We start from the raw sequence: 288,358 nt of genomic DNA on the forward strand, positions 1-288,358 counted from the left end.
CAACAACTGTTGAACAGAGAGGAAAACACACGTTCAATTTTCATATGTTTTTAATGAATCATTCTTACTGTTAAATAATTAGAAAATATATGAATTAGTGCAGGATTTAGGTGGATTATCACTGAATGGCCTGACACATAAAATACAGCACCAGCCAAAAGTTTCGACACACCTTCCCATTCCCTTGAATGAGAATGTGTCCAACCTTTTGATTGGTTTTGTATGTTAAATCAATAATTAATGTACAACAAAATGTATATTGATAATGTAACACCACGAGCACATATTTACAGACATAGGGCCTTGCAAAGAAGATTTGTTCTCCACAATGTGAAATATGTTTTTATCATGGCATTGTTGCCTAGAAAGGCCAGAAAGGTCTAGCAAGAATACGTATAAAACTATAAATTAATCTTAAATTAGCTTGCTAAAACTGGATACATAAAGCTCAGAGTGAAACCATCATGGTTAGTATACATCAATTTTTTAATGCAACCTGCACAATTGAGCAGTATCATCAAACATAATTTATCTAATCTTGATTGTTGTCACAATCAGAGCAAGACAACATTTCATATTATTGAATTACTTAATGTTTAAGTACTTTTAAAGACTAGGATGTGTTTTAATCTCTAAAATAACTGCTTCTTACTTGTTTCACTATATAAAAAAAAAGATTCTTGTTTTTGAGAAGCCAAATTTAATGCAAGTCTTCAGAAGCCCTGAAGCTCATCAGCTCCTCTGTCAGTAGAAACATACATTTACTGGAGGATCCTACTGGCTAATTGTTTTGGTTTAATTTTAACTGAGACCTTGGAAGTACTGCTTTGTGTTTTTGTTGGATGGAAAATAATGATGTAACATTTTTGGAGGAAACACCACACTAGAAAGGAGTAGAGACTGGAGAGTACTGCCACAGTGTTGAGAGTTTGGATGTACTTTCCATGGTAAATTATAGACTCAGTGGCAAAGATGATCCAGGTGAAGATCAGTCATGAGTCATTTAATTAATTCTGATAATGTAGTATTTAACTGGATTGGGAAATGTCCAATGGTTCAAAGGCTACTAAACAAAATACCTTTGAACGTTTCTAAATAATGTAATCTTGAAAAGGTATCTACCCAAATATGTAAGGCTCACGTGGAGCAGTCAATGGCTTTGGTCTGTAATGATAAATACATGTTAAAAAGTTCACCTATCAAATAATCTCCTTCCAGGTGGAACTATGAGGCTGGGACAGTAGACACAGATAAAACTAGAAAATGTTTCATTGTTGTAGTTACTGTTTCCCAATCTGATGTGAACTCTGATAGGATAGGCTTCTACCTTTATGTTGGTAGACTCTGTGGTGGTTAAGCCTCAGTGATCAATTCCATGCACTTGTGTATGCATGATGCATCCTAAATATATACAGTATGCAAAAGCATCTAAACTGCAGCTGCCTGTGGTGCACACACACACACACACACACACACACACACACACACACACACACACACACACACACACACACACACACACACACACACACACACACACACAAAAACAAAACATTACATTCCTTCTTTTAGCCAAAATGCCAAATACACTCATGCTTTAAAGTTTACCAATCACAGGGTGTAATGCTGTTCAGCTGACCACGATACACTAAAGCATCAAATTTGAAAATCCAACAAGTATGGCTTTTTAAATACAGTCACCAACTCTGGCAGGTAGGTAGTTGAATACATTCTCTTCCTTCCACCCTCAAAAGGCTGTTGTTTCATATATGATTATATGATGAATATACGATCATTTCTTATACACAACTTTTATGATGATTACAAAAACTTGATGTTTCAATCAATGTGTGTCAAGCCAAACCTTTATTTTTATAACCTTTTATTTGTATCCTTCTTTTGAAAAGTGAGTTATTTGCGGGACATTTTTTATTGCAGCCACTTCAGTTTCATCATTTTCTTGATGTTTTTTTCTTTCTTTTGGAAGCCCTGCTGAGTTTTGGTAAATGCTGGGCCAACACTGTCCATTTTCCACTAGTTGATAATTTTTTCCAACCATTCGTTGATATAGCCTAACTACAGTGTATTGTGGCCTCCTAACCAATCATCAGCCATCAAATTTGGCAAATAAAATATTTAGTCAAGAGACTTAATGTTCTTTTTTTCAGTGACAGTGACCATAATTATGAACAAAGGGGGAATGGGTCACACCTTGTGTGGTATTTCTGTGGAATCCTACAGAAAAAAGCACACCTTTCTGTGCATGGTTCCCTGGATCCATTGTTCATATGGTAAATCTGGTCATGAAAATACATACAAATGAAATTAATTAAAACCAATATCTTCCTGCTGAAAGGCCACCTCCTCTTCCAAATGATCCTTGCATGATTTAACATTGGACCACACAGGTCATTTGAATGAGGATAATTTGCAAACACTCATCAGATGAAAAGTGATAAATGGGTATGACCTTCATCAGAATTTGAATTCAGGCAATTAAGCAAAAAGGAAGGGAAGAACTCTTTGTTCTGCTTCGTAGGAAGGGATAATAGAATAAAGAGATTAATGAAAAAAAGATGAATCAGCTATGAGATTTAATCATAGCTCAGCAATGAAACAGAAATGTCCAAATGAAAAGCATAGTATTTCATGTTGTCTTTTTAGAAAAAACAGAATTTATCCACAACTGACATTGGTCTGAGAAGTTTTCACAATCACCCTATCTATTAATTTGGGATAAGTAAACAGTTCTTGCTCAAAATACAGATGCAGATTGTACACTATGGGTTTGGTGTGGGTATTTTTAATAATTCAGTATTCTCTGTGTGTTCAGACAATCTGCTTAAATCTGATATTTTGTTCCTTAGAGGACGATGATAGTCTGGAAGAAGAAGACAGTTGTTAGAAAAATATTGCTATTATTATAAGTCTGTTACACTTAAGAAAGCACAGCCTGAATATGAAGTGACTGTGTGACCTCTGTATGAACTCCCGCTTATCAGGACTGGAAAAGTACCGAAATGTACTTTTCGTAACAGAACCAACTGGTGTTTCCTGTTATTTAATATCATATGACTGCATCTAGATACTATGTCATAAATTATAGTAGCATTGTATTATCAAAGGGACGCCTGTCACAGCTTCATGTATTAACTCTGTACCGCTGTATATGACTTGTCTCCTTGCTGCAAGACGAATAAACATCAGAACTCTGGCGACTCTGTGCCTCTTTGAGAGAATTTTCGTATTTGTGTTTGCTGTGTAATGCTATAGAAAGTAGAAATGAGACAGAGAAAGTTTTCAGTTTTGTTTTCTGTTGTTTCTTTGACTGGGAACTGTTTGTGAGAGTTAGAAAAATTGAAATTCTGTAGATTTTGTAAATATGCAAATTAGCCAGTTACATAGCGGAAACATGGGAAAGAGGAAAGAAGCCCTTGATCAGGAAAAACTGTAGGCTTGTAGCGGTTATTTACAGTGTACAATTCATTTTGAATTTTTCCACAAGGAAGGGATTTCTTTGCTAACAGTAGGCTATGGATAGAAGAAATGATTCCAGCAACTAATATTCTTTTCATCATACAGATGCATGTCAGTATTGTTTTAAGATAGGGTCATAATCTTTTGAAGTCTATCTTTTTTGTCATACAAGTATATTTAAGATGTGCCTTTAGCCTAGTCTGTAGACAGCATCATAGTGAAAGTGGTGCCACCATGTGGTGGGATCAGTGTAACAGCAACTTCACAAAAAAGTCCCTTTTTATATCTTTATTAAATCACTTATATAATTGCAGTAAATGGTGAATTTGTACATTACAAAAGAGGAAACAAAATTATTTAAAGGCAAACCATAACAGTTAATTTGTAGACCCTCTTCAGTAACACCTCCACAATTAAGCAATATCATAAAAAATACTCATTTAATGAGTGATTACAGTCAGAGCAGAGAACATTTCCCACTGTTGACCTAACATCTTATTCATAGGCGTCTACTAATTTTAACTGCTGCTAACTTTTTAGGAATCTGTCTCTGAAATTTCAAAAAGTGTGCTTTCATGTTGGACTGTTTCTAAATGTTTATTGTTTAAGCTCATTTCAAAATGCATTTCATTTTGATATGTACCTTAATAAAAGTAAAACACACACAAAAAAGATGAATTTACAACCCTTAGCAGAAAAAGACAAGCTGTTTTTTTTCATGGGGGGGCCAACATACTAAGATGGGAGGATCTGAGGGGTCTGTTGGTGTAGTAAGGGGTGAGAAGTTCTATAGGTAGGGACAAAACAATGTAGGGATTTATAGATGATTAGGATAATTTTGAATGTTATCCTGTAATGAACGGGGAGCCAGCGTAAGGATGAAAGGAAGGGGGTGATGTGGTCTCATTTCTTGGACCTTGTTAATAACCAGGTAGGAGCGTTCTGGATTAGTTATAGATGGGAAATGGTATCTTGAGAGATGCCTAGGTAGAGAAAGTTACAGTAGTACAGTCTGGATGATATTAGTGCATGAATTACTCTTTCTAGGTCGGAGGGTGAAAGGAAATGCCTGATTTTGGAGATGGTTCCGAGTTGGAAGAAGCTGGGCCTGACAGCGGAGTTTACCTGTTTGTTGAAGTTTAGATCAATACGACACCTAGATTCTTGCCATGTGGTCTGATGTAGGCAGAAAGGTGATTGAGGTTCTGGGCAATGACAGTGGTATAATGCAGGTGGCCAATATGATTTCTGTCTTGTCCTCCGTTAACTGAAGGAAGTTATGAGTCATCCAGTCTTTGATGTCATAGAGACAATTTTCTAGTTGAGTTACATCAGCTAGGTTTTGTGAATTAAGGGGTAGGTAGATTTGAGAAAAATTTCTGTAGCAGTGAATAGAGATGCTATGACTTTGTATGATTCTCCCTAATGAGAGCATGTAATGGGAGTTGTCACGCAACACATGGTCATTTTTACATCTTTAAAATGTGAAGCTTTGCATAGTGGAATTGTGAGCAGAAAGTACATGCTTTGGACACTACTTTCTTCGTTCAGTTGTGAAATTTTTTAGGGCACTATCTAGTGGATATGTGCCGCTATCTAGTGGATATATATATACACATTCAGCATCTCACATAAAATGACAGAGGGTAAATGTAGAGCACCATATAGTAAATAGGGAGTTGTTTCAGACACAGCCATAGAGACAAATATACAGTACTCTAAAAGGCCACATTTTTAGAACTGCAAGTATTGAGAAGCCCCAAAGCACATCAGCTCCTCTGTCAGTAGAGACAAATTTACTGGAGACTGCTACTGGCTAATTGTTTTGGTGTAATTCTGAATGAGACCTTGGAAGTACTGCTGTGTATTTCTTTGGGGTTGAAAAATGATGATGTAACATTTTGGGAGGAAATACCACACCAGAAAGGAGTAGAGACTGGAGAGTACTGCCAGTGCACTAATACTTTGGATGTACTTTCCATGGTAAAGTATAGCTACAGTGGCAAAGATGATCCAGGTGAGCATCACCAAGAGTAGACAGAAGGTTATCGCTTTGGCTTCATTGTAATTTTTTGGGAGGTCTTTTCCCATGTAGGAGAAGATGAAACAAAGGGAGCCCAAAAGTGCAAGTAAACTCACAGAGGCAGAGAATGTAAAGAGATTGATGTCACAGCCAAGTATGATTTTGTCTGGATACCAAAATGTGTCATTGTTGGGCTTGGGGGGGGCAATAGAATAGCCAATGAGAATAAAGAATGCCTGAGCAATAAACACCACTGTGATGACCAGCCATTGTCCATGATATTTCATCCACCAGCTGTGGAGCTTGGGGAACTTGGCAGCTATTTTGAAAATGCAAACAATTTGAAAAGAGCGCACTACAAAACATACGAGACAGACAGCATAGAACAAAACAAATGGTAGGAACCTTAGGATACAAAAGGGAACGGTTGGCTTACCAAAGAAAAAGAATACACTAACACTACACAGACTGATGCAGCCTAAAATAAGGAAGCACATTGGTCCCCCGGCAGATCTGACCACAGGTGTGTTGTAGTTGATGGCAAAGAGAACAGACGTGGCAAGTGCGAGGCCCACCAGGGTGCAACCCCCAATCATGATCAGTATAGCCCCATTGTCTGTGAATGGGACGTACTCCACTACCCGCAGATGACATGTAGTACTTCCTGGTGTGGACCACTCTGTCTCCTTACATTTGAAGCAATTGTAGGGATCCTCTGTTTTACATGAGAGAGAGAATGACTGTCAATAAAGTTAAGGTTGAATTTTGCTTCGACAGCTGACGAAGTAGTGTCAACACCTTCATCCATTATACTGTTTGTTCTCCTACAACTGAGAAAGCCTTGGTGTACATGTCATTTTAGATACTGTCTGAGTTTTTACATCATGGCAGACATGTTTTTGTTGTTCATATTAATAACTATCCTAAAGGTATACTGTAATAATGATCACATGACAGGAATGTTTCACATGATGAAAGGAAATAGGGCATGTGATGAAGAGGACTATAGATTAGATTCGATTATGGATAGATAACTAGATTATAAATGGCATTTTCAGTGGTCACAGAATAAACTGAAACCTATAAATCTCCCTCCAAATAAGTTTAAAGGCCTGTTTAAAATTATGGAAAAAAAGCTTAACAAAAGTCTAAAGTTAGCATCCATAACAGCCAGAATGACAGCAGGGCTTTTACTCATTTCCATCCTTTAATGCATACCTGTTTTGTTGATGTAATTTCCATTTGGACATATTTCACAAGTGAAGCAGCATTTGTGGATTCCATTTTGCCTTTTTGCATATCCTACATGGCATTCTGGGGAACATAGTGCAGTGGGCACCTGTGCAAGACAATTATTTGACAGCAAAGAAATGTAAGTGATGCAAAGAGAATAATGCTTAGGTTTGAGGCTGGAGGAAGGAAGTGTCAGTCACTAAAGTATGTACATCTTATAAAAATGCAGGTTTTATAAAAGGTAAACATCCTAAAATGTTTTATCTTTATATACCATATAATGTCCTGATACACAGTACTACATCATACTATAAATAATTAGGGAAAATAAAAACTTACTTTGTTATCGTACCACTGAATTTTGGTGCTGTTGATGATAAAATGGCCTGCTGGATGAGATTTGGAAAAGCCAATCTCCTCTGCATCATCACTTTGGTTCCAGTAAACTATGGAATAGGATCCATACATGGGGTCACCATTCTTATCAAATTGAATACTCCGGTTTAAAAGTGTAAAGTTGGACTTCTTCAGCTCTGCTAGAACCTGGTGGGCACCAAAAGTTAAGATGGGTATTACCTTGTTTGATTGAACAATAGATGGTTGAGATTATGTATAAATTGATTAAAACATTTTTGAGGAAGGAGGAACTGCAGTTGTATGTGACTATTTTAGGTTCGGACACCATACATCATAGTAATAAATTATCTAATTATGTAAGTGTACTTACCATGTATGGGTAGACTGTAATATTGCCATTACATCTTCCAGCTCCACATTGTAAGACATTGTGTAAGGCATGAGCGATGGCATACACAGCAGAATAAACAGGAAAAGAGAAAGATGGGTCTATGGCATTGACTTCTTCTGGACTCAAGGTACTGCAGTTGCAAACCTGATTACAAAATGTCTGTTGTTCTGCATTTTCACATTGAGTCTGGCTTCTAGAGGAAAATATATAATCACTGAAACCAGGTATTGTCACTACTGGCTGAGAAACCCCGAGTACTGTTCCGATATTTTTGATTCCTTTCTTTTTTTGCAGCTTCTTATTTAAAGACCAAGTATCCCCTGCTATCCACACCTTGTTTGTGACATTTAGTTCTATTGCTGACTCAATGAGAGCTTCAGAAGTCATTTCAGGAGCAAACACAACAATGATATGTACCCCCCATTCTTCTATCCGTTTGAATATTCGGGAGTAATTTATATTGTGGTTGAGCTCTTCAGTGTATGCCAGACAGATCTCAGTATCAATGATTCTCTTTTTAAACAATTCCAGGCTATCTGCCCCAAAATCATTGTCACTGCTAAGGAAAGCAACCCAGCGCCATTTGAAATGCAGTATGATGTTAACAATCACTGCTATTATATCTTTATTGGAATGCACTGTTCGCAGAAAAGAAGGGTATTTCTCTTTTTCTGAAAGGGCAGAAGTAGCAGCTCCATAACTGACCTGTCAAAAGAGAAAAGAGAAACTGTCATGATTTTCAGTGACAATCAACTCTCAAATGTCATGTTAAAAGTGTTTGTTGAGAAGTTTAAAATAGCTATAAACTTATATTGAAGTAACTTTTTTATTACATGGTTTGTCTCAAAACAACAGGTGATAACATAATTTGAAAATTTACCATAGGAATAAGATCCACCATGAAGAGTGGGGCTACTGTCAGAGATTCAGTGCTTGAAAATGGGCCGACCACTGCTATCACTTTGGGCACTGTAGACAGATTCCTATGTGTGTTACCCCAAGGTTGGATCAAGCCGTTGACTGAGATGAGTTTTAAAATACCTGGGAAATTCTGTGTATCTGAGCAGCGGTCAAATATCTCATAGCCTAGAGATACATTTGGCAGAAGTTTGGTAGAGTTATTGATTTCCTCCACAGTGAATCTCATCAACTGAAACCTCCGATAACTTGACAGAATGAAGGGTTGACTGTAGACACAGAAAAGACAGAAGAAGAGTAACCAAAATTACCAAACTATAATTGTTTGAGACAAAGCTCCTCACTTTTGAAAGATCAATATAAAATGTTACAGTAGGAATTTGTCATTAGTTTCAACATGAGAGGTATCTGCCCAGACTCACCTGGAGCAGTCAATGTCTTCCGGTCTGTCATGATAAACAGGGCCACCGGCGTGATGAATATCAAAAAGTCCACCTATCAAATAATCTCCTTCCAGTTGGAACTCTGAAGCTTGGACAGTACATTGTGTCAAGCTGTGGAGAAAAGATCCCAGTAGATACAGAGAGGCAACAATCATTGTTGTAGTTTCTGTTTGCCAATCTGATGTGAACTCTGATTAGCCTCTGCCTTTAATAAGTAATTTGATGCTTGTGGCTATGGCGAACCCCCGGTGATCATTTCCATGCACCTGGGAATGCATGACTTGAGATGTCATGAAGACATATGTGTAGAGAGTTGGGGAAGAATTCACAAATCAGTATGCAAAAAGCACTTAAACTGCTGCCACACAGACTGCCTGTGATGGCTGCACCCAAAGTTTACCATCACAGGGTGTAATGCTGTCCAATTGACCACAATAGATTAAGGCAGTGATCCTCACTATTTTTTTCACAAGAGCCACATTGGCAGGGCAAAATGAAGGGGAGAGCCACTTTTACGACAACATACCAAGTCACCTTTGCAAATGTGCATTTCTACATATAAATTGGACACAAAAAAGAAACAACACAGCCAATACATTTTCAATTAAGACCATATTTACCTTAATACTGGGATGGGCAGAAGCTGGCATGCATGTCCTTGACTTTCTTCATGTTGTATTTGTAGTTTGTTGTTGCAATCACAGTGAGGCATTCAAGAAGAACATGGGTCAGTCGGTTTCTCTGTTTCCTCTTGATAATGTTCATGGTTGAAAATGTTGACTCACAGGTGTATGTGCTCATGAAGAAAGACATCACTTTCTGTGCAAGTGATTTCAAGGTGGGAAAGTCTGCTTCTTTCTGAGTTCACTGCCAGGCGGAGAACTTTCATTGAATTTTAGATGCAGCATTTTGAAATGGAAATTTTACAAGTTCACTTTGAGCAAATTCAGCAACTATGATGCCTATTTAGTTTACAACAACAATGTTATGTAATATTCAGGATATTGTTTAAAGAAAATGTTGAAATGGGAATATGCTTTCATAATTAGCAGCCCCTCCCACAACTCTATCCAGTCTGTTTGCAATGTTGTCACCTCCTTTCTTTGACCGGGTGGTAAAGTAAAGTATTTGGGAAAAGTTGGCAGATTTAATTCTCATGGGAGAATGATGACTCAGGCCATAGGGTTAAAAAGGCAAAATGCATCACTGAGCCTCACTGACTACAAACCAATTGTAGGCAGATAATAGACAAAGGCAATATTTCCAGACTAATTTGATCCATGCAAGACATGGCAAATTTATTTGTGTTGCACATTAAATTCACAAAGGGAATTTAAAGTGCTTTACATAATGCATCAAAACAAAGAAAAACTGAAAAAACAGCATAACACATTAAAATGCTCCTGAAAATAATAGAAATGTGTCAACATGGCTGGGATGAACATCCTTAAATAAGCATAAGATGCTAATGTTAAAAAATTCTAAAAAAGTCTTGCCACTCTCCTCTTGCTGTGACTGATGCAGTTTAAACTGTTTTATTTTATCCAGTTATAAGGAAACCATGAGTTAGTTAGTTATCTCCATGACAATAGGGTAATTACCACAAAAACAATAAAATATTATTTTCTTAAGAAAACAAAATTTCAAATCAGCCTTCATCATTTTATGAAAGGACTACCGCAAAAACTTCCAGACACAAGTTTTAATTTTGTCCCCATTGACATGTATAGTGGACAGAGGATGTGATGGTGGGCTGGACAGTTTATTAAGGGGGCATCTGAATCAAAGCTTTGGGATAAGAGGACACAAAATGAAGCATAAACATGTTAAAGTCAGTCAGACTGTCAGTGGTAGAACACTGCCGCCTTGATGGTTATAATGCAAACAATTAGAATTGTTTTAATACATATGTTTTATGATTGCTAACAGTTTAAAGCTGTAAACCAATAACAAGTTTCAAAGGTCTAATAAAGTTTTTATATTGTATGAAGATTCGATGTGAGATGAGGTTGCAGGATGGGATGGGGTCACAAGCAAATACACACAAATTTATTCATTCATTCAGTCATTCAACCAGGTGTCTCTGGTTTATGCTGAAATGCTACATCCTCTTACAAATGAGCTGTGCACGGTTGAACGTTTGGCCACACAGGTCATTTGAAATAATTTGCAATCACTCTGCAGATGACAGGGAAAGGTGGCTAGGCCATGAGCTGGATGTTCACCAGAGTTTGAACCCAGGAAACCTCTTTGTGAAAGGCAGAATTCCATATTCTACTTGGCACGATGGATGGGCTCTCATCCGCAGGGGATCTACAGTATTGTTGTGGTTAATTAAAAGTAGTGTAAGTAAAAAGATTTCTGGAAGCTGCATGGTGGGTACATTTTTTGGCACTAAGCTGTCATTGATGTTTACACTTTACCTGCAAACGATCACTTGTTAATCAGTAGTATGGCCAGTACTTTATTTTCTTGGATGCTATGATGCATTTTGATTGTCTATGGTACAATGCAGACAAATGTGGCCCTGATGCTCATCTTTTGATTTAAATATCCTAACACCTATATTGCTTGACTGAATTCCATTAAAACAAACCTTTTTATTACATGATTGCTTGCTGTGTTGATAACAAGAATCTTTAATATGTTGTTTAAAAAAAAGGAAAAATCAACAATGACTAGTTTATGTGGTTTAATTAAGTTTTACTTTATGCTTGGGATCCGAAGTTTGTAGCCTCAGACATAAAAGAACAATACAAAGTCAGATCATTGCCACAATATAAAAAAACACTGCCACATGTCTGCATCAATCATGTTATATAATTGATGATAACCTTTTTTGTTTTTTTAACAAGTTGGTAGTCTAGTCTGGATTTGACAAGTCTATGTGGAAATCTTTTTTGCGATGTTTAACACTTTCTCATAAGTAGTAGTGGTGAAAAAACAGAGAATGAGCTGCTAAATATCATTATTTATGTTTCTCTCTGTTCTAAGCAGTTCGACTGTGTCAGTAATCAAAACAAACAGTGCATCAGAGGTCATGGTCAGTATTCAAAGTGACCAATCAAAGAAGTGGACTGTCTATTCCAACTCCGCCTCCAAAGTCTCAAAAGTCAACTTAATTGAGCGAGATACTATTCTGTGCACTCATATATCACATCAGGTTTTTATGTGTGCAGGTTTTTAGACTAATTAAACGCCATATATGGCAACTTAAAAAAAATAGATAAAGAAAAAACACACACAAGTTCCATTTTATGTTTTTATTAAAGCACATCTATTGTTATATAGTTGCAACACATGCACACGTAGACTACAAAATGTAAATTAGTACAGGGTTTAAAAGAATGAACTTGGATTATCTTTGATTGATCTGAGACGTTAATTTAACCTAATCAGATTTTAAAGTGTAGTGTAGCCTGAATTTAACAGTAGTGTAAAATGTAATCCTTGTTTCACCATGATTCTCTTGGATTTAGTTATTCAAGGTACAATTTATCAAAGCAATTCTTTCTGAAGTATGCAGTTGGTAGTACTCATGAACTGATGATTAGTTCAGTATTTTAGAAGTTATAGGTTTGGAAGTAATTGTGTAGGCTTCTTTTCCTCACTGCATTTTTTTTCACATGCAGAGTGTGGATAAAATACTGGTATAACAAGGCCAGAAAGGTCTTGCATGAATGGATGTTAAATTGTGCAATGTCTTGACAACAACTGGATGGATTTCCATTCAATTTTGTACAGATACTTCTGGTGCCTAGAGGATGAATCCTGATAGGACAAGGTTTTCACTTATCCAGTAGAATATCTCAACAATTGCTTAATGGATTGGTACAAAGTTTTCTACAGATATTCATGAATACCCAAGGAAGTATTTAGATTATGGAATCACTATCTTTTCATCTAGTGCCACCATGAGGTCCACATTTTTGTACAATGTCTCTACAACTATTAGATGGATTAACATGAAATTGAGTTTATATTTTTGTATAATCTGAATGACAAATAAAATCCATCTTATTTTATCTTATGTTAACATCAAGATTAATTTTAATCACTTTGGTGATCTTGTACAACTTATCATTATTATGTGTAAATTGCTTATTAAAGTAATGACATTCCTATCAACCTCAGTTTTACTTTGTGTGTAGTGTTAATTGCCACGGTACCACGCTAAGAAGCTAAACAATGATAGTATTCTTATCAAAATTCTTACCTGGTTAACATCAGAGTGTATGCATTGTCATCAATGCTAACTGATGTTAGCATTTGGTACAAAGCACCACTGAAACCAGTGGTGATAAAACTGTCTTTAAAACTTATCTTTCTGGGAATAAATATGTTGCATTCAGACCTGAACTGTTCTCTTGGTGTAGGCCACACATGCCCTCACCCACTTGTCCAGAATATGTTGAAGGATGACCCATCTGACCATATCACTTTTGTCCACATCTCTATAGACCAGTGCCTATGATCACACTACTGAATTCTCAAATGTGCATTCATCTTTGTAATCAGGGATTTATACACTGCCACCCTATTATAATATCCTTCTCAATGTAATTGTCGACAGACTGTTCTTGCTGACAGTCTGATCATGTCCTGTGATGACATTCTCAGTCACCTGAGGAAGAGTTGCTCTTCTGTTTTTCCTTACATGTCACACTAATGCAGAAGCATCATGGCCAACAAGTGTGCGTTGTTGACTATTTCTGATCCTATTTACTGATGTATTTCCCATAGATCTAAATGCAGATGTCACTTTAGTCACTGTCAGTCTTTGTGATTGAAGTTCCTGCCATCCATGCCCAAATATTCAACCACCTTTAAGTCACTTAGATCTTATCTTCTTGCTATTGTGATACAAAATTTCTAAACACAATTATTCAGGTTTCTCCTTTAATATGTCTCCCGTCTGTATTCACTGGAGGCTGCTACTGGCTAATTGTGTTGGTATAAGTCTGATATATCAGTCAGGGTAAATGTAGTGCACGATATAGTAAATAGGGAGTTGTTACAGACACAGCCATAGAGACAAACTGTACTCTAAAAGGCCAAATCAAATTTTTAGAACTATAAGTATTGAGAAGCCCAGAGGCAAATCAGCTCCTCTGTCAGTAGAGACAAATTTACTGGAGGCTGCTACTGGCTAATTGTTTTGGTGTAATTCTGAATGAGACCTTGGAAGTACTGCTGTGTGTTTCTTTGGGGTTGAAAAATGATGATGTAACATTTTGGGAGGAAATACCACAACATAAAGGAGTAAAGACTGGAGAGTACTGCAAACGCGTTAACAGTATGGATGTACGGTCCATGGTAAAGTATAGCTGCAGTGGCATAGATGATCCAAGTGAGGATCAGCAGAAGCAGACAGAAGGTTATCGCTTTGGCCTCATTGTAATTTTTTGGGAGGTCTTTTCCCATGTAGGAGAAGATGAAACAAAGGGCAGACAAAAATGCAAGTAAAATCACAGAACCAGAGAATGCCGAGAGATTGGTGTCACAGCCAAGTATGATTTTGTCTGGATACCAAAATGTGTCATTGTAGGGCTTGGGGATTTCTTGAGAAAACCCAATAAAAATAAAGAGTGCCTGAGAAACAAATGCCACTGTGATGACCAGCCATTGTCCATGATATTTCATCCACCAGCTGTGGAGCTTGGGGAACTTGGCAGCCATTTTGAAAATGCAAACAATTTGAAAAGAACGCACTACAAAACATGCGAGACAGACAGCATAGAACAAAAAAAATGGTAGGAACCTTAGGATACAAAAGGGAATGGTTGGCTTACCAAAGAAAAAGAATACACTAACATTACACAGACTGATGCAGCCTAAAATAAGGAAGCACATTGGTCCCCCGGCAGATCTGACCACAGGTGTGTTGTAGTTGATGGCAAAGAGAACAGACGTGGCTAGTGCGAGGCCCACCAGGATGCAGACCCCAATCATAATCAGTATAGCCCCTCGGTCTGTGAATGGGACATACTCCACCACCCGCAGATGACATGAAGTACTTCCTGGTGTGGACCACTCTGTCTCCTTACATTTGATGCAATTGTAGGCATCTTCTGTTTTACAATAAGACAGACAGAATATAAATCGATAAAATATAAACTAGTTGTTTACAGTAATATATGCCTGAGGTAATTGTAACAACCTTCCACAAATTACCTGTACTGTTGATGTAAGTTCCCTTTGGACATATTTCACAAGTGAAGCAACATTTGTGGATTCCATTTTGCGTTTTTGCATATCCCACACGACAATCTGGGGAACATAGTGAAGTGGGCACCTGTACAAAACAATTACATAGCAGCAAATCAGATTTTGTAAATGGTGTACAACACTAAATATCATGACATCCCTGCAAATTACACCACTGGTTGATGTTCCTGAAATTGTGTTTTTTCCTCTATCACAGCTATTACTAAACAAATCAACACACAAACTCTTGGGAAAAAAAGAACTTACTGCTCCCTTTGTGAACCATTGAATTTTGCTGGTGTTGATGAAGAAATCAAAGGATGGGTAAAATTTAGTGAAGCCAATCTCCTCTGCATCACCACTGTGGTTCCAAAAAATTATAGGATGGAATCCAAATTTGGGGTCACCATTCTTATCAAACTGAATATTCTCATGTAAAAGTGGAAAGTTTGACTTCTTCAGCTCTGCTAGGACCTGATGTGGGAACACAAATTTCAGAGGATTGTTACTTTTTTGGATTTACAAGTATGGAGATCAGAGATATTGATTAAATACAGTTTTAAAAATATTCTGAAACTGCAGTGCGATGCTCCGCTTTTGTGTGCTCATCCAGTGTCTCTTTTTCCTGTATTATAAAGTGCTTTGTTAGATTGTATAAACTAACTACTGAAGGCAGAAATTAGACACATTTGCACCCTGTACAGGGAGCTCCCAATAAATTTAATTTAATTTAGTGTTATTTCAACATCACAGAGATTTAATGTGGCTGAGAGATCTCTCAAGCCTTGACAACACAAGACATGACATGATTGATTTGACACCGAGTTGTTGCTCTATTAAAATGATCCTATTACAAGCCATCATAATGTGTGGATCTGTTATTTAAGGTTTGGAAGGTAAAAATCAGTCTTGATTGTATTCTGAAGAATCTATACAGGCTTTATTTACATCTCTGTTATATGATAACAGATCAGACCAGTAATAGAGTCACTTTCAAAGGTCTATAAGCTAATGTTTTAAATAAATGGCGAAGAGTGAGATAGTTAGAAAAAAATAGACATACTATCTAATTATTGGTATAAGTTACTTACCATGTATGGGTAGACTGTAATATTGCCATTACATCTTCCAGCTCCACATTGCAAGACATTGTGTAAGGCATGAGCGATGGCATACACAGCAGAATAAACAGAAAAAGAGAAAGATGGGTCTGCAGCAATTACATCTTCTGGATTCAGGCTGCTGCAGTCACAAATCTGATTACAAAACCTCTCTTGTTCTGCATTTTCACACTGAGTCTGGTTTTTAGAAGAAAACATAAAATCCCTGAATCCAGGTATTGTCATTATTGGCTCAGCAACCCCAAGTACAGTTCCGATGTTTTTGATTCCTTTATTTTTTGGGAGCTTCTTGTTTAATGACCACGCATCATCTGCTATCCACACCTTGTTTGTGACATTAAGTTCTATTGCTGACTCAATGAGAGCTTCGGCAGACCATTCAGGAGCAAAAACAATTATGACATGTGCCCTCTGTGCTTCTATCTGTTTAAAAGTCAGGGCATAATTTGTATCATCGTTGAGGCCTGTGGTGTATGCAAGACAGACCTCAGTATCCGTAATCCTCTTCATGAACAATTCCAAGGCATCATTGCCGTAATCATTATCAATATGAAGGAATGCAACCCAGTGCCATTTGAAGTGTTGCAGAATTTTAACAACTACTTCTATAATGTCTTTATTGGGAAGTGCTGTCCGCAGGAAAGAGGGAAATTTCACTTTTTCTGAAAGGGCAGAGACACCAGCTCCATAACTGACCTATTAAAAGAGTAACAGAGAAAATGTCATAATTTTCAGTGACAATAAATTCTCAAATGTCAATGTAGTTTTAATTAGAACAAAATAATATAAAACTGTTTTCACCATAGGAATGAGATCCACCATGAGGAGTGGGGCTATAGTCATGGATTCAGGGCTTGTGAAAGGGCCGACCACTGATATAACTTTGGACAGATTCTTGGGTGAGTGTTGGATCAAGCTGTTGATTGAGATGAGGTTTAAAATACCTGGAAAATTCTGTGTTTCTGAGCAGTGGTCAAATATCTCATAGCCTAGAGATACATTTGGCAGAAGTTTGGTAGAGTTATTGATTTCCTCCACAGTGAATCTCATCAACTGAAATTTTCGGTAATTTGACAGAATGAATGGTTGACTGTAGACAGAGAAAAAAAAACAAAATGTAAGAATTAATTTTGTTTTACCAGTCCTACCACATTTTATGAAGGCTCAGGTAACAGTTTTCAGACAGATATGGATATTTAAAAAGGGATTTCATGGGTCAAGGAGTAAGGTCCATAATGTGGACGGTAATGTAGAAGTTAGCAAGATTTATTATTAGACTCACCTGGAGCAGTCGATGGCTTCTGGTCTGTAGTGATAAATAGGACTACTGACTTGATGAACATTAAAAAGTCCACCTATCAAATAATCTCCTTCCAGGTGGAACTCTGAGCCTGGGACAATGCATTGAGTCAAGGCATGAAGAAGAGATTCCAGTAGACACAGAGAAACTAGAAAATGTTTCATTGTTGTAGTTACTGTTTCCCAATCTGATGTGAACTCTGATAGGATAAGCTTCTGCCTTTATGTTGACAGACTCTGTGGTGGTTAAGCCTCAGTGATCATTTCCATGCACTTGTGTATGCATGATGCATCATAAATACATGCCTATAAATGGTTGGAGATTTTACAAATCATTATGCAAAAGCATCTAAACTGCTGCTACCTGTGGTGTATACACACACACACAGAGACACACACACACACACACACACACACACACACACACACACACACACACACACAGTATTAACAATATGTGAAAGTATTAACAATATGTGAAAGTAAGTAAGTAAGTTCAATGTTTCTGTCATGGATTCATCTGGCATTGTTAGAAATTAAACAAAACATTACATTCCTTCTTTTAGCCAAAATGCCAAATACACTCATGCTTTCAGAATTTGTGACAAAAATTAAAAATAAGAAATATAATATGGCTCCAATTACCTCTTTTGTCTCTTTCGCTGGCGATTGTTCTCATGTCACTCAGCTGAAATATTAAAGTGTGTTTTTTATGCAGTTGAGTAAATTATAATCCATGAGTAGATGTAATTGAGTCAGATAGTTGTTTGAAAGAAGATCCACACAACCAAGGCCATATTAGACCATTTGTGAATAAGATTGTGTATGTAAATTATCAGCTTGGGTAATCAGAAAGTATGAGTACCTGTAACTTGATGTGGCTCCAATGTTTTCTTCAATCTCTTTCGGTGGCAATCGATCTCACAGCACTCAGCTGAAAAGCAAAAATTTCAAATGCGTTTATCATGCTGTTGAGTAAATTACAATCCATGAGTGTAGTTGCGTCAGATAGTTGTTTGAAATTAGATCCACATAACCAAGAACATGTTAGGCCATGTGTGAATGAGATGGTGTATGTAAATGAGAATTGTTATTGAGTTGCTGTGGGATGAATTAGTTATATAGGTAGGTATGTTATTAGCATGGTAGGTAAGAACGTGAAGCAGCAATATGTTTATGTTTATTTGTATATTAATTGAAATATATATATAGGCATGAAAGGGTTACTCAAAAAGTATGAGTACCTGTAGCCTCAGGCTGCTCCAATGACCTCTACTGTCTCATTCTGTGGCAATTGTCCTCACAGTGCTCTGCTGAAAAGTCAAGACAGTTTTTTAACCCTTAGATGCATAAGTGGGGTCAAAAATGACCCTGAGGGTTGTTATTCTTCAAAATCTCTGAAATTAAAAGTTTTTACACTTCCATATTCCAGGTATTCCTCATAAAACATGTTTGTGACTTGAGGCCATTTGAATTTTTTAAAATGTTTTTATACATTTAAAGAAATTGCAGTTTTTGTGTCACTACCCCAGTTTTCCATAAGTGGGGTCAAAAATGACCCCAAGCATTTCCTATAGAATCATCATATATATATCAATCATATTTGTCAACAAAGTAGACATTAGTTAGCTAACTACAACATAATGTTAGTAGTAATGTTTGTACTCTGTTAGCTAGCTTACTACTGCTAGCTCTGTTAGCTAGTTTACTAAGCTAGTGTAATGTTAGCTGGCTTCAGTGGTGTGCACAAGGGGGGGCAGGGGGGGCGGTCACCCCGCCTCGTGGCCCAATTGTTGAAAAATGCGTGCTAAGGTTCCCTCTTGGGAGCCAAACACGTGCTAAGGTGCCCTCTTGGGAGCCAGAACGCGTGCTAAGGTGCCCTCTTGGGAGCCAAAACGCGTGCTAAGGTGCCCTCTTGGAAGCCAAACACATGCTAAGGTGCCCTCTTGGGAGCCAAACACGTGCTAAGGTGCCCTCTTGGGAGCCAAACGCGTGCTAAGGTGCCCTCTTGGGAGCCAAACGCGTGCTAAGGTGCCCTCTTGGGAGCCAGAATGCGTGCTAAGGTGCCCTCTTGGGAGCCAAACGCGTGCTAAGGTGCCTTGTTGGGAGCCAAACGCGTTCTAGGGTGCCCTCTTGGGAGCCAAACGCGTGCTAAGGTGCCTTCTTGGGAGCCAAACGCGTCCTAGGGTGCCCTCTTGAGAGCCAAACGCGTGCTAAGGTGCCCTCTTGGGAGCCAGAACGCGTGCTAATGTGCCCTCTTGGGAGCCAGAACACGTGCTAAGGTGCCCTCTTGGGAGCCAAACGCGTGCTAGGGTACCCTCCTGGTTGGCAAAACATGCAAAACTGTGCTCTTGGGTGGCAAAAACGTGCGCAAAAGTGCCCTTTTCAGTGGCGAGAACGTGCTGTATGTGCCCTTTTTTTCTTTTTGCCCCTGCCCTTCAAAAAGTGCATGCCACTGGCTGGCTTTACTAAACTAGTGTAATGTTAGCTGGCTTAGTAAGCTAGCAAACATTACACTAGCTCAGTAAACCAGCTGATATTACTGCATTTGTTGTGTAGAGACTCACTATATTCATAATTCCTTGTAATAAAAGCTAACCTGTTAGGTAACCTATTATATTGGTGATTTGTGTGTGTGGGTGTGTGCGCATGTGTGTGTGTGTGTGTGTGTGTGTGTGTGTGTGTGTGTGTTAAAAAAAAGTTAGAAATAAACTTGTTAAATGTAAAATCATTTTTTTGTTGACTCAAATATAATAAATATAATCACCTTTAACCAAAATGAAAGACATTTTTTAAATTCATTGCAAAAACACATTGATTCTAATTGGGGTCATTTTTGACCCCACTCATGGAAGAGTGTAGGTATCGGTCGTTCATGCATCCAAGGGTTAAAATGAGATAATGCATGATGACACACCACTGGCTAACAAAGTCAATATATATTAATAATGAGACTTCCGAAAAATGTTTATATAGGCTATGACACACAGACTAAATTGTAATATAGTGGACACAATGCATGAAAAGGTTAGGAAGTCGTTTTGAACACAAAACGGTCACCTCCTGGTGGCATTTTGATAGGATGCAGCTCTAAGTTACTTCTGCGTTGGCCTCATTTCAGAGGACTGAAACTCCCTGCCTGGTTTTAACCAGTGTTACACCAAAATCTGTGACCGTCAGAAATGGTGACCTGTGGTGTTGTCTCTCTGCTGAAGAAGTTGTTTATAAACCTAAACTTCACCGTAACCTCAGTGGAGACTTTTACCCCTTTTCCACCGAGCTGGAGCCAGTGCTGGTTCGGAGCTATTGCTAGAGTCAGTGCTCAGTTGGTGCTAATCCAAGCACCTCTTACGAACCTGTTGCTTTTCCACCGGCAAGGAGCCACGCGATTACGTCACCATATAACGTAACCAGCGTGCGCCTTTGAAGCACTTCGATGATTCACCAGTGAGAGGCAGCAACATGGTGCAAGGCATCTAGCCTGTCGGAAACGAAGAAGAAGAAGAAAAAGGAGAAGAAAAAGAAGAAGAAGAAGACGACAGCTCTTGCAAAAAAAAAAGATAAAAATAGTACTTTTAATCAACAAATCTTTAACCATCTGTAAATGCCACGCTAGTCAGCTAATGAACGTTAACCCCGCTAGTCTGCTAATAAACCAGCAAAGAGTTGGTGCTTGCTCTGGCACCTGTTCTGAGGCTCCGGGCGAGAGCTTTGGTGGTGGAAAAGCAAATAACCGGTGCTTAGTCAGGCTCTGGCTCAGAACCAGCACCAGCTCCAGCTTGGTGGAAAAGGGGTATTTATAGATATAGTGATTGTTTACTTTGCAGCTTGGCTGTTTAGTGGTAACCAACATGAATGCAGCGTAAAAAATGAAGATCAACAATAATTTTATTTCCAGCATTATCCATTATTGTGTGTGTATGTGTCCGCAGCGCATGTATTTTTGCTAACAACATGATCCCGGACCCTCATTCATAAATCAAAGTTTTTGTTAGTCGAGTTATTATTTAACTGTGGAACAAAAATTATCTTAACCCTGAGACAAAGAGGAACATAATGTGTGAATTCATATCGTGGAAGGATAATTACATGGTTGGAAGGCTGTATGGGTGAGCAGCCAACAAACTGTAGCATTAGCATTAGCTACTGTGTGTATTGTGTTTTGTGGTTTCGTACATGACTTGGGTTAATGTCATGCAGCGTTTGGCGGTATTGCAAGTATTTTCCAACAGTGATTTACTCTTGTTAGGCATGTTGAAAATGTCCTTCACCGTGGATAAATTTCCATTACTGTAACATTACACTGCAGGTATAATTTAGGAGACGGGACCTTTACAGGAATGTCCTCTCACTGTCCTTTCAGCTGTTATGTTTCCGTAGCAGAGTAGGACCCAGATAGGACCCACCGGACTCTGACCATGACGTCACAGAGGCGCCTCGCCGAAAACATAACAAAGAAAACGACAATGAGGAGGTAAACATGGAGGAGCTGAGCTGGTTGCCGCGTTTCTGGTTTGTGTGTTGGTGTACATGACAGTCAACATTATCAACTTTTTTCCAGCAGTGTAGACACTTTCTACTACTGTTCTTCCTCTGCTGGGTTTTTTAAAATGCTGCTTATTTTTGCGCTTTCTGTTGATGCCACATCCCACTTTGAGTATACCCAATCAGCACAGAGTACATTTCACGCCCCACCCAGGAACTTTTCAGGGCCGAATGGAGTACCTACCCTGATGCTAGCCTCCGTAAAAGTTCCGGGAGAGGTTCCTTCGGGGGAGGTGCCTGCAATAGAGACACACACCAACAGCCCGGCCCCGTAAAATTACCCCAATGTTCCTGCAGTGGAAACGGGGCTGAAACTAATCCTCTCCTTTGTTGTGGTCTTTTCCTCCCGTTGTTCACGCCCCTACGTACGCCGTCTCTACGCATATACGTCACAGGCTGAAAAAATAGTCCCAGGCCAGCCTGGAGTCCCAAATAAAAAATATAACTGCAGACTATTTATTTAACATTGAAATAGAAATTGAAGTTGACATGAAATGAAATGTGAAAAAAATGCCATATGCAATGGCTGGCTCCCTAAACCTTGGAGGGGGTTGGCGAAAGGTGAACGGAGAGATGGACAGATGGACGGACAAACATCCTGCTCTCCAATTATAGTAGTAGCATAAGACTAATAGTGCCCTCAAATGGTTTTAGTGAGATTTAAGGAGGAAGTTGTACTTAAAATGGAAGGTTAAGTAAATGACAGCATAACAGTTGCTAGTACTTACTAATGTGTTCTGTTTTGATGGTGCACATTAATTCATTTAATGCAGTCATATCACTCTTGTGGTTTACATTTTTGTCTTTTTTCTTGTATTCCTCTGAAGTTTGAGATTTTGTTCAGTGTTTAAAATGTTTAGTCAATCATGAACTTTACTGAACTAGATTCAAAAAGGAAATGAATGTGTATTGGCAGCTTAGGTGCAGTTCAGTTTCTTTGTTTGTTTCTCCCTTAACTCCTCCATATTAATTGTTAGCACATGACAATGATAACAACAATTCATGAGAAATATATAGGCTAAATCAAATCAAGAACCCAGTAAAATGACATAAGGTTGAACACTGACTTAGGCAAGGTGTCAGTTCTGGTCCTGTTGGATCTCAGTGCTGCGTTTGACACTGTGGATCACAGTATACTGTTGAACAGGTTGGAAACTTGGGCAGGACTCAGCAGAACAGTCCTAGACTGGTTCAGGTCCTACTTAGAAGAGCAGAGTTATTTTGTGACCATTGGAAGTTATGAATCCGATCGAGTGGCTCTGTGGAGTTCCTCAGGGGTCAGTTCTTGGACCCCTACTGTTCAGTTTATATATGCTGCCCTTGGGTCAAATTCTGCAGAAGTGTAATGTAGACTATCACAGTTATGCAGATGGCATGCAGATATACCTAGCACTGTCTCCAGATGACTACAGTCCAATACAGTCATTGTGTCACTGTTTAGAGCAAGTAAGTAATTGGATGAACCACAATTGTATGTGATAATGTTTCTCAAATTGCATGTTTTTTCTGTTTTATGTAAAGCACATTGAGTTGCCATTGTGTATGAAATGCGCTATATAAATAAAACTGCCTTGCCTTGCCTTGCCTAAACTAGTTCTGCTTTCATCAATGTCAAGTGAAATGAATTTTAACACTTGTAAATAGTATGGTGGTTGGAAAATATAAAATAAAAATAATCTCGAAATAAAATACATAGTTCAAAATATATACACATTACATTCATTCAACAACATGTATCTGCTGATTTACAGACATATTATTCACTATGTAAGTCTATGGGAAAAGGTATTTTTGGGGCCACTACTATCATGTAACGTTGTAATTACACAGTTTTGCCAAAATGTCTAATTGGCTTCAAAGTTGGGTGCTGGCAACCTCAAAAGACTGATAAAAAAAGAGGAAAACACACAATAATTCCATTTTATGTTTTTATTAAATCACATCTATTGTTATTTAGTTACTGCACATGCACATATAGCCTAAATATCTAACTTAGTACAGGGTTTTAAAAAATTAACTTGGAACATCTTTGATCTGTGGCATAATCAGATTTTAAAGTGTACAGTATTAGTGTACAGTATTAGTGTATTTTTACAGTGTAGTGTAGATGTTGTCTCATCAACATTGTATTCAATTATTCAAATGCAAAGGTACAACTTGTCATGGCAGTTTTTTCTGATGTATATACAGTGAAGTGATGAGTAGTTCAGTATTTTAGAAGTATAGTTTAAAAGTAACTAAGTAGAGTGACTTCTTTTCCTCACTGCATAGATATTTTACATTTGAAATACTTGTATAAACAGGTCAAATTTAAAATTTGCTTAGCAATGCATCCCTGAGCAAAACAACCAATTAACCAGTCATAAAATATCTGTGTTGTTAAATTACCTTACTAAAAGAAATAGACAAATAATTTGAAACTATACTGTCCACTCTAAAAAGCTAAATTGTTATTATAGCATTGAAAGTATTCGGAAACCCTGAAGCGCATTAGCTCCTCTGTCATTAGAGACAAGAATGCTCAAGGCCTGTGCTGTGGAACTGGGGGAGCCACTTCAGCACATCTTCAAGCTGAGTCTGCGACTGGGGGGGTACCTACACTGTGGAAGACATCATGTCTCATCATGTATTCATACCGGTCCCAAAGAAGGCACACCCCAGGGAGCTCAACACCTTCAGGCCTGTTGCCCTCACATCACATCTAATGAAGACGCTGCTCCATCTCTTAAGACCCCAGGTCCGCCATGCACTTGACCCACTGCAGTTGGGAGAATCTGGGCATGGAGGACACCATCCTCTATCTACACAGGTCGTACTCTTACCTGGATAAAGGGAGTGGTGGTGTGAGAATTATGTACTTGGATTTTTCCAGCGCATTCGACTCAATATGGGCTACTGAATGCCTTAATTGTCTTCGGGATTAATAAAGTATCTATCTATTGATCGATCTATCGATCTATCAGAGGCTGCTACTGGCTAATTGTTTTGGTATAAGTCTGAATGAGACCTTGGAAGTACTGCTGTGTGTTTCTTTGGGGTTGAAAAATGATGATGTAACATTTTGGGAGGAAATACCACAACATAAAGGAGTAGAGACTGGAGAGTACTGCCAGAGCGTTAAGAGTATGGATGTACTTTCCATGGTAAAGTACAGATTCAGTGGTAAAGATGATCCAGGTGAGCATCACCAAGAGTAGACAGAAGGTTATCGCTTTGGCTTCATTGTAATTTTTGGGGAGGTCTTTTCCCATGTAGGAGTAGATGAAGCAAAGGGCAGACAAAAATGCAAGGAAAACCACAGGAGGAATGAATGCAAAGAGATTGATGTCACAGCCAAGTATGATTTTGTCTGGATACCAAAATGTGTCATTGTAGGGCTTGGGAGGGGCAGTGGAATAGCCAATGAGAAGAAAGAATGCCTGAGTAATAAACACCACTGTGATGACCAGCCATTGTCCATGATTGTTCATCCACCAGCTGTGGAGCTTGGGGAACTTGGCAGCCATTTTGAAAATGCAAACAATTTGAAAAGAGCGCACTACAAAACATGCCAGACAGACAGCATAGAACAAAAAAAATGGTAGGAACCTTAGGATACAAAAGGGAATGGTTGGCTTACCAAAGAAAAAGAATACACTAACATTACACAGACTGATGCAGCCTAAAATAAGGAAGCACATTGGTCCCCCGGCAGATCTGACCACAGGTGTGTTGTAGTTGATGGCAAAGAGAACAGACGTGGCTAGTGCGAGGCCCACCAAGATACAACCCCCAATCATGACCAGTATAGCCCCTTGGTCTGTGAATGGGACATACTCCACCACCCGCAGATGACATGAAGTACTTCCTGGTGTGGACCACTCTGTCTCCTTACATTTGAAGCAATTGTAGGGATCTTCTGTTTTACAATAAGACAGACAGAATATAAATCGATAAAATATAAACTTCATAAAAAATCCTTTGTGAGTAGACAGCCTTCAGACAGCTGAAGAATCAGGCTTGAAGTTTAATCTGTGATACTAACTGTATGTTCGCCTAAAACTTGCTTTTATTTTATTTCAAACTTGCTTTAGTTTTTTACAGTAGTATACGGTAATTGTAATAACCTCCCATAAATTACCTGTACTGTTGATGTAGGTTCCCCTTGGACATATTTCACAAGTGAAGCAACATTTGTAAATTCCATTTAGCGTTTTTGCATATCCCACACGACAATCTGGGGAACATAGTGAAGTGGGCACCTGTACAAAACAATTACATAGCAGCAAATCAGATTTTGTAAATGGTGTACAACACTAAATATCATGACATCCCTGCAAATTACACCACTGGTTGGTGTTCCTGAAATTGTGTTTTTTCCTCTATCACAGCTATTACTAATCAACACACAAACTCTTGGGAAAAAAGAACTTACTGCTCCCTTTGTGAACCATTGAATTTTGCTGGTGTTGATGAAGAAATCAAAGGATGGGTAAAATTTAGTGAAGCCAATCTCCTCTGCATCACCACTGTGGTTCCAATAAATTATAGAATAGAATCCAAATTTGGGGTCACCATTCTTATCAAACTGAATATTCTCATGTAAAAGTGGAAAGTTTGACTTCTTCAGCTCTGCTAGGACCTGATGTGGGAACACAAATTTCAGAGGATTGTTACTTTTCTGTATTCACAACTATGGAGATTGGAGGTATTGATGAGATACATTAAAAAAAATAAATTCTGAACTGCAGTGCGATGCTCCACTTTTGTGTGCTCATTCAATTTCTCTTTTTCCTGTATTATGAATTGCTTTATTCAATTGTATAAACTCAATACTGAAGGCAGAAATTAGACACAACATTTGCACTGAGAGCTCCCAATAAATTTAATTTAATTTAGCGTTATTTAAACATCACAGAGATTTAATGTGGCTGAGAGATCTCTCAAGCCTTGACAAGGCCTGACATGACATGATCACTTTGACACGGAGTTGTTGCTCTATTAAAATGATCCTATTACAAGGCATCATTACAATGTGAGGATCTGTTGTCTGATTTCTAAAGTTTGGAAGGTAAAAATCAGTTTTATGATAACAAAACAGACCAGTATTAGAGTCACTTTCAAAGGTCTATAAGATAAAGTTTTCAAACCTAAATGGCTAAGAGTGAGATAGTTAGAAAAAATTAGACATATTATCTAATTATCAGTATAAGTTACTTACCATGTATGGGTAGACTGTAATACTGTCATTACATCCTCCAGCTCCACATTGCAAGACATTGTGTAAGGCATGAGCGATGGCATACACAGCAGAATAAACAGGAAAAGAGAAAGCTGGGTCTGCAGCAATTAGATCTTCTGGATTCAGGCTGCTGCAGTCACAAATCTGATTACAAAACCTCTCTTGTTCTGCATTTTCACACTGAGTCTGGTTTTTAGAAGAAAACATAAAATCCCTGAATCCAGGTATTGTCATTATTGGCTCAGAAACCCCAAGTACAGTTCCGATGTTTTTGATTCCTTTATTTTTTGGGAGCTTCTTGTTTGATGACCACGCATCATCTGCTATCCACACCTTGTTTGTGACATTAAGTTCTATTGCTGACTCAATGAGAGTTTCGGCAGACCATTCAGGAGCAAAAACAATTATGACATGTACCCTCTGTGCTTCTATCTGTTTAAAAGTCAGGGCATAATTTGTATCATCGTTGAGGCCTGTGGTGTATGCAAGACAGACCTCAGTATCCCAAATCCTCTTCTTGAACAATTCCAAGGCATCTTTGCCATAATCATTATCAACATGAAGGAATGCAACCCAGTGCCATTTGAAGTGTTGCAAAATGTTAACAATTATTTCTACAATGTCTTTATTGGGAAGTACTGTTCGCAGGATAGAGGGAAATTTCAGTTTTTCTGAAAGGGCAGAGACACCAGCTCCATAACTGATCTATTAAAAGAGTAACAGAGAAAATGTCATAATTTTCAGTGATAATAAATTCTCAAATATCAATGTAGTTTTAATTAGAACAAAATAATATAAAACTGTTTTTACCATAGGAATGAGATCCACAATGAAGAGTGGGGCTATAGTCAGGGATTCAGTGCTTGTGAAAGGGCCGACCACTGATATAACTTTGGACAGATTCTCGTGTGAGTGTTGGATCAAGCCGTTGACTGAGATGAGGTTTAAAATACCTGGAAAATTCTGTGTTTCTGAGCAGTGGTCAAATATCTCATAGCCTAGAGATACATTTGGCAGCAGTTTGGTGGAGTTATTGATTTCCTCCACAGTGAATCTCATCAACTGAAATTTCCGATAACTTGACAGAATGAAGGGTTGACTGTAGACACAGAAAGGACAGTGACAATATTAGAACGTATATTGTTTTTACAAGTCCTACCATATTTTATGAAGGCTCAGTTAAGTTTCAGACAGATATGGATATTTAAAAAGGGATTTCGTGGGATAAGGAGTTCATGTTTCTCAAAACTTCGGTAATGTAGAAATTAGCAAGATTTATTATTAGACTTACCTGGAGCAGTCGATGGCTTCTGGTCTGTAGTGATAAATAGGACCACTGACTTGATGAACATTAAAAAGTCCACCTATCAAATAATCTCCTTCCAGGTGGAACTCTGAGCCTGGGACAATGCATTGAGTCAAGGCATGAAGAAGAGATTCCAGTAGACACAGAAAAGCTAGAACATGTTTCATTGTTGTAGTTACTGTTTCCCAATCTGATGTGAACTCTGATAGGATAAGCTTCTGCCTTTATGTTGACAGACTCTGTGGTGGTTAAGCCTCAGTGATCATTTCCATGCACTTGTGTATGCATGATGCATCATAAATACATGCCTATAAATGGTTGGACATTTCACAAATCAGTATGCAAAAGCATCTAAACTGCTGCCTGTGATGTTTGTATGTATATATATATATATGTAAATACATAGATACATACACACACACACACCCTTTTGCTTTTAAAACTGCCTTAATTCTTAGTAGCATAGATTCAACAAGCTACTGGAAACATTCCAGATATTTTGGTCCATATTGACATGATAGTCTCACACAGTTGCTGCAGATTTGTGGGCTGCACATCCATCATGCGTATCTCCCCTTCCGCCACATCCCAAAGGTGCTCTGTTGGTTTGAGATCTGGTGAATGTGGAGGCCATCTCGGTACAGGGAACACACGGTCATGTTAAAAAGGCTAGTTTGAGATTATTTGATCCCGCTGGAAGTAGCCATCAGAAGATGTACACTGTAGGGTGGGAATAACCAGTGGCTCCACGATACGATATTATCACAATACGTGTCACGATATGACTTATGACATTATTGCAATTCATTACTCTTTTTCACCTGCAATTTCTGTAATAAAATATTGATACTGGGCGTCTGTGTATTGATACAATATTGTCATGCAAAATATTGGGAAACTATGCTGTATTGATTTCCCCCCCGCCCCTAGTACACTGTAGTCATAAAGGTATGGACATTGTCAGCAACAATACTCAGGTAGGCTGTGGTAATTCAATGATGCTCAATTCGTACAATTGGCCGAAAATGTGCAGAGAAATTATCTCCCACACCATTACACCAGCACCAGCCATCTGACCCTACGCTGACATCATAAAGAAAAAAAAAATATATATATATTTTTTTTGATGTCAGTATATATGAACTGTAATGAGAAATATATGTATAAAAATATGAAGCAAATACACACATGTACTGTTTCAAGGGACACAGCCTCTTTAATAGCATTTGGAGTGAAAAAATTACACTTAAGTTATTAAAATCAAGGTTGTTTTTTTTTTTTATAACTTTAGCACAAGAAAACAATAACATGCAATCCATGAGAAACATATTAAATTAATCAAATCAAGAACCCAATTAACCAGTTCTGCTTTCATCAATTTCAGCTGAAATGGATTTTAACACTTGTAAATAGTATGGTGGTTGGAAGAAAAAGAAAAAAAATCTCAAAAGAAAATTCATATTTTAAAATATATATATATACATAAATCCTCCAGACAACCCTTTGAAACATCAACTTTTTACAGGAAAATGTTTTGATCCCTTACTACAGTGCTGATCAAAGTTCAGTAATGACAGAAAATCCCCAGCATTGATAAAAATGAAGAAAAAAAAAATTACAGGGTTATAGAAAAGAAAGTGTGATCTCCACCCACTTCATCCATTTGTTATAATAAAAGCTCTCAATCTCAGTTTTCTTATGTTTCCTCTGTAAAAGAAAGAGAACAACAGTTTGCTTGGAATGACTATATTTACCATAACTGTTTTCAAAGTAAACACAGATTATAAAGGAGTACAACAGCTAGTCTACACAAATCAAATGGGCCACAGGCTTTGAAACACAGATGGATAAATGTTTCAAAGAGAAAAGGTCAGCCAGGTTTTTATGGAATTGCTTGACTATTACCTCAGATTATACCCTGGTACAAATTGGATTTAAATACTGGGTGTGCACTTTGAAGAAAAGGTATGTTTTCAATCATTTTCCACATAATGGTGTAAAAATCTGAGGTAAAGCAAATTTGTCAACTTGCCATTTCAAGCAAAATGCCCCCCAAAATGACTGAATTTGGTTTATTGGGGATGTTCAATTACAAAGTATCCCATCTGCCAAAATCTACAATGGTGTCTAATCAAAAATAACTGATTTTTAAAAAAGGTAGACTACAGGCTACAGGAGACTAAATGGGTTGGGATTAGTGACACTCATCCTGAATTATGCATCCAATGATGTGGTGGGTGAGAGAGGATTCAAATTTAGTCATCAATACTGGTGGTTGCTCCACTGGCTACACCAGTGAGAATCGGGTAATATACAGAATTGTATTTTTAGCCAATTCATGATTTATGACAATCAAAAAATATTCATATTGTGAAATAATTTCAAGAGATTACAATATGTGCCTATCATGAATGCATATTCAAGTGAAATGTGACTAGTTTCTCCAAAGTGTCTGCATTTACTACAAAGGACAACTGGCAGAGATACTCGTAAGCCAGAGCAGCAGCAGTAGCAGCACACTTTTAGCACTATTTTTCAACTTGATGACTGTTGCATTTCCTTCAAATTTAGTCTAATCACATTATTATGCTAATAACACAACTGACTTTCAATATATAACTTGTTAGAAATGTGTAGCCTCCACTTTATTAATCAAAAATTTTCCAATTTATTCACTTGGGACCAGGAGATGTACTGAAATCACCAATCACCAATGATCACTAATCACCATCAATTTTTAACTGCAATGTTTTTTTTCAGTGTGGTTCATATTTGATGACTATACTTACCCCGTGGGGTTAAAAAGGCAAAAGGCAGCACTGAGTCTCACCTACTACTGAACAAATGAAGACCAATTCTAAAATGAGGATCCAAGTCCTCCCCCTACCCTTTAATAGACAAAGGCAATATTTCCAAACTAATTTGATCCGTGCTGCTCATATCGTCTTACAACACTGTCAACAATGGATCAAAATTTTTATTTTTTACGTTATGTTCTCATGTTACTGTCCCCCTTACAAAAAACAAACAAAAAAAATCTCTAACCCGTGTCACCCCCCACTAGCTGTGGCTGATAAATTTCAAATTAGAGGGAGGGGATGGTAAGTGGGAGTTTTTAACTAGCAAAAGCTTTCCCTGTGTCGTCCTTGCCTTTGTATGTCCTCTTCCCATGTGTGAAGGGTAGGTATCTGTACTTGATCATATGCTAGAGAAGACGGGGAAGAAAAAAGAAGAGAATTAGCAAGAGAAATACCACTAGGGTTTGCTTAATTATTAAAAGGTAGACATAGACAACAGAATATAATGCAATCAAAATAACCCCTCAAATAAATGTGACCTTTGTGAATGTTAAGATCAATTTTGCTTTGTCAGAGGGGCCTTTAATTTTTGGATTTTCATGATATAGTCTAGGTGTTCCTGACATTTTATACAGCTCTTGTGCATGGTGCATGATGAATAGGAGTTCTCTCTCTCCTTTTGCACAAGCAACAAACAATAGATATCCCGTCTAATCCACGGAGCACTTTCTGGATAAACTGTAATGTGTGAAATGTTTACACTGTGACTCCAGTTCAGCTAGAGTGTAGTTTTATACAGTGCATGTATCTGTCAGTGAGTGTGTACTTTTTTTTACCTTGATCTGCCTCTTCATGGTAATGCAGAAGAGCATGATGAAGTACATTACAAGTATAGGCCAGAACACTGGCACATTGAAGGCTTCAAAAAATGTGCAAATCATGGCGATGACAATGCCTTTTGTCGCTGAATGCCTGAAAAAGAAGTAACATAACTTCGGTTAGAAACAGCGTAACCACATCGGTGACAATGACGAAGCATGAGTTCACAATTCTGTCACTTATTACATGTGTCTAGACACTGATGGATAATTAAATTCCCGATCACTATGGGGAGATTAATATGCAGTCCAGAACAATCCACACAGGGAAATGCAAGAAAGCTATAGTTATCTCTCAGCTTAAAACAACCTGGTCGTTCATATTTTTAAATTGGGCGGGGGCACAAAAACAAAAAACTAATGCTTTTTGACAGTTTAGAAATGAACCACATGGAAAATCTGTATGCTGACTGATGCAAAACACTTTCCTCTCTTCCTGCTTTAGTACACAAGAGGAAACAGAGTTTGCATAAATAAATAAATTATATTCATGGAAGGGTAAACACACACTGTCAATGGTAGGACACAGAGAAATGTGTGTGTCGCGGATAAAGTATAACAGTGTAAGTTTGTCAAATCCTGCTTACAAAAGTATAATGACAAACTTTAATATTTAATGTGTCTTCAGAAAAACAGTTATGCTCTATGATCTATGGATGACAGGGATGAAGCAGAGATTAAGTTGAGATGAAGCTGTACAATCACAAAAAGGTCACAAGCAAATACACACTGATTAATTCAACCCAATCTTTGGTTTATGCTAAAATGTCACCTCCTTTTACAAATGAGCTCTACATGGCTTAACTTTGGACCACACAGGTGATTCCAAAGAATATAATTTGCAATTACTCTGTGGATGAAAGTGATAGATGCTGAGATGATGAGCTGGACTCTCACCAGAATTTGAATTCAGGCAACCTCCTGATGAAAGGGCGGAACTCCTCATTCTGCTTGGTCGGAAGGGATGGGCCTTCATCTACAGGAGAGATAGGTTACAGGGTGATTAGGTGGTTAAAAGGTGGCATCTTCAGTCATGAATCAGAATTTAGACCAACAATGTCTAAACATTAAAAACATCATCCAATCAAAATTATTATCAGTATGTTTATGTTTTAATGACATTAATCTAAAAGGAGAAAAAAACTTGCTAATTAACAATGTGGCTACAACTGTGACATTTCATTTCCTTTGATGTTATGATTAAGTTTGATTTTGTGGACTGAGGGCTTTTTTTTGATAGCTTGAATCCATCCATGTTACCCATGGACAATGTTAACCCAACAAGTCTTTAAGAATAAATTTCAACTCCATCCTCAAATGTGTACAATAGTAATCTGCTGTTCAAACAATTATATAAACACTAAGAAAGCTTTCATATTAAACATATTGATGCATGCCTGTATTGTGTATGAGAATGCATTCTTAGTAGCATCTGATTTAACTTTGACCTTTGATGGAATTAATGTTGAAAAATTGTGACTATTCAAAAGTGTAAATGAACAGATGGGTAATACCCCAAGAGGTAACCTACAGCCAAGAACACAACAACCACGTCACAAATAACTGATTCTTGATGGACTTGCCTTCGTCAAGCATTGAAGGATCCACTTTTGGCGATAGAAAAGCAATGAACAGGTTGAGATGGTAGATTCCCAAAGCATATGTTACTATATACCAGCCCTGAAAAGCAGAACAGGAAATATCACCAAATGAAAAGAGTTTCTGAGCAGCTAGTAAACATGAAAGTGCACCTTGGTTAGAAAACAACATACACAAATAAGTTACAACATTTGCATGGGAACAGAACAGGCGAGTAGACAAAATGTTTGAACTCTGATGTCACACACAAACAGGTAAATCAAATGTGAACTCTCAGTCACACTCCTAAAGCCAGAAGAATGAACTCCAACAACAAACATTTGTACAGTCACTGTCCTCTTGGAGTATCATCCAAGACAATCTTTTACCTTTGATGAAAATGAGCAAAAAACAAAACACAATGAGCCATAAATGTAATGCAATCCAGAACAACAACAGGATAAAATGCTAGTTATATAATCAGTACATGTGATTGAACACCTAATCACTGTGACAGTCTAAAAAAATTGGACATTGTAAAATTCACAAAGGCAGTGTTTATTTCAAGGCAAGATAATGATTTCCGGTACTGCTTTTATTGTGTGTGCTGCTTAATGCTACAATGATCACATTTTTCTAACTTCCCTGACCACATACTCACAGACAATTGGAAAAAAACACCAGAAATGAACAATTACCTGTAGTATGTACACTCTGATCATGTATACAGCAGTAAGTAGTAGAGTGGCTGCCCATCGCACTGCATAGAATGGCGTTGACTTGTCTAGCCATGACTGATAGACCTGTTACAAAAAAAAAACCCACAAAAGGAAATGAAAATCAGCCATGAGAGGCAGAGTATCTGAAAAAAGAAAATAAATGCTGTCTCTCTTTCACTTTCATTTTGTGGAGACACAGCATGGTCATACTGGTCTTAACTGAACATGACTATTGTCTAAATCTATAATTAGTATAAGGGACAATCAAATACAATACAACTGGATAAACTGGTAACCACCTCCCACCCGAATACTACTACTAGGAAGTAAGTGAAACACAAAAAAAATCCTTATCTGCAATTCATGCAAAGATCAGGGTTCTTGTGTTAGCAATGTAATCAGACAAGTTGCTTCATGGTCACGAGACATACAATTCAGTGTTTCGGCCAGAGTATGAAATTACTCCTAATAATTTTAATGATGACGTTATGCATCACCCCAGAGATAATCATGTTACCTGTCCAATCCGTGTGAAAAACGCAGCGATTACAGATGGTTTCCCATGGATTGACTCCCCAACACTGTCCCCTTCTGACATTCTGCAAGTGAAGAAAAGAGGACGTTTTAGAAGCGGTGCATAAATATAGGCTACTTTGGTAGTCTGACTAAAATAGACTGTATACGCTGCAATGAGCAGTACCATTGACTCCTGTAAAGTGAAATGTGTGTACTTGATTTCAGATATGGGAAACAACTTGAACAAGATTCTCCTAAATTGAAAACACACAATATGCACACTACATCTCCAAACTGTAGAATCTGATATCTAATTTCTGCCCTCATCGATAATCATAATGCTGTGTTTCAACTGTGTAGACACTATTAAAAAATTGTAACAGCATAATTAATGTTTTTTTTATCTTCAAGAAGAAACTATACTTTGTTTTCAAGGTGCTCAGGTGTCTAATCTAGCTTCCAGTGAGGCCTTTTTCGAGATAGTCCTCCCAGTAGCTATGGGTGATATCATGGCAGTAACAGTCCAAATAATACCATACATCACTTTTATGTGTTTGCATCAAACATTTATTGCTAATAATGAGCATCTGTAGTTCTGCAGGCAGTCCCAAGAAAAGATCACACAGAACAGGAAATGAAAAAGTAAATGGGTGTTCACCCAGTAAGACTAGTTATGAAGGGAAAGTGCCTACACAGATATTTGTGATAAGCTGTATATACATATATTTACATTTTTTTTAATGTGATGTAAACTTTATCTGTGATGAGGAGAGTTCAGATGGTCAGCTGTCTGCCAATACCTGCATCTGTGTGTAAACACGACCATTGGAGACATTGTTGATTACGGACAGGGGGAATGACTAGGGGAACAAAATCTTGCAGGAACTCGGTTAGAAAGCTATGTAAACATTTTTCATCACTTATATCTAACCGATGGCGACATACAATATTTCGGCTACTTTTACGTAGTGCTTCAACGAGCCCCATTGATTTTAAACCAAGTGGATTCGCGGTTGTCCCACTTTTAAAATAATAATTTAAGGTTGCAAGTTGCAGATATTTGATTACCAACTGCGATGTGCTGCAGTAGCGGTCACAACACTTTATTTATTAGTATAACATTAGCCAAGAAGGCAGGACCGTGGAGAACTACTATTGGTTATAGCCAACGTTAGCGTTAGCTGCATAAATAGCTAACAGACTAAGGAAGATGAGAAGACAGCTAATAAGTCATATTTATCAAAACAGTATGAGGAAACCATAACATAAGGAAGGACACAGATAAATAAGTAGGCATATCATGCTATACACACTATTGAGGTTTCGTCAGTGATGTTATTTTAGAGTTACTCACGTTAGCTTATGAAGCAATCATAGAAATAGCTAACTAGCTATCTAATGCTAATTGCCCTTCGGCCCAAATTACGGCTTGTATGGGTTATGTAGTTCCACTAAGGCTTCAGTTCGCCACTGTCGGCTCTTAGAGCAGTTTATGTGACTACAATTCCTACAACTCCAGTGCAGTGGACATTATAGCCAGGAAAATAATTGTAGTTCACGACTCACTCTATTCCCGTTGCAATATAGGTTCACCCAGAAAACGCTGAACTACAATTACCAGCAAGGGTCTGCTAAGTGACAACTCACTTCCGGAGGTACAATACTACGTTGACAACGGCTACATCGTTAGCAAGCTAGCTCAATCAGAAATCACTGTTATTTAATAACCCCATCAGTACTTACTTAATGATACAACCGCTATGAAACCACTTTCTTTGTTTCAACACGTACCTGTGTCATTTGTCTGCGTTTGCTATTACAGTGAAAATAGTCAATGACAGTCTTTTCTTACCTGATACGGCCGCTGTGTCACTACCCGGCTCTACCTAGCTAGCTAAACTAGCCACCTCTCGTGCAAAGTCTGAACACGTCAGTACTTCCGCGAGGATTCGAACATCCGACAGGCATGCTAGCAGAGCCCCGAAAACGATAACCGACTCACACGAATGAAACCGGCTGTGCCCGACTGTACACGAGTGATACCGGCTGAGTCGAAAACTCTGCTGTTTGTGAGTTATAGTTATACATGAACGGTGAAATATTGATAACATTTATTGATAAACAAGAAAAAAAGCATTTCTGATTGAAATTCAATCAATTGAAATAATGACTGATACGGTAGGCCTACAGTACTGATGTTTATTTTGCTATTTTGTTTTTATTAATTCTCTATTTTGTTGGTGTTCATTTCTAGAAATGTTTAACAATGTTAAAAATACGTCATTAGTTACTTGTTTAATAAAGCAGCCTCATATCGGTGCAAAATCAGAGAACAATCCACATAGAAGGTCTGTTTTCATTCCAGTTCAAAAAATCATATCAGCAACCACATTCTAAAAATCGGTATCGGTTTCAAAAATCCCATATCGGTTGGGCTCTTATATTCATATACACTAACCCTAACAATATTAACCTCTTTCTGTCTCTTGCTCATTGTTTGTATTGGTATGAGGACACAAACATGTACTTTCTGCAGTTCAAATTGGTCTCAACACACTCAGCAACTCCTTTTCAGCAACAAGCAGCAGTTTTCAGAAAACAAGATCTAATAGAAATTAAACTGTGCACTACAGTGGTGTGCACAAGGGCTCAATTGTCACACTAAAGTGCCCTTTTGGAAGCCAAAAGTGCCCTCCTGGTTGGCAAAACACACTAAACTGCCCTCTTGGGTGGAAAAAAATACACTAAACTACCCCCTTGGCTGGTTAAAACATGATAAACTACCCTCTTTGGTGGCAAAAACGCACGCTAAAGTGCCCTCTTGGGAGGCAGAAACGTGCTAAAGTGCCCTCCTGGTTGGCAAAATACAGCTGCCCTCTTGGGTGGCAAAAACGCATGCTAAAATGCCCTCTTCAGTGACGAGAAAGCGCTGTATGTGCCCTTTTTTTTCTTTTCGCCTCTGCCCTTCAAAAAGTCTGTACACGCCACTGGTGCATGATCCAGCAGCCTAAGAGAGATCACTTTCTAAGAAGTTGGTCAATTCCAAACCAGTCATCAATTATCTCTCAGAGTACAGTCCAGACAATCCATACAATTTAATTTAATTTAATTTAATTTAAATTAAATTATTTGAGACAGTGTTCAACTGGCCATAATATGTAATTTGAAATCAGATGTAGTGTTTCTGGGAAATGTAATGTGATCTCACCAATGCCTATCATTATTCATGTATTAAAAACTTTACTTAACTATGAAACCTACACATACAGTAAACACTGAGGGAGGTTTAGAAAACCTCACAAAAGGGTCTTTTGTTAGCTGAGAAGCTCAAATAAACCACCTGGACATTACCTTTTGAGAATTAAATGACTGAGACAAGTATATCAGGGCAGCTGTGGCTCAGGAGGTAGAGCAGATTGGTGGTTCCATTCCCAGCTCCTCCAGTCCTCATGTCGACCTATAGTGTGAAAGTGCTTTCAGTGGTCAAAAGACCAGAAAAGGGCTATATAAGTATGGTTGATTTACCGTTTTGCCATATAATGACAAGAGGAATAAAGAACTCACTTCACTTAAGAGAGACTAAAATGTACCTTGTTTGGGTCAGTGCGGATCACCCAGGCACAGTTGACCTGGTGATCATATTCTTCATGACCTGGGGTAGTAGGATAACTGAAGGAACCTGTAGAAGCAGTCAGGCAACCTCCACACTGTGGAACACATGTACACACACCTCTGGCAAGGACTTGTTATAAGGATCCCAGACTATGAACACTTGTAGGCTTTATTAGATTAATGTTGTCATCAACTATATAGATAAGAAGTTAAATAAATTATGCTTAATCACAACAGTGTATAGTGCTTAATACGCCATCTATTGTCATGTTTAGGTATTGCAACAACTAACATATTACAGTAAAATCTGTCTCTTTTTAAGCATTTTACCTTATTGATAACTCTGCTTTAACTGCTGGTAACTTTAGGTGATGTGAGTGAAATGAGCATTTTATCATATCTATCATATATGTTATTCCTCTCTCTGTGGGTCTGAGATACCATACTGAGACAAACCAGGGGACATTATAGTGTGTTGTGTTGTTTTTAGAGTGGTTTTCCTTTCTTATTTTAATTTTTTTGCTATGGTATGAAGTGGTGCTATGGTTTGTTTGACACTAACCCTAGGACCACCAACCATCAAACTGTACCCCCCCAAATATTTTTGTCAACAGCCGCCACTAGTCGCAATGAATTCTGGATAGTAAAAGTCAAACGGTTGCAGTGGTCCTCGGTCCTAATCTGTTTACACTACAGAGAGATAAACATGTCCTCTGTTCGGACTTTTGAATTTGAACCTGAGCGCATGGTTAGTGAGGAGAACAACACAGAAGACATTACTGTGATTTTAAATCAAAGTGAAGACGATCGGAGGTGAGGACTTGAGAGGAGGAGAGGCTTTAGTTCAGGCTTTATAAGTGCTACTCCTGAAAAAATCTTCCAGACACCTATACAGAACCATATAGTAATAATGTTATGTTGTAATAGCTAATGTGTGGTAATAAAAACAAGTGGTGACCACTAATTAAATGCAGCCTTTCTGCACTGTAAAGATGGGGAAAACAGATATTCATAAAGTTTGTGATTAGTGGGTTAGGGTTAGTTTCTTCATTTAAAGTAGATTTGAGGTTTAAAACTAGCTGCTTTGTTTTAGGTGTTAAGTGAAGACAAGTCATTTTTGACTCTTAAAACAAGGGGAGTACACAGAATGTTAAGACTGCACAAGGGTTAAGTGAAGCTGACTTGACACACACATTGTTTCATGTTCATGTTAGAAAGCTGATTTGGGTAACAAAAATAATCTTGTTTATTTTATTCATAAACTGGTTTAATTAATACAGTAACAAGCAACAAAGTGGCTTTATAACAATGTACATTATATACATGTATTACTAATACATTTGTATTGTCATATACTCAATCACACAAGTACAGTGTGCTGTGAAATGCTATCGCTGGCACTCCTTAAGTAGATTTGAGAATTGACACTAGTCACTGGAAAAACAATGATTTTCTGAGTCTTCCTCACATCACCTTTAACTCGGAGTTTTACTTTGAAAGCGTATCATGTAGTATCTGGTAGGCGTTAACTTGACTGCAGATCGATGTGGGTGGCGTCAAATGTTGATGTGAGTGGAGTCAAACGTTTGACACCACCCACATTGAGGTGTCTGGTCGAGGAGTCTGCACTCAGAAATATCGAGCACAAGCACACACACACACACACCATCCACCCATGACATAGACTTCCCTAATCGGTAACAAAGTTTAATAAATAACCTTTTCATTTCAATACACGCCTTTCAAATGACGCCTAAATGTTGGACTATACCCTACACAATCCAATAACAACATCAAAGCAAGGCAAATATTTTAATATCCATGATTTATAAGAAAAACACTGAACTTAACAACCTCAGAACTAGTGAACATTGATGAACAGCAATAGTTGCATAGGAACACATATTAATAATCTTAAAAAAAAAAAAAAAAAAAAGCTTACCAGGAATATCAAAACAAAGCACAATTTCTATTTACATTGTGGTAATGTATAATACTGATCATAAGCACAAATAACCCTAAATTATTTCACTTTTAAAGCATTAAAGTGCTTTTTCTTTGACCAGTTGGTGGGTTAAAATGTGTGTTTGTAAGGGCCTTTAAAGAGAAAATGACAAGTCAGGTAGCAATTAAAGCCAAGTACTTACTACAAACAATTTTGACACCATTGCTAGAAGTGCACCATGACTAATCATGCTGTATGGCAATGCAATTAAACTGGAATGTTGCTATTAAATATCCACAAACAAGTGCCATGAAGATTGATACTAGGTAGTCTACACATCTAGCTGTAATCAATATATGAGGACCTTGCCCTGCAAGGTTTTTCAAAATACACAGAGAGGAACAAAAATGCTACTGTCTTATCTAGTATCTTCATAAACAGGGATACCATTTTTAATTTACTATTCACAATCCTGATTAAATCCCTGCTGTTAAGATATAATACTGTCTTTGACTTTTTGTTTCTCAACTGTTTTGCAGTGTGTTTCTATACATGACTTAACACAAGATTTTCCTTTGAACTTTTGATATTACTTGTTGATTTTGATTTTGATTTTGAGTTTACATGAATACATGTTATTAATACCAAAGCCCATTAAATATTTTTTAAAACAATATGATAAAGACATCATAACCATTAAAATATACATTACTATGTGTCCTTGTGGCCAGGAGTTGATTTACCACTCAATTCTATGCATTTGGTTCAAACAGCAGATACACTATTTTGAGTCTAAATGCCCCTATTCAACCACATCTAGTCCAGAACATTTACAAGATAAAATATGTACACTTGTACAAGTGAAGGGAAACTGAACGAAAAATAAATACATCAGTTGAGAACTAATTTTGTATTTCTAAACAGAAAAATTGAAACTGGCAAGTTGCAAAATGATTGTGACATTTGTGCGATTGTGCAATTGCTACACTTTATGTTCACCATAAATGTAAATGGATGCAGTAAAAGAAAAAAAATGGCATGATTTATTGCACAGTGCAACCAAACAACATTCTGTTAATAATTAGAATTTCTCTCTTTTGGGAGCGCCCTGGTGGTCGAGTGGTAAGAGCGCATATCACATAATAGCAGCATCCCTGGTTCAAATCTGGCCAGGGACCTATGCTGCAGGTCATTTCTCTCCTGTTTCCTGTCAGCCTCTCTGCCATCTACCATCTGAATAAAGGCGTAAAAACCTAAAAACAAAGAATTTCTCTTCTTTAACATACACTTATCAGAGTTCCAAAATGTATTGTCCAGACCATGTGTGTTTAGCATAGCCATGACAATGTAATGGTATTTACTATGTAGACTTAAGATTTCCTTTTGTGTCATTTCATGTTCCTGGGCTGAACAATTATTCAAGCACGAAACAAAGAGTGCACAGGAACGTGCATGAGCACATTGAAAATGTCTCACATTCAAAATGGAACTTGATTCTCTACAACATGACTGACATATGACAGCAACATCTCAAAGAATTTTTAAAGACCCTATACACATGGTACTACTCTGTAAATAGGCTGTTGCTGACAGTTGTATTGGCAAAAACAGTCCATAGATTCTTTTTGGGCTCAGTGAACGTCGCTTTCCATGAACTCCTCCTTGATGGAGTGCTTGTTACGTGACACCTTGCAGTCGGGCATGTCGAAACCAAAGTCAGTCCACTCATCAGTAGCTCCTGCCATCCCTGACGTCCCAACAACACCTGACCTGTTGGGAATGGTAATAGTGTGGCGGACACGAAAGTGCACAGCCTCCATGACACGCTGACGCTGCAGTTCCCCACCGGCAGCCCCGATGGCTGCCATTGCTGAGGCAGCCATGTTGCTGCTGGAACGCAGGAGCTGTTGGCCATGATACTCATGGTGATGAGAAGGGGCAGGCAGTTGGAGGGAAGCACCTTGTCTCATGTCCTGCAGACCTCGCCAGATGGCAATGCGGGACTGCTCTGGTATCTTCAGTGCACCTAAATCCTGGTAAAGGCACAAGGTTAGACATTTCAGAAATAACAGAAAGCAGGAGAAGACTAAGAACAAAGACAGAGCAATAAATAATATGCTTTATTTGTAGAGCACTTTTGAAAACACAGTTACAAAGAGCTTTACAAAACAAAACAACAAAAGCATAATTAAAACTTAGAACATAAAACCTGATAAATAAAAATGGGTACAATAAAAACAAGTGAAATTAAGAAGATAAAGAGGAATAGAAACTTGACCAACTGGAGTAGTGCAGGCACATAAGCTAGTAGGGTGCTAGTAAATCTATGATATAGGTAGAGCTTTAAAGGGAATTGACAACAATTTAAAATCAGTTCTATACCTAGCGGGTACCCAGTGTATTGTTGCAAGGATAGGAATGATATGGTCTTGTCTCTTGGAAATTGTAAAAAGTCTAGCTGCCAAGTTTTGAATGAGCTGGAGATGGGAGATGGCCTATAATAATAATAATCCAATTGTGATGAAATTAACGCATCGATCACTTTTTCGAGGTCTGCTTGAGACAAAGAAGTTAACTTTTGCAATATTCCTAATTTGGAGAAACCTTGGTGGTTTGTAAGTCTAAACAAAGCTCAGACTCAAAGATCACGCCCAAAATGCTGCAGTGATTCTTTTTCAAATCACTTGTCAGGTTAGAGGGACCAAATAAAAGAAACCCACTGAGTCAGAGAAAGTTTTGTGACATCCTGTGTTTGATATCAGAGAGACAAGTTATAACATGTCTACATGTCACTATCGGTAAGTAGTACATACATCTGAAAATAACAGACTGCAGCAAGTACAAAATATGGGGCTTGCTCATCAAGACATTGCTCTACGAGTCCACAGGACGAAAACTCCACACATGCATTTTCTTTCATAATTATTTTTCTTGTCATAATTATTATTTTCAACTTGAGATGGTGAGTGCAGGAACAGAGTAGTTACCTCCATGGAGAGAGTCTGGAGATGGTAGATAGTTTGGAGGCCTTGGGAGGTGAAGTAGTCAATGAAGTTCTGACAGCCCAGACTGGTCAGAAAACTGTATGGGGAGAAAAGCAGGGCTGCTTAGACTGACATATCTACTCATGCTATTATTAGTTTATTTTAATATTGAGTGTTTAAGGTTTAGCTTCAAGGGGACAAAATATATACATCCTGATAGACGCAGTGGAAGTAAAACCATAAACATGCATTTATATTAATGATTCATAAGGCCATTCTTGCTTTGGTGAAGAACCTTTATTATAAATACATGAAATGTTAAACTTTTGGCAACATACAGTGTAACCAAAAAAGCTATCTGTACAAATTAACTGTACAATAAACATAACAATCTAGAAACCAAAGAGATGGACAAAATCTTTGTATCAAAAGTCTTGAAATTGAAATAGCAAAACGACTGCATTGACACATTATCTTAAAAAAATATGAAAAAAAAAGTTTTAAATTAAATAGAACTTGGAACATAAACAATGGAAATTTCTTTTGAAGAAAACTGGCTGTAGTGCATTGTATATACATTGTGACTGATTTTAGATGTAACTGTATTACACACAGTTTGGGCTTTTGCATGACATAACAAACCCTCTGGCAGCCATCGTGGGGGTCTATAACTCTTGAGCAGCTTGGCTGTACGAGTAGAGTAAATAGACATGATTCATGTTTTTGGATGGGAGTTGAGCAACACATAGAGGCTAGTTTAGGTAAGAACATCAGTTGCTTTGTAAATTACTATCAGACAGCTAACAAAAAATTTTAGTGCATAGACATAGTCACTTGTACTTATTATGGACAAACAGTTTTCATCTCATGACGTCCAAAATTTAGAAAAAAACATACCAAAACATTTCTACTTTTACTGAATTAACTTACTCCCATATCGCAACATTTCCAGGTATCTCTCGTTTTTCCAGTCATGTTTTTACATGGATAGACATTATTTCCATGCAGCCAATGCTCCAGTGGATCATCTTTATGGCACCAGCCATGGTTGCTAGGAGATTTGTAATGCATTTGCAAAGCCTTTACACAGCAGCCATTATTAAAATCAACCTGACTGTATAACACATTTACCGCAAAAGGGAACTTTTTCAAAGACCAGTTTGACCACATTTGCACGCACATAGCCAAACAAAGTAGTTGTTATGACATCAGCATGACACCCGTTCATATTTATTCCATCAAGTGCATCTAATTGTCTGCTGGCCTTTTTCAAGGCAATTAAAAGGGAGTGTCATTGGAGAGTGAGGTACCTGACAAGGCCGGGGTCAGGGTTATACGGAGGGGGCGGGCTGCAGTGGGAAGCAGACACTATTGTCTGACTGCTGTGGCCACCATTCATATCACCATTAGCCTGCATGTGGTGGCTGTTGTGCATGTTCTGGCCTGTGAGAAAGGAAGGTGTGATCAAGTAAAATAATGAGCAGCAAAATAGCACTATTTTATGATTGAATAAATAGGCTTTCTTGGCATCAATATTTTCTGATATGAAAACTTTATAACAAATTTACAGAAATATGTTCCTAATGAGTAGATCTGATTTGATATATGTAAACCACACATATTGTATAAACACTCACCCATATGAGCCATGGTGGTGGGGGCAGTGTGGTGTTGCTGGGGCTGCTGCCCCACCAGCTGGTTGACTGAGGGTGGTTTGTTGAGGCCTCCGTGGCCATGAAGCTTCATGTTGGACAGTGGTGAGTAAGAGGACGGAGATGCTATGTGGCTCCTAGAGAAAAGAGTTACATGGTTAGAGGAATGTGTGTAATGTATGTGTTTGGGTTGATCAAATTCAGTCACATGTAATTAACAATGCTGTATGTATGTGTACCAACTGTGTGTGTGTGTGTGTGCGTGTGTGTTGGAGTGACTCACGGTCTCTGCAGCAGCTGTTGCTGTGTTTGTTGTCTGTAGGAGTCCACCAGTGGCTGTGGCACCAGCTCCACCAGCTCCAAACTGTCTTTAATCTTCATCAGCAGCTCAAAGTTCTCCCGACCACGAACCTACAGACAAACACACGTTATTTACGATATTAATTATTTAGAGAATTATGACTCATCAAATTTAAAACATTTTTAATTTCTGACTTATTGTACTTTGAAGAATACATTCATGTAAAATAATAAGTGTGTGAAAGGCTCTCACAGGAATATAGTAAATCTCCTCATCTCCATGCCTCCTCTTCCTCGTGTTAATGTTTGGGCTGGGAATACTTGGTGGGCTCTGTTTAAAGTCTATAAATAACAGAAACAGAATCATGGTCAAACAGATTTCTTACACATTTCACAATGTCATTCTTTTTGAGGACTAACAATCAACCATGATGTTTACCAGCATCCAGACCACATGACAAATATATGATAAGTCACTGGATCTGTAACTGTGAAGTTAACATGTATGTGTCATTCGGTTTAATTGAACTTACTGCGCTTGTTGGCGCTGCCATTTTTGGCCACACTATCATTAAGGGCTTGTTGTTCCCTAAAGTGGTCCTCATCCGCTTTGCGGTCCCGGCCGGGACATGCACATATCCGACCTTCAAATGACCTTCGGCCCAAAACTTGACCACTGCAGAGATGTTCAGAGATAGAAAAAATCATCAAAACAGGAGTTGAAATGGAGGTTCTTTAATTAAGTCCACATATTGAACAAACATGTCTTTACAGTTCAGTGTAACTTTAACTTGGGGATCAATGCACTGAATGCACACTACACTCTATGTTTGCAAACATACTTTATGCTAAAATTTTAATTAACACAATAAATAGTACTGAATATTAAATATATGTAATTTATAAAGTAGTATGTTATGTGCTTCATATTGAACTGTGAACTGTGAGCACCTTGTTTTAAAAGTCTATTTGCATGACGTATGAATTTTTGACTTACTCCCTGGTTTCCAAGGTAATGATGATGAGGATGGGTCTCCTGTTCATGCCGCCAACACAGCTGCTGTTGCACATGAAGTTATACAGGATGGTGGTACACTCTGTTCCCACCTGCAATACACAATCATGAATCCCATTAATAAGTGGATACTGAGGGGTGATGGATGTTTGGTTGATTTTATTCTATTTGATACTAGACTAAACAATTTATGTTTGCACATCTTCACTTGAGCAAAACTACCATTTTACAGTAAATGGTACCAATTGACCACTAGAGGGCAGTGTTGCAGTGTGCTAGGGGGAGATGCTTGTAGTTCATTAACCTCCTCTGGTGCTATCAGACATTTTGATTTCTCACTCTTGTGCTTGTTTGGACGTGCCCAACATCTTTAATTAGATATGAGCTTTCTAAGATGTACTTTACTAAAATTTACAGTTTCTTTGTAACGAATATGACAGATCTATGGTGTGTCTTGAATGGCAATGAATGAGCTGATGTACATAATGTTCTGGACACATTTCAGATATTGAGATGTGTAAACATGTACACAATTCACATCTCATTACAAAACAACATTATTATACACAATGAAATGTCTAAATACCCATTTTGGGTCTAAAGTAGCTGATGTTAAAAGCTGAAGTCATGAGTAAAGTCCTAATACATTACATTGTGTGTCTCTGTGATGTACAGTTACTGATGAACCACCAACCTGTGGAGCCTCATAGGGCACAAACACACTCTGCCGGCCTGTGACGGGATCATCCACGTACTGACTGAGGTTGTTCCCCTCCACTCTGATCAGGTGACTGGCTGGGGCTACCTGGCCTGATAACAGAATAGATGGATATAAGGTGAGGATTCATCACACATACCACTTAAATGTTGTGATTAATGAATTATGTATCTTATTCTCTCCAGTCATTAACATCATAACCCAATATTTGCGACACAACAACAAAAATGTTTTGGAAAATTATTGGTATATTTTAGGAAAATCATAAAATATCATAGGTGAGTCAGGTATCAACAAAGGGAGTGGTTCCTAATACCATCATTAAAGTCTCGTCCCAGTTCGTGGTTGGGGCAGCGTTTGACCACCTCTGTGACGTGCTCCGCCTTCTTGTAGACGGGCATGGCTCTGATGATGCTGCCATGTGGAGGAGAGGAGGACAGCTTGATCTGGATTGGACAGGTCTTGGCAATCTGACAGTAGAGCTTCTTCAGCAAGGGAGAGTACTGTTTGGGAAAATAAAACACACAGGGCGATCTCAAATTTCTGGCAGTGAACATGTTAATCTCAAGGTTTTTCCAGAGGTGGATTTTTATTTCAAAATGAATTTCATTTCATTTGAGCCATTAAGTCATCTATCACCAGAGGATGTGGACAAATAAAGTGGATCACTATGAACACACAACATTTTAATTATCACATAAAATCTTGACTGGAGAACAAATTGTGTCATTTGGGGAAAGGGAGAGTATGAAAGGAAAGGGAAAATACACGAGGACTGTAAAGCAGTCAGACGTAATTCTAAGTCTGTGTTGTAAAGGTAATTACTGTGTTATTAGAATGAATAAATGATTATTATCTAAAATACTTGGTTTGTAGGTAGTAATGAGACACTGCAGCAGGCGGGAGACAAACACAAGCTGAAAAGGAAAGATTGGAAAAAAATGCTTTGTCTGTGTTTGTGTATCATGCAGCTGAACACTTAATGAATGGATGATCATTTTAAATAGTTCAGTTACAGTAAATTTCAAAGAGCAAATGCTAAACTGATTCCTCAGTGTAAAGGCATTTAAATGTGCACATGCATACAGACGCGTGCACGTATGTGTGTAAATTCCTGTTTAGATACACAGAAAGACACGAGGACAGGGGATGGAAAAGCCTTAACATGCCCTGACACAATCACAAAATCTCAAAAATCTTCCCGGTGGAAATCAAACTGGGACCTTCCAGGAAAAAAAAGAGGAGACAGTTGTCCTGTGTGGACTTGCTACAATGGGTTTGAATACAAATGCAACAGTGCACCCTATGTCATAAATACAATACATTCACCTCAAGATCTGCAGTTCTGCCATATGAAAAAAGGACTTTGTCAAAGTCTTTCTGAGGTTTTTAAAATTTGGTTTAAACCCCAAATCCTGTTATTAACTATCTGAATCAGAGAAGCAGATTCACTGCATCTGTCGACCAAGTGTCAGTCTTTCTTTTCTTTTGTATCTATGTCACAAAGTAAGTTAACCTGCTGGAAGAATATGCATCCACTTTCCACTGCATTTTTCTCCACCAATTTACATTTTTCACTCAGCATATGTGTCTGTTGCTCCAATATTGCTTTTCATTTTTTCTATCAGTCTTTTACAAGTCCCCTAAATTGCTGCTACCAAGTTAACCCTTAATGTTGTGCACATCATGCATATCCTAAATTCTCATTTTTGACCATCCTTGGTTCTTGATTACAATTTATTTATACATTTTAGCTCTTTGAATTCAATCCTTCTACACCTCCCCATGACTTATAGTGTCAAGGATTTAAGATTTTTCTTCAATTTAACATACATGTGATAACTTTTTGAAATAACCTTTTCAGTCCACCGATTATCCAAACTAGTATTTGACTCACCCACCAGACAACGTCTGTCCCAATGAGGGCTGGGAAAGCATCATTCCCACACAAACAACTGCTTGGATTCATTGTTGTGACACCATTACTAAAGCCCCTTACAACCACACACACACCCTTAGCCATGAGCACTCCCTCAAGGGCAATGAAAATACCTGTACACAACATTACCTTTTCCCACCTAGTTTTCCCTGACAAGTCTCAACAGCCCGTCCATACCATGAATAAATAATTTTGCTGAGATGCAACAGCCAGACAAACGTCTTCTTTACAGACCCGGGGACTTTTTCTGTTGCAACAATCTCATCTTGAAAAATAATCCATTGGTCTACTTTCCAATATGATTACAACAGAAAGATTATTAACGCATTTGGCATTTGAAAAAAAAGAGGATTGAAGATTGTGATTTAATGTTTTAGCAGGCAGCATCACTGACAGGAGCCATTGACTGGTGGTAGTTTAATAGATTTATGTAAAGTTATGCAGGCTGAACACTGACTCTGTGTATTACTTCTAATACATAATACAAATGTATTGCTTTTTAGTAGCTGACTCACAAATGTCAAATTTCCTTCAGCCTGTGAAGACAACAAGGAGCATTTAAAAATATCCATGCTCTCAGCTACATTATTATGTAGTAATGTAACTTAAACAAAGGAATATTGTTCCTATTAAACAACATATGATAATTAGACTGTTACAAAGACAAAAAAACATTTTTTCTTCAGGCTTACTAAGAAACAACTCAGAGTGTTTTTAAGTAGAGACTAATGCCAGATGACAAGGGCTTAGACATGTCTGTCTTGTCTTGCACAAATATAGTCAAACCATTCACCTTTACCTAAACCACTTTAATCCATACTCACACAATCACAATATTATATATGCAGGTACTTAACGCCAAGATGTTTCCAGCTGATTTGTGATTTGGTGTTATACTATGGCCATGACTAAAATTATTTTCTTTTTTAAATTCTGTTTTACAAACATTTCTGACACAAAGTCAGTAGTGGTCTGAAATTTCACTTCTATAATCCTTTTGACCTGGTGTTAAAAGTGTCCATTGCAAAAGCAGTTAGTTTCTTTATCAACAAAAAGTTATCTCTTGATAAGTTGTAGGAACCATGGGGATCAGCGGTTTTGGGATATTACTTTTGAACATCTCAAAGTGCATGAAAAAGTCATAATTTACTTTTTGTATTTTCAGTGTTCGAGAATACAGATGCCATGGGAGACGTCTCAACTCGTCCACCACACAAACCGGTGCGTACATGCACAAACAGCACATAGACATGCACACATACACACGAATATGTGAGTTTAGCTCCATGTGTCAGTGGTGTGTCAGTGGTAAAGTTCAGCATTTATAAAAGATCTACAGTGTCTGATGTGCTTCCTGTGCAGACAAGAGATGCTTAGTGATGGATAAACTGATCTCAGGACATAGAGATGGATGATGGGATTTGGAGGCAGATGAAAAAAATGGTTAGAGAACAAATGCGACTAAAGGGATTATTTAATTTAAGAGAAAAATGTCAAGGTCAAATCAATATTGCATGCAATTTATAAAATGATAGAGTACAACCAATAAAAATCAGTAGTATGTGAAATGTTCAAAAATTCCCAAATCTATGAGGAATGATCCTTCACTCATGACCTAGCTAACCAAATGTAATCAAAATCTATTCAAAATCTTTTGAGCTCATGTATACTGGAACTAAGTGTGTTGTTATGTGGAATAGAAACATCCAGCAATTCCTCCTGAAATGTGATTTAGTTTTCATTGCAACTTCGGTGCTATTGATATTGAATCCATCCATCCATCTTTCCTCCTACCTCGACACAGTGGACCATTGGAGGCAGGTCCTGACAGGCTTGTGGAGGCAGGGTGATAATTGCCAGATCGTCATCCATATACACAAGCAACAGCATGCCCGCCGCAAATTCGCTTAACTGTCCAAATATCGAATACGTTTACGTGCACACACGCACGGGCACACAAAGCCGACATACAGTCTGCACACTGTACACATTCACACAGTCTATGCTTTCAATACAGTCTGTAACTATATTGGAAATAAATTTATCAAGAATGTCCCTCACCTTCGTTGACATTACGGTAACTGTCTGGTCAGTCAGTGTGAGACATTGGGAATTAAAGAAAAGTGTTTATCAAACATTTTGCCCCAGATTGCAATAAATTAGAAGATTTCTCTTTTTTCTTCTTCATTTGAGTTACTTTAGATCTGAAAATAATGACATCATTGTATTGATGTTTTTTCATGCATGAAAAAAAACACGTAATGTTTTTTGTAATGTGTTTTCATGTCATTTTTCATGCTCCAGGTTGACATCTGTTAACCATACAGCCTACTGACGGATGACATACTCAAAGTAGTAAGAGTAAGACAAATGGCATAGCTTATATCAACTGGCACAGCCCATTGGGATTATTAAAGTCTTCTGGACAGGATGGTTTAAACATAGAGTTACACATGGTGTTAAGGGACACACAGCAGAATAGAGCAAATGTTTCCCGGATTGATGATATCCGATAATCCAGATCATTTCCTGACCAATGTTGATACTGGACAATGTTTTATTTAAGCACTTCATTTACTAGAAAAATCATTTTCATTGGCAGCACACTGATCTGAATCACACAAACTCATATAAACTCATATAATCATGAGTGTTTTCTTGTTAATGTTACTGATAAAACACATCCGAGCACCCAAATGTGTGATAAACCTTCCTTATTGAGTGTATTTTCTCAGATCTGGTGCCTGGCAGGAAGGCCAACGATGATGTGGCCGCAGATGATGCACGGGGAAAGGAAGGGAATGATGCATTGTGCAGGGCATGTTGGGACCTGTGCCCTAACGGAGAGAGGCTAATAGCTGGGAAGAGCAGCTTCTGACAAGCCGCTGTTCAGTGCATGCTCGAGCCTGCAACCCTGCTGCATCACACTCCCTTCCACTCCTGACACATACTGTATTCGCATGTGCGCGTGTACGCACACACACACACACACACACTAAAATCTGAGTGTATGGAAAGAGGTCTTATTATTTGACAAGGCTGAGGTGTTAGATCTCATTTCCAGCCGCGGTGACGCTTGCCTTCTCCCAAGCGAAGGAATCATCTTCATCTCAGAGTTTCAGAGCTATTATCACTAATGCATGGTGTCTTGACGAGACAGGAGGGGGACTGGAAGATTACCAGACTAGCTTAACATGAGCTTGGATGGACTTACTGTGTGTGGAAACATTATGATAGATGAGGAGAAAAGGGCTTTTTTCTTTCTTTTCTCTTCTCTTCTTTTCTCCTATTGAATGGTGAAGCAGAATGGCATGGACTGCCTTGAAAGCCAGTTATGTGCAGCCACAAATCTAACTTTCCGTCAATCATTCAGTAGACAACTTGAAAAGAGGGGATTTAATGAGAACTGCTTGATGCAATAGGCAGCTACCTTTCTCATAATCTCCCAAAGCACTGCATGCCACCCGCTCTTAGTGGGAGGCAAAGGGGTGGGGATAGGGGGGAGGCTAGGTAACTGATTATAGTCAATATGCCCCTATGGCATTCGGCATTCCCCACTGCCGAAGGCTATAAGAAATCGGCAAGAAAGCCAGAGCCTGTTAAGTCCTTCATTCAAACAAGATGACTCAGTCTGGTCCACATAGTCATCCATTTTTTCATGTTCAAACCTGGGCCTTCTACTGAACACTTGTGCATTAACTTTAGACACACACATAAATCCTCACGCATCCCTAGTGTTATTTTTGGGGAATCCCCTATCATTGGCAGAAAACTACTCATTCCGAAGGGCTTGACTATAATCTCTTTACTTTTCAAAACTAACACTTCTAAAATGATCATCCCACATGATCTGAGCCCTCACAAAGCCACTGTTTGCCACTGAGTTCTCAAATCTAATCAGGCAAACCTTTACGGACACTTGGTTTTCTGAGTTTGGTTTTTAAAAAGTTGCAGGTTCTCTTTTTTACTGTAAAGAAACATTTTCTATGATGCATCACTTTGTACTGTATGTATTGTACTTTTTATCGTCTTTATGCTATTAATGGTATCACACACATGATCATGCTGCAAAAATAGCTTCTTGTTCAGTTGCAACTGTTTAATATCACTTGAAGACTTCCTCTGAAAGTTTGCCAATCGTATAATCAGGCCTGCAAGATAAAAAGAAAGCATTACAGAAAACTCCATAAAAGCCATAAGCAATCACCCGGTCTCTCTCTCTCATTCTAATCCCTCCTGTTTAATGGTAGTAGAGGCATCTGAATAATCACAGGTTTCCTCACAGTTCTTTTTCTGCTGCCTCATCATCTGTATCTTAAGTCGTGTGCCAGTCAAAAACTCCTTTGTCTCTCCTCTCCTGGTAACAAAAAACGTCTACTCTGAATTGTTCAGGCAGATGGATTCAAAGCGTTCTTCTTTGTTCATAAAATTGGGATCATTTTCAAACTATTATCTGCGCAAACCAAAGCTGATAAGAGTTTTAATTTTGTTTCAAAGGGGCGGATGTTACTATAGAGACTGAACAAGAGGGACTGTTGGCTGCAGCTCTTGAATTTAAAGTTTAAGAGTTTTGGGGATTAGCATGCTTCTTTGATGTGATGTTTTTCCTTAGTCAAGATATTTGGAACTTTGGGATATCACGGAGAGTAAGACAAGTCCATTTGAAGGGCAGAGTAGCAAGTATCACAACAGGATTTCATTACATTGCAAAAACGTACACACATTAAACACATTCATAATTTTTGTCGTTTTGTCTTGGTTTCTGTTTATGTAGTTTGGTTGTGAGAAAGACCAGAGTCAGACAATGGAAGTGAGAGGAAGGAGATGACAGACATATTTTAGAGAGAGGACAAGGCGAAACTTAAGGCGCCAGAGGTGACAGCCATGAGTGTGTGTTAATACCAGAGATAGAAAGAGACAGAGAAAGAAAAGCAGCAGGTCAAAGACCACCGCTCTAATGTCCAGAGAGGGATCTTCTTACATCACTGAGGAGAGGAGTAAAGGAATCCATCACGCATGGTTACCTCCAGCAAACACAGCCACGGAGGAACCCCTCAGTTGATCACACAAAAACATTCACAGGCCTGGATGCTAACAGGCTCAAGAAAACATGCACGCGCGCACGCACACACACACACACACACACACACACACACTAAATGAAGGAAATGCAGTTTGTCTATTCTCTTGTTTCAGAGAGGTCAACTGTGTGACAGTCGGAGGTGACACCTCTCTAGCAGGAGACTTCTCATCAGGTCGTGACAAATTACACAGCTCCCATTTCACTTGTCTCTCACCACCATCACATCACAAGGTAGTTTTGTATGTGTGTGTGTGTGAGTTGTATTCATTAGGTATTGTAAAGTGTTTCTCTAAATTCCTAAATTTAGGTTATTTTGTTTATTCTGTGTTTCTGGTCTAAGTAGTGTATTACTTCTACCACTACTGCTACTGTGTACTGGTAGAAACAGCAGTAGCAGTAACAGGAGTTATTTTCCCACCATTATATTTATTATATTAAAAGTATATGTAAATATCTTACATTGTCAACAACTCAGAAAAGCTTCTTTTTAGTATGTGGAAGCTCTCTTAGCAAGAAACATGTCCAAAACGTTCAAAACAAATCACAGATTTTGACTTTCGCTATTTTGTAAAAGAGAAAAAAAAGGCAACAACAACAACAAGAGTGTTATATTTCCGTTAAGACTGACACACATTTGCCTTTCCAAAATATTTAATATTTAGCATCTAATGTAGCGATGCAGGACAAGTACATGATGCAACAGTTCTTTGATTCAAATGTACCCAAATATATCTCAGAAGTAAACTGTGTGATTAAAAAAAAGCCAAACTTTCTCTGTTGCATTCATCAGCATTCATATACAGTAAGAGGTGAGTAAAGATGAATCACTGAATGCTCTATTACTTTCTCTTGCAAGTGACATGCCTGCACATGTGCTGGCTTGAGTGAGTGTGTGTCTGTGTGTGTGTGTTTAAGAGTGTCTTTGTGTGCATGTTCATGTGTGTGCAAGATAGTTACAGTGTAAAACAGAGACCCAGAAAGGCAGGCAGAAAGAAAAAAGACAGACTTGCACACACAGAGGCACACACTGCCTGCCAAAGCCAAGAGAGTGTGTGTACTCACGGTCCATGTGGCAGACTTGGCGGTGCTGGATTGCTGGAAGGACACCTGGAAGGCGTGTGGTCCGGGGTAGTCGGTGTTGGAGGGGATGGCCGGTGCAGGCGACAGGCCCTCAAAGGTGGAGTTGGGCTGGGAGTAGGGCGAGGGGGTGGGCACGGCTGACGAGGAGGCGTTCTCGGAGCTGTAGGGGCTGGCGGACGTTGCGCGGCTCCCCAGGCTCTCCATGCTGCTGCTCAGCAAGTTGTACTGGGACTGGGGAGAGAAGAAATGGCAAAGAGAATGAGAAAGGCAAAGAGGGAGGAGAGAGATAGAGGGAGGACACAGGTAGAGGTGCTGGATAGACAAGAGCTTGAAGGCTTAAAGTGAGGTCGGATTACACTGAGAAGGGAGTGTTGCGAGCACTGTGTATCATGCTGCATGTGTAACTGTCCAGGTGAATGTCCATGATTAACACTGTACACTTTTTGTGTGAGAAGGACTTAGATTAATGGATAATATCATCAAGCATGCAGGGACACTAAGTTATGTATGTGAGTGTGTGTGTCAGTGAGTGAGTGTAAGTGAGTGGCGGCTGCAGTGAGGTCCCCACAGTAGCCTCCTTGGGGCTATATGCGCAGAGTTGTAAAACACAGGTGTAATTTGCGCTCTGCCTAATTGCCTGCCATTCCCCTCTCATCCTCTCCACGATTTGAATATGTTTGCTCAGAGGTGTGTGAGGTGACACACTTTTCAAAGTTAATGCATCCTATGAGGCCCATTTCTAGTTGTACACAAACTCATAATCTAGTCGGAAGAAACTGCTGAGGCTGTATCTTTTTATGTTCATTTGTTGATTCCCTGTTACACTATTTGAACTAAAACACACACACACACACACACACACACACACACACACACACACACACACACACACACACACACACTTTAAGACAGAAAACACAAACAGCCAACTGCAGTACAGCCAGTCCACTTATCCACCTTTTGCTCATCAATACCAAACAACTGTCTTCCATAATGTAAACAATTTGACACTGGCTGATTCTGAATCAACAAGAGACATCAAGTCAAATAATCTGAATAATTTAGCCAAGCTGCCCACATATGTGTGTCAAATAACAGACACTGATGGCAATACGCACTACAGTAGCCACAGTAGCATTGCACACACAGACACAGACACAGACACACACACACACACACACACACACACACACACACACACACACACACACACACACACACACACACACACACACACATTATTATAATTATTCTAAGAGCAGGACAAAACAGAATCTTTACCTTCTTTTTCACGTAGTACATCCTCTAATGCTTTGGTCTCATTTGTCAACTCTTCAGTCAGAAATGTCCAAATACAGCAAAGCAAAGAGATTGCGGGACCATAGCCTAACCAGAGAGTTCAAGCGAGGTGTGCATCAGTGGACACACCGCACACTCTCTGTCACACACACACATACACACACAGACACATGTACAGCCAGGACAAAGGTGAGGACTGGTGTGGAGAGAGAGAGAAGTTATAGACTGAGACGAAGGGAGAAAAGGAGAGAGGGAAAGAGGGATGGGAACCCAAAAAATGGTACAACGTTCTAATTATGGCATGTCCGGACATAGACTGCAATGCCGGGGCACATGTACACACACGCTCCAAAACACCTTGTGAAGGCCTGTACTAAGTAAACACTGTCTGGTCTGATGGAGAGTGAGAGAAAATAGAGAGAAAGGCACAGAGAGGCAGGAATTGAAAACACATTAAAGAACAAGAGTTCAAGGGTCAGACCCCTTCCAACCAGTATAGTATATCAGTACAGTGTTAAATTAGCAAACTCATTAATACTTGTTGGAAATAAGGATCAATTATAGGAATAAATGGTTTATTTAAACTAATTTAAACTATATTGTCTTAGATCACAGAGGAGTTTTATGTTTAATTTTTAACTTCACTGACTTAGTCCATTTCTGGCCAGAATCCAAATCTGAAATCCATCAAAGCACACCTTACACTGAATTAATTTTTTAAAAACTATGTCTATTTGAGGAGAAATTATTATTTAATTTGGACACAGAAAACACTACCAACATAAAAAACCCCCATTATTATTTGCTCTAACTCTGTCAGAACAAACACTTAATACCTGCAATTTCTCGCAAAGAAGACAACAGAATACAACAGATGGATGTGCTTGAATTGTGCTTTTTTTGTCTTTGCCATCATTGTCTCCTGTTATATTTACCTGTATCATACTCTAAGTAACCTCCTTATCAACCCGCTCAACTCTGCTTTTTGTGTTTTTTTCACTAAAATCTAATAGAAACTCAAAACTGGAGATAGAAGGATATACAAACCTCATGTGTTTCCATACAACTGTTCAGTAGAGGAAAGCAAAGGTACAAGTCAGTGTCCTAGACTTAATGCAAACTGTGTACTGTTGGCTAAATGAGGATGCACACATGCATGGGTGTGTGGATCTATACTGTACATTGGCAATATAACACATCATCATATAATATGTGCTAAATCATCATATGTAGGACACAGCTGGTCTCAAAACCAAAAATGTCAGTTATGTACTTGTATTCTTTCTAGAAATGCAGCTTTAAATTAGTGGTAACAGTAAAAAATGCATGTCAAGGGTCTTAAAAGTCTTTCTAGGTGTGAAGAAAAATGTTAATCAGTCTAGGCAGTCTAGTCTGATGTTCTTTTTCTGGCGATCAGTTCTGTTCTGTCCTCACTCTGAAATCTAACTGCTTTTGAAGTCTTCCTCTAACAGGTATTGTCAAAGGGGCTTTAAAAGCATAAGGTAAGCCCAGGTGTATGTGTCAACAACAGAAAACACTTGACACACACGCACATGAAAAAATGTGCACACACTGTCACACAGACACATGCACTCACAGGTGTGCTTGTTCTTAATGCCTAAACACGACCCGCAACAAGTTGAAACAGAGGTAAAACCTCCGCTGCCACAATGTGAACAAGTGTGTGTATATTCAGTGTGTGTAAGTGTTGATGCTTCCCATCCCAACAACGTCTGATGTCCCCCATGGGCAGCCATCCTGGTAGCTGCCACTCAAAGCTCAGCTTTAAAGGCTCAAAACATTTAGAGACGCAGATAAGCCAGCCACAACTACTCTCACCTGTCAGGATGAGTGAAATATAATAGACAGAGGATAAGGAGAGTATCACTGTGTTAATGACCATTGTAGCTACTGTACTCATTAAACTGAACTCTGTAGTTTCACTTTTAACACCGTTAACAACACAGATGCACATATTGCAAATGGTCCTGTTGAAATAACAAAACAACTTGACCATGAAGTGAATGTAGGCTCCAAAATTAAATAACATGGCATCATATGAAAACTGGCATGCCTAAACAATACCAACTATGTGCATTAGAAGTGAGCATGAGAGGAGTTCAAATGTAAAGTGATGTGTAAGAATGTTGCCCCCTGTTGGATATATTTGGCAGTAAAAATGCAGGAATGAGATAGAGCATTTATTCACAAGTGGTCCACACTCAAGCCAACCTGAAGAATAAACATGTGTCCAGACTTTTAACTGGAACTGTATATTTTCATTTTCAGATCAACGGTAAAAGATTATTATAGCATCTTTGGAGTGAATTCCAAATAGCTTCCTGGTTCATTTAAAAAGGAAAAGGAGGGACACATAAAATAGAGTGGTGGGTCATGTGGCTGGATATTTCAGGGGCATCATCCATCTATGTAAATTAATTGAACTTGTTAAAGAAGAAAACTAGCCCCATTATACCAGGTCACATAGATACCTAATTGTTTTGATTCATACTTAACAAGTTCAAATTCAAGTAGCCATGCCTATTTATGCAAACATTTAAAAAATGAAACAGATCAAAATGAGATTTCCAAAGATCATCTTATTCTCAAACAACATGAGTTATGAGCATACACAGATTCACTCTTTCACCTGTTTGATGTTCAATCATAGCTGACAACAAACACACTCCACAACAAAAAACAAACTTCTGAGGTAAGACATCATTTATGTCAGAACACAACTAACTCTTGTCCACTTACCACACCACACAGCATTGTAGGGCTCCTTAAAGATCAGATGGGGTGTTTCTACGACGTCTCTGTGACCCAGCTCTCATAGAACTTTAACTCTGTCGTGGTCATGTGTGACTGTGGAAGTCAAGCTCCCCAGAGCCAGCTGACCCCTCTGTTGAGCAGGACATGGTGGAGGATAACATAAGATGTCCTGCCTTTCTTCTCCTCCACTTGTTTCCCTTGCCTGACTGGGCCTTCTCTACTGCCTTGCATCTAACAACAAATCCTCGCTCCGCCCCCTTTTTTCTGTCATGACTATTCATTAACTGGCCAGGCAGGCCCAGGCTTGCCCACTTTGAGATTAGAGCCTACCAATATTCCTGATCAAAAAGGGAAGGAAACGTAAAAGTGTCTGAATTAATATTTGGAGGACCAAGTGTGCATGATGACTGCACAAGAATTGTGGGATGAGACAATGATTTTGCTATTAAGAAAAGTCATTGAGGTCAAGCTGAAAACTAGGCTAGGTTTGTCTTATTTCATAAAAATTTCACATTTTGAGGATGTGAAGTCTCAAATCAGGAACAAAAAAATGCAGGTGCATATACCTTCAAACATATGTGGATGTTTGAATACGCACACATATACACAGACACGCCCAAGCCTACAGATGGTTCTACAGTGGAGCAGTCAGGGGTCCTGGCTTCGTGTTTAATTAGCTCTCCCCCAACACACACACACACACACACACACACACACACCACCCCTCAGTCCCTAAAGGCCTCATAGCAGGGAGATAGAGAGAGGGAAAAGGCTGCAGTGGAGAGGGAAACTACATTGGAGGGAATCTCCTCAACACTGGAGGGAAAAGTGAAAGGATGCAACAAACAAAATGGGAACAGAAAAGATCCCTGGATGTGTGTGTGTGCTTATAGGAAAACCATCAGTCCTGACACTGAGGAGGAAGACGCCTTTAGGTAACAGAAAAAGTTGCGCTTTCTCCAAATAAAGGTACAATTGACCACAAAGATACAAACTGAACTACAATGGGATCTCATATTCCTACCATCACATTGTCGTTCATGTCCCTCATGTGGTAAACGTCCATGGAGACATCAGCAGCACTGCGGTGGTTCCCTGGGGTGCTGGTAGAAGGCATCGGGCGCTCACCTGGCTGTGTGCCTGGAGGAAGCTCAAAGTAGGTGCTGTCTGGTTCCCTTTGAACACACGACATGGATAAATACTGATCAAAGAGGGATGGGTTTATCAATAATAACCAGAGAACAAAGTTTGTATGCCATTTATGTGACATAACAAAATGCCTGATATGCAAGAAATATACATGTGTTAAAAAAAATGTTTAAACGTTGAGATTTTAGAGACAAGTTTGAAAGCAAAAGCAAGTGTAAGGTTAAGTAAAGTAGATCGTTTATCATGCTCATAGTAATACAAGGGGGTAAATCAATATCAATATCAATTTCAAGGTAAAAGAAAAGCATAAATGAGGTGTGTGCCCATCAACTTCCTGAACCACTTTTCTTCATTTTTATTTTAAATCATATACATTGGATTGGGCATCCTGACATTCTGTTAAAGATTACAACCTACTGTGAGGTTTGAAGATGTTTATTAAAATATGTTATCCTTATAAAATACAGGAAAAAAGAACAAAAAAAAAAGGTCTTTTAAAAGGCTCAATCAACATCAAGAAAGAATTAGAAGCACCTTGGTAAAAAAAAAAAGAAAATATTTTCTGCAGTTTTTCATGACAAAATCACCAAAAGTACACACAAAGCAAAACATGAACACAAGTGGCTAAAAATAGAGATAGGTGTATGCAATGCATTTTGAGCACTCTCTTCCAGGACGATGCCCTTTAGAGCTTGAAACGCTTCACATTACAGCACATGTAGATTACATTACATGTACATTCCTGACTCTGATTGATGATATCTGCAAATCAGGCACTTCTGTTAATGTTTTCATTTTTCAATGTTATCCATCATTTAAAAAAGACCCCAACTTTCCCACACATACAATACAGACTGCTGACATTAAAAGTTAATCAATATGCTGGATTAGTATTAAATTAGGAATGATCATATTCTTATTTACTCAAAAATGATCTATTAGTAAATGAGACAATGATATGTGTTTTGAGATCAGCATCTGACACACTTAGCATGTTTCATAAAACAATTCATTTGAGAATATGTTCATCACGTGGAAAGTAAAACAATCTTCAACAGGTGTTGTTGACACTTACAGGGAGCTCCACAGGTGCTCAAAGGTGCCTCCTTCCTCAGTAACAGCAGACTGGGACATTTTAGAGGTTAGGTAGTCTGGCGAGGGGCAGATCACTCTGCAGAGCAAGCACACACACACACACACACACACACACACACACACACACACACACACACACACACACACAAAAGCACAATAATTATTTAGATTTAACATGATTATATAAAATGAAAATGAACGAAATATTTATAGTAAAACTGACTTATGTTAAAGAGCAACAAATGAAAACAAGCTACTAGTTCATACATGATCATTTTTTAGTGTTCAAAAAGAAGAAGAAGAAGAAGAAGCTGTTCAAAACACTCATTCGTCCAGGTGTGATCGCACCAATGTAGTCCCTGTGAGGTGGCACACGGTGTCAGGGGGCCTGGGCGTGCCCAGACCTGCCTGCCTCATCATTTCCTTCCCTTAAGCCTGAACATCACCTCCTCTGCCTGTCTCAAAATAACACAGGCTGCACTTCATCCCTCAAATGTGTGCAGATCTTAGAGAGTTACCGAAGGAAACAGCAAGTGTACAGCCACTGCAGATTAAGTAGCATTCACCAGAGGGGTAAAGGATCCGACCTCTTGTCTAAACCAGGAGGTCCATGTGCTACACACACAAATACAAAAATTGACCGAACAGATGATGAAAACATGATCGTGAAGGGTTTTTTTTTAAGTACCTGCAAGCGGGACATCCGGGCCTCTTAGTGAGTGTTTGAGCCAATATACTTCGACTTGTCAAACCAATCCGTGTTTGTCATGAGCTTAAAAATCAAATGGACTCCATGCCTGTCGCGTAAAGCATCCATCCAGTCTCCGGTCATATTATAGTGATGAGATACAACACGAAATCCTGTCCGGCATATTGGTCGTACCAAAGTTTACAATATTCACAGTTGCGCACCACAGCAGCGTCATCTCCTTAGTAACCTCAGGGCTGGCACAAGAAAACTGTGGCAAAGGTGCATGGCTGTTAAGGTGCTTGCTGCTAATAAAAACGCACAAAAATAAATGCAAAAAAAAAAAAGTACCTGTCAGTTTATTTTTTTTCCATCTCAAGGAGAGATCGTGAGTAACTAACAATTTTTGGTTTTGATGTGATTACATCGTGAACTTTTGGGATATGTTTTTACGTGGGTAACTTGTATCTGGATTGTATGTAATACATGTTAACAATCATCACATGTTTTTTTACAAGCAATGTTAGAGTCACAGTATTGATTAAAACAGTAGAAGTCAAAGTTATATCTGGCCCCGCACGTGCAGGTGACCTTATCTCTAAACAACAGGGGTCTTTTCACTTTGGCCTGCACTGAATCGATTGAAGATATGCAGCTCAGAAAACATCTAAAGAGATGTCATGACTGTGGAACAAAGACTATATTTATATTATTTAAGCAGACATTGTGGCTATTACCACATTTTTGACTGATCTGATTCACGGCAGTTTAAACCACATGGCACAACAGGACATGATGTAAGAGCACAGGACGCAACATATGAGAGGCCTTTACGCAGCAGCTGTGTGGCTGAAAGTTCCCGCTGTTCCCGAGGTGACTGCCGCCGCAGAAACCATCACCCACTCCCAGCTGCTCGAGCAGTGCCGCCTAGTCAGATCCCAAAGCAGCCCATGTGTTGGCGCTAGGGATCTGACGCAGCGCCACTTCAGGACGAGTAGCTCTCTGCTGCACACTTTGAGCAGCTTAATTGGGATTCTACGTGGATTTTTAGCACAGGAGAGGAACTCCCTTCAGTCTTACCCTGATCAGAAATACGCAAAAATAGCTAATAGGCCAGTGTATTCTTTAAATATGTATTAGGGCCTCTGAATATGACCGTGGCTCTGACTTTACCTGTGAGGCCTTGTCATGTTTGCAGCATCACCTTTATGTCTATGTCTTTTAAATGTCAGTCTTGTTTTTGTTAGTTTTTTACAGATACGGATGGAAAATGTACATAGGATACATGCTGCCAGTTGTTATTAATGGTCATATAAAATCAATTTGTAAGCACAATGTCGAAGATAAGATATGATAAGATAGATTGTTCAAATAAAATTTGTGTTAAAACGACATCTTTATTTTGAATATTGATTTATGCACACATTCTTCCCTCTTCTTCTCTTTTAATAAGCTATATATTATCGTTCAAGGGAGCCTACAAACTTGTTATAACTGTACAGCACGGCCTCTGCCGGTTCCTTGACTAAATGTAACAACATCCTTCAAGTCTGACATAGTGCGTCTCTGATATTCACCTGTCTCTACTTTGTGTCTCCACTCCCGGGTTACAGGACCCATGACAACACACACACACACACACACACACACACACACACACACACACACACACATACACACACGCTGTCTTCCCATGGGCCAATTTATGCAAAAAATAAAAAGTCCCAACTGAGAGTAAATTAATTAAAAATAGTTTTAGATTTGATCCTCCTTAGTCTCAAGTGAAATATGTCAAATGCATATGAGGATTCACAGGACGACGTTGTGTGTCTATGGTTATCCATTTACAGCATTAAAATGTAGGCTATTGGAAAAGGGGAAAAACAGATGAATTGCCTACGTATCTCAGTCCTTTATCAATGTTACCGAACGAAGGGGTGATACAGATGATTAACAAATAATCAATAGCGTTTTGGCTATATATATATATAGCCTATATTATTTGTTTATTTATTTAAAAAAAAAAGAATTAGATATATTACTATTGTGCAGATGTTTATCATATGCATGATTTGTAAGGCTCAAGATTTTATTTAGACAATCGATTAATATTCTTAGATCTGTTTTATTTGCTGTTTTGAGTAATCATAACCTTTCATAAACTATTAGTCTTCTATCGAAACCACGATCAGCAAAATCTGCAAAATAGCCAAAACATATTTAAAATAAGAAACTGTTTAAATACTGGGAGCTTTATCCATCTATAGCCAATTTTCAAAACAGCTTAAACTTCCTTGTCAACAACATGTTTAAAATATATAGTTTTGATTTTTGCAAACCAACAAATACCAAGAATCTTCTTGGCCTGCTGAATAATAAGAAAAAGATTAAGAAAAAAAAAAATGTTCATATTATAGGCCAATAAAACAAATCAACGTACCTGAAGGTTATTATTATCCCAATCCAAATATCCAGGAACTATGCTGCGCCGAGAACCTGTCTGTTTATTATTGAACATGCCAAGAGAGTGACCCTCCATAAAAAAACAGCAATAACAAAAAACTGAAAAATCGACCGAATTTACACTCTGATAACAGCGTTTGGATATGATTGAGTTTTCGGAGAACCCAAATTAACTGCGAAGAAAAAGGAGGAAATCTGATTTGCATGCTGTTCAGGGAAGTGTGAGGTTTGTTGAGGGAGACCAAAGAGGAGGTGAAGCGTTTTCTGCACTGGAGAAGCAGGGAGGCGGTAGCGCGGTTTGGGCGCACATAAGCGGGAAACCTCCTCCAGTTTAGGATGATGGTGGGGAATATAAAATAATTGAATTCAATTGTTCTGTACGTACAGTGAAAGGCAGGTTTATGTGAATAAAACTTGTCCCATAGATTAAGGAACAATTAAGGATGAAAGGTACTTTTGATGGGAATAGGGTTTAAACTATGAACAAATATCCTAGGCCCTTATCTCCTAAATAAAAATGTTCCATAGCACATTGCAAAATTCCAAGCTAATTATCCTGAAATAGAAAAACTCATGTTGCTTATATATATATATATATATATATATATATAGCCTGACCAATATGAATTTGGCATACACAGACACACGTTCATAAAGAGAAAAAAAAACAATCATAATGAAGAACTACATTTCCCAGAAGGCAAAAGGCTGCCGCCAGATGGTGATTGGACAGCGCCGTTCTGTTGTCATCCGCTCATACAAACAAACTAGCAACAGTTAACTCGTATCAACATCCCGTAACTTGAGGACAATCATGCGAAGAAAAAAACTTCTCTGAACTCCTAACGCGTCTCAGCTAATCGACAAAAGCGTCACAATATTACGTTAGAGGTAAGTTAGACTATGGATTGTGAAGATAGCGAAGGTCAGCTAACTAAGCTCCTAAGTTACTAGCAGCATGATAACGTTATGCTAGCATTGAACAGCTAACTTCACTGTTAACATGTTTGCTTCTCGATACACACTGACTAGAGTCATGAAAATATATTGATAGCAAGAAGATACAAAGGAAATGGGCATCCGTGTGTCACTTTATTTTACATTGGCGACTTATTTTAATTGAATCAGCTAACTCTAGCTAGGCTAACAACCTGTTTGCTACCTGTAATGTTAGCTCTTTCTGTAGAGGTTGTTCTGAACCTGATTAAATCCACCTTTACTTAGATAACTCTACGGAATTTCCCCACGTCACAACTCTCCTTGGCATGTGGCAAGTGTGTGTGTATATGTCATATGTCATATGTGAGAAGCATATTTATTTATTTGTCGTGTGGCGCCATCATGTGTTAATATTTGGGAACTACAGTGGTTGAGACCAGTAGGCTGTCAGTCAAGAGTGCACTTATAATGCAGGTAAAACTTTGAGGAAACTCAGTTGGGCTTTTCTTTAAATTGTCACGATAACTTAAAATTGTCTTTCTGTAGGAACAGTTGTGATCATAAAATGAATTTCTCAGAGGTCTTCAAACAATCCAACCAACTTTGTAAAGTTTCCCCAGATGGGAAATATTTAGTAAGTATGATTTTTAAAAACAATACATAATGTATCTGTTAATTTGTAGTTTTGTAAAGTTTGTAAATGTAATGCTTTTAACTAAATTCATTATTAATAAGTCATAATTTAAATCTTGTTACATTTAGTAGTTGCACTGGCTACAAGAAAAGTAGATAAGAGGCCTTTTTCTAATTTATCTCTTTGGCTGTACAGGCTACCTGTGTGCAGTACAGGCTGGTGGTACGGGATGTGGGCACCCTGCAAATCCTGCAGCTCTACACCTGCCTGGACCAGATATCCCACATGGAGTGGTCTTCTGATTCTCTCTTTATATTATGTGCTATGTACAAGAGAGGCTTGGTACAGGTAGGATATGAAAATCAGACAGTAATGTGGTGTAAAAAAGTAAGTGAACCCTTTGGAATAACATGGTTTTCTGCATTAATAAAATATGATCTGACTAGGCATGGGCCGGTATGAGATTCTGGCGGTATGATAACCATAAGAAAAAATATCACCGTTTCACGGTATGGCGGTACTGTGATTACAGCTCTAAAATGTTCCTAAAAGGAAGAAAAATAAAGACAGACATGTTAATTTAACCTGAATATACACTGTAATGACAGTGTGAGGGGTCGTGATACTCTACACTGCAGCTGCCCCACCTGAGGGATTTCTGACTAGCACTTTCTGTCTTTGACTAGACAAAAAACAGCTCATACCTTAGGGACGGTATGACATAAAATTTGGCGGTTTCGGTTATCGTGGCTTTTTCAAATCGCGGTATACCTTGAACACGGTTATCATCCCATGCCTAGATCTGACCTTCATCTAAGTCACAAGCATAGACAAACAATGTGTTTATGGTAATAACGCACAACCCATTATAATCTTTTGTGTCTTTTATTAAACACACCCATAAATCATTAACAGTGCTGGTGGAAAAAGTAAGTGAACCCTTACATTTAATAGCTGGATGAGCCTTTTTTGGCAGCAGTAATCTCCACTAATCACTTCTGGTAGCCATGGTTCAGACTTGCACAATGTTAAAGAAGAATTCTGAATTCTGGACCATTTATCTTTTCAGGATTGCTTGAGCTCAGCCATATTCTTAGGATGTCTGGTGTGAACAGCTCTCTTGAGGTCATTCCACAGCATCTGTATTGGGTTAGGGTCTGGGCTCTGATTGGGCCAGTCCAAAAGGCTGATATTCTTTGTTTGAAGCCATTCTGTAGTAAATTTACTTCAGTGTTTAGAGTTGCCCTGCTGCATCAAGCAGTTTCTGCTGAGCTTGAACTGGTGGACAGACATCCATTAACCACCCATTATCCTGTAAGATACCTTGGTAAACTTGGGAATTTATTTTTGCCTTGTGATGATGGCAAGCTGTACAGGTCTAGAGGCAGCAAAGCAGTTCAAAATCATGAGTCCCCCTCCACTTCACCATTGGGAATGTTTTTATGTTGGAATGCAGTGTCCTTTTTCGCCATACGTATGTTCTTTCCAAACAATTCAGCCTCAGTTTTGTCAGTCCATAAAACATTTTCCCAGTAGTGTTGAGGTGCTCTTTGGCAAACTTCAGGCATCCAGTAATGGTTGTTTTTTTGGAGATCAGTGGCTTCCACTGTGGTGTCCTGTCATAACCATGCCTGCCCAATGTTTTGTGAGTGGTGGTAGAGCCATGAACAGAGATGTCAACCAGCTCCAATGATTCCTGCTCGTGAGTTTCTTTTTTACCTCACTGAGCATTCTGTATTGTGCCTTTGGAGTCATCTTAGTTGGGTACCCAGACTAGCCACAGTACTAAATCTTCTTCATTTATAGACAATTTTTCATATTGTCGACTGATGAGTGGCTAAACACCTAGAGATTATTTTGTAACCTGTTCCACCTTTATGCAAATCAACAGTTCTTGATAGTCAAGTCTTCTGAGATGCTTTTTTGGAAGCCATGGTTCACATTAGCAGATGCCTCTTGTGACTAGCAAACTCAAAATTAGTGGGGGGTTTTATGAGTCTAAGTATCTCTAATCTACACCTCTAATCTCATTTAATAGATTAGACTTCAAATTTGCTCACTCCTGTGTCCAGTGTCGTGAGCCCATGGGTTCACACACTTTTTCATCCCTACAATGAATGTTTTAATGATGTATTCAGTATGGACAACAATGTCATGATTTGTGTGTGTTATTAGGTCAAATAGATTGTATTTGTTCATAATTGTAACTTAAATGAAGATCTGATCATATTTCATCTCAAATTTATACATAAACATAGGTAATTGTAAAGGGTTTGCTTAATTTTACTACTAACTTTGCTAGATTAGCAATGTTAGTGGCGATATGATTAATTAATTGTCATTTTAAATGACAGAAAATGTTTTACACAATAGCCTGAGACAGTCATTAAGTTTGCTGTTATTTTTCACATTTAATGGATTTAAAAATCAAAAAACAAAACACTGGATTTCTATTGCCTACTCACTTAACTCAAAATTTGACAATAGAATTAATCTTTTGTGAGAGATAATAGTCATCATTTATCGACTGGGTTGTACTATGTGCATTTTCCTAGGCATACATGCAAGATAATAAAATGGCAGAGAATAGAATTCCGTATGTTATGTTTTTTTAATGCTTTGTAGTTATTTAAACTTTGAAAAAAGAACAAATTAGAGAGGGAAAGAGAACTCATGGCAGTAATGTTTTTTCCTCTTGCTGGAAAAAACATTTCAAACAGTGCTGTTGTCTTTAAATCTGATCTGTGGGTGTCATTTGCATAATCTACATGGTTCTTCAGACTTGGTGGAAATGTAAACATTTCGAAAAGGGGATTTATACTGAATATATTGAACTATACAACAAAAAGACTATTATTCACAATGTCAATTCGCCATATTCTGTGTTGGCAAAATAAAGAAATCATTTAACAGTAAATAAAATACAAAAATAACTTTCTCTTCAAAGTTTTGTATGTACACTGTTTGTTTTTTGAGTTAGTTAGCTCAGTTACTTCAAACTTACCCTGCTATACATCACATTTAGTTTAACTGTCATTTTGTGCTCTTCTGTAAACTGACTAATTTTCTTGAACAGTACTGCAGATGAATTTGGTTTTGTCTCCTCTGTTTGAATGAATCTCATAGAGTACTTCATTCTACATACTGTTTACAGTAAATGGTTACATTGTTAAGCAGTGTTTCAGCATTTTCTTTGACTGAACATGTAGACCACACATAAATCTGGGGCCCTGAGACTGCCACCATAAAATTAAATCCACCATTTAACAGAACAAAAAGAAACTTTAAGCTTTTACGTTTTAACATTTTTATCCTTATTTATACATGTTTGTGTCCTGAATACAAAGACATTTCATTTACTGACTCTTGAACCTTGACTGTATAATTCTCTTGTGATTTTTTTATTCATCTACATCAGGTATTTTTTACCTTGGAATGCTCAAAAATATGAAAAGTCTCCGTTAATGAAAGATATTGATATTGCTTTTGAATTCATGTAATTAATCCTGTGCCCAATCAACAAACAGAACTTGCGGTTATTTTTGTTTTGTCAAAGTATTCGAGTGGTGAAAACAAGTGTTGCACACAAGTGACAACAACACTAGCTTGGTGTGCATTGGAGAGCTTACCTCTGAAGGGGTATCCAGCGCCAGTCCTTCATGGTTTCTGTTGCTCAAGTGGTGCTTGCTCTGTGAAATGAAGTTGAAGAAGATACTGGATGTGTGTGAGGGATGTCATCAATAATGACTGTCCTTCTGTCACTCTCCCTCTTCCCTCTGGCTTTCTCTTCAGGTGTGGTCTCTCGAACAGCCGGACTGGCACTGTAAGATTGATGAGGGTTCAATAGGACTAGTCTCCTCGCGCTGGAGTCCGGATGGACGTCACATTCTCAACACCACTGAGTTCCATGTAAGTGTGAAGTCGGTGTGTGCATGTGTGCATACATTCATGTGCACACAAGTGTACTTATGCATACGCTTGTCTGGTTTCAACTGTTGCTGGCCCACAAGGAAGGGGGACCTGAAAATAGCCAGACACCAGAGCCTTCCTTGAACACCCCTACAACCCCCCCCCAATACCACTGACTGCTGCATGTATTGAGCCTGATTTTATTGCTCCCCTCCTGTTAGCGTCCTGTCATACATGGGTCTCAAGTACCTCTAGAACATGGGTGCAATGTGTATGTGCTCTTCTGATGTAGGTCTGGTATTTTCTTATTGGCAGCACGTCCTGTCAATGATGGTCTGCTGCTCATAAAAATATGACAATAGTAAACTTGAACAACAATGAACGAAAAAACATTAAAACACATATCTATATAACTCAGACATAAATAGAAGATAAAATAACAATTAATTTAAAGAAACCAATCCAAACACAAAAAGTAGGAGGAGTTTAAAAAGTATGTTTTGTATAGTGATTTAATTAATCGTCTTTGGCAGATTTGTTCAATTAATTAAATGCTACTGAAGAAAATAGTTCTCTTACATTTATTCAAAACTACAGCATTCTCAGTGTAGTGAAAAATGTAGTGTAAACGGCTTATTTTTCAGATGTTTTCCCACTAAGGAAATAGGATTGCATAATTTAATATATGTTTTTATTTTAAACAGATATTTTCAGGAACCTGAACCAGCTTGACCTGAATTGGTTTGGTAGCATTTCAATGAGTCAATGAATGTACTGTAGTTCAACTGTCACTGGATTTATTAGGCTGATGATTATATTTGAGAGTTTTTAAATAGTCTAATATTGATAAATGAGAAATAAATTTTTACTGAAACACACAAAACAACACCACACAAATAAACATTTTTAATAAAGATCCCTTCAATTTGCTTTAGTTTTTTTAACAATTGTGTCCAAGATATGTACTGAGTGTTACATTTTACAGTTTGAAACGGATCTTGTCAGTGCTCTCTGGGGGACAGATTATGTAACTGAGTTATGGAGAAACTGCTCCTAGATTATTGCTGTATGTTTGACATGTCTGTACTGGAAGTCTTTAATGTACACATTGAATCTGTGATAAGCTAATATGTGCCAGTATATTGGCTGGATATTGGATGGAAATATTGCATTTTTATGAATCATGACTTTGAGGATCATATAGCACACAGAGAACAGAGAAGGGTCGAGAATCAAACCTTGATGATCACCAGATGCAAGAGTTTGGCAATATTGTCTGTGGCATTTAGATAGTTTTCTTCAGTATTTACATAGTATAATGGGACATCCCTATGTAGTGGGTGTGTGACTAATAGAAATGATTTCATACCATGATACAGAACCTCTGACATGGCAAAGGTCCCAGAACGATTTCAGTTAATTACTTTATGGATCACTCTTCACTGATAGTTTGTACACTTGCTCAAAATAGGTTTATGGACAATAAAGGAAGACAGTGATGAGATGTGTTGAGTGTTACTTATATAGGTCTGCAGAGAGACACCCAGACATTTAAAGATGCATTTCCGTTCCATGCTGTGCCTTCTGACTCCTATTTTATATTCCCTTCTCAGTAAACATGTGTTGTAGGGAGCGAGAAGATATAGCTGCTACCCTTGGGCCATGTGGAATATTATGACGGGGGCACTGTGGTGGGCCGTGTCTATCATGCTGAACCTGACTCCAGGAATCACTTGACAGGTGTTGTGGCCAACACAACTGTGTCTGATCTGGAGAAGGGTGCATGGAGTGCAAGCGTCTGTGGCATGTCTGCTTTGTGTCTGTCTGCATCTTCCAAAAAAGAAAAAAAGAAAAAAGGAATAGGATTGAATGGAGACTCCTTCCCTGGGGAGATATGGCATCTGCATAGAACAGTATATCATCGGATTTAGACTGTCAGTGTGAGTTGCAATCATTTTATGGTTCAGCACATGAATGGGTAGATCAAATAATCAATATCAAAAGTAAATGAATCCTTTATGAACATCCATTATCTCTTTAAGGTGCTTAATGTTTACTTTTATGTTTGGCTGAAAAGGAAAAATCATTTTCAACTATTTTGATAATCAGCCAGCTTTGTAAGGAAAATACAATTCTTAGTTCCCCTCAATAGTGAGTATTTCTTGTTTTTCTCTGACTTATGTCATAGTCAAGTGAATATCCTTGACTAAGTTGTTGAACTCTGTTGGAGTGTTGGTTGGACAAAGCAGGACGTTTGAACACTTTAAGCTTAAGGAAATTGTGATGATGGACATTTTTTCACTGTTCTCTGGTATTTTTTATTGCAGAGAAACTGATGCTGTCACTGGAAAATGAGATATAAAGATCAGATAATGATACTCCGTGATCTTTAAGTCACACTGGGAACAGCTACTAAATTCTGCTCAAACAAGTCTCCCCAAATCAGTATGTCTGGTCAGAAAGTGTTGAGCCACCAGGAAATAGGGTTAGGGAGGATTAGGTTATACCATAATGTTGGGCGCAAATTTTTCCTCATCTGTCTTTGTCATGGCTGTTTCTGAGAAAAAAACAACAACTTCATGAGTATTTTTAATGGTTTAACCATAACAAACTAGCATGGTAGTTAACCACATCACAATATCCTCTCACAGCCGCTACTTACTGCCCCATAGAGGTATCACTTGGTTAAATATGAGCAGGAAGTTTAAGTAGTGATTAGTGTTACTGAGCATCTTTGTATAGTTGAGGTTGCGAAACAAATTTAACAGAGGCAAAATAGGCACTTGCTACCATCTTGCCAAGGGGCCCACTGAACTTACCTTCACCCCAACCCAAGATTTCATTAAGGCTTTGCCAGACGGGTGTTCGTGTCAGGCTTGAATTTCAGCCCCACTCATAAACAGCCTGCTATATTAACTTGTTTAGGGACAGCTGCCTGTGGTGTGGATCGTGCCTCTATGTGTGTGTGTGTGTGTTTATCTGTCTGTCTATGTGTCAGTAAATCTGCTTAGCTAGCTGTGTATGTGTGTGTGTGTCTGTCTGGCTGTCTGTCTTTGTGTAGCTGGTGTGTTTCAGTTGCAAACATAACATCTTCAGCTCTTTCTGATTTTCAAGTCCACAAATTACAAGCTCACGACTGAAATTATGACAGTGGGAGAGTGACTTAAGGTGTCGGTCTCTAGTGCTAATAGGGGTTTCTATGAAATGTAGAAATTTAAAGGCTATGATTTAAAACTTTCTTTGTTGTCTGTGAAAGAAGAAAAACAAAACAAATCAAAACAACCTCAGCTGTTTTCAGATGCAGGGCGATGCCATGTCACAGATTTCATAGAAAGTCACATTGCTGAAACCAAGCCTGGATTGTGAGACTTCACGCAAGTCATTCCCTCTTTGAATTCCAGTCGTTTATCTTAGAACCTCACAAAATGCCACTCACACATCCATGTTAATCCACGTTTACCAGCTGAAGGGTGATAAACTGAGCGTGGAAAAACTCCAGCCAAGGACATCATTGAGCTTGACGTCTCTAATGGTTTTTACATTGCTGGCATCGGATTAGCAATAGCATTCTTGGCCAGAACTCCTAGAGCCTTGCTAACATGTAGCATTGTTGGCAGCAACGCTTCTGGACTAAACTGCAAGCGTAAGCAGCTGCCACACTAAAACATGGGACAATAGCTCACCCATACCTATGTGTGGGTGCGGAAGGCTCCAGTTCCTTGGTAGAATCATAAGGCTGTAACAGGAGAAATAGGCTATATTAGTTTGAGATGGCTTCCTGTATGGAATGCCTACAGTCTAATCCTCTGCTGACAGATAGGCCTATATGGCATCAAACACACTCACCCATTCTCTAGCAATCGCCTAGGCGCACAACACAAATGGCTGATAAGTTTTATTCCAGGTTGCTGTCAGTAATCTGCAACTGATCTTATTTATCATGTTGCCAATGGCTATCCTGTTGGGAATCAGTGGTTAATCTGTGAGTACTTGCTAATAGATATTAAATGGATGTGCTGGTAGAAATTGGCCACACTTATCTCATTTAGCAGTGTCCTAAGAAGTTGTCTTGTCATAACATGTCAAGTGAAGTTTATTTGTATAGCTTTTATTTATAGTCTCTAAGGGTATCACAACAGCCATATTATGAAACACTAATTTGCAGCCCCCCGACTCTTTACAACTACCTAATTTATGAAACAGTGGGAAGAAACTAGGAAATATCTCCTAATGAGAAATCCTTGTGCATACAGTGAGCAAAAAAATACTAAAATAAAATGATGTACTTGTCTGTAATTAGAGTAAGTACTGATCAAGAGTTGCAATTGATGCTAACCCCAACACAGAAATGATTGTTTCCATCTCTGCTGGATAAACAGCAGCTGCCATAGTGGAGTTTTGCCTTTTCACACCATCCTTAAGTCTCTTGCCCCCATCCCCAAGCTGCTGCTCACCTTTGGCGAAGATACTTAATCTAAAGTGTAGCTTTACAAACTAAGGATCTTATTCCTTGCCACCCCACATGGAAAAGCATTTCCCACCTATTTTCCTCATGCTACCCTTCCTCCACTCAGTTTAAAGTTACACTGCCTTTCGGGTCCTGATCTCCTTGCATCCCCTATGCGGTGGGTTCAAGGCATCTAAGAAGTGTAAGTGTGTTTGTGTTTGAGCAGTGTTGATATTGGTTGCCATGGCACCGTGTCTGAGGGGATGTCCAGGAAGCGTGCAGTGAGGTGTTATTACAGGGTCTACACAGCTGGATGTCTTGACCAAACAGGAGGCTCGACACTTCAACCCAGTGAGGTGACAGACGTTGGCCCAGTTCAAATGTCTGTCTGAACACCATGATGAAAGCTTGTTCAATAGTTTTAGCCCTGCATATTCTCAAATGCAAAATGCTGTAATACCCTAAAGGATAAGCTTACATTTTTACAGATTTTTTTGAATATAGTATATAGTTTATTTTTGTTATGAATAATTTTCACATGAGTGCGTTGAGGGTTCTGTCTATAATTTCTGGCAGTGTTTTATAATCATTTCAAAATGGTAAGATGTTTTCTTGTTACTAGCTAATAATGCAGCAGTCTCATTTGGAAGTGAAATGATGATGATACAGTAGCGGTACAGTGCCACTGTGTGCGCAGACCTTGGTGTTGAAGATAACATGGTAGCTTATGTTAAAAAAAATTACTGACTACACGGCAGTCTCCTGCCAAGTTTTTCACTTTGGAAAATGTATTGAAGCTTGATTGAGGAGAACAGAGTTTCAGTACAAAGTGAAACACTGTTCAGTGCCATTCAGTTCTCCTCAATCAAGCTTCATAATTATTTTTACATGTATTTTTTTGTCATCTGTTTTGAGTTGGCTTTTCAGTATGCAAATGGAACAGTCTTCTTGACTAGCATACATAACCAGTTTAGTTCAACATTTTCACAGCCTTAACATGTAAAGCATGATCAGACAGGGCTGCATGCACCCATATTGTGTTGGCTTACTGTAGGCTTTAAAATGAAGTATGGGGGCCATGCTTGTGCAGTGCAGTGTTGGGCTTGCATGACCCTGCTAATTGGATTGTTTGTCACTGTTGTGTTTAAAAGAGGAGTGAAACATTCAAGAAGCTGCAGAAATCTTGTTGTGCACCATCAGAAAAGCATCTCTCAACTATTGAACTATGTTGAACACAGTGGCCTGCAGAAAATGAATGCTGATGGTACACTTTATGTATATGTAAATATCAATTAGTAACATTTAGTATGGTCACAAAATGTAATGTATTTGTGTGTTGTCACTTGTGGCCAGTTATTGTTGGCAGTGATTGCAGCAACAGTCTGTGGAGTCTGTGAACAGCTCAACACTCAGGCAGCTGCACAGTAGTACAGACCACAGATTCTGTAATAGTGTCACAAAGACATTAAGTCACTGTTATGTGTTCCTTGTTTCTTGAAGGGCAAGATGCCACACTTAATTCTGGTCCTTGGGTCAAAATATGCCGCATTGTTGGCTCAGAGCCACCTACGTTTGTTGGCATCAATCTTGCTGAAGTGAGACTGGTGGGTATTTGTGTGAATGCCGTCAAAACTGAGTATTAACACATGTGGTCTCTGTGTTATGTCGACTTGTGGCTAGGTAGTTATTCTTTGGCGCTGCTTCTCATTTATGGGAATACACACAACTTGCTGTTAATATGTCACACATGTGGAGACATGTCTAAGATTACATTTTGGCTGCTAAATGGACCAGTCCGGTTTTCCTGCTATGTGTCGAGATGTTGTTTTGGATCCGTTAATTTAATATGTGCTCAACTCCTAATTGAATCTGTATAATCGATCCCTGCCAGTGACTGACTGCAACCCTTAAACATATGCACTCATTCCCTGTGGAGGTGTACTGATGGACAACACTCAGGGCCCTATTGGGCCATTTATTTAATGATGGATGCATTCCATGTCAGGGTCTCATATCCCTCACAGGGATTTATCATAGACCTCTTCAAAGACAGAAGGCACTCTGTCCACAGCTGTTAATGGGCATGATGGACCATACAAGCCTGGCGTATAGTCTGGATCTGCCCGGCTGATGGACAAGTCTTTGGGTGTAGAGGAGCACTTAGAGGCCTCATTAGGCTTGTGGCCTGGCGGATTGGCTCTTATTAATAGGTTGCTGTTGACACCCAGTCACCATACACAACATTCATTAGTGGAATAACTCTCATGTAGACCTCACTTTCTCATGGTTGTAGAGAAGCTTGTGTGGTCAAATAGTCACCTGGGGGGGGGGGGGGTAATATTTCGAGAAAAAACTCACAAATTTGCCAGAAATAAACTCTCCAACTGGAATAAACATAAATGGACTCTAACCCAGTGTTTGTTATCTTAGCGCAGAATCACCATATCATCCTAAGCATCCGGACTTTGAAAAGACACTGCAAGAAACTGGGTCTGTTTCGGAGAAAAACCTATATAATGTCAGAGAATTAAGAGTTTATTTCTCATACACTTTAAGGGGTATAACGGAGAGCACTGAAAAGTTTATTTTTACATTGTCACAAATGCTTTAAGTGCTTTGAATAATGGATGGCGCCACTATATCATTTTTTATATATATATATATTATTAAATTCTTAAAAATAGATACTGGTATTGAAAACTCCAGTATTTCTTCTCCAAGTTAAGATGTCTTATCTGCCCCTTCTACTTTCCATTGGAGATGATCCACAGTCCCCCCCCCCCCCCCCCCCTTTTCTCTGATGTCTTGACAGCTGAGAGTCACCGTCTGGTCCCTGTGCACCAAAGCTGTGTCTTACATCAAGTATCCCAAAGCATGTCAGAAGGGTGAGTATGAGAATAATCTTGTTTTATTTATTTGCTTGTGGCTTATGAGTTTATTTGTATTACCAGGAGTACCTGAGGACAGGGCCAGCGGTCTGAGTGCTGCAGCGTGCACCGTGAATCACATGCTGTTCTTTACCTTGTGGCGCGACCCTGGGTATGTGGCCAAACTATGGTGCTCTCTGCTGACAGCTGTGCCCCTCTTCAGTAAATGGGGCATGCTCTTCATAACTGGCCTGTCAGCAGCTTGGGGAAAAATGATTGTCTATGACTCTCCCCATTTTTCAAATGCACTTCTGTGCCCTTCTGCGACCTGTGCATCCTCAGAGCCATCATATAAATAATATGGCCATGATAGTTAAGTACCACCAACTTGATGGTGCCAAAATGTCAAATCATTACATCTGATGAAAGACACAGAAGCATTGAGGTTAGATATTCATTTATTAGAATGGATAATTGCCTAAACACAATAATATATTGATTAAAAATATATATATTGAAAATATTTTTATTTTGTTGTATTTATTTATTGCTTGCTGCTGCTGTGATTAAACCTCCCTTCAGGAGTCATAGTTCAAGCGGCTGAAAAGTGAACATTAAAATCTTGCATACAGCTTGTATAATCTAAGTATTAAACCTGACTAGTGCATTTCTGGTTTCTGATTTTGGACTTTTGAGCAAACTGATTCTGGAAATGTTAACGTAAATTTGTAGCTTTGACAAGTGTATAATGTGTTTTTTATTATATAAATATTTTTCAGTATAAATAACTTGCAGCTAGATAGATCAGCTGTCACAGTGTCATTGTAAGGTCTTTATTATACTTGTGAGCATTGCCAATAAAAATATAGCTTTCCCCTGTCGTCTTTCACCCACAGGTGTAGATTTCAGCAGAGATGGCTCCTATATGGCCTTGGCTGAACGCCGTGACTGTAAAGACTATGTCAGTGTATTTGTGTGCGATGACTGGCATTTACTCAGGGTAAGTAGGACATCAGAATTTTGCTTCAGTTTCACGACTATTATCAGAGGACATATTTAGACATTTACAAGTTGACGCTGTAAAACCTAAATTTAAGTGTACAAAAGTTTATACAGTTTCAGTGGCTGCTGTTAGGCAAACATCTCAGACAGGATTTGCATGTCAGAATGATTTACAACATGGTGCAACAGCTTCAGTACCTCCAAACTGTCATTCTTAGAAATTGTCATTGATCAAGATGGAGCGTAACTTTCATCATTTGAGATGTCGTGCAGCAGATGCCTTCATAGATATATGGACACTAACAAATAACGTTTTGTCAGTCTTGATGACATAAGTGATTATTGATTTTTGTTATTTCTTTCCTCTACCCTTGGTGATTTTTTTTGCCTTAATTGATTGTTCTGGGTTTTAGGAAGAATTTTGTATTTTTTTGTAAATGTGCAGCATAAGTTAATTTAATTTAACTCTTTCACAGCATTTTGAGACTGAGACACAGGATCTGGCAGGGTTAGAGTGGTCTCCCAATGGTTGTGTGTTGGCAGTGTGGGACAGCTGTCTGGAGGTGAGTCATTTGCTTTACAGACTTGTGATTGAATAAGGGAAAAGGATAGATTAAGCATCCTGATTGCATTGTTAGCAGGACAAGAGTTGAATACTCCAAGGTAGAAGAACCCTTAAGGGTTGTTGGGAAATATGCAACCACATTATCAACTGTTTGCCCCTTTTTAATGTCTATTTGGTACATGCTACAAGACATGTAAATGTAAATGTGTTACAATAATCCAGTTCTGTGATGGACAGGTTGTAGATTTACAAGCTTCTGTCTACCTTGCGTCTCATTGTTATTATTTATCTTTTTTCTTTTTCTTTTCTTTTTTTCCTCTCTCTCTCTCTCAATTTGTTGGTGGTGGGTTGGGGAGGGGTTTGGAACTGTGTTTGTGTTTTAATGTATATCTTGAAAAATGCTGAAAATAAAATACTCCAGTTCTGTTACAATAATTGTAACAGAACGATAAACACTAAAGCTGCATTCAGGCTGACTTTAGTCCTGTGTGAAAAAACAACCTGCCAATCCACTGACATAGTGAGGTTGCCAATGCCGAGTGCTCAACCTTTTCTGTAAAGCAATGTGACGTCATCCAAAAAATATGAAATGATGTGTGAGGCATCTAACTGACCAGGCCTAGTGGAAGCACACACAAAGTAAATGTGTAGATGTTTTTATTGTTTTGTGTGTTTGTGTGTCCTCTCTGCAGTACAAGGTGTTGCTATATTCTTTGGATGGTCGCTTGCTGTCGACTTACAGTGCCTATGAGTGGTCTCTGGGTGTAAAGTCTGTGACCTGGAGCCCCAGCAGCCAGTTCCTGGCTATTGGCAGCTACGATGAAAAAGTACGGGCAAACTCTTACTTAATCATGGCCGATGACCTTGAGAAATCACCTTAATAGCTCGCCACAACTAACAAAGATTTGAAGTAATCACTATAACTTTATTACCCTCATGTCAGGTGCGCATCCTCAATCACATCACATGGAAGAAAATCACACAGTTTGAGCACCCGGCAACCATCAACAACACAAAAGCTGTGAGTATTTACCAGCTGTCATAATTATGTCACAAGGAATTGCACTTCAATTATTTGCTGTTTGTTGTGTTTCTAGGTTGTGTACAAGGAAGTGGAGAGCAGGACAACTGTTGGTAGTGATGACTTGTCGCTACACAACATCATAATCGGCAACACCTTGTTCAACACCCAGAGCAAATGTATGTCAGCTTTCATTTGAAGAAGAAAAATCTCAAACCTCTATTTGATTAAAACTACTGAGGTCAAACACCAGCTCTGTCTAATCACCAGCCCTGTTTTGTTATTGTTTCCTAATCCAGATGAGATCTGCCCATTGCCGGTCCAAATACCTGTGGTCAAACCAGACCCAGACCGTGCCAACCCCAAGATTGGTGTCTCTACTCTGGCATTCAGCTCAGATAGTCGCTACCTAGCAACCAAAAATGGTAAGACCTCCGTTATTCAGTTGAACCTTCATGTCAAATACAAGTGAACCGTACAATCGTCACAACATGGAGTGGTAGTGGGCTTCTTCTGATGAGCTTTTGTGTTTACTTATTTTTGCTACAATACTTTTTGGGCTGTTAAGGCTGAGAGCGGTTGTGAATGAGTAACTGTGTCTCTCTGACCATAGACAACATGGCCAGTGCTGTCTGGGTGTGGGACATGCAGAAGATGAGCCTGGAGGCTGTGCTTGAGCAGATATCGCCCGTGCGTTGCTTTCAGTGGGACCCCCGACGCCCCCGGTTGGCACTATGTACAGGCAACAGTAAACTCTATCTCTGGTCCTCGGCAGGCTGCGTTTCTGTCCAAGTCCCCACTGAAGGTAACAGCAGCTTGAAAACATGACTCCATTATCACGTTAAATACATACCAGTCTGTTGTGGTCTTCATTTTATTCCTGCCTGTGCAAGGGGAAGATTTTGAGGGGAAGGTTGACCATCCCCAGTTTTTCCTTACACAGGGAGATCAGTTGGCTGTCCCCGTGTACACAGGGCAATGAAAGCAAAAGCACAAATTGAACATTTAGATATTTGCTGCTGTTTGTTATATCTAAGTTGAGCAAAACATTCAAAGGCCTTTTTACTAAGCTTTGTTTTAAATTTGGTAACTTTCAGACTGACATTTATCAAAACAGTGAGTGTGCCTAATTGTAGAGGAGCTGCAGCCAAAATACATATTTTTATATATATGTCTCTCTTGTTGTCCTGAATTTTGATTTAGCCCCCATTTTGTGTGCATGTATGTTTTCATCAGATCTCTCTCTCTCTCTCTCCTGGCAGGTGGTTTCCAGGTTCAATCACTAAGCTGGCACTGCAGTGGAGACTCTCTTATCTTGCTTGGCAAGGAGCAGCTGTGTTTGTGCTACATGGACACTGATCAGGAGGACAAGTAAATCACACAAAAACAATAACTGGATTACATTTCAGACTTATTCTGCCATAAACACTTGGCCAGGAATGTGTTATGGTGGGGATGAAGATGTTGAACTGTAGATGCTGACTATTAAATGCCCCCAATGCAGGTTAGTGGGATGTTGTTGAAAACCTGACATGACATGCTTGCATCCTGGGATGCAAACTAAAGCACTAGTTCCAAACACTGTGAGATGATTTTATAAAGTTTTATAGTGTTAACTTTATTTTTAGTTGAAGTATTTTGTATATGTGTTCCCATGAAATTGTGTAATTATTTTGAATAAATTTTGTCATAAATATTGTGTTTACAATTTATGCATCTAAATCTTTCAGCTTGTCAAACTAAATATATTAGGACTGTGTTACTTGGCCTAAGGCATCATCATCTGAATGCTGTGGAATTTATAAAAGCTTGAATTGTGCAGACATTTGAAGTGTGACATGTTCACTCTGGTTCAGTCTTTGACAGAACAAACACTATGTAAAAGCACTTCTTAAAAACAGCCACAACTGAGACCCTGACAAGAACATGAAAGCATTTATTATTCTCCATTGTGGCTCGACTGTGCTACAAGTAGCTAGAACAAAAGGTAAGCCTTCACATGTGTGTAACATAATCTCTTTCAAAATCCTTAAGTAAAATACTTCAGAACTGGCAATTAAATATTTAATTTCTAGAGGCATTCATGAGTTAACTGCATCAAAATAACAGCAGATAAATAAAACATTATCAGTATGTACAAATCCAATTAGAACACTCCTTTTAAAAACATCTGTCATGCAAGCTCAACATGCAGGGCACATGCACAAGTTAAGACCAGAAAAGGATAGACACAATTGTTCATTGGCATTGTTGCACATGAAGATGTGGCATGTTAACTTTGGTAGCACAATGATGTGGGTATAGGGTGCAGTTAAGGAAAAAATGACTTTAATACAAATCACAAGGTATGCACAGTATGTGGTTAACGAACTGATGCAAAGCCTTGCCTGAATGTATTTGATTTTGTAACCCATCCATTACAGTGGTGTAATGCAGCAGAGTGCAAATATATGCCTAAAATGACAAAGTTCCTGTTGCATAAAACATCTGTAACATATGAGAACATTTTAGTTTTAATAGCTAAAACAGTGCTCCAAATGGTACAGCAGCTCCTTACTCTAAGCAGTGACATACTTTAGGCAAATGGAAGCATGGAGAGCATAACATTGGCGGACAAGAGAAGAAGGTCATAACATGTAATTGATCATTTCCACTGAAAAAGTTTTGTGGACGCTAAAAAGTAACCAGCTCTTATTTTCCACACAGCTTAGCCCAGAGCTTTTGACAACATTAGTGCAGATCATGGAACAACATCCTTTTTAGTAACATTTATTACAATAATCATGTGACATGACCGTTAACCAGATGCTGCTATTCCATTTCAAGAAGCAACCCTATGGCCGTGCGATCTGAATAAAGCAATCCTTCATTTCAAATCTTATTAATGTAGCAAACATGGAACATACTCGTGGCTGATGACACGGTTTCACTTCATGTTCTCAGCCACTGGGCAGCCTTTTTTTTGCTGTAGAAAAAAGTCCAAACAAAGCACATCTTTGAAAATGAAACACTGACCCTTATGTTAACATTCCTCTACTGAAAACCTATAGTTCACATTAGTTTTGACAGTCAATTGTCAAACAAGAAGGGTGAGACTGCACAATGCTCAATCTAGTATGAGTACAGAGAAGTGATAAATTGATGCAAGTACTGTCACATAGATGTGCTCTCCTGAAGGCCTGTGCAGGTATGACAGATTTGGGAGCAGCTCTTTGAAGGACACGGACAGGGGGTGCTAAAAACAAATAGACAGTCCATGCAGCGCTGCACATCATCTCCCTACAGTAGGCTGACCACATGTCTGTGACACCAACTTAAAGAGTTGTGGACATCTCATGGGCTCAACTTACACACACAGACTGGTTGCCCAGTACACTGTAGTGGGGAAACAGTTTCCCTCTGAGAGCACAGTGTAACACACATATGAGTAAACTCTGTTGTAATTTGGAAACACTGTCTGTTTTAGAAACCGATCTTGCCACGGGTCATGGAATAGCCCAACTTAGCCTCATTGTTGATGAAGGACATGATGCCCAGATAAGTCTCAATCAGCAGGGGTCTCTCTAGGATCAGGACACCGTTAGCTCGACCGGGGATGGGATGCTCCTTATGGGCTTTCTTCACTGCCTGCACCAGCTGGGTCCGGAAGTTGTCCAACTTAGCAGAGTGAAAGAATCAGAGTAAGAAACCAAAACAGCCCCCAAAAATCTTTCAGTCATCAACCACAACTACAGAACCAGTGGTATGTTTTCTTTTCATAGCATATGATTTATGTGATTAATAAAACTAACTGTCTAGAATGAAAGAAACATTTCCTGTGCAATAATGGATATGATTGAGATTTTACAGCCAAATTAGCTCCACTTATTCTCTGCAGCAATGATAACAGCTATGTATAAGAAAATGTTATACCCCAGAAATTTGCCCCAGGTGCTGTTGTTGCCTTGCTAATATGAAATAAACAAATATCTTAAAGTAACTGATCATACACACAGTCGTGAACACTGTTTTGAATTATATGAACAACTGCCTTTCTCTTAAGGCATTTTGTCTTTGAGGCAGCAATCGGCCTATTGTTGTCAGTTGAACTGTGGCTGCTCGGCCTGTTGTGAATAAATTGCACCAGCAGTCACCATTGTTTGTCTTTTTAAAAAAACGGGCCAACACACAAAAAAAAGTGAATGACCCTTTACATTTAAAACTTTAAATCCTATTATGTTTTAACACCAGTCCATTAGATAAATTACTAATAAAATAAATAATCTGCCTTTATATAGTTAGAGAGATTATACCTGGCACAGAGAGGCCACCTTCTCATCAGCACGGGCCATTGTATGCTCTGTGAAGGTGGCATAGGGCATATCTGTAGACCAAGGGTTCCAGCGGTTAATGAACGAGGCTCGAGGACGTTTGTCCCACTGGACACGAATGCCATAGCCCTCTCTCCTGTAAGAAAACATAATGGTGTAAGAGACATGTTCACTGCTTGAGCCTTTCTTTCTTTATTATGTATCTTCTCTTTCTGTCTTATAAAACTCACTTTTATTTCCTGTCATCATGTAAAACGTTTACATAAATGCTATATAAATCTGTTTTAAAGGATTTTATTAGGTTTTATAACCTAATCTTAGCTTCAGTATTTCAACAATAGCAATTAATACTAACTTGCTGTTGTCAGACTAAATAGTTTTGGCGTACTTGTTTAGGGATTTTGGTGGGAACTCAAACTCTCCCACTGAGATGGTGTCTACAGCATTGAGAGAGATTCTGATGACCTGCTGACACAACAGGTTGATGAAGTCATACTTGCACACCAGCAGGGACCTGCACACACAACCAAAATTACATTAATGGACAATATCAACTTTCATACCTGATGCTGTGTATTTCCTCAAATATGTGAGGTAAACAAACATACTTTCTGACTTACCTGTCTGTGATAAGCACAAGTCTCTCCCTCTCATTGTTCCAGTGGTCAACTCTGTAGAAGTCACACAAAATTGACATTATTCCCCTGAATTTTTAATCATTTATAAAGCACAATTTGAAAGGAGTGGTGTCAAAGAAATAGTTTGGCTCAATATTACAATGTATTATTCTCTTCTCCGTCCATTTATTATCATGTAACATAAGAGTGAAAAGAAAAGTGTAGGTTTGCAAGCTAACCAATGTAAAATTAACTTTTTTGTCCACCAGCGACATGGCCAGTTAATGTTCAAATTTGACCAGCGACTCAATAGATTACCTGGTGAGTGAAGACAAGCCACTTGCATATTTTACCAACATTTGGCTGATAACTGGTGCTAATGCATGTGCCCTGAATGCATCCATTTGTAAAATGTCAGAAAATAGTGAAAAATGTCCAGTTTATGTCCCCAAAGTCCAGGCTGACATCTTGAAATTGTTTTATCTGACCAACAGTCTTAAAACCCCAAACTAGTTACGAGGACTTCCATTGATATGAAACAGAGAATAGCTTTCAATACTCATATTTGATAAGTGGATAATGTTCAACGTGATTTACTTTACCAATCATTTTAAAGATTAATTGATCATGGATTCATTTTTCTCTTGATTCATTAATGCATTATTTGACTAATAATTTCAACTCATGTAACTTGTAGCCTTAATTCTGTACATCTCCAGCAGAGGTGCATGTATATTTGTTTTTACAGTGAACTTTGCAGTTGCTCATTGTCAGTCCCCGCTGCGATACTCACTCAGCCAGCAGCCAGACGCTGAGCACCTCTCCATCCTCAGAGGGGAGTGCCACAGTCCGGATGTCGCTCACTGCCTGCTCAATGGTACCTGGCTGAGATCAGCATCACACACACAGCCGTCAATCATCAGCATCATCTTTTCAATGTGATGTACTGCTGTAGCTTTGTTAACACATTGTAATGCGTTGCACTGCACTGTTAAGGGTGGTGTGTGTGCACGCTGGGGGTTATTTTGAAGAGACACAGACATACACTAACTGAAAACATTCCGGCATCGATGCTGATTAATGCCGATTAAGCTGATAATTATTCATTCTAGTGGATCAACTTACTCTGAACACGAAGTAGTCCTTCACTTTAGCTTGCATTGTAGGGTTGTGCACATTAAAAGGCGTCAGCGTTTGTAGCGGGGGACAGCAGGCCACGGAGGCAGCGCGACCGAGACTTCGCTCGGCCTCCGGCGGCGTGAAGGCTACCTCCACCCCTTCCTCGGTTTCTGCAGGGTGGATAACCGCAGCCGGACTCTCCGGCTCCACCGTGTCGTTCAGTTGGAGCATGGTGCAGCAAACGCTGTTCGAGGAGCTTCAGGTGTTAAATCAGAAAGTGTCCTTTAAAGGATGCAGACTCACCCATTGCGCACCAATAATGTTTTGATTGTGGAGGCTATGAGGAAGTAGTCCCTTCTTGCTTCACTTCCCCCCCCTCTCTATTTTCCTTCCTCTTAAAGGGATATTATGTTTTAACCGCTAATTAAAGAAACAGGTGTTTAGAGTGGATGAGCCCGTTATTCAGATTCATCAGCACTATGATGATTACATCCATAAATGGTAAATTGGCTGTCAAACTGAGAACACACGCTATTACATGTTATTAGGCTACCATGTGATTTCCTCGTTCAATTCCACATCCACAGCTTGCTTGAGTATTTTGACTTCAGTGAATTAAAAACAATTGAAATTGAAACTCAAATGAATTTGTCAATTGAATTATTGTGGGGCTACTGCACAACAAAGCATTTTACAACCAAGACAGGAAGTTAATACAATAATAGTGTGTTTGCCATCCAGCCATAATTGTCGTTTCGTGCATAAATAATGCCACCGAAGACTCCCCAATGTATTTTATTTCACTTGAGGAAAAAGGAGACCAATATGTTGGCAGGATACTCATAGGAAACCTAAAACAATGGCTGACATATTTGTTAGGCAGAGTAACTGGAGGATCTCACAGCAGTGAGTGACGTTTTGACTTATGACCCTTAAAAACCAAACTACTCTATGTCCAGTTGGTACACTTTCTCACAGTTATCACATGTCAACAGGTGATCATTTCAATCAACTCTAACCCTTGATCCTGGTATTGTTCTATCTGATTTTGATTCATAGTAGGCTGAAGAAGTATTCCATGATTTAGTAGAGAGACTTGTATGTTCTCATTTGTTAATCAGAGACTAAACATGGACACTTGCACTGTATTTAGACACATTAATCCCCATTAATATACAGTACCAGTCAAACGTTTGGACACACTGTCTCATTGATGTGAATGGGAAAGTGTGTCCAAACTTTTGACTGGTACTGTACATGTTTAAGAAAAAAAAAAAAAAAAAAGATTTGGTTGTGGTTTGGGGAGAAGCCAGTTTCATGTCAGTGGCTATAAACGAAAGCAGGTGTGACATCAGTGTTGTTGTTCATCAGAAAGCCAGACTTTATTACATTATTGCGTTATTGAGGAAGCAAACACAGAGATACTCTCTCTCTTATCTCAGCCAATTCACAACCTGAGAGGGGTCACAATATCTGACCATGTTGTTAATGTTTGAGCAGATACAAATGATAATGTTTTGCTCACTACTCCTTCCATGACTTGTTTTACATAAAGTGTATTCAATGTTTACAAATCTAAATTACTGTGATGATGGAATGAACATAATAATCCATCAGTGTTATCAGTCATGAGGTGATTTTGAGCAATGATTTAAACTTTTTAATAATCCACAAATAATAAACTCTTAAATTTACACAGTGAGATTGCCTTGACATATAAACCATTGGGAATGTATATGAAAATACACTTTCTGAAGTTTGGTAACCTGATTATTCAAGCATTAAGTGTTACATTTCAATAAACTGTATACGTGTCAGGATCATTTATATTAGTGTAGTGTTTCTATTATTGTTTTCTCCTCCACCTTTCTACCCACAGTGAGTAATTATAACCATGTGGGACTGAAACTGACTGTGTTTTACTTTTGAAATACTGATAGTGACCATAGTAAATACACACAGTAGTCATAGTTTGATCTCTACTTTTTAAATTATAATTCTCTATTGTTTTTCCTTCTACTCGTTCTGTCTACATACTTTTTAAAACTTAATTTAAAATGTGTACAGATAATACTCTCTTGGATATTTTGTTGTAAAGATTTCCACATCCTGGCTATTCTGGACCAAAGTTTATTATTAAGTTTTACTTTATTATTTTTTCTACTTGTGCAATTTTGTTTTTAAGTGTTGTTGCTCGTCAAAATTCAGACTATTAATGACCCTATTATGCTTGATTTATTGAGGAAACATACTTTTTATAGCTCATTTAACTCTGGATTCTGGTAAACCTTGGTTTATCTCTCTAATCTGAGGAAAGTGTCTTTATCTGGAAATGTCATAAATGTTTGAACTACTAAAGGTAATGATGGATCATATATCTTGTTTCATTTGTATGTTGTGTTTTTAGTGTTGTTTTACAGATCACATGCTCCAAGTGTTATCTACTTGCACGTGAGTTTGATCAAAGGAAATCTGGTATTGAGTGACTTGGGTAAAACACTATTTAAGGCTGGGAAAACACAGAAACTACAAAGTTTAGTTCAGTAAAGTTCAGTTCATTTAGGTTCATATAATCGCATATAAAACTAAACCAAAAATACTTCAAGGATGGGGGCTTTTATCCATCATGCTCTGAACATCTTTTTTGTGTTTGTGTTTCCTCCTTTCTGCCAGCATTTGAAGATATACTTGTATATTCAGATTTAAGAATTCTTAGTTGTTTATCAGAGAATAAATATGGAAAATTGCACTGTAATTAGAGAGAACAAAGGTCAATCATAATGGTTACATTCTTTTTTTATGCATTCATTTCCATTAAAAAAACACAAACTAATATACATGATCAGCTTTACTGTGCTGCAACAGTCACAACAGTCCCATATTATGACCTAACCACTTGTCTTATGGTTTGGGGAGAAGGTGTAATATCAATGTTGTTGTTCTTCAAAAAGCCAGACTTTATTACATGATTGATTTATTGAGGAAGCAAGGACCAAAATACTCTCTCACTTCCCTTTTAATTGTGTTTTCATTAAGCCTGTGCTCATCTCAGTTAATTCACAACCTGAGAGATTTCACAATATCTAACCATGTTGGTAATGTTTGAGCAGGTAGAGATGATCATTTTTTGCTGAATAGTCCTTTAATAACTGGTATTGCATGTATACAAACTTTTTTTTTTTCTGATGATGACATGAGAATGAATGTATGAACCACTAAAGGTACTGATAAATCATCTTGTTTTAGTTGTGTGTTGTGTTTTTAGTGTTGTTTTATAGATAACATGCTCCAAGTGTTATCTATCTATCTGCACGTGAGTTAGATTAAAGAAAATCTGATAATGAGTGACCAGGGTAAAACACTATATAAGGCTGGGATTAACACAGAAACTACAAAGTTTAACTGCACAGACTGACAGTCACAGAATGGAGATGACTATGTTTATTCCACTGCTGCTGCTGATCTGCTCTTTCTCCACGGCTCAGCTTCAACCGGAGCCTGACAATGAAATTATTCCACATGGAGAGACTGAATCTCGGGGAGGAGAACCAGCAAATGCCTGTGATCAGCAACCAGCCTGTCCACAAGACATTCATGCTGTGCTGAGAGAGATGAGCACCTTGTTAGGTGAACAGAGGGTGGAGATCAGGCAGCTACAGAGAGAAAATGAAGGTACAGTAGTATGTCGGGTAGTGAAGCACGAGACAGAAATATTGTTTGCACAAAAGATGTCAGATATTTTTCTTCCCTTTTTTCAGCACAGGCAGCTAAACTGAGGGAACTGGAGGGGCAGAAGACTGAGATGGACAACTTGAAACAGGAGATCAGTCACTTACAGAGAGATAATGGAGGTATAGTCTGAGTGTTGGGGAGTGAGGGACGAGACAGAAATATTGTTTGGACAGAATATGTCTAATTGTACATTTTCTTTCTTCTTTTTTAGTACAGGCTGCTAAGCTGGAGGGGCAGAAGACTGAAGTGGACAACTTGAAACAACAGCAACAAGGTGAGGTAACCATCATAACTAATCATTTCTGCTTAAAATTACTCAGACATATTTTAAATTACTGTGTAGTACATAAATTGAACAATGAAGATCAATACAACACATTATAAAGATAACAAATGAGAAACAATGAGGTCACTGAAAGCTGAAAGCCTAATGTCACTAAAGGTCACTGAAAGCCTAAATGTATTTACAAAGGATATTAATGACATTTGTAACTGGATTTTTGGACAGTATTTTGTTCAAAAATATCCAGATTTCAGTGGATAAATCAAAACTTAATGCAAACAGTGACAATGAAATACTTTTTTTCAGCACATACATCTGAACTGATCACCATTCAAGCCAGGACAAATTCCACAGAAAACCAGGTGGAGACTCTGAAGAGAGATTCAGAAGGTAAGACTCCAAACTAATTTATACAGTATGTAGACTTTCATTGTATTTACATTTAGATGACTGAAAACCTGACCTAGAATGATGAATATCAGACAATACACAGAATAATGGTTTGTTTTTATAAATATTAATAGAAGTGGATACATAGTTATTAACCATCTTACTGTAACATCAGCCATTATTAAAGTATGTTTCTCTCACTCTCAGCCAAACAGGTGGCTTTCTCAGCCTCTCTGTTTGCTTCAGGTTCAGGACATTATGGACCATTTAACACACATACTCCTCTGGTCTTCAGACACGTCATCTCAAACATTGGAAACGCCTACAACCCACACACAGGTACTTGAATTAACAGATTTTAACTATCAATTTGACTTTTGATTACAAAAGTTGATTCTCCATTAATATGAAATGACAAAAATGTCCCACAGGGTTTTTAATTGCACCAGTGAGAGGAGCCTACCACTTCGAGTTCTACGTAAGTGCAAGTGGACATGGTTCACATCCTTCAGCTGCTATGTTGTTCAAGAATGGAGAGCTTATTTGTACTGCATATGAGCGTCAAACCGACGGTTATGGGAGTTCTGCCAATGGTGCCACACTGCTTCTAGAGGTTGGAGATGTTGTGTTTTTGAAACTGCGGGGTAACGCACGGATATATGATGATGGAGAACACTATAGCACCTTCAGTGGTCATATGCTTTTCACCATGTGAGAAAGAAACAGTCCTTTTTCTTCACACACTGTAGAAGTGTGCCAGTCTTTACTGATAGAAACTGTTTTAATGAGAAGTTTCATTCATTTTCACCTGTTTCTGAAGTGCAGTAATTCATGAGAAAATTGTGATGCTGCTCAAACATCCCTTATTTCATAATTTCATGAAAATAATCTTCAGCTTTATTCACATCAGAGACACCACTGTTATTCCTTTTTTATTCTTTGCTCCATCTCACCTTTATTGTCTGATTTTGTTACACCATGTTGTACTCTGTGCTATAGAAATGTAGATGCTCATGTTAATGTGAAAGGAAAATCCCTTCTGCACCTTTGAAAGAGAATAGCTGTATTAAAAAACAAACAATCTTGTATCTACTTATGAAACAACATTAATACATTGTACATTTTAAGTGTTTTGTTTAAAAAAACCTAAAGTATTATCTATTTGAATAAAATAATAAATATCATTGAAGTACTAATTGTGGACTATTGTGTTTTTAAATGATCATAGCTGGCAGTAGGAACTGTAAGATTGGTCAAAAGTATTTTTAATGGTTGAACAAAGGTTTAGACCCACCACCTCAACATAAACTCTACGTTTTTATTCTTAATATAATGAGTATAATTTAAACTGACTGTGTTTTTTTTCATTCATGAGAATTAAATTACCTTATTGCAGTAGTTGCATTTTAATCTCAACTTTTATAACCATAAAGTTTCTGTAATATTTCTCTGTGCCTGTTCATTCACATTCTGATCAGTGGGATTGAACACTAATTGCTTGCAGATCTGCTGGAGAGGCTCAACATATTTAAACTTGATATCAATAGTGCCACCATGAGGTCAATAATAAAACTCCTATTCTGTACTTTTTTATACCCAACTAGTTACAGCTATAAAGTTGTAGAAATTATTTAGTTTATTCATCTTTTGGATATATGCACCACATGGTGATGTGGTCAGTTATAAAGCACCTTTGAGACAGAGCCTGATGCTTTGAATCAAATTGTTGTTTGGTTGTTGCTTGTGCAGATTTATTGTTTTTAAGCTTAGCTGTTGAATGCAATTGGTCTGGTAAGCTGTTCTATCTGCTGAGCATGTCAGGCAGTCAGTGGTGCTCCACTTTGGTCCAAACTGTAATATCTCAATAATTATTTAATAATTCTCATGCTTTTGAAACAGTAACTGTACAACATACTGGGTGTTCATGTTGGTGTCCAAATATCAACAAACCTTATTCTCTGCTTAGTGAATCCCACATTTTTACATTTCAAACTTACACATACATGGTGCAACCCCTTCAGAATTACAAAGTGTTAAATATGAAATTTCCTGAATTTTTACAGCAGTTTGCACGTAGTTGTATTTTACCTCCACATTGTAACTCAGCATCATCGATGCAATTCTTTTTTAATAATATATTGAAACTATGTTCAAACTTACACATCGGCCTACATGAGATACAAACAGTTAAATAAGTCTGGATGAAAGGCAGTAATCACACCAACCCCCAATTACTTTTTTAAATCAATAAAATGTTACTCTTCATACAGCTTGTTTGGTCTCACAAGAGCCTAAGTAAACACAGCACAGGACAGTTAAACACGCACGGATATAGTCTTCTAGACACACCGCTTTGTTCACACGAAGCTCAGCTGGTAAACTAGCACAATTTACAGCTAAACAAAACACAGGTAAAACACGAGCGACTGACTGCGCAGTAGCAAAAAGCGCCCTCCGTGCGGCTGCCGAGAGTAGAGATTACATGGCAACTCACCGCAGGTGCGCTTTTCGCCGCTCTTCAGTGTTCCCGACGTAAGCAAGGTGCATGCCTGCTGTCACAGCGGTCCTCATATCTTTAATTTCACGACATAAACACATCAAACAAATCCTGAGATTTCACTGATTCCAGCATTACTGACTGTATAAACCGTCAAAGAATAATCAAAACAAACTTCCCAGTGTAAATTTACTACTCCAAATGTTGTCTTACCTTAGCTGTTTTTATGGTTAAAAGTTGTGTCTGGTCGCATAATATTCCTAGTAACAGCTACTCCAATGTCTCTGGATCATTTTGAGTCGATTTAAGCCAGTTTCCATTTATTTACATGGCATGGGGGATGAATTGCAGATAGCCTGCCTCGTCATCCTCAATGCGAACACACAGCTTTTGTCTCCATCTAGTGGTTGAACTGTGCTATTGTGACAGATTTATCCAAATGCACTACTTTCATTAGAGGGATGAGCCGTCCATATTGACCAATGGGTTCCAGACATATTGATGCACTTCATGAGAATATTGCTTGGATAAACTGATATCAATATGCAGCGCATGCGCAGCGGTGCGCCAGGCAAAACTGAGCACCTATACATATCTCTACTAAAATCTCTCTAACTTTGCAGTGGTTTACTACCCAGGCTAGTGCTTCACTATATTAGCATAAGACTTGGCACACATAATGTTCAGATGTTGTGCTACAGAGCCAGAGGATAAACCCAAAAGTATTAACTTTACTGTGATATGAAACAAGAAAAAGCAGCAAATCCTCAAATATGACAAGTTCAAACTAAAATGATCATCATTTCAGCTGGATCAGTAACTGAAATGTTTAATAAGCTATCAAAGTTGTTGATTCATTTTCTGTCTGTTGACTAATTAATTGATGGACTAATTGCCTCAGCACTAGATGGCCATAAATAATGAATTATACATTTGAAGGGAAACATTTGATCCTCTTCTTGTTTTACTGCTGTTGTAATTAAAACACACAGTGGACGTCTCATTTAAAAAGCACACAGGTTTTTATTGCATATCAATTTCATGTATAAATTCTTCATAGCATTGGAAAGATTACATTTGGTATACATTGCTATTCTACAGAATTAACATCAGTCATATCTTTTCAATGAAATTTCTCTAAAGTACATCTTCAATAATCACAAGCATCAAAAGAACTGCAATTTCAGAATTGTTCAATATTATTCTACAATCCTTTATTGTTTTTCATTATGTCTTCTCCCACAAGTCTTTTCTACATCTTTCAGAGCCACCTGCCCAAACATCTGTAAGGCAGTCAAAAACTTGAAGTCAAACCTACTAACCTAACCACATGTACAATAAGTGCATCTACGGATTTATTTTCTTTTTTTTTCTCATTTTTTGATTTGATACACATTTCACAAATGGACATCATTATGACTGCTAAACACGTCATGCACAATATCTTTTTTTTGTTTGTTTTCAATAAACATAACAGAGGCGATATACAACTCAGATTCAAACAAAACAAGCACCATCCATTTAAACCCATATTTTTCAATGTTTTTTTTTCTTCAGACAAATGCACCATTGTTTTTCATTCTTTAAAATACTATACAGTTAAAAAGAAACAATATGTATATTTTTACTTTCTCCTGTAACAGTGGGGGGAAAACAGCAACCGTGTTCTATTATGCTGAAATATATTTCAGCGGCCATCTGCCAGAATACTTTCTGAAGTTGGCAAAATGGAAAACTTCAATGCCTTCAATTCCTTTGCTTTACACAGCGCGTACTTATTACAGTAGTCCATGACAAGAATTACTACATATAGTCAACCTCAAACCTTAGCAACCAAAGTCTTTACATTTTATAACCTAAAGTTGGAAAACAATGAGTTTACCATGAATGAAATCTCATTCAGTAGAATTATAAAAAGAGACTTCTGTCTTTAGAAAAATGAGATGTCCTAGCATCACACTCCCACCTGCTGTCGTGAAGAAAAATTACAGTGCTTCTGTTTCAGGTTTTTCTTATCTCTCCATGCTGAGCTCAAGTTACTGCTCATCTATTGAAAGTGAAAGAAATCTGAATAGGTGTTTTAAGTTCTCAAGATCTAAGCCTGATCAATTTATGGCTTGGACCCATAATATGGTTTAAGTGCTAGTTTGAAAATACAGCATCAGGCCTAGTTCTGAAAGTCCCAGTAGCAGGGCGGACCAAGGCAACTATTATTAACAATGCTCATCCCCCCTGCCTTCTGCAGCTATCTACAGTTATCTACAGTAAATGACTCAGGCCCTCCATGGCACAGCTATTTTGTAGACCATATGGAATGAGTTTTCAGCATGATCTCAGAAAAAAACAGGGAATATAAAGGTAAACTCATGATCAAGAGTTTCTGTTTTCCCCATCCAGAATCAACTACAATTTTTTTTTTGTGTTAACATGTATTAGAAGGACCGGCCAGAAGAATTATGATGTTCATTTTAATACTATTTGTGGTTTAGTTTACTCTTTTTTTGGTTTCATGAATCCTTGCCTTCCTTCTTGCTTGGCCAGCTATTATTTCGCTCCAATGTAGCAAAGACCAGATGTTCATGCAGATGTGACTATGTTTTAGACTTTCAGACCAACTATTTCTTAAAGAATATTAATTGTTTACACTAAACGTATCAAATTAAAAGCAGCGGGAAAGGGGAGCCTGAAGTGGTAGAAACTAGTCAGATACAAGAGTTTGACAACATAATGCCCTTTTCTGACATTCATAGCGACAGATGTCGAAATGTGCCCCCCCCCCCCGATAATACTTGAACAAGACACATTCAGCGTATTGGGTAAAATGGTTGAACTGAAGCAAGAAAAAAACAAACAAACTACAGGACACTGCAGGACGTTACTATACCAAATAGGATCTAAAACTAACTACAGCTACCTTTCACTATAAATAAAAACAATAAATTTCATGGGTTCTTTCCATTTTGGCACACTGACGCATCAGAACTTGAGATTCAGAATCTACCTCGTGTCCTGACAGGCGCTCATTCCTTCAGCAACAAGAAAAGAGGGATAAAATTACTTTTCTTCATTTTCGCTCCTCCAGTCATGACAGAACAACCAAAAATAAATACATACACACACTTCTGAAATCAAATATATAAGAGCATAATAAGAAAAAAAAATTATGACAGCAAATGCAAGCCCCTTGGAAATGAAATGATTGTCAGAGAACAAAACATTTTCTATGGGTTATTTGGCACATACCACTCTTGCTATGAACATCTAGGTTATTTTGTACATCATATGACAATATCATACAATTTTGGTCCTTCTCTAAAATAATTATATTAATAATTTAGCACTGTGGTGCCTACAAAGAAACAATACTGTGGTATCTAAGAGGAGAGAAAGTAAATAAAATTAACAAATGATGTGAAATGAATAAGCAGAGAAAGACTTTCCTCATTTTTTGAGTGTGATTAAAATTCATTTTCAGCATGATCACGTTGGGTAACCAATTACAATGGCTAACGTCCCAGATAGCTCATTAAAATCACCAGTCACTGTGCACATTTGAACATTGAACATCATTCTCCATGTAATCATTCAAAAAAATCGGCTTAAACAGTCTACTGGAACTGTCATTTCCTCAAGTAACATTTAGTGTGGTGCTATTGTTGATTCTGCAGTTAGAACTGAAACAAGATCAGTAAATGTGTCGCCCATGATTGGTGGGGAGAACCTGGAGACAATAGTGCACGCGCCCACTATGTTCCTGGTGTTGCTCCGGGTGAAACAGCACCACCTTGTGGACATACAGTGCTAATGCAGTGCTGATGCTGCAGTGCTTTTAGCAGGCGGTGTACACAGACTTTAGTGACATACTAGTCATTCATTGTCTTTATGAGAGCCTTACGTAGGGTCTCTGGTGCTGGAGTGAGCCTTGTGGACTTGGGGAGGATCAGAGTAATGCAAGGTTAAAATGCTGTTGAGAAGCATTCATCACGTCCTTCACATCAACAGGAGCTTAGCAGTGCTTTCTCTTTGACAGTTTTGTGAGACCCCTCACCTAGGGACAATGTCTCCTTCCTCTTTCTCTCTCTCCCACAAACACACACATTCACTCACACACAAGACACACATACATACACACACACACACACACACGCATATGTGACACTGAATTCTCCACTCTTCATGTCTTCTCACTACTTATGTCCACTCATGTCTCTTGTTTCTATCCATTTGTGAAACTAATGTTCCTCCAACTCTTCCTCCCACTTCCTCTCTTTTTCTCTCTCTTCTAGATGTGGTTGAGCGGGTGAAAGCTGCTCGTCTCAGACGGTCCACCTCCCATGCTCAGCCAAGCATCCAGAGAGTTCTGGGAGGGCGCGTGCAAAGGGTTGTTCTCCGAGAGAGACAGCATCATTGCATAAGCCTGTGGGAGAAGACAGTTGACTTTTATAAAGAGGAAAGTGCATGGTTTGATATTTTCAAACATTGGTTTTTAGTAACTCTCTACTTGTCCAACAACCTGTCAAGAAATTAAAGAAGGATTCTGGTTTAATATAAAACTTTTGTATTCTATTGATAATTTTAAGATTGTCTGATGGCAAGTGTTTCTTGCTCCACTGAGCAATCTTGCCATGTTCACTGATTTCAACAATAAATCTTGTAAGTGTAATCTTGAATGCTAAATAAATGATAGAACTAATGGCCAAGACAATAAGGCCCACATTGTTATAAACCAGAATTATCCTTTAAAACTATCAGAAGATCACAGAAAATGTAAGAGTAGTTTACAGGTAAAGTGTTAGTCGGTTAAGTGAGAGAGAAAATAACAGAGGGGGCTGTTTAGTTACAGATTTATTCACTGGATTAAGAACCTCTTTTTATAAAGCCCCTGGAAACATGAAAAAATCCATCTCATCCCCTATCTCCATTTTGGCCCTGCTGTCTTTATCAGAGCATGTCTTTCCTGACCTTTCCTCTCTTAGTGGACATCCAAAAGCCAGTCACATACCTGGGTTTTAGCCTGCCTGTACAATGTCTCTTTCAATGCTTCCGACTCTAGTGAAGTGTTAAATATGTCTTTAACATCAAAGGGTTGCTCGTCACTGGCTGCTTTACGTAACCCATCCAGGCTCTTGGGAAAGCTGGGCAGACCCTCAAGATCCAAGAGAGAGCCCTCCTCCTCTATACACCTGCACACCGAGGGATGGATGGATGGATGGCAGAGATAGTGTGGTATAGATGGGTTGGTAAGGATGAGTAAATGGATGGTAAGATAGATGGATGGAAGAGATGGATGGAGAGTTCATGCCATGGAGGTGTGGGTAGGGATTTAGGTGAAATAAAATATGAAAAGAAGAGAAAAGGAGAAGTATGATTAATAAAAGGTATAGACAGCTAGCGGGAGAACACTGGAGGAAGAAAAAGGAGAAAATAGACGGAGCAGAAGCTGACCTCTCATTAGCTAAACTGAAACGAAAGATGAAAAGACTATTGATCTACACTTGTGGCAAACATATTGATGGATGAATTAACAGGATACAAAAAGAGATACCACTGTTGTCATTCTTTATTCACATCAAGTTATGATGGTTTCACTAAACAGATGACCTCACCCCTTGAAACCAGCACCCTACTCATAAATGTTCAATAGAAAAAAAGCATAAAATGAAGCTCTTCCCATTTTGAAATTCCTATTCATAACTGAGGGAGAACGATCCACAAGGAATCTAACAAATATTCAGATATATACAGATTCAAAAAGTAAATCATGTTATAAATGATGTAAGTAAGAAATGATGCACTGTACAATATTCTCAGTACAGCAAGCTTTTAGCTAGCCCGCCTTCCTAATTAATTAATGCATTTGTTATGTTGTTGCTGCTGATTTATTTTTTGTCATATACAGTCTCCTACCTTCAGTTTTCAAATTGCCAATAGAGACAATGAGATCATGACAAAAAAGACTAAATCTACATAAAGTCAGCAAGCTTTCAGAAGAAGGTGAACCAGGAGGGATTTTCGAGGGAATCTATACCCTCAGTCTTTCTTAGTGTGTTGTGTTATTTAGGATTGGCTTTAGTTGTAATGAAAAAATAAGTTTCTGTTACAGGATTTGTTGAATAGATATGTGTTTGTGGTGTATGTTGCCAGATTTAGGTAAAGAGTGTCTATGAGTCCTCTGTGTAGTTGAGTGACTAAGTGGCGTGTTTATGTTTATAACAGACTGAATACCTGCGAGTGTGTTCGTAGCTCATAGATAATGGAGCCGTCTCTGTCTCTTCCTCCTCGTCGTCTTCTTCATACACTCCTGTCGTGACAGGAGACGGGGACTCAGGCGCCTCATCGTGAGACTTTTCTGTCAGGCTGCCTTCCTCCTCCTCCTCATCGTCGCCCTCCGCTTCCTCTTCCTCCTCATCCAACCCCTGAAGCCCTAGCTTGGAGTTAGACAAACTGTGGCTGGGTGGGCGCTCCTCCTCTGCCTGGTCTGATCTGCAGATGGATCAAAGGTCACAGCAGGGAGGAAGTGTTACTAATGTTGGCAACCGTTTCTGAAACAACTGGTTCTTTCCTCCCGTGTTGGTGACATTTCAGTACAAGAAACAGGCATGCAGAGTTCACGGGTATCAAGTCTGTGGCTCTGCATGGTCTTTGTGTTAAAAATTGTTAAAAAAGCCAATTGTAATTGCGACTGTCTGACTGTCTGTCTTAAAGAACAGCTGCCAAGGTCTCTTAGCTTAGTTGAGAAGAGGGTATAAGCATGAACGAGCCTGTTAAGAGAGCCAGCACAAAATACTATCCTTTTGCATTGTGGGTGGTGTAGTACTCAGGATTTTGAGAGAAAGAAGTATATAGGGTCTGAAAGAGGGGATATCTCTATTTTTACTTTTTAAAAGAGAATTCCTCCTGACTTTAGGAATGTACAGTATTTAAATCAACTCTTTTTAATGTTTACAATGACAGAAAAGTGAGAACTTCTTTCAGTTTTTTCTTTGTGCATTGTGTTCGGTCTTGAACTAGATTGGCTGTTACCATTTTGACCACTTAAAGACATGACTCATCACGAACAGAGAGAGGAACATAAATAATCTGTTGACAGTGCGCGCAGCCCAACTCCGGTGTCCACACAAACAACATGGGTGTTGACATACTGCCCAGACTGCTTTTCAAACGGCCCACACATGATTAATTGACCAGCTCCTCAGAAACAGAGCAGGAGATGGCCTGCACCAGACTGAGCCCTCGACACTCTGTGATGGTGGAACATACTTTGTGTGACTGAGGGAAGACGATTGCTGATCTGCAAACAGGCTATCAGCACAGCGCCATTATGACCTGCCATCTGTACATTTTCCAGCCAGCGCCCCAACCCCCCCCCCCCCCGCCCCATCAACCCTAGACCACGATGTCATGGCTCATGATATCATTTCCTCTGGGACGGCAAATTTACCCCTTCCATTTTTTGCCACACAGTGGACATTTATCAAATCAGACAGGATTACCTCTGGGAAAGGGTACACAGGGACAAGATTGGGTCACACACAGTGGGTGGGTAAATGTGGGTAGGGGGACTTTCAGGGGGGAAAAAAGTTCTCCTCTTTCAATCTATATTAAATATCACCATAATCAAATTGCCAAGCTGGTTGGCGGGGAAAAAGTCCATGCCTGCATACAGAGAAAGAAGCGTAGCTCTGACATAGGGGGCCCTGGGTTTTGTCATTTAGTCTAAACACGTCAGTGGGGTGTTTGTGTTAGCAGGCCAGGAGTATGGGTATAGCGGGTGGATGGGGGAAGAGCTCCATCATCAGTGGATCTCCTCGATAAATGCCTCAACCTGAATCCCCCTTAGGGTCCAAACTGCCAGACACTGTAGCCTAGTCCCAGACAAGGAACCAGCTCCAACTCTAGTTTGATCCAAACCAATGAGCTCAAGCCATGGCCTGGGTCCTTGTTCCAGCCCTAATTATGACCTGGATTATGATCTTGAGGAGACATACCTCTTAGTCCTTCAACACTGAAGTGCTGGAAATATTGGTGTACATCTAAACTTCCTAATGTTTTTCAGAGCAGCACTGCTGCCTCAGCATCTATGACATCTCCAGCTTGGAAACTGGTCAAACAAAGTTTTCATGTGAAAACAAGAGCTACAAGGGATTTATTTTGACTTGCTATGATGCTGAAAAAGGAGTTTTAAAGGGGGAGAAACTGTGTTGCAAGGGCGGTTAAGAGCGATTACAGATAGTCATCCATGAATGTGTGTTTGCATTTGGCGTTTGACTTCAGTCACTCAGAGAGAGAATAAACAGTGGGCTGTCTGGTGGGAAGACAGAAAGCATAACACTTAGTCTGAATTACAGATATTAAAATGTCAGGCCAGCTTGTTGTGGATGAGACAGTATTGATCCCAGATGGCAGAGGGGCTAAATTGCCACTGAGTCTGCTAGCCATAATGTGTGTTGACAAGAGGAAGGGGGGATGATGGAGGAAGAGACAGACAGAAAGTGAGACTACCAGAAAGGAATTCACAATGAGTATGAAAGACACAAAGAGGGAACACATTCAAAGAAAGAGGGCAAAACCGCTGGCTGAAAGAGAAAAACATTTCATCCTCCTTTTCTTTTCCGATACCTTCTTCTTGCCTGAAACCTCTGAAGCTTCCCACAAGCTGAGCTACTAACACTGAAAGCATTTCAGGACCTGAAGCATGAAGGTGACCTTTTCATCCACTGGCCAGAGTGGCTTCTTGGTTTTTAAAACAGACCAGACATTCTCATTATTTTACACAGCAAGTTGTGGTTTTTTGAGTGGGGGAAAAAACACACTCAGGGTGATCACTCTTGCCAGAGTTACTGGTAAGCTGGGTAATTTAGCAACTACAGCGGTACTCAGCAGGTATAAATTTCAGTTCTCCACAAAGAGAGCTCTAATTAAATTTTAGACATGGCTAAAATCTATCAAACTGGAAAAACATTGATCATTAAGACAAACTCAAGACTAGTGACATGTATGTTTTCTGAGCTCCATACTACTCAGTTTAAAATTATGTAGTATTTTCACAATGAAGAAGTGAAAAAAAATTAATTGAAACATTTTGGATGGTAGAAAACAACTACGAAAAGTATATATTTAAAAAATAAACATTTGGCTTTGTCAAGTGTTTTAGCAGTAGCTTTCCAAAGTAGCATTTTAACTGACATCCACCATATAATAGCTGTGCAAGTAATATATGAACATTTATACATACATACTATATACTGTTAGTATGGAGTCAAGGAGCAACTCTGATGTTCAAGTAATTCTTGCTATGCAACTTCAAGCCACTAGAGCGCACTGTTCAATAAGAACTAGCAGTTATGCTGTTGTATACAGGAGGGACAAGGAGTAACTGAACTGAATGCACAAATGTGGCAGTCAGCTGAACAAACATACCTGGACAACTACCTAGGACAACTTCGAGTTAGATTTAGGATTAGTTTGGGGGTAAGAATCGTGGCTTGGCATACTGAGTAGAAGGTTATGCTAATGGTTCAAAAATCACTGTCTTGACAAAAATCTTAATACAACTGTTGTTCATACAAATGTGTTTTCTTTTTACCTCTTATCTGTAGAGCTGGAGGCCTGGTTCATCTCACTGTTGGAAATGAAGTTGCGGATTTCTGAGAAGTATGAGTCCTCCTTCTCATCTAAAAGTGCATGATTGTCTGGCTCGGAGTTTGGCGAGGAGATGGTGGTTCCTAGGTTGGAAAGCATCCCGGACTGTTGGCTCACTGTTGAGGAAAGTGTGCAGACATACACATCCACACACATAAACACACATGGACACCAGCCACACCCACACGCACACACACACACACACACACACACACACACATACATACATACATACATACATACATACACACACACAGACACATGCACACATGAGCATGTTTAGTTTGATGACTCTCAGACATACATAATAGATGAGTGTAAGGAAAATGCAAAACATTATAAGGTTTATTGTACACAGTATTCCCATTTTAATGCTATATTAAAAATAAGATATTGTGGGGTTTTTTAATAATTTGTGTTGTGTTTGCCTCCAACTTTGAAGGGGAATACCAGTCACATGATGTGTCACAGTTAACTAATGCAATCATTTAACAGATTCCAAATTTCAAATCTCTGTGTTTGACAAAATCAGATACTTTAATGAATTTAGACTTGCCTCAGAATAAGAGGTCAGGACACCCCAGGAAACAAAAAATCTGGTTTCTTCCACAAGAAACGTGCTGATTAATTGCCTCTTATTAATCCCTTTGTATTTGAAAAATGTAGTTTGTACTGCTATGTTGTGATGTCACAACAGTTTACAGCTCCACTGACAATAAGTTGATTAAAGTGTAAACTACATATATTGCCTTGTTTCCCTAGGATGTTTAGAAATGTTAACACAATTGTAATTGCGAAGTACAGAATACTCGGATTTAACCAGTCAAAATATTGTGTTCCATCTATATTCAGTGGTGTTCTTCTATGCTGGACAGAAAAGGGCTGTTTTTGGTGAGGCAGTAAGAAAAACAGGTGTGAGTTCTTTAATTAAATGGTTTTCACACACAAAATAATTTGTTGCACCAAGCTCAGCATTTACTGTTGTGATCAATTTCAATTTTCCAAATAGGAAATGTGAACTATGTATTATTATCAATTGTTTCTGTGGCATATACCCCTTTATTGACAGTAAATCACAGGAGAGGGGGGGGGTGTGACACGTCCACTGGTCGGGACTCAAACCGTGGTCCACTGCGTACATGGCATGCGTTTTTAACCACTCAACCATTTATGCGCCCAACTATGTATTATTTAAATATGAATAATAATATCCATATTAGTCCGTGTTTAATAATCACATTGCAGTTCCTATCGCCTTACTTTTCTCTGAGAAAATGGAGTCATAGATATTGCAAACTAACCAGGAATGTTCTCATGCTCGTGCTTCTTGAGATGGCGGTCGAGGTTGGTTTGCTGACCAAAGCAGCGGTTGCACAGGTGACACTTGAAGGGTTTCTCCTTGTTATGGATGTTGCGAACGTGGCGTTGGAGATTGGATGAGATGCTGAATGAGCGGTCACAGTATTTACACCTGCCACAGGAGAACAGAGGAATGTGAGGGAGAGTTAAGAGAGAAACAGAGCAGCACAATTAACAGGGACTGCCCTTCAACCAGAAATGAAGGCTGGGTTCATGGTGTTTTTAACTGCCCATCTGCTGAAGTGAGCAAGAAACCCATTAAAGTTCACCTTATTTTTCAAAAAATATCTAGATTTCTTAAGAAGAGAAAATCTTTCAGTAACTGAAATAAAGACAATAATGGCAGGTAAAGGCAAAGGATATGCTGATTATGTACTTTATCTATCTAAGGACAACAGTCCATCAAGTCAAGTACATTAATGCATCTTTGGGAGCAAAGAGTGAGTTTCAAATATTTCACAAAATTCAACATTAGACTGAATGAGAATAGAAAAGAATACCTGTATGGCTGTTCGCCTGTGTGTGTCCGCAAGTGTCTGGTGAGGTTTGCTGAACGAGGGAAGATTTTCCCACAGTACCTGGAGGGAAGAATGGACAGAAAGGAAGGGAGAAAGTGTGGATGAGTAAAATAAAATGTATGTTTTACTGTCACTGCTGCTAACGTAATATAATACAGTCGGGAAATAACAAGACAGCATCACAAGACATTGCACCACAAAGCAGTTACCTGCAGGCGTAGCGCTCCTTGCCCTTGCGTAGGATGGCGTCTGAGAGAGAAGGTGGTGGTGAGCGGAAGTTGAACAGTGGATGAGCCGAATGTTGCAGTGAATTGGGCGGCGTGTCCAGTTTTAGGGCACCAAAGCTCTCCAGCTTCTCTGTCATGTTCTCCATGGCTGACATCTGAGGATGAGGAGATGGTGGAGAAAACACAGATAAGATAATTGAGAGATCCTGTTTTTTTAAGTTTTTTTTTTCTTTTTTAGTTTAGCGACAAGTTCATTGTAGCAGTTTTGTTTTTAATTCTGCTATCAGTGTTTTATCTTTAATCACACCTTAACATGAGCCACACAAACCCTGTGTGTGTGTACAGTATTTGTAAGAAAAGTAAGCACTGAAAACAAAGACACAATGTCAGAAAAAACAGGGAGTGAGGGAAAGAGACAGAGAGCGGAAGCTTTGAGGAAGCAGTTTATCAGAGGTTAGCCTTGTTGGTTGTGCAAAAGGCAAGTCACCTCTATGACCTATAGCACATTCTCAAATATTCAAGTACCATTCCTCCAGTAACCCCCTACATACACCCTCACCTTAAGCTTCAGCTTTGTTCTCTACCTCTCACCTTCTGGCGAAGCTACTCTTGCTGGTCGGCAAACTGGCTAAATGAGGCATTCAAGAGTCCCAATTGGACTCATACAATACAGTTTGAGATACCCCCAACTGATAGCCACTTCCCCTCCGCTAGAAGCCTGTGAACAAAGGGGGCCGGTTATGTAGGAGTTTATTTGCCAAAAACAGCTTACATCCTTCCTTTTTTAGTGAATACGGGACGGGAGAGACACAGGGACAGACACTCCGTCTCGATGTGTTTATTCGCAGTCTGAGAACGAGTGGAGGGGGAGCGGGGTGATTTCGTCATGAGACCGAATTAGAGGTGGCATTGTGTTTGGATCACTGGGAGGATCACAGCTTAGACACAATAAGATATGATACGTTTTCACGTGGGAGCCTGTGAAAACTTTTCTTTCAGGGCATTATTGATCAGTTATGAGTAATCATTTACAAACTCTGGAATGCTGTATGACTTAAATATTCTGTGGTTTAACCTACTAGATCTAAAAAACATTAAAGGTCAAGGTCTTGAAACATATCGTTATCATCCAATAATAAATAACAGATTTAGAAGAGTATGACTACAGGGTGAGGAGAAGAAACGCTACATAATTTTTGGCTCGCTAATTACAGGAAAAGAAGATCAATGCTAGCAATTCTTATATCAAATATTTGTACAGGCATACACACATATATGTGTAATGTCATATACATCTGTCTGAATATGCACCAAATGGATGTATTGCAAAGTCACAGTTGATAGAGGACACAGATTTCCAGGTCAGATTAAACCATTTCCCCAACAAGAGCCCCCCATTCTCCTGGACACAAACACAGGATGTCCTTGATGGACACGGTGCTATTATCTAGCCAGCCAGCCAGCCACAGAGAAAAAAACTTGGAGGGGGTTGAGTTATTAGCTGGCCTGTGGGCTCCCAGTACATGAAACAATGCCACAGCTAAGATTAGCGTGGCCAAGTGAGTCAATTTGTTACAATTCAAACGGTTATTATTCTCTTTTTTATTAATACTATCATTCTTTGTAATCAAGATTTGTAGAGGTAGGGAGGGTCTAGGGACAGTCGAACAATGTGACTGATTATCAAAGGGGCTGCGATAAGAGACTGTGTCTTCTGAAAAAGGTAGAAGTGACGAGGTACACAGGCGCCATTCGGTAAACAAAGGAAGAAATCATACAGAGCCCTTGAGAAAATAACATCAACACTGTGGAATGATGTTGCATAGTACTCTATCAATTCAGGTTACAGCAGCGTGGGAGGCAGGAGAGAAGTATTTTCACATAATACATGGTTTGAAAATGATAGTCGATAGCATCTGGGAATAATCAGCCTGGATGCAATACCTGGAGGTCAATTCCCCTGTTTGGTATTTCCTTGCTATACTTTTGTGATGACTGTAACATTTATTGTTTCTACTAAGATTATATGCACTGCATTCCTACATTTGAAATGTGTATGTGTATATGGTGTCAGTCTACCTGTGGATGGAAGAGTGGTGGTGAAGGCCTGAGGAACTTCTCCTTCAGGGCTCCTACGGGGTCAAGTAGCTTCCTCTTCTCCACCCTGCTGGACCAACAACAAGGCAGAGGGTTACGTACCGAGGTCAGAGTTAATCTGCAACCTTCAACCTCATACTAAACACCAACCTCTACCTTTTTCAATGTATGTTTACAAAAGATAAAGTGGGAATAGCAGTTTCTGGTCTAATCGGGGCAGAAATACCTGTATATGGGGTCCATGAAGAATGCGGAGGGCTTGGCATAGTGCAGGGGTGGTGGCTGGTGTGGCTGTCCCTGGGGCTGCTGGTGCGGGGTGATGGAGGATTGGTGCAATGACTGGGAATGGAGGAGTGGAAACCCAGCTGGGGTTTCATCCTTGATGGAGCACCCTTTTCCAACTCCATACATGTGGTTCTTTCGATTATGTGGCTCAGCTGTCACACCATTATGACCACCTCGGTTCCGGCTGCCTATGCTGAGATCGAGTGGCTGTTCTTCACCACTAGATATTGCTAAAGGTCCACTACTACTTCCAGTACTACTGTTTGGGTTTGAGGGGTTTGTTGGGGTGGGAGGAGCTAACTTGGTCTCCTTGGGCTTTATGGTGAGATCAAATGGTGATTCTGCTGTATGAGCAGGAGCTTCTGGGGCCCCAGAAACCATCTTATGCAGTTGCTCACGAGGTGACTTGGGCTCTGCTTTAAAGAACATGCTAGGATTGAGAGCACCTCGATCAGCACTGAATGGGTATAGGGAGTTGTGGAAGTTGGGCAGGAACTGGAAGGGAAACATGGAGTGGTAGGGCAATGGACCCATCTTCTTCTCCTGATGAAGACCAATCAAACCTGGACCAAAATATTTCTCAGCAATAGAGGCGATGGCTTTGATGGAATCAGTGGTGGCTGCATTGGCATTTGTGGTGGTTGGAGGGAGGGCTTGCTCATCAGGTGGTGGGAAGAAGGAGTGCTGAGTTGATGCAGAAGAGAGAAAAGGGCGATCAATAGCGAGGTTACCCGAACTAGACACGGCTGATAACAACGCACTATTTGTGTCTTCTAATTGGTTGCCTTCTTGACTTGATGTGGCTCCAGACGGCTTCCTTCTTTTACCACTTCGCTCACGTTCACTCTCTCCATCACTGTCCAGGTCAGAACCATCACCTGAAGCGGTACCAGTGGTGGTGTCCAAATCTGTCCCACTTGTGGTATTAACATCTTCAAGGTCACTACCATCAGACATGTCAACCATCTTAGATTTTGGCTTGGCTTCTCCACTAGAAGACAAATCCAGTTTGTTCTCTCTCTCTTTGTCTTCCCCTTGACTCAAACTGTTACCTCCATTGCTGTTTGTGGAGCTAACCAGGGACAGTGGAGGGGCATCTAAGGGACTCCGAGGCAGCTTCACCTCCTGACTGCTGCTGCCCAATGGGCTCTTTATCAATGGGCTGGCCGGCAATAAAGGCGGTCGCGGATATAGTGATGGGGGGAAGATACCTGGGAAACCATGTGGGAGGGATGGGAAGCCATGGGGTCCTGGCGAGAAGGGCAAGCCAGCATGAGGGTGAGGTCTGGAGGGAAAGTAGTCAGTGAAGCCTAAACCTGACTGGTTTAGACCAGCAAGGTGGGGATGGTGGGACTTGGCCTTGGCCATGATGGGGCTGGAGCTCATTGGGATACCAGGATTGAACATCCCTGCTGGAGAGCCGTAATGGTTTTTGCCCTCACAGAAGCGGCGATGCTTGTTGAGGGAGGAGGTAGTGCTGAACAACTGCCCACAGTCCTTGCATTTAATCTGGGTGCGGCAGTCAGCATGCATACGCTTGTGGCGGCAGAGGTTGGAGAACTGGGTATAGGATTTGTGGCACACCTCGCCTGGGGGAACAAAAAGACGCAGCCCATCAGGGCCTGGTTAAACCCATTTTAACACTGTCTCTAACTCTGTATACCAAATCAACAGCAACACATACATCTGATTGGAAACTTCTGATGAAATCGCTCTAGAAAAGGATGATACTAACCTCAGCTTTTTAAAAGCTTTTAAAAGTCAAGTTAAAACTGTCTAATCTAGCTAATGTAATGTAACTAATGTGTAACTGTGAAATTTTGTAATGACAATGTAAATACTTTACTGCCAATATACACAAGTGGAAACATATATTACACATATATTTAATTACCTTAAAGGAGGAAAATAACTGGAATAGGTCTTTGATCCATAAAGTAAAAATAATGTATCAATATTAAGTTTGCATTTTTTGTAAAGAAGTCTAGACTAATCTAAACCACAAGTCATACAGTGATGCCTACAAAACAAGCTTGTCAAAAAAAGAGCATAAATGAATACAAATATGATCCCTGGAACTGTGTGTGCTTTGTTCTGAAGATGTAAACAGTATCAAAAAGTTTATATACAGTACATGAAGGGAGAAGAGACTGCAGGGTGTTGGAGAAGGAGATGAGGTGGAAAGAAAAGAGGTATAAAATAAATGGACTGTTAAGAATACAGCACCATTAACTTCAAAAGCTCTCACTTACAGATAAAGGGTTTGACACTGCTGTGGATGTGCTTATGCTGCTTGAGGCCTGACGAGGTGGCAAAGGTCTTGCCACACTCAGGACATGTGTGAGCACGTGCCCCCACGTGCTGGGAGCGGATGTGGCGCTGAAGGTTGCTGGGATCTGTGAATACCTGAAATTTGATATAAATATATTGAAATAAGTGTATAAAAATACAGTGTACACCATATTTATCATTGTCATTCTTTGCAATGTGAATGAAAATATACACTGCTTTAATAAGTTATTTCTGAATTACTAGATCTATATCCACTACCATTATGAATGAAGCCTAAAAAACAAGACCAGCAGAATTTCTGAAGCAGATAAGTCCTGTGTGTGCTGTGCACAACTTACGTGCCGGGTATGCTGTACCTTATCACAATTTTCACACTCAAAGCGTTTGCCACTATCATGTGACATCTGGTGACGGATGAGGTTGGACTTCCAGTTGAAGGCTTTGGGACACTGGTCACACTTGTACTCCCTCTCTTCTGTATGGACTATCATGTGTTGGCCCAGACTTGATAGGGAGAGTACAAGTTCATTAGCGAATTCAATAAATCTTACAAGTCATATTTGTAACACACATACAAAATCATTGTATGTTTGTATACCTGTACTCATTTGGGAAGATCTTCTCACAGTCTTTACACTCGTGGACAGGCTCGTCGCTGTCTTCGCGTTCCTGTTTGAAGTCCTCTCTCAGTGTGTCAAAAATGGAACCGGCACTGGAGCAAGAATACTTCTGGTGCCGCCGCAGCTCAAGTGTTGAGGAGAACAGCTCATCACAGTCTTCACAGCGGTACATCTGCTCGTCTGCACACACACACAAAAAACACTGATTTGTCTGACTGATCACACATAATTAAGCTCAATGAAATATGTAAATCCATTTTAACTACTTTAAGAAATGTCTCACACACTACTGAAAAAAATATCTTTCTTGTAGATTGCATCACAAAACAACAATAAACAACAGTATATTTTCAATAAATCGAAAATTAAAGATTAAAATGTTGTTTTTTTCTTTCTACAAGGAAATATCTATCTATGCAAAACAAACTGGAACAAAAAGTCTTCATAAAGATAGGGAGCAAACGTAACAATCTCTCAAAAAGTTTTTTTAGCTTATTTGTTTCCACTGACATTAAAAACATACATTTAAAAATGACTAATCTTTATGGGAGTCAAGACAATACCAGTTACGCTGTGCACAAAAAACATTTAAGTGCTTGTTGGCACCTGATGTTCACTAATGCCTGTGGGCTGCATCTTAAGTATCCAGTTGCTACAACTGTTGATCCCCAGTACTAAACAAGAACAAAAAATCTATCACCTCTCTCTGTGTTAGTTACAGCTAAATGGACTCCCACTCAAATGGTAAAATCAACAATCCAGCAATTGACATTCGCATAAAATGGAAATCAATTAGCAGTGAAACGTAGCCTTCATTAACACAGTTAATTGCTTGTTAAAGCGAATGTTTGCTGGGACTGTAGGTGTAATAGCACACAGGGGAAACAATAGGGGCTGGTCTTCCCCTTCCATGTTGATAACCTTTACAATACTTCTCACTACCAAGGTCAAATGCATAAAACTCGAGCCAGCTTTTTCAATAGCAAGTTCCTGAGTCAGACGCCAAGTTCAACAGATCAGGGGAAAGCCCAGTGGAGTGTCTTTGTGCATGGTCATAAACGTGTGTATGTGTGTGCGAGTTTGCGTGTGTTTATGTGAACATTTTCCGAAAAGAATGAGCCACAAGAAACAGAGGTAAGCAGGGGCACAGTGGCGCCAACCCCATGGTGATTTCTGCGCCAACCTGCCATACCCTCTTTGCCATGACCCAAGCAGTCAATGCCTGAGTTGGCCCCCCAGGTGTCTCCACATGCCATGCACACCCATCCATCATTTCAAGCTACACTAAATGAGTTTATCCGCAATGACTTACAGTGCATGGCTCACCTGTTTTCTACTGCATGTGACCGTTTATCCAGCTGGAACTTCTTGGACACATTAAAAGGGCATTAGTGTAGCAACATCAATGTGTCTAACCTTGGGGAGAAGGATAAATGACCTTCTGGTCAATGGGCCATTAAACTGAGCTCAAATGCTAAACTAACTAGCCCACTTTGACACCAGTGTGCACATATTTCACATGTAGAGTGAGTGTTTTACTGAAGCTTAAACACTGATAACTTTTTTTATAAAGGTGACTCAAATGCAGCTAAAATAAACTTTAATTTGTATAAAAATGGAAAAGCATGACTGTATGTTAAAAGTATGCAAACTCCTCCAGCGACAGGAACATGGATGTTTAGAAATCCTCTGAAAGGATTTCAGGTGTGCATGTATGTGCCTTTTATTGGGGATGCACGTGAATGCAGGTGCTTGCATGTGTGCATGAGTGTGTTTTTTCAGTTAGTCTGGTCTGGGCGGGTGGGGTGGGTTATAAAGGGGAGACTAATAGCTCTCTGGGAGACGATGGGAAGCACAATTATGTGCAGTTTAGCAGCTAATCTGTGAGCATGGGTGAGGTCTCTGGGGACTCCTCAAGTCCTCTACTTCAAATTCCTTCTCCGATAAGCCAGACACAGAGAGCAGGGCTGCACTGCCAAGCTCCCACTCAGCCCTGCTACCTTTCTCTCTCTCTCTCTCTCACACACAAACACGCACAAATAAATGGAACACAAAACAGACACTTTCATCCATACAGTAGGTGGAATTTGATACTGTCTTTTTCCTCCTCATTTTCTGCTTCCCTGTCTCTCTCATGCACAAATAAACATCTTCAATCAGTAGACAAACTGACTCTTATTTTTTCTTCATTCATCACTTTCTCACACTAACACACAAAGCCAAATACCTTGGCTCTGACATACACACTCTGGTAGGTGGAGTGTCTCTCTTTTCTCTCTGTCTTTATTTCACATGCATACATACAGTACACACAGGGGAATTAAAAAAAATCATTTACAATTTTGTTCCATCTTTTACATACTCTAAGATGCCAATCTGCTTCTTTTCAATAATCAAGTTTGCTTTTAGCTCCTGTTTCCTCCTGTTCCTTTGGCATGGACATGTGTGCACAAACTGAGCATCATGCAAAGGGTGAACTGCAGAACATCTCACGCACATCTTGTTCTCCCTCCACCATTTTATAACTCATGACAAGTAAGAGTAATCAGGGTTTTTTTTCTTCTTCTGTGGTTCCAAAAAGACGGGAAACATAACAAAACAATATTACCTGACAACAGCATTTCACCACAATAAGTCCAAGATGTTTAAAGAAATGCAGCGGAACTATGGCCCCTTTTCTGCTCAAGTGAACTTTGAAAGAAAAGCTCACATCGGCAGGGAGCAGCTGTCCAAGTTAGATTATGAGATAAAAAATTGGATGTATTCAGTCTGACGTATAGGGTAGTGTATACAGTAAATCAGGTTACCCACTCAGAGAAGGGACGGGTGGGTGAGAGTGCCTAAAAATGTGACACACTTTGAAATGTGAGCCACTTGACAATGTACAGCAAGGTGTAGCATAGCACTTAACCCATGATGTCGTAGATTTTAGTCTAGTAAAGGGAAGCAAAGATCAAACTAAAATACACAAATTATTTAGATAGGGTTAGGGTTAGATGGATAGGCCTAGATAGATAGATCAAAAGTTAAAGGGAATAATATTATTTTATTTAACACATTGACACATCGTGTTAAGGACTAGATTTGTTAATTTACTTAGGCAAATTTTTGACACATTTTAAACTCATATAGGCTACAAGATGACAGAAATAATAAAAAAAATGTATTCTGAATTCAGGCTGTGCATCAAGTTCAAACAACTTGTTTCTTTTACAAGATCCACAGTGTTGTTTGTAATTTTGCTGAGAGCACGGGCGATTCTCAGGGGCATTAATTTACTAAACGTCCGTAAATCTCACACCATGTCACGTACAGATAATATATTAATTGTATTATTCTTCCTGAGTGTCCCCATATAATCTATGTCAATGGACATGGCTTCGAGTAATATCTGTTTGAACTTGACTTCCCGTCAACAGAACATTTCTACTCACTAAGGATGGAATATGACAAGTGGCATTTGACGCCTTAGTACATTAGTTCAGGCAAAGAGGCCTATTACATTGCAGGATTGTAAGCGCACAATTGAAACCAGTCTCTTACAAGTAGTCTTCATTATTGGCAGGCCTATTTCAAATGACAGGTCCAGGACGGCCTTCAACCAAACGTAATAATGCGGGATTTAATTCCATCCTAGAAATTTATGGTTCGAATAATTCGCATTTCTCGAGGAAGAAAAAAAAAAGCAAAAAAGAAATAACTTGGAGGGAAAGATGGTGTCTTTTTCCCCCGTCACATTAGCGAAGTTATGGTGTGTGTTGGCCGCGAAAGCAGCACAGGATGCAGGTTGGAGTTTGTTTAAAATGTGCGCTAATGACGCGCATTAATCTTACCTTGTAGGTTGGGTGCCATGGATCCCTCGGGGAAAATACCGTCCTTCATATACACTAAAAGCTCCTCCCCTGCTTCAATGTCCCGGACAGCTTTATAATAAATCTGAAGGAGAGAGAAAGAAAGAGAGAATTTAACTTAAGGTCAAGATAGAATTAATAAGTCTGGACCTCCACATATTTATTATTGCGCTTCAAGGAAGGGCCTTATTTTTAAAGGTATTAGCATATTAATTAGCTACATTATTATTATTAAGAAAATGAAACATCATGAGTGTACAATAAGCTACATTTACCAGGCTGCAGCAGAGAGATGAAAACATCTTGTTCACAACATTCACAATTTATTTGTGCTAATTAAAAAACACCAGAGGCTATTTCAATATAGCCTATGATAAAACACAATGATTTGTTGTATGCCACATTTACTCGAACGTTATAAAATAAACAAAACAAATAGGCTATAAAGTACACAGCGATTGTTTCCTTGCAAATCACTTACAGTAAAATGAAAAAAAGGTCTGCATTCTGTCATAAAGAATAACTCAAACATTCAAAAAGAGAAAATGCAGAAGAAAACCAGACGATAATGAGTCTAAACAGTCTGAGAGAAAAGTGGTGAGTGAAACGAAAATAAACCTCAAACAGCACAGCGGCTCTGCGCTTTTTATTTACAGCTGCAGCAAACCGGGAAATGTCGGAGTCTTTATCTGCACAGAACAATTCATTTGATTGAGGCCGTTTAACTTGTGTGATTGAGCATAAATTGTTCTGTCCCGTTGAACAACAAATGAGTTTTCTGCTACATGTAGCCTAAAGACAATTAATGAAAGCTGAGAAAACAGACATAGAAAAAAAGAATATGGAAATATATCAGAAGCCGTTCACAGAAGAGGCCTTATCCAGTCTATGTCCAACCTCTGTAAACAAAGCTCGGCTTATTCATACACAAAGTCTGCAGAAAAGTCATGAAACAATTTGCAGTTAACGTGTGAAGTCTAATAAAAAAACTATTACACCGTCAGTCATCCCGATAATAAACACAGCGCAAACAATTCCGCTTCAAACTACATGTAGAAGATGTGATCTATGGACACATGGGGGCGCTCTGCACCAATTCAACGACGCCACCACGCACACACACGCGCGCGCACACATACACATACACACATACACACACACACACACACAGAAAGGCTGGTGAAACTAACTTCCAAGACTTAGTACCCTTAAGATGAGACAAGGAGCTTGCTACCTTTGCTCCTTATAAATGAACATATTATCATTATTTATTATTATTGGGCTATTAATAAGTATTAAGAGTATTAATATTATTGTTATTGTTATTATTACCATTATTATTATTATTGTTATTATTATTATTATACAACGTATTTACAACAACAAGGCTACCCATAGCGGCTGCGGGAGCCTCTCTACACTTTTTCGACCTGACCTTTCTTTTCTCCGTGAGACGGAAGAGTTGGGAAAGTTGCGCGGCGCTGCGGAGAGCCTCCAGCTGCAGTAGCACTTCAGTCCCGGTGGAGTTGGCGACACAACCCATAGTAGGTCTACCGGAGAGGGAGCGGGGCGCTGGAGCGGACAGGGCCGGGGAGAGGAGGTCGCGGAGCGGCCGGGCGCGCTTCGGATGGTCGGTGATCGTTCCCTCTGGCTGGATGAAGACCGAGGCTCCTCAACTGCGCTACTCTCTAATCTAGTCAGTGATGATGATGAGTCCCCCCCCTCTCAATCACTCACACTCTCTCTCTCTTTCTGGCTCTCTCTCTCATTAGTGATTCCCTGTTGCCCCTTGGTGCTCTCTCGGTTACCCGTCGGCCACTCCTCCTCGTCTTATCTCCAGCCAAAAGGATTGAGGGATCTGCGGCGCAGACCCCTCCCCGTATCTCCGATCCTAGCCGCTGCTTTGGCCGCTTGATACATCCATTATTGATGTAAATAATGGATAAAGCAGCCTGACAGACTTGCACTCATTCTATCAGCCACTCTATCACTCACTCCGTCTCTCTCTCACACACGTTGCGCGGGGAAACACACCTATATAAAAACAGAATAAATGTATCGCTACAAAAATGTTATTTAAGTTTTGTTCGAAATGCAGTAACATTATTTCGTTCACTTTCCTCCAGTCTGACCTAAACATAACGGCACCAACGAGAGGAGTAATTCCTTTCAACTGTGAGGTCAAGTTTGGATTTATTGGGGTCAAAGTAGTCATTTAGTAAACTGGAATTTGCTAAAATCACATTTTAAGAGAACTTGTGAAAAATTAAATGGTCTATTTTTTTGTATTTAACATGAAGTAGTTACTACTACTGTAAAACGCTATTATTATTATTATTATTATTATTATTATTATTTTATTGTTGTTGTTATTAGTTTTTCCACCAACCGCTATTTTACCCACCAAGTGCAGTATTCAGCATTGGCAAATACAAAAAAAAAAGAAGAAAAAAGAAAGACAAGGTGAGTCATAAAATGTGAGACACAAAAATGGGAATTTCACCTCAGTAGATATAACATGTCAAACATCCTATTCAAATTACCATTTTTTTGTGTAATAGACCTCATTAGCTTTTTTTAATCTTTAAAACTATCTTAATATGTGATTTTAATGACATTCTCCCATCTAATAAGAAGAAGAACATAAATTAGAATATAATCAATAGTAATTCTTATTATTATTATTGTTATCATTATTATTATTATTATTATCATTATTATTAGTTTGATGATGGCCTGTTGATGAAGGACATTTTAATTATATCCCCAATTAAAATTAGTTGTTTCTGCAGCATTTTGATTCTTCATGAAATTTTTTGTTTGTTTGAGTGTGTGTGTGAATGTGTGTGTGTATATATGTGTGTTCTACAGTAAGGCCTGCACATTCAGACCTGTCTTGACCTCTTCCCATCTCTGTCCAGTGTTCAGGGGACAGATGCCTCATCGATCAATGCCAGCCGTAGGGCCGGCAGTAATCCCCCACTGTGGCCTTATACATACACACTCACACACCCACGACATTGTCTATTTATTGATGGATTCATCCGGGGGTAGAAGGGCAGATCAAACAGCATTGGAAAGGGCTCCACTCCAAAACACAAAAGATGAAGGACTGACAAGAAGGTGGACAAGGTCCATCTTCTCATCAACCCCCATGAACTACCCACCCGACACATACACACAAACATACACCACACATGCACATGCACACACACCACCTATTGCGCTCTCTCAGCTGCTTCCTTCACAAGATGCAACTTGGCTTTAGAGCCACTGAACGGGCTCGCTTACACACCAGTTTAGGGTGATTGAACTGGCATTATGAATGAATGGGAACTATTTCATTAAGGTGGACACACACACACACACACACACACACACACACACACACACACACACACACACACACGCACGCACACACACAGACACACACACACACACACAAACACACACACACACACACACACACACACACACACACACACACACACACACAGACTTGAAACTGTTAATTTGGCTTGTCTTGTTAAACCACCATTTAAAGAACTTGAGTGTTGCATTAGAATAACATGACTGTCTGTAGATGCCTACACAAAGCACTAGTACATCTCTCTCTCACACACACACACACACACACACACACACACACACACACATACACATACACTTTTCTCTAAAAATTCTGCATTATGGAAACAAACATATATAAATGATTGCCAAATTAGTATTTGGCCACAAATATCTAAATTATGCATGATCATGCTTACATTTGTTCATCTTACAACTTTAATGACAAACAAATAAAGAAATCAATTATCCACTTGCTTTTTAAAAGGTTACTGCCCACATTTGGATTTGCAGGGTGTGCAAATATTTCCATAAACTCATGCATTGTGCATGCTGATGCTAAAAAGGAAAAGAAAAATCACTGAATGGTCTGTTAAATTATACATTTTAGCACTGAGTGGCTATGTGTATGTGTGTGGTGTTTGTAAATAAATGATAGGGTCATACCTGTGAGCCACTACACCAAACAACTGGCCAGGCAAACAAGAGCAAAGCCATTTGCTAAGTACAAACAACTGCACACACACACATCAAAAAACAATCAAGCATGCAGCCTTTTCACTCTCTGATAATTCCAGTACAGCCTCATAATTAAACAACAGTAAAGGTCAAAGAAAAAACAATGAATAGTTACATTTATGCCATCTAGTAGCTCAATGGCCACCCTCCAGAACAACCCCTAGGACCTTAATATGAAGCTTTCAATAACTGTTACAAATCTCTGTGAAATAATTTGATTTTATTCTGTGATGATGCTGTGGTTGAGATCTGGTTAGGTTTAGGCACAAAACCCACTTAATAAAGATTAAGGAAAGATCACAGTTTGGGTTAAAGAGAGCACTTGAAATGAGGTTACTTCTTTAAAGTTATGCAACCTGACACTGTCCCAAGAAAATTACAGTGGTCACCTGTAGAAAAGTCACTTATTGCCATCCAACCAACCTGCCTCCTCCTAATAAGGCAAATCATCTTATCAAGTCACCTTATATTGATGTCATTTGAACGCGTTACTTCCCTGAGTCATGGCGTTCAATGACGTAAACGTAAGTATTGGCTTTTTTTGCTAACCTGAATTTTTTCTTGTGAGGACAGGGTTGATAATTCTCAACAATTTTTCTGGTGCCCTGATTCCTTCTTTGACATTGTGTGGCAGTGGCAGGGGCCACTGATGTGAAAATCTTAAAAGGATTAGGCGGGTTGGTGTTGCCAGCCAATTGGTGCTTGTCAATCTCGGAGGCCCCTGTGTGTTCCCTCTTACTTGGTCCAAGCCCCCTTTCTCTCTATCGGTCAGGCTTAATGTCTGAAGCTTGAATGGACACACTAGCCTGTCCCCTCGGTGTGACAGAGTGACAGGTGGCAGATCAAGACATGAGGACAGAGAAAGGAGACAAAGACAGTGAGGAACAGGCGGCTAGAGACTGAGACAGGAGGAGGACAGAGCCATGTTGGCAGGGATTAGGAAACAAATAAGAGCGGAGTGACAGGAATGTGGAAACACATAAGCAAGTCATATAGATGCATTTGGCCAATGTCATACTGCCATCATGTCTCAAGTTATGTCCTGATGTCATTTAATCTTATTTGTTTTCTTCTTAATTTGTTTCTTTGTGATTGTTTTAAGCTTGACAAGTTTGAATTGTCTGTGCTCCTTTGGATGCTCCTTGTCTCTTCTTTTATCGCCATTACATGACTGTGAATTATCACAACAGTCCAAACTGAACTGAAATTGAAATGTGTGTCAAATAATGGCAATGTCATCATTTCATTTTAAGAAAATGGGACAAAAGTCAGCAGAGCAAACAGGGAAAAAAGCCTTTGTGACATAAACATAAAGTAGTATGCAAATATATTGCAGCAGTATGTTTTGGCACACAAATTGCATGGGGTTGGGGTTAGGGCCTAGTTAAGCAGTTGGGGTTTTATGGGCACTGGCTGGGCATCTTTCCAAATGCCATACCCATGTTTCTTTAGGGAGAGAGAAAGAAGGATGGGACATAAGAATTAAAAAGGGAGGGAAACGGTTGCTCCCACAGAAGAAGACTGTGCCTTGGATAATGGTTATTATGGGACTCAGGAGTGTCAGGCTATTCTTCAGCCTCTTTATATGGATCATTTCCTAACAGCACTGGCAACAGGCCCAGTCACAGTTACACAATAGAGTCATTCCTTGCTCATTACCCGCATACATTCTTCTATCACAACAGTAAACACACACACACACACCCACACACCTGTACACACACACACGCACACACACACACACACACACACACCCACACACGTATACACACACGCACACACACACACACACACACACACACACACACAAGCAGCACTCCCCGTCATCTCTGTCTCTTGCTGACAACACAGGGTTATCTGGTCAACAAGTCCAAACGGGACATCTCACGTGTCACATGTCACTCACCTGATCTCCGGTGAGGTGGCAGGCAGCGAGGTTCTGCTCCTCAAATGATGGGGCAGAGCGGACGTATTTGAGCCAGCTGTTGCTGGTGGCATCCAGGCCTGTGTCCAGGGCAAACTTGACGTTGCCCATGTCGTCCACCACCTGTTGGAGAACGACAGGTTAGATACTACGAACAAAAGAAGAAATGACAAACATTTTCCTAGAAGGGGCTGGGCAGTTAAAAATGTAACATTTTTAAGGGGTACGTCAGGTTATAAGAAAGCTATGCCAGGAGTTTGATGTCAGTCAACGTTAAGACACACAGAGGCAGCATGTCAGTGGGTGTTAGGGCCACCTAACCTTGTCAATCCCGACAACAAGAAGAGGAAAGAGGGAAAGGAAGAGAAAGGAGGAGGGAGTAGACAAACTGTGGCTTCTTTCACTTGTCTAAAGACTTTCCCTGGCACATATTGATCACCCTTTGTAACCCCTACGCCCCCCTGAGAGTCTGAGAGCAGGTTTCATGTTACCCACTTTCACAGAGAATGAAGCAGGATGGAGGTAGAGGTGAAGGAGGAAGAGGAGGAGGAGAATAAGAAAAGAGAGCCTTATTGTAGAGTGAAAACCATGATGCTTTGTTTTGCTGAAGTGAAAAATGCAACAATTTTTTAAAATAGTAAATAATGATATAGTATATAAAATATATATACATATATACACACTATATAATATATTGACTGATAAGACAATGAGAAATATAAAGCAGAAATGTTACATTAGAGGCTTATATTTAATAACAATCAGTGTTTTTATTACACAGTAATGACTGCACACATTTTAAAAGACAGACATTTTTCCTGCATGTGTTTGTGTGTGTTAGTGTGTGTTGGTATTTCTGTGTGGTGGAGTTCAGTGGTGGTGGGGAATCTGGGGGCGGCTCGGCTGAAACCTCTAAGCTCAACCTCTTCACCAAGCTGGGGTTGATCTCCGATTTCGCCCCAGTGCTGCATGTGATACTGAGCCTGTGTGAATCCTCTAGGGGAAAACTGGCCTGAGACAGAGCAACTCCTCTAATTACAACTCCCAATCAGCCTGGCCGAAGTTCGGCACTGACCTCTGGCTTGACTCTCTGCACTCCTAATCACAGTCAAACGTCTGCTGAAGGAAATCAAGGTGTGATGGAGAAGAACCAACAAATCATATGACGTTGTTAGATGTGCAAAGTTCATGAACTTCTCTAACTGGCCGCTTTTCTAAAGGCATGTTTTTTTTCCAGCTCGTAAAGTGTGAATGGTCATGTTCTTGTTGTCTGAGTGAAAGCGTGCAGAAGGTGTATTTTCATGGGTGTGGGTGCAGGTGCCAAGTTTGGTGAGAAAATATGTAAAGGGTCTGGTTGGAGGTGTGAAACAACTGCCATGTGTATGTTTGTCTGAATATGGCAACCGATTTAGGTGAATGCATTTGTGTATTTTCTGGGCCGAGGTGTGACTTAACCCTCTTGAATAACTACGCCTGCTTTAGAATACCAATGCCTGTTAGTGCCATGGTTAAAAATAATTTGATCAAAACCTTGACCTATGTTTAAAAACCCTGTTCCACAAGTCTGAAATAAAAACTGTGACTGCTGCTTATGTAAATATTTCTTTGTGATCGTGAGAGTGGGAAAAGAGACTGTTTATGCAAATGAGTTCCTCTTATGTATTCTCTCTAATTCATACTGAGATACTCAGGGAAATAATGTGATATACCTACTGCAAGAGCTTAAAATACAAACAGTCTCATACATTCCTCACACTCCACATCTACAGCTACTGCCTCTTCTGCTTCCAGTTTACACTCTGCTTGATCGAGTCCAGGCCTTTATTTTATGTGTGAAAACAGTCACTGAAAACTAACCAGGCATACCCCCTCAACCATACACATATACACACCCACTACTCCACACAATATCTTTTCTGCAGAGTAGAGTTTGGGCGCACTTGTCACAGAGTTGCCGCAAAGCTGTGGCAGGTATTGTACAAGTTTTATGAACACATGGAGAAAAGCTCAGATCCAGGTGGAGCCAGGGTGGGATTTATTTGTAGGAGAATAGGTGTAGCAAAGTAGATGGTTATGCGCAACTCTGCACAGACTGACACACAAACACACACAAACACACACACACTTATGTATGTATTCTGCCATGCCTGCATATGAGCATGGTAGTATTCATACAGACACATCCTGGTTCCCCTACACATACACACCCGAGAGTCAGATCCTGGGTCTAATGAGCAGCAGACCTGTGTGTGTGTTGTGTGTTTCTGTACGTGCACGTGTGTGTGTGTGTGTGTGTGTTGTCTGGGAGGCCTGCTAACACCCTGTCTCCGGGTGGAAGCCTGATTTATAAGGCTTCAAATGAGGTGCAACAGAGAAGGAGAGCCAGAACAAGCCCACGGCTGATTGTTTGTTTATTTACCTTTCTTTTTCATTTCTTCCTCCACGTGTGAAAGAGTTTCAAGAAAACAACGCAAACCTGGCTATCTGTGGTTCTGCTCTAAACTTCTCCCTCCTGTTTCAAATCAGAAGGACAAAACAAAGATTCTAACACTAAAGATATCAGGAATTCTTTTTGTAATTATATTTTTAAAATGTAATATAAGAATCTAACAATTACCATCTTCCACTAACACCATTTTGATCTTCATCCATCCACTCATTCTCTTTACTCTCATTCTCCTCTCAGTGTCAATTCACTGATTAACTCTGGAAACTGGATGTTGTTTTAATAGTTTTAGTTTCTACCAGTAATAACCACACTCTAATTGTTGAGTGAAGGCAAACAAAGTAGTAAAACTATTACCCAAACTGTTATCTTCAAACCACCACAGTTTACAGATCAACTTCCAGGTTCAACTTTCACCTACCAAACTTTCTGTATTTAACTGCACAGTTTTCCTGTCCAGTGACAAATTATTGTAAATATTTCAGGTGTGCTAACTTTTAGCATGACCTCCATATAAAGTAGTTTCTTATTAATAACCTGTGAAATAGCCTCTGTGTTCATACTTTTTACCACTTCTGACTTTGTGGTTGTCATTTCCCATTGTGTTCCCAGCTCCTCGCAATTACTGTGGTTAATACTTTCCAAATACTACGGCAATTATATCAAAAGTATAATAACAGAGCAGAATCTAACTAAGGCTTATGAAGAGAAGAAAGCAGGTGGCAAGACATTCTTATTATGTTTATTCATACTTTCATTCAACTCTATATAATTGATTTTCAATCAATCCAAAAAACATAATTCAAAGCTTGACCTATAGTTTTATTTGATTAACCCGAATCAGAAAATGACTCACATGACAGCACACACACACACACACACACACACACACACACACACACACACACATGCACCAACTCGTGCACATACACGTTGAGACTTCAGTGAAAGAGAAGCGGCTCTGAGTGGACAGGATACAGAGCAAACTCCACAGGAAGCTCTGATAAGAGCACGACACTTATATCGCTCCTCACAACACAAAGGGGAACCTTTGACAGCTGGGAACCTTTAATGGATGTCTCGGCATGCCCTCTCCTCCGCCTGACGGATGTGTGTTGCGCTCAGGGCTGACTTAGAAGAGGAAAGTTGCTTGTACAAGTAGACGTTGGTGACTAGATACATATTATTTTCAGTTTGATGGAGGGCAGAAAATGGAAATGGTAACTCGGAGCGCAGTGGTGATTGTAATTTTGATGTGAGATGGAGATAGAAGCAGACCGTGAGACATAACTGCTAGGTTATTGTATGTCTCTACGGGAATATTTTTATGAGGTGTGATCTTAGTGCTTTGTTGCACTGCCTCAAGTTTCAATGTGTGAACACACCCTACTTTGCATGTATTTGTATACAGTATGTGTGTGTGTAATAGGGAAAATAATTCACAAATCATTTGAGAAGTGTAGCACCTTCTTTCCAACTTGAATCAGACAATCAGACAAGTTAGATGTATGTTGCTTTGCTCATGTCGTAGTGATCAGTGATATTTTCTTCAGACGGTATCATACAAGCAACAAGCTATGGCCAAGTCTAGTGAACACATCTTTTGGACTCAATGGATAAGCAGACTATTTTTAAACAAAAGTTAGCTGAAAGATTTCTTCGCATTGAAAGTTTTTCCGCCTGTGGAAAACAGGAAAACAGCTCTGTGAACATGTAGAGAGAACGCTGACTCTCCCCCTGGTTTACCTACTCATATCCTGGGGAAGTGCTCAACAAATGAAAAGAGGGAGAAAGAGCAAAGTACATGGGGAAGACTGCCTTTCAGTATTGATCTTGCTTTTAATCTGTTTGATCAAGATTATGTGAGCATGTAGAAAAAAGAAAAGAAAGAAAGAAAACCAGGAAGATGAAGTACTAAAAAGAGGGGAATGCACTTCTCCTTGAAACTGCTAGGGGGCAGCCTGTCATGAGGGCTCTCCAGGTAGACAAGCAGAGCTGGAAATTAAACTTCCCTCCTTCTCTGCAGCTGTACACACATACAAATACCAAAACACAAGGCCGGGGTGGTTGTAGACAATATGAAAATGTCGGACAAAGTAAGAATTATCTGAACACACACATAGACACCCCAGTTTTACCCTGACGAGAGGGCCAGTCATGGAAACAGAGCAGTGACAGTGACAGATTGAGTGGCTGTGAAGTTGAATGCAGAGCTGGTTGTTAGAGGTGTTGCATATTAAGGTGCAGGACGACTAACAAGAAATAAAGAAGTGTTTTTGAGAGTGTGTATCCTTTCTGGAAAAGGGTCTGTTTCCAGTTGGGAGGCCCCTTAACATGTGCACAGACACACACACACACACAGACACACACAGACACACACACACACACACACACACACACACACACACACACACACACACACACACACACACACACAGGGGGACTAATAAAGCGGCTGACAGAGTACAGATCCCCAGCCTCCGATGTGTTTGTGCTCATTCACATGTGTGTGTGTGTGTTCGTGTGTGTGTGATGGATGGGGGCCTGCAGAGATGACCCTACCCTGCCACATCACTCAACAGTCTAAATGAGTGTGTGTCTGTCCACATTTGTGTGTGTGTGTGAAGGTGAGAGGTGGACAGGCACACAAGGGGTCCTGTCAATAAACCCTCTCTTAAAGAAAGAAGGAAAAAAGACCGAAAGAATAAAAGGCAGAGAGAAAGAGAGATTATTCACATTTTATTAACTTCAGTGGTCTTTGGTTCTAGGTGACAATGATGTGGGAGGGCAGTGAAACACAAATGTAGAGAGGATAAAGGAGGTAAAGGAGGAAAGATGTGCACACAATTTATGAAAATATCTAACTGTTAATTCTTCATGCCTGCTAGTAAAGCTGGGAGGATGGTGTGCATTACAGTACATGTAAAGGCATGAACTATGGGCTATATAAGACCAATACGATTTTGAGCTTGTGCAGAGAAATAATTTCACTGCTATGATTGAGGACCCTAATTTGAGTCCAGAGAAGCGCTTTATCTCTATTTTTGTTAAACAAACTCATTTTAATTATCAAACACATATTTAAACAGACATGAAGAGAATGAATTGGTATTAATGATATACAATCCTCCTGTATGAAAGTCTGTCTATATACTATAGATTTTCATTTTTCCACTCTTTATGTCATCACTTCATTACTGCCTCATGCATGTATTGTACTTTCAAAAGAAACCGCCTGCACACTAAAGTGCCAAAAACCATAACTGTCAAATGTGGAGCCATGAATTTATTTGTGTATCTAAATTCAAATTGCATTCAAATATTCAAATTTGTTTTTCAAATGTCCTTAATGTGAGAAAAAGAACACTTAGCCCATCAAATCATGCACATTTCATAATTTAAATCAAGCTTTTGAAATGATAACGTTAGCTGTGACATCACTGAATCAAAATTAGAGATATCAAATAATTCCAGTGAAAATATGTTAGACCAATTAAAGAGAGTCAGTAGCAGAGCAGAAGTGTTTCATCAGGAGGAGCCATATTGTGAGTTTAGATTGGGCTTTTAAAAATAGAGTGCATGTGTGTGTGTATATGTGCATGTGTGTGTGTTTGTGTGCAAGGCCTATTACTGATGCTGGTAATAGTACACCTGTGTAGCCATGTCTGGAAGCCTAATGACAGCTAAAGAGGAAACAGGCTGTAAATCCACACACACACACACACACACACACACACACACACACACACACACACACACACACACACACACACACACACACACACAGACAGACATTTCCTTTTTTTAAGGTAAGAGCCCTTGTGTTGAATATCACATATTTAAGATTACCACTGTTAGAGTGTATTTGTGTCTGTGTTTCTGTGCCTTGTGTGAGAGTTACATGTATCAGTAGTAATATGTATGGAAGGTGTTGGAGTGTGTGTTGTACATGTCTTTTTGTGTGTACTGTATGTGTGGTGTGTGTGAAGGTGAGCGAAGGCGTGTTAAATGTGACCCATTTTATCTGGGCCGGGCAGCCATCGACATAATTAAAAACCAGGCAGGCAGGCCAGGGAGGGCCTGGGGCCTTGTAAAAGCCATCTGGGTTGTAGTGTGTGTGTATGTATGAGTGTGTGTGTGTGTCTGTGCGTCTACATGCATCCTGAGTGTCAGAATGTGGCCCGACTCACTAATGACCCAACTTGCTTCCCTTAAATCAGCGTCTCTACAGTCACCATCACACAGCTATCATTTGTGGTCTCTCTGTGTGTGTGTGTGTGTGTGTGTGTGTGTGTGTGTGTGTGTGTGTGTGTGTGTGTGTGTGTGTGTGCATGTACGCTACACTGAAAACATGCATGTGAAAAGTTCCAGTGTCTATACCCCACACTCACAATATGGCAATAAAGTCTAATCTCATGTTTGAGTTTGAACTGTCTAATGTTTCCCTTCAAGTGAGCAGCAGATGGGAACACAAAGTTAGATGTGAAATTATTTAATATCAGTGACATACAAGATGACAGAATAAATATGTAAGTGCATTTTATTTCTAATAATAAGTTTGTAGCAACTGATAACAAAAGAATCCCCGGATAATGAATAATGATGAAAATGTAACACCTTGGACCCATTCAAAGGACATTTTAGTAATGATTTTGTAATTATTTTTGCATTATTACATTGTCGATAGCTTTTTAAATTTTCTCTCTACTACACTTTTTCCAGCAGCAGGAGGCAACACATGCTTTTGAAATTGATCAAAAAACATTTTTTGAATTTGGGTTTCCAAAGTTGTCTAATTGAAACAGGAGAAAAGCTTTTCACATCTGTAGCCAATGACTGCATATGTTATTTTTAGCATCACGCCACCATGTCCATCCACACACGCCTGCAGCTCATCTGAATGAGCAGGTTGCCATGTGCTGGGTTGCCAGGTTAGGGTAATGTTAAACAGGAAGTGTGTGCGCTTTAAAAGAAGAGAGGCAGTGCGTTTTCAGGCTGGGCCTCGTTAATAAAAATGGCTTTGTGTTATTTACAGCCTCTTGTTAAAAGGCTGGATGAGTGTGTGTAAGAGTGTCTGTGTGCACGCTCGAGTGTTCCATCTTATGTGTTGTGTGTATTCGTGCAGGTGTATGTGCTTATGTGCGTCACTTTCTGCCTGCAAATGTATGTTTTTTATGTATGTGTGATAGGCATAGTGTAAACGTGTGTGTGTGTGTGTATGCACACAAAGAGGTTACCAACATGCTATGTCTGTTTTACTGTTGAACAGCTTTTTACAGGCCAGGGCTTTATGATATGTATTTAGGGCAATTAGTGTGTAGATATATTGGCTCATTATAGAGAAGCAGGTGCAGTGTAAATGGGGAAATATATGAACAGTACATCAGGGTCACACACTCTGTCGGTGGTGTTTGAAGGCTAACAGGCAGACTTAGTGTGTCACAAACAGGAGCGCACACACTGAGCACAGTTAGTGCCATACTGAGGAAATATTTTCTCACATCAGGAATGCAGAACATCTATCACATTTTAAAATCAGCTAAAATAGTTATAAGAAAGGCTCAAGAGAAAAAAAAACAAAGTGAATAAACCGGTTTAATATTAACTGAGAGGTAAACAGAGTTAGCAAAGTGTGTGTTTATTGGCTAGAAGGAGAGCAGAGGAGTTGTTTATTGGCTACGGGAATGTTTGATGGTGCCGCTGGGCTTGTCCACACAGACCCACACACACACACACACACACACACACACACACACACACACACACACACAGTAACCTACAAACACAAATGGATGTATAAGTACTACATGTGTTCAGAGCCACTACATGTTTTTCAAATAATTCTTGTGTCGTAGGTTTGTAAAAATGAGACTTTCCTCCAGACGGGGGTTGTGACTTGTTTTCTATAGCAAAAGTATGTGTGTTCTTGTGTATATGTGTATGTTAAGTTATTTCATTAAGAATTTGCTATACGAAACCATGAAGTTTAGTCATGAAATCTAAATATATAATAAAAAAAAGCAGAGGGTAAGATTTGTATATGAAACTCATAATGCATATGAAAAAGGATAGCTAACTGTTTTCTAAATTCCCGAATAGCAGGCATATAAAATATAAATTTCCGGAGCTCAAGCATAGCAACTAAATCAATCAAATCTAATGCATCATGCCAAGAATAATGTCAAATAATAATGAGGTGAGGAAGCTTGCATTCAACACTGACACAACTTGACCTCCACTCTATCGACTGACATCGGAAGTGAAACACAAAATGGGACAATTCCTGGAACTGTGCAAACACAAATAGGGAAGTGGTGCTTGGTACAAATTTGTTGAGCACGTAACACTATCAATTATTTATTAACACCCGAATAAAGGAATACTTCCTTCAACAACATTTTCTTTTGAAATACAATGGAGAATGATGAAGGAAGAAAGAAGCATGAGAGAGATATGTAGAAATGCAGTGACAAGGACTATTCATTTGTAGTCATATTTATAGTGATCCAGACCAGACAAAAGGGGTTTCCAGTATGAAATGAAAGAGAATTTTTTTTCCCTTTGTATATCAGTACCCTGCTCAGTATCAAATCTGTAACATTTATACCATCGACTACCTCATTTCTTGAATCTTGGAGAAGTAGACTGACACAAAACAGAAAACATCATGTCTGCCTCCAACCATCTTCTTTAAATTTCCTTTTTTGGTGGAATATCATTTGGTCCCTGCATTGTAGAGAGTCATAGCGTCCTTGTGTGTTATGAGATCAATGAGTTGGCAGACAGCAGAGAACTGAGACAAGATGAAACGTAAACTCTGTGAGGTACACAGCATTTTTCTTAAACTTGAAGTTAGCTGGCAAGAGAGTGATACACACTCACACATTCCTCTTTCTTTTTGTCTTTTGCTCTTTCTCTTGCCTTTGTCAGCTGTTCTCCACCTAGGTTTTAGCAGGAGGTTTGAATTTAAAAGTCCAAATTGACGAAAATATGGTACCTGATCTTATCTATAAATGCAGTGTATTACTGCTAATTTGGTTGATGAAATGGCTCAGATGAAAGAAAACTGTATTTTACAGTATTGATTGCTTGGTGGAAAGAAAACAGTACGTTACACTAATTTGCATTGCATTTTGGGAACAAAAACAACAGTAGAGAGTTTACACATCTGTCTGGCCAGTGGAGTGCAATTTTTCGTCATTCAGCAAATCAATAATTGCGTTGCTTTTTGCTTTGCTTGGCAGCATAGGCAAAATACATTACATTTCCATTCAACTTGAATTATGCTGTATGTCCTTCTGTCATAATGATTTGATACTATGCCATCTGATCGCAACATCAAAACAAAATAAGCTGTTTTACTAGTACAGTATATATATATATAATATTTTTTTTTTTAAATTTTGGAATCAGTCTTGCTAGCCAACTATATCTAACTGTCCACATTTCTGCATTACTCTGCATTACATGGTGAATCTCATTTGACTTTATTTCATATGCTAATGTCTCCAAATTATTATTATTATTTTACATAATGTCCCATTGCTGTCTGTGTTGTAGTGTGTACCACACTGTAATTGATGGAATAATTTTATTATTATTATTATTATTATTATTATTATTAAACTCACTCGAGGAAAGTTTATAAGTCAACCCTCGTATGTCAAGTCTATTAAATATAAAAATCATCAAAATCAAAATCCAGATTATTCAGGTCAATAACTAAGAGTACATCTAAGAGAGTAAAGCTCTTCTCCCAAAAGGGGAGAAGAGCATTTCAACGTTTCATGGATAATTGTTCAATATACAAATCAATAGCAACAATTATTGTAGGTACATGAAAATGTAAAAAAGACAGTATTATTGATTATTGATGTTTCACATTATTATTGTTGACAGAATGAGGTAACTGCAGAAAGTTTTCCTCTCAGTTCCGTTAATGTACCCAAAGGCCACCACTGCTCTCTTTTTTGTGAAAGAGGAAAGTAAAAATAAAAAAAACATTCACACTATTGACTGTTCTGTCTGTGCAGGCACTTATTAGAGGAGGTGTTCTGCCCAGTAGTATTAGCTGTAGTCATAGAGGCATATGTGATGCTATGAGACGTATTACTCTCCTCCAACAGGATTAGGTGAATATCTGGCAATTCTCATCTGTACCAGAGGATAATTGTATGTGTGTGTTCTCTTACATGCTCTCTGTGTGGCTGCTGAACATAGATCTGCCTATCTGAGTGTAGCTCTTATGTCTGTTTACACACATGTAGGGCTGCCCTCCCCTCCTCTGCCCTACCAAGGGCTGAGACTAGCCAGGACAGGAGGGCCAATAAAGCTTTCTCTCCTTGAGTGTTGGGCCTGCTGGCGAGAAGCAGAGGAAAAGACCTATTTCACTGTTGTGTAAACCATTGTTTCATTTCCACACTTCTCTCTCCCTCTCTCCGCTCTGATATTTCACAGGGTTTTGGCCCCTGTTCAAGTGTGAACACAATACAGCTATTGAGATCATGGCTTGCACCTCCTGGTCTGAGCCCGGCTCAGCACTAGCTTTAGCGCCCTTAGCTAGCACCTTGTGCCCAAATGACTTCTATTTTTTTCTCTCTTTTGTCTCTTGACAGACAGAACTGACTACCACATCCACCTTCTCTTCATCTTGATCATCAACCTAACTTAGACTCTGGAGGGCCCTGATGTGCAGGTAATAGATCCCGCTTGACCACCTCCACCCAGGGGCCCATATATCCAACTTTTAATTAAGAACGCTCATCCCCTCTCCTGACAGACAGAGTGAGAGAAACCATAGAACAGACTGGGGGTATGTGTGTTGTAGAGGAGCCCTGCAGCCATCTGCTTTGTGTTAGACATAATATTAAGAGTGTGTCAGTGGCCGAGACTTGGCTGATGGCTATCAATCTGCCCTTTAATGTATGACGGGATATATGGAGGGATGGATGGATATGGGCCCCCCTCAGAGAAGCGAATGGCTAAACAGCTGCATTAACGTGATTGAGACCTATGCTGGAAATAGGGCCCATGGTTGAGCTCCACAAAAAGGCTTGAGGGCCTTCCTATCTCCTATGGCCTTGCAGCTATTGGAAACTGCAGGACAGCTGCTGTGGGGATGGATGAGAATAAAGGACGGAAGTTAGTCAATTAAATTAATTTATTGATTAATTGTTTAAGTGATTTTATCAGGTAAAACAAGCAAGTTGAAGGTGTTCCCTTAGGCTTTGGGACTGTGTGAACAGAATCTTTTTTTTTTTTTTTTTTTTTTTTACTATTTTCTGAAATTTTATAGACTAAATTATTAATTAAAAATAATGATTAATCAGCAACCATACATGGCATTAAGAAAACACTGAGTAAGCTTTTGATTTGTGAATAAGAAAAAAAAGAGCAACAGCAGGAGGAGGAAGGACAGAGAGAGATAAATGAGGAGGAGCAGCTGTTGACACAAGCGTTCTCCTCTCTGTCAGATAAGAGATAACTGGGCTGCCAGTGTTTAGACACACTATTAGTAGTGCCATCAATCACACACATAATGTTCACACTCACCCACACACACACACCCACACACACCCACACACACCCACACACACACACACACACACACAGAATGAGGAGATGGAGGAGGATTACTTCAGGAGTGACAAAACAGATTGCTCTATTACTACTTCAGTGTCAGACAACATCCTTTTCTTTGCAGCTCATCTCACACACACGCTCACATGTGCACACACACATACATATATGCACAGACACATACGTGCACGTGCAACCTCTCAGTAGCTGCTGGTGAGCACTCAATCTCACTGAGAGTCGATAAGGAGCCAAGCAGCATCTTGATGCTTGCAACAAATATAACTCTTTATACCACTGTGGCATAAGAGCACATCAGGCAACAGTCCATCATCAAACTGAGCCAAATGCAGTTTGACAAAAATAAGAGTTTGTTTTTGTCTTTTTACATTCCATTTCCTTTTTACAGTCCTTAATGTGGTCTTGTGTTTCAGAGTTAAGTCATAGTTCTAAGGTACGCCAATGCTGCAGAGGGCAACCACTCTTAATGGGCCAACAGTGTTTAAGTGTGTACTGTGGGGGGTTTATGTGTTTTATGTAAACTAAAATGTACTGTATAGTTACATATTATTCATTTTAATATATTGTTCATTTCAGTAGAGTAGAAATAAATGACACCAGTGCTGCAGCATACAGCCACAGTTAGATACACATACTTGGGCTGGGTACGTACAGTAGGGGTCATCAAGGACAGAGAAAGGGCTCACACCCAACTTTAACTCCCACCTGGAAACTTCTCATTAAAGCTCAAACGGCCCATGGCGTCAAAGCCACCATTAAAGTCACACCAGCAAACAACAATGACTTTCAAACCATCCTTTGACTAATATTGCTGTCATTATAAGTTACTTGTGGCTTTGTAAAGACCAAAAAACTTTTTGGAGTGGTCCTGTGCTCCCCATGGTCACATTAAAAGCTAAGGCATAATTTGGCCATTCACTAACAACTCTTGGAGAATGCTTCCCTCAAGGAACACAATCAGGCATAATTGGCCAATCAACATTGGCAACAAACACAACGATATACCTCACACAGTGAGGCTGTTGGATACAGTCATGTGGACAAGACTTGAAACAGGGCACAACACAGTACCACTGTTATTCACTAGAGAATATACATTGTACTCGACTGGCAGACTGATTGAAAATATGATACACACAATATATTTAGTTGTTAAGGTAGATACTCTAGAAAGAAGCAATACAATTTCATTGGTGCATTCATTTTTCTCTGTGCATTTGTTCTCCTATATTTATAGGAAGATATTTATAAATACCTATGTAAACAAAATTTTAACAGAATCTGAAAACATTAATAATATAATACATGTAGTCTTATATTAAACTGTGTAATTTAGACTATCTACAGTTTAAAAGGAAACATTTACATTCAGTCAGAGGTTTTGGAAAAAAGATGAAAGTACCTGGAAGACAGGTGTTTATTGGGTAAATGCTTAAATTTTTACCAAGTTTGATGATTTTCAATGTTTGTTTGTTTGTTTAGTTAAGGTACCAGTCAAACAGCTGCTTTAAAAACATGTAAGTCAAATTTAAAAATCCACTGGTGCTTTGTTCTTTTTTGAATCCCTGAAAAGTTGTACATTAAAGATACGAGTTTGTTTTCACCCAACAACTGAAAAATGAATGAAATTGATGCAAGTGAATGGAAGCTGATCTACAAGGATGTTTGAGTATGATCAATAACACTAAGGACACATGAGGTGCAGCAGGTCATCGCTCAGCACTTAGACATCATTATCTATTATTGACTGACTATGGATCAGTTCAACAAAGGAGCCATAACAAGCATAGCAGACTTAATTTGATAGACTTTGTGAAGTCAATAGAAAGTATTTTAATTTGATGACATGAAACAAGACTCATCCTGACTGCAGGAACACCTTTCTCTCAGCCTTGACTACTTTATTTGTCTCATTCTTTTGTATCTGTTTTAACAGTATAGCTTTAAGACATGATCATACATTTTTGCATGCATTTTATAACCAAGACAACATGAACAAAATGGAATTTATTTTTGTAAACAACTTCTGTACATACAGTATGTGCGTGTGTGTGTGTCTGTACAGTATATCTCTATTAATGTGGGCTTGAGCTTGTTAGTTGTACTAATTACTCCAAACAGCACAATGAATCTTTTTAGCCTGAGGGGCATATTCACTATGACCTCCCCGTGTGCTGGAGCTCAGTGGGTCCTGGGGGGTATTTAGAAGGTAAACATGTTGACTGCACCTCTACTCCACCATACCCCCATCCATTTACTTCCCCACACGTGCAATTAACAAGCCACTAGCTAATTTGGGGTTGGTTCATATATGTAAATGAAAGGCAAACAAAAGGAATGGGTGATGGATGACAAGAAAGGGGGCTTGGGAAGGGTCCATGTGGGACACTTAGCACCGCGACACTAATTAAAAAGCCATAGCAGTGAGAGCACTGAGGTAACTCATTAGCTGCAACCTGCTCTCGGGCCACACAGCACACTGAGTGCTAATGCTAGCTAGCTGTGAAAGAAGGAAAGCCACATGGAGAAAGAGAGAAAAAAAACAGTAAGGGAGTGATGGACGTGGGCATTGTCCAAGACTAAGGTACCCATGTGGCCATATATGTTCAACCAAATTAGCTTGGCTGCATTAGCCCTCCTGTGCCATTACCCATTAGTTTAGTGCAGGGGGTAGCAAGCTGAAGAAAGGTTACAATAAGCATGGCAATTAGGGCTATAATAGGATAAACAACAACCTGGCTGATGGAGGGAGTGAAGCAGAACACAGTGTAGGGAATGATTACAGAGGCCGAGTGTGTGGAGGTGGGTGACTTTAGCTATATTGATCTGTGGCACTGCCGTGGAGCGATCTGAAAGTGGCACCCACTGAGCTTGCATGGCTTCTCTTCTCAGTGAAGACAATGCCAACAGTGTCCACATGAAAACACAGGCACAAACAGATGTGCACAGACTCTCTCATTCTCTCCTACCTGCAACACACATGTACACTATGTGTGTGACCCAACTCCACCAGTGTCTGTGCCCATGGTGTGCCTCTCCTCTGGAAATTCAATTAATCTCAGTATGAATCCCCCCTACCCTCCTCCTCCGCTGCTTTTCATACAACTCAGCCATCTCTTCACATTTACTTCATCATTTAACACCAAAACCTCCAGAAATACCTTTGTCACAGAGGACCAGGAGGAAGAGAAAAACAGGACGGAGAAACAAGTGCTGTGAGATCAATGGTGCAAAAAATTGTTTTTATTGAATGCTGCATGGCTCACATTTCCTGCAGACACAGATAAGAGCATGGGAGTGAGCAGGCCCTTCTGTATGTTTGTGTATGTGAGTGTGCATGGTTGGTTGGTTGGGTGAGAGAAAGAGCGGCGCAAGAAAATAAATGAGATTATTGATGTTACATGTCAAATATAATTGCTGAGATTTGAGCAAAGAGGAGGAGAGGGTAGGCTGATGGGCTCACTGATCCGTGGAATGCTTCATTTGGGAAAAGGCCAACAAGTCACAGAATTTGGATTGTGACCTCATATATTTATACCTGGTAATGTCAGGGGAATGAGATCGCTTAGCCTCAATACTGAGTTGTTAACTTTTAAACTTGGGTTTCTGAACAAACACACACATCCCAAAACAAGATGTAAGAATCACACCCTGTCAGATGTAATATGTTTAATGTTTGCCTGTGCGTGTACTCTTGATTTTTCATCTTTAAGGTCAGACCCTCCATATAAAATTCACTGAAGGCTCAAAGCATGCATGCTTTAGTTCCCCCGTGAATCAGGCTTCAACCAGAGAGGAATCGAATGATAACTTGGGTTTGCTTTTAGAGTCTCAGAGCAGTACAGGATCTGCATGCATGATAAAAAACAGAGTTTGTCAGGAGTATGCTCATTGCATCAGATATATAATCGTACTTTGCCAGTTTGTGATTGAAAACTACTGAATTACATGAGTTGAATTGGCTACAGCAAAAGTTTAGATAAAGATAAAGATAGATAAATACATGATGAGTATGTGTGTGTGTGTGTGTGTGTGTGTGTGTGTGTGTGTGTGTGTGTGTGTGTGTGTGTGTGTGTGTGTGTGTGTTTTGGATAGCATATAATGGGAAGTCCCATAGCTGGTGGCTGCAGTCCCAAAGAGAGGGATGTTCAGAAATTGTATGAAATCAGAGATCATCTGCAAGGCCAAATTGACATCTGGCCCGTGTGTGTGTGTGTGTGTCCACTCACAAAGACACATTCAGAGGCCTCATGGCTCCAGAGAGGTCTGGGCTTCATGATGGAGTCAGAAATCTCATCTCATTCACAAAGCAAACATTCCAACTTTGCAGCGCTTTTCAACACTTTCCACTAATTCCGCTCATTTCCAGTGTACATCGTCTTCATGAGTAAACAGTTGCTCTCTCCTGGAGGAAAATCTCAAATCCTGACTTATCCTTCTTAAAAGGTAACATTTTCCAGCTCAGTGGCCAAGATGGCCCTCTGGCTCTGTCGTTATTTAAATGTCAAATGTCAGCATCAACCTTTAGGACAATTTGTTCCTTTTAACAGAACGATGTATTTGTAGCAACTGAAGAAAGTTAGAAAGAGAAATATGAGAGAGTGAGCGGTGTGCCTGATGGCTCAACATAGAAGTTTAACCTGACAAAAACAGGCATGAGCTGTCCATTCACATGCACAGAGGAAAGATATTAATGATAAATGCACTGGAAATGTTACTGGTGTTGAAACTAATTTTTCTTTTCTTTTCTTTTTCTTCCACGAAAAATACCAAGGCTTTTTTTTTTTTTAGAAGCAGCTCTTAATAGATTTTCACTTTACTTTCAAGTCTTTATGCGTCCAAAGGTTGATGTGTTTCCTGCTGCTAGAGGACACTGAATATTGGTCAAGATTGCAACAAGCAAGGCTCAATTGTTGTTTATTGTGCAAGTTCCCCAAGTATATAAGACAGTTGAATTTCCACACAAACACGTACTACAGCTTTTCTCCAGTACACCGCGTTTTATTCACCAAACATTTTCCTTCATTAATTTCCCTTATATACAAATGAATTGATTAATCATTTGTTGTTTTATCCATACAATCAAATTAGGCCCTCCACTTCCTACACTTTACAGCTACCTGTCTGAGCAAATGCATGATTGTGTGTGTCTCTGTGCCAACATATCTCTTTTTCACTGTGTATCTCTCTTGGGAGCACATCCTGTCCATCCCCAGTTAAAACAGGCCAATTTGCAATAGGATCCCAAAGGTAGGCAAGTCCCCCTGCCAAGTCTCTCATATTTTCAAGCTGACCGTTTTATGGTGAGATCTGTAAAATAAGCCCTCCACCTTGGCCTTGAGTTCACGCCACTGCCATAAATACTCAGCTTATGACAACAGGGCGCAAGGGTCAGGCCAGATTGAAGAGAATGGTAGTTCGGTAGGTAGAGAAAGGGTCAGAGAACATCTTCAAGCCAAATGGTTTTATTAGATTTCTTTCATCTTTTAGCACTGACTTTATTTCCTATATTTTACTCATGGTGCACTTTTCAAAAGTACAACACTATTACAGTTATGTTTATAGTGAGTTGTAGTTGTATGCCAGCAATCATTTGATTGAGTTATGTGTAGCATTTTAAACTTGGCTGATATAGTATGTAATCCCTCACACTGCCTCTCCACCCATCTCTTTCTGTCCACAAACATGCCACGCTCTTCTGTGTGTGTGTTTGTATTCAGATGCTGGTTGAGAATGTATATAATGACTCCAGTGCTGCCCTATCAATCAGCCGCCTCGTGTGGACAGGGAAAATCAATGGTTCCACACAGAGCTACCTGAGGTCCCCCACACTTCATTTGTCATAACCGCTCAATACATCAATGAGCAGAAACGTCAACACATTTTAGTCAGGAGATTATTGGCGAGCGTGGTGGGTGTAAATCTTTTTGGTGTTTTCCGATGATTGTGAACTTCTCCATTTCAAAGCAGCATTATGCTGTGTCAAAGATCACCTATTCAAATCTGTGGCTGTAGTCTTTCTTTCATTGATAATTCATTCATCCGTTCTCTTTGTTCCCCTCAGCTTCTCTCAATTTTGTTTGCATGATCTTTTTTTTTTATTTGATAGATTCAGTTTTTCTTCTTTCCTGTCTACATTTCTCCCACACTTTCCCTCCTTCCAGCTCCTAACTCTCTTCTCTCTGGGCGCTTATTGACATTTCCCTGCTAACCTTCTCCTTTACGCTCACCTTAATGTGTGCTGCCTTATCAGATGCGCAGGTGGTTTGGAGTTTCATTCGACCTCACTCCCTACTCTCCTCCTTTCCTCTGGGTTATTCATCCCTCCTTCCTGTGCTCTGAAAGTCAAGCTTCCCTTTACAAAACCCCTGCGGTCTTATCTGGGAGACCCCACGACCCCACAGTCATTGCAGCAGCCAGCAGGAGAGAATGGAGACCACAGCTCCCTCGGGAGGAGGACAAGAGGACCAAGGTGTGTGTGTGTGTGTGTGTGTGTGTGTGTGTGTGTGTGTGTGTGTGTGTGTGTGTGTGTGTGTATGTGTGTGTGTGTGTTTTCACTGCTATTGGAGCAGTCTATTTACTGTCCAACTGTCTAAACACATGTGATAACATTGGCACAGCAGTAGGCTACAGTACTCAAGGGACAGTGCTGATGCTGCTCAACATATTGTCAAACAAAAACTAGGTCTGCAACGAACAATTATTATTAATATTGATTAAACTATTCATGAACACATTTATTGAAATGTCTAGAAAATGTTAAATGTTAAAAGCCTACAATGACACAAAAATAATAAAGAAGGGAGAAAGACACACACACACACACACACACACACACACACACACACACACACACACACACACGATGCCGTGAAGTAGTGTGGGATCATTGCCATCAGTGCGATCAGTCTCTCTCAACTAGAATTCTTTCAGTGTTCATCAAATTTTCTGCAGAGGTCTCGCCCTCTCCAAAACAAACAGACACAGTGATCAGTCGGTGGACACAGGACATCCAGATGGGCAGTGAGCTGACCTGCTGCTAATGTTTGCTCAGTTTGTTTCTGTGACTAAAGTCCTTCAACAAAAGATGTGTTTAAAAGATCTAAAAAGTTTATCATAAAAAGGTGACTTAAAACTGAAGAAAAGCTAGCTCATGGCAGAGTTGTTATCTTGCAACCACAATGCTGAAGCAACACAATGACATGGATTGTTACCTTGATTAACATTACAGATTCCTCTGGGTTTGAAAATTGTTGGAAATATTTGGGATGATGTAAATACACAACTGAACTAAATATATAATATGCATCTAGTCACTTTTATACATTTTAATGTGGAAAAGTTAGATATTATACCTGTAATAACTTTACTGTTTTTTTAACCATTGAAATGCAGTGATAATGTGTGCTGGGATCTGTCATTTCCTCTCTCCTTTGTTTGTGTGTGTGCATAAATGTGTGTGTTTGTGTGTGTGTGTGTGGGGTCTTTGTCACAATCTGCAGGTGCACCACATATCCTATATTCATATCCGTATTCTATTCTGGCTCCCAAAAGAGGGCACCTGCGACAAAAGTCCACACACACACACACACACACACACACACACACACACACACACACACACACACACACACACACACAGATGTTGATTAATGGAGAGAACAATTGAGAAAACATGCATGGAAGAGCAGGAAAGAAACTGATACCGGAGGGATTATATAGGAACTAGAATGATATGAATGGGTATTGAAAATACAATGAACCCCCAGACTCAAAAAAGAAAGCATCTTAACAAATTAAAGAAGTGATCAGCTACCAAGCAAAGATTGAATGAATCTAGTGGGAAATATTAGATTTAACAGCATAGCACTTCATAAAAACTGCTGACAAACAAATAAAATAGTGTTTAAACATTTTGCATAATTTTGTATACAGATCTATGTTGTTTAAAGCATAAAAACATTCAAAGTCAATTTTGGTAAATGGTCTGTGCTAAAATGTCTTCATATATGACTATTTAAGGTAATACATTCCAAAATGGTGAGATGGGTAGAGATAGACAGACAGGGCCTGGCTGCTGCTGCTGCTGAGTGTATTTATAGGTATTATCATCCAGCCTGTAATGCTGGCGATCTATGCTGAAGGCATGTGATTAGGTTACAGTGAGAGAATGACATCACATCAAAACGAGAAGGACAGATGATCTAGACATTACAGTTGCCCACAAAACTTTTCTTCATTTGCCCTTTTTGGAACAAAACATCCTCCACTCAGGTCTGATGTCAGATCGTTTTGCAAACTGAATTTGGGAAACAATTTTGAGCTCATTCCGTCACAGCTACCTGCAGGGGTTTCATTTTTCTCTGACAGGTTGTTTACAGAGTGTGTACGCATGCTGTTTTCACCTGGTCTCTGCCAAGTACACAACAAAAGATGAGAAAATATAGTTAGGAATGACAGAAAAGAGTCAGGTTGTCTCTGATTGAAGGTTGCCATCATTTTCTGCTTGTAAAGTATTTGATTGTGCTAAAGGAAAAAGAAGTTCAGTGATATTGAGTTGTGGCTTGAAGTGCAGCATCGTTACTGCTTCACTAACAACAAAGCCCATAGAGAGCATCAGGACTTCATTTGAAAGATTTAGTAAATTATGTAGATGTTGTCTTATTAATATGAATTGTACAAGAAGAGCTGGCATGTTAAAGGCAGAAGGTGAAAACCTCAAGCAGGGTGACACAGGTGACAATTTGGTTGTTACAGAGCATGTTATAATGTACACCTCATTCTTCTCATCCATGCTCTGCCTGCTGGACGCTACCCGAGTCTTTGGGCATGTGCATGTATGTGTGTGTATGTGCACTACATGCTTGTGTCTGGGTTGTAATGGGAGATAGTATTTCAGTGCATACACAGCATCTGTGGAGGTTGATCTGCGTTGGTATATTAAGGCAGTGTTGCTCTTATAATTCACTCACTTTTTTTTTAGGCCTCTAACTGGACAGTTTGTTACTGAGACCTACGGATCTGTGAAACAGTGGAGACGCCAGTGCAGATTGAGCTGACATGTTTGCAGAAGGGCACCAGGAGTCCACGTACACTCAGCCCTGCAAATGCATACCACTGACATCATAATCCAGACAGCCAAAAGTTTAGATTAGACTACAAAAAAACAAGTATTACCAAGGTGAAGATCAGCATGTCAAGACAAGTGTGTTTGAACTGAGGAAGTAGTTCTGAGTGTGTGTTTGTATTAATTGGATCACATTTCACACACACACACACACGCACACACACGCACACACGCGCGCACACACACTAGCACCCTTTACACTGAACATTCAGCTGAAGGATACAGTAGCTAAACTCCCAGACAGGAGACAAGTCTTGCCTTTCACCTAAACACTAAAGGTTCTCTGTCTTTTCAACTATTAGCCCAGGGGCCAAAAGATATGTCGTTAATGGCTAAAATAAATGGTTCTCCAATCACAAAGGGTGAACGGTAGAGGTTATCATCCCTGGTGTAGGGAGAGAGAGGGAGAGACAGCTTAATTCCTTCCAGCTGTAAGACTCTCAGTGTGTGTGTGTGTGTGTGTGTGTGAGTGACTGAATGTTCAGAGGCTAAAATGACAGATTTACTTGGCCCCTTAAACGCACCAGACAGGCCAGCCTGCATATACTGTAAGAGAGGCCTTGTTAGAAGAACACGTGGCCCCTTAGACTAGACTATGTGCATTTGCGTGTGTGTGTGTGTGTGTGTGCATGTTTAATCATTTTCATTTGACTTTAAAATAATGTACCCTATTGATTCTCTTCATATCTCTCTGTTTGTGAGTCATGTAGCACTGAGATATTTTCTGAACGCTGTACTTTAAGTTTTATTTTTGTGCATGTGTTATATATATATGTAGCAGCCTCCTCGACACATGTGCTCTCTAAACGCACCTTTTCTCCCAAGTCCACTTAATTCATTTCCTCACTTATGTAGTTACAGTAGTGGGACCACCACAACCTCTCCTGCCTCTCCTGCAGAGCTCACCTTGTGGCCAGAGGCACCTAGTTCACAGCCTCGCACAAACACATAAACACACACACACTAAGTGGGTTTCCCAGACCTATACTTTGCTCTTCGCCAATGCTCGGCCGAATGCATATACTGTATGAGTGACTTTGGCAGCACTCACTGCAAAGAAGCCACACATTTGGAAAGGGAGAGGTGGGAAGAGTGGTGGAGAAAAGGAGGGAGATTCTCAGCCTGTATTGATTTGTCAGGAAGAATAATCAGGAAGAAGAGGAAATAGGATCTTTCTTGAACATTTTCATTTTAGTGACATTTTGTTGTAATCTGTCACAGAATTTTTATTTTTGGGTTGAGTGTGTACTAGAGGTGAAGTTGTTTCTGGAGGTGGTCCTCATTTCTCCCCAGGGGTGGGGAATAAATTGATTGTTTTGTTTGTTTTGACCACTGTGAAAAATCCCAAAGACGTTCAATTAACAATACATAATTATAAAACGGGTAAAATCAGCAAGTCCACACATTTTAGAATCTCAAACTAGTGAATGTAAATTACCTAAGTGATTAATTGATCATTAAAAGTTTATGCAATTCATTTTCTGTCATTCTACATCTCAATTAATCAACTAACACCACTAACACTAAATGTGACATTTCCATAATCCTATTATCATGTAACTATAACTCTTATAAAGTTAATAAAGTTTCCATTTTCAAAATACTTTCACACATACACACACTTTTTTCTAGGTTTTGGTGTGAGGAGACTATGAGCTCATGATAACTGGGGCATAGTGGAATAACACTGATCTCAGTGAAAGCCCTCAGAACTGACACACATACACACATACACACATACACACACACACACACACACACACACACACACACACACACACACACACACACACACACTGACACACACACACAAATTGTGTCAAGGTGCACTTGCACACACATTAATGCAAGCAGGCACACATAACCCATGTTAAGGCACATACTGTACATTTGGTCCCTCAACATGTATGTGCACACGCATATGTGCAGACACAAAGAAAAAGAAAAAAAAGATGGAGGGGGAGCACAGAAGAAAATGCAAAGGGTATAATTTTCCACAATCAGCCTCCGCTTGAAACAAGCAATTAGGGGGAATGTGCAGAGCATCCCCTTGTGCTGGGGGAGGCTCAGTGTATGTGTGTGTATGTGTATGTGTGTGTGTGTGTCCATGTTTGTGTAGATCTTTCGTCTCCTCCTCTAGGTCTTTCTTGTGGTTGGGTAGGGTGGTTCAGGGGCACTGCACAGCAAATTTGATAATTCCACTACCAAATGGGCCAGAGCATGCCTTCATGTCACGGTTATACAGCTCATACAGCATCACAATACAGCTTATCTGTTAGAGTCAGTAAAATACAAATGCTGGGCACCAGCAGAGAAGAGAAGAGAAGAGAAGAGAAGAGAAGAGAAGAGAAGAGAAGAGAAGAGAAGAGAAGAATATTGTCAGAGGCAGCGATGGCAGTAAATTGGAGAAACACAAGCCTTAATCCCAGAGGTGGAGTTTCCTCCTTGAGGAGGAAAAAGAACAGAGCACACTCTTTTATCTGTGTGGTCCAGCAGCTCAGCTTTCTTTCTCTCTGTCTGTCTCTGCCACTCTTCCCCTCCTGCTATGCCTCGTTCGCAGTTCACAGATGCAGCTTGTTCTCTGTTCAGGTAGTGTGCGTGTGTGTATGTGTATGTGTGTTTGTGTGTGTATGTGAAGTCTGATCTCCTCCCTTGAGATGCCCCTTTACCCCTGAAGTCACCTGTGTGACCTGTCCTTCCTATTAGCACTAACTATTTACGTTCACGCAAAAGCATAAATTAACACTGAAGACCATTTTCCCCATCTGATTTACTCTGTGTTCATCACCATTTATTTTATCCAGTGACCTCTAACCTTTCTTCCTGCTAGTTTCAGAATCCTCCTCATGCACTCACAGAACATGTGAGGTAACAGGATATGCGGTGGCTGCTATCAGCTTGCAGCCTTGTCTGTCTATAGAATAGACACCAGTGTTTGTCCTCCATTCGCTTCAATACATTTTCCCATCCAAAGTACACAGTGGCAAGATCACACTCTGCTTAAAACCCGCATTCTCTACTGTAATTATTTTCCGAAAAGGGCACTTCTGCCTAACACATGTGTATGTGTGAGGCTGTGTGTTTATCTTAGATTAATTACCAAGGCCTGTGTGTCTGTAGTAAGAAGTGAGCGTGCATGTGTGTGTGTGTGTGTGTAGATGTGAATGTTTGAGTGTAGTGTTCAGGGGCCAGGTTTATTGAAAGCCGCCGTCCCTCAGATAAACATACAAGCACCGACAAGATTCTCCAAAAGAGGAACAAGGTGTCATGGGAGATACAGTGAAAATAATCAGCCGAGTTCAGAGGTGGAGAGAAGAAAAGTGCGGAAGAGCACAGAAAACAACATGAGAGAAAAATAAACGGCAGGTGTTTGAGAAGATTTAGTGTAGCACTTGCAAAAACGGGAAATGGGTTCACTTGGAGGAGGAGGAGGAATTCCACATTCTTGGGAAAAGACTAGTGTCAGGGGTACTTTGGAGTAGCAAAGCAGGCGGGGAGACTAAACGTAAACCTTTCTCTATTGTTATGCTACACTCCCCCTTTTGCTTGGAAAAACACAAGGTAATTCAATAAACATTTACTGCTTGAACAAGAGGGGGCTCACTCCTACTGCAGCCTAGGAACTTGGGAAGAACTGCACACCCAAATGGCAGCTGGATTGAGGCTGGCTGGGTTTTGCTCTGAGGGCTTGTATTAAAATGAAGTGCTTGTGGCTGGTGTGTAGAGAGCGAGGCATCTGATATGGGGTCTGTAAATGGGAGCAATAAAGGAGGGAGACTCATTCCACCTCCTCATTTGGGGGAATTATGGTGACAAAAAGCAGGCCTAGCAAGACCAGCAGCATCCTATCCTGCCGTACATATGTGTACACACACACACACACACACACACACACACACACATAAATGTGGGTATTAAAAAGAGACGCACACCACACAGAAGAATTCTCTAGCATCTCTGTTTAAATGTGTCATTCATTGACTGCGTGCTCCACAATGAGTGAAGGGAAAAAAGTATCATGATTCAATAAAACTTTGTCTTCCAACACAGATTAAAATAGGAACACCTCACAAACCACAGACTTGCTTTGTTGGATAGAAATTCCCAGAAACTCCCACAGGGGGAAAAAACAAGGCAATGTATGGAGAAGACAGAAAAAAAATGTTTTCTTGCTTAAGACGTTCTTTTCCGCCGCCATGGCAGCTAAACCCACAAAACGACGGCAGTACCTGCTTCCCAGGGCTGGAAATACGAGCACTCCTAAAATAAACCTTTAACTCTTGCCACTAGTCAAAAATGGGCACTAAATGGGGTTTTTAAAACAGCAACAGCTAAAAATACAATTTTGGTGGAGTGTGAGGTCCAGCAGCTGTGCATGTATGTGTGTGTGACAGAGAGGAAGAGTTACGGAGGGAGAGAGCACGAGAGCGAGGGAGAGAGAGCGAGAGAGAGCGAGAGAGAGAGAGAGAGGCTGGCATTTCTGTGGCAGGCCATGAAGCGTGAGCCAAAGGACCCAAGGCAGGGTAGCCGCTGGAATGCCTGGGCCAACCACCGGCTTCCTCATAACAGTTACTGACAAGTCACTGCTGGCACCTGCTAGGGACACCCGCAGGACAGCAAGGACCCTCTCTCCTCCTCCATCTCTCAGTTCTAGTAGCTGTATAACAAATATATTTAACATTTAATTTTCTGTATTACTCATCATGCATTGTTTATTATATGAAACAAATCTTTAACACAAGGACATGGTTATATAAAAAAAAAGTTTAGAAGATGTGGATATGATCCACCTCAAATTAAAGCTGAGAGTGAGCATTTTGACCTCATTGACATTGTTTTCTCCCTAAATGTCCTGTAATACAGACTGCACTTTGTGGTTTCCATTTCACAGCCCATCTTTTATATAGATGGAATATATACAGTAGTATTAAAACAATGCACCAATGTTTCATGATCAAATTATTTTTTCTCAAGCAAAAATGCAGCCTCTACTGTTGCATTTAAAACCAAAAAATCTTGCACTCTGAATTTTTTATTTTTTCCCACTATTTCCTGACATTTAAAAAAAAATGAAAATCACCAGCAGGTTAATCAATAATAAAAGTAACTGCTAGTTGGAGTCTAACACATAGAAAACACTCCATGCAGCGATCATGCAAAGGTACAATTTGTGCTCCTAATTTCCACCTCAGTGAAACATTATTAAACATCAGTCAGTGGGAAATTTAATAGAGGTTTTTTTTTCCAGATCTGTCACTTATCATCGTGATACTGAGTCAGTCTATAGGTATTGACAGGGAGAATGAAGCAGGGGAAGATTTGTGGAGCGTGCCAGGTTAAATATGAGCCATGTTTCTTTTGGCCAAATGAAGGCTAATGAGGAGGATTTGGAGTTTTAACGGGGGGCAATGGCCGGCGCATCTGCAAGCACTGTCAGCGTCTGGCATAACATCTTTCCTTGTTTTAGGAGGCCAGGAGAAACCACCGTGAGCTTTTGTGTGTGAGTATGTGTGTGTGTGTGTGTGTGTGTTTGTGCGTGTGTGTGTGTGTGTGTGTGCGTGTGTTCTGGGCCCATCTCCAGAACAAATGTATTACAAGTGTTCCCGCTGTAAGATTATATTTGGATTCTCTAGGCCCACTTCCAATTATTACTGGCACTTAATACTTTTCACACCATTCACAGATCCCCTTACCCCACCACCCGTCGTCCCCCTCACTCTCACTCTCTCTCTCTTTCTGTCTCTCTCTCTCTCCCCCATCTCGTCTGCAGATTTTGGCTGGAATCAGCACTTTTTATCGGTTTAGGAAGGGGCGTATGGGGGTGGGAGAGTGAATAAGTAAAGGAGGAAGTGATTTAGCTCTTTTTATGTTGAAATACAAATGTTACAGGAGACACACTGAGGAAAAATTAGTTATGGGAAAGAGAATTTCATTTAAGACAGGCAACATCTTCTGAGATCATAGTCTATTCATTCTACTATCTGATTTCTCAGAATTGCGCACACAGACATACACAAGCAGAGACAATGAGTAAAGCTGTGCCACTGACCAGAGGAAAACAGAGGAAGTGATTATCGGGTGAGAAACTGAGACAGTGGGGGTGAAAGAATGAAAGAAAAGAGGTAAAGACTTGTGGATGAGAGTGATAAACAGTCTGTAACAGAAAAGGTATTGTTCCAGCACTGATCTGCTTTTTTATATAGGAAGTGTGTGTGTGTGTGGGGCGGGGGGGGGAGTGGGGTGGTGGAATGGCTGGAAAATTCAAGAGGGAAGGCCATCAGGGACAACATTAGGTGAACTCTCTTTTATGTCACCTTCCATAAGTGTGTAAACATGTGGCATTTGTGACATCTTTTCTCACAGAAGATATGCACATGTTCAAATTAATAATTGAATGGTAAGGGAATAGGTATGAAAAATAATCTGACTTTTTCTACACAAACTGCACCTTTGTCAATGTGTATGATTAAAGTATTACTGGCAATATCAGCTAAAAGTAATGATGATTCATTGTCTTCAATTCAGTGAAATGTTTTCAGTTGTTTCACCATTAGGAGAGCCCTGAGCTGGGAAAAGAAGTATTGTAATGATGTTATTTTACTTTCCTGGCATGAAAGTGGGGTCAACACACTGCTAAACTGTGCCAAACGCACAGTTTCTTTTAACAACCCTTTAAAGTATTACAAAGGATAAACGCTGCCAACCAAAAGTAACCCAACTTCGTGTTTTATAATGAATAGAAAGCGAGCCATTTGGATTTTATTACCTCAGTGACAGAACAGCATATTTATATGCATATCACTAGGTGCAAATCAGTGGAAATTTAGTCTATTTTCAAACTCAACGTCTGCTCAAGAAATCCAACTCAGTTTTAACTATATACAGTTAAAACTTAGTTTTGACTGTTGTTAAACATTTTGACTTGGCAAAGCTCCAGTCATGATGAAAACATTTGACTGAATCATTGGTATTGAATATTGCTTGGTATATGAATCTTTTTTTTAATCTTCAACTAATTCTTTAAGGTATTTGACAGGCTAAAAATAATCCTACTTGTCTTTTATTAATGTATTTCTATGATCATATTTAACACACCAGACAACCCTAATTCTTCTGGTCAATTCTAATTTTGCAACGGATGTTTTGTCTTATCATATCAATAATATGGCTATGGTGATTGTTATGATGTCATTAAACAAAATCCATACCTTGTTTCTTTCAGGCTGATGATATTTTGTGAATACTTTCAAAACCACACTTTATTGTAGAAATATGGTTCTTCTTTGAGGTTCTAGCACTAAAAGTTTCAGGCTTTGATTAAGTCCAGTAGCAGGACTGGAGGTTGGACACAGGGGCTTCCAACTCACGTTGATCAGCAGGCACATCATTGAAGCTCTGTGTTTTGAAGTTCAACCAAGTCCTGTTTTATGGAGCAGTAAGGGACGCTTTGCCTTGGATTTCTACATGCTCTGCTTGATATCCAGCAGTATACCCGTTGTGTTCAAAGCTTTGTGTTCTCATCTTTGGATAGAGGGATTTTCTTCTGATTTATTCAACAAGCTGCATAGTAAATGCACAATCTAGCTACATGGCATGTGCATTAAGGTGCTATTACAAAGAAGTATATGGTATATTTCAGCTCACAGATGCTCAAACACTCACATACCAGTCAATTGGCCATGCCTCTAGAGAGCACACCTTTCTTGGGGAAAAAAAAGGAATTATAATAATTCAATAAATAAACAACTGCATTTCCCAAGTCAGCAAAAGCAGTCTGTTCCTGTGTGTGTGTGTGTGTGTGGGTGTGTATGTGTGTGCAATATTCCTTTTAGTTCACAAAGGTACAACATCCCCCGACACCAAACACACACATACACACACTGTCACACACAGACACACAGGCTGTGTCTCATCATCTGTGAAGAAATAATGGAATTATATATATTTTCTCCCCTGCGCGCGGCGAAGCATCAAAGTTCAGTGCTGTGATAAGTTGCCTGTGTGCTTTGCCCCTGGCCATAACGGTGTGTGGTGTTTTCCTATTACTGGCATGTCCTGTTTCATAGATGGATGGACCTCGGGCTGACGTCTGCCACTGCCTCTGCTCTGCTCTCTGTGTTATTACCGAAATCGATGTCCATGTCTGCCGCCATTTATTATCCCCCCACCACCTCAACAAACAACCACACACACAACACACACATACACACACACACACAAACACACACAACACACACACACACACACACACACACACACACACACACACACACACACACACACACACACACACACACACACACACACAATCACAAACTGAAATGAGATGAAGGGGGGATATTGGGAAGTCCTATAGCATGGAAATTCTGCTGGGCTTGTGAATCTCTAAGTGTGTGTATGTGCTTGTGTGTGTGTGTATTAGAGTACACTTTTGCCCCAAGATAAGCAACGGTTTGCAGATTAAAAAAAATAAGTAATGTTATTTGTCTCATGGCGCCTGTTTCTTTCTCCCACCCTAATTTTCCTCTGAATGCGTAGTCCATAACTTACTTTTTGTTTTGTTTCTTATAACATGAGATCATCATAACAAGCCCCAAGGAACACATGTTTTGAGCAGAACTAATAAAAGCCAAGTTTATTGAATTAACATGCAGTTTTATGATACAAATATTGTCCATAATCGATGAGATGACATCTTCACTGATAATATGGGTATTATAAATTTGACTATGTTCACACAAAATGTTTTCTGGTGAAGATAGACTAGTAAAATGTTCTCTGTAACTACAGCTTTGCGATGCCAATTGTCATTTCAACAGTACTTCTCATACTTTTTATTCTGCTAAAGCATTGTTTTATATGCATCTCACATGAAAACCATACAAACTATACCAAACCAAACAGCAATCATTTCATGCAAAGGCAATATATTCAGCTGAGATGTTCTTTACTGACAGTAGGCAGGAGAGCGATGGACTATCTCTAATTTTGACGTTTATCCTTATATTGGTGCCTTGGATCTCCATCCATATGCACAGTCAGACACTTTTCTGTCACATTAACAGATAAATCATTGCACCTCCTGGTGGCAGAAACATTTGACTTTCTGAGGTCACTTTGGGGCAGAAGTGAGTCTGACATAAACAGCAGGTCCAGTAAAAAATAGAGATATTTACAGCTCCATCTGTACTGTGTGCGTGAATGTGGCTGCTTATACGTGTATGTATATGACCCTGTGTGTCAGCTTGAATGCACGTGTCCTTGTCCGTGTGTGTGTGTGTGTGTGTGTGTGTGTGTGTGTGTGTGTGTGTGTGTGGGTTATGTGGAGGTAGCGTATCAGCCGAGCCCCTGCGGTGCACCGAGCCTTCTGTCCTCCCCTCATAACCTCACAAAGACGCTAATAAGCCCCCCGATGATGGACGCTTATGGATTTCTGCGCCGCTAATTTCCGTAACTATCACTGTTTGAAAGATAGCTGAGGGATTTAGCAGAGGGGGCCAAGAGAAGGCCCCCTTGTATTCTGTGGGAACACAAGAGCTGTATTATGTGATATAAAAAAATGGAACGTCCCCCCTTTTCTCTCCCTCAGGCTAGGTTCATGATATTTATCTACACACAGTCACATGAAACCATTATGTTTATGGAATATCAAATGTAGGCCTACACTGTGTTGTATTGAGTTGAAGCTAGGTAATTACCAGGGGGATGCACAGGTTTTCTGCTACAATCCACTCTTTCAGAGATGACATTTGAACTTTGGTTCATAGTCTGAGATAAATTTGTGTGGGCCACAAGTCGGCAAGTCCAATAGCTTACTAATGTTACAGTTAAATGTATCAGCAGTAAACAACTTGATGGCAACACCAATGCCCCGTTGATAAATACATACTTCACATACTGTGAATGTCAGTTCTTACAAAGCATCAACCTGTAAGGTGGCTACAAAATGTATTAACTTTCTCAAATTGATTTGCTAATAGATTTCCTATCAAGCAAGAGGACTTTGTCATTCAGAGGCCGTAGGCCCGAAAAATCCCTTAATTACATTGTAAAGACAAATGCAGGCAAACTCTTGTAACTCTATCCCATGCAGCTGAACCAAACCCTGGCTTGAGACTGCACTGCCTGATAAAACAATGAGCCAGGGAGCAGTACTTTGTGTGCACCACATAACAAATGTCTTAGCATACAGCCTCTCCAGTGTACCTTTTGCTATACCAAAAGCTCTGTTATTGCTTACTCAAGGACATTTAAATTTCACTCATTTACAGTGCTTCCAACATCCAGTCATGCTACCATGTTCACTTTCTTTCCCCAGGCTTCCACACAGAGATTCACACATGCTGTGGTGTCTAAAAATGTGCAACAGGTTTGCCCCCACTTCCCCACTTACTGCTGAGTCCACCACTAAACACCATCCATCACTGCCTGTCATATCAACATGCTACAGAGCTCACTGGATACACCAGCCAATGTAAGTCAGACCACATGCACAGTAGCTACACACACCAAAATGTGTGTGTGTGTTTTCTCTTCCACTTGCATTAATTAATTTGTCATCACCGGTTATCCCCCCCTGCCTTCACCTCTACAGTGGATGGATCCTCCCTGGGTTCCAGCCGTGCTATGGTGAATTCTACTACCTGCGCTTTTTGCGAGGGTGGTCGGGGGCCAACTTTCTGTCAGTGAGGAATGTAATTAGGGAGAATTAAGCGGCATGAGGCTACAGGGGAGGTCAGGAAGAGCTGGCAGGGTCGAGGAGGGTCACTACCAAGCATTCTCTCTTTCTCCCTGTCTCTCTCTCTTACTCTTCTCTTGTAAGACAGGGTCAGGGTGAAGAGGTGTCATATTTAGTCCTTTACTGCACTGTGGGAGGCTGACACAATAAGCTGTGGATATTTAATCTCTCTGCTCCTCTCTCTTCCTCCATGTCTACTGTCTTTCCTGGTCATATGTTCCTGATTTATATACTTATACTTAGCTTTTATGCATCTCCTGATTAAAAGTCACAGATCACACATGACAACCTTATTTGTATGGCCCAATATCACATACATGTGTCAATGACTTATACAGTCTCCTCAAAAACTCTTAACAAGTGTAATACATAAGTAAAAATGGAAGAAACCTCAGGAATGGTCAATAAAAGGACTTTACAGCCAAATCCCAAGTTGGGGTATTAAGAAGATACTAAGGCTTAAATGGGAGCATATTTGTGGATGTGTCTGCTTGACTGACAGGTATCTGAGCTTATCATTCTCAGCCATGAGTTATGATGAGCCACTTGCACATCCCACCTCAGCTCCACTTCAGGCACACGTTCCAGCTGCCCACGTTTGGCATTTCTTGCCGCTACAACTGACAAAATGGAGTGAGAAGTGAACCTAAATCAAAGACAAAACGTCCCCACAGAGACCTATCAGTGATTTTACAGATGCTAGCTCCATACTTTTGTACAATCAATGTCCTTGGCACATGTACAGGAAAACCACTTCAACAATTTCCTACCAAAAGATTATCAACAGAGGAACACAAGAGAGAAAGAGAAGAGAATGTGTGTTGGTGTCCAGTATAAACTCATGTACAAATGCACAGCGTAAATTATTCCTCTGTGTTTGTAAGAATATTCCAGTGACTCCGGACAGCTGCAGTGCAATCCTACGAGATTAGGTGTGTGTGTGTAAGGTTGTGAGCAAGTTTTTGTGTGTGAGGTTTAAAAAAATGTGTGTGTTAAGGCCATCAGATACAGTGTGGAACAGCATCAAGACAAAATCAGGCAGGAAGCCCCAGCCAAAATACATCCAAACTCACAGAACTGCCCCTGGCCACTGACAGAGTGGGAGGCCTATATGACTCTGAATATATTAAGGCCTATTTGTGTGTGTGTGTTCCAGTAGAGGGTCTGTATAAGTGCTTTTGGATGACATAATATAGACAGGGAGTCCTCAGGGTAGAATACACAGTATAAACTGAATACACCCCTCTGACTGTCTCAATTACAGTGTGCACACACACATACACACAGAGTACAGCTGGGTGATTTTATTGAATGTGTGCACAGAAGGGATTTCCCCACTCATCTCCGGTTCAATCTGTCTGTCATTGGGCTACTCATTCCCTAACTCACCCTACCCATCTCTCTCTCGGGACGTCTCTTCTTGCACTGCCTCTGCATCTCCTCGTCTCCTTCCTTCCTTGTTTTTGGCTCACGCGTTTTCTCTCTTTTGGCCCGGCCTGTGTTTTCCCGCCCTGTCTCCCTCTTGCCCATTCTAAATCTACTCTATTCACATATTGCTACCACTGCATTTTCTCTCACTGTTGGCTTTTTTGTTATTTTATGTTTCAGTTTTATGTCTCTCTCTTCACATGTTGCTTTTGTTGTTGTTCTTGTTCTTCTTCTTTCTTTTTCAAACGATGCTTTGCTGTTCTGTGAATGTGAACTTGTATCAATCGAAAGCCATCTTAGAATAGTAACTTAGAATAATAAGAAAAATGACAGAAAAGTTCACACAGTTTATAAAAAACTCTTTCATCAGCCAAGTCTCCTAGCAACTGCACCTTCTGTGTGAAATGAAAATGGCATCAAAGGGATGAATATGTTAGTCATCACCACACTGATTGGTCAGGGTAAAATAACCCCTCCTCCTCAATGGAAAATGGCTAACATAAACTCAGTGTCAGACTGAAGAATGAAATGGACTTCATTGGTCTTGAATAAGATTCACAGCTTCATCTATGACACACATGAACTGTCAACTCAAATAAAAACGCATAAAATACGTATTAAAAGTCTTTTTTGTGACAGGAGCGAGAATTCCTTCGTGATCTAACCAGGGCTTTACAACATTGCAGTGAAAACAAATACCTCTTTTCCTTCCTTTCTCCTCCCAACATCTCTTTTTCTTTCCCTCGCTAAAAACTGATGAGATTGACAGGCAGCGGTGTGTGTTTTGCACTCCTCTCCTCCTTTCGCTTACGGCAACTGCCAAATCCTCTGAGGTAGAAGTGGAGGGAGGGGAGACAAGGAAATCCTAGAGTTTGTGTTGTGTCTGCTGGATCTAATAAGAGCGTAGATTGGGAGAGACAAAGACTGGCTAGACAGAGTGCAAAAACGAGACAGAGGGATATTTCACAAAGGTTAAATCATGCCAAGTTCCATGTCCATGCAAAAGAAATATCCACTATTTGAAACAGAAAATGAAGAAAAATTGCACTAAAAGAAAGTTCAGGATATCCAAATTGGATATAGTACAGCCTTTTGGATATTTTTATCAAATAGAATCCTTTTTTAAATTAAATGAGACAAATCTTAAGTGCAACAAGCTGTACAACCCAAAGTCAAAAACACTAAAAATGACTTCAGTAATAGTATTGTGATTGCATTTTTGTGGGTACAGATAGATACTGTAATCTATCTCTATCTTGGTATCTATGTTGGCTTCAAATGCCATCTATCCCAAACGCCTCCCGTCTCCATATGTTTTATGCAACAGCTGGACAGAATTACTGCTATTTAAGGTCTTGAAAGCGATTCAGAGGTTTTCGAGAGACAAGCCAGATTTAGGCCTAACATATAGTGTTTTAGACCATAATTACATATTTATAGTATAATGGACCGAAATAGAAAATGCCTAGTAAAAAAGCATAATTAGGATGAAGCACTGCTTCTGGTGTCATAGCCTGAATTGAAGCTTGTGGTGCAAAGCAGGGATTGGTGGTAGATATGAGATAATTTATAACTTCATATACATGAATATTGGAACATGACCATAGATGGTAATTCATTATTTATCTATTATTCATCACAATTTCTTATTATGTTAATTGAGCTCTGCAGACCAAGACAAGTACTGTTGGAGCTTAAGAGTCAAACCTGTGCTAGAAATGTTTTTTTATGGTTTTCAGTAAGATTACCAATACAGCCCGGGTATTATCTTCAGATTTCCATAATGAATAAAGATTTATCAACCAGGTCTTCAACTCACAACTTCCTGTTTCTGTTGTAAAGCTTTAGAATCATTTTTTGCAACTCAATCTTACTGCTGGAACTTAGGCATTAACAAATACACACACATACACACACACACACACACACACACACACACATGGATAGAGACACAAATATACACATGCTAACAAGTATCATTATGCGATGGACGGTTATATGGGATGGTGTTTCCGTAGAAACAGTGGGGGGATATTGGAGCCAGACGTGTGGAGCTGTCAGGGTCTAGTGATAGGGATGGGTGTCAGTCACATCCCAGGGGTCCACACACACACACACACACACACACACACACACACACACACACACACACACACACACACACAGATGAGTGTGATTTGATGTGCTCTAGCAGATGTAAGTGGACACCCTTATTCTCCTCAATGAAGATATATTCCTGGCCAGGGGTGGATGTGGGGCTCTGACTCTGCACCTTTACCATGCAGGGCTCACTCCACATCTGCTTCCCATCAGCCACAAGGCTTACCTTTTTAAGGCAGAGGCGAGGGCGGGCGGTGAAACGAAGGAGAGGGGGGCTCCGTTCGGTTTTGGCTTGATTCAATTACTAGCACCACCGTGAGAGAACATTCCCCCTCGGATGTCTGACTTTGTGTATATGTGCATGCGTATGCATGCGTTTATGACTGACTTTGTATCAGACCCAGAGTCTGCGTGCATGTGGGCGTATGTGCAATAATTGACAACCCGGGGTCACTGACTGGCTGGTCACTCAGTGACCCACTAAGGCCAAGAAAAAAGTTTTCCCATTGTTACTGACCAGATAATAAGTCTGTTACATTTCCTCAGACCAGAGTAGGTGGTTCATCAGCAGTAGTGGGGAAAATTTGTGGATTTAGTTATTGGAAATAATAGAAAAATTACTTTTACTACGTTAATGGAAGCAATATTTTGTTTGGGTTGAAAAAAAGAATACCACTTCTCAGCATTTAATACCAGTTAAAACTGGCACAAGATTTTAAGGCCACCAGTGGTTACCACAAATATTCATTCAGTGCCCATGATAACAGCCAGCCGCACATGGCCTGTGTGCTGGCAAAGAGGATAGCTGACAACCGCTCATCAGGACCCTTTAAAATAAAGTGGATGAATACAGACCAGACAGAATTCTCCTTCTGGTTTGTGTTATTTTCATGTAACTGCTGGTTACAATTACAGAAAAGCTTGAGTTAGTTACGAGGGCTCATCTATGACTACAATCACTGCAACAGGAGCCATCCCAAACTCTGGTATTTAACAGTTGTCAACAATCATAGATTTTGAATTTGTTTGTAATTCATTCATTATTAATATTATTTAGGGGAAACTCTGCGCCATGAAGGGAAAGGTTTATCAAAGTATTTTTTCCAACCAAAGACGATGCAGATAATTAGCGCAGCCACCACAAAACAAACATAGTTACATTAAGAACTGTCATATTTCATGACAATCCATCATCTAAATGTGTTTCCATCTTTGCTGTGACAGCGTAACACATACATTTACATGAAAGCTGCTGACATTATCATTTATATGTATAATTGGATTTTTCATCATGGCCCCCTCCACTTCAAACTATGTGACATTTTCATTTTAATGAATGTCATACTGATAAAGAGCGAAGGTCAGCAATGTATGGGCTGGGATGGACCAAACTGCCCATTGCACAATTTATCTTTGTATGAAGGTTGTGTGAAGGTGCTTATATTCCTGTCTTTAACTTGAAGCATTGGATCCCATTGTACAAACAATATAAAAGCACCTCGTGATCATCATGTAAGCTTTACTGGGATCCAACCTGTGTCCATTCAATTTATTAGCAGAAAACTAGCTGCATTTGTAACTACTCTTGCTTGAATACAGACAGATTGCAACAGAACACACATTTTCACATAGCTTTTATTTTTATTACACATCAAACTTTGCATATAAAAATGATCAGTTCCCTTTTACCTACTTATACATTTGAGGGGGAATCCAAGTTCCAAGCATGTTCTCTCTCTCTCCTATCTACCACAGTGTATTTCATTTGTGACAATATAAAACTACTGTATCTCAGTATGACATGCATATCTGTGAGTTTCATCAGAACTGAATCAGAATTTTTTTTTCTATAAAGATTACATAAAAGTAAGAAATCCAGCCAGGCACCTTTCTTGCTTGTCCCTCAACCTCATACACCCCCCCCCCCCCCCACACACACACACACACACCTTACTACAGCCCATTCTCCCTCTGTGGCATGCTGTGAGAGTGGCTGCCTGATGGGTTCACGTTTTCTTTTTCTTTTTTTTTTTTGAAAGGGGGTGTTGGTGTCTGAGATGGTGAACAATGGCCAAACTGTTGAGCAGCGACTCAACTCGGCCCAGAGGATTTCCTCCTCAACCTTGGACCACCTAATACTATATGACACGCTACATCAGGAGGAGAGGAGACACGCATAACAAAAAAAAACAGGAAAGGAGAAAGTGAGTTACATGTTAAGTTGTTTTATCTGGGATCACAAAACCCGAGCTTTGCCACTTTTGTTGGCAAAAACTGGGGCTTGTTTAAATCATGCTGACAGTAAGTCAACGAGCTAAAGATGGACATTCACAACCAAAAGCCCAGATAATTTTTCATTCCCCTGAACAAACCTTGGAGATTGGTAGCAGTTGTCTGTAGAGAAAGTGTGTGTGTGATTTTGAAGATGTACCAGGCAGAAAGACAATTACATTTCTCACTACGCACACTGCCTTACTGTCTCTGCACACATAATCGTCATCGTTTGACTCACATGGGTTCTCTTCTAACGCTTTCCCAGCCGAAATGCTTTTACATCATAAATCAGTAGTAAAAACATCTCTGCGTGTAGCAGCTCCACTCGTCACATGACTAGCTTTGACCTCCTCCATCAAATATCTCCCACCTCGGCCTACTGTAGCCTTTAGCAGCACTGCTAACCAGACACAGATGGACATTTACAACTGACAGCAGATGGAAAGAACTTCACACACTGAGCAGCGCCAAGCCTCTATGCTGTGGCTTCGTCTGTGGTGACGCTTTTTGTAATAGTCCCTGATTAAAACAATCCGTGTCAACCTATAATCATTTCAAAGATCTTACAGATCTGTCCTTTTAAAAACCACCAATATAGGAAATGTAATCATGATTATTAACAACTTACTTAAATACTTAATTAAATTGCTGGTATCATTGGTATTTTACATGCAGTTATCATGCTCTTAAAGCCTTTAATACATCAAAACTATCAAACATCTTCATATCCACGTTCTTCTCCCCACACCCACACACCCTTAACACACCCAGGGTTGTCCTGCAGTGGGCAGACAGGGCTTACCGGGGATAAGAGAAAGTGCTTGGTAGACGACGCTGGCTAATTTGTAAAAGATACAGCGGCTGCATGGCTTTCCAAGGCGCTGTGGGGGAACCAAAACATTCAGCAGTTGTCCAAACAGATTCATCGCTCCACTCCGCAGTGGACGACACGGCACTGCTATAATTTACACACACAAACACACAGGCTCTCTCTTTCCTCCGGCACAGGAATTTATTTTGCTTGGGGTGATTGCTGTGTCTGCAAGTTTTGAAGCCTTGTTAATGAATTTGAAACGGGGTCACGCCGGGATTGATGGGTGAGAATTGTGTTTGTGTGTGTGTGTGTACTGCAGAAACGGAAGTGATGTTAGGAGCTATTATGAGATCATGCAAGCTAAGCACCTTTGTTTCAAGTACAAGTCTGACATTGTTTTGATAAAGATGATCCACTGTAGCAGATTTGATCAATGTATGATCTGAGATATACAGCTATGATATCATGACTTCTGCTCCATGCATTTAGGTGGAAGCCTGTGTGTCTGCCTTCACATGTGTAACTTTTCCCATGTTTGCTTTCTGCAGTGAAAAAAGTGAAAGGCATTAAGCAATAGGGGGCGCCCTGCACACAGCTGGACATTCAAATAGTGCCACTGCATCCACACACACACACACACACACACACACACACATACAGGACACACAGGACACACAGGACACACACACACATACAGTGTTACTAGAGAAAGTTATACGCATGAACCCTTTGTCTAACCTGTCATTCATTATCTTAGATCAAATATATATTCAAACATTAATAGTAAATATCCTGGTTGAGTAATCTTTTTCAGAACTAATAACTTCACTATAATGTTTCCTGGCTCTGCTCTCTGTGGGCTGGCTGTGCCAAAGTGTGCGTTTCTATGTGCATGAGTGCGTGACCACCGCTGCCCTTCCCATATCTGTCTCCCATCGCTCTGTCTTATCACAGCACACACATACCTCAGCATTGCCTCCTGTGATTGTGTAAAAACCCTGGTACTTTTTTTCCACGACACAGAGACAAGGAGAGGAAAAGTGAGTCTAGTTGTTTGTGACAATACCAGGGTGACCCGGTGCTCGAGAGATTCTGTTGTTATAGGGACAAAACAAATAAAGTGTCAGCCATTCAAAAGATGGCTCGGCTCAAGAGGGTCAGGCCAAGCTAATTCCTTTGGAAAACAATCAACTGCCATCTTGTTCTCTCCCTCCACAGCTGTCTTGACTTTTTTGCTTTGATAAGGTTGATGGACATTTTGAAAAACTCTCCAGTAGTGGCACCAAGGTCAAGGGGTAGATCACCAGCAGAAATATTCAGTGTAACATGTGAAGGGTGTTTTCACCCAAAGGAAAATATGTATATGTTTTAACTTACATAATGGTATCCAATTAGTTTACAGACAGTCGTGTTTTATTCACCTATGGGTTTTGATAGAGATTTTTGTCACAAACTTTTAATTTATGATGATCACAATTTAAAAAATAGTCTCTCTTTCTTGGCACTGTGTTATCCAATACTGTAAAAAGTTTAAAAAGAAATGTTTGTAATTTTGGCAAACTCACCCTTTAAAGATAGAAGTTAATTAATTAATCTTTTCCTTGACGTTTGTAAATTTTGTAAACTCTGTATGTTTATTATGGTGACTGTGCCTCTTTAAAATTTCTAACAACATTTGCTCAAACATTTGATGCCAGGTTAGGCAGGTTGCCAGCTCATTCCTGGCCTGCCATGGTCTGTAAAGCCAACAGTCCAGCGGTTCTCTTTCCTTCTCAATGAAAGTCAGCACTTTTAACTTGTGTTAGCACTGGAAATGGCTGCACTACCAGGCTCAATACATAGGTCAGCCAGGATAACCCCCATATCCTGATTACTGACACAGACTGCCCTCTGGAACAAAAGCCAGCAATAAAAAAAGGCTTCAATGAGCTGTTGCAAACCCGCCTGCATGGCTAATATGACTGCTTGGGACAGAAGCTGTAACCATGAAGAGAGATATAACCAGTGTGGAGTGAATATGATGCTGGTGTTGTGTTTTTTTAATCTGTGTATGACACTATGTGCTCTGGTACTAAGAGAAAAATGACTTAAAATACATACTAGAAAATACATCTACAGTTAAAAAGTGACATGCATGTGTGCCGACATCAAAAGGATGTTGAGCTACAGAAAGAATAGTCACAGTGGGTTTGTGGCAAGGACATCGGAGACCTCTTTGTTTCCCCCACTGCCTCACTTTGTCTAAACAGTCTGAAAGATTGATGGGGAGAAAAGAGAGAAAGAGAGACAGACACACATAGAAAGCAAAAAAAACAATACAAAGGGTAAGGGAGACTTAGAAAGAGAGAGGGGAAAAAACAGGGCTTTTAAATCTTTAGCTGATATGGCAGAGTGAGAGCCCCCCCACATGTCTATGAATATCTCTTTTATTATTACTATTGACCCATGCGCCATAAAGAACGGCAGGGGCTCTGCATTACTCAAGCCTCAGAATTGTGCAGTTACTACTAAAGGGCAACAGGCTCATGGACACACAAACAAACAAGTGCTTCCACATACACATTATTGTGCCCATTCAAATTCAAGGCATATGCATCTCTTGGAAAGATCTAATACCAGATTCCCCTCACAGCTAAAATAAATGTTCATGGCTTTTTTCATTTGTATTATTTAATTATGGCGATTCAAAGGAGTAATAATCATTTTACTGGAAATGTGAGCCATGCACCCCACGTTCTCCTTATCAGTTCTACAAAACATAATAGTATAGTACAGAAATAGTAGTCGGGCTGGGGATTCTTCACACAAAACAAGAAAAATAACCTATTTTCTCAATTTATGATTAGAACAACTGCAACTGGTGGAGAAATTTGGTAAGACACAAAGTAGTAGTAATTATGCTTTATTGTATGGACAAAAAAAAAATTGTGCTTACAAATAGCTTTTTCCACCACTGAGACAATGCTTCGGGACTATTCCTTTTAATCTGTATGTGTGTGAGAGAGAGAGAGAGACAGAGACAGAGAGAGAGAGAGAGAGAGAGAGAGAGAGAGAGAGAGAGAGAGAGAGAGAGAGAGAGAGAGAGAGAGAGAGAGAGTGAGTGTGTGTGTGTGAGCATGCGTGCATGTGTGAGTAGTGCCTTTGTATGTGCGTGCACTGGGGGGACACTTTGATAAATGGCCAGTTTATGGTGCTGTCACACTGAGGATGTCTATGGGGAAATACTTCCCCACAAGCGCTAGTGTGTGTGTTTGTGTGTTTGTGCAGATGTGTTTATGTGTGGAGAGGGGTGCAATGCTCTGGTCATCTGATTGCAAACTTGTGGTCTGGTGCATGATTAATCAAACTGATTGGATGGGGCAAATATGGTTTGTGATAACACAAAGAGGGAGAGGGTCAGAGACAGAATTACTTAGTTGTAGTGAAGATGTGTGTGTGTGTGTGTGTGTGTGTGTGTGTGTGTGTGTGTGTGTGTGTGTGTGTGTGTGTGTGTGTGTGTGTGTGTGTGTGTTTGTGTGTGTGTGAAGGTGCATAGGTGTGATGTGTGTATGGAGGGGGCTGAAGTGAAGCTGCTGTGTGTTTTAGGGTCAGGGGTCAAATAAATGGAACATGAAAGACTAAAAACACAGTGCAGCACTGCTGACACAGCCACAACCCTGTTAATATCTCACAGGGACTACACACTCACTGTGAGTACACAGACTTCTTGCCTGCGCGCACACATACACACACATACACACACATACACACACATACACACACCTACAAACACATGTATCCCAATGCGATACACAGCAACGTTTGAGTAATTGAGCTGTGCTATTGCAGCTTTGTAATCACTGACGTGCCTTTGTGCCTGAACAATAGAGTGCCGGGACTAAGTTGTCGTTGGTCACAAGAAAGGAAGGAGAGAGAGGGAGAGGGAGAAAGAGAGAAAAGAGGGAGGGGGTATAAAAGCAAACAAGCAGCTCAGCCTGCATGTATGGGTGCCACCTGGTCTTAGATCAATGCACTGACACATGGGTCATTTTTAATATGCTTTGATCTGTCACCCCAGATGGGCTGTGTGTGAGTGTTTAAGGGGGTGTTTGAGTGTGCTCTATCAAGCACATCTTGTTTTAGGACGCTGGACACGGTGTGTGAACTATCAAATTGTCCCTTTAATAGCCCCATTCTTCTTCACTCATTAGCTCTCTAACTGCCCCACTGGAGATGTGGAGAAGTAGACAGAGATGGACTGAAAATTTGAAGAGTGACAGGGGACTAATATTTTGTGGTTATGATTTAGGAATTAATTCTCCTCATTTATTAAACATTTCAATGCATGTAAAATGATTATTTTAGCAACTGGGCTATGAAAGTTAATATTGTTTTTCAATTTCCAGAGAACATTTCTCTTCTTAAAAGACACATCAAAATCATTTTAGCAGAGCCAAAACACAGGACGCATTACATTGTTCAAAAAGAAAAATGAGGCTCAGATAAATGTCCTTTAATTTTTTTCTGCTTTTCCATATTTATACAAACAAAGTCATTAATCAAAGTCAATCTTACTCTTTGCAACCTCACACTCTTCTCCCCTTGTACCACACCACCCTTGTCAATCATATGTGAGAAAAACAACTCTTAATTGTGCAGAGGCAGTGGTGGCACATAAGAGCATCCCTGGGTTTACTGATTCATTGCACCAGATAATAGAAGAAATAAAGATAATACACAGTCACCATCTTTCTCTACTCCTCACTCTTTCATTTTCTTGTCTCTTTCTCTCTGATCTCTTTCCTCCCTTTCTCTCATTAAATCCCTTCCACCCTTTAACCCTGTGGGCAGGTGCTACTGTAATTAGCCGTTATTTGACTATCAAAAGTCAGGAGTTGATTAAATGGCCGCGAAGCGGCGCGCAGAGCACTTTCCCTCTGCGCCCAGCCCCATAATTTCAAAAGCTTCTTGCAACCTGCTGAGGGCCTTTCAGGTCTGTGAGACGCCGCTTCCGACCGCTGGTAAGAGCCTGTTGCCGGCGGTAATCAAAACTGATAATCTTACAGGAGAGAAAGGGGGGGATTGTGGGGAGTATGGTGTGGGTGGAGGAGAGAAAAGAGAGCGAAAGAAAGAAATGGTTGGGGGCTTTCGGGAGGCTGGAGCTCAAGCAGAGAGCCTTCCATTAGAAATGTGTTGTGGCTCTGAGGGGGCCGGTGGCCAGCAAGCGGTGAAAAATGCTGCCTTCTTAAGGCAAGTGAATGGCATCTCTTTAGTGATTAGGAGCCGTAATAATGGGCACCCCTGCCTGTTACCCCTAAGTCCATTTTATTGCTAATTCATTTACCTGTTATTTCAGACATACTTGACAGGAGTCACCTGCTAAGAAGTCATGTTTGTCAGGCAGGTATGCCCATTAGCTGGGGATCTTAAATCAGCTTCACAATGGTGCCAGTAGGGGAGTAGAAAGGCCGGCCTTGTTGTTAGCAGATAACACCACATAGAGTTATCCTGACCAACATGGAAAATCTTTTTTGCTCCAAAAATAATTAGACTTCATCCCTGGAGCGATTCTTAATTAATGCATTTTTTTTTTCATTGTTAGTGGATTTTAAGCCAAGCTGATCTGCTCTCGTGCTCTGCTGTGAAAATCCTGTACACTCAGGAAAAATATTACTTCTGACCTGGTGCATTAAGGAAAAAACAGCTGATTGAGAATGAGTTATATAAAGATGTAATAATCTCTTTTTGTGTGAAATTAAATCTGGAACTTTTGGACCCAAATAACTTATTTTGGATTTCTTACAGTTTCAATGGTGGACCAACCTTTTGACGTTTTCATGGCGGAATCTCTTGATTGAGCAAAGCCATTACTATCCAAATAAATATTTGACTAGATATAGTTTATATTAGAATAAATAATGTCATATACATGCTGTTATATTCCCCAAGGAGAAGTGAGGCTAAATAATCACTCTGACTCCCTGGTTAATGTTCTGGATAATTCTCCCCAGTGAAACACTCTCTATGATAATATCCTCATATGAGCATCTCGATCTGAAATGTCACAGCTGAGATTAGAGCGGGGTTGACTTCCAGTATATAGTGTATTCCCATGGAGTGTGGAAAAACAAAATGGGTTTCAGCATTAATGTAGTGGAGTGAAGAAGCACAACAAAATATGTAAATATATACAAAAATTTGATTGGATTATTACATTTGGGTATTGAATTTTTCTGTGACACTCTATTGCTTAAGTCAGTAACTACCAATGAAAAAGAAAGGAGGCACAATTGCATTTAAATTGAGCTGTTGTCTCACATCCCTGTATTATTGTCAGTCTGTGGGGATTTCTATTTGCAGAGTGCAGGTCACTCTCTGTGACTCCAGTGAACTGTTGCCATCAGTGACTATGTTACTAGCTGAATAAAAGGATTAACTACTATGAATTTGTACTAAGACACAGAAAACCCGTCTCTTGGGGATGATGTTCTCTCTCTCTCTGTGTGTGTGTGTGTGTGTGTGTGTGTGTGTGGGATCCCCTCATTGCCGGCCTCTCCTGGGATCCCCCACTCGGCCTAATCATTGTTTCTCTAACAGATAATTCTCCATGTCCTCACACGTGTCTGTGCGTGTGTTTGTGTACGTATTAATTAGCACTGTGCTGGCTGAGTGTGCTCTTCCTTGTAATCACTTAATTAGGGGTGACGGCCCCGATGCTTGTTTACTCAATTAGCCATCCTCTTTAATTATCTAATTCACAGCAAGTCAACTGTCCTTGTTAGTGAACTCAGTGAAGGAGGGATTTCCTGATATTTTTTATGTGTTTATTTAAAAATGTGCATGTCCTTCCACTTGAGAGGGAAAACATGAGCAAATACAGTAAGTGTTTTTCAGAGACATTTTGATGGGAATTAAATAAGACAGAAAGCCATTTTTAAAAGCCGAAATGCTGAAAATGGAAACTACAGCTATGTAAAATAGGTTGTATGTCACTTTACTTTTAAAAGAACACACACACATACACACCCACAAACACACACATATGCATCATCAGACACTAAGCCATGTTCATGGGCTGTATATGCATGCTGAGCCACATGCCTCAGATTACTGTCGGTCTGATTCTATGAGATTTAGTCATTAATGATAAAATCCATGTCAAAAAAAGAAAGAGAGTGAAATCTCATGGTGAGCGTGATTGATGGTTGCTTTAAATGGAGGCGTCCAGGGCCAGTTCTATTGTTTCTCTTGACCAGCCTTGCCACCTACTCCACCACCTCCACTCCCGCTCCTTCATGTGGATTAAGGCCTGCCGCTTATTTAACAGTTCATTTGAGCGAGGGGGCGACCAAGGTGAAAACGATGGGGGGGGTTTGGCAGGGTGTCTGTGCTGTACCGTGGCGGGACGTCCCTTGCGGGACAGTGCCAGGCTGCGCTGTGGGGAGACGAGACAGGGCCTCCCCAGTGGACTAATGCCCTGTAATGAAGATTAAGACTCAGTCAAAGACCATACTGTTCGGCCGAGATCGGAGGGAAGGAGGGAGGGATGGAAGAAGGGGGAGAGGGAAGGAAGTGAGGATAAAGCATAAAGCAGAGGTAAAGGACAGAAATGCTGGTTTACAGAAAGTGTTTAAGGGTGCATTTAACTCATTTTCAGCAACAGATACAGATGCTGAAAAAAAACAGATACATAAAATGCTGTGAACAGTTATGTGGAGAATCATATAAACCCACATTTTTGCCATTCTGGTACTTTCTAAATCAAGATTTCAGGACCAGCTGGAAACAAAAACATATTTTACTCAATATTGTGCTGATTGCATTACAAGCTATTAAGAGTGTTCGTCTCTTAAACCGTTATTGCAGCCACAAACATTTATAGAGAAATTTGAGTGAAACAAAAACCGCTATAAAAAAATCACTATTCAGCATTCAAGCAGCCACAAAGAGCAAACTAGGAACAACAAAAACATCCATTAGGAAAAGATTTGGTAAAAAATGTTTAACTCTGTTTTAAAAGGACATTTCCATTCCCCTTTCCTCTGATGGGGATCATAAAAATCATTTGTACCCAGATGTATTTATGTATATAATATATGTGTAAAGAAACAAATAGCTGTTACAACCTACAAGACAAATCACTCACATCAAGACTCACTGAGACATACCTAACATCTTAATCATCATTAATGGCAATTTTTTTGGCAAACCATTGCCTACCAATGAATCCAGAACATTATCATTAGTATTCGTTGGCCTTAAGGTCTGGTTTAGTCTCCAAAAACATGTGTCTCTTAAATGTTTGTGTGACTTTCTCCACCAGCTGCTAACTTTTGTCTAATGTTTTGGAGTTGGGCAGATAGTGTGCCATAGATAACACCTAACTGCTGCCTATAATATATATATATATTTTTTTTTTCCATTTTCAGCAGCACCTCTTGGATCTCCCTGCATTAGCACATGTTTTTTTTTCTCTCTCTCTAGTTGTAAAACTCTGGTTGGCTGTGATATTGAATGAATTTTGGAACCTTTCAGTTGCTAGCTGATAAATAAAACATTTTGTCTTGCATTTTTTCTGTGCCCATGTGTTGTAAGTGTGTCTGAGACTTGTTTAAAGTATGAAGACCGTTAACCAGAGCAGCCGCGACATACGGCACGCTTCACTTACCACTCTGTGGCTAAAAGCTCCCCTAAGACCTGTTAGGCGCAGACACACTTCCACTGTCTCCCGCCATCTCCTCATCCTTCACTTCTATCTCTCTCTGTAACCCCAACTTCTTTCACTAACCCTCTATTCTCATTTTCAAATGTTTTATTTACCTAAAATACTCAAGGGGTCAGAGTGATGTGCGGACAAAGAGACAGACAGACAGACGGATGGATGGGTAGGTGGGTGGATGAAGAAGAGGATCTTTTTTCACATGACCTTGTGTTGGCGGGGCCAGCCACTTTCCCCCACTCTCTGTCTGTCTTCCCCAGACGAGCCGTGTCTGTAACTGGGCTGCCAGTTCTTGCCTCTCTTGGGCATTCTGGCATTCCTCCTCATCATGCCCCCCAACCCCCTGCCTCCGGCTGTCTTTTGCCCTCTGAAGGATTTCCATCTGAACTTCTTCTTCTTCTTTTGCCTGTCTATCTATAGATATTGTGTTGTGTTGACACGTTGCCATCTCTCACAATATCTCTGTTACTCTCGAAAAGTTTTTGTCCTTCATCAAATCGCCAACTCTATGGAGCTTTTTGACATAAAATAGACTCAAGACATGATGAGTCACTGCCTCCCCAAGTCCTCCATGCTATTATTTATTACATGCAGAGCTATTTTAAAAGCATAACATAAGATATTTTGGGAGATATTCGGAGCTGTGCAAAATGGTAAAATACAATTTTGTGCAAGACATTCTGAACTGCAACTGTTGAAAATGAAGTAAAGTTAGACGTGTCTGTAGTACAGTGTTTCAGAGGACTTCTCAAACACAAAAGAAATACTCCCCCTTGTGATATGGAGTTTCAAATGCACCCAGTCTTTCTCACGCGCAGATGAACCTTTATCTCCCTTGTCTGACATGAAAATATTTTTGACGGGCAGGACCACACAACTCTCTGCTCTGCGCCTCCCCCTGGCTTCTTGATCTCCATGGCAACGCCATGTGGGTCGTCATGTTATTATTACCGATGCTTGACCAGCCGGCCTTCTGCATTCACTCCGTCTGCCTTAATGGACTTGCTGCCTTCTTGACAGACAAGACAGAGAGTGTGTGAGTTTGTATGAGTTTGTGTGTGTGTGTGTGTGTGTGTGTGTGTGTGTGTGTCTGTTTAGTTTGAAACGTATGAGCACCAAATGTCTTTTAACACACAGAAAGATGTAGACTATCCCCCATTGTGACGACATTTTACCAATGAGTAGAAAGGCCAAATTATATAAGGTGACAGCTGTTTCAAATCTCTTAACAGGTCCTTTTCTTTTTCTCGCACCAATTTCAAAGAATATTTATCCACCTCATTTAACAATTTGTCGTCCTTACTTTTAGCGTAAAGATCAGCATTGGGGTTAAGTTTAAAATAGCATACATGATATATGATATTCTGCACATCAGTTTGTAATGTTCATTTTGTTCCAGGAAGAATTAAGTAATTTCTGTGTTTGCAGTTTATATTCAAGTTCAAGTTACATCAGAGATAATGAATTTGACACTAACACACTGATTACAGATCTATTAAGTTAGTCTGTAACTCCATTGTATTGCGGTCTATTGAGGCTTCAGCTTGTGCCTCTTCTGTAATGGATTTGATTACTGAGCAATCAGAAAATGGTAAGTTGCTTAATATCCCAGTGTGAAGACATTTCATCAAGGCCTATGTCTGATGGTTTATCCATTGGAAGGAAAAATATCTGACAAAAAAATGACCTAAAATATTCAAGGGTGTCAGACAGGATTTTTATGTCTTTAGACATATAAAAGAGAATCTTTCAAAATCTTTTAGATAGTAAAAAAAAATGTGTGCATTTGCATGTGTGAGTGTGAGGAAACTCATATGACAGCATCCACAACTGTCAGACTGTCGCCCTCCTCCTTTTGTTGGGTGACCCCAGAGAATGTGGTGGGAATGGCCACTGGGAGAGAGATTATGGAGACACAAAGACTGCAAGAGAAGGAATGAGAGAACGACAGAAAGAGTGAAAGGCAGAAGAAAAGAAAGAGACGGAGAGAGAGAGGGAGAGTGAGGGGGTCAGGGAGCCAGCTGATGTGAAAGTTCCTCCGATCACCTCGTGCTTCTCCTCCGCCCCCTTGTTCTGTCTCTCTCTATCTGTTCTACTCTTTCTTTCTTTCGTTCCCACTTGAATTCCTCTCCCAGCGCTTCACTCCAATCTGACGTCGGGTTTTGATCGGCGATAACAACAGAGATGCGTCAGTCCGGGCCCACACACACACACACACACACACACACACACACACAAGTTAAAAGTGCCACTGCAAGTTAAAAGTGGCACTCAGACACTCAGCGAGTGCACACACAGCACAGACACACACACAGTCACACACAGACACACACAGACACACACACAGACACACACACACATACATACATACATGAACACAGGGACACAAAGCAGTGGCCTTTGAGTGAACGCTCCTCACAAGGCATAATGACAGCATTCTGCAGTAACCATAGCTGGGACAGTTCCCACAGACAACACAGACAGAGAGAGAAAGACCATTTCTTTCTGTCTTCACCTCTCCTCCTACACCCCACCTCCTCTCCAACAACCCTGACTTTGTCCACACCATGTGACCCTCCACAAATCAACACTATTGGCTAACAAAATCTGGACATATGAATCTACTAATGTAACCGCAGTGCTTAAATACTCCACTAAAAATCTATCTTGCTTTCCACCTGTTAGTTTGAACATTTGAAGGTTTGTGCAAAATGTCAATAGAAGCTTCTCCAACTACTCCTGCAGCCTAACCAATACATTATCAATAATAGATTACTATACTATATAATACAATACATATAATACTACAACTAATAATTATACATCCAGTGAAGCTTAAGCACTATGGGGACACAAAAGGAGTAGATATATTTATATTTTGCCATGGCGTACACAGACTTTTAGGGTTTGGAACATTGTGAACATTGTAGATTATGCTGCAGAAGTGGTTTTATGAATGTTTGACATTTTTACACACTTTTTTTCTCTGGGTCATCACTGAAAACCATTCATCCTCTGCAAATAAACAAGCAACAACTCTTCAGAGCAACCTTTCAAACCTAACCATGAAGCGAGTATTTGATAAATAAAAGGCATATTTTTTGGAGGGGTGTTCCTTGAGCTGAGTTAAACTTCTATCTTAATGCACCAGATGATGTCAGGAGGAAAACGGTATGCTTTGAAAGATTATCCTGCCTTAGGATCCAAACATTCTCCAACTTACATGATTTTGACCATGTGAGCTCCGTCTCTGCATATTTGTCTGTCTGTCTGCATGGGACCATTCCCCGTCCCCCCCGTAACCTTCCACGCAAACATTGCGTGGAACTTTCAAAACGCCCCCCCCCCATCGGACCTGACATAGTGCAGGATTTGGTGGTGTATATTTTGAAGAGGGGGTGGAGATGAAGGTAGTGACAGTGGTGGTGTTGGGTGGGTGGGGGGGGCAGGTTACTGAGTCAAATGAAAACATGTCACTCAGGGCCCATTAAAATGTAACCCTGCCCAGCAGAAGAAGGAGACCCATATCATCATTAAGTCATCTCAGGGTGAAGCAAAAACCGCAAATATTATTTCTACACACCCCCCCCAACACACCCCACCCACACCCACATACACACACAGCCAGTACACGTTCACACTCTCCTCCCCTCCTTTTCCTTTAAGTGACAGAGAAGACGGGATGATTGGGACTACAGTGTGTTTGCTCACTGCCTGAGAATGACATGGGGATGTTTGGGGACTTCCTGATCATGCTACAGTTTGTAGGTTTTCAATTGCATACGTGAAGATGATGATGTGAACCCACCTACTGTATCTACCTATCTATCAGATAAATGCAGCAAAGTTTTACGTTTTGGAAGGTGATGATACAGTATGACCAGGGTAAGGTGCTAGAAGCATCAATGCACCCAAAGTTGATGAAAGAGATTTCTATACACTTAGATCTAGACAGTATTCACTGAATACTGAATAGCGTGCATATATTGTGTTTGAGAAGCTGAAACCAGCTAATTTTTGGCTTTGTTTAAAATAAATGACTGAGACGAACAATTAATTTTCTATTGATTGATGAAACAATCCAAATCCATATATATATAGATAAATAAAAAAATGTTTATATAGAAATATAACATACATAAACACATTTGTGACAACTTTCTGTGCCTGCACTTTTCTTTGTGTGTGTGTATTCACACCATTTCCTGCTCTTTGGGTTCATCACTCCACAGTCAAGTCATGGCCCTGGGGATCCCACTGCCAAGCCCTGGGCATTCACACTACACACACACACACGCACAGAGCTATCCCTGTAACCAGGGGGCATTTGTGACGTTCAGCATTATGAAAAATGACTTGCCCCCGTGGCGCACCGGGGTGGCAGTGATTATAATATCCAGATAATCATTTCAAACAAATTATCATAATTATCAATCAATCATGAGCCTATTTAAGCAGGGGGAGGGATGGGGGAGTGTGGTGCTGTTGGCAGGGGGTAAACTATAGCCCGGAGCACTAGATCACTTCTGTGACCCATGAGCCTCCCTCTGTCCACATAATAGCCCTCATACATTTAGGGTCATTTAGCTAGCATATTTAGAAACTCAATTCCCCAGCTTGATATGGGGAAAAAACGATATTCACATACACACCCACAGAATCACAACAGCAGCTGACCCCCATTTGGCTCCCCAGTCTTTCAACACAGAGTGGGAAAAATCTACTTATAGGTCAGAGTTCATATCAACCCCTGTCATTTTCCCATTTGCAACCAATGCCACATGGAAAACACACATTTAATGCATACTTATAACAATAATGAGTGTTAGAGTTGGACTAAAAGAGCATGAAAGAAGATCTCATACTTAACAGAAACATGTTCGGCAGGCATGTCCACCTTAAGAGGGGAAGAGTGACACACACAGAGTAATAGAGACTTGATCGTCTTAAGGAGATATTCCGCTGTATCTTTTCACAGCAAAGCCCCTGTGAAAAGCAGCGTGAATTGATTCAATCTCAGTGGTATTGAGAGGTGAATGAATGGGGCTTGGAGAGAGAGACAGAAATTGAGAGAAAAAGTGAGACAGAAAGAGAGAGAGAGAGTGAGAGAAAGATAGTAGCCTTTGGGGGGAGATGATCGTCTTGGGAAAAAAGCAATCAGTGCTCATTGATTTTCTCTTCTGGTTGAATGGAGGGTATCTATCTGGAAGTCATTATCTGCCATCTGATCTGCTGGAGTGTTTACACACGTCAGGATGGACAGCGGCGCTCTTCTGAAGATGAGGATTAACACACAGAAAGAAACACACACACACACACACACGATAAAGCATAGACTGTCTTCTTTCCCCCTGTTCCCTATCTTGCTACCACTTTTAAATCCGAGAAATCCAAAAAAAAATACAAGTCCTCCAATACCCTATTAACTTCTACACACACACAGACTTAAGTGTATGTCCAGTGTGTGAATGAGAATATATGTAAGCAGCACCTAGACAGCTAAATAGACAGATAGTCATTTTGTATGACCAGACCAGACCAAACCAAACAATCCCTGATCCTATCATCAATAGCCACTGATAGCAATCTATAGCTCGAACAACACCATTCTGTCTGCTGTGAGAGAGAGAAGCATGAAATGAGTGGAAGAGGATGGATGAAGTAAGCAGAGAGGGGATTCAGATAACAGATCTTTTTATTTTCTGTCTGTGTGTATGGTGTGTGAAGATGCAGGTGTTTTTATGTGTGCATGTGTGTAAGCCAATGTGGCTCGATCCATGTCTAAGCAAGCTAAGGCTGTGACTCCAAGGCCTTAAACCTAACACCCACCCACACAAACACCCACCCACTCACACCCACACCCAACCCCCCCCCCCCCCCCCCCCCCCCCCCCCCCACACACGAGTACAGCCGTAAGCTCGGAGCAGCTTTCAGTAAGTGGGCTGGAGAAGCTACAATAACATCTTTGCTTCTGTTTTATCCCTCGCCTTAACCCTGACTCTACCAGGACCCCCACGCAGAGAGAGAGGAAGAGAGAGAGGGGAAAAAGAGAGAATAAGGGGGGGGGGGGGGGGGTTGAGAAAGTGAGCAAATGAAGTCTGCTTTAACACTAACTCAGTAATGTGAAATAAAACAGTTTTTGTGGTCAATTTGAGTGTGTATTTGTAAACTGTATCACTAAACAGTATAGTAACCTTATAGTGACTATAAATTTATACTACATATTGATGGTGGCTTCTGGCAATCAAATACATGAGTGTAGAGTTTAGAGTTATATTGTATAGTGTCTGGTATAATTCTGATAGTTTAGCCATGAGATACACAAATTAAAGTAGAGACCCAAGTCTAGTGTGAATGTCAGAGGATTCACTTCTGAGATCAGTTTTTTATGAAGTAGGCCACTTCACACTGCTTGTGTGAGTTATGAAGTCATGTTTTTATAAACTAAATGTGCCATTACTTATGAAATATGTATGTCTGTGTCTCATGCATTAAATTAAATAAAGACAAAAGCCTATTCACAGCATATGTTCAGGTGCATCTCATCCATTTATGTATTCTGTCTGAGTTCCTGCAGGATTTGGTAGCATTCCTATAAATTAACCTGTGATGGCTACAGTATAATTTTCTAATGATGTTTTACATGGTCTGAAAAACATGTATTAGTATTATAGGCATTAAGTTGCACAGTAACATATTCAATATCTCTCTATAAAGTTTACTTTATATCATTTACAAAAACAACAGGTCAGTTTTACGGTAAAGCACAGCAACAAATACAAGCTAAAAACACACACCTTTCAGCAGTGAACTAGTTTATTCACAAGCTATAACTCAATTAACATTCTTCCTTAATCAAGCATAGCGATGGCAATGACATGGTGAAGGCAGGAGAAGTCAGTGTTTATGTGTATTTGTGTGTGTGTATGTGTGTGACTGCACGATGTGGATGAATGAGTCATGTCATAAGGAATGGCTCATGCATAATTTCATTCATATTCATAACAGGCATGTGGTCTGCCACCGCCCGATGAGGGCCCACCACAACTCACACTCTGCATAATGAGATGTGGCTAGTATGTGTGTGTGTTTGGATTTAACATACTGTAGGTAAGTGTAGTGTAAGTCTGTGTTCAGTCATCTGTGTGAGTATATTACAAATTTAAGCTCCTATCAGTGCATGTGTATGTGTGTATACATTTCTATGTCTCTCTCTCTCTCTCTCTCTCTCTGTGTGTGTGTGTGTTGAGTGGAGTGGAGTGCACAGGCTGCTCACATTGGAAGGTGGTTAGGTAGTTTATAAAACCATCTAGGTTTTTCCACATTGTACGAACATGTGGGGAACAGGGAACAGCCCAAACCATCTGCGGTCAACTCTTAAAATAAGCTCATTGACTAATGTAGGATTTCAAATCAACCAAGCAGTCAGTGATTTGTATGCCTGCCTGTTTATAGAGAGTACAGCAACAAGACCCTTGACCTGAAATGCAAATGAATAAATTCATGTGACTTTGTTTTAGTAATGGCAAAATTACAGCATGTGAGATTTTAAATGAAATACTTCTTGTAAAGGTTGCTCATGAGGCATCTCCTTAAACATGTTCTCCTCTTCTGTCACACACTGCTTTTATTAAGGGAAGATATACTTTGTATGGAAAAGTCCAGCATTAGTTCTGCTCCGGATGTTTTGACCGTTCTGTCATGTAACATAAGATAAACGGTACATACATTTTTTGGAAACAAGGTCCACATCTCAGTTCTAATTTTTCTGATAACTAAATCTATAACATATGAAAATGTTGACAGCATCCAGGGTACATTGTTCTTTTGACATAATCAAAAACCATATGCTGTTATGGAGTATTTAAAAAAGAAAAATACTGCTGTGCTGCAAATATCAATTTCTCCTCTCAGGCTTAAATCTGATATAGATTAATAATATAAATGATGAAGATAAAACGCCACAAAATGTATTGTTCTCCTATTTTCAATCACTGATTTGGATTTCACCAACCCTGACTTCAACTGAGGCCATGCCTCCAAAGCTTCAATAACTCTCAGACAGAGTGTCCACTCTGCTGCAGCCATTGTTCTTTCATGGACCATTAGGTGGACATGAACTCTTGCGCTGTCCTGTCTTGACCCGGCGACACTGGTAGTAAAAGCAAACTGCCCAGCCTCTTCAATAAATTTATCACCTCATAAAGTGGTCAGTCACTGGTCAATGGGACATATCCGTCTTGTGTGTGAGTCTCAGTGTTTTTGTCTGAGTGAAGAGAAGGTTCCCTATATTGCAGATGTTTGTCTTTTTTTATGAGCATTGCATGTAAGCTACTGTAACACTTATGAATCCAGTGTAAAAATAATATCAGACCAAGCTTTTAATTTATTACCTTCATCACTTACAGTAATGCTCGCTGAAGCTTTTGTCCAAAGCTCAAAAACTTTGGAATGTTTTAAATACAATTTAATACAACTGTTAACATATAATAAAATATAATAAAAAGATTATTCTCAAACAAAACTGTAACTGGACATTGTGTGTGTCAAGATACATACTGTGTCAGTGCTCATGCAGAACCAGAAGATTTAAATGGAAACATTGTTCGTTTCACAAAATCTGACTTTCAAATGTAGCCAAAAATAAACCGTCCTACTTTTTGTGCTTGCTACTTTACAAACTGCTACTACATTACTGCAACCTCACATGACTTTAATGTGCAGGTTAACACAGTGGGATAGTATCATGACAAAGAAAGCGATACAGAAAAGATTGGTTTACTACTAGTATAAACAGATAAATGCTCCTACCTTTTTGATGCAGCTGTCAGGGGAGGCTTCTTCATGGTCGTTCATCATCTGCTGAGAAAAAAAAACAACGAGAAGATACATTTTTTAAAGCTCTAAATGGCATCAGCAATCATATATTCTTCATAAATAATGCAAATAAGCAACAAGACAGCAAGAAGTACAACATCTGATTTGATTGAGAAGAAAATCTGTGTATTAAGCATAAAAAGAGAATATTGATTTCTGCGCTTCACTGGCCTTGGCCACGGGTTGTGACTGTGGCCATTTGATGACATGAACACAGGGTGTTCACAGTTCATCACACAGACCCTCTGGGCAACAAATGTGACCAGAGGGATATAATAATGGACTGAGAGGTCACAAAAATACACACAAACACACACAGAAGCAAACATAACACTATACACACACCCACCCTGATGAATGAATACCCCACAGATTTGACGTTAATTCTCTGCTTCAGCGTTGCAGGAAATTTAGCTGAGAGTGTGAGTGAGTGAGTGTGTGTGTGTGTGTGTGTGTGTGTGTGTGTGTGTGTGTGTGTGTGTGTGTGTGTGTGTGTGTGTGTGTGCTATAATTAAGCCTTCAAGCAATATTTACTGGGGGCAGATGGGTGGTAGAATGCTCCCAGTGTCTGCCAAAGGAAATGAAGGAAGTGGGGGAATGATGAAGAGATGGGGCTGCTCTGCTGCAATGAGGGGGCATTTCACATATAATGGCAACCCAGAATCTCTCTCCGTCTGTCTGTCTCTTTCTCCCCTTCTCTGAAGCCCATTGATGGCAACTGAGGATCAAAGAAGAGATGCAGACTGTTTTCAGAGCAGTTTTAGTTGGGGTGGGGGAACGGTGCGGTACTTTACTGAGTTTAAGTGAAATTAGGCCTATAAAACTTCCTCAAGCGCAGACACATGGCATATCTTAGCCTCCCTTTTCCTACGCCCTATCCCCCCCATCTGCCCTTTAACAGTAGGTATGCTGTGTGGCTGTTGTGACAGAACTGGCTGCCCTTACATTACAACTGACATATTAACGTTTGTATTTCCTAAACCAATGTGGCCCACCAAGATTGGGAAAGAGACATTTATCTGCTGTGGAATCTACCATGGAAACTGTAAAGTTATTCTTTGAATTCTGGCACACAGCAACTTCTTTTATGCACCTTTTCACATAAATAACAGGAAGTGATTATAAATTGTGTATGAGATTGTGAATGTTCAGTTCCATGTGGCCTTAAAGATGGTCATACGTCTTACTATTTACTCCTCAGTAAAGTAAGAAAACTGTTATTTGAAATACATAGCAGCCCACAGAAGTTCACTCTCAATTCTTCTTTCCCCCCTCTTGCTAAACAGTCAACCAGATGGGCCATATGTGCACCAATGTACCGTGCGCTGCGGTTCCATACATTAAGCTGTCAAGGGATCTGTTTCTCAGCCTCACCAAATGGCAGCAATTACACCACAGATACTTATAGCAGTGTTCTCAGCCTACTTACACACCATTTAAATCTTTGTAGAAGCATCCTGTTCCTGAAATAAGTCTCAGTCCCCCTTGTGGCCAATCAAATTTGTCACATTGTTTTGACTTGTGACTGTAGCTCACCTGTTTTTAAAATGAAGAGTGAAGTGCTAAAGAGCAGTGGCACACGTTGTTCAGATTTTGATCAACAGGTCCAATATTTGAAAATGTATAGTACATCACAGTGAGTGCTAAATGAACAACTTCCACAATGTGTGTTTGTAATAAAGCCAACATAAATGCTTATTGACAGGTGTGTGTGATACTAAGATAGATACTAAAGTTGTTACTGAAGTGAGTACAAGTGTATCGACAGTTTGCAGGCTTCACCAATTTCTTTGCATATTATGTTTAAAATTGTAGCTGCACAGAGTTGAATTTATCTATAAACAAGAACTCTGGCCTCTATGTAGCATCTTCTAACTGTGTATGAGTTATGTATCAGTTCAGACTTTGATGACCAAGGGCTAGTGTTTATGCTCTTACAGCCACAGATGCTGATGTGTCATTTTGATCACACAAAACTGAAACATTACAAATTGGCCAACGTGCTAATAAATAATTACATACTTTTTTTTCCAGATTTTTCAAGAATCTTTTTGTACTTATTTTGTGGAGTACATGATATAGTTCTCCAGTGGAACAACGGTGTCAGATAAAGTAGATGGGGTTTGGGGATGATAATTCAGTAGGAAACAAATTAGGTTAATTTGTCTGCTTGGAGAGTAAAAATGTGCTTGTGAGCTTTAAACATGGTGAAAGAGTAGATGGTGAGAGAGAGAGAGAGAGAGAGAGAGAGAGAGAGAGAGAGAGAGAGAGAGAGAAAGGACTTCCCCTTTCTTGTAATGCACTAGACCAGCTGCAACAGTTTACAAAACCAACAGCTTGGCTGGGTCATCTAAAATGCTACCAGGCGTTCAACAACTATAGGATAATTTCTGGACTTTCCCCCTGCTCTGTTCAGCTACATGCCAAGTGTAAATATGTGTGTGTATCAAATTGTGCAAGAGTAACCTAAAACTGTAGAAGACATGCAAGCAGACATGAGTGGTTTTACTGATGCCTTAATGTCTTTCAAATTCAGGTGGGGGGTCGGGACTGTGTGGGCCTTCTATCGTCCAAACCTCAGTTTTGGGCCCAGAAGCACTGAGCTGACTGTCAGAAAAATGCTAATTATAAAGCTTCCCTGCGCTGAATTCTGTGCAATTCTAAACCAAATTGTTTCTATGTTGAAAAGTGACCCAGTTAAGTTGAATCTCTTTTTTTGGTTTAAAGTAAAAATGTAATGATTGGTGGTTGACAGGGTTTTCAGTGGGGCTTTTGGAATAATGACAATTATTTGGACAAAAAGGCAGGTGGAGATGCTCTTTCAACACCGACATACTGTAGTAGACACACACATACTCACATATACACACTGACACGCATACCAGACAAACACACACAGAATAGCCGAGCCTTGCAGTCAGACCCCGCCAAGCAAATAAATAAGCTATTAATTAGGGAAGGAAAATGTGATTGGCCACTGACTGGTGGCTCTATGATTTATTGCACGTGTCACCGTCATCTCAAAGTGACTTTTACTCTAGGTTGGTGAGACAGGTCCAAATAGAGACTGGCCTATGTTGAGAGGGATAGATTTTCCACTACACAGAGAGAGGTTAAATTGTCCATTTGTTCTGTATCTACACTGCTGAATGCTGACATGTCAATATGTCTTATGGAAAAGAGAAAACACTGAAGCGAGGGTAATTAGAAAGTGTGTGTGTCTGGGCACACAAACTTCTCTCTCTGGCCCATATGACCTCAAACATAAACAAATCCAGCCGTGGCTTGATGAAAGTGCAGCCACCTGCAGAATCCTTCCAGCAAGAGCTGTCCAGACCCTCATTAGGGGTATGCATAAATGTGTGTTTGTGTATGTGAGAGTGTACGTATGTGTATGTGTATCTCACCATGTCTGTGGTGTGTGCTTTCACACTAGGCAGGAGGGAAAACCCCGCCATTATTAGTGTTTCATAGCACAGCTTTTGTTATTGGACAGAGTCAGGAGTTTTTCAACACCACTTTAGCACCATTCGTATTGACATGTCATGATGACCAAGCACACAAAAGAAAACACGACGTGGGGAGAGACACTCAGTGAGTGGACTGCCTCTTTGTTTTTACAAAACCTGTCACATTCTAAAACGCATGATGGAGCAAAATCCCGCTCAGTTTATTTCCAGAACTCATTTAAGGTGAAAAACCAGCAGAAATTCCCCGAGGGGGTTTTCTGTATGGGGCCCATGAAGCATATGTGGTGGCTTGAATTTACAGCTCAAGTAGTTGATAGAATGACCCACACACACTGTAATCTTTCATTCATGTAACTCGCAATGAGAAGGCTGAGTAAGTAGCCATAGCAACCAGAGGAGGACCTTACAAAGCTTGCTCATCATCATCATCCTCAGGCGCGAGAAGAAGAGGGCCCCACTTCGAGGTTTGTGCCGTAGGAAAATGTTAGCATTCGGTTGCCAAAAACAATTCTCCTCAACTCTGGATAATATGAGGCAATACAGCAACATGGCCCAATGGATGGCTGTGGATGTCACAAAGCCACAAGTTTCCAAAAAGAACCAGCAGCAAACAAACCTCAGGGCTTTTTGAACCAAGGCCCTGACTGACAACCCATTGGCTGCAACAGCCACACCAAGAAAGCCACAAATTGAAAGTTTTGCTACGCATTTATTGGGAACTTTTGCAGCTCCTTGGCACGTTGACATGATTTCATTGTGGTGGCAATGCCCTGGAAGGGTTATTGATCTTTTTGACGTATAGATGGGAGAGGAAGCGGTCCATCACTGTGGGTCGTGTTGAATAATAAACTGCAGGGAAAGTGTATTTGTGTCAGAGCGCAAGAAAGAAAAAAAAAGAGGGAAATATGAAAGGGGAGGCTCTGTTTCTTATTGCTGGAGACTTTAAAATAGGAGCTAACCGTCATGTCAAGCATGATCTCAACAAATGGATCTGACTCTTCTGACTCTCAGATACTGGCAAATCTGATTGGAACACTTTGCAATCAATGAAACGACACGAAAGTCCCTAAAAAGGAAGAAAAAGAAGTGGAGAAATAGCAAGTCTCCAGTGTTTTCCTCTGAGGTCTCTTGCTATCATTTGAAATACCTGATAACAAACCTTTTACACTTTCCTGCCAGAATGTGTTAGAGATTGTTTGACTTAGGATACACGTCTGATTCTGTCTGCTTTTTAGCATCGAGTCAGATGGTTCCAAGTCCTTTCTCTTGCTTGTCCTTTAAAAGGGTGTAAAATGGGGCTATTTTGGGACTTCCCAGAGATAGGGGCCTTGACAGCTGACCCAAAACAAGACCAGAGCTATGACTTCTTAAAAACATGCCTCAACAATGAGGTTGCTCACAGAGCTTAAGTAGGGAGGTGGGAAGACTGAGGCAGCAGAGGAGGAAACAGGGCAGAAATTCTCACCGCTAAATACCAGGAAGCTGGGCGTCCATCAGATAGAATAAATGTATGATGACTTTAATAAGCGGAAGACTTGAGGTGATTTGGCTCGCCAAGGCAAACATTAAGGAGAGTGCTGATAGGAAACTTTCTCTCTCTTTCTCTGTCTTCGTTGATAGAGAAAGTAATTATGAATATAATCACTGTTTGATTCCTTATCGCCATCTCCACTTTACTGTGAAGCTTAATGTGAGAAAATCATACAGGTCTTTGGAAAAAGCTAAAGGAATGGATTCCAAAGGAGTGCATAAGATGCCATTGTCAGAGAGAAAAAGGAGGGATCAGATTAACTTGACACTTATCACACCACTCTAAAGCTAACACAGTTACCCAACCCTACACCCAGATGGGTCTATACAGGGTGCGGCCTGTGACGGAACCAAGAACTGTTGGTGAGATAGAGCTTAGCACACAAAGGTTAGATTTGGAAGGCAAACACTCCAAACTATTGTGTGACTCTGGAAAGTCACGGCCACTTGTCAAATACAAACGGCTGGTATTTACAGAACGAGCATTGACCCTGCATGTCCTAAGAGTCTTTGTGTGATTTATGAAGAAAATGCCATAGTGAAATGTCCTGGCAGGGCTTACATTGACTTCGGACAGGCTTGTCTCATCATTTCAATGTCCTGTATTATTCACAGGTCTTGCATAGACATGTGCGGTCTCTGTGTCAAACATTAAACACTTAGTACAAATGAGTATATCAAATATTTTGTATTCAAACGTCTGACAGTTGTGGTGTTTGAAGAAATTTCCCTGGAAGAAAATGATGGTACATGGTAAGGTTTTCGATTAATCATCAAACAAACCTTGGGAATGCAGTCTACTTTCATGCAAAAGAGAGAGAGAGCAATGCAAAGAGAGGTGAAAGAGAGTAAGATTCTGCAAATGTATTAAAAGGGTCATATTTTCATGGGGACCTTGTACAACCATCCATCACCTGACGTCCAAGGCCCCTTATCCTTTTAAGACCGTTGACTCTGAACTTGATATCGACAGAACCATACAGATAAATTATCTGCTTGGCCTCCGCTTTATTGATAAGTCATTTGGGCAGATGATCAGTAATAATCATAAGTGAATAAGGGTGTGCCGATAGATCTTCTGTTAGCAGATGTTGTGACAGCCACAGGGTTAAGGCCCAATAAATAACCCTACCTTTTGGCCTAAGAGGATTGCCTACACAGCCTTGGTAGCTGCTGTGGCATGCCATTCAGATAATGATATACCACATCCTCCCTCTTCATTTTGATAAAGGTTGCAGTTTATCGATACATGGCAGCAGGAAGAAAAATAATATTGCCTTAATTTTAATGATCTCCTATTCTTCCCATGACACATATTGCCTCTCAGCGAGCAAGGGGTTATGAGAGTAAGATTTAGGGTCTTGACTTGGGGGCGTATAGATCGAATCAAAGGTCATGCCACGGATACTTTTCATTTCACATACCTCAGCTGAACGGGATGCCTACGCAGCCTATGCATATATGAATGTTTACATTTATGCACTACATAAATCTGATACTGGCTTTTCAGCTCAGCAGTCTCATATGTTTCATATCTCCATTTCCCCTTGCAAACTGAATTTGTGTATTTAGAAACATACACCAGACCACACTGTCTGTCCCTCTGTCTAGTGCCAATATGACTCCCTAATTCAAACCAGGAATCCCTTTTAGTAGGTAGAAAAAGACACGGAAACACAGAGAGGGGGATCTCTCATCACATCAGGGCTTTTCTGGACAGCAGCCACTGAGATATTGTCACGTGACGACGGATAACTGGCGAGTAAATTGCATATCGTTTATCGAGGTCCGGCTAAATATTTACACCGTTTGCATATTTCAACATAAACAGAGGGATTTTAGTAGCTTTTCATTTCTCCTCTCTCTCCCTCTCTCTTTTTCTTCAAATCCAGTATATGTACAGTACAGGAAGAACAAGCTGGCTTAAATGAGGAGATTAGACATGGACAGAAAGGAGACTGAGTGCAAAAAAAGAACTGAGAAATGAGAAGAATGAAGAATTAAAAGAGAAAAAAGACATGTTGGGAAAGTTGTACATCTAGCTTTTTGCTTGAGAGAGAGCAATTCTTTATATCTGTACTTGTGTGTGTTAGTCGGTCAGGCATCCCCTTGCAAATCCAGGCTGTGGCTTTTCTGCATTTTTGGATCACACACACACACACACACATACACACACACACACACACACACACACACACTAACACACACACACACACACTAACACACACACAAACACACACACTAACACACATATACAACGAGCTTGGGCGCAGGCCCAAACATAGAAGTGAAAAGTCTCTAGTGACTTGGAGGCTAAGTGCATGTATATATGGGTTGGTGCCTGGGACAAACAGGGGCTTTCTTCACGACTATGAGAGTTTACACAGAGGTCAAGCACTACACATGATGATGATGATGATGATGATGATGAGGATGATGATGATGATGATGAGGATGATGATGATGATGCTTGAGAAGGCAAAAGCCATGCCAAGCGATTCGCTGATGAAATTTCTCTAGCAGATAAATAAACAAGGCCTAACCGTGGATTTCCTGCTCAGAGGTATGAGTATGTTTTTGTTTATGTGCGGCAGGGTAGTTTTGGATATATGAGTTTGATCTGATACACCAAACAGAGACGACTTCGACACACACTAAAACTATTACATGATTACAGTGGTAACAGTTATGCAGATCAATTATTCAACACATCCCGGCCCTCTGTCTTCTGTACACTCTAAGTATCCACTTAGTTCTTTAGCCTGTCTTCACTTTCTCAAAGGTCTTTTTGTACTCGTATGGCCTCTGTGTTTACAGGGAAGACGTGGAGCTTAGATGTTAGGTCATCAGTAGGACAGAGGTGAATAGTGTGGCGTGTGCTGAGGAGAGTGTAAACAGCTCCTAGTGTTCATAAGACACTCTTTGTTAGACAGGTAGTCTGTGATTTGCAGTTGCTTTTATTGCACCGATACACTTGAACACACACTCTTTTTCATATGTTTCATGAACCAAAACCAACATGTCACTAAATTGACTGAAATATACTGAACACTGCATCTGTTCCTTTTACAGAAACAGATCATCCATAGGAATAAAGGCCGTACATTATATGATTGATTTGGCACTCCACAATGCCACCAGCAAGTAAAGTAAAAAAAACTTGAGTAAAAAAAGGTTTGATTTAAGTACAATTACAACTGACTGAAGCACGTACACGATAAAAATACCAACAATAATAACAGCAGCTTAATAGTCCTAATGGCTGCTATTAGAATGTGTATTATTTTGAGTATGATGTGGAGATAAAACACAACATGCATTTGTGTATAGCAAATGGACTGTAACTAGTGCACTGTTTATCCTTGTGATTTCTTTTGGTGGCCAATCAGATTATTTGCACGGTGGAAACATATAAAGACCAAAGCAGTTAAGCCAGCTGCTACTGCCAAAAGATACTGTCTGGAGATACTGGCTACAAACGGTTTCTTTCACTATGGTGGCCAGTGAGGAACACATTTTGTATAAAGATAATGCCAGATTATTGATATTCTGTTCTTTAAAAAATCATTAAATACATGAGCAATTCATATATTTTGAATAATTGCACAACAAATGATACAATCTTTAAGACAATAACAACTTTATGATGAACAATGCAACTGTAACTGTCCTTACACGTTTTATCCATGAAAGACATTTGTAAATGGCCACACAATACAAAAAAAATCCACTAATTCAACGTAAAGCCACATTTCAAATCATTAAGGTTATTATCATCACCCACTGGTGTGTGCTTGTTGATTCACTCTTCAGTCTAATATTTGTTGCTGGCTGCACAACAACTTCTTTGGGGCTCTCATGCTCTGTGACCAGGCTTTTTTTTTGTTCTTTGCAACCTTGCGCTGTCTTTCTGTACACACACTCTATTTATCCTTGCTCACAAGAGATAGCAACATTTATCACCACAAGAGCTGTCTCCAAGTCCACAGGATCAACCCATCACCTCCATAATAAATGTCAAGCTGTCATGATTTATGCAGCTAATGAAATTGATTAGATGGCTACAATGTCCCAGAACATTGTAATCACATGATTCACCACTGTCTTGTTTACTCAACTTGTTTGAAAGATCAGTGTCTGTGTTTCTGGGATGAAACAAGGATTGGGTGTTAAAACAGCTTGTGAGACATCTTGTCAACCACCACTTGACAATGATACAATTACATCTTTGGAGCCTCTGTCATCAGTCTTTATGGTTTGGCCTTGAGGACTTTTCGAAGAAGATATAATTGAGTAGAGATAATGTAACAGTCCCACTCCCTTGTACAAAGGCCATTGTCTGATGTTTTTGCCATCAAAACGCAAGATGAGTTGAAGTGTCACTGACTGATAATTTCAGGGATGGTCTCAGACTTCAAAAGACTGTGTGGTAATGATGTTGCAAAAGCGATGATATGATGCTACTGGCTATCTATTACTGGGAAAGAACTGAATAGAAAAACTGTGCATAACAGTGGACTTTGTGGTGCAAGGCACTGCCAAGTAGTCCAACGAATTTTAATATCTGACAGATTCCTTCTGTCATTCCAAAGTTCAATCTATCTCATGACATATAAAGCAAGAACGGTTACATTAATACCACAGCTTACCATTTTACAGCTCCATCATGGGTATATCAGACTGCAACATACTCTATTCTTTGTAAAAGACTACCCCCCCCACCCCCTCCCTTTACCCAATATGCAGGTAAATGTGAATATCCGTTCAGTTGACCTTCGGGCTCATCGCAAATGAATTTATTAGCTGGGCCATATAAGGTGAAGGCCCTTTACAACCCTATTAGTGTGAAGCAGTGACTATCTCTGTCACTAAGATTGATGTTCCCCGGCTTATCAAGTGCTTCCGTTATCAGCAAAAACCTTCAGCAAGGGATACTAAGTCCCATTTGCAAACATCAGACTCATCAAACCTCACAGGTCTTTATTATTGGCAGCATCGACTGTGAAAAGCTCTTATCATTACTATCTTCACTGGTGTCACTGATACCAGTTTTATTTTTTAATGTAGAGCTATCATCATCACCCTTGCTGTTAGAATAACAAAGGTATGATATGTACAGATAGGATGCGCTGATGTGGTCTCTGAACCCTAGTTTATAGCTGTCTGTCTGGCCAGTCTGTTGGATGATGACAGATGACTTTATTGGGGGAGTTGCATGGTCACAACTTGGAGCCGGGACTTTCCATTAGTCATCTAACTAGAGCAATCAGCATGGAAAATGTTTGCGAACACTCTCTTGACCCCTTTTTTGTTGTTTTTATATCTCAAAGCCAGGACGTACACTATTCTTCGCCCACGCCTCAGTCAATTTCAATAACAAAAAACAGAAAGAAAACAAAAGACAAAACAAACTAATAGTAGGGAATAAACAGATTTTGGAGCAGTTCCCTCTTTAAATTTTTCTCATTTTGGACCTTGTGGTTGTAATGGATGACTTAGGAGAAAGTTATTGGACAAAAGAGAAGGGAGGGTGAGTGGCAAGCTTGGTGAGAGGAAACTTATCTGTCCTTGGGCTGTGAGACAGAACACAGTGCCGGCTTTATTCAGCGTCTCGGGCCTGTCGTTAAGGAACGATGACACACTCCTCCAGGCCCACATTAATCTTTAACAGTGTGATTTCTAAAATAACACCAGTGTTTTCCCTAAGGCACGTGGGGAGAGAAGGCCCCGTTCAGTCCTGCCGAGTTCAGTCAAGGTTTTTTTTTTTCTTTTTTCCTCACACTGTTAACATTGGAAGGCAGAGAACGGGGGAAGGGGTTAGAAAACTAAAAAAGATGGACAAGAGTTTGAAGAGAGAGGAAAGAGGAGACAGCACACATTGCATGGAGTATAAGAAGCATGAAGTGGAGCTGGAGAGGATTTGGTGCAACGTTATGTTAAAAGCCCTTGACCTTACTTATTCACCCTGACAGTGGCAGCTCCAGTGGCTCCCTAACGCAACACATTAGTGTTGTTAACAGTGTTATCACAGGGCTGCCCTGGGCAAGATAAAGACTGTGGCCGCTGATGGGCCTTAAGTGAATGAGGGGCTGGCTGCAGACACATAGACAGAGAGGGGAATGTCAGTCAGCCTGCCTCTGGTTAATGACAGTGGAGAGATAGAAGCTGAAACAACAACATTTTGTGGGGAACTGGGTGTGTTTAACAGCAGTCTGGGAAAGAGAGCACAGAAGAAATAGGACAGTGCTGCTAATGTTGTTTGGGTTTTGGGAGCCAGACAGGAATCTCTCTTTCTCTCTCCCTATCAGGGCCAAAGGAGGTAGCTTGGCTGCTTGCGAGTGACCATTACACAGCATGATAGCGCTACAGCTTTGAGGTTTCCCATCGGGACAAGCAGGAGGCCTCATAAGGCACAAAGAAAAAGATTGAAGATCTCATGAGCTGATTCTGACAGATAACCAAAGCCAAAACCTCTAACTTATGAAACCAATGGATTCCTTCAAACATCTTGTCTCACAAAATAGCATCTCTCTTCCTTTATCTCTCTCCTTCTCACCCCCTGTCTAGATACAGTATATCTTATTTCACAGCATTTTCAATTCAGTAGATGCAAGAGTGATAGAAGTGCTCTCCTCATAAGACTTTTTAAGACTTTTTTGAAGCTGTTAAGCTGTCGGGTAGGCTTATCCTTACTGTAGATTTCAATAACTTCCATGTGCATTTCATTTCTCATCTCCTCCCCTCCTTCCTCTGTCTCCTTTCCGCTGAGTGCTCCACACAGTATACAGAAGGTCGGGCCAAGGCTAACATGTATCTATAATGTGTTCGTCTCAGGCAGCCCCCTGAGGAGTGGAGCGCTGGTCTGGCTCGTTGGCACAGTGGACAATGTGGGTGTTGTGTGGAGGAGCTGGCTGGCTGTCCACTCACAGACGAGTCAATCTGGGGCCATTGCTGAACTGCTGCCTGTCCTGCCGCTCTAGTGCCTCAATAAGACCCCTCTTCACGTATATTTTTTTAAACTGTGCTTCACTTATTTGTATTGAATTAATGTTTTTTTTTTTTTTTTAAGTCTTAACTTTTTTCTTCTACTCCCCATGCTGGATTTCATCTGTCCTCACTCGTTACACTCAGCATTCTTTCTTCATAGGCTTGTGTGTCTCTTTAAGTGTGTGTGTGCCTACATGAGAGTAGTCCTTTTCACTGTGCTGACACCCGGCAGATTGAGACATCAGGCGCCTGCTTGCTGTGGTAAATTAGCCATTCTTCTCAGGGGCTAATTGGAAATCTAAATGTTTTGCATGGGGAGAGAAGAACTACAAAGGAATGCTGTCTGCCTGGGAGCGGAAAATCAGATTACAGATTTTTTTTCAATATTTTTATTTAATGATATTTGATCTGAATTTACTCTGATCATCACTATGTTAAGGGAAATTGCAAAGAGCAAAACATATTTTTGTAAAAATGAATACTGGAATACTGTAAACACTGTTTATCAAGAACCCTTTGTGGAGATGTATTCCCATCCTGAAACCCCTGCCATCGTTAATGGGCAAACACTCGAAGCTCTGAATTAGAGGCAAATACATTTCCATGCATAATGACCCAACCAAAAAAAGAAAAAAAAACATTAATTAAAGTGCCTCGATCTACATAATTCAGAATAAAATATGAAACAAAAAATGCCACTAACACTAATTGACTAATTCATCACAGGACCTTGTTGGTAAATGTTCTTTTTTGCTTGAGCAGTTTTGGAAAAATGAAAACATAAAGTAAAGATTTCAGTCCTAAAAAATGAGACCATTTATTGTTAAACAATGTAGCATTTCTATTATTATGTATATCACTTTCTTAGGTTAAAAGAAATAGATACCTTCTTTAAAATAAAATAAGCAACTGTATGCATTTAAAGATATAAATACACGATACGTTTTTTTTTCTGTCCTAAAAATGCACAGCAAAAATTTTAGCTTTAAAATTTCTTGAAATGCTTTAAACCTTTTTTGCATCGCTAAATGTCAAGCAAGCATCATCTTCAAAGTCTCTTGACAAGTCAAAGCGGTATGACTTTGTTCATTATAAGCACACAGTTCTGTGAATGTGGCCAGAGGCTGGCCTGTGCACAGTTATGGGCGGTACTCCCCGTTGTTGGGGGCGAGTTGGAGGTGCTGGGAAAAAGCGCTCTGCATTCACAATAAATGAAGCCTTGTGAGTAACCGTGGAGAGTGCTTCTTAACTGATGAGTTCAGAGACAACTTCCCAGATCTTCTCTGCCACATGGAGACACTCACAATGCTAAAGACCTACTGCCATCTTTAGAGCAAACTGCAGAAAGCCACTGAATAGCTTGGTTTTAGCCTCAGCCATGAAAACAAATCTAAACACTGTGAATTGAGTTTTGTCTCATTCTTCTTAATTGGCACCGGCACGTTTTTGCCTCGTTTTCTTCCCCGTTCAATATGAATAAATGCGACAAGTTTCTGATCCCAGCTTTTCAGCCTATGACTGTTTATTTATCTATTTCAACTACACCCAAGGGAACAAAAGGCATGCAGAATAGCCACTGACAGCCATGTCGAATATCTCTTTCTGCCAAATCTGGCTGTTTTCTCTCACTGCTGTCACTTGATGTCTTTATGCAAGGCTGAGAGTTCACCACTATGAAAAGGTTGGGGGGCGAGCTGAGTGAGTGACCCCCACAGGAGGGGAGTATTAAAAGTAAAAAAGAGAGCGAGAGCGAGGGATGGATGAACCAGAAGGCGGGAGAAAAGTGGAAGGGGGAGAGGGGGCACCCCTGCCGGGTCCCAGGCATCTCGGCTGGCAGTCCCCATCTTGGCTTCAGACGGCTTTTGTCAAAGAGGGGAAAAGAGGGTCTCTTCTTCACTTGGGCATAGGACAATAGACGTTTTGTCAGTCAGGAAGGGGGTGTCGGTGGGGGAGTATGGAGGGATGCTGAAAGAGGAATAAAGGCAAGGACCCATCTTCACAAGGGGTGGGGTGGTGGCGGTGGGCAGCCCTTTGGGAGTGGGCAGATGTTGAAACAGGGATGATTTATTAGCCTTGGTGTCCTTGGTGGCACTTGGCCACCATCCCAGAATTAGGAGTGAGAGAGTGACTGAGAGTAAGAGACATAGGGAACAGGAGGAGGAGGGAGAGGGCAGCTATGTATAAGAGACATCTTAATACCTTCTATGGGCATGGGGCGCTTCTTGCTCTCCGACCGTCATGGTATTTTTGCCCGATTCTCTCGTAGAAAAATAACTTGGTCGGGAGTCATCTGCATCACTGAGCTGGACTTTGTCACCCAGTATTACCCTCTCCCTCCACCACAACCTCCCCCCAACAGACCCAAACACTCAGACTGTGTGTGCTGCCGTCCCTGGACCATCACCACCATCCCTCCCCTGCTTATATAAAACAACAAATTACCAAATTAACATTCCCAACAGCCCTCACTCTCTCTTCACAGTTCTGGGCAGAGACACTCTTAAACTTGCCAGAAAACAAGTTTAGAAGAGGTGCATGTGGCTTTGAGTGTGTTTGTGTGTATTTTGCATGTTCTGTATGTGTGTGTGGTCAATGTGACCTACAGTCCAGTAGTACAGCAGGGGTGCCAATGCAGAGGATTATATTGACTTGGCAAATCATCACAATGAATGATGCCAATAAATGCCACCATGATACATTTCCAGAGTTTATATTAATGTAAAATCTGGATGCAGTGCTTTGGCATCTGAGAAGCCTTCAAATTCACAGATCTGTTACACAAACTGTACTTCCTGGATTGTATTTCATGCCTAAATTCTACCTGAAGCAACACAACCCCACCAACGCAGCCCCTTGTTTTATTTTAACGAAGGGCTGATTTCGATCTGAACTCTGCCTTCGCCCTGTGCTGTACTGTAATTGGGAGGTGTCACATGTTTTAAGTCACAGCATATTATCCTGTCATGCCACCCATGAAGACCCATGTGTCTAGCTGTGTGTGTGTGAGTGTGTGTGTGTGTGTGTGTGTGTGTGTGTGTGTGTGTCAGACACTACTGAACCTAAAGTGAGAAGTAATAGGACACATTCCTCAGTGCAAACCTTCCTTAACAGTTCTCCATTTTTTTGAGTGCCCCTTTCCATCCCTACAGCACATCCCTCCCTTTAATCCACCCCCCCCCCCCCCCACACACACACACACAGACACACACACACACACTTTCTCTTTAACTTCTCCCCCTACTTCGTGCAACCCTTTCTGTCTTTTACTCTCCTTTCCTCTGTCCTCCCAGCAACATTTAATCTTGCGACTTGTTTGTCCACCCAATTTCTCAGCCCTCCACTGACAAACTGTAGGAGGGTTACTTAAAGTAGTGGGGGGAAAGTTTGGACAGCTTTCATCAAGGGTACCCAGGGGGAAGATTGATTGGCAAAGTAATTTACTGCCCAGTGTCCGTTCTGCAGTCCTCGTTCTCTAACTCTCTTTGCCCTTCTCCTGATCCATCTATCCATCCATCCATTCATTCCCACCTCTACAAATCTATACCTGCTGCCTGGAGGTAAAGGTCTCAGTGGGAGTGATGTTGAGTGTGTGTGTGTCTGTATATGTGTGCCTATGACAAGGTCTCCAGGTCTGCATCTAAGGTTTAGAGGTTGGAGTCTTGGTAACCACTGGCACAGATGAAAAAGACTGATGGTTGACAAGGAGATTGACTAGACAGTTGCAAAATCGTATGTATGCGATGTGCTCACACATTTGTGTATGTGCACATGTGTAGACAACAAGCATGTGGCTTTGGAGGTCTGGGGGGCAAGGGCTTTTGACATGAATGAGAGAGAGGGTCATCTATCATCTAGAGAGAAAGGTTGAGGAGGGGTTGGACGAAAAGGCAAAAGAAAGGAGGAAAGAGGTTGGTCAAGTCTCCATCACTCTCGCTGTCTTCTGTTCTCTCACTGTCAACCTCATGGTGACTGACCACTCCGTGAAGTCCACTTTTGCCTCACCGTGGCTGTTCTCCCTCGCAAACTGTTCCCCCCTTCCACAGGGCCCCCGGAAACTTTTGTTCCGTTCATTAGTACAACAAATACATACAGATGCTCGGGGAAGGAGGACTGGGAAAGAGAGAGGATTTCTAAGCACATGCCCCCAACACACACACACACATATAACTGCTGATTTAGAGACAATCTGCTTCTTTGTAAACAAACGGCATGCTGAGGAGCTCATGCGAGAAGTGGTCTCATTATTCAATGTATACATGGACAGTTAAGTGTTTAAACAGGGTATTAGTAATAGGATGGTATTTGATTTGCTTTACTTATTTTTAGGTTAATGGTGGAAGTGCAGTATGGAAAAAAAGAGCAAATGTGGCATGTGACACCCATGAGGAATGAGAAACTGACAAGTGGCAGTGGGACATCTAGAAATGCTGGAAGGGCTGATTTTAAGGTGTGTGTGACTGTATTACATATGTGAATATTATGTCGAGAATGTCTCCTTATAGCTAACGTCAGCATCATCTCACAATAATCAAGTTTAATTTCAACCAAGCAAAGCCATGCCTTGCCCTTTCTCTGCCTTGATAACTGCAGTACATTCAGGTTAATGACTTTTGCCTCTGCAGTGTCTGTCAAAATATTCACATCAGCAAAAAGAAACATCTATTTCTCCGATTTGCCAAGACATGATGAAATGATTTCTGTCCCATGGAGACATGTCTTGATAGCAAGAGAGGCAGCCAAAGGTTAATGACGAACATGGGACAATGACTGTGTGTGTGGGGAGTGGTGATGAATGGAGAAAAGCAGGGAAGATGGGTCCAGGGGCACAAAGACTGGCATACATATCCTCCACCCCCCATGACTGCTCCATCCAAACTTTTTTTACTACTCAATGGCCTGTTTTCTCCTGTGTGTCCCATGAATTATGTAAACGACTATGGCATCCCTTTCTTCCCCCGGCCAGAGGAAGGCAGGAAAAGGGAGGAAGAAAAGAAAGAAGTGAGAGAAATGCCTCCTCCTAGCTTTTTTTTCTCTCTCTCTTCCTAACACTGCCTCTGAACAACCTTTCATGTTGGCAGTGTGGGCCTGGGTTTCGGCTCTGCAGCCATGTGAAAGGATGATGGTGGCTGCTGAGTTGGTGGAGGGGGAGGGTCAGGGCACAATGACATATATGAGGAACTGAGGAGGCAGGCAGGGAAAGAATGGCTGCCTTGTTGTTGGACGGCTTGACATTGATTAATGAGACACAGAGAGAGAGAGAAGAGAGAAAATAAGAGGAGAGGGGTGGCACTGGTATATTAGGCCGGGAGGGGGGGGGGGGCTCTCATAGGGGTGAGAGACTCCGGAAGTGCCTCGGGCTGCACTGCTGATCAGGAAGAGGGTAGCTGTAGTGTAATACCACCCAATCGAAAGTGTGTGTTCGTGTGTGTGTGTACCTGGTGATACCCTAACTATTTAGCCAGAGGGGTTGTCCGTCTTCCCTAATACACAAAAATGCATGTAGGCATACACAATTCAACATGGGCCACATCAATCCTCATCCATCAAAGTGTTCCTAAAAGGCTGCTGCCACCATCATCATCATCATCATCATTAGGAGTTGCTTTGTTGTCAGTTTGTCACACACACTTAAGAAGCTCAGCTGCTCCATGTTAAGCAAAAAGAGCAGAAGTCACCAATCATCAGTGCATGGACCTTGTGCTAAAGTTGTGTTATTATTAGTTTGTCATCACTTATAATAAACACCTGTACCTGTACTTATATAGATAGCAGAATCAGCTAAATGCTGTAAATGTAAATGTAATAGGAGGCAGTAAGTAAAATTGTAAGAAAATTAAAATTGATTGTGAATCAGACCTTGATATCATCAGTGTTAACAGTTTAACGTGTGTGTGGTCATCAAAAAATCAACTATGGTGAAGTTTCTATGTGGACCTTTGTTTACTGAGATGATGTTAAATTAATTTGACTTGACTACAGGAGGAAACTTACAACTTTCACCAGCCACATTTCAAACCTACTAAAAATCACTGTCATTATAGACTGCTATAATACATGTTTAAAGAACACTTTTATTTAAATTTTAGTTTATTCTATTTAAGTTAAATCCTCTTTCATTCACTGTCTATGCTGACCGAGCACTGTTGACCTTTTCTACACCAGGAGCTACTCCAGGCCACCTCCGTCTCCAGCCAAGTGGGATTTCAAAGCCTCTCCTGAATGTCCCAGGAGCCTTTGTCTCGACTCTCATCTATAGGTAAGCACACTGTGCAGCCCCCTCCCCATCACCAGCCTCTTCAAAACTCTGCACAATAGACAGATTTCCTCCCAATTTGCTGGTAGAGAATAGGAGGCTCAGAAACGTCTTTCAGTAGCTTTGAATGGTGGACCTGATTCAGACTCAATCTTTGGGTTTGCCAGGCCTCACCCCAACCCTAGCTGGCCTTGCTTAGGGGCTCCTGACTTTGACTAATGCTGGGGCTATCCAACTTCTGAAGGGCTTAGCCCTGTGCACATTTGTGCCTCTTCTGTAAAACACGCTGGCTTCCTTTTATACTTTTGTGTATACCAACTGATATTTCAAATCTTATTTACCAAAAGGTAAGCCAACAAAGCATAGAGGCTCCTTTTCAGTGAGTGAAGCCATGCTTCACACACTTACACTCATTTCCATCTGGGAGCTTCCCACTACAAATCACAGGCCTCTACTGTTGGCCATCCCTGACTGTGGAATTGGCAATTTTTTTTCCATCACAGCCTCACTTCTCTAACCTCAAAGTGGCCAGTGCCCCTTAAACATACATATATGTGTGGTGAGTGTTTGTGTGTTTTTTTTATAGACTATGAGTTCACTCCACTGACCATTTGTTCTACTTGACCTTGCTGCACTCCTCTCTGCCCCAATTATGCAAGCACACACGTCCACTTTGCATATTTGTGACTTTTTTCTCTTGACACTCTTGAGGTCAGTTCTAATCAACCACCCTTCGGTTGTACACACTGCACACATACGCATACACACACCATTCTCACCAGAGTTCCTTAAAGACGCCCACCTTCCAGGTCCAAGGACTACTATTAAAGCAATCAGGAGCTTTCTAAGCTAGGTCAAGAGCAAGGTGCTCACATGGGGATTCTGATTTGAATTATGCAAAGGGGGAATAGGGGAATGAAGAAAATAGAGAGAGGAGAGACAGAGAAAAAGATGGGAAAGAAAACAACCAAAGCTGTTGTAGTCACCCAGAGTTAAAGTCTTGCAAACAAAGGAAACAGTGGAAGAGAAAGCCATAAAGGTGGGGAAGCAACTTCTGATGAGACAAAACGGGGAGGAATTTAAAAGATTAGTCTTAAGTCCAGGACCCTGACCTTGGGACCTGATGAAGCATTAAAAAACATGGTGAGGACTGAAATGGTGGGACCACACGCAGTTTTGTGAGTGAGTGTGTTTGTGTGTGTGTGTGTGCATGTGTGTGTACATGTGTGTGTGAATATGTGTCTGCGAGATCAGCTTTCCCTGTGGTCCATTCAGTGTCTAGTGGCTCAGGATACTGAGACAAGAGGAGCGAGAGGAGAGAGAATTATCTTGAAATAAGATTGGATGCTGTGTGTGTGTGTGTGTGTGTGTGTGTGTGTGTGTGTCTACCTATGTGTGTTTGTGAGTGTGTGTGTTTGTGTTTATGTGTGTGTGTGCGTGTGTGTGTGCGTGCGCGCAAAAGAGACAGTGAGAGAAAGAGTCAGTAAGTGAATAGAAATGGTAAACATGGTAACTGTAGAGCTGATAAAGTAATGGGGAGGGAAAGGCAGGGACAGGAAGGGAATTGTAAGTGTGTCTGTTTTGTTTGAACATATTCATGTGTAAGTGTATGTACAGATCTTAGGGGTTTACACAAGTCCAGAAATTTAAATTAATGTTTGTAACATAGGTTGAGTAAATGACAAATGTAAAACCCTATCAGATATTTTGAGTTTTTTTGCTTGACTTTGAGATTTTGGTCTCTGAGATGAATGCCTCCTCACAAATACAATGGAGGTGAACATAATTGATTTTGCTTACAACATTAAAAACTAACAACAGTGTCCTAATACAGTATAATAAATCTTCAAACTTGGCACTACTCTCTATGCAAGAAACAGACCATAACAGCATGTTTATAACAGCATGTTTTACAGATTATCCAAAGTAACTCGGTTTAATTTTAAAATGTCTTATCTCACCAATAAAAATTTGATTCAATTGCAGTGAGAATGTGTGTATATTGGTTGATTTTTTGTAATTTTGAGTCAATCATTTAAATAATTGAATCTAAACTTCAAACTAATGAAGGTGCTTAAATCAATCCAACACTTGTTCCCTGTACATGGTTGGAGAAAGCAAGTAACATCAAATGATAGCTGAAACACATTATATATAAAAGCATGACAACAAAAACTGAATCAAATAAGCCCTATTTTTGGTGTCCACATATGTCATTGTGTCCCTTTGTGTGTATGAGCTGAGCGTCCTCTGGCCAAGCCTACCCTGCGGTGAGCATAATCATGGCCCTGTCGTCCCCAGGTTAAAGGCTCACTGCTGGGTCTTCTGGCACTAATGCAGTGCTGAACTATAGGGGTCACATTAGCCCCAGCTACTTCAGCATGCATTACAGTAGAAAGAACTCTGTTCCCCATTAAAAGCCACCAGCAGGTTATGATGTGGGCCTACCTGTGATGGCCTAAATGAGTCACTTAATAATAGCTGTGGTGCAGGGAAGGAGTGCTCAGACAAAGAAATACTGATTGGATACTGATTTAGTGCGGAGGTCAAAAGAATATGACTTAGTGTATCATATCAATTCTGGGATATTATTAGGAATCACATACTTTACATAGTTTTGTGTCACATTAACATACTATGCAGCCTACTGTACATGCTGGAAAACTGGATGTACTTCTGACCACTAAAGGTATCACTTAAGTTATCTGATATAAAAAGATATAACTCTAACTTCTTATACAACAATGATGAATGCTACAGTGTCTATCTGTAGATACCCTCTGCACTGCCATTTGTTCGTAATGAATGAATGACAACGAGTCCAAACTTTTGACTCTATGTGTTTGCTTTATTGCCTCCATTTTTGCCTTCACACTAGGAACTAGCAACTAACAATTCCTTTTTTATTATTAATTAATCTGCTGATTCTTTTTTCAAGGTATTGATTCATTGTTTAGTCTGCAAAATGTCAGAACATAGTTCACAGTTTCCCAGAGTGGAACGACTAATAGATTATCAGAATTGTTGATTCGATTAATTGACCAATGGTTTCAGCACTATTTGAAAATGATGGCATTACAAGGCTAACACTCCAATACTGTTTCTCATCCTTCACTGGACGTCTATTGTGTATTGTGTTTCTTATTCATAATATATGTCAGTTTGTGTTTCTTAAATGAAAAACACAAACCACCTGTGGGTCGGATTACTGGAGCTCCGTTCATTTATCTATGAGTTCATCTATTTATCCAGCAGACTGGGAAAAAGGCCTACAACATCCTGGAGGACACAACTCAACTCCTGCATTCCCCAGGGTCCATCAGCAAGGTCAAGTGCACAGCAAATAGGTTCAGAGCCTCCTTGGAGTCTGGGGCCATATGGCTAGTAAGCAGCATGATTAATGAGAAATCTGGGCTGATATTAGGGTTAATTGACTGTGTTAGTCACCCCCTGGATATGGAGTTTCTTGAGCTTTACACTACTAGTGTTGACAGAAGAAGTCACTAAACAGACTTAACACTATTTAGAAATTGTATTATAGATATATGGCAGTGGTTGCATTTCCCTTTTCACTTGCAGCAGTAAATCAAACAGGATTGTTTTTAAAAAGACACTTTCCTTATGCCATTATAGATCTCAAAATCTCCTGACCTTGTTCCCTTTTTCTTCCTTTCACTGCTCATACTTCTAATTCTAACATAAAGTGATGGTTTGCCTCTAAAGCAAATATCACCATGGAAATTTATAAAGATTTAGAAATAAAATAAGTCAACCGGCAATGCTAGCAAAACTCAGTAATTTTGCATGTGTCCTTGACTAGCATTCAAGTGGATTTTGGTTGAGCTCAGTGCACATTTAGGAAGAAATTGGGTGTAAATATCCACGAAAAACTTTCTGAATGGATGTTTGTATCCTAGATGAGGGGTGTGGGAAGAGAGGGTGAGCGTATCCCAGCAGCGGAGATGAGAAGAGGGTAAGTGAGCCATGTGGAGGAAGCCAGAGGGTGAGTGGTGATCTGTAAGACGATACCCTGCTACCTTCCTTGACCCCCCTGTCGGGCCGCTCTGTTACCTGGACAAGATGGGAGGTATTAAGTGGCCCGCTGTCCCGCTAGGTTGAGTTGCTGATCCGCTAGCCAGAGAGGAAAGCCAACCCCTACTCCCATCTTCACTTCAGTGGGAGCGTTTGTTTTGATTTTTGTCCTCTCTTTCTCACAGACAAACCTGAGAGGCCCAATTTATCTGGGATAGAGTGAGGGGAAATAGGGCGCCTTGCCACTTGAACACTAGAACTTTAAGCCGGCAACGGTTCGCCGACTTTCTCTGCCAATGTCTTCCTTGACTGTAATGCAATGCTGACATATACAGAACAAAAGGGGGCTTTTGATAATGCATTAATGACAGATAAATAAATAATACATTGTGATATAATCATGTCATGGTAGAAAATTGGAAATGATGACTGAATATTGTGGTTCTTTGATGTATTTGGCATCTGAAGGTAAAAAACATGGAAATTGGAATCAAAAGCCACCTGTTCGACCATGATTTCCCCCCTCTCTCTAAAAAAAAACAAAACAGTAGGACATCTCTAGGTTTCTCTGTGAGGAGTCAACAATGTGTGCCAGTGCCCACCCACATCTTTAGGCCAGGCAACACAGGGACTGCCGAGAGAACAGGAGGAACAATTTGCTCATTCTCAACCAAGACATGGGGGCTTTGGACGAAGGGAAAAAAAGACACCCAATATCCAAAATCCCTCTCTCAGGGCCATCATGTGAAGAATTCCCCCTCTTCTCCTCCTCCTGTGCCCTCCCTCCCTCTTCTCTTCTTTTCTTTTTTAATCAAGCCGTCTGGGGTTGTCAGGTCTTTTGAGATGAGGACTCCCAGCCATGTGAAAAGTTAATCCCTTGTGGGCCTTCTTCTCCGTAGCGCTCATCTCCCTGGGAACACTGGTGGTGGCTTGCAGGCAGGTGGTGGTGGGCGGGGGGAGGTGGAAAGTAAGAGGGATGGATGGAGGGATGAACACAGGGCCACCCTGATCAAGTGATAGAGTAGTGCAGATTCTCTCTAGTCCTTCATCCCTAACTCTGAAGCCCACATCTCAATTTAGGGACTTGTTATGCCCCCACCCCTCGTCGCCACTCACCCACCACCACCCCAAATACACCAACAAGACTACTTCTCTCCTCTACCATCCTGCCACCCTCCACCCGCTCAGCCTCAATCCTCAACTCCGAGACCTTTTGATGAGGTTCCCTGCCTGACCGACAGACGGCTGGAATACAGAGCAGTGAGGATTTGCAGCATGGAGAGCTAGTCGAGTGGCTTCTGAAGGATGACAGTTGTTCACAATGGAGAGGGTACTCCTGTTGCATTGTGCCCAAAACCTCCCCGACACAGCATCCACCCCCACGCCACTTGGCTTCAACTGTTCCCCTCTAGCCGTTTCACTGTGTGTCAAAGCAACAATCCCGACAGACTCCTCTTGGGCCCTATGCCAAGGAATGAAGGACATGATAGATAACAATGGAGTTAAGACGTGTTCAACGCTGCTTTTGTCAGGATTCTCTCAATGAGCTGTTTCAGGGACATCAACAGCAAGTACGAAGACCTAAGACACAAATTTAAGTCAAAGAAATCATACAGTATTTCTGATTGAAGGCTGGAAGGCAGGAAGGTCAGACAATGTGGCTCACAAAAGCCTTCCCTAGCAGTTTGAAGGAGACAGGAAAATGCACACTTGAATGCTTTGCTTGCAGCGCACTTTTTCTTCCTCGGCCTCCCTCTTAGAGAGAAGTGCCATTGGAAATATAGACAGGCTCAGTCAGCCATCTTAATCCCTCTCCCCTGTCCATCTCACGCTCACTCAATCCATCCTGACCCCACACACTCTCACTCTTTCACATACATACACATACACACACTCATTCGCCTTCTCCCTCCCACTTGATGTGCCCCAAGGCCCCCACCCCATCCTAAGAAAAGAACTTGAGGCAGAGAGAATCTCTGTTGGAGGGGTGTACAGAGCGAGATTTGGGAGTTTGTAAAGGTCAGCACAGACTTTGTTCAATCTGAGGGTTTATCTCAGCAACAGCAGGGCAGGACAATGGGGCCGCTCGCCGCGCGACAGAAACCCAAGCTGTGGCAGCTAAATTACTTCACTGATAAGGCCGAATTAGAAGCACCAGGACCCCGGAGGCCAGGAAAAGAGGAGGAGGGAGCAAAAAGAAAGGAAGGAAAAGAGGTATAGAGAGGGAGGCCACATAAGGTTGAGAAAGGGGGTTGAAAAATCAATGAATCACAAAAGAAAAGATCCAAGTCTATGATCTGGGTATAATTAAAGCACATGTCCTGTATTTTGTCGTGAAAGCTCATGACTCATGCTCATGTCTATTTCACAGAGGTCAGCATTTGACAGCACTTTGGCAGAAAAAAAAGAGGCTGCAGACTGCTTTAAGAAAGTCTGCACCAGGATATAAACATGTTTGAGCATAAGTGACCCAAGGCTCAAAGAGGGATGCTCAGAAGGCCATGTGATGAGAAGGCACTGTGCTCTGTGTGTGAGCATTTGTGAACATGTTCAATTGTACAAGAACAGGGGCAAAGAGATAAAAAGAGTAAAATAGGAAATGGACGGAGGTGTAAAGACAGAAGGTGACGGTGACTCTATATTGTGCACCCCTGACCCCTAAGGAGAGGAAGAAGTAAGAGGGTTGGAAAAGAGCTGACTTGTTCTGCCTGAGTAGTTTGGTAGGCACCCTGCTTCGAGTGGGTGAGAGACTGTGCTTGAGTAGTGTGTGTTTGTTGGTGTGAGTGACTGTATACATTTATACAGTTAGACTAGGGTTAGGGTTTCCGTCTCTTTCTCCCTCCCTGAAGAAACAATGTCGGCCACACAACATTAAAAGCACTTAGCACTTGTTCACAAAGTGGCATTGTGAGCTCTTGGCCAGCAGAGGGGAGCAGGCATTGTCACCAGAAACAGTCTGACTCATAAAATAACAGCAAACAAAGCAACATATAAAGAGTTTCATAATAGTTGACATATATAATACTGTTAATTAATGCCCAGTTCTTACAAAGATAATAATATAAAAAGAAGATATATATGACATACATGAACTAAGCAGTTAATAGTAAGATTTAATTGAAATGCTGAATAATCATTATGAGATCCAATAAATCAAACTGTAACGCTTATATTATTTGCAGGAAGGGTGGGGGCCATTTCACATATTCACATACATTCACACACTAAGAAAATGCTTTTGTTCTGTTGTTTGGCATAGCTTCTGTATCACATGGCTCAGGCCCAGGAGTCTCAGAGAAGTATTTTTTCCACACTTCTTTGGTGCTGGGTGGCATGCTGGGTACCGCTGTGTACCAGCTGCACCGACATCACCTCACCTCCTTTCCATAAAGAGTGACCCAGAGCAGAATCATATGGCATTTATAGAGGACAGAATGACTGAGAGGCTTGAAGTGCACTGTGCTGAGCATTAAGAAGATTTGCGGAAACAAAGTTACAGTTCCCCGTGACGGAAATAAGATGAAGAGAAGATTTATTTGTGTTTGTTTCCTTGTTCCTTGGCTTATTTCTTCATTTGTCTATCTGTCAGTGACATTACTGACACAGCCCTTGTACTTTGTTAAATTTTGACAAAACCTAGTTCATGTTTGACTTATAAATAAATTTGGTCTCAGGTTGTTATCTGACTGTTTCTTTGGCTGCCACAAAGAAACAAAGAATCTTTTTTGTTTCTGCGGTTGTGTCAGTATACAATCCTGCAATTGTGTCAGTGTGCGTGAGTAGCTCACCTGCGTTATTTTTTCCTCCATCTGCAATCTGTGAAAACGCACCCCCACTTTGCCTCTGATTGGCTCTTAACCTGATATTTTTACCCTAACCCTTACCATCTCACTCCTCATGCCTAAACCTACCAACCTAACAAACAAAGGCAAAAGGTTCTAGCTAATCAGAAGCACAGTAGGGTGGGTCTTCGTGATTTGCAGGTTGGGAAAAAAATAAGGCACCTCAGCTAGCAAGATGGCAGAGAGAACAGCCTATACGTCATGGAAATATTGGCATAATTTTGGATTTGTGGATGAAAAGGACAAGTACATCAGAGTGAAATGTGAATTGTGCCTGTAGGAGAAGTGTCTGTCAGCTGGAAAGAACTCTACTTCAAATAGGAAGAAGCACCTGCAAGCTAAGCACAGCTCCACAACCACAACACCAGTCGCAAGTCCAAAATATATTGTGGTTTATAACTAATATTACTTACTTGTAATTCATTAAAAGTATTATTGTAGTAAATAATCATGTATAGAAAAATATGATTATATTCATTGTTATCCAGTGAAATTAGTGATTTAGCAGGGTGGTTGAACACTTTTGCAAGGCACTGTATGCATGTCACTATCTCATTAGGGGCTGAGCCCCCTTAAAGGTCTGATCCTGGAATCACTTGTCTTGTATTAGCTCACAGTGACTGCATATCAAATCTTCTTAAGTTCAGCAATGATGATGCAGGAGTGTACCAAACAGCCATTTTAATAGACTAGAAACAGAACTTTCTTAATATACATTTCACACTGCAAATATTTTAGTCAACTACAGATTCTCTTTCATTACTACATGGGAGTAAAAGTGTGGTGACAGCTGTATTGGCAAGGTAGAACATGCAGTGAGAAGTCAGTAAATCCATACACTGTCATCACTTGCTTTAACTAATTATTTAATAAGGTATCTGGGATCTTTCTACTTCCTAATGACTATCATTTTGTTTCAGAGAAACTTAGCCATCTTTCAAATATACCAGCAAATATATTTTCAAGCAGTTCTAGTGCATGTGTTACTTCTGATGGTGACAATAATATTATAATTAGTTATAAATATAAATTATAAATATGTTTTAAAAATCCACTACGTATTACTGAACTAATGCTTTGCAACAGGCATTAGAAATATAAATTCACAGTCATAGAGACTAGTATGCAGAATGATGTAAAAACAATTGAATAAGGCAATGGTATCTCATAAATGAAATGTCTGGGAAACATCTGTTTAAACTGTTATTTGTCATCTTGACACAAGCACTCGCACTAAATTAGGATATTACAACAAACTCCTAGTGAGATCCTGTTTTAGTTGGGGAAATCTGACAGATTTAGGATTATGTGGAGGGTGGACCAGTGCCCAAGATGATTAATAGACAGAAATGTGGACATGTGTGTCTGTGTGCACACAGATATACACACAGGCACACACACACGCTTCTACAAATCTTGACTCTGTCAAAACCTCCTTGTTGTCTCATGTAGACAAGACTCCAGGTCTTGCGCCGAATGACAGTGGTGGAGAAAATGAGCGAAAATCACTCGAGCGATTCCAGAGACTTTCCAAAGTAAAGACGTCCTGGCGTGTTTGACACTTCAACAATTCAACACTGTTTTTAGATCTAATGTCGTCATCGTGCTTAGCTTCTCACTCTACACTGTTATTCTAAATGACCGAGCTGAGGAAAGAATAACATGGGAGAATGTCTTTTTCCTGCCCGCCTGTGTCTCTTTATGTTTGTGTGGCCATTATGTGTGTGGTAATGTATATGCCCATACATGTTCGTGCGTAGCTGTACCACAATACAGCAAACATACTCAAACATATAGTGCATACTGTAAATACAGTATACTGTATACTGTATAACTACAGATTTGAAAAATAAATATAAACTTGAAATAATCAGAGGACCAGAAGGTTACTTCTCCTTACTTGAACTCTTCTGCTTAGGGTTTGGGTTGATGACACACCATGTGCCAAACTGTTACTCCTTACACCTAATACAAAAAGACACAGCCATGTCCTACTGGTTGCTCCTGGGCTCAACTATTAATGGATTAAGGTCTACAGTATAACACAAGAAGGCTGTGTTGTGTATCTGATTATGGAAAATGGTGATCACAACAGCCACGGGAACCTGATTAATAGGTCACCACCTCCTGCTTGAGTCACAGTAGGTTTAAAGTAAGGGGGAGAGAGAAAGTGAGTGAAAATTGAAGAAAGAGTAAGTGATCTATGACTAATAAAGCTCTTGCATTGGACCACTCATTCCTATTCACTCACAGACACATAAATGTAACACTTTGGCACATATATTTAAAGTTTAACAGAAGAATCATAGCTGAGTCAAGATGTGCCATGCTTTCATGACTGATTCATAAATATCATTCTAGTGTTGGGGGGCAGAAAAGGGTAACATATATACATCCTCCAATTCTGTATTTTTACATGATAGAATAAATATAATCACCACCATAAACAGCATTTGACAAATGTCATCATGTTCCACTCTGGCAAAGAGCAGTGTCATTGTCTACTCTTGCCCTGAGGCCCAAAATGATGGGACTATTCTTGGGGAAATGATGAACGATGGGGTATAACTAGATACATAGTGAAAGAGAGCGGTAGAGGGGGTAGGACAGAAGTTACCTGTGCTTCGCCACAGAAGAATGATGGACCTATGTGAGGGTTTTTAAATTAATGTTCAAAACACATCTGCAAAGAGAAACCTCATGCAATAAAGGATAGCATTGTGGGGGAGATGCGTGAGGAGACTGTGGTGGGGGGGGGGGTATTCAGGCAAACAAGAGGTTCCATTGAGAATGCTTGGCTGGAGTGTCTGAGGTCTGAAACCAATGACCAAGTAATAACAGCCCAAATCCCAGGGACAATATTTGTCGAGTTCCACTCTCTTCAAAGATGGATGACTGTACTTCCTCGGGAGCTCGCGTACCTTTCATCTGAGCCCTGCAGATTAATTTATTAACTAATTAACAGATGTTGGTAACGAGTTATGAACAAATGATAAGGCATCAGGCTTCTAATCAAACCTGACATTTAATTTGCTGCCCTGCTTCCTCGTTATCAATTACCATGTTCATTGAAAATAATTGACAATGCTTTGCACTGGGACACAGGAGGCATGTCTTTAACAGCTTCTTAAAAAGCCCAGTGCTGCTGTGGTGTTTCTAGGGGCAACGGCGACCATATGTTTAATATTAGATGGAATCTGTTCCACTGGAGTGCTCCGAAAGCTGGGAAAATTGGATTAAATTGGCTAATGGCATGTTTAAAACCTACATAAAATGAACGTGAATGGAAGATATTATAGCACCCAGGCCTGGGACCTGTGGTGTTACGCTCTCTCTCTGGTGTTTTTGCTCCATGTGTAAACTTGGGGTTTCTGTCAAAGTCAAATAATGATGACAGAAAACCACACACTGTTGGTCAATACTGTTATTAGAAACCACAGGTTTGATATCCCTTTCATTACAATGTGAGACTACAGGAACATGTGCCAAGGTAACTCCCTACATTAATGCAGAATTTCATAGAACTGATCTTGAAAACTATGCAGTTAGGTGTAAGTGCACACACATTCATAATTTTCACAAGATTCCTTTTGTTGAGAGATTTTTTAAAAGGTTTTTTATATCCCCAACACAGCATTAAAGATTGTGGATCTTGTCAGTTAAACATAAGAAACAAGTACCGCTAATCCCTAGTGGTAGATACACATGTAGATAGTTACAGTTTTATGTGCCCAGATTTAGATAATTTTGGTTTTCTCAAGACTTTTTGATTTTCTTTGCACCATAAACAGAAATCTATTCACTATCTGCCTCTATTGTATAGTGGTGGCAGCAGAAGTCTCAGTGGTGAATATCAAAAAACTAATTCCATGGTTAAGTGGGAAAATATGTTTTTTTTCTGGATTTAGGTGAACTGACCCTTTAATATAAAATTATCCTCCAGTTTCCAGTGAAACAAGATCTGAGTAGGCAAAAACCAAGAAGGCCTGCTGTTTTTCCTGTTAAGTGGCTTTAAGGAGAAGTACTTTCAGCTTAAGTCCATGTTCATCAGAGCATGGTCCTGATTTGATTACTAAAAGACATGATAATGACCCCATTTATGTAAAGAGCTTCACTCGTGCTATACAATAGTCTACACGGTAGGGGTTCAAGTTAACTGGAAGTAATGTTCAGACTGAGTGTCTAAAATGATGAACAAATTGATTTACGCATGATAAAGGTTTCCTGTATTATGATTAGTAAATGCTTACTTTCTCTGACCTTAACCAATGCTCATAATCAGTGAAAAGTGGCAGAACATGACTGTCACTGTGACAACATCAGAAAGCACATTAGTCAAATCAAGCAGGAAATGTCTATATGTCTTACTATCTCACTCCCTCTCTTTCTGCCTCACACTATCCACTCATTCGGTGTGACTACTGTCTCCTGGCAGTTCCAGGGAGTTTCTGCCCTATCAGTTCAGTACCAGCCACCTTAAGGACCAAATAATCAAGATAAAGAACACCTTTCTGTGGAAGGCAAACAGATCAGACAAGTTGCAAGCTGCACCTTGAATGCCCTATAGGGATATCTTGAAGTATAAGAACTTGGCCATCCGCCCTCCTCAGGCATAACACAAAAGGCGAGCAAACACTTTGGGAGGCAAGAGGTGGGTCAGACTCAGGACAGATAAGTGTCAGGGTGTGCCAGGACTTCTTCTCCCTAATGTTTGAAGAAAAGGACGTTAGCTTAGCTCAGTGATTAGGTCAAGAACAAAAGGAGCATAGCATCAGCATGAAAAGTGACCTGTCAAGTCAAAGATTAGTTTCTGACAGAGGATGAGGGAGATGCATGATACCATGGATGGATAGGTATATGTCACGTACGTAGGACCTTGGCGACATGAGAGTGCCCGCCAGAAGTCTTAGCCTATCACTAAGTCAATAACAGGGTAAACAGAAGAGCTAGCATACTTTTTCCTCTTTCCACACATAACTGGATGAATGATACTGATATGGAAAATCACCCCACAAAAAGTAAACAGAAAAAAAATGAGGGACAGAGAGAAAGAAGTTTGCCTGGCAACAAAGTCATCCCAAGGTCCATTGCTGCAAACAGACAAGTGGCTCTAGGGGTGACATGGACTCTATAATAAATGTTTTTGTGTATGAATGTATTTGTGCTGGCCTTGTCCAAAGGGTCTATACATCAACGCACATCCCTAAAATCAAAATGCACCGTGTGTCCTTGTTATATCCCCCTTATGAAGCCTCAGAATAAATAACACCCCAGAGGTATTCTGCTATGAACCATTTACATTCTATGAATTGACAATGGCAGACCACCAAGATTAGTAATTACAAGTTCAGGAAGTCATCCGAAACTGACATGTAACTCCATCTTTTCATAGTCCGTGAAATTTTTATTGCAACACCCAATGTGCGTTAACCTTCAAGCAAACACTCGAGCTAGAGAAACAAAAGATAGTGAGAAAGACGAAGCTGATAGCTGCCGGAGGAGTTTCAAAAGCCATGATTCAGAGGTGCAAGGACACACCCAGTGGTCACGGGGTAAGGAGAAGTGAGAGTCAACACCATTAATATTGCTTTGAGAGGGCTTGGCCATGCTGTTTGTTTGCTTAACGAAGGTCCTAAATACAGGCATAAGAAAGAGATTTGATTTTCCTTTATCTTTCCACTAAAGATCAAAGTCAAAGTCGTTGCTGTTCTTTTTATGCATGCTTGGCTCCTTTAGTAAAGTTTTAACCTTGGTCTTAGTTCCTAACAAAATTTTCCAGGTACTGCACCATGCACTGTTTTAGCCAAACATATCCACAGATGTGTTGTCCTCTCCCCTGCCATCAGAACACCTGAGATAATTTGATCAGTGAGTCCATTCAATACTAGTCATTGAAGAGCACAATACCTCCAGCCATTGTATGGTGACATGTCTCTATCAATAGGCAAGTCAGACCAATCTACCAGCCAGATAATAGCAGCAGTCACTCTGACAGTAGATCCCCACACCGGACTCTCTGAGGGCCTTGCCTCACTCTGCTTGCTCAGGCCTTCCTATCCTGAGGGTAGGCAGCCTGACACACACACACTCACACACACACACACACATACAGCAGACCTGGGGCCCTGGCGTTCTATCATGTTGTGCTAACGGGGGAGCATAATGGTTTTTAAATGGATGACTCGGTGCTGGCCCAAAGAGAGAGTCCGCGACAGAAGAGAATGGCCATGGCCTGCAGCGAAGCAGCTCTTAGATTGAGCTGTCCGTCTCACTGAAATGAGTCTGAGTTAACACCTCTTCCAGTCCCCGATGCCCCAGGATAGACAATAGTAGGCTTCCTCTCTGCCCTCCTCTTTCTTCTCTCTCTCTCTATCTCGCTCACCATTCTTTCACTCTATCCAGTCCTCTCTCCATTTCTCTCCACCAATCTACACTCAGATATCCAAAAGCACTACAGCGTCTGCCATGTGATTGTTGAGTTGTTTGGCCATGTTGGTAGACCGCGGTGCTCGCAAAGCCAACATAATGAGTTATTGCCAGTCTTAGTAAAAAATCCACAAAAATGCATTCAGTTTAGTTCAACTGTTTTGGATTTGAGTGTACTACTGCAGATGGCATATATCACTGCCGATGGGTGAAAATCTTGTAACTGCAATTTTGGTAATTTCATGTTTTTTAAGGATTACAGGGCTACTGTAGATGTACATTCGACAACCTTTGATTTTAAGATCATTCAGTCAAATTAAAATGAAGTAGTCATCAAGATAAAAACAAGGTTATTTTCTTATCTCTTAAAATCATTTTGGGTAGAAAAGGTTTTTAACCCAACAGCATAATTATGCTCTAATTTATTGTAAAAATGGAAGCACAGTTACACTGATCACTCTGATAACTAAATTCAGTACTTAATCCAATTTCGTCTTCCTACCAAGAATGACTGAGCAGTTATCAAATAGGTCTTGGTCAGATATGATAATATTTACAGCACAGAGATCTCGGATGACATCACTTACATTAACACATCTCTTATAACACATCCCCGTATTTTGGCAGCGGACTGGTGTAAAACACACATTCACATAATTTCCATGAAGGGTATTATACTCCCTCTGCATTACTGATGCTGTGATAAATATCTTGGATCTTCTTTTCTTACTCTAGCCATCCCCATCAATCCTTGTTTCTCTCTAATTTCTTTTAACATCTTTATTCACAAAGCCATCCTTCTCTCTCTGACTCATCTGTCTATTTGTCTAAGACCAGAGGCAGTAGATGAGTAGAGGGGTAGATGGTGAAAGGGGGGGAGAAAGGGGTGTATGGGACTCCTAGGGGAGTCTGTTGATGACTATCAACAGGCTGACTGTTATGACTATCTGTGATAAGAGTCTGGGAGAGAAGAGCCCCTGAAGGCTTCCAGCCCCAAACCAGACAGGATATCTTAAAAAAAAAATACAGCCTGAGCCTCTGACAACCATTCAGGAGGAGGAATGGAGAGAAGACAGATCAATTGTTCCCTTTTGACAGGTTAGGAAGCAAAGACCAAAGGTTTTACCTTGAAGGGGAACAAAATTGGCCTCAGGCTTATAGCCTCATACATTCTGATCAGAACAAAATGACATTGTTCACAAATAAAATGTCAAAATTAAAAGACCACAAGTGTGAAAGGTCAAAGGTAAATTTTGGATTGACTTGTTAAAGGAATCTTTTTTATATATTTTTTTTTATTTTTTACATTGACCAAAATAACTGGACATCTTAGAAGTATAACAATATGCCAAGTTCCTCTCTTTTCATGAAGGTCTGTGTCTGTGTGTTTGTCTGTGTGCCAGGGCATTTCTGTGAGCATATGTGTGAATGTATCTCTACAGAACTGAAGTTGGCCTTTTTTCCTACAGGCCAAAGAGCTAAAGCTTGGCTGATGAATATGCATTAGTCGGGTGTCTGGGGAGAAAAGAGGAAGGAGGAGGAAAACTGAGAGAAAACACAAGAGCTACGGAGAGAGTGTAGTTTTTGGAGAGATGCCCTTTGCACCCCGAATGGCTAGCCATAATATGAACTTTAAAAAGGAAAATGTTCAGCCTGGCACACTGCCACATAACGTGTAACGGCGTGCTCTAATTGCCTGCATACTCCTACAACTTTTGAGAATATAACACGGTGAAAAAAGAAATGAAGGATTTGGTGGAAACCACATATTTAACCTATTTATGGAATTATTCAGTACTTAATATTTTAAGCTGTGAACATATTTGAGAATATATCTGTTCATTTCAATTGTACTCTCTACTATCTTCAAACTTCAAATTGGTTTATTGATTGACAACGACAAGGTTAACTATTTGGTAACATCTTATGGAATAATTATTCTTGTTTGTATTCTTCTTGTTAACTTCACAGAACAGAGCAGTTGTAGTGTTCTGAAAACAATATACATTCCTTATAATATCACCATCATATTTTGCACTATAGACAATAGTGCAAAATATGATGCATTTAATAATTTTTTAGGAATAATTTAGTAAATAATAATTCTATTCTATGTTTGTAGAGCATTCTCAGTAAACTTTATTATTTTATCTCACTATCAATTTAATGCCGGTGTTAAATTCAGAACACTTCATATGAAATATTTGTTAAAATTAGCCAATTTGTCCTCTAATTGCACAGTTACCAGAAACTACTAAACAACAAAACAATTCTCTTTTTTAAAATCATTGCAAATCATTGGCCTGTAGATGCACATCTAAAATTTAAAAACTGTGACATCAGCTGGTGCCTGGTGGTGTCTAACTCAAACACATCATGCCCTTTCCACCATAGTGTTCCAATGATTAACTTTTCCAAGTCTCTATTGCTTATTACATATGAATGTAATATGAGACTATGTGAATGACCGCTCTCCTAAAAATGAAGAGTCAAGGAGTTAGTGAAATGAAAAGCAGGCCAGTATATTTCATCTCTGATTAGACATAGGAGAAAGAGAAAAAGAAAGACATGGAGAGAGAGAGACGCACACACAGATCAGTTCCTTTTTTCCTAATGAGCTTACTGAAGCAACTTCAATATCCTCTAATGTCATGTTGAAATGAAAATTAATAGTTCAATATGCCGCCATCGCATTGGGCTACGCTTCTTCCATTTCCATATCGGGTGGCGTGACCAAATGAGTGTGCTCGCTCAGACCGACGCCCAGAAAAGCTGATACCTCCACTAATCAGTCAGATTTTTCCATCTGACATTGCTATGCTGCTGAATTTCTGGACTAGCGTGTGTGTGTGTGTGTGTGTGTGTGTGTGTGTGTGTGTATGTGTGTATGTGTGTGTGTGTGTGTGTGTGTGTGTGTGTGTGTCCAATCATACAGGGGATGCAAATGGAAAAGGCATCTATACTGATGATGAGATAGATGCTTGTGAATGAGGAGTGATGAATGAAGAGAGGCTCATTCATTCACTTACCTTCTTCATTGTTGCTTCACTGCCTCTATCACTATCTCATTTCATATCTTATTGAGCAACAAACAAAGTGATGGACAGTCGGAGTAGAATGAAAGAAGAGGTGAAAACAGTCAACAACTCAAAACACAAAGAAGCACAAAGAAGCCGGGCTGGTTCCTACCTCCCATCCAAAGGAGCTGTCTTTGCCTGTGACCCCATGATGAAGTGTGTTGTGCAGACCAAAACTCTCGCCAGCACCAATGCGGTTCTTGGCCCACACGCCCAGGCCAGCACCGGGCACAGAGGACTCCCGCAGCTCCAGTTCATTGGGAATCGGAATGTCGTCAGGAATGTAGACAGGTGCCTCGTAGGGCGAGCCTTCCTTGGGTGTGGTGAAGTCCTGGTCATTGCTGCTGCTGTTGCTGTTGTTGTGGAGGTGGTGGTGGTGATGGGTGGCGTAGATGTGGGGGAGCAGCAGGTGGTGGTGGTTGTTGTTTGGATGGGAAGGTGTAGGTGAGGGCAGGGGGGACATGTTAATGATGGCGTCTTCTGCATCATCTTCTGGGCTGTCAGCACCACCTCCACCAGATGCTAAACCAGGAAGGTCGGCCTCTGTGTCGTACATGCTGTCCACTGGCTCACTGTCATCTAAGAGATGAAAGAAAAATACAGAGACAATTGTTAATAGGCAGGTAGACGAGGGTACTGTAACATAACCTCATGGAAGAACTCAGGTTTGTTTTTACAAGTGCTCCAAGTCCAATTCAACAAACTCTCTTAACTGCACAAACAAGTCACAGATTTTTCTTTTCAACTTGTTAAATGCCACGTGTTCCTGACTGTGAGATTTGACCACCTGCTTAATCAGTGTCCCCAGAATTGCTATATATGGGCTCCTGCAACGCTCAGTTTTTTCTTTTTACTCATTCACAAAACTGGGTAACAAGAACGTCACACCTACTGAAAAAATAACAAAATTAGCAGTCTCTCTTGTAGTATTATGGTACTTGAAACATTTAGAAAATATTCATACAGCTGCCAAAGACATGTCATCAGAGCAGTGGCGTACCATGACATAAATCAAGACAGAATGGTAAGACATGAATTTAGATGTCAAAAAAAGTCCTGCTAGTTATGCGGGCCATAACTTACAGTACAGTAAAATGGAGGTGGACATTGAGATGGACGAGATATTATTATACAGTGGGTGAGATTTCACTGTCAGGTGTTACAACTGAGGCTGTTCATCTGGACAGTGTCAGACAAACTATCTGTAAATTACTCATATGCCCAGTCTGGATATTATTCCTACTACTACAGTTCATATGAATAAGTATTGCATAAGGACCAATGTGTTAGGACATTACACCACAAAGGTAATGGATAACTTGAAATACAGCAACTGAAATATTGTAAGTCATACTTCCAAGTTCAGAACATTATGCATCCAATGACTTTTTGACCCAAAAACAACAGCCCACTGCAATCTCCAAACCTCTAAACTCTTAGAAAACCACACTGTGCAATGTGAGAATTTCCTCAGAAAAGAATAGCCATCCATCTGGTGGTCTTCATCTACAGTATGCTTAGTTCATTTTCCTGAGGCTATCTGAGAAGAGTGAGACAGAAGTAGAGAAGAAGCTTTATGGTTAGCCAAGTTCTTGATGGGAAAAGATCTCAACTCCATCACAGTCACTGTTGTTTGCCAGGACTCATCTTACAAATAATGGCTATGTCTATCACTGACCTGGTTAGCCTCGTCACCTATCATTATCGTCACATCCAGAGATTGACAACATGATTGTGCTTGTGCTCCAGGGTCTAACTATTCTAACATGAGTGGAAATGATGATGAACACTGCAAGTGTATGTGGATGCACATAACATTTGGCTTGAAGATTCATCCAATTTCTCCAAGTGTGTTATTAGGGACATTTTTTGAGGACAGTGAAGATTTGTAAATGTGCATGTTCAAATGCATTTCCATGAGTGACATGTGGAATCTTTGTGGGGTATGTGGGACTTTTAACAGCGTATTATCTGTGCTCCCTTCACCATATACCTCTCCGAACACCACCCAGCTGACAGAAGAGAGAAAGGGAGCTCTGATAGGTGGTCATAGAAGTCATAGAGTCCATAAAAAACCTACTACTGAAACAGTACCTTCGATTTGGTACTGACACTAACAGATTACTTTTACACCTTATTATGAGAAATATAAATGTGTTTCTACAAAAGTTTTTTTTTTTAATCATTATTTAAGAAGCAATTGTTCTCAAATGTTGTCTAAACACAGGCAGCTGGACAAGAACTTTGCCTTAATAAAATAGTACACAATTGCCAGAATTTGTGTTTAAATTAGGAACTATATGATCAAACACCAATGCAACAAATATGACCAAACGTCAAATCCCACTTTATTATACTTGACAGTTTTCAGTGCCACCAGCACATTTTAATCAGTACCTAGAGTTAAACACTTAGCCATAATCCTGTGTTTCTGTACATGTATATTTACAGTATGTGTGTCACCTTCTTTGCCTCTCAGGACAGATCCTGGTGCCTTTGGTCAAAGCACCACCACAGTTTTACTATCTAAACACACGGACTGGAAATCAGCAGGCTAACTAGGACCAAAATTACAGCAAGGGTGGTTCCAATCAAGTTCCTTCTGTTAGCCTCCATAGCCGCACTGCCAGGCCTGCTACCACTTGTACAACTGTTGCAGGAGCTGCAACATGACATTTAGAGTCATTTAAAGTGTCTTGTTAGTAGATGGAAGTTTATTAGGTCATGATGAATTTTAATAGCTTGATGAAAGAGATAAAAATCATAAGTGTAATTAAAAGAACAATTTGTAAGTTATATTTCAGTATTAAGAGTATACTAATTTCCAGAACATTTTCTGTATATGTCTAATAAGGCATGGAAGGCAACAATGAGGCTTGTAAATTAGAGAAAGACTGAAAGCGCTAATCAAGAAACCAAAGTAGAAAAAGTAATCAGTAGAAGTAGGAGCACATTCATAGTACAGAACATCAGTTTCTGTTTTTTGATAAATATTTGGGTTTCTGCCTAGTGACAGATGTGGACTTTGAAAGTTGTTAAATTAACTGACATGTACGTTTTAAATGTGAAATGTGAAACTATGAAAGCATGCGACAGGGGCTTTTCAGCGCCTGGCAAACCTGCAGCCTGTCTATGCAGCTCCGGGAAACTTATCATATAAAGCTGCAGCAGTAAAATCCAGCCTTTTATGACTGATTTTGCGTCATCCAGTGATTTTGACTGGAAAAGAACCCATTTTTTAATGATCACTGTTTCATGGGGGCTCAGACCAGGCGTGCAATTAAGCATGGAACAAGTGAGCCAGCAGTAGCTTCCACTTTTCACAGATCAATTAAAGTTTTATAACTCAGCCCTATCTGCTGCTCCTTCTACACAATCAAGAGTGTTTTCAGGCAGTTAAACACTTTTTTTAACATTCACTCTCTCTCTTCACTCCCCCACTCTCACTGGCACTTGACCCATTGAGAGCAATTTTGACGAGCAGAGAGACAGCCTCGGAAAATCTATTAAATACTATTTGGCTTTAAGAGCCTCTGTGCACAAAAAATGCACAGATCACTACGTCAAATAATTGAGTAACAAGGAGAAATAGAAAAAAACCAGCCCTCCTTAATTTTAATGAACAAAACATCTTTTGTGAGACACTTGAAGCAGTAAAGTGAGGCAAAAATGGCAAACGCAGTGTGATATTAAACAAGTTCAACTCTCAGTTGTAACTTTGTTAATTCATAAAAAGTTGCCTGGAGAGAAAACTGGGAAATTTCTTGGTTACACGCCACCAGAGACAGGCTCTCTCTCTCCTCCCCTCTGTAAGACAAGTTGACCATGTACAACCAGGGCTGAAAAAAGTTGTAGATGAGAAAAGTAAGCAGGAAAATAATGAAAGGGGCCAGGCGGAGGACAAAGAGGAGGAGACGAAGAGTCTAAAAACTGACGACTGAGCTGCTTTTAAACAGCTGTATGTTAGCTCTGGGTCTCCAAAGACCCAGAAAGAGATGTTAGGTTCGTCTCCCGGAGGGCTTCTTAAAAAACACCCGGGCCAGATAGTGCCTTCCTCTCCCTGGCTCCTTATGTTGTTCTTTCTCTCTCTGTTCCTCTCGCCATCTCTTTCTCTTTTACGGGGAGCTATTTATCCTGATTACATCAGGGGTCAATCATTAATTCGCACCTTGGGGGTCCCGGTGCTGGCTGTGGCTACAATGGGCTGCTTGTTCAGCGGCTGTTATTCCAGTGGAAAACTACGCTGCTCTGCCTGAGAGCCAGGCCCAGGCCACATGAAGGCATCCCATTTATTTGATAAATTGTAAATGCGTGCCATAAACAGAGCTCTTTGCTTTGTAGCATGGCTTGCAATAACAAAGATTTTAAGGCACGTATGAACGCAGATGCCTGCTATCACACAAACACACATCTGTTTGCAACTGCAGGAGCTGTTACTGTTCTCTAAACACATGTGCAAGAGATCAGATGGTGTTGTAGGTAAAGATGATATCTCATAATTACTGCATGTCACAGTGAAATTACAAGATATGACATAGATATGGCATTTATAGACACTAACCTCTAAATTATACATTTCACAATGTCAAATATTTCAAAAGACAAGCAGATGACAACAGCACAAGCCATTAAAAACAAATTGGAGTATACTTTCAAGAGTCAAGATTTCAAAAATTAAAATACCAAAAAAATATGACATGCTGATAACATTGTAATCAGCGTTGCCATGGCAAAATAACTTGACACAGTGCTGAAAATCAGCGGTTTGATCGGAGGGCCTTACAACGGCTAAATTGTTCTGTGGTTGTGTTTAATCAGAGCACTCTAGACTTAAATGCAGAAAGATAGAGATCTGGAGTCATTTTCTGCCGTCTGCCTGGACGCATACAAACACATGTGCCTTGTGGCGTATAGACTGAGCTGCATTGTCGACCAAGTCTGGGTTGAAAAAAACAACACTGACTGCATGAAAGAATCTATAAATACTGCATCAAATGAGGACCAACTCCCTTCTCACAACACAAGCATCCATACTTTCATTGAGAAAAATCATGGATCTTTGTAAAATTGTAATTATACATTTTTATTTGTGTACGGAGATGCCACATTATAAAGTACTGCAGACCACAGGCTAGAATGGATGCCAACAATAGCTTGTGTATTAAGAGCCAGGTGTATGGCTTGCTAGAGAACAAGCAGCACAGTGGAGCCATGGCCGTGGCTATGATAACAATAAAAGAGAGCTGGAAATAGGACGTGTGTGCCAATGATGGCCATCATAAAGCACACACGTCCCATTTCCCTCACTACCTCCCCTCTCCAACGCACACAGAGACTGTATCTTTGTCTGCTCGTAAATTGATCTGGTTCAATTCAAAAGGAAAGCCAGCCACTGATGAAAAGACAGTATCCAGGGAAAAGGCAAAACTATGCAAAATTCTGCACCGGCTCCAAATATGGGGAGAAAAGACTCATGGAAGAAAAAAAAATCAAACGGAGAGGGAGAATGTGTGGACTATGACAGATATGAAAAATGGGCAGCTGGTTGAGCAATAACTGACCAAACATTTTGATGTGGGATTACTGTGCGTACTGTACATGTGCATGTATAGGTGTGTGTGTAGGTGTGTGAGGGTTGGCTGTTTGTACCACTATACTGTGTCAATATGGTCCCACTTAGCAACATTATTGGGCCACAGAGTGATATTGGTACCTGTTCCTCTGTAGTAAGCAGGCCTTTGATGATTCTGTCTCCATACAAAAGGACCTAAACACCCTCTGCTTTAAAAGCGGAGGGGCGGTGGAGAGAACCAGCTGTAAAAATCAAACGAGTGCAAATTAAAGGTAAAGTGAGCGAGAGTGAAAGGTGAAAAACTGTACAATGGTGTATTTTTCCACAGTGGCACGGGAGTACCATATATTCAAAATGACGTATAAATGGAAGCATGTGACAAGGCAGCCAAAGGAGGGTGTTCAGGGAAGAAGGTGTGTGTTTGGTGTGTGTGTATGTGCGTGTGTCTGTGGTTGGAAGTAGTGAGTGAGCAATAGGGGCACGGTCAGCTACAATACCAGCAAGCCTCTCAGAGCGAAAACGCCACACTGTTTCCCCTTGTAAAAGCACCAGGGAACATTTCCAAGCAACACTTAAAGCTACAACACGGGTTGTTCAGAGCAGGTAAAGACAGATCACAGTGCAGGGAAATAACAAGAGAAAGAAAGAAAGAAAGAAAGAAAGAAAGAAGGAAAGAAGGAAAGAAGGAAAGAAGGAAAGAAGGAAAGAAGGAAAGAAGGAAAGAAGGAAAGAAAGAAAGAAAGAAAGAAAGAAAGAAAGAAAGAAAGAAAGAAAAAAGAAAGAAAGAAAAGGGGAAAGGGACAACATGAATGACACCGAAAGTGCAACATCTGAATTCACATCATTCATATCTGCTGTTATAATTTCCCACATGGTTGCACTTGTACTGCTGTTCTACATAATAATTACACACTAACCATAACATGATTTAACTATACAGTAGTTATTGCTACATTAAAGTTTATGCTATTGTGAGTCACAGTTTACACTACTTACTGCACTGAAAGCATATATTAGCAATTTTCATAATACTTTACACCCAGTGCTAAATTGACCGTAAACATGAGAACCACATACGTATCATCAACAGTATATGCGCTTGTACAAAGGTTGGTAGCTTATACTGTATGTACATGAATGTGTGCTTTCTATCTTTAAACACTACCTTTGAATGGTGTCATTATCTTTCCATTGAACCTGCTAGAGGGAGCTGTCCTTGTCATCTCTCTCTATGATTTAGTTTCTTACTTCCTGCCTCCAACAGTGGTGAACCGAGGAAAAAAAGTAATCAGAGCACTTGATTTTAACATCTACAACAGACACCCGGATTGCATTTAGTCAATGCAGCTCAATAGGGAAGAAAAAGGGGATTTTTCCCTGTTTTTTTCTACGCAAGTGTGCACTTTTATATTTGTCTGTGTTGGTGTGTAGCACCGATACTACCCGGCTGATGTATTGATGTGTTATTTGTGCTGAGCAGCCTGGAGGCATTACATCCTCCAATAGCATGCATGTGTGTGTGTGTACACTGAGAGCTGATCAAGCCTCCAGGCAAATAGAAGACAGCATGCAACCTCCTGAAGCCGAGAGCAGGTGTGTGCATGTGTGTGTGCATGTGTGTGTGTGTATGGCGGCCCTATGATCCCAAGGGGCCCCAGGGCCCAGGCTGTGGCAGACATTTATTAACAGGGCAGATTAATAGCACCAGAGGAAAACATGTTCACAAACATGATAAATATTAATAATAATCAATATCGAGTTACATTTGCCAAATTGAGTTGCAAACATCACCCAGGGGGGAGAAGGAGAGAGGAGGGAGGAGAGGGGGAGAAACCAAAAGGATGGAAAGAGAAAGGAGCAGGATAAAAAAGAATGAACAGAGGGGAGAAAAAGAGATCGGAAGGTAAAAATGACAAGAGAGTGAAATAAAAAGAGACATGTTTTAACTACATATTAGTTAATTGAGGGTCAGAATCATATTTACTGTGGCAAATAAGTCCACATAGAAATGTTTTTTATCTTAGCAAGATATCAGAGTTAATTTAAAGATGCAGCTACAGATAGTAATACTACCCACTGCTCCAGATGAGAACATGTTTGAGATTTCATCAGATAAGTGACACCATCAACCTTTGAAAACACTCAACCAGCACATTCACACAAACAAGGTGGTGCAGCCAAGTTTGAATGTCCACCACCATAGTCAAATCTCATCTAGCATGTAAAACAATTCATAAATAAATCTTATAGTTTCACTAGAGTAAAGTCCAGCTTTCGGTAGATGAAAGGAACAAGGGATCAGGGGAAAGAATAAGTGTCAACGTCCAAACACAGAAATAAACACTAGCTTTTGGCTATTTTTGAATAATGTAAAGTCAAGGTGGGGAGTATATTTACAATAAATGGAAAATGTACAAACTCTAATCAAAACATAAATGCTATATAAGGTGAACTAATGCCGTTGTCCAAGATAACAAGACAGCGGTCAGAGCACACTTTACACAATGCAGGAACAAACTATTGCACTACTCCTCAGCATCTCTTGTGCATGTGTGTGAGTGTGTGTGTTCCTCCAACCACTTCTGGTGCAGCTTCATTTAGCAAGCCACTCGGGAGGCCTGACAGCCAGCTAAGGGAGCACAAAGGCAGACAGCGTGCAGAACAAACCCATCCATTCTTATTAAACAGGGGAGAAGAGAGGGTTAGCTTGTGTGTCTATCAGTGAGCGGATATGTGTGCATATCATGTTGGTATCACCTTTTGTTTTAGTGTTTTGGTCCGAAAAGTTCAGTAGTAGTCACATTTTGCTGATTTTAATAAATAAAAACAAATCTGATGACATCTTATCTTCACATCTTTCCCAGAGTTGCACTGTAAATATGCTTCTTTTCCAACCTAAACTCAATAGGAATAGTTAAGTTTTCAACAATGCTGCAAATCAAATGTGAGTTCTACACAAAGGCCAAACACTGTATAGCATTTTAAACAATTAGCAGTCCCTCTATAGGATTTGCAAGAGATTCTTAAATTTCAATTTGATAGAAGATATATCAGATAAGATATAACATAATATTATTACCACACTTCACAGCTGCTACAAATTCAGTCACCTTGTGTCACAATGATCTCAAAAAATCCTGATCCCTGGGGAATTTTTTAATACTTATTAATATTATACTTTTTTAAATAGAATAACCAATGTCAACTTTTTTTTTATTATCAAGTATTAGGCATACACACAAGTCATGATCACTGTTACGCATGTGTGATAAGTGCCAAAAACTCAGTGTATGCATTAGCTTTGTAATAATGCTATGTTTGTACATTACTGCTGCTTTTTTCTATACTGTGTTTCTATACACTAGCTGTATGTTAGGATGCTGTATGTTAGGATGTATTAGTGTGTAGGGTGGGTGTTAGTGTTGGTGTGGGTGGATGGGGGTAGTTGGGGGTGATGATATTCACCTCTGCCACAGCCTACACTCATACATCAGTCTATTACTCTCCAGTCTCGCTCCGCTCTGCTCTTCTCTTCTTCTCGCCTGCTCCCTCCAGTCATTAGCCAGTGAATTAACGACAATCCAGCATGCTATTAATCACCCTGACAAAAGTGTTAGCATTGCCTGGCTAGGCCGGCACGAGACTGAGGAGGAGGAGGAGAAGGAGGAGGAGGAGGAGGAAGGATGGGAGGAGAAGGTGTAGGAGAGAGAGAGAGAGTAAGGTGGTTGGAAGGGTCCAGGAAGACTACAGGGCCTGTGGTAGGAGAGGAGAAGTGGGAAAAGATGGAAAAGATGGAAAAGTAGCAAAGGAGAAGATGAGGTGTGAAAAAAGCATATGAGATGAGATGAAGAGACTAGTGATGAAAGAAAAAGGGAATATATCTGTATGTGCATGAATGTGTTTAATGTTGGACTTTTGTTAGAAATAAAACTGGTCTAAAGGCGAGAGGCTATCAGTGAACAAGAGTCACTGGGCAGAGCTGTTAGCAACCCGAGTTCCATGTGTAAAATTATACAGCAAGCTATTTTTGAGCATACCACTCAGCATACAATTACATTTATTTTTAGTTTGGTGTAAAAAATTGAATGAAATTACTTCCAGTCAAGGACAGTCTTATATTACATGTTGTAAAAAAAAACACACTGTGTATACTTTTTATATTAACATCCATTGTTTGTGGTTTTGTGGTGTGTGTTTTACATGATTATTGCCCTTATCATACTGATTACAGGTAATATAGGACATGCAACATGCAAAACATAGTCTAAATATAAGCCATTAAAGCAGACATAGTTTAGACATTACCCATTTACCCAAAGCATTTATTATACAACATAAAACCTGTATGAAAAGGATTATGTAAGACAAGCTAGACAAATATTGAATGCTTGTATAATAAAAACACATTTTATGATGTTTGTGATTTTTCAGCCAGCATTTGTCAGCTGATATGACCAATAACGTGCAGAGTGGAGGAGCAACAGAAAAACTCAAGTACAGCAATGTGTAATGCTAGACTCAGAGACAAGAAAGGTGTGTTTTCTGTCTACCTAATCTCTTATTACTGCCCAGAACATGACTTCAGCTCCTATAAGTCTATCTCTAACTCCCTACCCCACCTCTCGCTTGGTCCCTCACCCTCACGCTCCCTTTCTCCCTACCAGAGCGAGACCACCTGCTGGGAGGCCTGAGCCGAGGAACGTCAGGTGGGTCGCGTCCGTCACACAGTCCCATGTCATCAGGCTGTCACAGTGAATGGAGCTGACATGGGAGATATGTTAATCCACTTAGCTTCAAACTCAGCCAGGAGGCCAGTAGGCAGCACTGTCTCAGTCCACAATGAGCAGAACACACACCAGCACACACATACACACATCTGAAGTCGACACATTAAGTGATGTAACACTGTAGTAAATTCTGGCTTTGTGAAAATGTATTGTTTAGGATTTGTCAGATGAAACTAGCAATTTAAAGATGTGAACTTTGGCCTTTGAAGATTGTGATGAGAACTTTTTGGGACATTTGACAGACTAAACATTTTATTCCAGAAAAGAAATCTACACATTAAGCCACGCATCAACAGCTCAAACTACATTCATTACCACAGAGCTGAACCTCTCTCATCCAGCCTAAACAAATATGTTAAATTAAAAGCTTAACTAACAATGTATTCTTTGTAGAGCTATTACATATAATAGCATTATAACTACATGTGTTATTATATCAACCCTGTCTACTAAATAAAAATGCAGGTTACCTTTTCATAAACTTATTTAAAAGACAGCTCTATTGCTTCAATTTGTGCATTCATTAATTGAGTAAAACAGCAGAAGACGGGCAACTATATAGTACAGTATACGCCAATTTGCGCGCACACACACACACACACACACACACACACACACACACACACTACACCAATGTGATCAAAGTCAGCCAGCCAGCAGCTAGGTGTCAGAGTTCAAAACTATTGCGCCACTCAGCCAGATGATATCTTAGACCGATCCATCGTATTTCCCGACCATGACTTCCCCTATTAGGAGTCGTATCGGTGCTATTACTAATCTGTTCACTATCCCACAGAAACAGGAAGGAAGAGAGGGAAACAGATGGGAAGGCAGGAGAATGGCGAGCAAAGGACACAATGCTTACTACTCCCCTCCTCCTCCTCCTCATCCTCTCTTCCTCCACTGCTCCGCTCGCTCTACCGCCATCCACGGAGCGAGAGAGAGCGGAGGCTCACAATCAGTCTGACAATACTGTATACAAGTGGTGGTGAACAATGGAGGCCAACCACAAAGAATTCTGGGAACGGGGGCACAGCCTTCTTCTCCTTCGGGCGGCTCCTGCATGCCGGACCCATCGATACACATCGGCCTGCTGAGACTGAGCGGTGCCAGAGAGAGAATACGAGAGAAAGAGGGAGAGAGAGAGAAAGAGAGAGAGAGAGAGAGAGAGAGAGAGAGAGAGAGAGAGAGAGAGAGAGAGCTGGGCTGTACCATAATGTGTATTTCTGTGTATGTGCATGAGTGTGAAATACCGATGATCAGACTGTTTTTTTGTTTCATCTCACACACACACACACACACACACACACACACACACACACACACACACACACACACACACACACACACACACACACACACACACACACACACACACACACACACACACACACACACACACACGTTCAGTGTCAATTTCTACCATAATTAGGCCACTTAATTAACATTCAAAGAACTACATAATGAACAGGGAATAAATATGAAGTGTGTGTCGTTGTGCATGTGTGTGTGTGTCTGTGTGTGTATGTGTATTGTGGTTGAGTGGGTGGTTGGCAGGGCAACTGACTGCAAAGGCTGCAACAATACAAGAAACAGTATTTCTTACTTCATAAAAAATGTTGAAACAAGAGAAGGAGAGAGGAAAAGAAAGACAGACAGATAGTATAACTGGAAGAACGAATGAGTTAGACAGACAGAGAGAAAGAGGCAATTCTGTTCCTCTTTAAGTGTGTAGTCCATTTGGAAATAATTGGCTGGTAATTAGGCGGGGGTCGACAGGTCGATTTGGGAACAAATGGCTGTCTTTAGCTCAGATGGCCCTCCACACGAGATAATGGGACCTTTACCTCCCACACCCCCCCCCCCTCTCCACATCCCTCTCCCCCTTTACCTTTTCTTCAACCTCCATATCTGCTATTGTATGTGAAACAAGAGTAGGTCAACAGCCATGCTCATGCAGCTCAGAAGTCTGTACCTCAGCACATGTCAGCATGCTACCATCTTTGTTTGCCATATTAGCATATTAACATGTATTAATTGGTGCTTACTGAAACTAAAGCTGAGGCCAATGATAATGTCATTAGCTCTGGTATTTGGTCATAAACCAAAGTATTGGACAAATTGACATTTTGACCTGATGATGGCATCAGATAAAAGTTAAGGAATTACCAAAAGTTTTACAATTCATGAAGGTTGCTTAAGGGGACATGCACATCTGTACAAAATTTCATGGCAATGCATCCAATATTTGTTGAGACTTTTCACAAAAAAAAACACAAATTTCATCCTCACAGCCAGATGAAAGGTAAGGGGATCTTCAAAGTCAGCAGGATTCATCTTCTGGGGACCAGTAATGTCTGTACTAAATTTGCTGCCAAACCATCGAGTAGGTGGTCACTGGTTAAGTGAAAACATTGACTAAATGGTGGTGTTACAGGAAAATTCAGGGGATCACCAATACAATCGGGAATCATAAACTGGAGAACATGAATGTGGCAATCCACAAACAATAGTTAAGATATTTCTGTCTGGACCAAAGTGGTGTACCAACTGACCGATTGACTTTGCCGTCCCTAGAGCCACCCACTAATGTGGCTAAAAAACAAAGCCATGTTGACACATTACTGGCAGTATGTAGATACCCAACAGTGGTACAAAGACAAATGTATTTTCTATTACTTGTACCAGCAGCATCAGATTACACAAATACCGCAATGACTATACTGTCCTGCTGCTATTCTAGCGGATGATGTAAATATTACGAAAACCAGAGGATCACTGCACGTGTGCAAAAAAGGACATTAACTCGAAAAAATGATAATTCCGTGAGTTTACATGTACCTGTAGACATATAACTGATCTCTCTCAAAAACAAACAAGACATTCCACAATTAAATAAATGATGTTTATGTATTGTACCTGCAGGGACATATAGGGAGTTGATACAAAAAAGTGTGATGGTGTAAGCAGCTGTTCATCTATCCTACACAGTAACATTTCTACTATGAGTGTTTCTCATGTTTCCCTTAAACAAACCCCTTTGCTTCCTGATGTTACGTACACCTTCTCTGGCATTGCTTTGCATGTATTTGCCTTCAATTTTACTCTACTGAAAAAGTAATGATGGTAAACATGTTGGAAATGGTTTCAATTGGCCTTTGCTAGAAGCTCCCTCTTGTTTTGTATCCTAAAGCAACATCTGTTTGTGCCACTAAGCAATCCAGCAGGTTTTCCATGAAATCCAAACCAGAGACATGAATTGTTAAATTCTGTCTAGTAAAGGCTGCTGTCTTTGGCAATAATCTGGCTATTAATGGAAATTGTAATAAACTGTTACAAATTACTGTCAAAGTTATTATCATCAATATTAGCTACATGTTTCACCTTTCAAGTATGCTACACACTACACCGAATCCTTCATTCGCTTGTCAAAGAAATGGTAGGAGTAGTGTCTAATAGTAGAGTGGAAGGGCCTCACTTTATAGACTAATACGTTTTATTTAACCTTTATTTAAATCACAGAGAATATGTTGAGTTAGCAGTGCAGACACACACAATAAAATGATAAAATAACATGAGAATTAAGGAGAAGGAACGAATGACAGTAACTTCACACAAAATCAAACAGGAAATTAATGCTTCAATGTTATCACAGTATCAAGTTTGAACTGATATTCATACAAGGAGACACTGAAAATAGTTTAGACTTTCTAAAGGATATAAAGTTTTATTAATGCACACATGCAAATATACACAGACCACGTAAAAATGGTGTGTGTGTGTGTGTGTGTGTGTGTGTGTGTGTGTGTGTGTGTGTATGTTGGCCAATGTGAGGCCCCTACACTACAAGCTCTCTCACTTACTCTCTCCCTCTCTTTATTGTCTCTCTCTCTCTCTCTTTCTCTCTCTCTCTCTCTCTCTTTCTCTTTCTCTCTCTCTCTCTCCCGTCCTCCCATTCAGCAGTGCCGGGGTCTTGTTTGGCTTCCTGCTGTTTGTGTCCAGACAAGGTCTTGATTTGAATACTGATTCCCCATTGATAGGCTCGCACTTCCGATCTAATTAACTTGTTTTGTCTTCGGCTAAATGGAAACGTCCGAGGGAGGGTGAGAGAACGAAAAGAGGAGCGACACCGAACAATGTCAAAGATCTTTGCAGGAGACGCGCCGTAAATAACAACAAGTAAATACACACCGGACGGGGGTTAAGGAAGGACATGTTAAGCAAAAAAAGAAAAAAAAAAAAGGGATCATTATCAGTTAAAGGACACACATTTAAAAGGATGAAAGTAAGAATGAAAATGAAGGCAAAGGGTTTAGTAGTCAGGATGTAAGTGCACAGTTAAAGTGCTGAGCATTGACTGAAGTGAGAGAAAGTGAATGCTTGCTATGAAGTTCTTCAAAAATGTGATCAAAATAATAAAATATTTTTCTTTATGTGACAACTGTGGCAATTTTTCGCACATTTCCCCCTACAGCTGGGAAAGAAATCAAAGAGATTTTCTTTTACAGTCTTATCTAAGACAGATGTTTGCTGACCAAAATATGAGCACACACAAAATCACCTTTGATTTGATGTCCCAACATGTAATTCCAATCAACACCAGAAATTCATATTCATTTTTTTGGTTTCATTTGGGTCTAATTGCTCTTTTATATTCATTTTATGCTATTATTTAATGTCTGTATCACACATAATAGTCCTACATTATGAGCTGCAGATGAGGGTGAGTAAAACAAGTGTACACGTGGTTTCCCTTCTAAGTATTGTCCTCTGGTCCCCCGTGTATTTGGCGTGTGTGTTCCTTGCAGCTATTTAGCCTCAGCTACTTCATAGAGGGACACATCAGCAAACAGAGCACCAGAGGACAACATAAAAGACACATATGTACAGTACAGTGAGGAGAGGCTGGACACATAGAGACGTCAGTATGCATTGAGAGAGAGATAACAACAACGAGAGAGGTTACTAACAAGAAAAGGCAGGAAGGCTGAGGGGATGGGGGGGGGGCAGATAATGACATATGACCCAAAATAAACTGCATAAACAAAAGACAGAGAGGCTGAGATGGGCTAAAGGAAGAGGAGAGGGGGAGATGGAGGGAGGATCAAAGGGGATGTCCGCTGCTGATACCACACCTCAGATAATGTGTGGCGCAATTAGCGCGCTGTGATGATTTCCATTAGGTCTAATCAAATATTTATACTGCCTTCTGAGCATGTCACAATGCTGCCCTGGCCCTTCATATCAATGTGACAAATGCCTAATGAAAGAGCTGGTGTACAGACAGTGAGAGGAGGTGGGGGGATAGAAAGATAGAAAGGGAGACAAAGAAAGAAAGCAAGAAAGAAAGGAAGAGAAAGAGAGAGCGAGAGAAAGAAAGAAAGCAAGAAAGAAAGAAAGAAAGAAAGAAGGAAAGAAAACGTAGGTGGGAGGGGGAAAGGTGTTAAAGGCAGGTTTGCTCTGTCTCCCTCTTCCACATTTGGCTTGCAAATGGTTAGCACCCTGTCATCAATTACAAGGCTGGTCTAGTGGCATTGAGTGGCTGTGGCTGTGTGTGTGTGTATGTGTGTGTGTGTGTGTATGTGTGTGTTTGTGTGCGTGTGTGTGTGCGTGAGATGAAACAAGGACGAGGCAGTGCTGATGCTACCTTACCTAGAGCCATTAATCAAACTGGGCCGGCTATAGAACCAGTCCAAATTGGGCTCATCAGTCTCGGCATTAAGCAGGAATCAAGGTACAAGGACGGCGAGAGGAAAGGAGAGACAGAGAGAAAAGGAGAAGGATGGGAACACAGGTGGGGTGGAAGAATTTTGAATATACTGTACATTGTTTTACTCTTATACACATCTGTAATGGTGTCATTGCCCCCAGGAGAAGGATAATGAAACACTGGGTTTTCAGGGTTTTTTACTCTTGAATAAAACTTGCTTGAGATGTGGTGAATGGAGATGACTGGCATGTGTGCTTCCACACATACACAATATAATGTATGTATATGTATATAAGTCATTTTTAGGATTATGTTGTAGCTGAGATCCTGCTGCTGTGTTCAAAAGGGGGAAAGTAGGATAACAATGTTATCTCATTTCTTTTAATACATTTTCACACTCATAATTGCTCATGTGTATCTGAGGTGATCTAATGTTCTACTGCCACTGCCATATCCAAACAAGGGCAGGTGATTATTAAACATTTATAAAGGATATTGTAAGAACCTTGATTTTGTTTTCACAATGGAAGGTGGCTTTCAAACATTTTCAACGGACAATGGGCCCCTGATTTTTCAGTTTCAAGGGAGAAATTAGGAAAAAGACATTACCCATTGCTGGTTAGTGAGACAATTGAGGGTTAGGGGTAACAAGATGGGCGGACCTGCAGAGGTGAGAGGTCAAGTCTTGGCCTGACAGACAGATTGAAGAGAGTGGTCAGGACTTGAAAGATGAGAAAGGGATGAAGGATGGACCTGCTTGGGTGCTCTGACAGTCTGGGATATGGATGACCCTCCACACCAGTGTGACACAGAAAAGGTCCAATGTTAACAAGGGATTTTTTTTTACTTAAGTAGTGTTTAGGTCAGCTTAAGATGGGTTAGGGTTAGACACAGTGGAAAGGAGGAATTAGGAGTGAAATAGCATTATGAAATAAAAAACAAACAGCACAGACAGCAACATTTCTACAGAGTGGGGACCATGAGTTAAAAACAGACATAGAAGGGAGAAAATATATTGATAATGGAAATTATATATGTATTGTTTGCAGTTGACAAAAACATGTGTGTGTGTGTGTAACTGACATAAATCAGTTCAGAATTAGGGTTAGGTTTTCATAAGGAAAATGTAAATTATTATGAAAAACATCATAAACTACTTAGAAATTACTTGATAAACTATATTAAGATAATGAGAGAAAACAGGCAAAAAAATATTTTTGCAATTATTAAAAATAATACTTTTTAAAAATAAAAATTGTACTCTGCAACTCTCTAAACATTGCTTATTCAGTTTGAAGCCATAGGGCAAGTATAGACCTCTCTTTCTAACCTACATAGCCCAGGACAACAGAAAACATCAGGATAAGATGCTACAGCGTGCTAATCTCCAGCACAAGCGATAACATTCAGTGGGTGAAACCATGACAGATGAGTATTGATCTCCTAGTTGTTGAAGGAGGTTAAAATAGATAACTAGACCACTTTATTGATATTGACTCAAGAGTCAAAAGGGACAAAATAACCTTGCTCTAAAATAACCTTGTTGAATTATTATGGATTAGGTTCAGTGAAGGAAAAAAAAAACAATCCAAAAATACTATTGGTTATATGTGTGGTAATTGCAAATGTTAGCATGTACCTACAGAAGAACAGCTAGTGACCTGCATGTGAATTAACATTCATTCACACTCAGAAGCACACTAACACAGAAGCAGTGTTGTCCACATTTAAATGAAGAATGGTCGCCCCTCTTAACAAACACTGCCTTCAGATGAAAACAACACCATCACAGCACACAACCTTAACTTCAAAAATGCCAAAAGCAATCGCCCTGATCTCACACAGTGCAAAACTTCAAACATGCTTCTCAAACACTCGCACATGAAATCATAACTCACCAAAAGCCGACATATTATCTCATGCGTCTTCTCACCACAGCCTGGTCAAACTATAAGTTTGCGGCTACCCATAAACTCTAGTTACCAATTAACTGTGTGTGTGTGTGTGTGAGAGAGAAAGAGAGAGTGTGTGTGTGTGTGTGTGTGTGTGTGTGTGTGTGTGTGTGACACAGATACAAGGAGAGCACTGGGGGTGTCTGGCAGGCCTATCTGCGGCGCTGCGATGCGCTAACGTGAAAGAATGCCAGTGTCAATGTGACAGAGATAGGGGAAGTGCAGGGTGCCGATGGGCTGGGTGAAGGTCGATGTTGAGGTCAAGTCCTGAAGTGGTGGACACTCCAGCAACCGCCATGCATTTTGAAGGTGCTGAGAGCCTGAGCATTGTCATCAGTCTTGATACTTCTTAATGCTGGAATGGTGGAAATGTGACTTATAAGACTTTAAATGAAGTTGGATTATTCAGGTCATGTGAAAGCTGTTGTGAGCTGAAGTGAAATCCAACTCTGTCGACAATTTTCCAAACGTTTTAAAGCCTTTTAAATACTGTCCCCTGAATATTATAAATGTTATTATGGGTTTCTTATAAGCATTCCTTTTCCTGTCCTTTGTTTCTTCTGGTGACAGAATTTGGGGGCATTTGAGTCAGCTCCAAGTGGGGCAGTTGTCAAGATGTTATAACAAGTTTCAAGTGATTCAGGGCAAGACCAGTCGAGTCCAAATGTCATCTTCAAATTGTTTTTAGAAGTCATAATCAGCAAATGATTGACAATTTTGCTAACAGTTTAATATCTTAAACAGTCAATGGATGAATTGACTAGCTGAATATTCACTGTGTGTGGTGTACTTAGCTATATCTGTCCATTTTTTGCTTTCTCACTGTGGTTCAAGTTCAAGTCACAGCGTACTTAATTTTATGACTTGAGTCAACTCTATTGCAAATCTCACATCCACAGCTCGAGCAGGAGATGACCAAAGGGAGCAGTGGAGGAGGGTGAGAGGGGTGAATGGGTGTCTGGATGGGTAAAGCCCTGGGACACTGGAGCTGGAACAGAGCAGCATTCCTTGTGAAGGGATGATACTGGCTACAGAGTGATGTGGGGTGGGGGTTTGAGGAATGGATGGCAGAGGGTGGGTACAGAGCTGGGGGGAAAGAGGGATAGGGGGGTGGGGGGGTCATTAGCACTAAATCTGTTCCATATGACACACACTCACATGGCGTCTGTCTGGACTCTCTCTTTCTGTCTGTCTGACTGTCCCCCCCACCTCTCCCTGTCTGTCTCTCTCTCTCTCTGGGCTGGCGATGAGGGAAAGGAGGTGTGGGGTGGGGGGTGGGGGGTGGATATTTCTCAGCCACAACAGGAGCTCTGTGATGACAGAGGCCAGGCCATGTCACACACCAGGGACTCTGGTGGCTCTCCTTATCACACAGCGAGGGCTTCATTAAATACCCCTCTTCTTTCCCTCACTCTTTCTCCCCCCCTCTTTCTCTCTGTAGCTCCACTAAAACAACACACTAACTGCTGTGCAAAAACACACTCACAGTGTGTCCAAAATACATTCAGTACAGCTGCATGGATGCACATGGACAGAGATAATGATTTCTTCTCTTTTATGCACACCCCAACAATGCTGAAATGATTCAATGAATAATCGATAGGTGGCCTAGTTGATCAATAAAAAGTAATCCACTAAGATTTTGATTTGATTTATGGATTTGCTTTATAAAGCAAACATTTTGAACATTTAGTAGTTATATTCTTTTCAAATGTGAAACCTTGCTGCTTTTGCTGTTTTATGTCAATACATTTTGGACATCTTTGGACTTTGGACTGTTGGTCGTACAAAAAATTCAATTTAAAAAGCGCTGTGGGAACTTGTGACCACCATTTGTCAGTCTTTTGGACAGTTTTTTTTAGAGCAAACTGAAGATTAAATGATTCTGAAAATAGTCAGTTGCAGTCCTGGATATTCAGGCCAAACACCAACGTGGTATATTAGTGTTTTAGGCTCAATAATTTAGATGTGTGAACTACCATTTGGGGTAGTGACAGTTGGCTGTTTGTCCCATTTGTACTAATAATGTATAGTGATATTTTTGAAATATGCAGCTGGAAATTTGAAGACATTTAGAATCATAACCTGCATCTGTTAAATGAAGGTCACTGATATACATCATTCTGTTTAGGAAATCCATGTTTGCTCATCATCTGTTCTCCAGGTTTAATTTTCTGCCCTTAATCATGTTCAGCATCTGTTTTGAAGGTCTTACAAGTCTAACTAACAAATAACTGCCTGCCTCTTATTACCACTTACACTTACTGTTATATACTTAAACACAGTAACATAAGCTGTGTACTTCATGTTTACTGTGATTTATACACACTAATCAGAACAGGTATTCACCTCAATTGTATATACTGTATGTATTTGGTAATGAAACTCTGCTTTTAAGAATATAAATAAAATACCCACTATAGCCAGGTCACCGTAAAAAAATGTAAACAGCTTAACTGCACTTATCGGAGCAAACTGTAAAAATGTACTTTATTCTAACTAAGTCTATCCATCTATCTTCCATTTTCTCTTCTCTATTAACGACTTTTGTCTCTTTCTGTGTTTTGTGGTTGGCCGGGAAGCCCGTAATCTGACTGCTAATACCTGGTCTGATTACTGCCCAGCCACCACACACACACTGGCCTGGATCATTCACGTCCCCTCATCCTACACACCACACACCAGATGACTCCCCACCATCACATACATACACACACACGCAGGCACACAGACTAATCACACAGTGCTCCATGCCTCTGTCTGTGAAACAAAAGCAGGCCTTGTCTGACTAGGTCCAGCGCTTGTACAAGAGGCTTAGGGACATTTTTCTCATTTTTGAACAGCTAATATCTTGCAAAAGTTGTCTAATCTCTTTGCGTTTAAGTTGAGATTTGTGTGCCCCCACACCGCAACGCCCCCACCTCCTCCACATGCCTAACACCTACCCCTGCTAGGCCCTGACGCATGGTGCTTAACCAGGCCATTTTAATTAGGTTAGATGTGTGTGTGTGTGTGTGTGTGTGTGTGTGTGTGTGTGTGTGTGTGTGTGTGTGTGTGTGTGTGTGTTGGGGGGTGGGTTGCGTGTTGTATCAGCATCAGGACCCTGTAGACATTCAAGCTGATATAATGAAACACAGCAGGTAATGAAAAGATCAGGACTGCTTTGAAATCAACTTACTCAATTTATATAGAGATTGAACAAATATGAATTACTGGTACTTCAAAAACAATCAGTGTAATATTATGATATATTGTAATATATCTTCACTATTAGAAGGGTCTAATTATACTTTGCTTCAGACTCTTTAACTTATCACGCTTAATATTTATTACATACTGTTTTGCGCTCTTAATATTATACTTTTCTTTCTACTCCTTTTCTCCATAGTGTGATTCTACTACATCTACTTCTGTCAGTTTGAACAGTATTTTTTCTGAAATGTATACCATGTTTTTCTTGTTAAAACGTTCTTGTGGGGAGTCAAATTCTAAGGATAGAAAGTGTTATGTTGTACAGATTGGATTGAATAAAATGACTTAACTTGACTTGATTTCCATCTATCTAATTTGAACAAAAGGTGAATAAAAGGAAGAGATTTGTACTATAGCCAGTTTAGTCTCCTTCCATGCCTGCAGCATAAAAAAGGACCATGGACACTGGACACTAAAGCCAGACAATGGACTGGGAGCTGTAGTGCAGCTACAGACTAATTCTCTCAGTTAAAGGAATAAAGGCTACCAGGGTTACAGGAAGTAAAACGAAGTTGGAGAGTGACAAAGAAACACAGAAAGGAAGAGAGAGGACGGAAAGAGAAAGAGAAGAAGAAGGGCTGCTTTTGAGAACTGAGGGACAGACGGGCTGTTTTCCGACAGCTTGGCTCGCCAGTTCCAAGTGTGCTGACGGTTGTGATTCCTAACAGGCTTTAAAGAGGGTCATTTTCTGGGCTCTGTCCGTCTACTTTACTATCTATCTCCCTCTATTTGTCATTCTTAATGCCATTCTGTCTGCTATGCTATCTTGCTGTCTGTATGTGCACAAGATTGCATGTCTGTGTGTGTATCTATGTATATCTGTGCCAGTGTTGAGACGGAGGGAGAAAGAAAAGGCAAGGATAGAGAAAAGGCATTCTTATAAATGTTCCAAAAGTGTTTTTTCCCCCCCTTTTGTGTGTATGTGTGTGTTGCCAGTGTGAGCCATGCTCTTTTATTGGGGCACTGAGCAGCGCTCTACAAAGGCAACTGATTGGAAACAGTAGGTGATCTTTGCTATCAATTCCCAGTGAATATGCAAAAAAGACACAGGCGGAAGAAAGAGATGGAGATTAAAATAATGAGGACAGAGAATAAAGGAATCACAGAAAAAAATGGCTAGGATAGATGGAGATCTCAGCCAGAGGAGAACGAGACATGCTTTCTCTCTTGGCTCCTCTAAGCGAGTTGTACTGCAGCTTTTGATCTGAGACCTTATATGGCATCATTTCACAAAACAACTTGGATTCATACACACACAAACACATGCATACAGGAAAAGATACAAGTGGGCATACATTGCATATGTGAAAGAAAAAAAAACACGTACACACACAACAGATGAAACCATTGTGCCACATGACTCATGATGTCACAAAATCGAACCCTGGTACATACAGCTTATGTTCATCAGTAGTATAGATACTTAAAAAAGCTCTGACTCTGTGGCAAACTCTTTCTGTACTTCAACAGGAAGATTGAGAGATGTTTGACCTTCTCTACCATGGAACATTGTGTTTGAACATGATGATCAGTGAGTTGCTTCACTTTTTACACTTCATCGCTTAAACATGCAGTGTGCCCAAGTGTCACAACGCATGTATCACTGTATTAAATCAAATGCACATGGGAGAGAGCTGTGATCACTACTTGTTTTCTCGTCTTTGCCAAATATTACATTATCTTCTGTACTATTTCAGAGAAGTGGGAGGGTTGCTGATCTAGAGTCCTTTCCAGGCACTGCTGAGAGTCTGATCCAAAAAGTCAAACTGATTCCAGAGCAGCACTTACACTCTCAAGAGCTTAACTTCCATCCTTATTACTAGAGTCAAACCCTGTAGCTGGCAGCTACTCCCCCCAGTAGACATCTGCTAAAAACACAAACTGAAATCAGGCAAACTCTGCTTTAAGACAAAAATAGTCCTTTCTGTCCAGGGAATCACGCTAATGACTGACCTCTTTGTTACCTCTGCATGTCGCATGTCTCTTCTGCCTTTCCCCTTTCACATAAAACGAACATTTCTGTGAGCTCTAAGTCAAACAGTCATCGTCCTCTCTTCATAATAAAAATACCAATTTTTCCCTCAGCTTGGGAAGTTGGCAAACTACCCCAGTAGACATTCTCTTCCTGTTGCTTCATGTTTTTGGATGGCGGCAGCGTGTACCCTTGACTCGCTGCCTTAGAGATTCTAAATAAAAACGTGTTTGGACTATTTTTGGAGCCAGATATGTTTTCAGCCCTCTTTAGTAGGGTCAGACAGGTCCAGGGTCAACAATAAAACAATAAATGTGTGAGGGAGCTGGGTAGGGAATGGGGTACTCTTGGAATTAACACATTTCCCCTCTCATTAAGCTCTTTTTCTTGTATTTCAGCAGTCAAAGTGTGTGCATAGGCTTGTGTGCATCTGCATGTCTCAGCAGGGCACTTGTATTCAGGGTTGCAGGGGCTCTCACCATCAGCTGCTCTGATTAGAGCCATAATTAAAAGCTGTGTTAATTGGTGTTGAGGCCAACACCGGCCACCCAGTTCATTAAGGACCTCTATACAATTCTCCTTCTGCATTCCACTGAATGGTTAAAGAACTAGCATTATTAATCTGCTACACCCGGGGGACAAGTCAAGTGTGAAGGAGAGAGAGAGAGACAGAGAGCGAAACAGAGCCTAACAAAGATGGAGAGAAAGAGCGAGCTCTTTCCATATTGATCAAGTTGATCCCTACTTGGTCAATGTTTAAAAGGGAAAGGTTTCACAGTGATAGATTAGAGCAAACTGGAGAGAGATCAGAGGAGAGGTGAGAAGTTCATTTACTAAATCTATTTAAAGTTAGATTGCGGAAATCTGAAGATATCCATTATAGAGAACATAAGCCCAATAAACTACAAAGAACACAGTTATTTATTACCATCTTTTTCATCAATCTTTTTATAAATAATACTTTGAAGTTAAGCTATTCACAAGTGACAAATCAACAAATCTCTGCTATTTTTTTCTAAACTTTTTTTTATCTTCTATATATCTTTTTATCTATCTACCGTTACCAGTGTGATAGATTATTAGCTTCAAAGGTAAACACACAAGTGTGTTCAGCTACAGAAGGTACAGGAGAAGTCGGTCTATTCTATTGACTAACTGGCTGAGCACTTTGCTATGTCTATATTAGCCTCCATCTGATTTTGCTAATTGCACTCAAGTGGCGAGTTACCGACAGTCTCATTATCACCCCTTTCCCCAAATTACTAATCAAGATCCAAGAAACAATTACTTCTAACAGTTTAACTGCAATGACAGCTCCAGTAAAGCATGTGCTGACGGTACTTGCCCACACCTTAACTCATTCTGGTGTGTTTTTATTTGTCTTACTGTGTGTTGTAGGTTGGGTAGAGTTTCTCTCTAAGCAGATGTCTATCTTACTGCCCTTCTTTCCAGGAACAAGCTCAAGAACAGCATTCATGTTTCAAGGAATGCTTCTTTCTAACAAACACAGACCAATAATGTTTAGCACATCTACCAGCTTCAACTCCTCAATGCCAATATTCACAGCTGCTAACATTAAGACCTTGTCTTCTACATCAATTTCCTGCCCTCCTAAACTCTTGGGGGAACAATGTGTTTTTTCATACCCGTTTTGTGAATGTGATACATCTGCACAGCGACATCACTGTAAGAAACCCAGAGGAGAATCTCAGCACCCTTCCGTGACAAAAATGTTTCTTTTACTTATTAGTTAACCGGGTGCATGTAAAGGTGAACTGTACATTAAATAACTCCCTTGTACGCCGCTCCCTTTGTCAGTAAATAGTCTAGACTGTGCCCCCTTTTCCCTTACAGAGCTCACCAGCTAAGATGTTGACACAATGAATCCCTCGCAATAACACTTTTGTTTTTGCGCCCTCTCTGGTTGTGTTTACATTCACCCAGCTCACAGACAAGGAAGCTGTTCAGCGTCCAATGACCAAAGGTTCTGACTGCGCTTACAGGGAAGGTGGGAGGTGAAGGGGGAGGAGACACAGGAGGAGGGTCCTGGTACTTTCCACTTTTTTCCTTTTTTTTTTTTCTTTCCCCCAACACCATGGAAGGTGGAACGACAGGTACAGAGGAAAGAAAGAACGAACAAACAGGACGGAGCACAGGGGAGGAGCTTCCGACTTTTTCAGGTGCCCAACTTTTAGATGTGGTGGAGGCAACTCAGGTTTCAGCCACCCGTCCCAAGGTCAGACGCTGCTTTTCATGCAGGCTGGCCTGGAACAAACACCTGGCACGCTCCAGAAACAGGCCACTAGCCATGCCCAGCGTTCGTTAGTCATTACTGGCGCGGCAGCATGGCCCCACCATTCTCATGTAAATATCCACACCGGTCGGCATTTTGCATGGAAGCCTATGATTAATGATCTAAACCAAAGAAAACTGCACTTCAGTAGACGTGCAATGTAAAAGTATTGAAAATGGCAACAAGAATTCAATAGTAACTATAAAAAGTAAAGATGAGAAAAAAGTGTATTCTACCAAGCATAAAAAATGGACTGTATTGTTGTGTTTAATGCATCCATGACATGTTTTGAGGAGAATGCAGCTGGGCTACAGCACCATCATTTTTGAATCAAAAGTAAGCTGGAGCCCTTCCTCATACACTGAGCAAACACAAGCCAGCATTCCTCTGTGTCTGCCATTTTAGCTCCAGTCAAACCCCACGTCGACGCGAGGGCATTAAAGCATTAGTGGCTAATGTTTTTAAAAGTGTACGGTATCTTGGAGGGATTCAGGAGGTGGGCGCCGTGTGTGTGTGTGTAATGGTGGATGAGATGGGTCCGCACATGGCAACCATTACACACACAGCCCCTCTAATCGCTGCCGACCTGCCTCCTCGCCTGCAGCCATCCCACCTCTGACTGGTGTGAGTGTGTGTGTGTGTGTGTGTGCATGTATGTGTGTGTGTGTTTGTAAGTAAGTGTAAGTGTGTGTGTGTTTGTCAGGGGGCATCCCAGGTTCAGGAGGGCAGAATGTTCACATAGATGCATATTTTACCACATTAACACACTGTCTAAACACACACACACACACACACACACACACACACACACACACACACACACACACACAAGCTTTGAACATTTAAGACAACACTTTCCTCAAATAAGTAAATATGTAATAATATACATAAATAAACATAACACCGCTCCTTCACAGCTTACTCTCTCTAGTCAGTGAAGTACTGCTTGTGGTCAAATGATGTCGATGAAATTGGCTGCAACCAAGTTTGGCAGATGTAAGTGTGGAAGGAGGAAAGAATGAAGAGAAGGACAGAAGGAGAGGGAGTCAAGAGGAAGAACAGAGAAATAATAAGGGATATATGGGAGAATTTGAAAGGCCGTAACAAACAGATGTTTGGCAGATAGATGGATGTATTAATGGATGATTAAGACTGGGTACTGTTATTTTTGAGACTGCTGCTATTACAACAATAGAGTTATTGTACAAACACTAAAATATCTTTTTTCTATATCTTACTTTGAGGAAAATAAACATATTTTGCTAGAGAACCCTAATTGTATTTAGCTAACAAAATAAACCAAACATCTCAAACTGTAAACTGTTGTCTAAACATGAGAAAAAAATCAAATACAATTCAATCCAAAATTGTATGAATTATGATTTACAATAGAGACTGCCTGTTCAAAGTACAAGTACAGACTCAATTCTGTTAACAGATCTTGGTCAGTATCAAATTGAGGTTCAATATCACACAGACCCATGGATGGATGGATGGATTGAAGATTGGTTGTCTAACTGATTGATGAAGCACAAAAAGCTGCTGTATACTCAAACTCTTCAGTATGTGTAAGACTGAAACAAAACCACATATGAAGCCAGACGGAAAGAAGCAGAACAATGTGTCTTCATGTGTGTATATACATGGGTTTGCGCGTGTCTGGAGTTGTGTGTGTGTCTAGGGATATATCTAAATATTATGGAAGATTTTGTTGTTTGTTTATGTCTTGAAACTCTGTATATGTGGATGTGTTGTGCACATAAGTGTATACCGGACATCGGTGGGAAGAGCCATGCACACCTAAAATATTCTAAAGATGCATCATGTGTTGAGGCTGTACCTACTCATCTCCATGAAGACATGTGCGCACACACACACACACACACACACACACACACACACACACACACACACACAAACACATACACATACACATACACACTTGGGCACAACAAACATACATATACTGCCTCAGGTGAGCGTGTGTGTGATCTGGAGGGGGATAACTCTGTGGCGAGACCACACAGGAGACAGCTTTCAACTGAGTAAACACCACATCAAACACACACACGCTCTCACACACACACACACACACACACACACACACACATACACATATAACACTGGATACAGTTTGCTTGCCTCCCTCCTGCGTAATTGAGAAAAGCTGCCGCCCATTAAAACTTGCTGACATCACTTAGACAGCTAAATATGCAGGGAGCTAACGAGCTAGTGGGGCCTTTGATTGAGCTTCCAAACAGGTTCAAACTTTATGGCCAGCTACCCGCAGGACAGGACACAGGCCTGCCACACACTCGCAATTGAGCATCTCAAACAAACAATTCCCGACACCAGCAGCGGAGGTAAATATCTGCGGAGAGGAGAGCGGCGTTTCCCATCTTCTATACAAGCAACCTTGTTCGTCTCACTGTGCCCACTCTAAACAGCAGGCGGCATCACAAATTCAACTTTTGTGTGGTTGTGTAGGTTTACTGCAGGCATCTGGGTGGACATGCTCATGTTTTAGTTTGCATGTTTTATGTCTTTTTTTTCTTTTTTTTCAAGAGTGCAGCCAGACAACACACAAGAGGCCTGACTGCAGTCCTCACTTCCTCCCCCACATCCCTCCATCTCTCGCTCACTGCATCGCCTTCACCTCAGAGATGCAGAGAAAGATGTAAGGTTGGCTGGAGCCTGAACAAGCCTAATTAAGTCTGGTTAACTTAGCTCTGAGACTTCTATTACACGCGTGCACACACACATATACACAAGAAACACACACTCATACACACACTCTTACTGTGGCTCTCTCCCTTCTCTATTAACACCTGCTTCTTTTCCAATTAGCCCCCCAAATAGAGACAAATGGGCCAGAGGGGTCTGATTAATTCACTTCTGTCAAGGACTCCACTGCACAATGCCGTCAGGGCGCTCAGGCAGGCGTGGACGCGTGCAAGTGCAGACACACACACACACACTGAGGACACAGTATTGAAAACACAATAGTGCTAACACCCAAAAAGATTTTTAATTCGTAACAAAAATATACAGATACAGATTTGAATCTCAAACATCTGGAAGTGAATAAAGGTGGGATGTGTTGAAAAATAGAGACGGGGACTTTTCCCCTCTTTTTTCATCCTCTTGTACAAATCACCGGTCTATAGCACACCTCTTCCGGGGACAAATTCCTCTCGTCTTTGCTCTAGAGAGTTTATGAGTGTATACGTGCATCTGTGTACATGTGTGTGTCTATACATGTGTATGGAAGCAGTGTGGATCCCATCATTAGTCTTGCTCTCCTGTCCTCCCTTGTTTGCTTAAGCAGAGATCTGTGTTTGCTTGGAGCTGCATGTCCTCCAAAGAGACTGCTACAACGCAACCACTTCAAAAACGAACCCGTTTCCCTTATACACACACACACACCTACACATAAACACAAGCAGGTAGCACAAAGACAGGCCACGACTTGTTAAACTGTGACTTTGACATTTTAAGGTACCCATCTTATTGATCCCATCTTTTTATCTCAAGATACGTGCCACACATTCTCGCTAGCATTTGTTAATCTTGCATTGACGTGAAACATTAATTCCCTCAGCTACGCCTTTTTTTTAAAAACATTAGTTAAAAAGTGAAAAATGTATTGTTACGTGTTGAATTCGATTTTCTAATTATTGCACTAAGTTTGGCCACAAAGACGTATATACATCAAACTAGATCAACCGAAAGATAAAAGTGACTTTGTGGGCATGGGAAGATTTCATTAAATCGTCACAGAGGAGGACATGACATTCTCACCCTTGAAATATGACTGATGAAGATCTTTTAATAAAGATTACCGCTGTTTACTGAGTGGGTGGAGGCATGCATTTCCTCAAAGTGAAAGAACGGGGAAAAGCAATCCATTATCTCTAAAGGACAGGTGCCTATGTGAATGTTTTCCTCAACTACATTCTGCTTACATCCGCCTAAAAGAAGACCTGCTCCTGAACTGTTTTGAAAGAAGATACAGATTTAAGGTTCAAAATGAAAAATATGTCTACCAGTCCTTGAGGAAGAGCAACTCTGTTCGGGGGAAAAAAGCTTTGCCATAACTTCATCGTTTTTTTTTTATTCAGTCAACCCCAGCTGTCAGCGGTCTTGAAATAGTATTAGCACCAACGTCTGCTGACCACCAGCTTATCCAAGCACACACAGCAACTCAAACACAATGCTAACATTGCTCCAAATCTCTCCACAATGGTGCGGCCACACATTAGTCCTACACCAAATAAATAGCTGCTGCTTCAGTTCATAAACTCTGGGTTCAGAGGTTGAGCTATGTCAAGTAGGGCGCTGAATGAGACGCCATGGGATAAAAGAAAGACAGAGAAAGGGATTTAGACGAGGAGGTGGGTGGGGGTGCTTATAGAATACCCCGGCATCTCCCTTTCTCCGGTCCACCCGTTGAGTCTCAAATGCCACTCTACCGTTGGCCCTATTGTGCATCCATCTCAAAGAGCTTGTCTTCAATTAGCCTGATAAGAGGGGAGAGGACGAGGGTGGAACAGAATTGGAGGGAGTGGGGGGTGGGGGTACCTGCACAGCCAATAATCGTTTTGATGCCACTGGGTTCTTAGAGGCTTTTGTCTTTTTTTGTCCCCATGGATTGGTGTTGAATTTAAGTGTGCTATTTATCTCGTGACTGGGGCAAATGGCAGATTTACTTTTGTTGTTTTATGATATCAGTTGGGTTATGTAAGAGAGACAAGAGCAATCAAACTAAAGTGTTTGAGTGAACAAGCAATCTTGTGTCTCATTAAACCTCAATCCAAATTTTTGTCCAATAAGTCATCTCTGTATTCTGCATTTGGTAGGTAGGTAGGTAGTTAGGTAGGTAGGTAGGTAGGTAGGAAGGAAGGAAGGAGTGAATCATTGAATGAAGTTATTAACAGTGATGTCTGCTGATTGGGGATAGGAATTGACAGCCAGTGAACCATTTAAAATCTGTATTCTGATATACTGATTCAGCTAAAAAAGAGAAGACATGGAAGGCATCGAAGGGACGGATTAAGAGACAGTTTAGGTTAAAGACAGAATAAATACCAGCCCTCTACAATATCTGCTACAGCCAAATACTGATAAAATCATACAAACTATACCTCTATTAACAACACTGCAAATGTTTAAAGCATAAACTAAACCTTTTCACTTGTCAGATCACCTTAGTAGAAACTGCAGCTACAACAGACAATCCTGATGTTGTTGTACAGCCCGTTTTATTGCTCTTTAAAATGTTCATTCTTATTGCCATGATAGTTTTTATTTGTTGTTCAATGTGTTACATGTGTTATTTTAATTTTTTTTATCTTACTTACTGGGACTAGTGTAGACCTTTGCTACTGTGACTGTCATTAAGGGCTCCACAAATAAACAAGAATTCACACGTTACTCTTGTTTCAGTCACTATAAATTGCGTGCTGGTTGCTTCTTTAGAAGTCGTCTCTTCTATATCTACACTCTGACACTGTGCACAGTCCCTAAATGTATTTCACCTTGATCCTTTGCCGCTTTTTACTGGCTATGGCTTTCACCTGTTGATGGAATAAGCTGTTGTGACAATCCACCAGCTCTCTCTGCCAGTATCTTGTCAATGCGTTATCAGTATGAGGCCCGATTTGGCAAGGCCACAGGCTGTCACAGCTGTAAACTCTCACACACACACACACACACACACACACACCGACAGGCTCACACTGACCTCAACACATCACTATCTGAACCACCCTGCTCAACAAGTACACTCTCATTATCTATTGTCTGAACATCAAAGTAACAGAAATGTTTACTTTCTTGCATTAACATGTGAGAGGACTTATTTAGAACTACAAAATAGAGCATGTGTTTAAATGCATTAGAGAATAGTATGCTTAACAAACCAGCACTCTCATCTGTCATTCACACACAAAACAGAACAGTGAGTCTAACTGTGCTGCAATCCACCCACAGTGCAAGTACATCACAAAGAACGTGTACTGTACTGAACGCTAATAACGGAAAGCAATTAGTTTAGCTGTTTGCTAATACAGGTACGGAATGTGCTAAGCCAGGGAGTGTGGGGATTGGAAGGGTATGTGTGAGTGTGAGTGTGTGTGTGTGTGTGTGTGTGTGTCTGTGTGTGTGTGTGTCACGGCCCCTGTGTGTGTGTTAGATGGCAGAGCAGGGATCTAAAAGCATTATGTGCGTCCTGCCTAATCACTGTCATATGGAAGGGATTGTAGTGACCACTGCCATGCAATGGGCTGCACCACAACACATCTGTCACCAACTAAGTCCCCTGTGTGTGTGTGTGTGTGTGTGTGTGTGTGTGTGTGTGTGTGTGTGTGTGTGTGTGTGTGTATGTGAATTAAATAGACATTTAGCGGCACCTCATATTCAAACTAAATTGACAGTTGGTGAACAGGTAGAGGTTAAGTGTCTTGCCGAAAGACAGGAACCAGACTATTGATAGGAACTAGTATAATATGCAATATAATGATAAAATTAAAATTTAAAATAAAGTTGTTTTTCTTTTTGTCTACAGAAATATAAGAGAAGTGCAAGAGTGTCCAAAGTTCTGAAATGAAATAGGTCAAGCATAGTACCATGACAGAGCTAGAAGAGGCCCATCTGTAAGTGCTTATCGTGACGGATCCAGCCCTCTAACCGCACATCTCGCTGCTCAAGAGGGACAGAGATAGAGGGATGGAGAGTAGACTGAGGTCATGAGAAATGAGACAGATGACAGACGACAGCCCAGCCCAAGGAGGAGAGGCTGCGCAAAAGTGAGGTCTGTTCATTTTCATAAACCCTGTTCTAAAGAAAGAACATATTATAAGAATCTGTATCAATCAAAAGAGAAAATGTGTAATCACACAACAGACTGCAGAGTAAATGACGTTTGGTGGATGGATGATTATTTAGCCAGATGTGAGCTACTGTAAGGCAAATTGTGGTGAATTTTTTCTATTTTACTATATGATTCAGCATTTTACTGTAGTGATTCATATTGTTTGGTGACCCCTTAATGTTTTAAGCCATGCCAACTTCAGATGCTGAATTGATCAACTGAAGCATGGTTTTGGAATCATTTTTCAGAGCATTGAACAGGTAGAACTATTTCACAAGAAAGAGTAAAGATTAAAGAGTAAGAGGAAAAAGTGGAAGCTATAAACAGGAACAACCAGCAGAGTTGCCGTTGTGCAGACGTATCCCCATAATAGCAGCTGTCACCTCTGACCCCGCACACCCAAACATTGTTCAGGAGACCATTTGTCCCTGCAACACACTAAGTCTCCCCGTCCCTTTGGCCAGCCCTGTTTCCTCTGCTGGAAACAAGCCCTCACCCCCTCCCATACCCGCTACCACCCCCAGCATCCGGCAGAACATGAGGCCCAACACCAGTCACCGAGCCTCCCGTTCTTTATTGTGCCCTCTTCCTGCTGTACTTTTCTCCTGACCCCCTGTTGTCCTCTCTATGCCACCCCCTGCTTCTTCCTCCTCCTTGCCACCCCCTGCATCCCTCTACCCCCCCACCAATCCCTGTTTCGTGCTAATTAATTTAATCCTGTAAGCAGGTGTAAGCCCCGTCATTAAGTGGAGCCAAGTCACAGTAAATGGGGGGTGAGAGGAAGGAGGGGTGCATTGTGAAAGCGAGGAGAGAGTGGGCATAAACAACAAATGGGGAAATTGGTGGCAAAGCGGAAAAATCCTGTTTTTATATACAAGGGGCAACGGGAGGGGGGTGTGGAGGAGCCAAAAGAGGAACAGAGGGGAAAAAATCTTGTTTTCACTTATTCTAAAGAGAGGAGTGGTAAAGTGAAGGGGCATTCAGTGAATGTTATATCGATATATCTCTCTCTCACCATCAATTTCTCTCGCTTTCTCTCTTTTCTCTTTTTGTGTCTCTTCCTGGAGATAGCTCCAATGGGGGTAGAGTGAAAGAGAAGGAGAGAAAAGGGTGAAAAATGGGGACACAGGGCTTGTTTTTCTCCCCGGGCCAAACAGAGCAGGGCTATGGGCCTGAGTCTGCACAAGTTCTTTTTTATTCGCCAACCATCCTTTCTCTGTCTCTGTCCATCCCTTTTTCGTGGGACCAGGGGGGTCTGAATTGAATCTGTGTGGAGGGGGTGTGTGTTGTGAAGCAGTGGGTCTTAGCAACTGGTGATGCCCCCTGGACTGGAGCTGCAGAGATGCTGCTGAAGCAATAGGGAGAAAAACGAAAGGAAAGAAAAAGAAAGATGGGGTGAGTTTGTTAGGTGGCATCCAGACAACATGCCAGGAGCTCCCAAGTGGTTTCTTCCGCTGCGGCTCCTCTGTCTGTCCTCCAATGGGGCAGCAGTTTACCATGCTGCTCGCAGCCCCAGAGAAAGCAGGCTGAGCAGGCTGCTATTCTTCTCCGCTGGCCTCAATCCCCCGGCAGCAGTCAATCAATCCTGCTCTCCCGTCCCCTCTCCTTCTGTCAGCTTCTATCGGCACCTCAATCTGCCTCCCAGCGCACATCCTCTGGCAAAATAGAGGTCGCAATTCAGGCGCTCACTTTCTCTCACTCTCTCTTTTGCCCCCCTAATTCCTTTTTAACTCAGTGAGCGGGTGTCAGGGATACAACTCGGTGCATTCCTGCCTGGCTTGTAGTGCAACAAGCTATTGAGTAGAAGATAAGCCTCTCTTTTAGGAGGGGTTGAGGAGAATTGAATTCAGGCCCTGAGTGACGGGAGGAGGAAGATTTATCCCCGTCGGTGGACAATGCCGCCTTTTCGGGGACTTTAATCTCCTCGGGACAATGGGCCTGGTTTTCCTCCTACCATCAAACTCCACCACCACCGCCGCCCCTGTCCCCCTGCGCTTTTCCCACGATAGCCGCTGATTAGCACCACGGGCCGATTGGACATAAACCATTACCTTTATCTTGTTGAGTTTTTTTTTTTTTTTTGTTCAAGGGGACTCATCTGTGTTTTTGTCAAGACAGTAATAAGGGAGCTTGAAAGAAAGTGATAAAAAGACAGTGAGAGGGTAAAGGGTTTGTGAAGGGATGAAGAGAAATGTGTTAGAGGAGACAGACAGACAGGGAAGTGAAAGGAGGCCGGGAGTGGTGAAAAAGGTGGCATGAGTGCCAAGTTCATTTAGTGTGCCCGGGACAAAGGGGGGATTCCACTCAGCTGAGGAGATGGTCACAAAAACACACACGCACACACATGCACAGTCATTACTGTGAGTCATGCACGCCACACGAAAAGAGGAAGGGTTAGAAAACATATTCAGTCATTTCCAGAACAGGCAGGATTTAGGGTGTGGTTCGAATAAGGTAAGTTACAGTAGGGAAGATTAAAGACACAGGGATAAGGGATGATACAAATGCAACACAAACATTAAGCAAATTTGAAAGTTCTGTTTTACCAGATTACTGAAACCAAAGACAAATTCAAAATTCAAAACTTTATGTTCATGTCCATTGCATTGATTTACTGCAATCTTGTGATGCATCGGCAGATTATGAGGAGACTAACTTTTTTTAAACCTAACTTATTTTTGGATGAACTGTAGATCCAAGTCCTAAAGGATAAGAAAAACCTGTCAATTATTGTTTTCCAATTTATTTTAATTATTTATCTGTTTATATGTATAAGAAAACAGTGAAAAATCCCCATTACAATTGCCCAGGTGATGCAAATTAGCTGTTTTTCTATGACATGAAATTGACAGCTGGACTTTGAATTAAAATCTCAATAACCCGAGACACTGTCGCCCTTCAGATTCACATTTTGTGCACAGCAACAAGGCCTGAATTCATGAATATATTACATATGCAGAAGTTGTTATTAAGCCAGTCAGGCACTATGGGTGTGTTGTCAGTGTTATGTAATGCAATGAGATGATATAATATCACATTTCACTGTCTTGGCATTGGTGAGAGTCAAGAGTCAATCTCTTGAGTGTTAAATTCTGCTGTGAAAAGTTACTGTTACTCTTCATCCTATATTTACATTCACAGCTGTGCATAAGCAGTCATGGACACAAACACATACTTCCTCAAAAAAAAAAAAAAAACTAACAAAAAAACAGCACACACTCACATTACATTAAATCTCTGAATTATGGGTTACCAATTTCTAGTCAATGTACTCTACGCCTTTTTTTCTGCTAAGCTGGATGTCTTGAGCGGAGCGTGTTTCCACGTCCAAACCACACCATGGGACGCTCCTAACCCAGCGGGACGATCTGAAAAAATAAATACTGCCATAATTACAGAAGAGAGAGACATGGGCCATGTCTGACATGACAAACCCCAGATGGATATCTCAGGCTGATCCTGCATGTGTTTGTGTGTGTGTGTGTGTGTGTGTGTGTGTGTGTGTGTGTGTGTGTATGAGTGTGTGGTGGGCATGTTTGTGTATATATTTGTACCCCTTTTTGTACAAGTTGATGTGTGTGTGTGTGCACTTGAGTGGAAACATGACCGGTGTTCCACGTCTACATGGGCCCCTGCTCTGCTGTGTGTTTGTGGTGGACCATGCCAGAGAGAATAAGGAGTCAATGAAACAATCAATAGGTAAAGATAAAGTTATTAGAGGGAGAAAGGAGTAGGATAGAATCAGGAATAAAGCAAAGGAGAAAAGAAAGGAAGAAAGAGAAGGTAAGAGAAGAAGAGACAGAAAGCTCAAGAGAGAAATCTCTGGATGTGATTTGAGGAGGCTTAGAGTAAATATTTATTTCCCATCGCTGGGCCTGTCAGTGGTAATGTGATGGATTCACCGCCTGATGTCTTCCAACACACACTGCTGCTATTCAAAGACGCTTGTCCCACCTCATGTTTATGGTGGCATGACTTGCACTGCGGCAGACTGCTACACAATGCAAACGCAAGATGAGATACTTACACTGTGGGCGTGCGAACACACAATCACAGCCACACACATTTACACACACGTACAGGCGGCACACAAACAGACAAACACACAAGTCTCATAAATGCATTCCTTTGTTAAAGAGAAGATTACCAGCTCAGCTTATCCCTGCTTGTTTTGCACTCTTTCCCTTTCTGTGCAAATGTGCGTGTGTGTGTGTGTGTGTGTGTGTGTGTGTGTATGTGTGTGTGTGTGTGTGTGTCACATCCATTACTACCTGTCTTTGTGGCATCACAATATGGTGAATTCAAGACATCGCTCCACAAGTCTCTCTTGCATGCACACACACACACACACACACACACACACACACACACACACACATATATAATTTGTGGTTGTATGATGTCTCTATCTTTGCTAGGAAACATTACAGTGAACTTGGACAGGATAGTGAAAGATGAAAAATGCAACAACTGAAAATAAGAAACTGATTGCATATGAGTGTTTTAAAACAAAGGAAGATATAATAAGAAAAAAGAGTCACTTGGCCATTGCGTAAGGAGAACATAATGAGAATAAATAATCTTTGATGTATTCTATCTGATGATTCACAGCCACCCATCTCGCATTTCCATTCCTGTCGCTGTTCAAAATGCTCTCTCATAGTTGTGAAATCCTGTCCGAGAAGCCTGCATGGACCTCAGTCTCAGGAGGCCATTTTCCCAGAGAATGCCAGATCTCTGGCTCATCTGTCGTGCAATGCGCCACTCTTGGACAGGCCAGTCTGTGAGCCTGCGGGCTTTTTGTCCCTCCACACACCCCCTTCTGGTCATCCTTCTCCCCTCATGCCCTCCGTTTTTTTCCCCTCCCATCTTCTGAAATAGTCTTCCTAACGAGTGTTGGCCCATCCCTGTTCCCAGCTATAAAAACAGGCCCCGGTGGCCGAAGATGCTTAGAGAATGTGGTTATTATTGCACATACACACACACATATGCAGGGGCCCCTCTCCAGTAGTTTGGTAAATGATGCCCCAAACTTAGCTCGGAGCAGGAATGAGTCCAAGGTTTCTTCTCATCATCATCATCATCATCATTCCTCGGCAGGCCCATGACTCAGCCCAAGTCACATTATTTGTTCCAGAGAAAACATATTTTTTTTCTGTCAAGCCTCTCTCCCTCCCTCTGTTTTCTCTCTTGCTAAGTTGCGCTGTTATTCTTACTTTTCATATCTTCCTATGTCTATATCTCTTTTGCCCCCTCTGTAAATTGCATCTCGTGTCTTTCTTTTTCCCTCCTCCTGTCTCTCGCTTTTTTTACTCAATACACACTCTCTGCCCATTTTTTTTTTCCATGGGCAGACTGTTCTTTAAGAAGCAGGCCGAAGTAATTCAAACAACATGGCTCTAATTTGCTATGACATGTTTCATTTCTGACCTCACTTCAGATAACCATCTTGCTCTCTCCGTTTTTGTTTTTTTTTTCTTTTTCTTTTTCTGCATGTCTTTTTCTCTCTCTCTCTCACATTTGGGGATATGCTTTGGATGAGCCTGGCCTATTCATGGAGGATTCCTCTAACCATGCGCTCAGTTTTGTGGGTACTCAAAAAGACCAAACTGTTTGCTTTTGCTTTGTAGGTCATTTAAACAAATGTATTCCTCAAGAGCCAAAAATTGCTGGAGGCTCCATAAGCCGTCCGTCAATTTCTTATCTGGATTCACAAGGCTTTCAATGATCCTATTTTTGGATGGTCACTTTCTTTATACATTTAGAGTGAGCGACTTCTAGGCAGGGAAAAAGACGCACTACAGGACGTGATGTTTTGCCCATGCCGACTCAACAATGAAATTTGACATTATTGGCAAATATGGGATGGGGAGGTGGTTGAGGGGGGATGACAGGAAATGACTGAACAGTTCAATTTGGGTGCTGGGGTAAGTCGGAGTGAAAAAACTTGACAGGCACAGCACACTCTGCTGCCAACCCCGAAAGCCACAAATATGAGCGTGTTCCCTGAGAAGTCGGCCATGTGAAAACAAAAGTGCCTGGCAGTGGGCAGCGGAGAGAGGTTGAGGGAGGAGAGGAGAGGGAGAGAACTGTGGAGGTTTAATTTGGGTGAGAGGTCAACACGAAGCCAAAGCCAGAGGAGGCTCACCGAAGATGACATATCTTTCTGCTGCCCTTTGCCAACACACACACATATAAAACATGTTGAATGTGTCTATCACTACCTCCTACACACACACACATCCCTTCAGGACCTTCATCATAATTTTGTGTCTCTCCTGTGTGTTTGCAACCCTAAGGGGAAGAGCCACTGAAAGGGCAAGCCGGTTCGTACCAATTGTGGAAAGGTCAAACACTCTGTCACACACACCATCGTTGCAGCCGCAGGGAAGAAAAAACATCTATAATAAACATTCTTGTTTTGAAAAAAATCCTATTTTATGACAAATAAATTGCTAATTGAATAATATTTTATTCTTTTCCATTGTAAAAAATATAATAAAATGAGACAAAACTGGTGATTTGTGAGATGTGAATGGCCAGTTCAACAATACTTTGTAAAAATTATTACGCTCCGGCCTGTGAATGTTGCCTTTTGGAACTCTCCAAACTGGCGAACTTTACGACTGAGCTGTGGAAGGGAACAATCCAAGAATTTACAGCCATCACAACACAGATCATAAATATGCCAATAGTTGTGTATGTGACACGGCCATTGTAGATCAGGCTGTTGACAGCTGCCACACAAAGACTCCACCCAGGACTGATATGAATCATGTTCATCTCTAACAGAAGCTGTATTATTGTGGAATGGAGCCATCATGCAGTAAGTATAAATACATACGTTAAAGAGTTCAAATGTGGCATCACCCACATTCCATAACTTAAAAGTTACTGTTGACTGCAAGAACCAAAGCTGATCATTATATATGTGTTCTGTGACGCTGAGCGTCAACACACTGATTCATTGTCAGCAGTTCACAAAAGGTCACTCTGAATAAAAGTTTCAGCTAAACAGTCAAATGTATGTGAAACAACATCTGACAGAGCTGCACATGATAACTCGTTTGTCATTTGACACTGATTTTTTTTTCTTTATAAAGTCTAGCAAAAACTCTGGCCAGGGATTGTTCCTCCACATGTAATCTATACCCAACTGAAATGCACATCCAAACTGCTTCTAAACAATTCAAAAACAATGTGATTCCCATCCAGTACTGAGCAATAGGACAGATGCTTGGTATCTATCACATACCCTGTAGTCCCCATGGAAATCCAATTGCACCACAATGGCTAGCAACCCTAAAGACGAGGCCACCCCCCCTCACACCTGCACGCTGAGCCAATGCAAAGCTGCTGAACTGTACCAGCTAATGCCTTTGGCTGATTCAACAGCTGTGCTGCCCCATCCCTCATGTGCCTAATGTGTGTGTAAATGCAAGTGTGTTTTTCTGAGGTGGGAGGAGTTCAGTGCATGTGCGCACTTACAGTACGTGTAACTGCCTTTTGCATAACGCAGGCCCATAAGAAAGACTTCATTCACAGCTCCTGTGAAGTTAGCCAGAGGCTCACCTCAAGATGTTCACACTCCAGACCTGCTGATTGTAAACAGCCTCAACTCTGTCTCTTTGAATTTACTCTCTACCTCACTCACTCCTCCATTTTAATGGGATGCCTCGGGGTTAGCTCAATGAATCAGTAGTTTCACAGTGTTTGAGAGGGAATTTCTAAGAATTCAGGAAAATTAAATGTACATCAGTGCATGTTTTTATTACCTACCTATACGTGAATACATTTCAGAGGATGTGACAGCATTACATAATAAACTATGACTACTATTAAATTCTGCTTCTAATACGATCTAAGAGAGAGAACTGGGAATGTTGTGGTTTCATACACCCCAAAAAGCCCAGATTTTTTTTTCTGTATTTCTTGTGATTTGCAGGCATGTGAGAATTGTGAGTGGCATCAAAGAATGTGTCTAGAAGAAGCAGAGCTACCACAACAGCAAGGTATATGCAAAAATCGGTTTCCCTCTGCCTGTATAACCTCTTCTTGTTCTCAATATGCTAACTTTTCCACCTCAGCCAAGTATAAACTTTTTTTTGGTGATAATTAGATTTTTTTTCTGGCGTCTCTGCACATACAAACAGGTGGCTGGAAATGTATCTATTGGCACAAGTTGACTAGTGCAGGTTTATCTTCTTAACAACATGGTAGGTTGCCTGGACTCACTGAGACTAGTGTTGCTTTTACCATTTTTTTACACTTTGAGACATTTTTCTGAAGCCTAGTGTTGAACCAGTGACCCCTAAATGGCCGGGACTTCCTCTGATGGCAGAAAACCTGCAGAGTCAATTTGATTAGCCGCCACTTTTTCTTCCAATGCAGCCTCAGGTAATGAGCAATGTCTGGAAGTAGGTGGAGGGGGGCAAGATAAGATGGAGGTATATGCGTTGGGGAGGGGGGTTGACTGAGGTGGGAGTGTGGAGGGGAAAGGGACCCTTCAAACTTCAAAGGTTTCATATTGGACACGAAACACACGTTATGAGGACGGGGGAGGAGGAGGGACCACACAAATCTAATTTTCCTATGAAGGGGAAATGCAGACAATGAGGAGTTGGAGGTAAACTACTTGTGACCCCACTTTTACCTGGTTACCCCCACCTCTCCACTCCTCACTTCTTCCTCCCTCCCTCCCCCTTTTCCAGATCTGATTAAGCCGCAGTGGAAGGGAGCCTCCACTCGTTAAGGAACCCTGTCATGACAAAGAGAAACACAAAGCATGACCTGCCTTCAATTGGAAACGGATCCACAGTAGAGGGGCGAATGGGGAGGGAGCCAGAGGAAGAGAGACAGAGAGAGATGGAGATAATTGAATCAAGGCTGCGGGGAAGACAGATAAATCTTATTATTGATACTTAAGTTGAGCAGAGAGACAGAGGGAGAGAAAGGAGAGAGAGAAAGATATCAGTCTCACTTCATTAAAAGACAGCTAATATATCTGAATCATTTAGTTTCCTGTTGAAGTTTAGAGAGTGTGTAGATGGGGCAGGGCATTAGTGTGCATGCGTGGTTCTTTACTGTTATACATCAGGGTTTTCCCTACCTATCTAACTCAAAGAGTGCAGGCCTTTGTGTTAGTGGCCGCCGCCTTTGTTGAAAATTATAACATGTGATGTTGATGGAATGAAAAAGGTGGAACTCAGCTGTGAGGGCAGCGCAGCACTTAGAGAGTCTACTGTGCATATACGCCAGAGTTATTTTTTAGTCTTCAAAAATGGCAGCGGTCACAAGCATTTCAAAAAAAATTAATGACTAAATAATTACCTAGATGAACGTGAAGTATACTGTGAACTTTCAATGCCGTCGCTAAGTGGCTAACGTTAGTGGAGCAGCAATCTCCAGCAGTAAAAAATGAGAATAGCTGACCAACACACACTGCAGATCTTAAACAACGTAAACCAACTCTAAGTGAAGAAAATAACTTGTTGCTCAGTCTATCTTGCTTCAGAAACCCGTGCACTCGCTCAGTCGCTTGGACAAATATGGTCTTTCACAGAGCTAACAGTGCAGCAGAGAGACTGCTCTCCACTGCTGGAGACATGATGTTATAACAACACAGTGGAGCACTCCATCTCCACCTCAATTTGTTATTCACATACAGGAAGGAGAATTTAAGATGATTACAAATTAATTACTCCATTAACTAATACAGTTAAAAATACTCTTAGTCCGGTTAGGTTTAACCACAAAAATGACTTTGTTAGGTTCAGGAAAGGATCTTGGTTTGGTTTAAAATAAGTAAATTGTTAGGGTTAAGGAAACAGCATGGTTTGGGTTAAAATGTACTACTTCCTGAAGGTTAAGAGACCTTCGCTGTCGTGGTTACAACAATAATGATGTGGTTAAGGATAGGGGAATATCGCGGTTTAAAAAACAAAACAAAACAATTTGGCTCACAGTTGGAAACAAGAAACGAAGTGTAATCTCCCGTGTTTACATCAGATGTTTTTTGACCCTTCCATCACCACAAACATTTTCACTGAATAATAACATCATCTGATTTCCTTCTACGTTCAACTCATAACTGCAGTCAAAGACTTCTGTCACCTGAATGTAAATGTATGTGGATTAGAGGATTAGCATAAATGACTGATCATCTCATTTTTTTGGGAGGACAGTGAGTGTACAAAATCTAGATTAACATTGTCTTTAGTCCATACAGTCAAACCAATAAACGCAATGTCATAAAATACACCACAGTTTTCTTATCCTTATATCTCCCATGATGCCTCTTAAAATGTCCCATAAGAGAAGCTGGAAAACAAAGGTGGAAAGCAAAATTAGATTTTTCTTTTCCCAAAACAAAGTATTCTGTCCAGAACAATCACCCAACTAATGTGTCATTTTCCAGCTTTTAAACTGGATAATTTGTTGAGGCTTCATGTTATTATTTTTATGTTCCTCTTGACATGAATGCCAGCTAAAACAGTTGTTGTCTCAGTAAGCATGTTTACATTAGATAGCTGAGCAGTTCCCCTCACTCATTGGCTGCACTGAACAGCTGAGCTCTTCCACCTGACTTTCAGGAAATAAACTACAAACTCAGTCTATGTATGTCTATGTGTGTGTGTGTTCAATGTAGTGTTTGAATTTAGTGCCTAGTATTCAACTTCACAGCAGGACTACGGGAACAACTTACAAATCTGTAAATTATCCCGATGACAGTTTATACTATGCCGCAATGATGAGCTCATAACCATGAGCGCACACACACACACACACACACACACACACACACACACACACACACACACACACGCACACACACGCACACACACGCACACACACACGAACACACACCCCAGTGATTTGATTATATCACTCCTTGGAAAGAAGTTGGGAAAACAAATGTGCTTTTCTCTTTTAAAAAGCCACACATGGAGTGTTAGAGGTAGAGCAAAAGTAACACTGGCCATTAGAACATTTGAAAGATTAACTACGTCTCTGCTGTTGAAGGACAAGGACACTGAGGGACAAATAAGTTGCATTGGCCAACTGTACGATTCAAACACAAAACTGAATGTTGCCAGATAGGTCACCGGTTTTCATCCTCAAAACTCAAGCTCTGGCACCAACAAATAAATACCAAGAGGTTACTGTTCAACAACTAATGTATATACATTTATGGAGAAATTAGTCTAAATATTGAGTCCAGAGTAAAACAGGAAGCCATTTTCATTGACTCTGGGGCTGTGTCTGAGGGAGCCTGGTGTGAATAAATATGGTCAATAATGCATGAAGAGGACAGCAAGGACAACTAGCTGTGTGGAAACTCAAGAGGCAGGCAAGCTGAGGGAAAGTGTCTACCTCACCTCTTCTCCTCTGTCTGTCTCTGCTCCAGTCTTTATCTCGCACAAACATTACAACACAGCTGGGATGTACGCACACACACAAACACACACACACATACATGAGTCCAGACATGCACTCACAGACACACAAACACATACAGAAAGAACGCCAGCTGCCATTTGAAACACCAATGTGTAAATAAACACCTAAGAGCTTTCCAGCCAAACAAAACCAATTTTCAAAGCTCTAAAAACACAGTTGCGCCAATCGTGACACTGGCCTTTCTTTTCTTTAGAGGAACTGCTCAATTAATATGTCACCACAAGTCATGACCACGAGACCCCACTAAAATAAGCGAGCCACTTCAGCCCTCGCATCTGGAGAGAGAGACATAAATTGCCCTCTTCAGAGCAAAAGAGTCATCCAAAAAAACCAATAGGCTGTGAGAAGGCACCTGCAGCACTGAAAATAAATAGTCCCCCCCCCCATTTCTTACACCCTCATCACCTCATGAACAACTTGTGAAAACAATTGTATTTATACAATTTTAACTATTATGCCCTAATTCTCTGCAGCTAGCTAAATCAGTTTTCTTTCTCATTTGAAGTATAATGAAGGCTATATTTCAAAATAAAATACAAAAACAGAGAGCTTTTGAAAAAATGTGCATCTTAAAATAAAGTGGATCAATCATATTGGAATCTTAAATTGTTTATTTTCCATTGCTTCAGTTCAGATTATTTGATTTGTGCTTATATGAGACTTACTGGTTTTGAAGAGCCCGTGGGAAGTAGCCGAAGAATCTGTCCATTCTTGGTTAAAAGCTGTGTTTTTGCTGTGTACTTTTCATTTTTGAGAGCATGCCATGTTAAAAAAAAATCATTCTTGAGCTGAACTGATATTAAAAGGTGATGTGAAAACTACTGATTGGTCAGTCATTTATCTCATTCAGCTTTGAGTTTCAGAGACAGCTTTCCACCTATTCCTCTCCTCACTCTGCTCCTCTCTTTCTCTCTCCCTCTCTCTTTGGCGTCTGTGCTTGAAACACATCATTTCACACATAAGGAAGAAACAACACTGATTTGTCTTGTTGTTATTTTTATTTTCTGACGTATTTGTTGGATGTAATGAATGAATGAAAAGGAGAAATGTAGAGGAGGAAAACTGAAACTGAGAGTCTGTCTCCACAGTAAATCATGTGTTGAGTGTTTGATGGATGTTTATTCATGCTTTTGAACATAACCGCCGTGAAACAATCAGAAAATAACATTGTACTTCTGTCATTCACAGGCTTTCTCTCTCTCACAGAACACTTTCCAACATTGTCTCTCTCTCCTCACCAGTGCTGTCTCTCTGTCACTCGCTGACACAGTCACAGAAGCCAGAAGACCCACCCCTCTGCCACAGAGCACAGTGCTTGCTGATCTCCAGTAAGTCAAAGCTTACTTATATTAAACATGTTGCATGTCCAAATTCAACAATACACGTCCTTAGGTCCCTAGCCATACACCTGCCATGTGTGACGTAAATCAGATGAGATTAAAGAGATGTGTGCAGGACGTACATACATACATACAAAGATTCCTTGCTTTAGTAGGGATATATTCCTGTTTTTAAATGAAGGACAAATTAAACACCGCCCATACAACCAATTTTTAAATTCTTTATGTCAGGATTGCAGTAGTAAAATTACATATTTTTTAAAGTGATCATACATATCTATGCATATACCAACAAGTGCTTATAGGCATATGCTTAAAAAAAACAACTAAAAAAAAAAACAAAAAACAGAAATAGGTTATTTTCAGTCGGCTGAAAATACAAGTTTTCATCATTAATTAGCTAGGGTTTGGTACAACAACTTTGACTGAATATTTCTGAAAGTAAAATGGCAAAATTACTTGAAAAATTAGAGTGAAATAACCTGAGATACCCATTTAGAAATAAGACATTCATTACCCAATTAAGTTAGAAATTTTGGAAATGAAACAAACGAGTAAATTACTACTACTTACTAGTCTTGAGAGTACACAAACTGCCACTTTTGTACAGGCACTACAGATTTTTTGGGCCAGAAATGTTCCACACACACTCCACACATCAGCAGGAGATGAAAGAGGAGACGAGCAGCTTTGAGGAGCACACTGCTACTGCCACTGTCACTGTCACAGACACCGTGTTGGCTTGCTGCTACGCATCCCTGCATTGTCCCCTGCTACACCTGACACTGCCCCTTCCACCTGTGATGTGTTTGCATGCGTGTGTGTGTGTGTGTGTGTGTGTGTGCGTGTGTGTGTGTGTGTGATCTGATGTTGAACACAATGAAGGTATGATGAGCAGAGGAAGTGATCAAAGTCTCAACCAGAACCCCTGATAGTGAAAACCCACAGTGCCCCCCACTCGGAAACTCCCTATCTACACAGGTACCTTATTTAGATATCTGCATGGTCATGGTAATTTAATGGGGATAAAAGTTTTAGCCAGACTATTACTACTACACTTACTAACACTACTGCTTCCTTTATTACTGCTTATTCTGAATATATGAGCATAATAAATACTTGGTTCTACACACATGCAGTTTATGTCATTTTTAAAACATGTCACCAATTTTGCAGCCTTTACTTCAGGCCAGAAAGGATAAGATCCAGTTGTCTTTGATTTTTACACTTTACAAAAGGCTTCTCTACCACAGGCTCCTGAGAGTTCAAATGGTCACAGATGTAATTTGTTAAAATGTGATTTTTTTGTATAGGGTGATTTCCAATACAAGAACCTAATGTAAACTCTTCAAGTCTGCTCTAATCTCTCAATATAACTGAAATAGTGAAAGAAAAGAATCAGGTTTTGATTTCTTATTTCAGAACAAAAGAAAGAGAGAGAGAGAAGTTGAGAGCATGGATGGTTGAGTCCATTTATCACTTCCCCTCTGTGTGATATTGGTTTCAAAGGTGCTGTTGTAAGTGAAAGACACAGGTTAGACCACAAGGACCGCTGTCCTAACTACTACTGTGTTGTGTGTGTACTTGTGTGTGTATGTGTGTGTGTGTGTGTGTGTGTGTGTGTGTATGTGTGTGTCTCTTGGCAGACCCAGATGGCAGGCGGGCAAGGGGGAAGGTGGGCCAAGCGGACAGGAAGCAGTAAAGGAGAGTTCTGGTTACGAGGATCAGACGGCGGGATGAACTGCGCTCAAAGCTACCGCCGCTACCGTACTCAAGGTGTGGGTTACACTCCTGGACACAAGGGACACACACACACACATTCTTGTATATATATTCCCCAAAGGATATTGTGCTGGTGTGTGTGGTATATGTGTGCTTGTGCGTGTGTGTGTGTTAGATTCCTAATTAACAAGCAAAGGCAAATGTGCACACACATGCGTGTGTATATGGACACACACAGACTCACACACCCTACCCCCCCACCCCACCCCACACCCCCTTCAACCAAGCAGATCCACTTAAAAGGCCTCGTATCAATTGTCAACGGCCATGTTTAGTTGTTTAGGCCCCTTCTCTCCACTGATGAGGACCAGACCGTGGAAAATTCAGCCACCCATTAGCCACATGTTGCTTCTAATACTGACCCAATAAAATGCCATTCCCCCCTACCACGGAGAGTTCATGTAGCCTACCACACAGAGAGAGGGATGTAGAGGAAAACAAAAAATTAAGAGAAAAGGGAAGGATGCTGTGACTTACAGAGAAAGAGAGCAGGAGAGAGAGAGAGAGAGAGAGAGAGAGAGAGAATGAGGATCTTGCAAATAAAAGATGTAATAGTGTCAAAAAAAGAAGACAAGCTGAGAGGGAAGCGCTTGGGCCTGCTGCTAATTTCCCGCCCTGAGTGCAGTAATCTGAGGGGAAGATTAAGGTGAAGGAGTTATTCTTGACTATTTTATTAAGAGGTGCTTTAGGCGCTGGAAGAAGGGGCTTTAGCGCTCCTCCAGCAGCGTGCCATACAATACAAGACAAACATTTGCTGTTATTTCACCAAAGTACTCTCAGATGTGCTGGGTCGGGGCCTTGCCTTTTGCTGCGGAAGAACTTGGCATCAAAGTTCCCTGCAGTTTTCTAAAAACAAAAATCTGCCCTTCTTCCCTGCAGGTCCTGCCCTGAGCTCGCGTCCAGCAGATAAATAACGAGGTGTCAAGAGAGAGGACAACAAACCTCACACCTAGTTTTAATTAAAACAGGAGAGAGCAGCCAATGAACTAACAGGAAAAAGGCAGATGAATACATGAATCTGTTTCTTATACTAGAGTAAATGTTGTCACAAGGAAAGTGTTAATCTGGGGATCTGAATACTGACATTAATATTTTTCTGTAATTTTATCTTCATAATATAAATACTGTTTTTACCTAATGTAAAAATTTGCTAATGGCCTCACAGTTAAAGCTTTAGTCCAATTATTTAATAAAGTATATGAAATATGAATATATCAAAAACAAAATGTAACGAAAAAGAAAAACAAGCAATCTCTTGTTATAACTTCTAAATAAACAGCCCAAAAAACCCCATCTAAGTTTCCTCGCCAGAGTTTTTGCTTATCCAAATCGAGGGTCGAAGGATAGTGGTTGTTGTACTGCTGTACAGATTGTAGAGCCAGCCCACGGCAAATTTGTTATTTCTGATATTGGGTAATACAAAAAAGATGGACTTGACTTGAGAACCGAGTCTTACAAAAACTACCAAAAAAAGTTTCTAAATGGAGCCAAGGCCGGCAACAGGCCAGCAGCAGCCTCACCCACCTGCCTCTTTTGTTTGCTTTGTCATTGCTTCACCGTGCCATTCTTAAACACTTACTGCTCTTCAGTGCTGTTGAAAAACAAGATGCCTCTGAGTGCATATGTGTGTGTGTGTGTGTGTGTGTGTGCATGTGCTTGCGGTCATTCAAGTGAGCTTTTATTGCATTCAGGAAAATGCAGAGAAACTAATTTGCAAAGCCAACATGGCGCTAAAACAAAAAAATAAGAGCAATAATCCCAATATGACCAATGCACAGGTCCCAGAGTGCAAACATTTCTTTGGAATAACATCTTCCCAATTAAAACAGCTTAATTGACATGTCTCAAAAACCTCAGGAACTCTGAGTTGAACGGTCAGCGCAGACAGACGAAAACCACAGAAGTGGCCGTTTTCAACCTCTCATAAAACACAATTCAGAAACCGGATCTTCCTCTTTCCTTTTCTGTACTCGAAAGAGAGGATGTGGCTAGACTTGATGAGGAGAGAGGTGGAGAGTGAGGGAGACATGAGACTTGGGAAGCCTCTCCTTAAACCAAACTATAGAAACTCTAAATGTAACATCTCAGGCTTTAAAGATGCTTGGTTGAACATTTAAAAACATGCATGGTAAATGCTCCGTGTAGGTATCAGCTCCAAGATGCTTGTGTAAAGTCACCATTGATACTAAGTCATCAGATCCAACAAAGTAACAAAGATATCAATTTCACCACTGACAGTATCTCCTATTCCACAGCGCAATTCAGACATGGACATGTTTACACAGCCAGGAGTTACTTCTTGTTCTTATCATCCAAGTCTCAATTATAACTACTATAATATTAAATATCCAAACATCAAACCAATGGCTTAATGAAACCAAGTCATGTACAACGTCTATTAAAATGAATCTCCTGGGATGCATCGAACATCACAAATTGATATCTAGTAGCGTCAGAGTATCGGAGTATAGAATTTCACTTTAACGCCTGGATGATCCAACATAGACGTAACATTCAGTTGATGCTCGTTATGGCTGAATTGGATAAGGAAGAAGCAGCCCAGTTCATGACATCATTCAAGTCCTATAGGTGATGATGTGTGAACTGTACAGGGAAGGGCAGCTGTGGCTGGGAAATGGCAGCCACAGGGAGACACTTACATCCAGACTGGGTGGCAGCAGGATTAAATCATTTGTGCCTTATAAAACTAACACTAATAGGCATAATAGCAGTTAGTTTGACATAGAGATGGTCACAAACTCCTAAATCCAATCTGATTTCATTTTAATGGGAGTAACATGAATCTTCCTGCTATATTTTTCACATCCAGACTCAGTTAAAACATGAAATGAAACAATTCACATACTTGCTGGAAAATTGTCATATTTAATTCAAAATCTTGACCCCATTAATATTATCTGTAAACTAACTGTGTTAATCCCAGTCTTACTAACCAAAGCCACACTCTGCTACACTAGTGTAACTGGTTTGGGTGTGTGCTGGAACTACCACCCCATTGCATCTGCCTGTTTTTTGTGAGTCATTAAAGGAAGGATTTTTATAAGTTTATGTGTACATGTTAAATTGAAAGTAAAAACAGCATTGAGAATGACCTCTTCAGTCTACAATGCATGGCCTCTTTTTTTTTTTTTTTTTTAAATCAAAAAAATCTAAAGGACAGCTGATAATCAGAGACAGCAGATCAACAAGACAACCATTTCATCTCTCAAAAATGTGACACATATCATGTTATCTTATTGTACATATCCAGTTTATTCAACCAAATTATTCACTTGTAAATACTGAATCAAAACATGAAACATGATATAAATTATTTTCACATCTGGATGGAGTATTAAATATCAAATGCCTAATGAAAGACACTTCATGGTCCGCTGCTGGTTAAGTTAGCCTAATATAAGCAAACACACAAAATAACTAAAAGCCTTGCGTGTTACTTTAATACTCTGATTTAACTCAATCCAGACATGTAATTAGCTGTTTTGCACACTGACATTAGGCTTTTAATAATTATCCCACTTAGAATCACACCTTGCCTCATAAATTAAAAGCAGCATGTTGTTTTGTTTTGCACATTTGTTGGTTTAACTTATTTTCACTACAGATTTTCAGGAAAGTTTTGCCTGTTTGCACAACACTCTTCTTTACGAGCTCTGCCAGGTGAACCTGTGTTATACTGAAAGCCGACCCCTTTCCTGTGTGGAGAACATACAATTAATAGAGGCCGAGCACTTTGCCTTTGGGACACTGAGCATCACAGAGACGCAACCTTGTAATAGAGCTATTTGTTTTCCTCAGAAAGCTGTCCAAATGCCCTCGCTGGGATCGCCAGACTGCACAAAGGCCAGCTATGAATTGGTGAAATCCACTGGGGCAAGCTATTGATTAGGCCTACAGGCAGCAGAACACAAATATGCAACTAATTAGATATGTGTGTTTGTGTGTCTGTGTGTGCATGTGTGTGTGTGTGTGTGTGTGTGTGTGTGTGTGTGTGAGCAAGTTTGTGTATGCATTACTGTTGCAGTAAAATCAACTTATACTTATAGCTAATAATGTAATAACCTAATAAATGAGGGCACTTTTTGAGATAAGAGAAATCAGCCTTTTTTCTGGTTTAACATGTTGAATAAGTAAACATGGTGTGTGTGTGTACACAAATGTTGGTTGTATACAGGACATCTTGTCTTGTCAAAATAATGTTTTCAATGTCCTGAGTAAGTAACTGAGGTGTGTGAGTGATTAGAGGACACTTAAACAAACTTAACATTGGCTACAATCTGACAAATATATCATGGACTTCAGCACATACAGACTATACCAACTTTCAGCAGTAACCCCCCCCCAACATCTCTTCAGTCCCCCTCTCACATCCGCTGCCCTCCCTTTTCGACATCTCCATTTTCAACAAGAGCAGTTTGTCAGGGTCAGAAAGCAATTTAAAACCTGTATTAATGAGAGTCAGTGAGAGAGAGAAGTGAGAGAGGGAGAAGTTAACGGGAGGGAGAGAATGAGAGATGAGGTAGTGGGGCAGAGAGAAGAAGAGGATGAGGACGGAGGGAGGGGTAAGCTGGGGTGTCAGCCATCAAAGCAGGCCAGGAGAAAAGAAGGCCAGGTGCTGGTTGTGGGAATGTGCCGTTCATGGTTCCAGGGACTAGGGAACTGGAGGGGGCTGTGAGGAGGGGGATGTGGGGGGGTGGGGGGCAGGGTGGTAATTAGCCAAGCCTGGAGGAGAGAGAGGGCCCTCCAGGGCCCGCGGGGATAGCCCCTCCGAGAGGATACCATTTGCACTTCTACAGGAGCCGCCAGCCCCGGGCCACAAAGAAGGGGAAAAGGGGAACTATGGCATCCTTTATCAGGCTGGACAAAGACGCCGCATCTTTTCAAAGGAGACCGGAGAGAGAGAGAAACTCCAGTGTTCCAGAGAAGGAGGGGAAAAGGAGAAAAAGAAAAGAAAGAATCCTAGGACTGGTCAGGAGAGAGACAGAGAGAGGGATGCCAGTGTGTGGGTTGCAAAGCGAGACAGGAGGTTACGGTCATACTGTGACCCAGTCAGTCCTCTGAGACATCAGAAATTCACTAATGTCCCACACACACACACACACACACACACACACACACACACACACTTAGATAACGCGCAGAGCTGAGTTACACAACTTTATTCCCAGTGCACAGCAACTGAAAACAATACCATGTTGTTTTTTAACATTTCCATCATCTTCCCCCGTCAGTTCTTGATGCATGAAAATATGAAATATCTCTTTAGCCAAAAGAATAGTTTTACCAATAAAGAGGCCGTTGAGTTTGCGTCACACTTAATCTCATGGAAGTTAAGTAGAGGCAGTGGATAAGGACCACCTTCTACCTTTGACATTATCAGGGAATCTTAAGAGTTTTGCCCTCCTGTAGAGCAAGGGAAAGTGGAGGTCACTGACATTACTTTTACCTATTACCTTTGGAGTACAGCTGCACACGGGGGGTGAATGGTGGCCTTTGAGGCTATAAGGCTTTGTGCTCCCTGTTGGAGAGCAGCCTGACAGCCTTAGCTGAGTGGGGGCCAAAGGTCAGACAGGCCATGTGATAAGGCATTTCAGACCTACATTTAGGGCCCCAGACTGAAGAGGCCTGAAAAACCTCAAGATGCCCCCCACTTTTCTCTGTGTCTCTCCTCTTCCTTTCTTTTCTCTTTCCCCTCTCTCTCTCTCCCTCTCTCTCTCTCTCTCTCTCTCTCTCTCTCTCTCTCTCTGGACACAAAATGCCATTTGTTGTCCGTCAGTCAGTAGCACAGGGCCTGGGTCGGGCCCAGCGCTGAAAGCTCCATTCACACACCCTCTCACCCAGGGATGTTTTTGCAATTCAATATTTTCACACGCAGGCAGCTTCATCGTTACTTTGGAACCGTACACTTGGCAGGATGAGGCTGGGGGCCTCTGGGACAGAGGGGCTGAGAGGTGGAGGGGGTGGAGGAGAGGGGGTCAGCACAGAGGAATCCTAGTGTCGGGAGGGGACGGGTCTGCACCGGCTAATGGGCCATCTTGAAATGTTTTAGCCAAGACCCCTCTGACACCTACACACACAGACAGACACACACACACAAACAAGTGTGTACGCACTCATGAACAGTTACACACACACACACACATTCCACCCAACTCATCGCTTCATAACCAATCTGCCTCCAGGTTAATGAGGGGGGCTCTTATTTCCTTCATCAAAATCTCTGGGCTAATGCACTCACACTATCCTGCCAGAGGCTTCCTTCCCTCTCAATAGCTCACCAGACAGCATCTTTCAAGCACACAACTCAAACATGGAGAAAACCAAATGAGGATGGTTTTCCTAGCTTCTTGTTTTGAGCAGAACACATATCTGTCAAACCTTTAAAACTGTAAATACAATATTACAAAATTCAGTAACAAGTTCAACATTAATTCAAAACACATTTAAGAATATGTATGCCACAGTCTGACTCTATGTCCCTTCCTCCAGCTGCACTCCCACTTCCATGGGTCCCTTAGTTGCCATTTTCCACCAGTCCACCTGATGCCCTCTGACTTTTCTCCTTGTTTGCCACTCCCATCTGACCTGCAATCACTGCAATCACCTCATTCCCCTCACCTGAGCTTCCCCACACATCTCTCCACCTGCACCGTATTCCCTCTTCAGTCACTTACTTCATATAAAAAACCAGATCCCTTGTTTCCTCATCAGATGGTTGTAGTTGTCATGTTGCTTTTTGTCAGCATGTTCAAGCTTCTGTTTCCCATATTCTGTTACTTGGACCTGTACATGCTACCCTGCCTGTTTGCAGCAACAAAAGAGCACAAGAGAGTAGCTTTGAAAATGGCTCTCCAGGATCTGTCTGTAGAAGACTAGATGACTGCTCTATCCTTCTTGTCTGGTAGCATCTAGCCTCTTAGCCTTTAGCCTGCTTCCCAGCCTACTAACATGCAGCATGTGAGCCACCAGCCTGCTAGCCTTCACCCTGCATTCTGGACTACTTGCAACTAGCTTGCACCCCAGACTGTTCACAACCACCTCAAACTCCATTTGATGTCCAATGGTCACCTTTTGAAAGAACTTGCCTCGCCATTTTCATGGGGTACTATAGAATCTTCAAGAGGATGCATGGTCCACATGGCTCCTGACGCCACTAGCTCAGCTGCCCAGCATCAGAGTCTCCCTTGCAGACTCTGCCCTGCCCACAGCCACTTTGCCAATGTCCGACCCATTCCCGAGTCCTTGGCTGCCCTGCTGATAACCAGCTTGCCCCTGAGCCACTGGCCGCCCCAGCCAACGCACAGCCAGACCTCCAGTCAGCAGCTCCTCATTGATACCTAACAAGACCTCCAGCTGTCCACATCCTGCTCTGCACTCCAGTGCTGCCTGTCCTGCACCATGCCCTGACCATCAGCCATTAATTACTGCTGACAATGGTCCTGCACTTCAGGCACAGGCCTCCAATGCTGTACTCCGGCTGCCAGCATCTAGTCCTACACTCCACTCCAACCACTGGCCCCTGGTCTTGCACTCCAGATCCGCCTGTAATCTGTCCCTTGAGGGGGAGGCAGTTCCATCTGACCTGCGATCACTGCAATCAATTGAATCCCCTTACCTGAGCTTCCTTGCTCGTCTCCCCACCCGCACCTCATTCCCTCGTCAGCCACTTTACTTCATATACCGGCCCAGATCCTTTGTTCCCTCGTTAGATTGTTGTAGTTGTTCTGTTGCTTTTTGTCAGTGCTTTCATGCTTCTGTAACCTGTTACCTGGACCTGTACCATATTTGTACCTGCTACCCTGCTTTATCCTGTAACTCTGTGGATTTAATATTACCGCTGTTTGGAGTGTTTGGACTCTCCACCCATGCCTGTGAGCTTTTGTATCTTCTCTTTTGACAATAAACTTACTGAACTATCCCTGCCTGCCTCTATAGTCTGCATTTTCGAACCTTGCCCGCTATATAATACACACCTCCAGTGAATATGTACTTTGGCAACAGATACTGTACACAAGAGACATTCAAGAACAAAAGTATGAACTTAATGGAAAAAAGCCTCATTTTAACCAAACCACTTAAGGAGATTTGTTAAAATTCAACAACTGTAACACCTAAGGATTTGTTGGTAAAATGAGCGCCAGCAACGAGAGGCAGTGCTTAATATGTTTATCCTGTGCACCACACTCTACTTAATGAAATTAAACCTCACCAATACTGGCCCTTTGTCTCTGGGGAGTTCAGTAATCAACATGCCACCAGTTTTCATTTTGTATGAAAATAAATGGCAGCCGGTGATATAGGCCTAATTGCGTTGCACTAGGGAGGTGCCGGGTGAGAAAAGGAACTTACAGCACTGATGTAGTGGAGCCAATTTTCATGGACAGCAGCCCTCAAGAGAGGTGGTCAAATAAGCAGAGGCATTCATCTGGGGACCGGCACCCTGCTTCTACGCTCTCCCCCTCTCTCTCCTCCTCTTTCTATCCATCATACTCACAAAGAAAGTTAGCCAAGTATTAAACAAATAGAGAACTGGTGAGGCCTACACACTAGCGCCTGGCAGGGTCACTGGATAATGACAGCTCAATTACTGTGAATCTCCTTGTACGCCCCCCTCCCCCAGTACAATCCCCACACCCACCCCACCCAGCACGGCAAATTTGTCAAACTCGCCAAAACGATGGGTCTGACAGTGTAATCGCTAACTGTCCCCACCGACATGAAAGAGGTCTTTATCTGGCCAAATCAAAGAACCTGATCTCTGAGAGAAAAAGGGGTGGGGGGGCGACTAGAGAAGAGAAATGTCCCGCTCGGCCCCTGTGAGACGTGGAGATGTCTCTAATCCGCTTTAATGAGACACTGCGTGCCCATCTTTGTGGTATCCACGAAACACAGTGAGAAAGACGATGAGGAGGAGGGAGGGGAGGAGTGGGAGAGATAGAAGTGAAGATGGAGCCAAGGCTTTGAACTGGCGGTATGATGAAAAGGGAAGCGGGCAGAGGCAGTTTAGAGCCACGCTGCCTCTACACACCATGCTGTGTCTCAGAGACAGACAGACAAACAGCCCAGGGGACAGAGCAGTTTGTCTGCTTATCATATCTGGACAGGATGAGCCATCATCAGCAGCGCCCGATTGGGACTGGGACTCAAGGGTGTGTGTTTGTGTGTGTGTGTGTGTGTGTGTGTGTGTTGACAGATGAGTAACAATTTATGACTCCAACAACAGAAGAATCAAACTCAGACATCACGTAGTTGTTGTTTTTTGTTTTTTTTTCAGGCGACAAGAAATAGTTTTATTAAATGCTGTTCTAAGAACAATGGGAGTAGAAATGCATCAATTAGTCAATTCATCAATTAAAGAAATTAGCCAGTAACTATTTTGATAACTATAGCAAAAAAAAGGATCATTTATGGTAAGGGGTTAATACATTTCAGAAAAAGATGGATATCTTTGGGTTTAGAAGAGTTGTTCAGACAAAATAAGACATTTGATGACATCACTATGACTGTTGATGGTTTACAGACTAAAAAGATAAATTAACTAATCAATAAAATAATTGTAAGATGAACTGATAATGAAAAGAATTGTTAGCAATTGCAAAAATGATTAGCAAAGTTCTACTTGCTTGTTATTTACACCCTACACTTTGAGTTGGCTTAAGCCCACCACCTAATTTTAAGGATGGACATTATTAATAAGGATATTTTCTCATAAGTTCAATGAACTGTCTCTCACTGTGCTGCATTACAAGAGGGCAAACTGAATATGTGTAAAAAAAAATCCTAAATTACAACTAGCTCAGAATCACAACAAAAATCTAAAGAAAGATCAAATGATTATGATCACATCTTCACCCTATGATTAAGATGATGTTTTTAAACATTACCCAGTCCTTGTTAATTTACATTGAAATCTGTCTTTTCACGTATCATGCCAACGTTTTGTCTTCCTGCACAGAGAAAAGTGGTGTAAATGAAAGCGAGGGCAACATAAAGGACAGGAAGTTCAGGAACGGATAAAAGGAAAAGAGCAGAGTAAGGACAAATGAAGAAATAAAAGGAACGAGCGAGAAAGGGAACAGGCTAATACCAAACAAATCGGGATTAGACCCAGATAAGACTAGTCACAATGCTGAGCAATCCCTGGGATATCACAATGCAGAGGGAATCATGAGGGCTGCTAAAACACACTAATTAGGGACTCGACACATTTGCTCTGTGTTTGGCAAACAACACACACCGTTTAACAGCGGGTGGTGCGAGATCACACCAGACACACAGAGAGATAACCATTTAGTGTTAATCAGCATACTCGAGAGGTGAAGATGAGGTGTTTTCTATGGGTCGACTCCAGCAGTTGTGGCGTATTCTTAGCCCCAAGAAGCTGGATGGAATCTTCTTGACACGGCCCAGCAGTGGTGAGACGTAACTCGATAAGCAGCCACAGGTCAAGACAAAATGCATTTAACTGCAGTGTAATGGCTTTTCATTTTTTGAACCCCCTCTTCGCCAACACATACTGCTCTCCAAATGCTGCTCGGCTATTTTTAACAAAACCCTGCCCCCATCTGCAGGCTGAAAATTAAGGGTATGAGGAGAGACGAAAAACAGGGGTCTGCTAAAAAAGAAAACATCAGGGATATATCTTAAACTCTCTCAGGCATGCCACCGTCTCCACTGCCAAATGATTGGGAGATTACTGTGTTTTTACAAACATGGCGGATGAGGTCATGGTGCAAGGCGGGAAAGAGGCATATTTGCCAACTGGATATTGTAAGGTCAACTTATCAATGGAATGAATGGGATTTAGAGCCATGTGCAAAGGCTTAATGTTTAAATGGTATTTGTATGTCAACTCAAAATTTGACTTAGCCAGCATTAGATCAGGCAGGAGGCATGGTGCTGAAATGTGTGTGTGTAAGTGCTTGAGTGTGTTTCTGTGTGTGCGTCCAGGTGTGAGAGGTGCCCACCCATCACTGTGCCAGACTTGGCCAAGGTCAAAGATCGGAACAGTGACAGGACTTCCAACAACTGGATAAAATGGTGTGCACACATCTCATATTCACACACACATACACTTAGCCAGTCAACATTGCCAACTCCTGCTGTTTGGATGACATTTACACTCAACCTTTCTAGTTTGTGATTGATTGGGGTTAAATCCTACCATTGCCCAAAAATCTGTCACCACTAAGGTGTGTGTGAAGGTGTGTATGCGTGTGTGTCGATTCAGGATCCATCTGCGATACTGTGTGTGTATGTGCTACAGTTTTCTCTCTCTGTGTGTGTGTGTGTGTGTGTGTGTGTGTGTGTGTGTGTGTGTGTGTGTGTGTGTGCGCATATGCATGTTTCAAAGCTAAGAAAAGGCACTAAAAAATGTTCAGGTCCTCAGTGATTCTCAGTCAACACTAAAGAGTCACTGTGACTTCAGCATTCTTTAAAATTGCAACAAGAGTCATTTCTGCTTACTCTGAAAACCAAAACCAAAGCCCTGTCTTCATTTCTAGCTTTTATACACAGAGTATATAATGAGGAAAGTATTGGTTTGACCATTTATTAAAGCAAACATTAGACCAAATAAATCAGAAATTATGTAAATCATTACATTTTCATTCCAACATCCACATTACAAAATTATTTTTACATTTTATGGCATGACATGTAGTTGGCCAAAACAGCAGCAACACATTTATAGCAGCTATTGAGTTGACTTACAATAAAAGTATGTTCCTGGAGATAAAAGACTGCCTCACACAGTGTTAGGTTAGGAGAAGAGGGAGTCAGTGATAGTCATAGAAAACATTAAAATACTGAAACATGCCGGTCGTAAAACAGACTAAACAAAGGATTGTAAAAATCCAATTGAACCATTCTCTAAATTACTCCTCTATAAAGCTTTAGACATCAGGTAAAGCATAGTGGTAACCAGTACCATACACTTTAATTATTTCTTCAGTATATTCCCCACACAGGTGGAAGAGATCACGAAAGCTTTCCCTACTGGCTGACTGTTGCAAAGATTTAGGACTAGTAAGCACAACTGAGACTTCAGACTACACTGTCCTCCACATTTCAGGGTAATATGAATACTTCACTGGAAAGAACATTTTTCAAGAGTCTGCTCTCAAGGCAATTTTAAAGATATGGTTACAAAAAGCAATGCATCTTTATTTGTATCATATTATGTGAATTAAATGTAGACCATATGTTACTGAACCAGACAGTGGCTTTGACAATGAACTAACTGTAACCATGACCAAAATCTTACCCTAACCTTAACCAAAGTAACTTCCCCTATGACAAATTAATGTGTTACAAATTGGCAAATTCATGGATATAATACACTATATGAGAAAAGCAGTAATTGCATATATACAGTAAAAAGGGTATTTTACTGACCAGACATTGACAAAGATGTGGAGCCAGTCCTGGAAATAAATATAGAAAATAGCCCCACAACACACACTAAACTGTATCCTACATGTGTAGACACAGAGACGAGGAACTCACATCTAGCAAACTTCTATAATCAAGTACTTATGTAGCATATGAGGCTGTGCCAAATGTGGACTGATGCAATTAGTTAGGCCACACTATTTTTCAGTGCCTCAGAAAATGATACAAATCAGTCTAAATGCTCATGTTAAAACTCCCAATATCATGACAAAAAGAGGATGTAAATGCAGTGTTTCTGTATCAAAAACTTGATTTCACTAAATTGCTGCAAATAAGTTCATCATGATGATTAGATGATGAGCAGTATTAATTATTAAAAAAAACAAAAACAAAGCAGAAAAACTGTACAAGACCAACACAGACGATTAGAGCTCATCTGAATAGCTCTGCGGTCTTTAGTTTTTGGATGCAGAGTAGTCATGAGACTGATTATCATAGCAGCCACAGTCAGTCATTTTAGACAGAGATGTAAAACTACAAAACTGATGTTGCCTGCTTCTGAGCGCTGCTAAGATCATTCACATCATCACGCAAATGGGCTCTATGGAACCACAAGCGTCTCCAGTTTCCCACTACGTCCTGATACATCCACAGCAATAAAATAAAGATCTCACAGGTATTTTGATTTAGCTTTATGTTCCAGCACCACTGAAATTCATAATAAAATCAATACATGAATGCCCTGTTTAAAGGTTAATCATTAGCCTTCATCAAATAGCTCCAAAATTAGCATTGGCAATCAAACTGGATATATCAACATTACACTGCACCATGAGTTAGTCTTGAATCAACAACCAGATGCATCTCTGCTGTCTTCATCGGCTCACTGATGCTCTGACTTCCAAGTGAAGGAAACTCAGAGATTTACAGTTTCATAGAGATACAGAAAATATGAATTGTGACCAGTATGATATATCACACTGACATTACATTTCCTTTTTTCATTTGATGCTCCTATCATTTTTATGTTCAGGCTCTAATCTGTGAACAGGGAGGAGTGCTATCTGACACACATTACAGCTGCAAAGCAGTAATACATGGGAGCCTGAACGTTTAGCCAGAAGTTCAACATAGCTACCATTGTTGGATTTAACGTGTTATGGGTTGGGTTTTATTACTTCTGTCAAAACATCAGATGCTGTTGAGCCAGGCCAAGTTCATAACCGGGAGTCCATCAAATAAGGGGCCTTTAACACAAAGATCAATAGCGTATCAGGCCATTAGTATATGCAGTCCAGAAAGGGAGACAGAGAGGCAGAGAGAGGGGTGTATGAGAGTGAGACTGTCAGAAACTGTGCATTTGTTCAGTAAGAGAAGAAAGGGGAGGGGTGGTGATTTTGTGCAAATTCAGCAAGAATCAAAAAAAAAAAAAAAAAAAAAAAAAGAGAGAGAGAGCGAGAAAAGAAAATAAAAAAGAGAAAAGAAATCAGGTCGTAAAAAAATGAGCGTGCTACCTTTCATTTTATTGACTTGATCATGCAGACAGGGCCCACTACCTAAAACAGGGGTTTTGAAAATCAATAACGTGTGTTGAGCTGCGGTCAGAATCAGTGTGGCTTTAACACCTTCCTGCTTCTCCATATGTGAGAAGCTGTTACATGTTTTTTTTTCTTTTTTTTTCATTATATTCCTTTAGGTGTCTGCGGAGACCTAATTGCGCGACTGTAAGCGTGCAGGAGAACGAGAGGACAGCGTGTGCGTGTGCGTGTGTATTTGCATCACCTGTATATATTGAATTATACCGGGAAAATAAAAATCTACTCTAACAACAGGAAGTCTTAATTGATCCATTCAAATCATATGGGCCCAGCAGAATACCACAACAAAAACAGCCGCAAGGTGTTAAACTTTTCACACACAAACAGCCCTCTGCGGCGCACACACGCACTGACGCACACACAGTCTATACACACATAGACAGGTAGGCCTATACTCTCATGTCATTTTTTTCACTATATGTAACATCCGCCTGAGATCAAACTTCCAGGGGTAAAAACCTTTTTGATTGTCACTGTATCGATTTTTAGTTTTTAGGACAACGAGAGATATCAAAGCCTTTGCCTTCGATACATATGAGGTGTGACGTTAGGCCTCATATGTTTAGGATTTCTTCAATTATTTAAAAAAAATAATTCAGTAATTGAATTGATAATTATAAACAAACTTCTGTAAAACAGAAATAGTGCTGAAGCTGATCAAATTAAATATAGAAAAAAAAATCCTCCTATAATAAATTAAATATTAAACAAAACTGTATCTTATGGAGAAGAGACAAAAGACGTAATATTTATATTTTCTTCTTCTTTATAAAAAGCCCACCTGTGAGGGCGATATCACTATAATCCAAACACACTCACACTCACTTAATCCTGACCCAAAAGCATAGTGTAAACAAACCACAGCGATCAATGCGAGCTTCTATTAAAACACACATATTCATATTCCACATGTGGAGCTGTGGAGTCACGCGTTTCCAAAACACTCGTGGCCTTCAGCGTGCAGTCTGACGAGCCAGTGTGTGTGTGTGTGTGTGTGTGTGTGTGTGTGTGTGTGTGTGTGTGTGTGTGTGTGTGTGTGTATGTGCAGTCTACTCAGAAGAGAAACTATATACAAGAGGTGTAAAAAATAAAATGATAGGGCAGCTGGTGAATATTGATGGTGACCTACTGTACTCGGCTGCAGCCAGAGTGTTTTACCTCAACGGCAGAAAAAGAAAAACGGGGGGATGAATATCTACTCCCACGCGTCGTATTCAAAAGTTGTGGGCCTGCATGTTTTGAATGTTAAAAAGAACAAGATTTTTTTTTTTCTCATGCCTGCTGTCTGCTCTGTTTTCCTCTTCATACCGCTGCAAAACAACAGATCTGAGGCCTCTGGGCTGCAGAGACTTCCAATGGTCCGATGTGAGAGTGCTACAAAGCCAGGTATTTGTGTTCATTAGCACCCGGATCAACAGACTATCAAGGCTGTTTAGAGATCAAGCCCAAGTGCAACTGCTGGCAAGAAGCAGGATCCTCGACATGTTTAAGGTTTTTTTTTTTCAACAAAAGCAGCCCAATTAGCGTTTCCCTTTCCTTTTTGTTTTTTTGTCTTAAACTTATATACGGAAACTTGATCCATGTGAAAGCATGGAGAACATATTCAAGTGTAAGAAGGTAATAACAAGAACAATGAGCAGAGTTTGTTATTCTTTGTAATTATTATTATTATTATCGTTATTATTAGTGTAAATACAGGTGAGTAAACCAGTAGCTACAAATGGCTGTTAATTATATCAGATATGATCATTCATATAGGCCTAATCATTTTTTTCAAATGTAAGGAGTGAAAAATCATTTCAAGCACGTTGCAGCTTTTTATTTATTTATGTATTTAAGAAAAGCTTTACACACATTTATTTCACTGATGGTATGAAATGTACAAATAGAGAGTTTTTTATTTTTTAAAGACTGAATTGTGCATAAAGACTGAGGCTCACGTTAAATTTAAAAAGGTCAGTCTTTGGCTTAGTTAGAAAGTTTTTCAAGGCCATGTTATCAAGCATGCCCAACAACAACAACAAAAAAAGAAAAACAATAACAGGTAGGATATATATATTTGAAATAATTATTTTAATATGTGTGTCATAGAAAATAAATATCAACAAGTCTAAATGTGTCCTGTGTTTTTTTGCTTTGCATTTTCACCAAACTAAATATCAAAACCTTACTATGCGTCAAATGTACCAAACGCATCACTAAAGTAAATGCCAGCAGGCCTGCACAAATCATCATTTAAATGAATTGCGGGTAAAAGGCAGATTGACCCACATAATTACCCGCAGAAAACGTGCACTCATGTAGGAATTTTAAAAAGACGGTATAAATAAGCGAGAAACATAAATCAACCCACCAACAATAAACAAATGTCAAACAATAAATATGGTCCATTTCCAACAACAAAGTGCTCATGTTCACAAAACTGAATACATGAAATTTTCCGTGTGACGCGAGCAAGCAGTCCACTAAGTATATGGGCGCTTTCTTGCACAAGACACATTATTGATTGGCATTCCCTGGAGGAGGAACCAGTTTTGCAGCAGTCCGAGGGCCCACAACGTTACCGGAGAGGGGGTATGCTTCTGCGGCTAGAAGCAGAACAGTCTAAAGAAAAAATGCATTAAAAAACATTGCTCTTTCTTTCCAAATTCGCATCTTGGCTTGTCCGTTTGTAAGAGAAGCGAAGGAGTGCGCTCAGCTCGGTGTGAGCTCTGCAGCAGCTTGCGCTCAGAGTAGTGCCACAGCGCCCACTATTTCAAAAGACGGGAATATTATTTCACAAGACTTGGAACGGCTCTATTTAAAAAAAAAAAAAAAAAGTTACTATGTATTTCGACAACTTTCTGGGTAACTTTCGGGAAACGAATCCGCGCCTCCACTGAACCTCCGACAACCGAAAAGAGCAAATTACAAGATCGAGCTCAGATTTGGACGGCAGTGTTTATGTCTACCTTTATAGGAGTGTAATCAAGTAAAGCACCAGCGGCGTTTCTCATCACACATGAAACTTTCTGACACAGGGAACCAACAAAGCCAAGAGCGCAGCATGCAGACAAACGAGACTGAGCAGCCGGAGCGGGACACAATTTTTTAAGCAGAAAAGTTATCCCTAATGTCTCTCTGGACAAAAGAGTCGTCCCCTCCTCTCTTAAGGCTATGACAAATGACAAGGACACATTGGACATCTACAGACCCGGGAGTTTGGAGCCGGCGGCTGAAAGCGATAAGAAGGAGAATAAAGAGAACCTACTTTTGGCCAGTTTTCTCGCCCTCGCCTTGGATCTCATCTTGTCGGCTTGTAGATTCCTCTCGTCGTCCTCCGTGAGCCCAGAAGCAGCAACAACACTATCTTCATCTCACCAGCATTGTCAGTTTGGACACCTTCGCACATGCGCACAGGCCATTCAATCTGACACCCTCGCCGGGGCCAAAAAACTTTCCAATGTATTCATCATCATCACTTTTTTTTTTTTTTGTCCTATCGTCTCCCCTTTAGATCACTTATCTCTTCCCCTCCTCCTCTTCCTCCTCCTCCTCCTGCTCTCTCCTCACCATCTCACCTTCCCCTCCCTCCCCCCCTTTACCATCCCCTTACCCTTACCCTCGCCCACCCCCCCCCCCCCACCCTCACCCCCTCCACAAACCCCCCTCCTCACCCCTACACACCCCCACCACCCCCATTCAGCTCCTGCCAGGACCTTCTTGGATTTTTACCCTTTTAACAGCGGCAACTTGGTTTTCTCCGACCTGCGATGGACACAGTGAGGTACGGTGAGGTCAGGGTCGCATTACAATTATGAAAATGTGGCTGAATTATCATTGTTATTGATACTAATAATCTCTTATTACATTAGTTGATTTTGTATTTTGTTCTCATCTCATATTATGTATATTTCTGCCATGAAATGTTTTAACTTTTCTTCATGAATTTACAGATGGTTCCACAAGAGGAGAAAATCTGTATTTTAGGACGTTGACGCAGCTAATACCTCATCATGTGTTGTGCCAGAAAGTGCTCCAATTGCAGTTATTTTTAACTTCATTAATTCACATGCAGGCGTAAATAGGCGCAAGGCTCGATTGGAGTTGCACTTCATAGGCTATGATTTGGTTTTGTGTGTGTGTGTGTGTGTGTGTGTGTGTGTGTGTGTGTGTGTGTGTGTGTGTGTGTGTGTGTGTAGCAGCGGCCAGCAGCTGTTTGACGCACGCATGAAGCCTCCACCAGGCAGAGTTCGTACCAGGGAGAAGTCCAGGATTTTTTTTTTAAAGTCCCCCCCCTCTCCCCCCCCTCTCCAGTGTTCAAATTGGTAACAATCGTATTCGAAGAAGTTATTCCTTAAAGAAGTGTTTGTGTTCAATGTCAGCGCCACTGCGCCGCATAAAGTGAAGTGCAGTTAAGCTGAATTGAGGTGGATAGACTGCAGTCTTTGTAAGTATGACTTTTGGCTCGCACCTGTTTGTTTGTTTGCTGCAGGCGCGAGGAAACCGCCTTTACATTAGTCCGTGCATCCAACCTCAAGGACTACAAGGTAATGTTTGGATTTTGATATATGACAAAATATTCAAAAACATTATCGGACAAATGATGCAGCATTTTTTTGTGTTTATATATTTGCATGTTAATATTGAAGTTGTCATTTAAATTTCCTGTAGGCCTATTTATAAAGGCACATTTATAATATATGAACTCTCCTGTAATTAATTAGCATAATTTAAAAAAATGTATTATATATTATGACTACCAAAACTATTATTTTTATCATGATTACTATTATTATTATTATTATTATTGAATTGCTAAATGAATGCTGTATTTTGTTGTAACTGACCAAAATATTAAATACCTAGCTAATAACAAAAAATAATTAAAGGAGAAGCTGTGGGTGATAAAAAAAAAAATCTATTTGTATTTTATTTTATTCTTTTTTTTTTATGTATTCGAAATGATAAACTAGGCTATAGTGGTTGGCTGGTCTCCATATTCATGTGGTGCCTGGGCCTTTAGCCTACATGTCATATGGGAATGGTTTCCGTCTAGTTTGGCTGAATAAAGGCGGCTCTATGTTGGAGCCTATTAAAGATCGGTGGTGATGGAGCAACTGCAGTGTGCTGGGACAGCGGTGGGGATCAATTCCTTGCACACTCATCACAGCGCACTTTCAAGGGAGAATTTCAAATGTATGCACAGGCCTACATAGTATAATTATAATTATAATTATGATAATAATTATTGTTATTATTTTATTTTTATTATTATATTAATTAACAACAATAATAATGCATGCATATTGTTTATTTATAGCCATTTTATTTTATTTGTTTTTGTTGGCATGTTTTACATTGGCATATAAACAGCTGTACTAAATGGCGGTGTGCCTGCCTGTGTTAGAGCCGCAGCTTGTTGCTCATTATAATGCACATCAAGCAATTGATTTGAATACAGGCACGAGTTCATCAAACACGTCTCGAGCCTATTTGACAGAAATTGCCGTGGGATGTTTTTCCCATGAGTTGAGGTGAAATGAATGGCGTGAACATTAATCAATAATAATCAGCAGTAATTAGCATATATTATCTGTATATTAGAGAGTTTGTCTTGGCATGAGGACGCGAGAGGGTTCATTTTATTGGCTTTACAGAACGCTTTCAGGGAGGCTGGAGTGTTAGGAGGTGGCCACCATATTACAGACCTTTAACATTTTCTTCGTGAGCCTGTGTACAAGTATGCACACAATACTTGAACCTCAAACACAGAATCAACAGTCCAATCGGGCTTTGAAGCTCCGCGTACTTGCAGAGAGCACAGAGGTAAGACGGAAGAAAAGAAAGAGGAAAGCAGGTCGATAGACAAATAATAAATGATGTGAATAACTGGGGCTGTACAAAGGTTTTGTTTATTCCTTGGTGTCTAAAGAAAGCGTGGGAGGGTGGCGACAAGCTATCAATGAACTATTGTCTTAATCGATTAGCTCTATCATCCTTCATCCTTCATCCAGCTTCAGTCAAAGAAATAGTGAAAGAAAGGCATTCAGCAGCACTTTCTCCACTTTTCTTATCGAAATGATTTCCATCAGCTGCCCGAGACAGTTCAAGTCAGGCCTCTGAATATTTCTCTCACATCGATTTGGACAAATGATTTCACATGGTGCAACACCTTTTTTTAAAAGGGGCAATTAACTGTTATTACGCCAGCAAAGGAAAGTGTTGCTCTCTGGCACTGGCCCGTTGGGGAGCAGGCCTACTTTTTCTGCGTCATTTCAACGTAGACCCTTTCACGGGTTTGTGGAAACGGCTGCGCAGGAGAACCTTTTGAAAGGGGAGGGGGGGGGCGGGGGGGGTATATTTGCTCTACAGAAATGCGGCTTTTTCTTCTTTTGTCCTGCGGCTGGAGGGAGCGCAGGAAGGCAGCACCGCTGGCTCCGTTCCCCGGAAGAGAGGTGTGCTGTTCAATCAGCTGCACGGGACCTCTCTTTGTTTTATTAATGCGTAATTAGACCTGAAGAGAGGCATGTGAGATTCATACTCAGCTGCTACTGACAACAAACAAACAAACAGCCAAAACGCAACATAATCTCATAAAATGCAACTAGGCCTTTATGATATTTTATTCTTATTTTCATTCTTCAACCAGGAAGCCGTTTACTGAGCCCAGATAAGGGCACAGTGCGACCTCTCTGGCAGCTATTGCGTGTGTGTGTGTGTGTGTGTGTGTGTGTGTGTGTGTGTGTGTGTGTGTGTGTATTCATCTCTGGATTGTTTGAATGTGAATAGCCTCCATGGCTCACATATCGTAAATGCAGGCCTCTTATGCATTCACTGCAGTCTATGTAGGCCTATGTATCATTATTTGGAAGTGTGTTAAAGACTATGTAAAGGACACCATTGTGTCAAGCCGGTCAATTTCCCTTAAACTCACATTATGAAAACGATGTCACCTGTTGATCTGTTTCTCAATAATAAAGGAACAGGCCGCCGTGTTCTGTGTCACAACTACATTACAGACGTTTACTATGTTACAGTAAGGGAATTCATAACAAAAATACAACCAAAATACCAAATGCAAAAACATGCTCAGACAAAAGCCAAGGGGACACAGGTAAATAATGAAAATATAATGGTGCGAATAAAATAATCTTCCTCACTATCCTCATCATTATCGCCAGTGAGTGGAGGGAGGTGGAGGAGGAGGAGGGGGGGGGGGGTTCCAGAAGTTTATAACCCTGTGGATTGGTGTGGTCAGACTGTGGTGACTGAATACCCCCCATCATCCTTCCCCCACCCACTCACACACACCCACACACCTTACACTCACACACACATAGGCCGCTGAAACCCAAGCTTTATCCACAGTGGAAAAGGCTCCGGGTCTCTGGATTAGACGTTACGCGCAGATAACATCAGCGCACATTAGATATGTGAAATGGAGCACCTCGCGGTCCGGCCCTGGGATGACGCGGACAGGAGGACATCAAAAAGCTGCAGCGGGGCCTTTCAGAGAGCTGTGAGCATTGTAAATTTGCTAACTGTAATTCTGCCACAGTCGATGTAATGGGAGAGTAAACATTGTAACTAGCTGCAGCGGGGTGCTGGGACTTGCGAGACTTGCGAGACATGCGCGCGTGCACGCACACGCGCGCCATTCTGCACACCGTGTGATGAACGCTGCCTGAGAGAGGAGGGGACGAGGAGCCACACACAACTTTGTCATATTAGATACTAACAATGATAAACACGAACAGTTGCAGCTTTTTCACAAATCGATTAGTACAAATTCACCAAGATCACAGCAGCAAATCAATTAGAAATCCCCCCTTTCCCTTTTTAAAGTATTAGTTTGGAGTGGCACTCCACAGCAGGCCGCCCCCTCCTGTCTTCTAATGAAGTCCCCAGAAGCGGTCATAGTGAAGTTGCCTAGGTAATTATTAGCCATTAATTGGGTTCAGGACCTTGTGCGTCTATGGGAAATGGGAAATCTGACCGCTAATCCAAGACGTTTCTTTGGGGCCTTGCGCAGTGCTGTTAACATGCTGTCAGAAATAGACGCTGGCTGCGCCGCAGCGCCGCAGCTACTGATAACAGTAATATGTAGAGGTTAGAGGGCAGCGACTGTACAGATACACTCTCACTGCAGGAGCCCTGCACTGGTGCCAGCTCCTATAGGAATGGGTTCACATCTGGAGAGCTATGAATAGGCTAAAACGTTTCAAACATTTGTGAGGGTGGTGATTGATAGAAAATTGGTAAACGAAATCAGAAACATTTCAAGTAAAATACAACCAAAGTTAAACCTAAATATTCTGGATCAAGTGTTTAGGTAAATTATTATTATTTTCAAATAAATTGGGAACCTCAAAGTAACTGCAACACATAAGGGGTTAAATTATCTTATTTGTTTGTTACATTTTGTTTCATCTCAGAAATATCGAAAACATGCATTCATCTGTCCACTGGAACCCGCTGACTCAGGCCAAAGCCAAAGCAAACCAATAAATGTATTTAATCATAATTGTCTTTACCTTTGAGATGGAAAAATGTCTGGACACTTTTAAAGATTTTGATTTATCTTCACGGACAAATGTTGGCTAATTATGCATAAATAGAGTGAAAATTACAGGGTATCGTTACTATGGTTTATTATGAAAAGATATATAGAATATTCGTCGCAAATGGCACCAAATATCCTCTATATTTTTAAACACCATCATGTGGTTGAATTCAGTAAGGTCGCTGAAAGGAAAACAATTATAACTCAATAAACATTATTCGGTCTAAGCAAAAATGAAACCACAACTGACGATCAATTTGCAAAATGTAACCAAGGAATATGCAGAGTCTGACTAAATCTGACTGGGAATTGGGGTTACCTCCGAAAAACGGCACCGCATCCCGGCCGCCTCCCGTCCCATCATCATTAATGTTGTTGTTTTTAATTAATCGCTCGTTAATGTCGCCATCTATTTCCCCGCAGATCACAGGAGCGAGGAGCCGACAACCCCGCCAAACAAATGCACATTAAAATATCGCCGGGAGGCTTGAGTGAAAATTACCCCGATGTAGAAATGACCTTAATATGATGTAATCAATCAAGCTGTCTGCTGGGACACTGGGAATCACAATGTTAATCTTTTAGTTTGGAGCGGCGGGGGGAAAATGGCCTGTCATATTTTACAACTCAGCCAAAGAGCGCACAGTCTGTGCAAGTTCAGTGTCGGAGGAAGCCTACTGCAACAATATAGGCTTTATATTAGTGGGGAGAAAAAACAGTTCATTCAGAGTATTTACTGGAAGATTCTAACTAATTGTGGTAAAGGCCAAAAGGCCTTCAGGCCTGTTTTTATTACAGTATTAAGTAGAAAATATGACACCTCAGTGACATCAACTGAAATGCAAACTAATGAAAACATTAGCAGTTGATTAGGCTATTAATCTTAAAATTAGAAAATCAATAGTCTTAAGTGAAATCATGAATTGATTCCACAATTCAGAGAACACATTCACAAATTAGAAAGGAAATTACTGGATTATTTAGAGAAATATTGCCAACATGTCAAAAATGTTTATGGTTTGGCCAAATTCCTGATCATACCATATCCTGACCATAATTCACTCTGAATTAATAAAATGGAAAAATGAATTGAACCAGGAATATTTTAAGGCAAATAACAATGAGGTTTTTTCCTCCTCATTTTTGAATTAAAATAAATTTTAGTCAGTAATAAAATGCGGTTAAATTTGATATGACAAACCAGGAAGATTAGCTTTCACAGGTACTGAGACTGATTGAACAATTAAATGAAAAAGCGAGCAATTATTTGGATATGTCCATGACTATAACAGAACTATAAACTACAGCAGACAATAATTGGTCATGCTTAATGTGTCAAATGACAACTATTACGCAAAAAGAGTCCAGCACGTACCAAACACAGGTGAGGAAGTATTAGCATCAAGAACATACACATTACTTGGCAGTCTACAAGAGGCTCATGTGGTCAACATCAAGTGCTGAGACCGGTGCATGTTATCATTAACAACTGTGGACAGATAGAACAATCTAAGCCCACAAGTGTCCATTTCACACCAGCCTGGCATGGCAGCAGGTTAGGACTCCAGAGAGCTGTCTGCCACCCCTCAGCAGCCCTTTGAAGCACACCAGCTTCTGGGATTTCTGGTTCTCATCTTTGAAACAAACCCCCTTGAAGGTCCAACCTGAGATTTGTGTTCTCACCTCCTGTAAAGATCCAATCTGGGATTTTGTTCTCATCATACCAGCTTCAGTGAACGCTATTCACTGCTTTTCACCGGGCTTTGATTGAGGCTTAGGGAAATGTGTTGTTTCGAATTGCAATGGAAAAATGGCAGTTACTGTGTCTGCTACTGTATCAATAGGTATATGCAACCATGTACAATAACTGTAAAAGCAATGCCAGGTGTAGAACAGGTGAACTACTGTTCAGAATAACACAGCATTAATCATTAAAAATGATAAACTACATTACATTAAAACTACTACTACTACTAATAATACATTACCCAATCAAACTCTCTAAAGCTAATTAAAATGAAAAACCCAATCCAACAAGCACAAGCACAAAATGTGTACAACTCAAAGGCATCAGTTAGTCAAATGGCAAAAAAAATATATTCACACCTTTAAATCCAAGACTTCTTTCCATAATAGGTTTTTATCCCTCAAAATATTCTATTCAATAGTTAGCTTTCTAAACAGCTCCAGATCCCACAGTACAATTGAAACAGCCCTGATCATAATACTGAATTTGAGGAGTGACGTCACTGCAGCCAGCGAGTGGGGCCCCACAACACAACACACGCATACTCATAGCAGTGAAAATGCTTAGCAGAGGGGATGGGAAAGAGGCTCAGTGTTGAAGTATTTTCTCTGCCCCGTCTTGAAGCTAAATCAATGAATACATCATGTACAGTGTGGACATACTGGACATGTCACATGTAATGATGCACTTTCACTTTGCTTGTGATATTCAGTTCGCCTCAATAGTTATTTCACCGATGACAAACATTTTCTCAGATCATACACATTTCCATATTGAGGGTACATCTCTAAGATCTACTCAGGTAAAGAAGCTCTTAAATGTAGCAGAGTTATCATCTCTTACCCAAATCCACAAGTATTGTTGACATTCTCAGGCTAAATGGATCTGCTTTTCAGTAATATGTCTCTACTGCCAAGGTATGCAGACCCTCAGTCCAAGGGGCACTGTAAGGGATTTCAGCAAATCACAAAAATCACTAAAACTCAACCTGATACATACACACATATACACATACACATTTGTCCACACACTTACACCAACTCAGCACTGTTGCTACTGAGTGTTGTGGTGCATTGTACTCTCAGGCAAACATTTTCAAGTTAGCCTCTTTTCCCCACAGGAGCAGATGACTTCCCAGCACGAGGAAAAAATAACTTAGGCCAAGCTGCACACTTAAACTATAAGCCTGACATCACATAGGAAACAAACCATAAAACACCAAACACTCTACAACCCAACAAAGACCAATAAAGGTTTCAACGACTGAAGCATAAACACTGTGAGTAGCAAACAAACCCAGCAGCTCTCCTGCACCGTTTCATTTCCATAGAGATTATTTTCTCATTCTTCTTTTAGACTCCTGTAGCCTGCCGGTGACCAGCTACATTATTTATTTGTTTGTTTTTTTCTTGCACCATGTATAAGAGTGGTGGTGATGGTGGTGTGGCCACTGAGAGAGAGAAAGTAAATGCGTGTGTTGCTGGACTGACAGGATGATTAATAGGAGCTCCAGCCAGGGGTGGGTGGGTAGGATGATGGTGATGGTGGGTGGAGGTGGAGGTGGGAATGGGGGCTGGGTGGGACTTCGGCAACACATCAAAAACAACAGCACTTCCCGGGGTTTGCTACCACTTCCTCTATAAGGCCGAATCTCCTCCACCCCAGTGCATGAACCTAGGCTGCCTGGATGGGGGGGTTCACAGAGAAGAGTTAATGAAGAATTTCTGTGAGACACACACACAGAAACAGGTTGGATGAACAGCATAATTAGTCTGCTTACAGTAAAAAGAGCAAGGAAAGAAAGAGGGGGGAGAGAAACACATGCAGAGGAATTTCAGTGTGCATCAGAGCTCTATGTTGTTTGTCGAAGGGGCACAGCAAGTGCTGAAATGGCAGATAGCTTCATGCACAACCTGGATAAATATTGACTCTGGACCTGCTTCTCTTATGAACTCAAACTGGAGTTTTTAAACACTCTTGGCCTAAAAATGGGTGACGGTGGGACAGGTGAGGAAAGGAGGAGGAGGAGGGCAGGGATGGAAGTCACTTTCTGCACTTAGTTGGGCAGCTAATTAGAAAAGAGGAAAACAGAGGTAATAGTCAAGCTAAGGTGAGGTGTCTTTGCCAAGAAGAAGCAGAGGAGTATTTTTTCTCTGATTCCCTTTGTGATGAAAGAAAAACTCTTGATGAATATTAGACATGTTCATTTAATACACTGCAACCAAAGGCAACAGACCTGAGTACAGTGCAACTAAACAGCAAGCTGCTCCCCTCTACAAATGGAAGGAAGTGTTGAAAGACTGCCCTCCTGTGTCAGACACACAAACACATGTTGCACAATAGGCTTTTGCTCAGTCTCTTTCTCTCACTCTCTCCCCACTTATTGACATTGCCTCCTTTATGAGACGCAGCTTCTGTGCTGGGAGATGCAGGCCAGACAGAACACGGAATACAACATCAGTGAGGTTACTGGATATGGATGTATGTTGAGGTTAAACATGTATAAAGATGAATTTTTGGCTTCATTTGCGTGCGGTATATGTATTTATACAGGGTCTGCATGTGTGTCGGGGAAGAAATTCTTTGTATTTACTGCATGTGTCTAAAAGCACCTACATCACATTAACTCTGCTTCATTTGTTTATGCATGTTTGTGTCAGTTCCTTGCTCTAGCTTATCACGAAAGAGAGAAACAAACACTGGATTTTAACAGGTTGTCATCCTCCACTCTTGCTCTTTTCCAAAAGGAGCCAGCTGCCAAATCCCTGAGCATGCTTAACAATTCCATTACCGCCGTGCAGAACACCCACAATACTCCTTTGAAGCCAGGGCATTTTAGAGGAGAAGAGTTTATTGACTTCAAATTGTTACCACTTGGGCCTTCTACTCTCATTTCTGAAAAAAAAGAAGAAGAAAAAACAATAAACCTGCATGTTGAAGTGTAGCGTGTGCAGTTCCGAGGTGAATATGTGAATATTAAGTGATGTTTGTTCAAATGAAGGATGGGGAGGAGCGCACAGTGACAGTTACTCAGTGGGATGTCAGCGTGCAAATGTGAGCCCGCACATGCTGATTGCTCATCATTGGAAGGATTTTATTCTGCAGTGTGGTTTCTGTTAACATCCAATGGCTTGTTTTACAGTGGTGCTCATCTGTGGACCAAATGTGTCACATAGTTAGATGGGAAAGATTCAGTCTTCTGGTTGCGCTAATAAAGTGTGACAGACGATTGGATTCGCGATCCGCCCTGTCCTCGCTTGCCATTTTCATAAGCCCATATATGTCACACAGTGACATTTGCCATGTGGTAAAACTGGACAACTTGCCACTCTATTTTGGGGATTTTTCCCCCCCACCGTCACGTCACACATATGCTGAAAATAATGTTTTGTTGTGACCCATGCTGTGTAACCTTTTGAAGTTGTCAGTTGGAACAAGGCTACTGTGGGACGCTTATAGCCTGTCAGCTGCTGGGACTTCAGTGTGTGGAGGACTGGGCTTACAGACACCTGTAGGCCTGGGGTCATGGTGGCACCTCTCAACTTTTCCAGTCCTGTAAGATGGTCTGTTCTGCTGTGAGTGTGTGATTATGTGTGTGTGTTTCCTGCAACTCTAAACTGAAGGGAATCATTGAGATGTAACTAAACCAAAGTAAATCTCCAGAATTACAATAACATGGTTTTATTTTACAATTTAACAGTCACTGTTGCCATCTGGTCTATCTATTGCCATATAATGTTCAATACAACTAAAGATTATTGCAATATAAAACTGAATTTGATCATTCTTTCATGTGCCCTGCCGTGTTCACACCATCTGCCACCACATCACTGAGATGTGATTTCACTGACTGATTTACAATAGCTGGTCGTTAGTTTTCGTTCTGATGTCTGATCTCATCTAAAAGTTCAACAGTCAACTTTCCAGCGCCGGTGGAGGAGGAAATGAAGTGACCATGGTTAACGCATGGCTTACGTCTTTGTGGTACTTAAAAATAAATGGATTTCTGGTTTCTTGTTGCCTGCAGTGACCAACAACTCCTGATTGTCCAGAATCTGGCTGTTCCTTTAATGATGCATACTGATTTTACGAGCAAACTCCAATAATAATGTATTATTTTCATTATACTGCTTCTTGTAAAACAAACACTGTTGCCACAAACAGAAAAATATAGCAGTAAAAAACATTTTTTTAATGCTGATTGCTACTGGGAGCTGGACTTTGTGTTTGAGGCAATTTCCATGAAAGACAGGAGGGGAAGAGTTTGTTTGCAGAATGCTGTAAATCCATTTTAGAAAGTGTGACTACCTGGGATTTATCTTTCAGGCATGTCTTTTACTCATTTCACTTATTTTGGAAAAATTACACGAAAATGTATAATCAAATGCAGACAAACAAAAGCAATTGCATATACACATGCAGGTTTATATGTATATATGACCCACATGCACATCCTGATATATAGGTGCCAATGTAGAATTATCAGTCATCATTCAAACAGCAAGATTCTGCGGCACTTTGTGGCCAGGCAGAGTGATCTGTTTCCTCAAATTAACAATTGGCTGCCGTCTGCTCCCAGCAGCTATGCTCTGCTCTGCTCTGCCCTGCCTGGCTCCCTGCCTGCAATGGGAAACTCAGGACCTTCATCTACAATATACAAACTCAAAAGGTGTAATCAGAGAAAAAGAGGAAAATCATACTTGTTTTTGTTCCATTATGCACTGAGCATTAGATCAAGACAGGAGAGATGGAAGGAGGTTAGGCATGCTATACAGGGATAAATGTGCATGTGTGTGTGTATGTATTTATGTGTGGGGGTGGAGGGGATTCTCTGCCACTGGGTGAGCTTATCCAGAGGATCTGTTCTGCTTCAAGAGAAAGAGAGAGAGGTCTGATAGGAATAGAGTGTGCCACACACTCGCTCTGAGACACACACACACACACACACACACACACACACACACACACACACACACAAGCCAGGACATTGTGAGCCTTACCTACCGCTGAGTGTACGAGCACCCCTGGTCCAAAATCAGAGCTTCAATAACAAACTCTGCTGGCTCTTCTGATTGGTCATGACGAATGCTGTCTGCTCACTGGTCCCGGGTAATGTCTGCCACAAAGGATTTGACCGCCTGTCCTGTTTATTTCATGTCAGTCTGTTAGTGTGTATACTTCTGCATGTACATTAAGACTGTTTTTTCCATGTCAATATGTGCATGCACATATGGATATGCCAAAGGGTGTTTGCTGTAAGGAGTAAGGATTCATTTGCTCTAGACTG

General features: G+C 40.4%; 8 protein-coding genes across 12 annotated transcripts; 1 reads left to right on the plus strand and 7 right to left on the minus strand.

The window, feature by feature from the left end:
* Nucleotides 1-5,286: 5,286 nt before the first annotated feature.
* LOC128357568 (taste receptor type 1 member 1-like) lies at nt 5,287-8,997 on the minus strand. The gene is made up of 6 exons (XM_053317932.1): nt 8,822-8,997; nt 8,362-8,668; nt 7,461-8,186; nt 7,073-7,276; nt 6,719-6,839; nt 5,287-6,215 (listed from the first exon to the last, which is right to left on the minus strand). The coding sequence occupies exons 1-6, from the start codon at nt 8,995-8,997 to the stop codon at nt 5,287-5,289; spliced, it is 2,463 nt and encodes an 820-aa protein (XP_053173907.1).
* A 4,987-nt stretch (nt 8,998-13,984) lies between these two features.
* On the minus strand, nt 13,985-17,634 carry LOC128356832 (taste receptor type 1 member 1-like). The gene is made up of 6 exons (XM_053316986.1): nt 17,453-17,634; nt 16,972-17,260; nt 16,141-16,866; nt 15,317-15,523; nt 15,017-15,137; nt 13,985-14,913 (listed from the first exon to the last, which is right to left on the minus strand). Exons 1-6 carry the CDS (start codon nt 17,632-17,634, stop codon nt 13,985-13,987), a joined length of 2,454 nt encoding a protein of 817 aa, XP_053172961.1.
* A 7,349-nt stretch (nt 17,635-24,983) lies between these two features.
* Nucleotides 24,984-28,708, minus strand: LOC128356834 (taste receptor type 1 member 1-like). The gene is made up of 6 exons (XM_053316987.1): nt 28,527-28,708; nt 28,046-28,334; nt 27,215-27,940; nt 26,432-26,635; nt 26,135-26,255; nt 24,984-25,912 (listed from the first exon to the last, which is right to left on the minus strand). The coding sequence occupies exons 1-6, from the start codon at nt 28,706-28,708 to the stop codon at nt 24,984-24,986; spliced, it is 2,451 nt and encodes an 816-aa protein (XP_053172962.1).
* Nucleotides 28,709-29,732: 1,024 nt separating this feature from the next.
* On the minus strand, nt 29,733-36,964 carry rer1 (retention in endoplasmic reticulum sorting receptor 1). Of its 4 annotated transcripts, XM_053317009.1 has the most exons (9): nt 36,883-36,916; nt 35,831-35,890; nt 35,032-35,113; nt 34,494-34,598; nt 33,801-33,897; nt 33,115-33,193; nt 32,176-32,311; nt 31,692-31,746; nt 29,733-30,248 (listed from the first exon to the last, which is right to left on the minus strand). In XM_053317009.1, exons 2-9 carry the CDS (start codon nt 35,863-35,865, stop codon nt 30,238-30,240), a joined length of 600 nt encoding a protein of 199 aa, XP_053172984.1. In that variant the 5' UTR covers nt 35,866-35,890; nt 36,883-36,916; the 3' UTR covers nt 29,733-30,237. The 4 variants fall into 4 exon arrangements, with proteins under 4 accessions (XP_053172984.1, XP_053172983.1, XP_053172985.1 ...); XM_053317008.1 differs by having other exon boundaries at nt 29,733-31,746; nt 36,883-36,913; XM_053317010.1 differs by lacking the exon at nt 35,831-35,890 and having other exon boundaries at nt 29,733-31,746; nt 36,883-36,964.
* A 5,254-nt stretch (nt 36,965-42,218) lies between these two features.
* tp73 (tumor protein p73) lies at nt 42,219-70,061 on the minus strand. 2 transcript variants are annotated; one of them, XM_053316991.1, is made up of 14 exons: nt 70,030-70,061; nt 61,657-61,752; nt 60,457-60,607; nt 55,341-55,589; nt 47,573-47,759; nt 47,233-47,348; nt 46,521-46,630; nt 46,057-46,199; nt 45,777-45,865; nt 45,507-45,634; nt 45,209-45,360; nt 44,882-45,014; nt 43,575-43,668; nt 42,219-42,620 (listed from the first exon to the last, which is right to left on the minus strand). In XM_053316991.1, exons 1-14 carry the CDS (start codon nt 70,059-70,061, stop codon nt 42,219-42,221), a joined length of 2,082 nt encoding a protein of 693 aa, XP_053172966.1. The 2 variants fall into 2 exon arrangements, with proteins under 2 accessions (XP_053172966.1, XP_053172967.1); XM_053316992.1 differs by lacking the exons at nt 60,457-60,607; nt 61,657-61,752; nt 70,030-70,061 and adding an exon at nt 56,640-56,660.
* wrap73 (WD repeat containing, antisense to TP73) lies at nt 65,588-81,935 on the plus strand. Its single transcript, XM_053316998.1, has 13 exons — nt 65,588-65,718; nt 66,313-66,400; nt 66,596-66,748; nt 70,193-70,309; nt 77,569-77,641; nt 78,520-78,623; nt 79,102-79,188; nt 79,883-80,017; nt 80,134-80,211; nt 80,288-80,390; nt 80,511-80,636; nt 80,825-81,016; nt 81,474-81,935. The coding sequence occupies exons 2-13, from the start codon at nt 66,332-66,334 to the stop codon at nt 81,584-81,586; spliced, it is 1,350 nt and encodes a 449-aa protein (XP_053172973.1). The 5' UTR covers nt 65,588-65,718; nt 66,313-66,331; the 3' UTR covers nt 81,587-81,935.
* A 237-nt stretch (nt 81,936-82,172) lies between these two features.
* On the minus strand, nt 82,173-86,553 carry tprg1l (tumor protein p63 regulated 1-like). The gene is made up of 6 exons (XM_053317005.1): nt 86,264-86,553; nt 85,932-86,023; nt 85,142-85,192; nt 84,910-85,035; nt 84,504-84,657; nt 82,173-83,868 (listed from the first exon to the last, which is right to left on the minus strand). Exons 1-6 carry the CDS (start codon nt 86,486-86,488, stop codon nt 83,674-83,676), a joined length of 843 nt encoding a protein of 280 aa, XP_053172980.1. The 5' UTR covers nt 86,489-86,553; the 3' UTR covers nt 82,173-83,673.
* Nucleotides 86,554-97,420: 10,867 nt separating this feature from the next.
* On the minus strand, nt 97,421-114,096 carry prdm16 (PR domain containing 16). Its single transcript, XM_053317933.1, has 14 exons — nt 114,033-114,096; nt 110,178-110,379; nt 109,936-110,083; nt 109,540-109,693; nt 107,369-108,876; nt 107,229-107,299; nt 106,985-107,072; nt 104,888-105,060; nt 104,661-104,738; nt 104,103-104,272; nt 102,746-102,917; nt 99,385-99,642; nt 98,162-98,342; nt 97,421-97,576 (listed from the first exon to the last, which is right to left on the minus strand). The coding sequence occupies exons 1-14, from the start codon at nt 114,079-114,081 to the stop codon at nt 97,442-97,444; spliced, it is 3,387 nt and encodes a 1,128-aa protein (XP_053173908.1). The 5' UTR covers nt 114,082-114,096; the 3' UTR covers nt 97,421-97,441.
* Between the last annotated feature and the right edge of the window lie 174,262 nt (nt 114,097-288,358).

The sequence above is a fragment of the Scomber japonicus genome, chromosome 4 (assembly GCF_027409825.1).
Source record: "Scomber japonicus isolate fScoJap1 chromosome 4, fScoJap1.pri, whole genome shotgun sequence".
Taxonomy (NCBI): domain Eukaryota; kingdom Metazoa; phylum Chordata; class Actinopteri; order Scombriformes; family Scombridae; genus Scomber; species Scomber japonicus.

Coding starts and splice junctions, on each gene's coding strand:
- LOC128357568 (XM_053317932.1), bottom strand. CDS start 8,997: ATGATTGTTGCCTCTCTGTATCTACTGGGATCTTTTCTCCACAGCTTG. Junction 8,187..8,361: donor TGGTGGATCTTATTCCTATG/GTAAATTTTCAA, acceptor CTCTTTTGACAG/GTCAGTTATGGAGCTGCTAC. Junction 6,840..7,072: donor TTCAGTGGTACGATAACAAA/GTAAGTTTTTAT, acceptor TGTCTTGCACAG/GTGCCCACTGCACTATGTTC.
- LOC128356832 (XM_053316986.1), bottom strand. CDS start 17,634: ATGAAACATTTTCTAGTTTCTCTGTGTCTACTGGAATCTCTTCTTCAT. Junction 15,524..16,140: donor TTACAGTCTACCCATACATG/GTAAGTAACTTA, acceptor TTCCCACATCAG/GTCCTAGCAGAGCTGAAGAA. Junction 15,138..15,316: donor AATGGTTCACAAAGGGAGCA/GTAAGTTCTTTT, acceptor TGTTTTGTACAG/GTGCCCACTTCACTATGTTC.
- LOC128356834 (XM_053316987.1), bottom strand. CDS start 28,708: ATGAAACATGTTCTAGCTTTTCTGTGTCTACTGGAATCTCTTCTTCAT. Junction 27,941..28,045: donor TTGTGGATCTCATTCCTATG/GTAAAAACAGTT, acceptor CTCTTTTAATAG/ATCAGTTATGGAGCTGGTGT. Junction 25,913..26,134: donor AACCTACATCAACAGTACAG/GTAATTTATGGG, acceptor ATTGTAAAACAG/AAGATCCCTACAATTGCTTC.
- rer1 (XM_053317008.1), bottom strand. CDS start 35,865: ATGTCTCCAATGGTCGTGTTTACACACAGATGCAG. Junction 35,114..35,830: donor GTGTTTACACACAGATGCAG/GTATTGGCAGAC, acceptor CTTCACTTGCAG/AATGTCAGAAGGGGACAGTG. Junction 34,599..35,031: donor TTTTCACACGGATTGGACAG/GTAACATGATTA, acceptor TTTTTGTAACAG/GTCTATCAGTCATGGCTAGA.
- wrap73 (XM_053316998.1), top strand. CDS start 66,332: ATGAATTTCTCAGAGGTCTTCAAACAATCCAACCAACTTTGTAAAGTT. Junction 66,401..66,595: donor CCCCAGATGGGAAATATTTA/GTAAGTATGATT, acceptor TTGGCTGTACAG/GCTACCTGTGTGCAGTACAG. Junction 80,391..80,510: donor GTTCAACACCCAGAGCAAAT/GTATGTCAGCTT, acceptor TTCCTAATCCAG/ATGAGATCTGCCCATTGCCG.
- tp73 (XM_053316991.1), bottom strand. CDS start 70,061: ATGAAGGACTGGCGCTGGATACCCCTTCAGAG. Junction 61,753..70,029: donor CGCTGGATACCCCTTCAGAG/GTAAGCTCTCCA, acceptor CTTGCTCTGCAG/AGTGATCTGCCCCTCGCCAG. Junction 46,631..47,232: donor TGCCCTATGAGGCTCCACAG/GTTGGTGGTTCA, acceptor TGTGTATTGCAG/GTGGGAACAGAGTGTACCAC.
- tprg1l (XM_053317005.1), bottom strand. CDS start 86,488: ATGCTCCAACTGAACGACACGGTGGAGCCGGAGAGTCCGGCTGCGGTT. Junction 86,024..86,263: donor AGGACTACTTCGTGTTCAGA/GTAAGTTGATCC, acceptor TGCTGATCTCAG/CCAGGTACCATTGAGCAGGC. Junction 84,658..84,909: donor CCACCAAAATCCCTAAACAA/GTACGCCAAAAC, acceptor GTTTTCTTACAG/GAGAGAGGGCTATGGCATTC.
- prdm16 (XM_053317933.1), bottom strand. CDS start 114,081: ATGAAGGACGGTATTTTCCCCGAGGGATCCATGGCACCCAACCTACAA. Junction 107,300..107,368: donor CCATCAAGGATGAAACCCCA/GCTGGGTTTCCA, acceptor CAGCAGCCCCAG/GGACAGCCACACCAGCCACC. Junction 99,643..102,745: donor TCCAGCTCTACAGATAAGAG/GTAAAAAGAAAA, acceptor ATCCATCTGCAG/ATCAGACCAGGCAGAGGAGG.